Source organism: Lepisma saccharinum, chromosome 19, assembly GCF_977018435.1.
Source record: "Lepisma saccharinum chromosome 19, izLepSacc3.1, whole genome shotgun sequence".
In the NCBI taxonomy this organism is placed as follows: domain Eukaryota; kingdom Metazoa; phylum Arthropoda; class Insecta; order Zygentoma; family Lepismatidae; genus Lepisma; species Lepisma saccharinum.
The window spans coordinates 46,740,991-47,029,348 of record NC_139247.1 but is presented as its reverse complement, the minus strand read 5'-3'; the positions used below and the strand labels follow the sequence as shown (position 1 = coordinate 47,029,348).

Here is a 288,358-nt window from a genome sequence, read left to right as displayed (position 1 = left end):
AATTATAATTTTCTCTGGGAAAGACCTCATTTCTGCCATTTTTAAGATATATGTTCTTGATATTGCAATTATCAAATCTACTTGAATTTTTTTCCTGATTGTTGTGTCTTCCAGTCTGAAACAGTACCACCACAAAATCAGGCATGTCATATTGAATACTGGAGAATGAATTTGTAGCATCAAACTCATAATAAGAACCAGTTGCGGGCTTCTGTACGCATTGATATGTATAAAATTGTAAAGGAACCTGTGGATTTTTTAGGATATCAGCTTTGTATTTAAGAGCGTAACTGGCCTCATATTCAACAACAGGGATTCTTAGCTCCATAGTCTGAATAATGCATTTGCCTGCATCTGGTAAGGTATTAGGCAGAGCTTCTCCTGTAGAGTTTAATGTGCTGTACCTCATCAAAGCATTATTATCATTTGCAGCTCTTCTAAATGTGATTCTTAACCCGCCCTTCCACATAATATCTTTGTAATCCGAGAAGAATCCTGGCAATAGGCGCATGGGGAACAGCACTGTGTGATTTTTAGATAATATTTTCTCACCAGCCTCAAATCCACCTATTTTGTAGTAAGAAGCCTCGGTTTTGGATAATTTTAATGTGGCCAAAGCTGTGGAGGTAATGCCGGGATAATCCACTCTGTTTATAACAACACCATGCTTTCTGATCTCAATTTCAGAGAACAGATGCGGCACAAAATTGTCTACAAGTCTTATATTTGAATTTGCCGGGTAATCTGTACCATCGAGCTTTACAACATCAAATTTGATGTATAGATCTGCTCTGTGGGGGTGTATAAAGCCGTCCCCTACATCAAGATCAACCTCGATTTCTGTGTTGGGTTGATTTAAATTTGCAAATGTCCTCCTGTTTGGGGGGAATGATTGTAGCTCATAACTCTCAATATTTTCCATTGTATGTATTTTTATTTAAATGTTAATCTCTATGATTGCAGTTGTTGTGGCTCCAGCAAAATCAACTAATTCTTCTTTTTCATTAGTGACCATCAACTCAATATTATCTATTCTATTATGGCACACAGGAAAATATAATGTTGGGGATGGATTGTAGATGATTGGCTCCATGAATTCGGAATTAGGTTTGAATGTTGCAATGATGCCAGTTTGTTTGTGAGTGCCTATGCCATTTGATTTGGTGATCATACCCTCGGCCACATTACAGTGAATATTCAGAGTCTCTATGGCTAAGAATTTAGGTATATTCATAGCAGTGTGTTTGATGGCCGCTTCAAGTTTCGTGTTGTTCTCAAAGCCTAACAGCTCTCCTATAGTACCCAGATCCACTGTTTCTGTAGCAGATACAATCTCTACTCTGTGAGTGACAGAATTTTGACTTAACACTACACCTCTGGGTAATTGAGCATTTAGAGTGGACAGATTATACTGCCCTGGAGTGATGACAATTTTTTGATCCCCTACTGCAATTTTGTTGTTGTGGTGTGTAATATTAGGGATCAAGTACATGCCGTAAAATGCTCTGAGAGCTATTGTTTTGGGATACACTATGTCATCATGCAATTTGAGTTTCAATATTGAATTTTGGCTGGTGAGATGGAATACCCCCATGATGTTTTAAATACCACAAGGCCTTTTGAAAATTTTCAATTGATGGTTTATTTATTTGAGACATATATCTAAGAACAGATAAACACAAATGTCCGCAATTAACATCTTTGAAATTTTGAACACGGGCATTATTGTAATAAAGATTAGTTGAATTTAGATATTTTACTAAATTTTCAGGTGGAACACCTCCAAATGAATCAAACACAAATGCCTCATTTTTTAAATATTTAAGATAACAAATCCAGTGAGTGCCCTGATTTTTGTACTTATCCAAATTAACAATGCCACACTCTTTGTTGAGTGGTTGCTCTGGCAAAGAATCAGACATGTACACACCCCTAAAATGTTTGATGCCCAGTGGCTTGATTAAAGCTTCAATATCTTGGTTTGTAAGCGGCTCTTGTTTTTTTTAAACTTATTCATGGCTCTTTTAACACCTTTGCCTTGTTTCTCCATGGCCAGGTTATGGCGCCTCTGCTCATCTAATTCTGCCCTATTTTTCTTGGCATCTATTACTGTTTTTGCTATTGCAGCTGATCCCCCAGCCAAGCTCCCAACAGCCCCGAGTGCTGCTAAGATGGCAGGGATGGTAAATATGAATCCCCCCACATGTGATTTTTTTCTTGATTGCTGTAATTTTTTTAATTGGGGGGTACTAAGCAACAATTTCATACCATGTCCCTTTGCAAGACAAGAGCTTTTTTTCTTGCGCTGCTTTTTGGTCAAGAGACTGTCAATAGTTTTAAGAGATTTGAGACCTGCATAAGGTATTTGATACATAACACTCTTGGCCTTCATTGTAGGTTTATTATATACATATTCACAAACCCCACCCCAGTTTTTGTTTGGTGTTCATAGCTATGGTGGTCCCCAATGCTGCTATTTTTTCACTTAAAGAAGCATCTTTGCTTACAAATCTACCAAATGCAGCCTCTTCTAATTTCTTGTCTGCAACATGTCTCTTGTCAAGATCAGAATGTGTGTTGTATGCTATGTCATGGTCTCTACAAGCAGCATCTAGAGGATTAACACCAGGATCCCCTCTGTTTAATCTATGATCCAGTTTTGTGCCTGGACCACAATACTGATAGCCTGGAATGTGTAGTTCAAATGGCAGCTTGTTTATGATGTCATTAACCAACCCCCGACCCTCAGAGACATTCCAAAATTTAGGTGGTAGAGTATTAATAATTTTTATGAGATATCCAATCCCCTTAGGGTCATTCACTATAAAATTAGACAATTTTGTGCTTATCATGTCCATAATTCCAACCTTTTCATTGTAAAAATTGTGGTTCCCAGCATTTTCCTCCCCAGCTATCACCAGCAACCTGTCTACAAGTTTCCTGACATCATCAACCCACACAAATTCTTTGGGTAGGGTGTTGTATTGTTTGATTCCACTGCCAGTCTTGATCTGTGACCATATGGGCTTGATTAAATTATTGTATTTTGCCCCACTGCTAGACTTGACTCTTTTTTGTGTGGGATCATTGTTCTGGTATAGAGCATCTGATTTTATTAATATTTCTTTGTAATAATCATAATCTTGATCTGTATAGCTGCCAGGCCTTTTCCTAGTTATCAGTTCCCACAACCCAGGTGTGCCGGGGTACTTAACAAAAGCACCTTTTTCTCCGAGACGAGATTCTGAATAAACAATCAGATCATCTCCCATAAATGTTACTCTGAAATTGCCAATTCTATGAATGATGCTCCCGTCAAGCTCCGTGTCAGCATATAAGCCAAACACCTCATCTTTGTTGTCTTTAGGTGTGGTTAAATATTTTTGAGCAAGAAGACCCAATTCAATAGGATCCTGAGTAGCTTCAATTCTTCTAGGAGCAACAGGACTAGGTGTATGAATGCTGGAAAGTGGGGTGAATGGATAATCTAATATGTTCCTTGCAGCTACAGGTACAAGCTCTGTGATCAAATCTTGATTTTGCTCTGTAACAGTTTTGATATTCTTACCTAAATTATTAATAGCATCAATTACAGGCTGTTCTGTTTGTTTGTGTTTTTCATAAATTCCTCGGTTCTCTGATTTCCATCCCTTAAATCTTTTTACAAGATAATCTCTTAACTTAAGATCATCAATGATTGGCCTTTTCATGGTTATTTATATACGTTTCAACGTCTAGAAAATCGTTGATTTTATTTCTGTATTTTTCAGTATTAGGTGTTCTTGTCATATCAATTGTGACAAACCCATAACTGTCCTGGTTCCAGCACCTACTGCAAAACTTGGAAAAATCATTGTAGCTCAAGTCCCCACCTACATATTCATCATGTATGTGTTTGAGGTTGGTATGATCCTGATGAAACACACATATAAAATTGCTGTTGTCTCGGATCAGTTGCTTCGGAATTTTTGAAAAAGTCTGTGCCAGGTAGAAGCAATCAATGTTTTTGTGCCGCCCCTGTGTAAAGAAATTTCTAACCTTGTTTTGATTATCCAGTATAATATCATCAAACACAACAACAGAATTATCGAGACATTCATCAAGTGGCTTAACATCTGATTCAAAAGTGGCTATATCCAATCCATCATATAGCTTCATCAGCTGCTGATATTTTAATTGTTCCAAGCTCTTAGAGAAGACATACAAGTGCCTGTTTTTCCAGTCTAACCAGTTGGGTGCCAATAAAAAATTATCAATCATTAGTGTAGTTTTACCACAAGCTGATGGCCCAACAATAAGACATCTAATATTATCAGGCAGCAAGTTGCCATTTCTTTTATTCTGCTGTTCAGGTTCTGGCAGCCTTTTTATAACATCCCAGGTGCTCATATTATTATTTTGTTTGCATCGATCCAGCTGTGTTCCGGATGACCCAGCCATTTGACAAATAACTTGTTGCCTTTTCTGCGGATGACTTTTTCTATGAGATATGTGTCAGGCTGTTTAGTTTTGCTGAGTTCTTCTTCATAGAATCTGCCTTTGAGAATTTCTCCTCGGTGATCTTTTATTATATATGTGTTAAGGGTCCCGGGTTTAACTTGAACCACTGTAAATAATTCTGTGCTCCAGTTTCTTGTAAAGCCTCTTTTGAATAAGTGCTTATATTTGCTTATTCTTACTTGATCCCCCACCCTGAATTTGGCCTTTCTTGTTGTTGGCTGGTATCTAGGATAATAAACAGTCCTGATCAATTTTTGCTCATCAGATGAAGTTACTTCAGAGGGTTTCATGTTGATTGTGGAATGGACCGAGTTGTTATATTTATGTAGAAGTTCTGGAAGAATATTAATCCATTTATAATTACCTTGAAGTGTGAATTGTTTATACATAAGATTTTTTAAGGTTCTGTTGAATCTCTCTGCAATTGAGGCCTTGAGATCACTGTAACTCGAGTAATGTTTTATTGCCTGGCTTTTAATAAATTGTTGGAACACTGAATTATAAAATTCTTTGCCATTATCTGTTTGCAAATAGCGCGGTGATCTTCCTGAATGATTGATGATTGTCCTGAAGGCTTCTGTAACACATTTTCCAGTTTTGGATTTGAGTGACACAGCCCAGGCAAATTTTGAAAATGTATCTATGGCAGTAAGTAGATACTTGTAGCCCTTGTTGATTTTGTCTAAGTTTTTCAACTGTCCAGTTGCCATTTCAATCAAGTCGCTCTGCCATAAATCATCTATGCCTTTTGTGACTACTGGGAGTCTCTTAAAATGATGTCTGGCCTGTCTGTGTAATTCATCAACAATAATTTGTCTAGACATAATATGTAAACAAGAATATTGCAACTATAGGGTGTTCAGCAGCTGATACTACAGGATTTTCTAAATATAATTTGTCCCCTATTTGTATTTTAAATTCCAAAGAGCCATCATCTTCAGCATAGGCTGTTTCTAATGTATTGGGATCTGTAAAATCCTCTAACTCTACACTGGTGATTTTTACTTTGTTTTCAGCATTTGTTATTGATAAGGTGGGGTAGTGGTGTGCCTGTGGTTGATGCCAATATTTGATCTTGATTGGTCTCAGTGTGCCCCCAACAAAAAACTGATAATAAAATTGTGCAGGGGACAGCATATATATTTTGCCACCTGGTGTAAATGGTGAATCATATTCTTTGTTGGGGATGCTATACAATTCAAGAATTACTGTATGTTTTGGATTCTCGATTATGCCTGTTATTTCCTTTTCTGCTGTGAGCAATCTGCTTGTTACAGATTCAAGGTGCTCATTGATGGTCCTAACAACATCATCATGGCCTGGCTTGATTTTTATGTCCACAATAAGTTTCTTGTATTGTTGCACAATCTCTTGAAGCTGGGTGGCAAAAACAGACAGAGCATTTGCTTGATTGGATTCCATGGTCCCTAGCTGTTGCTTGATATTAGCTACAATTTGTTGCAAATTTTCAACAACTGCCAATTTTGAATTTTGAGCAGTAAGATCATGGACCTGTCTTCTGATATCCTCAAACAGGGCATGCAGTTCATTAATATGTTGATTGGTTGGTAGAGTGGCCACTGTCTGAGTGAGATGTTTGATCTCTGTCTGGATATTCTTGATATCTTCTGATTTCAATATCCTATTCACTGCCCTCTTAATATTTTTAAGTTCCTGTGATGTGGGAAGATTTGATACTGTATTTTGCAAAAATTCAAGTGCCAATTTCACATTGTTTAATTCAGAAGCATCAGCCACATTTTGCATAGCATTTTGGAGCAGGGCTATATCTGCCTGAGAGGGTGTTGATTGTTGTAAAATTTCAAGTTTTGTTTGGATATCATCGATCAAGTGATGAAAATGAGATAGCTCAGATTCAGTGTTGAGGTTTTCAAGCTTTGTGATTTGGTGCTGGACACTGACAAGGGTATCTACAATCCCAGGCAGGCGAGTTTCTTGTACATTTGCCAAATCACTTTGCACTGCTGCTATTGTACCTTCAAGATGGGTTATGGTACTTTGAATTTTTCCAAAATCTTCATATGTTTCAAGTTGCAGCTTAATATTTGCCACACTCCGAGTTATTGCATTCAAAGCATCGGAAGATGGCAAGTTGTTCATAAAATTTTCAAGTGTCTCAATTTTTTCTTTAACCTCGGCTATGGCATTGTGCAGAGGATCCAGATTAGGTATCTGGAGTGACTGAATCTGTTCCTTTAGAGTGGAAATCACTAGATCAAAATCCTCCTGTGATTTTATGCTTTTGACAATTGTTTGGAGCTGTGTCTGGATATTATTTATCTGCTCTTCCAATTGCTGTTTCAATTGCTCAGAATTGGTGGCCTGGGTCTTAAATTTGGCTTGAAGAGCTGCTACAGCTTCTTCTAAACTTTGAAAATTATCTAATGTTGCCAAATCAGTATATTTCTGAAGCAACAGTTTGAGTTCGGAATCAATTTTAAGAAGAGGGTCCATGCATTGTGATTGCAAATTTGTAATTTCTAATTGAAGACTGGCATTGAGTGTGGTTTGTAAAGCTTGTAAATCACTTCTTAATTTCTTGACTCTGACATCAAGCATCAGAATCTCATCACTGTGATCTTCATGTCTTGTATGGCCAAATATATCATTAGGCATTTTCTTTTAATGGTTATTTATTATAGAGTATCTGATTCTTAATTCTATAAAAAAGGGTATAAGCTTGTCATATGACCCAGGGACCTCAATATATAAGCAGTCACCAGCAGAAACAGTATATACAGTGCCAGAAATCATGTTTGAGTGCTTAATTCTGTAAATATTTCTCCCTACTGAAATCTTGACATCACCCTCAGGGGTTGTAATAAATTGCAATTGCCCACCTACAGGCAATTGGTAATGATTTAAATTATTGTTAAATATGTACAATGTTTTGCCCGTTTCTTCATCATCATCTGTAAGTATGCTGTTCAGATGAATAATTAACAAGCCACTCAGTTTAGACAGCATATCAGGAGAGGGTTGTGGTGTGGGCAGGTCCATAATACCTTGTTTTTTGAACCCAAATAAGTTCATAGGCATGTTTATTTATTTCAAATCATGCTCTGTAATTGGGCATTGTTTCCCACTTTTCAAATCACAATGTCCCCATGGTAGAGTATGTATGCCACATGATAAAATGCATCTCTTATCATCATGTGGGTCCAGGGCCACTTTCCTTACAATATTGCTAGTCAATAAGTGATCCACACTCTGAATTCTGGATTCTGATGTTCTGATTGAATTCTGGGATTTGATGCAATTTTTATAATCTTCAAATTCAAGATCTTTTTCCACAGTAACTCTGCCAACGCCCTTGGCCTTTTTGACAACAGCACTACATGTTTTAAAACTGTACACCTTGGCACTTAACCCAGCAAATTCCACAATAACATCACCAAGTGTCTCATCTTTTAACTTGCCAGGCACCTTTTTGTTGTGGTGATGTTGAATCTTTGTATGTTCACTGGTATCAAAGTATTGAAACAATTCAGGCTGTAACATATCTTGATAAACATCTTCTGTTTGAATATCAAGAATAAAACTATCCGTGTCCATGTACAATAATTTTACACGATCACCATAAAAAGGTTTCAGCACATCATAATATAATATTAACATATGTAATTTGGACAATTCCAATATCACAGCCCCTACATAAATAGGTTTATCAAACTTAATCTTTGTTTTCATCATGTTGAAAAGTGCCATGTGCTCATCATAAATTCTTCTGTAATTGAAGTTGGGCTTTGCAACCAATTTTTTGCTCAGGCTGGGGTCAGTAATTATTTTAACATCGGTATGTTTCCTGACATTTTCAATTGTTTTGCCATACACTGAATTCACCATCAATTTAAACAAGCCCTTATCAAATTGGCTCTTTGCAGATGTTCGAAGCTCCGTGTTTGTATCAATGTATGGTTTCAACCATTCTGAGTGCCTGAACCTTAAGACTTTGCCAACTTTGGGTACTTGAACACCATGATTCATCAGGAACTGGAGGTTTTTGTAATATATGACATAACCCTGTTTTGGCTCTAGAGTCGTCATGAGCTTCTTCTGTTTAGAGCCAGGTAAGCACTGAACCTGAGGAATTGGGGGCAGATCAGAAAATGTGTTGTGTAAATCATCAGGAAATATCAGATCAACCTCTATGAATAGGCCATATTCACTGTCATCAAAATTCTGAAGATCTTCAATATTGAAATCTTCAACCCATTCAAGCCCTGCATATGGCAGTTTATCCATCATAGCATAACCATAGAGGTTGTTTGCATCTACATACGTTATATAATTTGATGGCCGTGCTGGATCATAATCAGGCATATACTTGTTATTTGCTCTGGCATATCTCTGGGAACATTGCACCATCCCTCCTCTTATGCATTCCTCCATAAACAGATACTTATCTTGATCGTGGATCAGATCCAATTGCATTTTGGTGTTGAAAAACGTTGCGGCCCATGCTAGGCCTGGAGCACTGTAAAAATACACTGGGTCCAGTCCATAATTTTGCATGGAAGATTTTCTGAATGCCTGCAATATATCAGCTAAGAGGGTGACATCAAGTTTCAAATATGCCATGTGATAATCACCAAATGTCTGGCATTTTAAATTGTTCCACATCAACTGGGCATGGTGATAATCTTCATCAGTGATTCCAGATCCTCTGATTCTGCTGTAAAACTCTTCTTGTGGTGGCAAAGAACACTCATCAAATTTGGAAAAATCTGTAACATAGTCATATGGATATACACCCTTCCGCCTAATTAATTTCAGGTCCTGATTTGGAAACAATGCACGTGTGATTTTGAATTGTTCATCAGATAATTGAGTGGCCAGTGTGGCCAGGCCAGCAGATAAAAATCTGTAAGAATCAAGAAATCTTATGTGAAAAGGAACACCATTAACTTTAATTATCTTGCTAATAGATATATATTTTTCATCATTTTCAGCTAAAATATTTAAATTCTGCTTCTCAAACCCCTCGTACCTGATCAGATGATGGAAATCATAATTGGATGCTCCATGGCAAAATATGGGGATAAATCTTGGTCTCTTGATCTTAATATTACAGCTATTACACAGGGCCTGTTTATATCGACCATCTGTATGAGAATGGTGATGTACCTTGATATTTGTATCTGAAAATTCACAATCACATACCGGGCATTTTTCTGCATTGTTGAAATCCTCAATCTGTTGCTCTGTTAAAGGCAACATAGGCTTTGATTTTAATAAGATGTTAGATGCTATGTCACGGCACACATTTTCTATTCTATGTGCAAATATTTTGATGGCATTTGGTCCCTTGTATGAATATTCTTTAATAACAATACCATCCCGTACAACTACATAACAAAAACTGGAAGGTTCATGTTGCTGGTATGGTGTAGTTGAAGATTCTTCGGGATCTGGGCTACAGAATGCAAGAGGTTTGAGGTTCGATTCGAAATCACAGACAATATGTGCTGGGTGTTCCAACAAGGCTTCATACTTTTTGAATTTGCAATTTTCACTTGGATTGGGCATCACCATATGAACAGGTTTATGGTTGCCACAGTATTTCAGATGCTCAATTAACTTGTTTTTGGCAATTTCTGCATTTTTTTCACGAACCCCATTTACCATTTTTTGACCATCAAATACAGTTAAGCATCTTCTGCACAACTTAAATATTGTATGAGTTTTGTCTAGTTGTGTTCTCACTAAAGCTTCAAGATTATGTATTAGAGTGTAATGATATGTGCCATCCCCTTCAATTAAGAGCAGATCAATCGGAATTGCAGCTTCATCATCAAGTATACTGATTCTGAGAGGTGCTATCGGGCAATTGCCAGTGGAACAAATAAATACATTAATAGATAATTGTTTGCCATTGATGTGCCTGGCCTTTTTTTCAAATTTATCAATATTCTGAACTGACATTGGATATTCTAAACCCTCCATTACATCGTCAAAATCATGTTCATGCTGTTTGTAATAACTTATTCTCTGAGGATTCCTTGAAACTGGATACAAAGCAGCTAATATACACCACAAAAAGCATTTCTGGTCGGTATTTTCAATATTGACCACGGCTCTTCTGTTTTTAATATTGGCAGGTAATGGCAAATATGTAGATCCTTGTAATGGGCTGAATTCAGAAATATGAACATATAACTTGTGTGATGAACCACATAGGCTCCATCCTGATTCTTTTGCTGCAAATTCAGAGTGTTTGATGTTCAATTGATTTATCAAGCTGCTTATTATTTTGTCTGAATTTGCATTTGAATATACCGGTACAGTTTCTGTTATGTGGGGCTGTGTAAATTTTGCGCCATTTGGCTTCTTATATTGTACAAACAATTTGAGGGACAGCTTATAAGAGCCATTTTGTGCATTAAGAATTGCCTGCAGATCAGGTTTTTTACTGTTCAAGAAATTCTCAATGCCACATCTTGGCTCTGACACAAAACAGTGATCCCTAAGTTGGCCATTAAAACTGCTATGTATGGGTGCATAGCGTGGCTGCTTTGCAGGTGAAGCATTAACAGGTGCTTCGTGTTTTCTTTTCAGACCAGAAGTAGATGGTTGCGGGGGCAATGCTGATGACTGTACATAAGAATTACACTTATGCCATTTGTAATATGCCTTGCTTAATATTTTATGGCATCTTGGACACATTTTAGTAGCTTTTCTGCATTTCTTAGAGTCACAAATACGGCAATGCCTAGCCCAATGAGAACTAGATATATTTTTATTACACTGATTGCAATATTTTTGACTTGGCATTTTTGTTGTTGTTTATTATATACAATTTCCTGGTCCGAAAAAACAGAACTATGGACAATATGTCAAAACAATTATAACAGCAGTTAATGGCTGAGCTGGTGCTTTTATACCCAAACAACAGCAAAACCTAGGCTCGGGTGATCCCGAAATATAAAATAATTTTGCTTTTTTATGCTGTTGTATAACACTTTTACCAGGTTTCAGATCTGGGGGCTATCAACTAGCAATAATTATTCTCAAAATCTCACATATGAAGATATTATTTTGCCACATATATTTCAATCTCATATTTTATCAGGACTCGAACCCAAATCCCCTGATTACAATGCAACAATATTAACACTTCTCAATATGGAATATGCCCACATTTTACTGGGTTCTGAGACCTTAATGCAGACAAAATTGGATTTTGAACTGCCATAATATTTTCTAAGTCTTTGCCTAGGCTCATATTATCAGAATAGAATTGCTTTCAGCACGAAGGGGGTACAGTTCATTGCCACTGTGTGAAAATATGTATTTTTATCTCAATAATCTTTGTTACACTTTTACATGTTGTACAGAAAATGTGTATCTTTATCTCAATAATCTTTGTTACATTTTTACATGTCACACAGAAAGATTAATGGCCCCTTCAGTGGATCGTACAGAAAAATCATTAATGCTCCCTTTTAGCGTGTAGATTTTATCTCTTGCGTGCCGGCAAGGCATGGAGGCAATTAATTATGCTTACCCGCTCTTCTCCTATTGTATTGAGCGAGTGGTTATAAAACATGAAAAAATAAGAAAACTGGGAAATTCAGTTTTTGTACAATATATTGTTGTAAAACACTTTTTACCAGGTTTTCAGATCTGGGAGTTGTATATCAACTAGGAATAATTATTCTCAAAATCTCACGTGTGGAGTGCCACACATATTTCAATCTATCAGGACTCGAACCCAAAGCCCCTTGTTTACAAGACAACAATATTAACATTTTGCCATCAGGAGAGGCTTCACATTTTATCAGGACTCAAACCCGAGCCTTTTGCTTACAAAGCAACAATATTAACATTTTGCCATCAGGAGAGGCTTCACATTTTATCAGGACTCAAACCCAGAGGCCTCCTGATGGCAAAGCAATAAAAACCATGGGGCTATGCACCACACTCCACTGGGCCTCAGAACCCAGTAGCTATAAGCTTTATATTAATATACATGGCAGAATCAATCTGAGGGGGGGGGGGATCACCATTTCTACACTAAAATTCAATTCCTGGGATTTTGACAGAAAAACACACTATAAGCAATAAGATCATATGGGATCTTGGCATAATTTTAAGTATAAGCAAATCTGCCTGAGAGGCTTTCACCCTTTCTACACTAGAATTCAAAATTCTTAAAATTAAGAGCATATCACACTGGAAGAATTGGGGTATAGGCCCCTCTTGGCATTGTTTTAAGTATGGGTAAATCTATCTGTTGAGCCCTCGCCTTTTCTACACTAGAAATTCAGAATTTCTTAAAAATCAGAGCATATCACACCTGAAAAATTGGGGTATAGGCCTCTCTTGGCTTTGTTTTAAGTGTAAGCAAATCTGATTGTTCAATCAAATAGCCTCGCCTTTTCTACACTTGTAAGTGGTGCTCTCCGTAGCATAAACTATACTACTGTAAGAGTCCAGGATTCTAACTTCCACACTTCCTCCTTCTTCGAGAGGGATCCACACTCTTACTGCAATATACTTCTCGCTCGTTCTAGGGATGATGCTGATTCGAGTCGTGATATTGTACAACTCTTTGATGAACAGATGCGTATCGTATTTTTTCGTGTAATGCAGAAACACGGCAACAAAATTCGACTCCTTAATTTTAAGATTACATGAATTACAGATGGTGTTCAGGAAAAATCCATTCTGATGGTCATGGTGTACGACCTTGTGATTATCGGGGGTGAAAGCCTGGTTACACTCCGCGCATCTTGTCGCCGTGTCATGTCTCCGCTGTTGTTCCGTTGTCAGAGCAGGTGGAGAAACGTAAGAGCCTTTCAGGCTGGGTGCAAGTTCTCTTGCGCATTCCGCTATCTTAACAAATTTTTTTGCCGCATCGGGTCCGCAATACAAGATGACATCATTCAATTTTTCTCCGTAGATGGAGAAACTGCAAGGTTCGTGGTGAAAAATTTGTATTGTGCTTAAGGTAGAGGGATCAGGGTTGCAAGACGTCATGGGAACTTGGAAGCTTTCAAAGTCGGCATAAAGGACGACGGGATGGTGGAGAAGAGCCTGGTGTTTCTGAAATTTCATCTTGGTTCCGGGTTCCGGCATGACATCTTCGGGTTCTGCATTCACGGAGCCAAAACACTTGTGCTGTTCTTTCATCTTCTTTCCCACGCGAAAAATTCTCAAACACCGATCGCAAATTTCAATCTTATCGTGATCCTTGGTGATCTGTCTTCCGACTAGGCGAGAAAAATTCCGTATCAAACTGTAACGGCCATATACAAGCAAGAGTCGAATTACATTATTCTGGCTTCTCGCAGGTCTTAACACACGAATGTTGCCGCAATCGTCAACCCCAAACACAGAAATATCGAGATCTTCTCTTTTTTCCTCTCTATAGTTTTTTTAAAAATTGATTGATCGTATTCAGGGGCACAGGATAGGAAATTCCTTTCATCACATTCTCGTATCCCCCCTCGTGTCCTCTGTAATTTGACAGACGTTCGGGGTGTTCATTATTAGCTGGGTGTAATGCGGCGATGACAGACCATAAGAAACTCTTCTGATCTTTACTTTCTATGTTTAACACTGCATTTTGCTTTTCTTTTTTGTTTGTTTTTTTGAGCGCTGCGTAACGGTTTGAAGTTGCACACTCGAAGCTGTAACATGTAGCTGCGACCGCAAAGACTCCATCCACTTCCTCTACCTTCAAACTCTTCTTGTTTTGGTCCCAGGTGCTCAAATAGTCGTGTCACAATTTCATCAAGATCGTCGTGATTGCCCTCATGTAAGCCTTCGCACCCTACGTAAAAGCTGAAAGTGCTTGTCTTTGACGAGGCAACTTTCTCATACAGCAGGGTCAAGACGAGATGAATTTTAACTGCAACATTAACGAGGCAATCCCGTAATTTATCAACTACCAGAGATTTCACATTGTCGAGGAACGTGGTCGAGTCACACTTTTCGTCACTTCCAGATTTATACGTCATGATGCGTGCACTTTTATTCAAAGCACCGCCTTCATGCGCATCAATGCGAGATTTCTTTACCGGGGGGACGACATCATGTTCAGGTAGACGACATTTTTTCAAATGCCTAGCAATATTAGGTTTAGAAATTATTTTTTTACAGTTGCGACATGCCATTTTCCCGCAAAGACCGGAGGGGCCTGGTTGCGATTCCATTTTTTCTCTGTTATTTATATACGTGAATTTTTTTTTGGGGGGGGTGGTTGGTGGTGGTAGGGGAAAGCGCACTGAAACAGAAGAAGAAAAAAATCTAAAAAGTGCTAGACATTTTTCCTTCCACATATATATATATTAGACGCGAACAGTATGTGTGTGTGTGTGTGTGTGTGTGTGTGTGTGTGTGTGCACTGTTGTAGGAGGTAAAAGTATACGGCATGTGTGTGTCAATTTTTATGACTCCTCTGAATATGTGTGTCAGACACAAAACAAAAATAAAATATATCATGAAAGAAACTTACCTTTCAAGAGAGAGAAACTTCAAAAAACCTTGTAGCTCACTGAACTGCCACGATGATATATATGTATACTGCCAGACAAACAATTGAGAATACTGAACTGCCACGATTGACGTTCACTATGATAATGATGTACAAAAGGAGAAACTGGTACGTTATATAGGAACCCCACCCACGCGACCCCTTGGTTAAAACACAATGTCCTAGCAATAAACCCCCGTTGACCGATTCACTCATGCGTGTGTGTGTTGCCCTGGTACAAACGAACAATACCATACTTCCTATTTTTTTTCAACAAAAGACTTTTTGATGCACACAATATCCTGTGGGACAAAAATGGCAAATGAACGGGCGTTGACAGTTCCACCCATGCATGTTGTCGATCATTTCCTCAGACTCTTCCACGCCCGTCAGGGTGGTGTGGTTTAAAATTCCAAAACAGCAAGTTGACGAGCGTTTTTGTTTCGATCCCAAAGGTTTTTGGCAAAACTCTAATTGCGTGAAAACAGTTGACTCCGCTCTGCGAGAACCAGCACGAAACTCAACCATGCTTGAAACGAAGCGTCCACCGGTTTCGTGTTTGTGATTCCATAAAAAAATAATACGCGAAAAGGTTAGAAAATTCCACATGCAGCAATGCAGCTTTTTTTGGTCGAGCATAATGTGGATAGGTAATCTTCCAAAAGCGGATGTTGTGGTGCTCGCTTCCGCCGCATCCTCCTCCGATTCGATCGTTATCAGGGATGTGGATTCTTCGTTCATGACCGTGGAGGTTGAAAAAAAATATATTCGCTTCGGGTGGAAGCGGATGCGAGCTGAATGGGTTCGGGGAGGAGTTGCCGTTGTTGCAGCGGAAGCGGGCAGCATGGGCAATGCGGACGAAACAATCATTTCTTGCGCCCTCGAAAAAATAACATTGTTCTCCAATCGAGCACACACGCATGCAAGAAAGACAAAAAGCTTGCGAGCGAAACTGCGAATCGTTCCAGTATGCAGGTTCGGAGCAGAAAAAGCGAGTGATGTTTCGAAGCCACGAACGTTCGATTTCCGCATCACCCGCACATATCGCCTCCAAAGTTGCATCGTTCAACGGCGATAGTTTCGGAAACGCTTGCAAGATGCTTCGCACGTTGTGCGAAAACAATTCCATCTTGGACGGACTCTCGGGTTCTTGCCGTGCAAGCTCCGGGATGGTTAATGTTTGGGGTGATGCTCTCATCGAATCGAAAATCGATTTCAATTTTTCTCTCCCACACTCTCGAGCAACATTCTTGGTATTTTGGAATTCGTTCTCGAACGTTTCGCAGAAAATCCGGGTCGTTTCGAAAGCGCGTTTGGTCCGTGATGAAAATATTGCGTTGAGCGATGGAACACAATTTCTCTATAGGGGTTGAAAAATTCGTTCGACCGAGCGTCGCTATCCACGCAAACATCAAAAATTGCGTAAATGTTTTTGGGGAGCTTCGCACAGGATTATCAATTTGTTTTTCATGGAATAATCTACATCCAGCATCGAGAACGAACAACGTTGATTAAACTTCTGGCAGCATTCGCAATGGTTGGTGGGTTGGGCACCACTAAAAAAACAAAACAATTATTATTTGTTTGTTTGCGTCACAATACAGAAATAATGAGAGGCACGCGCGCGCGTGTGTGTGATCACATCGTTCCCGAGAGGTTTACAAAGGTCACGATATATAAACATGGCCCCGGACTTGGAAAATTACGATAAGGTGCATTCATCCTTCAAGGATGAGAGGATGAGAAAGTGCATTTCACTCATCACTGCTTTTCTTCGCTGTGAAACATCGTCAGCGCAATAAATGAGGCGCGGAACGTGGAGAGAAAGTGAGTTTTTGAGGTTTTGGCGGTCGTGGGGTCAAAAAATCAGGGTTGTCGTCAAAGGCATATTTACTGTACTACTGACTCCCTCACCGCATGAGGGGGCTCTTTACTCCAGATACGCACGTTGTGTCTATTCACTAAACCACTCATATGAAAGACCGCCTCGTCTGAAAAAGCAACATTTTCCAGATAGCTATTATCAGCGTTAATGCGTGATAACATATTCACCGCTACGTTATACCGACGTTTGCCGTCATTGGGCAACAAAGCCTGCAGGATTTGCACTTTGTATGCACAAAACAGTAAACGTTTGTGTAACACATCATGAACAGAACTTTTTGGCATCTGTAATTCACGTGAGGCCGTACGCACGGATTTCTTCTGACTGCGCACAAAAGCCACTCAGACATCTTCCACCCTTTCGTCTGAGGTTGATGGTCGGCCACTTCTCGGTGCGTCAGCAACAGATCCTGTGGTCTTGAATTTGTCACGACTTAATGCTCCTACCATCGGGTGCACCTCTCCGTACGATGTTTGAAACTGTCTCTGCACTGTTTTTTGTGACCTGCTCTCGTAAAACCACAGGACACACTCAGCTTTATCCTGATTTGTGTACATTTCCGGTTTGCTGGATACTGGCACTGCTACACTACTGCAACGTCACAGAACCTTGAAACAAAAAAAAAAAAACTTGAATAGTTTCCGAACATTTTGGTACCATTTTTTCATGTCTATGTTGCATATAGCGGATACAGTTATTTTTTGTTTTCATACAAAGACTTCTCTGACACCCTGTACATCAGTCGGAAGTCCATTTCCTGCCACACTTGTGTCAGCATGTCTGATTTGATGAACTTAATGGCTGAAACAATTCGGTGTCTCAATTCAGGCAGATATAGTGGTGGCATGTAAGCGTGGTCTTTCACAAATCTCCAAAGGAAGAAATCACATGCTATGAGGTCGGGAGAACGTGGCGGCCACGGTACATAAGCAAAATGCTTTCTGCTGGGAAGTCGCCATTTCTTGACAGTGGCGTCGCCCGTGGCAGTGATGAAAAGTACAAGTTCGCGGGTATGTTTTCAAACCCCGTCGCTACGAGAAGTAAAAAAAAGGTTGAAACTGCTAAATTCTTTTGTGTACACCCTGTATTTCTTGATCATGTACTGAGGGCCTCCCCGATGGCGTAGTGGTAACGTCGTCGCCTTGTAATCAAAGGGTCCCGGGTTTGATACCAGGTGGAGGCACATTGCACAGTGCTTCGGATCCCACTTTAAACTGTAGGTCCAGTCCCGATTAGCCTATCTGTGTATAAAGTGAGCTTAAAACATCAATTGAATTCAAGCTCTTGATCATGTACATTCCCAATTAGAAGCATAAAATATTGATTATGTATTCGGCCCCCGAGGCGGAGTGGTTAGCACATCGCGCTATGACGCCAGGGGTTCCAGGTTCGAATCCGGCCGTACTGGGCATGGATGTTTGTGAGTGTCCATTCACCAACTTCATCACATCATCACTCATCCCCATCTTTGCAAATTAGATAACAGTGGCACAAAAAGCGAAGTAAAATGAATCGTATTTTGATGGAAACTCCAAAAACTGGAAAAGTTTAGTTCTTTGGGGGGTTATTTATCTTCGTTTTTGTCGATCGATGATTGTAAAATTCACAGATATGGATTATGATTCCATATCTAACGAAACCGTGGTACAAATTCTAATGCCTTATCACGGAGGGAAACGTTGGTGAGGAAAGGGAATATTTTTCTAGATGTAGGGAAATTTTGCCGCTGCAGTTTGGAAACACTGTCGCAAGATGCGGCATCAAGCATGATCTTGGTGGTCTACAGCGGAGGCTGCACTCACCAGATGCTGGTCTGCGGGCGACGGATCGTTTTTGAATTGTTTCTGCGGTGACAGTGATTGACTTGAGCTGCTTCGTCTGCTTGCGTAACGTTTCCCTTACGAAACGATTGATGCGCCCATAACGTGGCTTCTCTATTTGCAGCGCCCCCTCGTAGACCATAAGCCATCCAAGTTTGCCTTTGCGCCAGCTGTCAGGTATCATTACCACCAGTCGCAGGATTGGCGTAACTGCGATGCTACACTGAGAGGGCTCTGGCTTGCGTCATTTTTTAGGGTACTGAAAAGTTCCCTTATGCCCATGTGTCCGTCCGTGTGTGCCAACTATCCATATCTCGGAAACTACAGGAGTTATAAAAATAAAATTGACGGGCTGATTGGCCTACGAAATAATAGCTCATCACAACAAATGCAACTCGATCACCCTGTCCGTCTGGGTGTGTGGGTCCGCGAGAGAAAAAGAGAGGGAGAGAGAGATGAAGAAAGAGATGGAGAGGTAGAGAGAGTGGGAGAGATGCTGTGAAGGAGAGAGAAAGATATATGGGGAGCGGAGCGGCAGAAAATGCTTGAACAAGCAAAATTGTTAGAATAAAACGGGCTAAATACGGTATAATGTGGTTGATTTTTTAACAATTTACACAATTTGAGGCGAAAAAAGGATCATTTGAAGTCCTTGCACTTATCTCTCAAGCATTTTCTGTGACTGGGGGAGAGAAAGCAATATAGAGCAAGAGATATCCAAGTAATAAATAACACAAGGCGTTCAGTATAAAAGTATACCGTGCATTTTAATATCTCTAATTGATGATATACTTTTATGTTGAACACCCTATACCTTTCCCCTTTTTAAATTTGATATGAACGATGCCAATTTTTAAAGCAGGTCGACGGCACCAGTCGTCTCCCCCCAATCCCCAACACCCCCTGGTCACAACTAATATACCACTGAATATAACATATTTGTTTTGATTTGATATGAATTCAAAATTTTGGATGCGTCAGCACTTATGTTATTTTGCACCCGTCACGTTATACGGGGTTCAGCTCCTTACCATTACAAATAACATAACTGCAAGGTCACATAACTAAAATCTTAAAATATTCTGACTTAGGTAAAAGCTGGGGCTGTAAAGGGACGCTCAGCACACAGGACAAAAAACAGAACAACAGTCGCCAGAGCCTCGTTAATCTACAAAAAGCAGTCCAGAGTATAGTACTTACACCCCAAATATAACATCTAAAATGAACTTTTTGGTAAAAGGTCACAAGTTAAAATTACATCTATTAAATAATTAAAATTGAATATTTAACTACCCAAAGTAGCAGGTGCAGAAAATGACAGAAGAAAGTAAGACGCAAAAAAATATTACATATAATATATTAGATGAATTATAGTTAATGTATACCGTTTTGGACTATATTTAAGCGTAATGCTATGTATTTGCTTATACGTGAGTGGTGTGTGCATGTATGTATGTGTAAGGGTAAGAATGTGTGTGTGTGTGTGTGTAATACAAATTGTATTCCTTTTGTGTTTTTTAAAAATTCTTTTTCAATTTTATTAGCAAAGAGATGTAATATGTAAGTACATGGTTAAGTGGAAGAAAGGCAGAATGATCTTAACTTCGCCATGTATATAAAGCAGAAATAAATAAGTCCTGCTATACTTGCTTTGCTATGAGTGAATCAATTCCCCCTTCCCTCCTCCCACCCCAGCCCTACTACCCTCTCTGGTATCGTAACTGAATCCTATATACGTATTAGCAGTATCATATTTTGTGCAAGACCATGGGCGTCAGGGAGGGTAAGGGGGGACCACGGCCTCTCCCTGGAAAATGAATGTCCACATAAAAATTATATATTTCACAGTCAGAGTAATGTATGATTGAAGAAACATGATAATTTCAGACTGAAGCAGTGTTTTTTGAGGGGGCATCACTATTATGGTTGAAAATATGCCTCCTTTCCCCTCAGAAAAAAATTACCTTGATTGCCCCTCCTTGGAAGAAAGTCCTGCGGATGTCCATATGCAGGACATACACTACAATGGGATAACGAATTGAACACAGTTTCAATCAACATGCACAAACAATACACGACCTTCCACCGTCGATTTAAAATCCGGTCACCGACAAACGAGAACCAAATTTGTCTGAATGCAATATATCACTTCCCATATAAACTCCTCCCTCCTTCTCCTGATTTCTTCTTTATGTGGAGACACAATGTGCCCTTGCCCAACATGAGCAACAGGAAGCGTCATCAAGTTTACAATCATGCATCATACCAGCGTGCCTCATTGTGCTTGTTAAGCAAGAATCCGTCGTTGGAAGTTGCGAACGTCTTAGACCATTTCCGAGAAGCAACAAGGCACCCATTAACTTGTCAATGGATAAACTACGAGGCACTTCTCATCACGGATGTAACCAGGAAGCAGTGTTGCCAGCTGATTAGAGCACCACTTCTGGAAATAGTAGCAAGAGCTCGATTTGGCGATTTTTAGAAACTCGAATTGGCAACACTGGGAACTAATATGCAAAAAGAATCATGGCAGGATTGAATTCTATAAGCTGCAGGTTTAAATCCCTCAGCTCGAACTCTTCATTAACCATACCGCACACAAACCATAAAAAGGTGTAAGGGATGACTCTTTACAAAGACAGCCAAATACCAACCTCACGTCCACGTAGTTCACCTTAGAGTAATGAAATTCTGGCGCCTGCACCTTCATCCATTATAACCCTCAGTAGGAAATGTGATCTGTCGTCCATTTGTGTTTGTGACTGTACCTTCATCAACTTCATCTTATCACCATTCATCTTCATCTTCGCAATTAGCCAAAAGTGGCAGAAAAGTGAAATAAAATAAATCAAATGATTCATCCGTTCACTAGCCGAGGTCGTTAAGTGGCCAACTTTCCGAAGTTCCAACCAGGATTGTGAAAGGTAGAGAAATTTCAAACAAATGCAATTCCGGTCCAGGAGAGAAAATAAGCAAGCGAAAATTGGTTCTGGACCGTAAAGAACCTTTTTATTTGTAAGTATTTCAATTCGGTCCAGGAACTTTTTTTCCGGATCAATTTAAGTACTACGGTCCAGTAACCTTTTCTCCGGATCAATTTAAATCCGTTCCAAGTTCCGTATTGAAATTTATTTAATAGAAGATTCCAAATACAGCGTTAGCCATTTTACATTCGAACGTTTTTATAGAACATAAGAACAAAAAAATAATAACATAATACAACAAAAATAATAACATAAAAAATTACATGTGGTTAAGAGACTTATATACTTTTAGCTAACTTTCTTTTAAAACGGTCCAAATTTTCAAAAATGTCTATTTGGCTTCCTAGATTATGATATTCACTGGGCAGTCTATGAAACAGAGAGCGCTGGATGAGGCACAATCTCGGCTTCTGAGAAGCAAAAAGTTGAGTGCTTCTTGTTGAGCGGGCAGGCACACGAAAGTGAATTTCCTGAAGAAGGCGGTCACTTCTGATGTTGCCATTCACTATTTTATGTAGAAATATAAGGCCAGCGTGTCTATGTCTCTCTAGAGGAGTTTGGATATTTAACATTTGCAGGAGGATGGACTTTTGCAAGTGTTTTGTGGACGGAATTCGGTGTCGAACAATGGCCAGGAAGAAATTTAGGACGGAATTTGAGGGGCATGCCATAGACCAGATCGGAGAACAGTATTCAATTTTAGGTGACACAAAAGATTTGTAGAAGGTGCCAAGAGCAGTCAATGAAACAATACGCAAGTTGGACCGAACTTGAATTGTGCGAGAAGATAAGGTTCCGGTCCTGTTCCAGAACCCAATGGAAGCTGTTAGAATTTATGAGTCCATGTACCTTTAACAACCCTGGTCTCAACCAATAAATAATATTATTTCTCTTCTTAGTCTACGATTGTTACAAGTATAAAAACTCAGTTTTTCGTTGTGACGTTTCAGGAGAACGCGCACTCCCTTCATCAGACATTTATTTTTAGTTTAATTACTAAATGTTTTTATGCTTGTAATAACCGTAGACTACAAGAGAAATAATTCTACAAGGCAAGCAATGCGTACATACAAGGAAAAAATCAATAAATAATATATACATAGTTTCTGTTATCACAAAATTATTCAATGTATGGGACCCAAAAGCGGATTACAATATTTGTTGAATGTGTTGGCCACCATTTCCAAAACACAACTATAGGTGGTCACCCATCCCTCGCAGAGCCTGAGTCCTCAAGTCCGGTGAAATAGCACGGCACTCAGAAGCAATTCCCTCACACAGATGCTGTTTGTCCCTGATTTCACACTGTACACATTTGCTTTTAGTTATCCCCACACTGCAAAGTCGACGTCCCTACCCGCTCTTCACACTCAGAGAACTAAATGCATCATATCGATTGATGCACCAGAATGCTTCGATTGATGCACTAAAGTGTGTGTTATGGCTTCTTCAAAGAATTAGATTCACATTTGATGCATTTGGGTGCATTTTTGTATGTCGTGAAAGAAACACCAAAGTGCATCATTTGATTCAAGTGAGGATATATTTCAGTCGAGATGCACTTCAATGCATCAGTTAATTCGTTTTGATACACCAGAATGCACCTTTTTGGATGATGCACTTAAACGTTTCGTCTGAGCTACATAAACTCTGTAGCTCAGACCAAACGTTTAAGTGCATCATCCAAAAAGATGCAGGAAGGTGAATCAAGTAACATCAACTGATGCATTGAAGTGCATCTCGACTGAAAAAAATCCTCACTTGAATCAAATGATGAACTTTGGTGTTTCTTTCACGACATACAATAATGCACCAAAATGAATCAAATGTGAATCTGATTCTTTGAAGAAGCCATAACACACACTTTAGTGCATCAATCGATATGATGCATTTAGCTTTCTGTGTGCCAACACGATTCACGTGCAGGAAGAAATTGCAAACATTTTACATTTATCGTCATACACCAATGGTGCGGGACTTTTGGGCAACCCTGTACATTAAGTTGTATTTCTATTTTCATTATTTCGTTTATATTTCGCCTTTCTGCAACTTATGGCTAATCCTGACGATGAATATGAGTGATGATGAAACTGATGAAGGGACACTCACGAAGAACAACCATGCCCAGTCCGGGATCCGAAATTGGGCCCCCTTGCGTCTTACTCCCTACTCCACCACTAAGGTCAGCTGCTGAAAGTTGAACCCCTTCCATTATTTCCCTATTAAACAGTGGGTGAGTTTCTTCATCGTACGAGCATAGTTTTAAAGCCTCGCTACCGCAACGTTTACGAAGTTAACACTTTGCAAGGGTAGGCATGCCAATTTTCACATCAGTGTTGCAATCTGGGCTTCCGGTTTCTAGAAAGACAATGTCCTTCTGCGAGGAAGCTTATGATGAATGACGGGATCTATCAAGGCCAGAGGGTCCATTCACGCACCGCACACATGCGTATGATTGGCGATTTCGTATGCGTTAGATTGGTCACGCCAATTGCCGAAGAGACCTAAATTGAACAGATAGGTTCAAAGACCCCTGCGGACCCTGACAAAACGCATGTCGAAATTGACGTATATGTGTGCTGGACACGCATAACTTCCTTATGCGTTTGTCCTACGCACTTTCTGTAATCACCTGAGAATATCCCGCTGTTTGTGGTTTTATTACGCCATTAAGATTCCAGCGATGTGCATTCCGGTCTTTTTTATGTCGGCAACACCTGACAAACGCGTCTTCTGTACTAATTAGGGAGGAAGTAATTAAATAGTACCAATTTGTTCTTCCCATGTTACTTTGCACCGGTGCCTATCAAGTTGGCCAAATCTTACTTTTACATCTTTCCTTGTGTGACTCACCGCGCTTTGTAACAACTGTATTATATATTTCTTTTGATTTGATATCTCTGTTGCGTTTTTCCAGTATAAATTACCATGCATTCTTCTTCAATAGACTTCTTTATACATGAGCTTCTTCTATAATAATGTAGTTCAAAAACTATTAAAGTATTAGGAGGTCTGCCGGTAAGCTATTGTTTTCGTATCTGCAATGACTTTCGAATAATAAATCGATTCATTCGATTATTGATTCGAATATATAAATAATGTATTAAATTTTCAATGATCAATTGATTCATTCGATTATGAATTCGTACACGTAAGTTGGTGAGTGTATCTGCAACAAATTCCACATTGAATATATAAATTGGTATGTGTATCCGCGATAACTTTCGAATAATCAATAGATTCATTCGATTATTGATTCGAATATATCAACGGGCGAGTGCAGTTGCAATAACTTTCGAATAATCCATGGACCCATTCGATTATCGATTCGAATATATCAATGGACGACGAGTGTAGCTGCAATAACTTTGGAATATTCAATCGATTATTTAATCAAATGTGGGCATATAAGTGGGTGAGCTTATCGTGAACATTTATAAAGCACAAGTTTGACACTTAGCAGACATTTTCGTATCGAATTGCACGTTTATAATTTTAATTGTTCTGAGATATGAAATGTTGAAGGGACATCCTTTATGGACCTTCAATTGTTTTCTTCCCACGGACAGATGGAGCTACCGATCAAAGATATTTATATGGCGGTACGATTGCATTACTTAGACCGTTCAGCCCACAAAGTTGTACATTTATATTTAATAGTTTCCGAGTAGTAGATAGATATCGATCGGGTTTGTTGACTACAACAGGCAAATGGACTAGTCGACTGACAGTATGCGTACCGCATCAAGTTAACAATTCACAGTCTTCATGTTCATAGCTTAAAAAGTTTCAAGGAAAACATAACATGAAGGATTAGTTTTGATTGTTGACGTTCGTTTATATGGCTATCAACTTTAGAGAATTTTAAATAAGTATTAAATACTAAAATATACTAACAGGACCATTCAAACCGTTTTTGCCTCTCGTGACCAGATTTAATGCTGCTTTTATTTGGTGCGTCTAACTGTCCCTTCTTGCTCCCTCTTAAGATCAAATTATTAATTTTAAACAAACTTTGGGGGCCAAAGCTCTCCATTGGATGGCCTGTGCTCGGCGTCAGCAATTGGCAAAAATCGGGCTTTCAGTAGCCTATAAAAGTAGACATATTTGTGGGTTAAATACCGATAAGATATAACTTTTAATATTAATATGGCTGTTTAAGAAGCCTATAAATGTCGATAATGATTTCTGATTCAAATTCTAATTAATTATAAGGACTAGGATTTTTTTGTAAATACAAACTTTTAGTTTGACGAATTACCACTGAAGTTTTGTAATATCTTTAAGAATAGTAATGTTTGGAGTGATTTAAGACATATTTTATTGTCAATATTTTTTCACATTTCTACCATTAACACATACTTATACATATTTAAGGAAAACATACTTCATTTTACATATTTCAACAGGTTTATTTCACATATTGTTCATATTTGTTGAATTGTTCAAAAGAAATACATTATGTGGTTTCATGAGCATTTCAATTCTCGGCTCCGACTCGTATTCTTGTAGGAATTGTCTAAAGAAGGCTGTCATTTTTGCTGTTTAATACGATGTATTTTTTTTTGTTAAAATTGCCATGTTTTGATGGGTGACAGATTCAAACCAGGAATTGAATAATTGAAGGTTCCTATTAATAAAATAATGATAATTTTAATATCAATCCATACTGAATTAATCATTTTAGAAATGCTTGCGTTGAAAGTTTTAAAAAAATAATAAAAAGAATGACTTTATCAAGTAGTATTCTATTAAGAATGATTTGCTAAGTTGTTCGTCAAACTATCAGTTAATGAAAACCATGTAAGAACTACTTCATATTCAAATTATTATTTGTAAAATTTACATCTTAAGTTTGCAATAAGCTTGTTTTTACAATCTTACCTATTCGATTAGGATAAGTTCGTTTTCTGTGACGTTATTTTAGCATTAATGCAATGGAAAATAATAAATTGCTTATTTTATTTGAAATAACACAAATAAGGAAATCACTATAAAAAGCCTTCTCTGCATTTTATATATGTGTTAGTCCATATTTTGCATATTTTTAGTCCATATGTATGTTGTAAAGCCACTTGTTAGTACATATTAATCCCAGCCCAAAGATATATATTATCCTCATTACGTTACAAATCTGTAACCAATATACCGGAGAATGTTCCAATGTACTGATTAGTATCTGTAGAGAATATCCCAGTTACGTTGTAAATGCATTCCAACATGTTTACTTGTCGCGTTTGCATTAATGAAAGATAAACCTCACAGATGGCGGCCCTGTTCGTTTTACTGTTCTTCCCTTAATTCCAGTCAACCATTATTCATCTTCGTCCTCGGAATTAACTTAAAAAGGCTATGTAAAGTATGAAAAAGAACAAATACAAATCTAATGAAAGAATAGTAGCAATTGCAGTGGTAATATTATATTTTCTTTGTAATCTTGAGTAATATTTGAAGCTATTAGAATGTAATATTGTGATGGATGTAACTAAGTTCGATCTGTGATCGGTCAGCAGTGTTCTGGAGAACTTTATCTTTCTTTTTACAGATATACATTCAACGATTTGATAGACTACTACCTGCTGAATTGGTAAGTACTAGAGTTATTAATTCTAATAAAAATTCGTTTCATTCTGGCAAGTAGTGCAATTAAAGTAGTGTTGCAATCTCATTTTGTTTTGTCAAGAGGAAAGACGTTCAAAGCCGATGTTAGTTTTTGATTATTTTTTTTTTTTTTTAAATACTTCACTTTTCTGCCCCTTTGCCTCATGAAGATCATGGTAAAGATGGATGAAGGGCCAATCATAAATGTATAGAGAGGACAACATGGGTCACCCCTTTCACCCCTTGAAAGCATTGGGAACGAAAAGCTTTATAACTCGGATTGTGTCGTCCATGTTTGTGATTGTTCCTTCATCCGTTTCATTTTATCACTCTCCATCCTCATCTTCACAATTAGGCACATCACTCTCCATCCTCATCTTCACAATTAGGCACATCACTCTCCATCCTCATCTTCACAATTAGGCGCATCACTCTCCATCCTCATCTTCACAATTAGGCACATCTCTCCATCCTCATCTTCACAATTAGGCACATCACTCTCCATCCTCATCTTCGCAATTAGGCGCATCACTCTCCATCCTCATCTTCACAATTAGGCACATCACTCTCCATCCTCATCTTCACAATTAGGCACATCACTCTCCATCCTCATCTTCACAATTAGGCGCATCACTCTCCATCCTCATCTTCACAATTAGGCACATCACTCCATCCTCATCTTCACAATTAGGCACATCACTCTCCATCCTCATCTTCACAATTAGGCACAAGTGTCAGTAAAGCGAAGAAAAATAAATTAAATCAATCAAACAATCTCCTGTCGCAAATCCAGACATATGTATTGCTATTCTTCCTTCACCGTAGAGGCATGTTTGTAGGTGGTCAGAGCTCATATTCCCATACTCCATAAATTCGCACCTGGCTTGAGCTATACTTGACTACATTAATACACCCTCAATCCAGCCAGGATCTTGTAAGATGCACCAAGGATGTAGACACAATTCTGCACATTTTGCAGAATTGGTTTTTCGCGTGTGAATTCATGGTTTTTGGCACCCTGACGCTGGAGTTTGACTTGATCGCTGGCAACTGTCCACGCCACGCACCTGCTTCTGTCAGACAATCTTCGCAGGGTTCACGTCCGAGCTGAAGTTTTCTCTGGTCGCCTGCTGACGCCCAGGTCCAACTTTTCTCCTTCGTTTTCCCATGTGTTCTCAATCTGCAACGTTGTTTCAACTACTCTGATATTTTTCTCTATGATTAATTGAGATGTTAAGGGCATAGGAGGATGCTCAAGAATCACATATCTTAACATAACAGTTAATATTTTGTTCAAAGCGTTTCTTCGGTAGTGCCAGACATATGAACTCACCCTTTTCAAAATACACATCCTTGTCAACTGGAGGTAGGTTATTTTAGTTGTTTTCATGGCCTGTTCACTGACCTGGGTTTAACGAATTTTTCATTATCTGCATGCAGAGATAGCAAGATAGGGAAATAGAAAGAAAATTGAACTCTCTCTCTCTCTCTCTTTCTCTCTAAGAGAGAAAAAATGGAAAAAAGAGTAAAGAGGAAGAAGAACAAGTTTATTTCCCTCTCTCTTTTTCTCTTCCTTCAGCTTCTACCTTCTCTCTCTCTCTCTCTCTCTCTCTCTCTCTCTCTCTCTCTCTCTCTCTGTCTGACAAGAGAGGTAGAAAGAGACACACACACACATAGAGATAGAGAGAGTTCTGAGTTCTTCTTCGTATAAAACCCTTGTATATTTTTTTACATTCCTTGCTCTCTACTTCTCTTCTCTATACGTTCTCTCCCTCTCTCTCTCTCTCTCTCTCTCTCGCAGACAGAGAGATTGATTGATTGGTTGATTTAGAGTATTTTACTTCGCATTTCTGCCACTTTTGGATAATCGCGAAATTGAGGATGAGTGATGATATGATGAAATTGATCAAGAGATACTCACAAAGAACACCCACAGACAGACAGAGAGAGAGAAAGAAAGTAGAAACAGAGGAAGAAGATAAAGAAGTGAGAAATGGAAGAAGAAGAAGTGGGTGTGAATGATGGAGGAATGCAGAGGGTGAGAAAGAGATGGAGCGCAGAAGGAAGAAGAGGAGGGAGGAAGCGAGAGAAAGAGAGGAAGAACAGAATAAGAAAGGAAACAATAACTTCAACATTTTCTCTCCATAAAGTAACACATTATGTTATTTTAAGTTCAAAGTTCTAGCGCCGGGTATTTTCTCGCTATCCTGAGTCTAAAGCGTGAAGACGCTCAACTGTGAAGCTCGGCATTTATTTAACTAAAGAATGCTCTGGGGCCTGGATCCACAGCCAGTATTATATACTGTGGAGGTTTGTGTTGTGTCGTCCGATATATGTTTCTAATTGTTCCCTAATCATTTTTAATTTTTTTTTAGAATCTCCATCATTGCGAAATATGATTTTTCTTGTAATTTAGCGTCGAATTTTGTCAATTTAGGCTAATCGCGACGATGAGGATGAGTAATGATGAAATTGATGAAGGGAAGCCCAGTCAGGGATTCGAACCCGAAACCTCTGGCGTCGTAGCACGCTGCGCTAACCACTCCGCCGCGGAGGTCGGCGAATTTAATAAAAAAGAAGTGAAATACTTCTCTGCAGTTCCTGAAAAAAATCAACAGACAGACGTAGCTGAATCCTCACACAAAATCTAAACATTTTGTTGATATTTTCAACTAGAACTAGCTTGTTTACGACAGCTAGGGGATACTTTTATAGGATACATATATTTCTGAGGACATCTGGAGCGTGAGACGACAATTTTTGGGACAAGGCCCAGTGCTAACGTGTCCCTCTTTAATCTAGCGGTCTGTGCTCGAAGCGCCACGACCGGTGAAGTACGCGAGAAGCGTATATCTCCAAAGCCCACAGGCGACCTCTTTGTAGGGATAAATCCTTCCGTAACATACCCCAAGAGAGACTGGCGCTGGGTTCTAAATCTTCTGGCGCAGAACCAAGATGTAAGGTTGCCAACTCATGAGAATTTGCGCTGAAGCAAGACAAGGTTGTGAAGTCTCTTTTTCTTATGCATTTTGTGACTGCATCTGCATTGCAGAGTACACGTGCTTGTTTGGAAATGAGGATGGAGTCGAGTTATGGTTGGGCGAATAGGTACTTCTTGCGTTACTAGAATACTGTCCGACCACAAGAGATGAGACTAGCTCGAGAGGACGAATCCAAACATGCACAACCATGCACGTACCATGCCAGCATTTCGTTTTTATGCGTTCTGTTGCTTTGTTTAGTGTTGTGTTCGTATTGGCTTTTACAACTCTTAATTCCCCTCTTATGGTATTTTGCGGGCGACGTTGATATGTTTGAAACTTCTACCAGGTAGACATAATTGAAGTTCTCATACTCAGAGCCCTCTGGAGCCAGTTCGAAGCATCAGATTGCGGTGAAACTTAGTGCAGAGGGTATTGAGATCATGGCGAAGCAAATGCTGACGTGAAAAAAAGTTCAAATTTTCACCACCAGGTGGAAATATGGCGCTCAAATTTGTTGTGCAGCGAACATCCCGGGAAATGCTTCGTGCGACCATTGATCACGCTGCGCTGACAGCGCGCATATTGAACACTGGCTGTGCTGACATAAACTAAAAATACAGTTTTGCACATCCGATTTCTGGTTTTTGTTATTTCAGCGCCATGTTTTCACCTGTCGGTGAAAATTTGAGCTATTTTTGATCATCAGCATTCGCTTCCCCGTGGTCTCCATGCTTCGAACGTCTCCCGAGGTCTCTGAGTAGGGAAACGTTAATTATGACCACCCTGTTCATGTTTGTTCAGCAGCAGATGATTTTCACGGAACCTGTTTTCCTTCCACCCCTATTCTGCCAATGGACTCGTCCAGCTAGCGCATGCGCTCTTGGATCGACGGTCGCTATTAAGGCAATCGAACTATACACTAGCGAAATCAGTAGGGAGATACGGGTTTGATTCTCGGTGTAGGTGGCTGTCAGGCAGGAAACTTTCCGTCGATAACCCAAAGTAAGCGGCTCTGGACGTCATCCAGTCACAGTGTCATAGCCTGAAAATATGAGTGAGGAAGCAGGAGGGTGCCAAAATATTTTATGTGGTAGCAGTCATATTTCATGTATCCATAAATTCCATAGGAAATTGCAGGCCAAGCGCCTTTCTGGACATGGGTCTTGCTTTTAAGTGTCCCTTCATCAATTTCATCTAATTATTCCTCACTCTCAAAAAGCGAAAAGTGGCAACCAATACATCACTAAACAACAAGTACAAATACATACAAAAACGCATATTTGGGCCAAGTTTTCTTAATTTTCTATTTTTCTTTTTCGCTTGCGATGCTGATCGAACTGGGGAAGCAGAGTTGTCCACCCGCTGCCTCCATCTATGGCCGTCACTGCCCAAGCTGACATTGTATAAAGATGAAATTGGAAGTCTTGACCCGTTTTCGGTCTCGTGTCGAATTGCAAGCAAATGTCTCTCTCATAATGTTGTTTCAAATCCACTTTATGCTGTGATAGGGTAATCGAGACCTACAGTTGCAGTAAGATCCGAACCTCTTTGTAATGGGGCTACACCGGAGATCGGAGCCGGGACCCCTTGTTAGCAAGACCACGGATATACCACTACGTCATAGGAAACTCCACAGCTGCTTCATATTGAATACCTCCTGGACATAGTTACTACAGAGCATTCCGTGACATTCGCTACGAAACTCGGCGGCAAGCGGTGTATTTCCCGGTGAACGGGGTCCGCGACAGTCGCTAGAGTCGGCTATTAAAATTACAGTTTTCATATTGTGTGCTAACCTTGACTACAGAAGGTGTTGAAAATGATGTCCCTCTGCTGCAACACATTCCTGGCATCTCCGAAGGAAATTGGCATTTACACGTGGAACTTTGTCTACTATAATTCTACTGATTTCTCGTACAATACTGTCCTTAAACCCAGTTACAAAAATTCACACGACTCGCATTATCTCTAGGCTGTAATTCATGCACTATTGTCACTCTGTAGGGCTTAAATTTAAGAATTTTAGCGGCTCTATATGCTGTGGTTTTTGAAACACCCGTTTCTTGTAAAAGACGGCGGATAGATTTCCGAGGAGACTGTTCTAACCTTTGTCCTATCTCATCGAGTTTTTCCTCAGTATGTACACGTGGGTTTTTCTTTCCACATTTATTCTTAACTGACCCTGTTACTTTAAACTTTTTACGAGGTTTAATATAGTGGTCCTATGTGGAACGGGAACACCAGGATATTTCGTTGTAAAACGACGTCGCACTTCTCCACAATTGCTCTTTCCGAAGTAACACTCGACAAGATAAATCCTTTGTTGTAATGTAAACTTTTTTGGTGCCATATTAAGCAACAATCTTCAACACACGGACACGACACAACACAACTTCTGAGGGAGGATTATACTGGCGTCAGTCTGCAACGTCAACAGAAAGGGAAAGAGAGCGAAGGCAAGGAGAGCGGAAAAAAAAAAAAAAAAACAGACTGTAGCGTGCGACTGTCGCGGACCCCGTTCACCGGGAAAGACAATCTCTGACGCCGGGCCGCTTGCCGCCGAGTCTCGTAGCGAATGTCGCGAAATGCTCTGTATATTAATGCTCGGAGCCAACAGTGCTATGAATTTAATTCTAAAAAGTCACAGTTTTATTATAGGACATTCAGAATGTCCCAAAATAGCGTTTACACTCTTTCAGTGTTAATAACAGATAAATTATCAAAGATAACTTGATTGGTCTTCTTGTTTTTGAAGCTGCAATATTTACATTGAGTGTGTGCGTGAGCGTGTGTAGGCATTTTGTTGTACTTCCATCGCAGCCCACCAGTTGGTAGGCATTAGTGTACCTAAAGTTGCAAAGGTGAGCATTTTTTCTTTTGAGCAGTGTGAGACGTGTCAAATAACCACAAAGATCTCCTAATTTAACACCGTTAGATTTCTACCTCTGGGAAACTGAAGAACGGTGTGTACCTCACAAAGCCATGGTCACTGGATGACATGAAACATGCGATTGACACTACGTGTGCTTCCCTTCCTGTGGAAACCATGTCTGCTGTTTGATGATTTGTCGGTCTGTTCTACAACATTGCAGGCAAAGTATTGCTGTCAATGAACATCTGTAACTTTAAGGTATGTGACACGCAAGAAAGTTCATACTTGCTGTTATTAGTGTTCCCATTCATAACGTTCAAATAGTGTAAACACTATTTTAGGACACTGTATATTCTCAAAGTTACTAGTTCACACGATCAGTGGCGGCGATTAGGGGGCCGAGAGGGGGCAGTTGCCCCCGCCACTTTTGTCCCCGTACTATGCTAAATCTCATCTACAAAGGGAAATATCCTGTCTTAGCCCTCCTAGTTTTGGCACCTTGCCCAACCCCCCGCCCCGGTTTTGGTACCCAATCGCCGCCACTGCACACAATTAATACTATTATTATTATGTAAAGTTTTAAGCATTCGTATTGGAGTCATTCCATGCCAAATCAACACAGATATGTGCAATTTTTAACTTGACCATCTCCGATTTTCATGAAATTTTGGGAGTTGAAACTATGCATAGAACTTAGTAACTATGAAAATTTTTAGTCTCATGCGTCTTGTAATTGTTAAATTATTCAAGGTCAAAGTTTGCAGAAATTGCCTTTTTTGAGCCCGCTTACCTATACTAAATGTGCTGTAACTCCGCCACTATTTTGCCTAGGAAGCTCAAATAAAGCTTATTGCACAGGGAATTGAACAAGCTTTCCAGTGATATATAACAAGCCCACCTTTGGATAAAAATATAATTTTGTCACGTGACCTTGACTTTGACCTTGAATATCTCAAAACATGTATCACCAAAAATCGTGAAAAAAATATATTTGGTCCCTCATACCATACTCTAAAACATATCAACAAATCATTCTGGGACTGTAATGGGATCAGAAGATACAAAATAATATGTGTAACTATGCGACTGATAAAAGCCCCATTACATGAACTATGAAGAGTCAAATGTCCCTTAACACCCCCTACAAAATGTAAAGGAGTTATCCTGGGTATAATTGGTCATAAAAGAAATAGGTTAGGCACAGGGAGATCCCTAGCCGTGTGTGTCAAGCGCAGATCCGGCATATTATTGACCGCCATATTGAATTCAACGCAAAAATTTCAAAGGAAAGGGGGTGATGTGATATATCAAATCAGGCTAGAATTTCACGAGAAATGAAGTGACGAAGGATTTTACAACGTATCTTACGCCAGCAAAAAGTTATACACATATCTTTCACTTACGATATATGCACATTATAATGTTGTCAATGTTCCTGTGAGCACACTCGTTGACGTCTCTCACACTCGCATAGAACATTTGGCAATGTAGCATGTGCAACAACATCGCAAGCAGCAACTATGCCTTCTCTCAGATGGTCAATATCAGAGACTTTTAGTGCATGCACCATTCTCTTCAATTGTTTCTGAAGGTAAAAGTCCTCCTAAGATGTTAGATCTGGGGAATGTGCAGGCCTTTTAATAGATCCCCGTGTGCCCATCAATCTACCTAGAAAATTACCATGAAGAAATTGCAAAAATGTCCACATAGTGTGGTCACACTCTGTCCTGTTTCGAAACTCTCGAAAAGTGCCATATCCCGTAAGCAAGGGTGAAAAAACCTGTTCACTTAACAAATCCAAGAAGCCGTCACCATTTAAGGTTCCGTTGTTGAATATGGACCAACCATTTCCGTTCGCCATACATTATACCACATAATTAGCTTACCAGCAACAACCATTCGACTGAGCAAATCACAGGTATTGTATATTATTTTTATTAACTTCACCGTGAACATATAAATTAGCCTCGTCACTGAAGAATTTTTCATTCCAAAGGAAGTGTCACGTAATTGTTTGAGATACTTTCCCAATGTTCTTCACTATTCAACTATTTGTTGAATGTAGCTGATTAAAATCATATGCAATGGTGCGTATACTTCTTTCTCTCCCAAGATGTCAGCGTGATCTCGATGAGTTCCTAACATGTTAGGAGCATTCCAATGCTTTGTTTTTAACACCTCGAAAAGGAGAAAATGGTTACAAGCATGCAGTGTAATAAATTTTAGCTGGTTAAATATATGTTGGATAATCCTTCGTCACTTCATTTCTCGTGAAATTCTAGCCTGATTTGATATATCACATCACCCCCTTTCCTTTGAAATTTCTCGTTGAATTCAATATGGCGGTCAATAATATGCCGGACCTGCGCTTGACACACACGGCTAGGGATCTCCCTGAGCCTAACCTATTTCTTTCATGACCAATTATACCCAGGATAACTCCTTCACATTTTGTAGGGGGTGTTAAGGGACATTTGACTCTTCATAGTTCATGTAATGGGGCTTTTATCAGTCGCATAGTTACACATATTATTTTGTATCTTCTGATCCCATTGCAGTCCCAGAATGACTTTTTGATATGTTTTATAGTATGGAATGAGGGACCAAATATATTTTTTTCACGATTTTTGGTGATGACATGTTTTGAGATATTCAAGGTCAAAAGTCAAGGTCACGTGACAAAATTATATTTTTATCCAAAGGTAGGCTTGTTATATATCACTGGAAAGCTTATTCAATTCCCTGCTTTATTTGAGCTTCCTAGGCAAAATAGTGGCGGAGTTACAGCAGATTTAGTATAGCTAAGCGGGCTCAAAAAGGGCAATTTATGCTAACTTTGACCTTGAATAATTTAACAATTACAAGACGCACGAAACTAAAAATTATCATATTTACTAAGTTCCATGGATAGTTTCAACTCCCCAAATTTCATGAAAATCGGAGATGGTCAGGTCAAAGGCTGTGTTGATTTCGCATGGAATGACTCATTGGTGGTATTTGATTGGATTGGATTGATTTAGTGTTTTAAGTCCACTTTATGTACAGTGAGGCTAATCGGGACTGGACCTACAGTTTAAAGTGGGATCCGAACCACTATGTGCATCCACCGGGAATCGAACCCGGGACCCCTTGATTACAATGCGACGACGCTACTCGTCATCGGGGAAGCCCTGGTGGTATTTGAAGTGAGATGAGGGATTTCTCCTTTTTGGATTGGCCATTTTGCAAATTGGGGGAAATATATATTTGTACAACGAAACGAGGGGGAGTCGTAAGATAAAAAGGATGAAGCTCGAGTATCTTTTTCTCTTTTCTTCTGTTGACCGAGAGAGAGAGAACGAGTGAGTTTTATATACAGGGTGGACCAAAAGTGTGGAAACATCAATGTAAACGGGCTGACACACATCAATCCAAAATCTCCAAACACGATATGGGCGATGGGGAAAACAATGTAGGCCATACTACGAAGATGGCCGCTATTTTGAAAGCCGCCATCTTGAGATCAACCTCATTTTATAAAATGGCAAGGTGGTCATGTGATTAGTCAAAATGGGCTAGAATTTCAAGAGAACCATGATGGTGTGTTCAGTTTCATCGTAACTTTAACCATTCTCACTTAATCACGTTGCCTTTCTATCTCTTGGGTTAATCGCGACAATGACGATGAACTGATTAAATGATTTAAGTCGTAACTCGAATGTTCTGTGGTCTTAGTCGTTCCAAGATCGAACGGCGAACCATGAAAGGTCAGCGAACCTTTAGAAAGCAACTAATTACCGTGCATATACATATAATTCAGTAGTCACTGATATTTCCCCCACCGGAAATTCTTCAAGTTCCACACTGTACAATAACGACAATGTGTAAGGAAACCTATTCCGCTCTCGTGTCTCGGTCTTGTATCCAGTCGCGAAATATTTAGTAAAGCAAAATATATACAACGTAAAATCGCAACTTTTCACAATTTTTGTGAACGTTTTCTCCTTTTTGACGCCTCGATTCTACGCTACGGACCCTGCAAAAAATATAATGTTATCCTGAAAGTTCTAAAGCACTCTGCACAGGTTCAGTGATACCACCAATTAATTACATTTGAAATTACAATAAACAAAATACGTGACCCATCTATAAATAATCTGATGGATATTTTTGTATTTTTGTATTTTTCAAGTATCATATCCGTACAGGGTGTGCACAAACACTCTCAAAAATTTATTTTGGATGGTGTAAGAAAATTATCACTGTCATCAATACGATATGTAGTAAACAATACATGCGGGTTATTTTTCACAGTACACACCTTACAAACATTCAATGTGGGAGCCACGTGTGGCCTGATAAATGTCCACGTGATAATCCAACTCTTGCCACAAACGGTCCAACATGCCCTCTGTGACTGTGGCTCGATTCTCCCCCTCATCTCCATAACACCAGGTTCTTTACATACTTCCATAGCAAAAAATCACATGGGGTGATGTCGGGGGATCTAGGAGGCCAATTTCATCACACATGGCCGATTCGTGCAGCACGGACGATCCAACGGTTGGGTAGCTCCGCGTTTAGTTATGCTTTAACTTTCGCGGTGAAAATGTCTAACTAAAGCGCAAAATTATCAGAATCAATATTCAACAAATGCATGACATTTCAAGATAAGACTGTCCAGTGATAGTCTTCTCTTCAAAGAAGAAAGGTGAATACAGTTTTTCTTGTATCTTTTGTAGAACAAGGCAGAAAAACATTTATTATACGTGCTTACGCCTAGGAGAGGCTTTTATAGAAACCCATTTTCTACATAACGATTAGGAATAATCACAAAGTAATATACAATTGTCATAAGTTTTCAAAAAACGCCTTTTCAGCTCCAGAAAACGACATCTTGAATTTGCTACCATCTATCGGCGAGAAATGGAACTACAAGGAACACCTGCAATACAAAAAAAACCTATGACCTTACTCATTCAACTAATGTATTGAGTCGCAATAAATTTTTGAAAGTGTTACCGTACTTTATGTACACCTTGTATGTATCTAAGTCTCGAAAGAGAGCGATAATCTGGACCAGTCTCGTTTCGTCTCTATTTTACATAGATCTTTCTCGTTTATCTCGTCCATACAACTCACACACCAAGAAACGACCAATGTGTGATGAACTGGCCTTCTAGATCCCCCGACATCACCCCAAGTAAATTATTATAGCTTGCAATAGGCTTGCACTTAAGGTTTATTTTTGCATCTGTTAGAAATAACACGTAGATAATACTAATACTAAAGTTTATACATTGTATGTTAATACAGAACGATCCATTGAAGTGTAGACCGCCGCGTCAGTGCGCTATCGGCAAGTGAGGCACTCGCGGCTGTTTGTCGGCATCATAGAGTGTCGATGAAGCAAGCGCACAACAGTTTCCGTAATTATTTTTAAATGTGATTTACTTACAAGATGTATTTAAGGAGGTGTTCAAACTGGTCGCCTTCGATACGCACACATTTTTGATGCATCTTTCTTAAGACACCCACTAACGTAAGCTGGCGAGGGGGGCTAGATAGTGGCGTAGCAACATATCGCGGGGCCCTGGATGAGATTAGAATGCGAGGCCCCCTTCCTACAAAATTTAGCCTTTTCCATCTTTTTTCCCCTCACTTCTATTTAATACATTTTTTTGTATCAACCCCATGGGATGCGAGGCCCCGTGTGGTCACCCACTTCGCCCACCACTTGCTACGCCACTGAGGCTAGAGACTTGTTTTTGCGGAGGTCCAAAAAGTAGACAGGAGACTGTAAAGTGATAGGGTGCTTGTTACATATTGTGTTTTTCGCGCCTGGGTTCACAGCTAGTATAATCCTTTGTGGGACCTGCGTTGGGACCCTGTCCATTTGTGTTTCTTATTGTCCCTTGATCCATTTATCGTGCGTCCATTTCCTTGCGAGGCCGAGAGATCGGGAGAAGTGTGGCGGGCGGCGCTAGCGGAGATGCCGACATTTTCGACCAGTAACGTCCCGCCTATTTTTATGGACATATCTTTAGCATGCATATATTTATATTAATATTGCAAAACGAGCACTAACCTGTGCTATAAGAGTTGTTCAAAGTGATGTCCACCTACATTCACACATTCCTGGTATCGTTTCATGAAATTTTGATTCACGCGCAAAATTTAAGGACAAGACGTCTAACCGTCTCACTACCTGGAGGTGAATCGGCAGGGAATTTCTGTACAAATTGCCAACACACGTCTCGACACGAGTCTGTTTTCACGTAAGTGTCATACATAAAAAATATTTGTACTAACGTGAACTTTGCGGCTGGCATTTCAATCGCCTCACTTACACACAACACACACACACTGCAATTACAGAAATAAATAGCACGGCAAGTAACCCAAAACCACACTCATTCACACAGTACGAGATTAACACGCTCTTGGTTCAAGGTCTGTTCCTCAATCCATCCGCAGCTCTGTCTAGGGTACCTGTAGTCGCGAACAACTCAAGCTCGGAGCTTTCATATTGCAAACAATGCTCACGAAAACCATTGACTTTTAACGGTTTAGTGTGCAACGTAATCTTGATACTTGATACAGTGTTGCACATTCGAAACCTCCAAACGATTCCGAGGGAAGAAAGTCGCTTTCGAGGGTGAACTTAAGCGGCAAGTTACTGGTCGAAAATGTCGGCATCTCCGCTAGCGCCGCCCGCCACACTTCTCTCGATCTCTCGACCTCGCAAGGAAACGGACGCACTGTATATTCTCATCATTCATCCTCATCGTCGCGGTTAGACAAAAGTGATAAAATAGCGACTGAAAATACACTATATCAATCAATCAAATTTATATGATAAATATAACCAAAATACAGAATATTGAATATGAAATTAGACAATAACATATGAAAGGAAATATAAATAACTTCTTGATGGATTTATGCGTATAGGAAACTACAAGCATGTCTTAACCAGGGTTGGAACCTAGGACCTCTGCCATGGAGCTATGCTGCTTTTAATTGTTGAGTAACAGTAATTGCAAAGCTGTTAATTTCGGCTGGTTCTGTATCCTACAAAACCCGAAGCACATCGGTTTATTACAACAGATAGCACATAACTTTCTTTCGTGACAATACCATTTACTACTGCTGAGGAGTGAGGTGCGGCAGGTGTAGAGTGAGGTGGGGTGCGGCAGTGGTACACTCATCCTTCTCTCCAGGATTAGATGAGGTTGATGTGTTAATTCCCGGTGGAGGCAGATTACACTTCAAACCGTGGATTCAATTCTCATTTGTGCATAAGATCTATTTCAAACGCCCTTTTTACGATAGGTTTGTTCTAATATTACATGGTTAGTTTCTGGTGAAGATCACACGTCTTTAAGCCTATTTTAAACTGTAGGACCAGTGCACACTGCGTTTTTTCTTTCTATTTTGTTTAAGTCACTTTTCTACCTCGTGAGTTAATCGTCACGATGAACTGATGAAACAAACACAACAATTACATCCAAGCTTTGACCAGGATTCGAACCTGGGACTTCTGCCTTTGCGTCACGATGATGCCAAAGCCAGAGGGTTTATGGACTTCACTACATACACCTGTGGCGTCCTCAGTTGCACCATGAAGATGGGTGTCCGGAAGAAGGGGGGGGGTAGAACCACCACCCCTGGAAAAATGGATGTTACAATAAACTTATATATTACACACATGTATTTCATTTCAGTTACAGTAATTTATGTTATTGGAAGGATGTTGTAGGAACATGATAACTTGAATCTGAAGAAGTGTTTATTGAGTGTGCAACAGTACTATGAGGGAAAATATGCCTCGTTTGTCCCCTCCCCCTGGAAAAAAATTACCTTGCTTGCCCCTCCCTGGAAAGAATCCTACAGACTCTATGACCATGAGATATACCGTCTTGCGCACGCCGTAACCACAGCTCCAATGCTCTAATCCAAATGCGCCCCCTATTAAAATCGAACTTGGTGAACGTTCAATTTAAAGACCCGGACCAGATACACGCCTGCATCTACAGATAAAGAGTCGTACCCAACTCCGGGAGCGTTCTGAGTCCAAGGAGTTGGCAACATTGTTTCAGAGACCTGTGGCCAGTCTCAGTCGGCCTTCAGTTCCCTGCGACTCGATGTGAGGTGCACGGTGTCCTGCCAAGTGCTTGTTTGGCGAGAAAAATCTCCGGGGGAAGCTTTGAACCTAGGTGAAATGGTTTTGTAGTGAAAGTGGTGAAAATTGAGAAGTCATCTTTTCTTTTTTTACATGCGTGTGGAGAAAGTTTTCTAAAGTGTCTTTTTTTTCGTCTTGAGTTAACTGCAACATTGAACTACCCTTCTTGTCTGTTGGATATCTGCAGGTATGTTTGTCATAATATGCTGTTGGTCTCATATTGTTGTCTTTATTATGTTGAATATCCATATTTTACAGTCATATTTTTTCTGTTTTTATTTGGTTATGTAGTGTCGTTTTCTGTCACTTTTGGTTAATCGAGACGATGATTGATTAAGTTGGTGTTTTAAGTCCACTTTATGCACAGTAAGGCTAATCGTGACTGCTCCTACAGTTCAATGTGGAATCCGAACCACTATGTGCCTCTGAAACCCTGGATCCCTTGGTTGCAAGGCGACGACGCTACCACTACGCCGTCGGGGAGGCAATAATCGCGACGATAACGATAAGTGATGAATGAATGAATGCTTAATTTTACTCCAAGCTTCTGCAACTTTTGGCTAATTGCGAAGATGAGGATGAATGAACTTACGATCCCAAACATATGACCTACGTAGCGGAGTGGTTAGCGCACGGCGCTACGACGCCAGGGGTTCGAATCCTGGTTGGGCATGGGTGTTCATATGTGAGTATTCCTTCATCAATATCATCATCCATCTCATCTTCACGATTAACTACAGGTGGCAGAAAAGCGAAGTAAAACGAACCAAATCAACCACAAACGTATATAGACGACACAACGGAAGTCCCACAGAGATTTTACTGGTTGTGAGTCCATGCGGAAGAGCCAGTTACTGTGCACAACGCAGTCCATGGTCTAGCGCGTGGAAGTTAGGTTGGTTGACATTTGGGTGAGTGATGATGGGACGCTCATAATGATCATCCATGCCAATTCCTAGAGCCGGCTGTCTGTCATCTTTCTTGTGAACTATTTCAGCTCTTTATGTACTGAGCAGAGCGTGTTTTTACGTCAGGGTGAGCGGGAAAGGATGTTAATTTGCAATCAAGTATTTCTGCCTTCGTTTTCAATTATTTGGGTTCCTCATAAAACTGTAGGTCCAGTCTCCATAAGCTCTCTTTGTATCAAGCGCAAACGTTGCTAAACTATCCTCGTAATTAAAGAACCTCGGTTCGATTCCGGACATTTGCCATGGTTCTAATCATACTGTTAAATGTAGGTCCATCTTAGCTAAGCATAAAGCAGATTTTGGAGAGAGACAAAATTGCCAAACTTTTTCCTATTCCGTTCTCTTCACACCAAGCGAGATAGGTGACGGTCGCGTGTTCAATACGTCGCAAGTTCAAATCCCGCAAGTATATATAACACCTTTAACGAAGGCCACAGTTGGTTCAGTTTGGTTTCCATCCTTCCTCTATTTATCCATCGTCAACTAAAAGATTTCAGTTCTGACATATTTTTTTACCATCTTGTCTTGTCATTTGTGTTTCGTTTATACTGTATATTATATGCAGTTTTTTCATTCGACCTACGTGACGTAGTGGTTAACACAAAGCGCTGCGACGCCAGGGGACCTGAGTTCTAATGCGGGGCTGAACATTAGTGTTCTTTTTGAGTGTTCATCAATTTCGTCATATCATCACTCATCCTTGACTTCGTGATTAGCCAGTAGTCTCTTTCATCTTTATCAATTATTTGCTTTATATTTTAACGAACTAACTAACTCTCTAGCCTTCTTATACCCGAAGGTTTATGGCTGCAGCAACACACAGCCTCCCATCTGTCCCTATCCTGGGCAAGAACAATCCAATCTTCTTTAGGTCCATCTCAACGTTATCCCTCCATCTTCGTCTTGGACTTCCTACAGGTCTACTACCATCAGGTTTCCCAACAAGAATCCTGTAAACTCTTCTTTCCTCTACCATTCGTGCCACATGGCCTGCCCACCTAAGTCTTCTTGATTTAATCATTCAAATAATATCCGGACTTGAATACACATTATGTTGTTCTAAATTATATAACCTTCTCCATTCACCTGTCTCCTCATCCCTTTTAGGTACAAATAAATGTTCTAAGGATTTTATTTTCAAACACTCAATTTATGGTCCTCTTTCAATGTAAGAGACCAAGTTTAATTTTCGAACAATTTTCCTTAATGTCTTACATTGTATTGTCATATTGATCTTCCCCTAATTAATTTAATTTCGTATTCGATTTCTTGAAGCTTCCCCTTCTCACATCCCACCCTATCTTGCTATTTATATCTCCCCGATGGCGCAGTGGTAACGTCGTCGCCTTATGTTAACACATTGGTTCGGATTCAACTTTAAAATGTAGGTCCAGTCCCGATTAGCCTAACTGTGCATAACTGTCAATGGGTCAACAGCTATCTGATGGCGGCTTTTTCATTGGTGACGTGTGCTCTGCGCATCGAGTCCCATCGCCGCTGTTTTCTGGCTTTCAGGACCGGAGTCTGCTACTCTTCTTTTCAAGTAGCTCCCCAATTATACGTACGATGCTGGGTTAACACCGAAATTTTATAGCTGTCACTGGAAATCGAACCCCAGACCGTCCGTATCAATACTCATAGTACACAAACCTAAAACTCTTATTGTGTCCTTCACTTCCTTATAGTACTTCTTTTCATCTAGTTTCCTTTAACTTGTTTTCATGTCAGTTTTTTTTTAAAAGACTCATACAATATTCTGATGTCTTCATAGCACATTAACCTGTCAGAAACGAAGCTGTAAATAATGGGGTACTTTAAAACCAAACATCCATATTATCATGCGATATAAGGCTTCTCGTGGTCACCTGGTCTGCCGTTCGGAGATTTATATCATGTTTATGCATGTGCGGAAGGTTTGATATCAGCACGTGTGTGTATATATATACACACGTGTGTGTCCTTGGAAGACCCCACGGCCATCTGTGTTGCTGCTTCTGGCTCGTACTGAACCCGTTTTTGCCCTTACTAATAGTAGATTCATCAAAAGTATCTTTGCTCGCTTATGCAGGGCAGTCATCCATAACTCCTTATTCAAATGCTGAAAGACATGACAATATGGAAATCCCACACATATGTCACGTTGGAGAATGAAGATCACATGCTAAAGAAGTCTCCCGCTAGCAAAATAACCAAAATTTGCATAATATTATGTCGAAAGTTTTGCTTAAATCTACATAACCTAGTAACAGAAGCCAACGAGGTTAATTGTAAACCCCACTGTTCACAGAGAATTCGACCTTCAGATTAGGGATGGCGAAACGGATCCGGATCCAAAAGTTCTGGATCCGAAAATCCGGATCCGGATCCGGATCCGAGAGTTTCGCATCTCAATCCCATTATAATATTACCACACCTTAAAAGGTATTACGATCTTCGATTACAAAGAAATTTTTCATTAGTTTAGTCCTACAAGATTTTTTTTTTCAAGTGTTGTTCCTATAATACTTTGCTACGCATCGGCTAACACACTCGTGCACAAAAATAATCTTACTTGTTTAACATAAAATGTCAGAGGTGATTTTGTAAATGCCATTGAAACGAATATGTATTCATTCGATTGTATTGGAAATGAAAGCACACATAAATGTGAGACATTCCATTCCAGGATGAAACCTTTAACACATTTAACAAGATAGAAATGTTATACAAAAATTATACAATTGTTCTACAGTTACAGTTTTAAAAATTAAAATAAAACATTATAATGTATGCAGTGTTATATAATTACAAAGTGTAAGACTAATGAGGGAGGATATCTAAGTGTCCCCCTCCGATTTCCATGAAACTTCGCAGGTGTATAGAGGAGCCCAAAGGAAGAAATACGTGTTTTTTTGTTTCGGCTAAAAAACGGTTTTAGGGGGCAAAACCCGCCTCAAATGTCAAGATGAGGACAAATTGACGTGTGGATCTGACCCCTGTGTCCCCCTCCGATTTCCATGAAACTTGGCAGGTATATAGAGGGGCCCAAAGGAAGAAATACCTGTTTGTTTTTTTCGGCTAAAAAACTGTTTTAGGGGGCAAAACCCGCCTCAATACATATATACAGGGTGTCATTTTAATGGCGCCCACGGACCACAGATTCGTGTACAGAACATCAAAGCAAACAACTTTTCTCAGTAACATTTTTCACGTTGGTGCGTCATTTCGACGCTACAGCCGTTCAAAAAAGACCGTTTTGCCGCCTGGATGCTGGCAACCCAACACAACATTTGATCGTATCTGTGACGTCATTTCCTGCAGCGAAACGGCGCACGGTAGGCTTGCAAGGAACACACAAATTTTGTGAAAAATGACAAACTACCAAACACATTATTAGCTGTAAAACGAAGCGAGAAACACGTCCAGTAAACCGAACATCATAGCCTACCAGCCAGAAGATCAGCAATCATCTCAGGGTAAGGGGGAAGTCACCGACGATATGAGAAATGGTAAAAACGTATTCAAAATGAAGAGTCAGTATCGGATTTTGTCTCAGCCTACATGTCAAATATCAACAACAATAACTTTTATTGTACTTACAACTTACATGTGGCTGTTTACGCCCAGCTACATGTCAATTATACAATTATTTGCAAATCTCGTTGCAAGGTTGATATCTACAGGTTTGTGTCCAGATGCCTTGTGGTACTTTGTGCTGATAACGGAAGTATCTGAGGTTCATGTTGTTACATTACGGCTAACACACGTACAACCACAGTAACAATCTAATGATGAATGATTAGCGAATATACTGCCCTGTTCAGAGTTGCAAACTATTACATGTGTATCCGGTGCGTAGATAAACACAGTCGTCGGAGAGTTTGTTTTACTACTATTTATATCCCTGTATTTTCAACCATTTTTGTCACTTGCCTAATAATGCCCTGAATATATAATATATTATGTGTTGCTTACCTTTGGAATTTTTAGTTCTTTCATTTCTATTTTGTCATCTGTTCAGTGTGTCACAGACAACTAGTATCAGAAGGACGAAGTGGATAGACTAAATTGTAGATGCCAACTTGGTAACTAGATTTGCAAATATTTGACATGCAAGCTGATACAAAATTCGATATGACCACTTCCACTTGAATTCTATTTTCTTTCTACCATTTTTCGTATCGTTTGTTTACTTCCTGTAAGGTTACAGAACGTGTTTTCTCGTTTTGTTTCACGGTACATAATGTGGCTGATTGTAGCTATGTCATTTTTCACAGAATATGTGTGTTTCTGGCAACCCTGTAACGCATCGCTTCACGACGGGATATGACGTCACAAATGCAATCAAATGTTGTGTGTGGTTGCCAGCATTCAGGCGGCAAAACGGTCTTTTTTGAACGACTGTAGCGTCGAAACGACGCTCCAACGAGAAAAATGTTACTGAAAAAAGTTGTTTGTTTTGATGTCCTTTATACGTTTCCGTGGTCCGTGGTCCATTAAAATGACACCCTGTATATATATATATATTAGCAGGTAACAATATGTTATAAACACATTCTTACTTTCCAAAGAAGCGCTCATGTGGGATGGCCAAACGGATCCGGATCCAAATAAATCTCAACACCACCTAAGGTTACGGGTTGAAGTTCCTGCCCGGATATTGTGCCCTTTCATAGCCCTTTCATTTACTGTTATCATCATTCATCATAGAGTGAGATTATTTCCATAAATCCCTGACTCTTGTGCATTTGCAGCTTGGGAGCGAGTCACAACTTCCAAAGCAGCCAATCAACAAGCGAGCTACTGAAGTCAATCCAACCCGGACCAATCGCGCACCCTCTTCCTCACGCCCTTCGCTGCCGGTAGGCTCACTAGCTAGACTCGCGCAGTCAGCCAGAGCTGTTCCGAAAATAATCTGACTCTACCAACCGATAACATATAACGTAGGCCTCTAGACATCTCAACAACTATACCGGCTACAGTTTTCTCTCTCTGTCTCTCTCTCTCTCTCTCTCCGAGCCTTTCTTTCATGTTCTCTATCACTCTCTCTTTTCTGTCCCCTTCTTTCGCATTCTCTTTCTCTGATTTTGTTTGTTGTCTGAAATTTCACCTGAAGGTTATTCGGTGGACAAAAGGGAGGACAAAGACCAAGGACTTATTTAGATGGAGTGCAAGGGACCTGAACCCCCCGAAAGTCTAAAACTCAATAAGCAAAACGTTGTTTACTGTTGTTTATATGAAGTTTAATTTTTTGCCGAAAAACTTACATAAAGATAAAGATTCGTCTGTGATAATATAGCTTTACTGATAGTTGGGACTTTGGACCTTCTTTGGGGGGGGGGGGGTGCAGAATCGAACTTGGGGCTTAACTTTGGGAGGGAGGCAGATTCAAAAAGGTTTCAAACCATAAAACATCATCCAGGGCTATTTTGTTATGATCCGTTATAATTATTCCCAAATCATAAGAAAATACTCGTTACTTTGCCTTTAAGGTTCAAGGAGGTTAACAAAAGTACTCGGGCTGTGCGGGATTCTGATAAGTTAGTACCGGGTTCAGGAAGAATATTTCCCGTCCCGATCCGGAATTCAGGAAATGATTTCCCGACTTTTCGGGATCCAGACCAATCGGAAAATTCCAAATTGATAGCAATTAAAATGTTTGATGGTTTCTATGCCACGTACGTACGAAATGTCTTGGAAATGGAAGTTTTTATTATAGAAATGCAAACATTAATCCTTCAAGGGAAAAAAAAGTTTGTATAATTCGAGATTTTCACAATTTCGGGAAATTTGGAACATTCCCCGTTCACAAAATGTCCCGATTTTGTCGGGAAATGGGGAACTTTTCCTTTCCGAAAATAATTTAAAATATTCCCGTCCCAACTAAAAATTTACCGTCCTGCACACCCCTAAAAAGTATCATTAGCTTGTAATTTTTCATAAACCTGATTTTTTGGGGGGCAAGGGAGGCACTTGCCCCCTCCAAGTTACGCCTCTGGCTTTAATTCTTTGCTTGATTCGTTTATTTTACTTCGCTTTTCTACCATTTCTTCCCAATCGTGACGATGGAGATGAACGATGATAAGATGAATGGAAGGAAAAGCACAAACACAAATGGACAGCCTACAACGCGAGATCCACAGAGGTGTATGCAGACGCCAGAGCCTCGTTAGTCTACAGTATGCATTCCGTAGTACATGGAAGAGAGGTTGACATTTGGATGTCTGCAAAAAGGGTCACTCCTGTACAGCTTTGCGTTGATAGTGCCTACGGAAATGTATGCGTCCCACTGTTACCAATAACGCGCACAAATGTATTGATCAAGGACATTACTTTTCATCAACTGGACCTATACAATAAACAACCCAATATATATTAGTATATCGTATTGTTCATGTAATAATAACAATATTAAATGTTTCACCCTGTATACATATATGATTGATTTGCTTTATTTTACTTCGATTTTTGTGCCACTTTTGGCTAATTCGCGAAGATGGGGATCAGTGCTGACATGCCCGGACCGGGATTCGAACCCGGGACCCCTGGCGTCGTAGCGCGGTGTTCTAACCACTCCGTCACGGGGATCGTGTATGTATGTATGTTTGTATGGATGTATGCATATATATAAACACACACACACATACATACAGGGTGGTTCTTCCACTTGGTACACCCTGGACTGTATTTTGTATTTGCAGACTAACGAAGCTCTGGCGTCTGTACCAACGGCCAGTATAATCTTCGTAGGGTTGTGTGTGTGTTGTCCTGTGTTTTGTCTTCATATGTGCTGAGGGCCTTTTTACAGTTCCAGCTTTTAACCAAGATAAAACGTGTTTTATTTTTGTTATGATAAGGGGCTGGACCCCGTATAGTGTGACGGATGCAAAATAGAGAAAAGTGCTGACGCACACAAAATATTTAATTCAAATTCAAATACATACATACATATATACATACATACATACACACATACATTCATAAATCTTGGGCCTCCCCGATGGCGCAGTGGTAGGGTCGTCGCCTTGTAATCAAGGGGTCCCGGGTTTGATACCCGGTGGAGACACAGTGGTTCGGATCCCGCTTTAAACTGTAGGTCCAGTCCCGATTAGCCTTACTGTGCATAAAGTGGACTTAAAACACCTAACCAATCAATCAATCAATCATACATAAATCTTGCTGCTGACAATAAGTTTATTAGTAACAACAACAAAAATTCAGATATTTACAATATTAATTGCCTTAATTTAACAATAACATAATGACTAATAAGCATATTAATCCCATTTATATATAAATTTAAAAACTTTGTTATTGTTATAATTTATAATTGCATGTAAGATCTTTGTTGGAATCTATCCCTGAATATAGTTCTAAAGACGTTAGTATAACTAATCTGGGGGAGGGAAGGCTGCTGGCTCGATCAGCGTAGCATAACGTGAACCAAAAACCTACCAGTCTCCATTATGCGCCGTCCGTAACCGCAGATCCAACATGCTTCTCAGACGGACAACCACTTTCGACTACAAATAACACCCTTCAGCTCCCTCGTGCAAAATTCGTCTTCAATTTCCGACGTCTAACGCGTCAATGTACGCCCGGGGACAGATTAATACAAGCGGTGTGTTTTAATAACTCACTCTCCGAGACGAAAACAGCCTGCGTATGACACATTTCATTAAAGCTTCTCCATTTTTGTCCTCCGACACGATAGCCTTTTATTTTCTTTTGAATTCTCATTCCTCTCCAGAGATGGCGCCTCTGAGCCTTCCTTCTTCCCTGATCTTGACTTGTTTATGGAACGAACGGGTGATTCCACGAATTCTCTGTCTATCAGACTGCTTGACCCTGAAGAACATTGCTAATTTACATATTGTTCTCGGTCTCGTAATATATACAGGTGGTCACCACACGCAACTTTCCTTAATATACCGGGTGTCCATAATTAAAGTTGAAAAATAAGTAGTTCAATGTTTCACCACCAGGTGCAAATATGGCGCTTAAAATTAAATTTTCCGTTCTCAGAGCCCTCTGGAGCTCGTTCGAAGCATCGGATTTCGCTGAAACTTATTATAGATGCTATGGAGACTATGGGCAAGCGAATACCGACGTAAAAAATAGTTCAACTTTTCACCACCAGGTTAAACTGTGGCGCTGAAATCTGGTGTACGGTGAACAAGATCACAGGAAACACTTCGTGTGCTCATTGATCCCACTGTCTCATGCTTCCAAAGGGGGGTTCCCGTCGATAGGACGAATATTGAATACAGCTGTTCCGACATAAACTTAAATTTTTGGTTGTTGTTAGTTCAGCGCCACATTTCTACCTGGTGGTGAAAGTTTGAACTGTTTTATTTCATCAGCATTTACTTCCCCATGGTCACCATAGCCTCTAGACCAAGTTTCACCGCAATCCGTTTCTTCGACCGGGCTCTAGAGAGCTTCGAGTACGGGAAATTTAATTTTAAGCGCCACGTTTGCACCTGGTGATGAAAATTTGAACTGTTTTTCCCATCAGCATTCGTTTCTCCATGTTCTCCATAGCCAACGCTTCACACTAAATAATGTCAACCTCCGTGATGGAATTAACGCAGCGCACTACGACACCAGGGGGCACGGATTGTATGAGTGTTGTTCTTGGTGAGTTTCCTTCATCAGTTTCAGCACATCATCACTCATCCTCGTTTTGGCTATTAGCCAAAAGTAACAGAAAAGCGAAGTAAAATAAACTAAATCAATCGACCATTATAACCATGAATAAAGGTGACGACGATATGTTGAAGAACGCCGCGCAAGTTGGCAACGCAGGGGCAGGATTAACAGCAAGCAGCTGATTACATCACCTACACTCTGTTCCGTTGATAAAAATTCGACGACAGGAGTTTCCTTGGTAGTGCCAAGGTTCCCGGGTTCGAATCCCGCTCGGGCTTGGTTGTTTCTGAATGTCCATTCATCAATTTGATCATTTCATCACTCATCCCCATCTTCGCAAATTAGCCAAGAGGCACAAAACGCGAAGTAAAATAAACTAAATCAATCAATCAATCAATCCTTGGTAGTGCAGTGACCGACAATGAAAAAGGGACCTTATATCCTGAAATATTCTCTGCCCTGCCATGCGTTATGCGTGTTGCCTAACTCCTCGTACGTGATAGAAGTTCCCATTGAAAATTTTCTATTAAAATCCACATATCGCTGTAGAGTTACGCAACACACACAAAACATTTCAGGGAAGCAAATACAGTAAAACCTCGTTAATCCGGACACCGATAAGCCGGACTTCGCTTAATCCGGACAGGCAAAGGGCAAAAAAAATAATGAAGGTTTTAAATGTGGCTAGAAGTCAACAAGAGAACTTCCCAAAGAAAAGGCAGTCAACCACTGATGAAATTTTGTTTCCCGCAGACTGTGTACTGTACTGTATAGTGTATTTAGGTCAATGCCCTTTAGATACACCATAATAAACGTGTTTTGTTGCTATAAACGGAGTTTAATGCGCTTTCTACTGTTCTTTTAGGTTATTTCAGTTAATCCGGACTTTCGTTAAACCGGTCAACTTATCCCCCCATTAGTCCGGATTAACGAGGTTTTACTGTATTTCAAGATCTAGGTGTCAAATTTTTATTACCGGCGACTACATTTGAATAAAAAGAACTGTATGCAAAACAGTTCATAGTTCCGCCACTGTCCTAGGACTGATTTGAGGAATGGCAAGGGAGCGGGAGGATTGAGATAGTCTATTATGTTTCCACATAATATGGGTAGAGTCGAATTACTTTCGGAACATCTCCAGCGAACTGCGCGAATCTGTCTAGCGAGCCTAGTGGGCGTGTAAAACCTGAGCAACGGGCTTAGCGATAGGTTCTGGGTTGAGATGACGTCAGCGGCTCGCTTGGTTAATTGGCTGCTTCGAGAGTTCTGACTCGTTCCGATGCTTCAAATGCATAACAGCCAAAGATGTTACGGAAATAATCTTCATCTACATTATGGGATCCCAGCATTGCCGTAATGAACGTGATAAATATATTTTATTTTGCGAGTCAATATTATCTATAGCGGTCGCAGAATGTGTCGCAGCATGCCATTAAATAAACGCTATGTTTTGAATATTAATAAGGTTCATCTTTTCGTTTTCCTTTATTTTGTGGTTGTTCTTTGCGTAACTTGACCGCGACTGGTAACCATACCTTGATAAAATGATAAAAGATTGAAAATGCGAGACTAGCGCCTCTAGACGGATACAATGGGAACGAAATAAGCGAGGGATATACCCATACTTACCCTATTCTGCAATGCGGAAGATTCTTTAAGGTGAAGTTATGCCCTTTTCCATAAAATAGTGTCAACTTTTCATATTACGAGTCATTATTTGTCTTCCTTATTCCGCTTGGGTAACAGACAATATGGAGTGCACTCGTCATGGATCATCTCGCATCGTACTTGTGTTTTGTCGATTTAGAGTGGGTGTGCAGTGTTTCAACCTTCTTAACCGAAAAATACTTACTTTCGTGTTCATTATGTCATCACAAACCATTGACAGATAGCCCCAAAAACCATTCATGATAGCCCCAAAAACCATTCACGATAGCCCCAAAAACCATCCACAATAGCCCCACGGACCATTTCTAGCAAGGTTAGGTTAGGTTGGGTTAGGTTAGGTAAGCATAGTTTTTTTAAAAAAGAAAGAAATTCTCGAAAAAAGGCACATTTGGAAACACTGGCGAGACCGCGTAACTTTCGACGCTCGCGCCATCTGCAGGTACATAATGGAAACAACGGTATAATGTTGTCGCTTTACAGAAAATGCAAGTTCCTTACGTAAAAAGTGAATATTTCTTGTTCTGCAGCATTCTATGGTGAAGTTTTCAGTTTCCGTGAAAGAAAATACCTCGAAGAACTTCGACAATGCTACTGATTTCAGTAAAAAGTTTCTCCTGTAAATTTGAAGAAATCCTTTCGGGCGATATCGCATATTTACCAACCCGCGAACAGGATTAATCGCGAAATCAAAATAAAGTTATTTTAGATCCGCTGTATTTAAGTATATTAACATTTGTTTGTTTTTTTATTTCATTTCGAATTTCACACTTCTACAACCACAGTATTTAATACATAGAAGTGTGAAGTGAAATTCGGTATGAAGTAAAGAAGAAAATGCAAACAAATTGCAAAATGCAAAGTGATCCCCCGAGTTCGAACCCCGGCCTGGGCTCAGGTGTTCTTTGTGAGTGCCCATTCATAAATGTCATCATATCATCATTCACCCTCATCGTCGCGATTCCGTGGCGGAGTGGTTAGCACGTCGCGCTACGACGTCAGGGATCCCGGATTCGAATCCCGACCTGTTCATGGGTGTATGTGAGTGTCCATCTATCAATTTCATCATATCATCACTCATCCCCATCTTCGCGATTACCCAAAAATGGCAGATAAGCGACACTAAAAAAACAAGAATCAAATCAGAAGAGTCAAAAGGAGAGTTAATTTCCTCGTAAACAATTCGCCGCAAAGCGAAAAAGAAAATTTTAATTCGCACTCTGCCAACCAGAATTGTACGTACTTTCAAGGGATTGAGAGAAACGACAGTGCTACCAACAAATCCGTAATATATGGGTGTCTACTGTGACTCCCAACTCTACGAATACATATTTCAGCCATTATCAACCGTTCTACGGCTAATTTGTGAACGAGCTGTCTCTGCGATGTTCAGACGAGCATGTGCGATTTATCCCTATACCCGCGGGAACGCAATGCGCTGTGCAAATTAGCCATTCATGTGCAAGCTGACCGTGACATGGCCATATCACCCTTATTGTCGCCGATTGCGCTTATCTTGCGTCGGTTCGTGTGGTCTACGGCCGGCCACAAGCGGCCCGTGTACCTCTGGTCTAATATTTTGGGTATTTTCGGACGACTGTCACGTCTGATCTCTGACAGTGTGGAATTGCTCAATCGGGACTGGACCTACAGTTTGAAGTATAGTCTATCTCGGGAATCTCTGGAGCAAGGTAGCGCGTAAAGGTAGAGCAGGGAAGAAAGAAAGTAAGCGTAGCGAAACAATAGACGCTGCAAAGGCAAGTAAAGTACACGGTTTACTTCCTTAACGTCGAAGAACTAAAGAAAGCCGCCCCCTCAAATGTGGGTGGAGATAATAGCGGACGAATTGTTTTCGACCAATCACACTCAATCTTCAGCCAATGGGCGCAGCTGTCATTCTGCTCGTCTACTCCACGTGGAGTCTGTCACATGACTGCGGATGCGCTGTTGCCGTACTTTGCAACTTCAATGTGGAGATCGTGGGAAGGTGCCTGTGCGCGGAGGGACAAGGTGGCGTAGAGTAGATGTGTGGCAACACTGTGTGTTGAATGTGATTGTTGCAGCTGGTGGGCGCGCTCCGTGGACTTCAGGGCCAGCCGGTCGTTAACGTTGCTATTCTGCCATTGTTGGCTAATCGCGACGATGAGAATCAGTGAAGGGACACTTACATTAAAAGAATACCCCTGTCCAAGCCTGGATTCTAACCCGGAAACCCTGGCGTCGTAGCTCTAACCACTCCGCCACGAAGGTTGGCGGCCTGCATTCCTGCAGACTAACGAACTCTGGCGTCTGGAATGACAGCAAGTTTAATCCAGTTTAAACCTCTGCGGTGTTCTTGTTGTGTCGCTGACAGAATGTTTAATCCAATTTAAACCTCTGCGGGGGTTCGTGTTGTGTCGCTGACAGCAAGTTTAATCCAGTTTAAACCTCTGCGGTGTTCTTGTTGTGTCGCTGACAGAATGTTTAATCCAATTTAAACCTCTGCGGGGGTTCGTGTTGTGTCGCTGACAGAAAGTTTAATCTAGTTTAAACCTCTTGCGGAGTTCGTGTTGTGTCGCTGACAGCAAGTTTAATCCATTTTAAACCTCTGCGGGATTCGTGTTGTGTAGCTGACAGCAAGTTTAATCCAGTTTAAACCTCTGCGGTGTTCTTGTTGTGTCGCTGACAGAATGTTTAATCCAATTTAAACCTCTGCGGGGGTTCGTGTTGTGTCGCTGACAGAAAGTTTAATCTAGTTTAAACCTCTTGCGGAGTTCGTGTTGTGTCGCTGACAGCAAGTTTAATCTAGTTTAAACCTCTTGCGGAGTTCGTGTTGTGTCGCAGACAGCAAGTTTAATCCAGTTTAAACCTCTGCGGTGTTCTTGTTGTCTCGCTGACAGAATGTTTAATCCAGTTTAAACCTCTTGCGGAGTTCGTGTTGTGTCGCTGACAGCAAGTTTAATCTAGTTTAAACCTCTTGCGGAGTTCGTGTTGTGTCGCAGACAGCAAGTTTAATCCAGTTTAAACCTCTGCGGTGTTCTTGTTGTCTTGCTGACAGAATGTTTAATCCAATTTAAACCTCTGCGGGGGTTCGTGATGTGTCGCTGACAGAAAGTTTAATCCATTTTAAACCTCTGCGGGGGTTCGTGTTGTGTCGCTGACAGAAAGTTTAATCTAGTTTAAACCTCTTGCGGAGTTCGTGTTGTGTCGTTTACAGCAAGTTTAATCCAGTTTAAACCTCTGCGGGGTTCGCGTTGTGTCGCTGACAGCAAGTTTAATCCAGTTTAAACCTCAGCGGGGTTCGTAATGTGTCGCTGACAGCAAGTTTAATCCCTTTTAAACTTCTGCGGGGTTCGTGTTGTGTCGCTGAGAGCAAGTTTAATTTAGTTTAAACCCCTTGCGGGGTTCGTGTTGTGTCGGTGACAGCAAGTTTCATCCAGTTTAAACAACCTCTGCGGGGTTCGTGTTGTGTCACTGACCGCACATTTAATTCAGTTTAAACCTCTGCGGGGTTCGTGTTGTGTCGTTTACAGCAAGTTTAATCCAGTTTAAACCTCTGCGGGGTTCGCGTTGTGTCGCTGACAGCAAGTTTAATCCAGTTTAAACCTCTGCGGGGTTCGTGTTGTGTCGCTGACAGCAAGTTTAATCCAGTTTAAACCTCTGCGGGGTTCGTGTTGTGTCGCTGACAGCAAGTTTAATCCAGTTTAAACCTCTGCGGGGTTCGCGTTGTGTCGCTGACAGCAAGTTTAATCCAGTTTAAACCTCTGCGGGGTTCGTGTTGTGTCGCTGACAGCAAGTTTAATCCAGTTTAAACCTCTGCGGGGTTCGTGTTGTGTCGCGTTCGTGCGTGTTTGTGATTATCCTTTCATCAATTTGGTCGACGTGCGTGGCGAATTGGTTATCACAGCGTACTAGGACGCCAGAGGTTCCGAGTTCGAATTCCGGATGGGAATGGGTGTTCTTTGTGAGTGCCAATATAACATCATTTATTCTCATCGTCGCGATTAGCGTAAAGCGGCAGAAAGCTACGCTAAATAACAGCAATGCAAATACAGAAAAACGACATAAACAAAGACATATTTCAAAACATTGACATCACAAACACGCCCACTAAATTACTCCATCTTTTGTATTGTTTTTTACAGTCACTACACATCGCTGCCGGATACACACAACAGGAGAAAAATTATGATCTCATTAGAGGAAATAATCACCTCTTAATTACACGGTGCTGCGTCTGCTTGGAATCTTTAGGTAAACAAGCTTACACAACAAACTTTCCCTGCCTCGAACAAAACCATCCAAATTGCTAGCAAGCGCCACCGTACCTTGGCCAACGGTCATGGAGTAGTACATTCCTCCTATTTTTAGAACCGCAAGTGTCCTTCATTGTCCAGGACCCAGACGATTGTGGTGTATAAATAAAGCACGCGTACACGCACGAGGAACAAACATGAGCGCGCGCACGCATGAGGGAACAAAAACAAGAGGTCGCCGGGTGTGTGTTTGTCCTGACTTGGCAACAAACACAAGTTACCTAGAACAACACCTTCAAGTCGGAACCCAACTTCACAGATAGCACAGAAAACTTGCTGCAAGCCTGAAGCAAACTTGCCATGCAAGCTATCTACGAGGAGAAGTCGAAAATTATCCGCATTTTCACTATAACTGCCTTTAAACCTTCTTTAGATTGGCCACACTGCCTTCAGCGCTCGCGTGCTGAAAGGTGGCACTCTTGTTGTTACATGGCCGAGGCGGCCGAGGTTTCTTGCTTCGTTACAGTGTAAACATGGCCGCTCCACTGGCCAGTCTCAATTACAGTAGCTTATCTGAATTCAAAGTAGGCCTAAAACAAACTTTGCTCACACCCTATTATATTCTTATTCTGGACTTATTCATATTCTGTACCCTTTCTAGAAAATATTCCTAAATCCACCTATGCTCATAGATGACACTACCTTTGCACCTTTTTGTTCCATAAAGAAAACCTTTTACACCGCTTCTAAATTATGATATATCGCCATTCGTAAACAGATTCTAGATTAACGGTAGAATTTGCAGTTTAATTTTGAACATTTTGGCTAGCCCATCGTTTTACACTAGTGTTGCACTTTCTGTTCCACGAAGGAAATATTTTGTACTCTCCTCAAATTCTGGTAAATCATAATTCGAGTCAGACATTACTTTTGTCAAATACTCGAATACAAATCTTGCAATCTCCCATGTCTTTTAAACATTTATACATACATTCCAACAATACATGTAATAAATTTCAATAAATATGAGAAGTATACAGTGAATATAAGGATTATATTTGTTATAGTCCACGTGTCTACTTCGTTAACGTCGAAGAACTGAAAAATGCCGCCACGAACGTGGGTGGGGATAAATAGCGGGCGAGTTGTTTTCGTCCAATCACACTCAACCTTCAGCCAATGGGTGCAGCTGTCATTCTGCTCTTCTACTCCACGTGGAGTCCCAGTCACATGAAGGTGGTTGTGCGCGGAGGGACAAGGTGGCGTAGAGTAGATGTGTGGCAACACTGTGCGTTGAATGTGATAGTTGCAGCTGGTGGGCGCGCTCCGTGGACTTCAAAGCCAGCTGGTCGTTAACGTAGCTAGCGTGTCGACTATATTTGATAGAATTTGAGACAAGAAATAATTAATTCAGGAAATTAACATTGCCATCTCCCCTAAACGCACGGCCATGAAATTGGGCGGGTGGCAGAAGTTCGCGCTGTTGCCACGTCGAAGCACAACCCCGCGTGTGCAGAGGTTTAAGAGAATTAAAGATCTCGATGTAGAGTTGGTATTTGTAATCAATGTGATACAAACTGACAGTATTTGCTCGAAAGGCCAGGGATGACACAAAAGTGTCCCGGAGAGGGGTCGGTCTGACGCTCGAACTAGGCAACGCAGCCCGGTTGACGTTGCCACACAGTGCGCGGGAACCAGCGACTTTTTCCCGCCCTCGCTTTTCTTTTCCCACACACGTGGGACCAGCGTAATTCTTCTTTCATGTCCGTGCGTTTAGAGGGATAAATGAAGCTGAGTTATCAATTGATGACGTCACTGCAATACATTTCCACAATTAGTTCATGAAATTGTTTATGGACCTGAATCTAGAGTCTTTATCGTTACGTTTAATTCAATAATTTCCCGAAAAAAATTTCTGGATACAACTCAATGATTAATTGTTACCTGATTATAGTCATTTATTATAATTCTGCATCGTGACAGCACTTTTAAACCGAGAAGAACATGTCCTCGTGTCTTCCTGGAACCTGCCAATGTAGACTTACGAACTGCTTGATTTACGAAATCGTTACGTTTCTTTATAGTCTCCCACAAACTTGAAGCACGTAGTTGCACGTCCTTCCAATTACATGAGATGGCAGTTTCTCCCGGGCTTTTCGTTGTTTCCGTTCTCCGATAGGTGGCTCTTCGATCGATACCATGTCTTCTTTTCAAGCCTACCTCGATCAGGCCTGCAACATCCTGATGGCCATGGACATCAAGATAGACTTTTAGGACCGAAAGTATCGGTTCTGGAAGGCCCTCTTACGTTCGAAAACGACACTCCCAAGTGCGAAAGTGCATTACTAGTAGTTTTCCATACAAGACAGGATTTTAAAGTACAGCTTAAAGTGGTATATAACAGTCTTCAATGTATAAAGATATGTCTAGGTTGTGCTGAAACATATTTTCCTCTAAACCTTTTGGATTTGTACAGTTTACTGTCTGGAAAAAGTACCAAGATTTACTTTTAAAAAAATGACAATATTTGATTCTCATTTGTTTTAATGAGAACAATATGACTAGCGAGGATTAACTCTAGCTTACTTGTGCCGCAAAAGGAACTTATTTATCCGAAAGGCGGGGGGAGGGGGGCACAGGCCCACAATGTTTTTGCCACTAAAATTAAAGAAGATGTTGTTTATTTAGGTACAGTTATGTAAGAATTATAAGAATTACCATAATTAATAAAAACTTAGAACTAATTATTGCATGAGTGTTGCACACATATTTTATCATTTTGTTTATATATGTGCAGTTACATAGTAATTATAATAATTACAAAAATTATAATCATTACCAACCAATTGTACATTGTTACAGGCATGAGTGACAGGTCACACATCCCAAGTGGGGGCGTCATGTGTGTTTGCTATGTACATTACCTTTGAGACTTTACGTAAACAAAGTAATACAAAAACATTGCAAACAATTTTAATTTTTTTCATTAAAAAAAAACAAGAGCTGGTGGGACGGATTTTGCTGAAATTTTCGCAAGGATCATAGTAAATCAAAGAAGAATTGGTCGCGATCGAAAGCAGTTTCAGGAGATAGCTAAACGCGGTAACATGGGGAATACGTCACTGTTAACATCAGTGTTGTTTGCAGTGTGTAGATAGGAGGAATTAAGATGGGAGTACTGTGTATCAAGTCTCATGTTAGTTTCTTTGCGCTTTTAAATAATTAGCAGCAAAAAATGCACAACTTACATAACATGAAAAAAAGGGATAAAATGAAACATTTCAACTGCGAATTCGTTTTTTCCCTTGTGTGGGAATTTCTGTTACAAGATTGCATATCACACAGACACACGTGGAGAAGTTCAAACAATGACTCAAGCGAGGAAAAAATAGTTTCATAAGAATCTGCAGAAGGATATAGCGGCCGTAATCAAGTCAGCAAATATAGGATTTTGCAGGTCTCAGGGCTTCCCCCGGTGATATTTTAATTGACGTAATTACGAGAAAAGTGTTAACCGTGAGGCAGTCGTAAAATATAATTAAAGGTAGCGCGCTTTCGCTGACGTTGTTCTGCCACCTTCTGAGGCTCAGGATGCTTACGGCTTGTGGTTTGACGAAAGAACGTGAAAAGTTCTCGGAACTTTTCGTATTTTCTTACCGGATCTGGTGACGTCACCAGAAAAAGAATAAGTGCTTGAGAAGGTGGAATATTTTTTGATGGAGGTAGTCACGTTTAGTTTGTCAAAGTTATTTTTAAGTTCATTCCAGTATCGGCGATTAGGGGGGCAGGGGGGAATTTGCCCCCCAACTTTTTGTCACCTTTGACCCCGCAATATGCTAAACCTTATCTACAAAGCGCAATATACTGTCCCCCCCAGTTTTGGCACCTTGCCCCCCCTTCCGGTTTGGAACCCAATCTCCGCCACTGCTGAACTATACCCATATAGACTAATCGTGACTTGGCCTATAGCTTAAAGTGGGATTCGAACTACTATGTTCCTCGAAACAGGAACTTTATGTACAGAAAGGCTAATTGGGACTGGATATACAGTTTAAAGTGGGATCCGAACCACTGCGCATTGTGGCTCCGGGTATCGAACCCGGGACCCCTTGGTCACAAGGCAACAGCTTTTGTACCACACCAGCCACTTTTGATTTGATTCTTGTCTCCTTTCTGCCACTAATCGCGACGATGAGGATGGGTAATGATGAAACTGATGAAGGGACACTCACAAAGAACATCCATGCCCAGGCCGTGTTTCGAACCTTGGACTTCTGGTGTCGTAGTGCGATGTGAAACCACAGAGGTGGTCCGAAATCCACATAATGTGCAACTAAAGACCATGCAGAAAATGTATATTTGGGCTGTAAGAGCATTTATTTGTTTATTAGCCTTTGTTTGTTAGAAGGCGGACTTGTCGGCCTTGCCTCGCCCCTTCTGACATACTTCTTAGTCGAATCATATCATTTGCAGGCGGCTACAAATACTATAACTATAACAGCATGGAAATGAAAGTTTGTTTAAAGTTTATGGCCAGATACACTGATCATGACTGGGCGTAAAATTCCGACCATTTAGAAAGATAAAAACAATTGTTAGCAGTGCTTGGAAATAACAGTTACGTTTTCAAAGATTTCTAAGTGTAACTAGTTACTTTTAAAAGTAAGCAGGTGTAACTGTAACAGAGTTACTTTTCTTCAATAGATGTAACTTTAGCAACAGTTACTTTAAGACACTTAAATTTTTATCTTGAATGTTTGTAACTTGAAGGAAGAGCTAAATTTGTCAAATCTACTACAAAATATGTATCTTCTCTGGATGCTAAGGCGAAAGTATTTCCGTGGAACGTCCACGCTTTATTCCAATTCGTCATTTCTAATTAGTGCGCGAAGACTTTAGTTTTAGGTGGATTGCTTCATTTATTCCGAACGTAGTAGTCGAAGCAAGAAATAACTCATTGTTGAAGGAGTGGAGATTGTTGAGCTTAGCATGGAAGACAAAGAAATAGGTGGAAGTGGAATTGATAACACCGCATCTTAAGTACTGTGGCCGTACTGGCAATAGTTTACAAATTAAAATCATTTAAGCAAAGCAAAAATTCTTCTTCCATCATTTATTTGTTATGATAAAAATTTATAACATAAAATACAACACATGTAAGTCTTCATATAGTTAATGATCGTTGATTTTGTGTAATTGGTTTCGACCAGAAAATAACTGTAAAAGTTACTTACACTTACTTTCCAAATTACTAACTATGACTCAATTACTTTTTGAACCAAATAGTTGTTACTTTTAAATATTAACGTTCAAATGTTGATTTTTACGAAATGTTAATGTTATATATTTTGTTCTTAGAATAAAACAATTTTAATTGGCTGGCTAATTGGAGAAAATTTGTATAGTTTCCCCTTTCTTACACTCCTTTCAACACTCACTAACGGTAAGACATTTTCTGTGTACAAAATGCATTTTCATTCTTCGCCATTTAACATCTGCCACCATTATTAAAACACCCTGTATACTCTCCTTGATTCGCAAATAGCACGCTAGATGTCTCTCGCCTCTCAGGAGCTCTCTGGCGTTGATTACATCTCTACCTACACTCTCTAAGGAAACGCTGAAGTTGAACAAACACAAACATGAATGAGCTCTTGTTGAATGGATATATCTCACGAAAGTTTGCTTCGAGCAAGGAAAGTAGGAAAGAATAACATTGTAATGTCTTAGATGCTCCGATACATTCTGAAGGACGGCGCAAACTTTGGCGATTAATTGTAAGTATGTTCGACTAGATTCTCCGTGGAAGGTTAGAACTGCATTCTGCGTTAGTGGTGATGTGGCCAGACAGATTGTTGTATAAAATAATTCGAAATCTGATAATTTGACCAATGCGTACACAATCAGGCAAAATGCCGTCTCTCAATCATCAGTCGTTTTCTAGATAATCATGACCACTATTTCGTATCTCAAGCGTTAGCAAAAAACTTATTTTCACAAACAGTCGTATCTTGAGTTATCTCTTTTTGTGACGGAAATATCAGCATAAACGGAGGACCCCCCCCCCCTACCCCTTGTTTATAAAGACCATTTTTCTCAGTGGAAAGCTAATGGCTTTGATATTGCCCAAATTGTTGGATATACATGTCCCACATGGCACACTAATATCCAGTAGACATTTAATGGATATCTTCTGGATGTTATTGTCGAAATATCCAGGAATATCCAGTAGATGTACCTTGGATATCCCCTGAATATCCATACGTCCATCCAGGCGAAATTCATAGGGTATCCAGGAAGGATATATTTTAGACATTCTGTGAATCATTTTTGGATATATTTTGAATATTCTATTAATCATTTTTGGACACGTTGTAGATATTCTACGGATGGCTTTTGAATATGTTTCGGATATCAGTGCGACTTGGTTTACTTGAACGGGACTTTATCTGAATGTTTTTATTTTATTGTAGACAAGGATATATTCTGAATCAGAATTGAGCTAATGTGGACATTATCATGATATTTTTCACTCAAATTTTGGATACAAAAAGAACATTCCTGGACTAGATTTCCCCATATCAAGGATCTCCTGTACACATCTGTTTAAAACTTCTCTCTCACACACACACATGTCTACACATCCTAAAAATGTTTTATATTTACACGCATATCCATGATAAGGAGCTTATTCATAGGGTTTGAGCTTAAACTTCACTAGAGTTGACGAGCTGTATCTTTGCGGGTGGCCGTGGCTACTCCGCGCAGAGTGTGAGAGAGATACGTTTATGTAGTTGCCACCTACTCGCCCTTTGAGTGGTCGACAGCAAGAACAGGACGCAAGGATAATGACGCTCAGCCGGTGGCTCCTCCCCCATGCTACTGCGCAGCCGTGCTTGGGCAGGGTTCACCCGCAAAGATACAGCTCGTCAACTCTAACATGGGCAAGCACCACAATGCCAGCAAAAGTTCTAACTTTGCCAGAAACTAAAAAAGAAATATCAAGAAGCTTTACATTTATTAAAAGTGGTACCTACGCAATTTGTTTGCAGCCTATTTATGAAATATATCCCTACACTGTTAATATCCATCTATCAAGAGAAACTTACTTAGTTCTAGTCTAGAGTGGTATTCGAACAGATATGTGTTTCCATCGTGACTGGAACCACTTGATTACAAGGATAGCTTTGGATTTCCCAAGTAGAATCCTGCTAACATTAATTAATATAACATGTTCGTCAGAATTGTGTATTAATCCTTCCTGGATACATGATGCTAGAACCCTATGTCAATGAAATTCAATGCTAATTTCGACATTACAGCCACGTTGTAAATCTGAATACATACAAATCACGACATTAAAAGAATAAATGAACTGAGAATTGAAAAACTTTGCCTAAATCTGGGCGTCCATGTGCTAGTATTCTGAAATTCTGAAGAATTATATTTGTGCACAATCCTTCTTAGAGTTTTGAGTAAAAGCTGTGGAAAAGAACAACACTGCCAGGGATTTCCCAAGATTTTTTCAAGACGTCGTTTAATCTGAGAGCCTTATAATTCTCTCCGGAGAAAATGTCGTGCCCGGGTGGGTAGGTGTAAAGCACGTTAATTGACACGCAATCTCCAAATTGGTTTCTGAAATCACGTGGTCCGTACTTATTGGGATGCGTCCTTGACTTTTCGAAATCGTTAGAGGACAGACTTCAATTATCGCATTATTCAGTATTGTTTCCTTCTTTCGTTTTCTATTCTGGGTGAAAGAGTAAATTATTATTATATATGAGGGCTGGTCAATAGGTCTATTATGATTTACCTGTTGATTCGGCTTCATTCTTTATTGGTTGCGAATTTTGACTTCAACGATAATTGAACAGCAACATTTGCCTTAATCCTCAACCCTAGACAAGTCCAGGCACCTGGCAATCCCTTGGATGAGAGAGAGATGACTTAATCCTTTCCTGCTCCTTCCAAAATAATAAATTTCCAGGCTGTGTAGTTCAAGGAAATAACAGAATTTCTAGCATTATACCTTGTCTGTATGATGCTTCCAAGATCACAGCAAAAACTACAAAATCATTAAGCTGTCAAAATATTTTTACTTATGTAGAAACTGTACGAGGTTTTATTAGTTTATATTTGCTCAGTATATTTATTTTCTTGTTTAGAAAACGTCACTACTCTTTCTTGGAGAGGGGCACAGTGAGAGAAGAGTAGCTGCACAATTTGAAACTATTTTTCACTAACTTCAACATCCACCCAAATTCATTTCAGACATTAAAGAAATGACCTTACAGAGTAAAGTTTTTAAGGAGTACACCAGATGTCACTCACTAGTCAGAATTGTTCACCAGTTCGTCTTACCCGACACTCACCTTATTATAGTGGAGTAATTGATATTTATTTCTGAATTTTTATAATACAGGGTGCCCATAAAAACACTCCTTGATTTCAAATGGTTATATAATCAAGATTTATTGGAATATTCTTTCACCTTTGTGGCTACAGTTTCATCAAGTCATAAAGTTTCATGTGGTATCAGTTGATCACATACACTCGATGTGCACCCCTCCTTTTACTCGGCAAACATCGATGCGGTAATCTAGCTCGAACCAGACTCTCCGCAGCGTGATCTAGTTTACAGCTTCAGTGATGCGTTCCTGCAGATCATCCATAGTTGCGGATAGTGAAGGTACGTACACTCTGTCTCTCACGTACCCCTAAAGGAAAAAGTCACAAACAGTTAGGTCCTGTGATCTCGGGGGCCAATTGAGGAACGCCTGATAATGTTGTCCAGCGCGACCAATCCATCCTTTTGGCAGGTGCTCGTTGAGAAATGCACGAACGGCGAGATGCCAGTGCGGTGGCGCCCCATCTTGCTGCCTCAACAAATCGTGGAATCAACCAGTTGGTTAGCATTTCCAGGTAACTTTGGCCAGTAACGGGTCGATCCTCGAAGATAAACAGACCGAACACTGTCCGCTCTGATACGGCACAAAACACATTACAATATGGAGACTCACGTACAACATCCAGGGTAACTCGAGGATTCTCACTTTAAGTGGAAGGTCACCTCATCACTGAAAATTATCTTTGACAGCAGACTATCATCATTTTCAATGAACGCGTGGAGATTCCTGCAGAATTCAAGTCGTGTTGCATTGTCTTGAGGGTGTAACTTCTGCACCAATTACAGCTTATAAGGGTGAAACGGCAAGCGATTGCGTGCGTTGACTTTTTCGGGCTTCGCAAAACGGTTTCTCTGACGCGATCAACAACTTGCTCCGAGACAGATGGTCGGCCTGAATGTCCCTTTCTGTGATCACAGATGCAACCTTCCTCAACGAATTTGTTGTTCCACTTAAAAATGGACTTGTTAGTAGGCGGATCCGCCTGAAAGCACGCTGCACAGTCACCACACTCTTTGTTGTCTGAAATTCCAACACGCACGACAGCTGCGTAGCTGTCGGGTGGGCGCCATCTTGGATTTCAGTGCCCTTTGGCGGTAAGAGGAGTGCACAGAAGATTCTGCGAGAAAGGAAAGAAATGTTTTCAGTTAACGTATCTGTGGTTACCATATTTATAAACATATCCCAATAAGTTTTGATTTTATAACCATTTGAAATCAAGGCGTGTTTTCATGGGCAGGCTAACATGAAAGTACTCTACTGTAGAATCTGTGGACATTTATATGCTGTACAGTCCGTTTTTGTTAGTCATGGCTATTAAAGGAAGTGCGCATGCGCAATGGAAGAGTCCAGTGGCAAAATAGGGGAGACGGCTGCAAATGGGAATGCGCATGGGGAAGCAGGTTCGGTGAAAATGGTTTTCGTTCCATTTTGAAATGGCCTGTTGCGACTCTCAGCAGGCATTATATGTGAAAAGTACAACAGAGTGGGCGATGATAACAATGCGAAACGCTGATCTCAAACCTACAGCATAGCTTCGTACATGCTTCTACCTACCACCCCTTTCCCGTTTGGACTCGTCCGCTCGAACTAGGCACGTCTTCCGCTGTCGAACAATACATAGTCGGCCTGGCCTCATAAAACATGTGCACTTTTCCATATGCGTAAATGTTGTTAGCCCATTGATTCATTTGGTTTCTTTTACTTCGCATTTCTTCCACTTCTGGCTAATCGCGAAGAGAGGGTGAGTGATGATACGATGAAATTGATGAAGGGCTATGCTAACCACTACGCCAAGGAGGTCGGCGACTACTCTTTCGGAAAGAAAACAGAATGTAATGGCCAGCATACCCTCAAACAATACCAGATTCATAACAGTAATACAATGGCCACTGCAGTTCTCATCCATTCATTGACACTTTGGCACAGTTTTCTGCATCTAGCATCAGTTAAAAGGCAAGCTGAGGCTACAAATTAAATACAGTTAGGAACTAAGTGGACTCCTCCTGTTGTTTCATTCCACTTTTGATCCTGCCGCCTTGTGTTCTCAATTTCAGTTCGGTCTAGGATGTTAGTGTTCCTTTGTGCATCCACTTCTTCACGATTGACTTAATAAAGTAAAAATAAACAAATACCATTATCCATGAATTGGATAGAAATATAAAAATTTCCCGTCAGTTCATAAAAGGGGGGAAGAATGTAACTTGACCTTACTTCATGGGCTCTACCGCAACATGAGGCGTGATCGTTCTCGTGGACTGACAAGCATAAGATATTAATATCACAGATTATATCGAACCATTGTTCCATGACGAAAATACATGATTGATACTTCCAATACAAACAGGTATCAGAATCTGTACAAGTCATCATATTGCAGCTACTGAGGCAAGTGATTGAGAAGACAAGGTTGAGTGATTACGCCATTACGACTAATTCTGATATGGGTAGCGAGAGAGAGAGAAATTGTTCTGTCGATACGTAATGATTGACTTTTGCAGGCGAGCCAAGTGTAATGATAAATGACTGCAGATATTCTCACACGGAAAAGGGTATAAGTAATAAATATATCAATAAGGCAATTTCGTTACTGAATCGATTTGGCGCAAAGGAAACCAACCACACACGATATGCTCGTAGTGATACTTGAGATAAGTTTTTTTTTTGGTAGGTTCGAACTTTATGCATGATAAAGTGAGAATAAGTGGTCAAGCTATTTGGAATGCCTCTTTCATGTAAAAACAGGAATTACAAATTCATTATTATTCATTTCCTTTACATCATGTCCCGCATGATTACTGCTTAGTGATCGAAGGAAAACTGAAAACTGAGTACGGAGAGGTGCAGGTAGTTTGAACTCTAGCTACACGAAAACAAAAATTAGACTAGAAACAACCTGTACTTTGTACTGACTCGGTACCATGTTCATGCTGCATGTATTTTAATAAACCTAATATAAACATTAATGTAATAATGAAAGTAAACTGTTTTATTTAATCATTTCAAATATTAAGTACAAAAGTAGTGACTCCCTAAGTAACAATTTACTTAGCATTGATACAAAATACATTTTGTTCCATTGTGCGAGAAAGTACGCAGAAAATGATCTACGCCTTACTCCGTATGTCACAAACCGAACCGAATGAATTAATATCAAAACCAACTGGATTCTTGTAAATATTCAGATTATTAAAGGAAGCCGTCACAATTTGTAAGTTAATTCTTTACACACAGCCTCTTTTTCTTCGCTACTTTGTTTGAAACTTATTGGAAGATTCATTGATTCACAAAAAACGCAATCGCCACCTCGATGACTGAGTTCGTTGACGTTCTCGCCATCCAAGTTTGCCGTTTCGAGTCCCGCATGAGTCTTCTTTTGTGGGTGTACCTTCAACATATTACTTCATTATTCATACTCATCGTCGCGATAATGCAATAGCTGCATAAAAGAGACCTAACATTAGAAAAATGCAAGTACAGAAAACACAATAAATATGTTTCAATATTTTTCCAGCATTTAAAGTTATTTCTTTTAGAGATGCTGAGCCAAAAGGGAGAGGGGTACGTACACCCACCAACCCCTCCTTTGGGCACACTAACATTTATTGGCGACGGCTGTGGCATTCTTCGCGGAAGATCTTTGCTCCCATCATTGATAGTTATCTTTCTTCATCGGTTTTTTTCGAACAAATTGTAATTGTATTGTAGTCATCCAGCATTGCTTACTCAGCTTACCCAGATTTGACGTATAGAGCTATTACGACTTAGGCAGGGGTAAGATTCCTTAAGGAGAACGTGGAATCAATTGCACAAAAGATCTGAAAACTCACAGACGGCACAGTACAAGAGAATACGTTTGAATTGGTTCAACCATCTCGCTTGAAGCTAAAATTACTTCCCTGGATATGATTCAACAAGGGAGTTCCAACAGCTTTGCCGATTTCTCTTACAAATGCATTCTGAAGACAGAATCGGTGAGTCATGGACGGAACATCAATTCACAACTACCACTCAAGAACGGCTGTTGGATTGGGCTTGTAGAAATTTATGGAAACTAGAAGATTTGTGCTTCATTTTCTTACTCCTCCCTCTGGCGACGAAAAATGTATTGAATCTGCGATAGTAAACATATAGTCCGTTTACGTTAGTCGTGAGCATTGACTAAAGTACGCATGCGCCAACTGAACGAGTCCACTGGCAAAACAGGGGAGGCGGCTACAAGGTGAGCCCAGACGGGATCGGGAAGCAAGTTTCTTGAATATTTTGTTTATGCCACTTCGAAATGGTTTGTTAGAGCTATAAGAGCCATCACAAATCCAAAACACAAAAAAAGAAGCGGTAATGAACAATGAAATGCTGATAACCAAAATACTGAATTGATCTGGAACTATTTCGCTCACGTTTCTACCCATTTCCTCCCTCGCGTTTGGATTCGTTAATTCGAGCTAGGTGCGTCTTCCTCGGCCGCACAATACTATTTTGGCCAGTAAATACCAGCAGCGTACATGTGATATTATTTTAAGGGGTTGAAGGCGAAATCTGGCAACAAGTCGTACAGGTTGGACACACTATTCACTCTCATCCCTTCAGTTCAACCGGCTTGATAAGAGGAACCATAGTTGTGTGCAGCATGCGCTTACCCAAAGCGAAGACAGCCTCGTGTAAAATGAGTATACGTACCCCACCTAACTCACCGTTCTTCACTCAGATGGAAGTCTTCTTTGCGTGTTGTAGATGAAGTAAGCGGGTTTAGCAAGAACTGTGCGATGCTTTGGGAAAACTATTGAGAACCAATTGTTTTAGCATTTGCTAATCATTTCCTCTGTATTCAAGTCTCTGGCCTTCATCTTCACAGGTAGCCTAGAATAATGTATGTGCTCTGCTTAGTTTTGTCTTTCTTTTCTTCATCATACAATGGTGTAAGGAAAGCTAAAATTAATTTTATGCAAGAGGCAATATCGAAAAGGTTTATGAATTGGTTTGGATAGATTGGATAAGATTACATTTCCAAGTTCATGTTTACATTGTAAATAGAAATACTGGCCATACTCTGGGTTTGATCTTCGGTGTAGAATAGAAATATCATTTGCAAGTTCTAACAATTCATTCCAATTTATTTTGAGTTTCTCCTCAAACTGTACTCTGCTTTGTCCTTTCATGTGCTGGCGGTATCTCTTAAGCAGATAATTGGAGACAGAACACGCTAAGTAGATGGAAATGCAATTAGGTAAGTGATTTAACTAACTTTTATAGTGTAATATAGTCAACTCTATAAGAGTGTAGAGTTGACGCTGCATTGTAAAAACATTTGGAGCTAAATAACACCAAGGTTGGTCTTACAAATACCCAGAGCTCGTGGAACGGACTTCACCCAATAGGCCCTGCCCAGCAAGGAAGAAAATCTCGATAAATAAGTGCTCTTTTATCCCAAACACCAATTGTATGGTATTTAATGGTATGCTAACCTTTAGGGGACGGAGCCTCGCGTGAAAGTATTCCCGTTAAAGCCGGCGACTTTTCAAGCGCGCGTTTTTCAAAGTTGCCGCGAAGTACGAAAACAATTTTAGCTGGAGAACTGATTGTCGTAGAGAGTTGAAATTGCTTTTGTTTTCTTTCTTAAAGACAGGGCTTGTAGGGGGGCGGGTAAGATGTATACATTCTGTATCCCAATAATTAGTGTTAAAGGAAGAAGAAGAAGAGAATTTATTTTTCCCCTGTGCTCCCTTCTAATAGACCCAAGTGAATTTTAAAAAATGTAGTGTGTAGCGATGATACACTCGTACAACATTGCAAAGTCTCGTTGAAATCAAACTGATACGTCTTGGCTAAAAAAATAATAACTTTGTATAAAGCGGCTTACGGAACAATGTGCGGAATATCGCTTCTAGGGTCGGCCCTACGGACACTGGATGGACCAAATTTGGAGGGAAGGACGACAAAAGACCAAAAAAGACAACTTTATGAGGATATATAATGCCCGTGCCGAAGCTTGAAAAGAAAAAGGCCAGGTTCCCGCTGGGTCCTTACTTGTCGTACATTGCTTAAAATGTTGTTTTTTACTCGTTCTTACATGTGCATTTTCATTTTTTCAAAAAGATGCAGTGGTTGTGGAGATATAGCCTGTATCCTGGCCACAGAGTGAGAAGGAATGTGAGAAATATAATGAAAAGAGCGTAAGAAGAAAGCATATTAAAATATATTATAAGCAATTTCTGAAGGATTAACTTCCGGTACTTCATAACGACTGGGCGCATCGGTGGAAACTGCGAAATAGCACATTCAAATATTTCCCTGCGGAGATGTTTATTTCTATAGGTTTCAGCAAAACAAAAGTCCCATATATGATGTCGATACCTGTTCCGCGTTTATTATGCGTACCTGAGGGGTCGCTGCATGTTACGTATTTTTTTTTATGGCGGGTGACATGTATCGAACATAATTAAACGCCTGTTCGGTTAATCAATACGGAATACCTTAGAGGACGCATCGCTTTTTTTTAGTACTTTGATGATGTGGTGTAATATGCATGATGGCGGTTCAATGTCAAGCATTGGGAATGGTACCCTAGCGACAATATTCAAAAGTTAATTTACATACTTAATCATCGAGTCGATGTATATTTATTATTTATTTCATGTAGCTCGTATCACTATAAAGTATTCTGGGTAAAAATTGTTTCCAAGCAAAGATGATGGAATTCTTGTTAGTATTGTAATGAAACGTAATTAATATTTACTGTACTGTTTCAATATTTCCACGAATGTTTTTAACTAGGTACGAACGGGCACTGTCATTTGTTGTTTTTTTTTTTGCAAATAATGACTTTTCTAGGAAAACTTTCGCTTGTGCTGATTTTATGGGAATATTTACGTATCGTTAAAATGGATTTTTCGAATTAAAAAATGCTGGCGTGGTTAATTGTATGTGTTTGAGAGAGGGGTGGAAAGTGAGTTGTTACATGATCCTTGCTTGAAAGGATTGGGGGTAAAAAAACGAAAAATGATAGTTTGAGTTCAACAGTAATGAAGTCTGCTAACCCTTACTCCTTCGACTCGATTTCGTCAACTTGGATTTTTTGGGGGGAGGGGTCCTATTGAAGGTTCCCGCTTCGAATCCCGAAGCACAGATGTTTCTTTGTGAATATCCACTTATAGCTGGACCTCCCACTGTATTCAAAGGGTTCAGGGTTCGATCCTAGCTGAAGTCACTGTGGTACGGATCTCACTTTAAACTTTAATTCACAATTAGCCTTTCTGAGCATAAAGTGCACTTTAAAAAAAGTAAAACAAATCCACTTATTCTACAGAAGAAAAAGGGTCATAAAATAACAACAAAAAAATAAACTAGTAAGTTTGTATACTAAATCTCACCACTGTCATCTTATTTCCAATTATTAGTTCGCACTCCCCTGTTCGAGTCCCGTCTTGGGCAAGGTATTCTTCGTGAGTGTCATTCGATAGAATCATCACTCATCCTCATCGTCACAAATAGCCAAAACTGGCAGAAAAAGCGACGCTAAATCATAGAAATACAAATGGAATTTAGTCCCCACATTCTTTTTATGTAACTGTACAATACGTTGTTACACTCGAAAACACTTATTTGTTTGAATTAACAAAACGCGCTTGGGTAAACTTCTTCGTAACGTATAACAAAAAATGTCAATCTTTACTAAATTTGGTAATTTTGATCAAATTTGTTTGGCAACTCTAAACAAATGTGCACGATTTCTGAAAAATCATTTTGTTCTGACGAACAATTTCTAAAACAATTTGGTTCTGGTGAACAATTACTAAAATAATTTTGTTCTGGTGAACAATTACTATAATTATTTGGTTCTCTTGAGCAATTACTATTTATAGAATAATTTACTTCTGGTGAACAATTTCTAAAAGAATTTGGTTCTGGTGAACAATTGAAGACTAAAATCGGTTAACGCTGTAAGTGCCACAATAATTCAAACACTGTTTTCCACGTTAAACGTTCATGTGCCATGCTTTATAATGCGGTAAACGTGAAATGTGGCTGGTAGCCCTCTATGTAGTTCAATGGGCGTGTAAAGTGGTTACTAGTGTGAACGTTCTTACGGGCTGATGTGCGGAACGATGCGATTTCCCAATACTTTTGCTTTTGGCACTTACAACGTTTGCCACTTTTAGTCCTCAATTTCTCAAAGAATTTGGTTCTGGTGAACAACTACTAGAATAATTTGGTTCTGGTGAACAATTACTAAAAGAATTTGATTCTGGTGAAGAATTACTAGGAAAATTTGGTTCTGATGAACATTTTTTGGAATAATTTAATTCTGGTGAACTAGAATAATTAGGTCTGTGAACAATTATTAGAATAATTTGGTTCTGGTGAACAATTTCTAGAATAATTTGGATCTGGTGAACAATTTCTAAAACGATATGGTTCTGGTGAACAATTACTGGAATAATATGACGAACTTTATTCCTTGTGTAAGAACTTTCCGAAAACAACATTGTATTGTGTGTTGCCTCTTGATTCTTACAATTACCAGGTGAGCTGAAAAGTTCGTAGGCTGACTCATAGATGGCGTTACTAGAATTAAATCCATGTGATTTTTACTTAGTACTAACCTTCAAAAGATACGTGTATAAATTTCACAGCTGCCGGATAATTAGTTCGTGAGATATAGCATTGTGAGTGAAGCAGCTTTTGTTATTGTGAAAAAATGGATAAAAAAGAATTTCGTGTGTTAATAAAGCATTGCTTTTTGGCGAAAAAAATACTGTTGAAGCCAAGGCTTGGCTTGATAAACATTATTCGGACTCTGCACCAGGAAAATCAACTGTTGAGAAGTGGTTTGCTAAATTTAAACGAGGCGAAATGAGCATCGAAGACGATGCACGCAGTGGACGCCCCAAAGAGGCTGTTAACGACGAAAACATCAAAAAAGTCCACAAAATAATTTTAAATGATCGTAAAGTGAAGTTGATCGAGATAGCTGAGACTTTAAAAATATCAAAGGAACGTGTTGGACATATTGTGCATGAATATTTGAACATGCGAAAGCTGTGTGCAAAATGGGTGCCGCGCGTGCTCACAATCGATCAAAAGCAACAACGTCAAAACAATGTACCGTGTCACAAATCAATGAAAACGATGGCAAAATTATATGAATTAGACTACGAATTGCTTCCCCATCCACCATATTCTCCAGATCTGGCCCCCAGTGACTTTTCCTGTTTGCAGACCTTAAAAGAATGCTTGCTGGAAAGAAATTTAGCACTGATGAAGAGGTAATCGCCGAAACTGAGGCCTATTTTGAGGCTAAAGAGAAATCGTACTATAAAAATGGCATCAAAAAATTGTATGACCGCTATAATCGTTGTATCGCCCTCGAAGGCAACTATATTGAATAATAAAATCGAATTTTGTCAAAAAAATATTTTTTACTATGTTAGCCTACGAACTTTTCAGTCCAACTGTTATGTGGCTTATCTACCAAAAAGGAATTGGAATTTTTAATTGTTCTGTAACAATGACAGTTTTTCTCCTGGGTGTACATATACATTACGTCTTGGATTTCGTTGTCTCCTAATTCTTATCGTGTAATCACCAAGGCACCCCATACCCGCCCCGCAAGGAGAGTATTATTGAGCACGGGAATCACTGACCTCTTAACTTGATCGCCCAAACTTCAGCTGTCGAGGAAACATGAGCGCCGTTGTTGCAAACGCCATTTCCGAACGACATTACAAGCGCCCAGCGATCCATCAAAAGAATTCAGCTGGACATGTTGGCCCACACCCAACGTCACTTGACGCTGAAGTCTTGGCAGTCGCTGCAAGAGAGGAAGCCACTCAATTGGATGGGAGCGTTGCTTCAACTTGCTCATTTTCCAATCAGTGTATGTTCCCCTAATAACTCAAACGCACCCGCGCAATCTCAGGCGATGCCCTTCCTCAATCTAAGCATAAGTGTGCGAGGGATGTTCTGTGAGACTGGCAGGAATTTGTACTATCTATGGATGAGCCGACACCGCTTTCAACCTGTATCCATACCGACGCTTGAAAATTGTCATAGTTGTTAAAAATATTAATTTTGTGTAAATATTCCACTCTAATTATGTGATTTTTCCAAGACTTATGCTTTAAAATTCGAGAATTACATCAGAATATTAAATTACATGTTATGTTATCACAAGATTAAGTTCTCTTTCACACAAAACTGGTGCAAAATAAAGAAAAAAAGAAACTTTAATTTTATTTTTAAAATACGAGGTCTATTCAGAAATCAACTTCCGATTGGCTCGTAGAAAGCGATACGTAATCACAGCGGCATGGCGCTTGCGCAGTAGCCAACAGTAATGTGTAATCGCACTCCACGCGCAACCGCAGTTCATTTGCTTCAACAGGGCGTAAGTAAGAACTGACAAACATGGGCTCTCGCATTACTGCTCCCGCCAGTTGTAAGGTGCGTGGTGTCATTCGATTCCTTCAAGCAGAAGGAGACAAAGCAGCCGAAATTCATCGTCGATTGCGTCGTGTTTATGGCAATGGCGTTATGAGTTATAGTGCTGTGAGAGACTGGTGCAAGAAATTTAAGACTGGGTGTGAAGATGTGCATAATGAGGGAGGTCAAAGAAGGCCTTCAATTGTGACTGATGAACTCGTCCTATAAATTTGAGGAAATTCCTCGGAGAGTTGTGAAATTGTGAAACGGCATTTTATTCGTACAGTTTCTTCAATGTGTCGGACGAGTCTAACAGTCTCTCACAGCCAACCGGAAGTTGATTTCTGAATAGCCCTCGTATCGAGGATAATTAGACTCCGTGAAACTGTCGCGCGACATTTTTGTGAACCTCATGAAAGATTAAAATGGCGGAAAAGTATCTCCCGGTATCGGTAAATAAATTCCAACCGATATCTTCCGATACTGGTATGTGCCGTATCGGTATCGGTTCAGCCCTAGTATTTTCTCTTATGGTATAGTCGAGTTTCTTGCATGTTAAGCATTCGCGACGATGAGGATGCAACGTTTATATGGAGTTGGTAAAGATACAATCGCAAGAAAGTACCCCTTGATTGGCTCAATCATTTGGTTCATTCTTATTTTACGAGAAGAGACACATTTGGCTATTCGGGAAGATGAAGATGAGTGATAATATAATGAAATTGATAAAGGCACACACAGAACTCGCATGAAAGCAAAGTTGATACATTGTTGTGGTGTCAATTGACGCACTTAAATATGCAGTTTTGGTTTCCTTGAAATGATAGTGTCTGGTCATGTCAGTTGATGCATTTTGAGCATCGTACCGAACAGCAGCTGTTAATGTACCACTTTATACAGTTCTGTGTGTATTTTGATGCACCAAACCTGCATCATTAGCAGGTTATGCACTCTAGAGTCACCGTACGGGGCAAAGTAAAAAAACTAACTTTAATATAGTAATAAAAATCAGAATAATGTAGTAGGCAGTTGCACATCAGATATAAGTAAGAGGTGTTCATATACTCTTCTGTTGCACACACCAACACACGCGGTCTGATTGGAAATGTGACGTCAGGGACCACAGCAAGATTGCCGCTCCTTTGGGGACATGTACCACAGAGCAACAGCGGACTGTTATCCGGTTTCTTACCGATAAGAGTGCAAAACCAACAGACGGAGGATGAAGACGCAATGTGGTGATTCCTGTATGTCGCTTCAGCAGGTTTATGAGTGGCACAGAAAGTTTAAAGGTGGGGTGTCAACTCTGACTGATGCAGCTCACTCCTGCGCACTGCGATGATCCTCAAGCTCTTTTCGGACTCTAAAGGTCCAATCCTGAAACATTACGTGCACAGAGGACACAATATTAACATAGAGTCGTATTGTGATATTCTGGAGTACCGTTGGAATCAGATAAAAAATGTCGTGGTCAGTTTTGGTGTGCCACTGCAGCAAGAGAACGCGAGGCCACACACAGCGCATGCAACAGCGTAGAAAATTACGGTACTTCGTTCATGGCCGCGAGCACCAACGCCGGTTATTTCGAAGTTCAGATGAACGAGATCACTTTTAATCCACTCTAAATGAACTTGGTTTAAAGATTTGCATTGCACCAACGAAAGACAAAGTTCACGAGATTCCGTTCTACTGATCCGAGATTAATTTGTAAGGCTATACCTGATTGGTTGGCTAAAACAAATGACAGTCAAAAAGCTCACAGAGTAGTGTGATGTGTTAAAGTATCAACGTGTGGGAGAAGAAAGTAATTCGGGCCGCAAACTTATCTGAATTTGAGAAATGTACTGATCAACCTTGTCGACGAGTACAAGGATGCAGTGGAGTGTAAAGAAATAATAACACAGGCCTGCGATGAAAAAAATACAAGGGAAGTGATAGGTGAACTTTATGTATTTTGTCGTGCTGAGTTCGAAAAAAATAAAGAAAAATGTCTATCACGTCACGTTTTCTTGAAAAATTTAATTGTACGTGGATTTGTATGAACATTTACCATAAATATGTTGTTTCGGCGTGGAATAGCTTTCCTCCCTGCCTGACCATTACAAACTATGTAAGAAAACTTTATCTTGCGTATTTTGGCATGAAACTCGGAGACCAGGACAAATCGTGGGCTCCTCATAAATGTGTGTGCAGTGTCTCAATGATCTACGCTTATGGCTCAACGAAAAGAAGACTGCTTTACGCTTTGGAATTCCTATGACATGGAGGGAGCCGAGAAACCACTGTGATGATTGTTACTTTTGTGTCTGCCATGTCCGTGGGTATAACCGAAAAAAATCACAAGCTAATCTCTTATCATAAGAACATTCTATCGGCCATTCCTCATGGACCTTATGTGCTAGTGCCTTTGCCTCCAACTGAATTACCAGTCATCTCTTCAGAGTCTTCAGACTCGGAACATCCAGACGGTCAAGGCTCCGATACCGAATATAAGCCCTCTGGAGGCGATTCGCCTCAGCCCTTCTCTCAGGTTGAACTTAATGATCTGATTAGAGATCTGGGCCTTTCGAAAGAGGCAGCTGAATTGTTGGGCTCCAGATTGAAAGAAAAACATTTATTGGCCAAAGGAACCACGTTTTATTGGTACAGGAATCGAGAAAAGGACTTTGTTCAGTACTTTGAGAAAGCGGAGAACCTGCTCTATTGTTCTGATGTTCCCGGATTGATGAGCAAATTTGATATCACCTACGATAAAGATGAATGGAGGCTGTTTATAGATTCATCGACAAGGAGCCTGAAAGCTGTCCTTCTTCATCACGGAAGCCAGTATGCATCTGTACCAGTTGCACACTCTGTACATTTACAAGAACGCTATGAAAACCTGGCTCTCGTCCTCAACAAAATAAAATATGCCGACCACGGTTGGACCATTTGCGGTGATTTGAAAGTTATCTCCATGCTTCTTGGTCAACAAAGACGGATATACAAAGTTCCCATGTTTCATTTGTGAGTGGGACAGACGTGCAAAGACTCAACATTGGGTCAAGAAAGAATGGGCTAAAAGACAAAATCTTGAACCAGGCACCAAGAATGTGATTCGGAACAGCTTAGTTGACCCAAAAAAGTATTGTTACCCCCGTTGCATATCAAATTAGGTGTAATGAAGCAATTTGTTAAGGCTATTCCAAAAGATGGCGATTGTTTCAAATACCTGTGCAAAACGTTTCCAGGTTTATCCGCAGCCAAGTTGACAGAGGGAATCTTTGTTGGTCCAGATATCCGCAAGCTCATGAAGGATAAAGACTTTGAGACTAGCATGACAACAACGGAGAAAGAAGCTTGGGTTGCCTTCAAAGACGTGGTCAGTAAATTTCTGGGGAATTACAAGGATCCTGACTATAAAGCACTTGTTATGAATATGCTGGACAAATTTCAAACGTTGGGTTGCTCCATGAGTGTCAAACTACATTTCCTTCACTCACATGTGGACTATTTCCCCGAAAATTTAGGAGCAGTCAGCGAAGAACAGGGTGAAAGGTTCCACCAAGATATTAAAGATATGGAGCGCAAATATCAAGGACGATGGGACAAGAACATGCTCGCCGACTACTGTTGGATGTTAACACGAGAGAGGCCTGAGATTGCACATAAAAGAAGAACGTCAAAAAGAAGTTTCAAAGGCAAAAGGGTACATACGTAAATATAAACTTTGTTTGTGTTTGATTTTGTTGTTTGTTCAGTTTACAATTTGTGTCAAACGTTCATGTACACATACATTGCTCCTCGTGGTCAATCGTCTATTTTATGTACGTTACCTTAATAAACACAAATGAACATAATACTTTGGTGTTTTTTTTTCTAGAAACTTCACCATAATGGGATGTTAAAAGTGTAAACGCAAGGGAACTTTGTGTTTTTCTCTCGACCAGAGGCGGCTCGTGCGATCTGGCAACAATGGTTTTCTTCCATTTAAACCTATAAAAAATAAAATCAATTGCTAATAAATCAATTTGCATCACGAAGCATCAATTTTACATAGATTTAAATTGATCAAAACCACTGTTGCCAGATAGTGCATGCAAAATTGTTCGCGAAAATTCCTTTTTACATAGGATTTTAGCAAAAATATCGATATCGATTGTACAAAAAATCCTGACGTGATGGAAAAAATGGAGGTCATTTTCGAAATCAGCACAACCAATAACATAAAACTCAGCGTACACGTCTCTTGTATTTTTCAACAACTACAATTTCGCAGGCCTGTGTAATCTGAAAAAAGAACTGACGGCACTACACAAAACGAGAAGGAGAAAGCACGAAACCTTCTTCTACGGGACTCTAATGCCTTACGAAACGCATTCGATTTTGAGAGAACAGCGTACGCTGAACCTCGCCCGCTCAATAAAGATTTATTATTATTATTATTATTATTATTATTATTATTATTATTATTATTATTATTATTACTGTACTGTGGTAAGTATTTGAATTTTTCATTTATTAATTCTTATATATTTATATTGTCGTATCGTGTAAATACTTAGCCAGTAACATGTATTTTCGTAAATTTATACAATCATATTTCCAACACCATGTAGCAATATCCTAACATTGCTCTGTTCTAATTTACCTTGCATTTGCACATAATATATGACATTTATATATGGCTTTAGAGCATTGCTATATCACCTCCTTAACGTATCATCGAACATCCTCATGGTAACATCAGCCAGTTCACAGTTCTGATTATACGGTGCATTTGGCAGTGCAGGCGAGCATCTGCGAACAGATATCTGGTTCTCAAGACCTCTTTGGTCACCTGCCACAAGTCAACACCGCCCTAGGAAGCTCCCGGCCATCCAGAGAGTCGCTTCGCTAATCCATTACACTTCGCTTCAGGCTGTGAGTTAGGTATTATAGTCGAGCAGCAAATATCAGGGTTGCTATTTCTGTACAGTGTTCTATTCATTGGAGAGTAATTAATATGTTGCCGTTACCGGCTATTTTGTAAATATTGTCTTTGTGTCGCACACATGGTGTCGTCGTAGAACAAGACACTTTCGTTTGTTGCAACGAGCATCATGACACCAGGACATGCTACAGAAAAACTTCAATTTTTATCCTATAGGTATGCAACCATGCCTGACAGATTCAAGGTTGCCACTGGCATATGTTTGATCTGTAGGAAAATAACTCGTTTTAAAAAATAACAGGAATTATTTCTTTAGCTCAATAAGCATCTATCGCCGGCTCCTCAGTTCTTCCAAATGATCCCTTTGCAGATCGTTCAATAATTACATAAGAGGCACGCATTTACAGAAAAACTCATTTCCGAAGAACATATTATAAGCTGTTGTTGTTTAGCATTCTAATACTTTCTTTTTTTTTGTAAATGGACACATCATAACATAATTCAAAATTCAAATAAATATTTGGAAATTATTATATCCAGGGTCTGCAGAACTTATACATTTATTTATATATCGCATTTAAATATATAAACATTAAAACTGGAATATAACTTTTTAAAGAACGCCTGCTCGGTGTCCGCGCGTAAAGTGGTTGACCTATTCATTTCGTCACCTAAGTCTCTGGGTTCGAGTCCCGACCTTGGCATAGTGTTCTTTGTGAGTGCTGCTTCATCAGTTTCATCTAATTATCACTTATCCTCATCGTGGCGATTAGCCAAAAGTGGCAGAAAAGAGGCGTGAATGAACGAAATACAAGCAAACGAATAATTTTAAAAAGCAAGAATATCTCTCATCCATACTAATTGAACAGCTGTGACCCAGTCAGTAGGGCGTCTCACTGCCACGCGGAGGGCACGGTTCGATTCTCGGGGTGGATGACCTAAGGAAGGAAAAATTTCTGGCCTTGCCCCTCATAAAGCGACTCTGGAGTTCACCCAGCCACAAATAAATGAGTATTTGGAGGCAAATACCCTGAGGAGTTAAAGGCAGCTGGAGCGTGGTGATAATCAGCACCTTCAAAATTGGCTGAGATCTAGAGATGTGTTTGGCTCTTCCTTCTTCACATCCTCCATAAATTAGCCTTCATGTCACGGTGCAATGTGCACTGGGAAATTTTACCTTTAATTGATTGGTTTGCTTCATTTTTCCTCGCTTTTTGTGCCACTTTTGGCTAATTTGCGAAGATGGGGATGAGTGATGATATGATGAAATTGATGAATGGATACTCACAAAGATCCATGTCCAGGCCGGGATTCGAACCCTGGACCCCTGGCTTCGCAGCGCGAAACTTTACCTTTAAATTACCCATACTACTTATGAGTATAATGCAGTGGCGTACGCAAGGGGGGGGGGTTACCGGGTTTAACCCCCCCCCCCTTGAGCTTTTGAAATATTATGGAAAATGCTGTAGAAAAAAATTAAAAATGGCTAATTTATCACAGTTAAAGATTTGCGACAGTAATAGTAATAATAATAATAATAATAATAATAATAATAATTTGAATTATTATTCCCATGCAGCATGAAGAAAAACACAACATTGCAAACACAATCTAAGTGGCAGCAAAGTTCAATTTTGCAATTCTTTTTGCAAAAAGTCGCGCAGTGACTCTCGCGAGAATTGTGAAAATTCCTTGCTTCGTCGCAGTGTGCCGACCTTATTGCAAACGTTCTTCCCGGTACTGATTTCACATCCCCTTGTGAACTCTCAAGTGATACTGAATCTACATCCACATCATTAAATAATGTTGAAGAAATGCTTTGTGAATCACCTAGAAGTGATAAATGTATTGGAATGCCTATAAACTTACTTTTCAATGAAAACATAGACTCAGTGGAATTTAGCAACATGTATTCTCGCGCTTCATCATCATCCTGGGCGAGTTCCATAGGTAAAGGTAATGTAAATTCCCCCCTGCATATAGCACCCTGCCATGAAGGCACACGTAGTGGTGTGGTGGGCCCCAAAGATTCTCGATCTCGAACTATTTTGCATGCTCCGGCAGCCTTCATCCCCCAGGGTTGCTGTCAGGTACCCATTGCTATGAGGCTGGGTGCGGAGACAAGGCTGGATAAATTCCAACCAATTCCGGAAATCGAAACTGGATATCCCACGAAGTTGTCAGACTAGACCAGCGCGACTCCTTGAATGAGTTTCATATTTCGATTATTTCAATAAATTTAATATATTTGTTTGTTTTATGGATTTTCTTCACACTTAAAATGTCTCACTTATCATATACAAATAACCGTTGACTAGACAATTATTTTGTAACAAAGAAACAAAAGAAATGTAATATTTTTTATATCTTTCATAAATAGCGGTGGCTCAGTCGGTAACGCGTCTGACTACCATGCTCAAGGTCCCGGGTTCGATCCCCGGCCGGTTCAAATCCGGGAACTTTTCTAACGGTGGAAGCGGCCCCGGCGCCCACCCAGCGTCGAATAACATGGGTACCTGGGGGAAACCCTGGGGGGTAAAGGCGGTCAGGGGCGTGATGCTGATCACATCACCCCCACTCACGACCGGATCAAGAAAGTGTGGGGCGTTACCCCCACACCCCCTATACGCCTTCATGGCGTGGTGCTATGCACAGGGGAACACTTTTTTTTCATAAATAGCAGCTGCATTAGTAGTAATTATTAGTAATTAAATTAATTATAAGAATTATTAATTAATTTTTATTATTAATTAATTAAAGTATAATAAAACAATGGTAATGTGAATTTGTAGAAAGTTTTCGAAATAACACCCCCCTTGATGAAATCCTGTGTACGCTACTGGTATAATGATATAAAGAATTTTCCTTTCGATCACTTCACCGTAGTGGGCGAGTAGCTCCACCCCATACCGGAGTGTGGAATTGCGCTTCCGCTTCAGTGGGCGCACAGATTAAAGCGAAACACCCAGCGTTCACGCAGGGAATTCGTGGCAGCAAAGAGAGCTAAGACAATCCGTTTTCACTCTTGGCGTCGCCTCCTTTTCATACGTATCTAGGTAAAGGGGTGAGGAAGCGAACACGAACCTTGAAGGATGTGCAAGTGTACCGTTATGCAATTCCCGCAGGAGAACTTCCAACCCTCAGTTCTCAGGTCCCGAAATAAACAGTTGGTTCAACAGCTTCTGGTGACATTGTTCACGGAGGCTTTCTTCGTCAAACTATTGTGTTTTTCCACTCCTGGTGTTATTTTTGGCGGCGGAGGATAAATGTGAGTGAGAGAAACACCTGACTTAGTAACCGACTACGGCTCTCAGTTAATCTGTTGTGGTCGCACAGAAGGTTGGTTTAAAAATACCCGCGAAGCCATAGTTTTTCCTAGGGCTTGTGTTTGTGTGTCTCCTTTACATAATTCACTTTATACGTCATCATGCTTCACTTTAAGTTGCCCAAGAGTTGATGTAGTGATCTTGTTCTCGTGCCAGCGATTCGGTTCGGACAAAACTAGCCCCACTCCTGTGTTTTTGAGGGGAAAGGGTGATTACAGTAGGAATGGTGCCGAAACGCTCACTGCTGTTTAAAGATTGATTCAAAAAAGAGATCCTTTGAGACTTGTCGAAACCAGACCGAGATTAACATGGGCGTCACCAAAAAAATTTAAGAGGGCTTGGGCCACTGATAAAATTTGAATAGTAGGAAATAATTGAAAAATCACAATTTAATGGGTAATAGTAGTCTAACTGTCATAAACCATTAAAAATAAACCAATTAAATCCAACCGCTATTTTCTCCAAGTATGTGGTTTGTGTATAACGCTGTGAAGAATAAAGAAGATATAATCAACAATCTAACAGAAGGCTGGAATCGTCATGCGCACCCTTCTATCTGGAAATCAATTTCTGGAATACTTAAGGACGAAGCTGTTATTGCAACTACCATGATCCAAGCGCAAAGAGGTTTTCCTCCAAGAATGAGAGTAAAGCGGTCCAGGGAAAGCCTTCAGGAGAGAATCAGGTCCCTAGCAACTGAATTTTCCAATGGCCAGAGAGATATTGCACAGTATCTTAATAGTGTTCGACGCTTCTGAACTTATTGTAAGTTAACAGCAATGTACTGAAGACATAGTTTTTATTGTAACGAAAACATGTTAAATGTAATTCTGACAAGTAAGCTGCATTACGCTTTCATTTTTCATCTTCATTTTTTAGAAATGTAAATGTAAATGTTGTACTTCATGAATACATTGCACATTCGTTGTGGGATATTGTTTAGTTAGAATTTTACTAAAGCTTTGGTGGCAAAACGTCTGCTTTCTTCGTGTCAAAATGTCCGCATTTACGATTTTGGTGGCAAATCGTCCGGTGGCAAACTATCCGGACCCCTTAAATTCCAGTATTGTCCCGCCGGTCCAAGGAGTCATGCTTTGGGCTCCGGCTACGGGACACGCGCAGGGTCGAGTCTGCTGGGGGGGGGGGAGGGAGCGTAACAACTTTTCTCCTGAGGGTTTGGCCTGTGTATGGGTCCGGTGGTCACCCACCATCGTGAGGAAACTGGAGAGCTAAGAATGAGATTATGGAAACCAAGAACTAGGTCGTGTTGACCAAACGTTACATCGTAATTGGTTGGATGATCTCCCATCTCAGCATCTGGGAGTGAAGCCGGCAGTCGGTAGGTAGGCCCTGGCCCTCACCGGCTGTTGCGTTACGGGTTATTATTACAGTAAAACCTCGTTAATCCGAACCCCGATAAGCTTCGCTTAATCCGGACAGGCAAAGGCAAAGAAAAAGCAGAATGCAATGTTTTAAATGTGGCTAGAAGTGAACAAGAGAACTTCCCAAAGAAAAGGCAGTCAACCACTGATGAAATTCTGTTTCCCGCATACTTTCTACTGTACTGTATAGTGCATTTAGGCCTATGCCCTTTAAATACACCATAATAAACATGTTTTGTTGCTATAAACGGAGTTTTAATGCACTTTCTACTGTTCTTTTAGGTTATTTCAGTTAATCCGAACTTTGGTTAAACCGGTCAACTTATGGTTGATAAGTCCGGATTAACGGGGTTTTACTGTATTTACTTTTTTTATTAACACCTCGTTCAAGAAAAAGCTTTGAAAATTATGGATTAATTTTAAACGTAATGTTTATATTATGTGGCCACTTATATAAAATTCTAATTTTTGGAATTTTGAAAACTGGAGAACCATTTATTCTTTGGATTAAATGGTAGAATGTGAAAGAATCTTTTTTCTTTGTATATTGTTTGCAAACGTAACTCCAAGTGGATCATACGATGACAGTGAGCATTTCTTCCTATGTCCAGCCGTACTGCAGTGCAACAATTGATGCATTTTTTGATGATGCACTTAAACATTTGGTCTGAGCTACATACTTTTGTTTCGACTCATTCATTTACTATTCTGCGTGCAGAATGAAGGTCCCACATCGGATCGACAGAATTGTTGCTTTAAGTCCACTTTGTGCACAGATAAGCTAATCGGGATTGGACGAAGAGTTTAAAGTTTGATCCCAGCAACTGTGCCATGTGCCTACACCGGGTATCGAGCTTCGGATCCCTTGATTACAAGGCGACAATGTTACCACTACTCTATCGGGGATGTCGCCGCATGGACGGAAACATCTATCAGTGCCGCCTTTGAAAGTATTTGTTTTGCATTGTAGGAATTTTCTGAGAAATATAGATCTGGTTACCACCTCACAAGGAGCCTATTTTCAACTTTGCTGATTGCAGCTCTAAAAACAAAGCAATCCGAGTTATTGCTTTCCCTGTTCAAATATAGCCCAACTTCCACTTCGCCAGTGACTCACACAAAGGTTTGCAGAGGCGAAATAGCTTAAGCCGCGGTCTTGTCCGATAAGCAAACCACGTGTGTGGTGAGCTGTTCCTTGTGAACTCATTCAGGAAGTGCAGATGTGCGCTGTACCCACCTGCTCCGTGGTAAGGACAATGGATTTCACCTGCGAAGAAACCTTATCGGCAGATGGCTTCAATGTTGCAAGGTGACCTGTTCCTATCGTACTGCATGGAATCAGAACTAGGGCAGTTTTAAACCGCGATCTTACTGTTTATATATAGTAAACTCAAAAGGCTGTTAACCCTAAAACAGGGTTGTTAAAGGTCCAGGGACCCATAGACTCTAAATCGGTTCTATTGGGTTCCTCTGCAGGATTGGAACCTTTTCTCTCGCACAATTTAAATTCGGTCCAAGTTACGTATTGTTTCATTGAAAAAAGATTCCTGGACCGTATTTAAATTCATCAGGAAAAAAGGTTCCTGGACCGTATTTAAATTCATCAGGAAAAAAGGTTCCTGGACCATATTTAAATTCATCAGGAAAAAAGGTTCCTGGACCATATTTAAATTCATCAGGAAAAAAGGTTCCTGGACCATATTTAAATTCATCAGAAAAAAAAGGTTCCTGGACCGTATTTAAATTCATCAGGAAAAAAGGTTCCTGGACCGTATTTAAATTCATCAGGAAAAAGGTTCCTGGACCGTATTTAAATTCATCAGGAAAAAAGGTTCCTGGACCGTATTTAAATTCATCAGGAAAAAAGGTTCCTGGACCGTATTTAAATTCATCAGGAAAAAGGTTCCTGGACCGTATTTAAATTCATCAGGAAAAAAAGGTTCCTGGACCGTATTTAAATTCATCAGGAAAAAAGGTTCCTGGACCGTATTTAAATTCATCAGGAAAAAAGGTTCCTGGACCGTATTGAAATTCATCAGGAAAAAAGGTTCCTGGACCGTATTTAAATTCACCAGGAAAAAAGGTTCCTGGACCGTATTTAAATTCATCAGGAAAAAAGGTTCCTGGACCGTATTTAAATTCATCAGGAAAAAAGGTTCCTGGACCGTATTTAAATTCATCAGGAAAAAGGTTCCTGGACCGTATTTAAATTCATCAGGAAAAAAAGGTTCCTGGACCGTATTGAAATTCATCAGGAAAAAAGGTTCCTGGATCGTATTGAAATTCATCAGGAAAAAAGGTTCCTGGACCGTATTTAAATTCATCAGGAAAAAAGGTTCCTGGACCGTATTTAAATTCATCAGGAAAAAAGGTTCCTGGACCGTATTTAAATTCATCAGGAAAAAGGTTCCTGGACCGTATTTAAATTCATCAGGAAAAAAAGGTTCCTGGACCGTATTTAAATTCATCAGGAAAAAAGGTTCCTGGACCGTATTTAAATTCATCAGGAAAAAAGGTTCCTGGACCGTATTGAAATTCATCAGGAAAAAAGGTTCCTGGACCGTATTTAAATTCACCAGGAAAAAAGGTTCCTGGACCGTATTTAAATTCATCAGGAAAAAAGGTTCCTGGACCGTATTTAAATTCATCCGGAAAAAAGGTTCCTGGACCGTATTTAAATTCATCAGGAAAAAGGTTCCTGGACCGTATTTAAATTCATCAGGAAAAAAAGGTTCCTGGACCGTATTGAAATTCATCAGGAAAAAAGGTTCCTGGACCGTATTGAAATTCATCAGGAAAAAAGGTTCCTGGACCGTATTTAAATTCACCAGGAAAAAGGTTCCTGGACCGTATTTAAATTCATCAGGAAAAAAGGTTCCTGGACCGTATTTAAATTCATCAGAAAAAAAGGTTCCTGGACCGTATTGAAATTCATCAGGAAAAAAGGTTCCTGGACCGTATTTAAATTCATCAGGAAAAAAGGTTCCTGGACCGTATTGAAATTCATCAGGAAAAAAAGGTTCCTGGACCGTATTTAAATTCATCAGGAAAAAAAGGTTCCTGGACCGTATTTAAATTCATCAGGAAAAAAGGTTCCTGGACCGTATTTAAATTCATCGGGAAAAAATGTTCCTGGACCGTATTGAAATTCATCAGGAAAAAAGGTTCCTGGACCGTATTTAAATTCATCAGGAAAAAAAGGTTCCTGGACCGTATTTAAATTCATCAGGAAAAAAGTTCCTGGACCGTATTTAAATTCATCAGGAAAGAAAGGTTCCTGGACCGTATTGAAATTCATCAGGAAAAAGGTTCCTGGACCGTATTTAAATTCATCAGGAAGAAAGGTTCCTGGACCGAATTTAAATTCATCAGGAAGAAAGGTTCCTGAACCGTATTGAAATTCATCAGGAAAAAAGGTTCCTGGACCGTATTTAAATTCATCAGGAAAAAGGTTCCTGGACCGTATTGAAATTCATCAGGAAAAAAAGGTTCCTGGACCGTATTTAAATTCATCAGGAAAAAAAGGTTCCTGGACCGTATTTAAATTCATCAGGAAAAAGGTTCCTGGACCGTATTTAAATTCATCAGGAAAAAAGGTTCCTGGACCGTATTTAAATTCATCAGGAAAAAAAGGTTCCTGGACCGTATTTAAATTCATCAGGAAAAAGGTTCCTGGACCGTATTGAAATTCATCAGGAATAAGGTTCCTGGACCGAATTGAAATACTTGGTCCGTCACGGTCTAGAACCCATTTACACTTCCTGATTTTCACTCTCGGTCGGGAATTGAATATATTTACAATTCCTGGATCTTTAACCCTCCTCCCCCCAACCCTGGAATTGTTAAATATCCAGGAACCCATACATTCTAATGTTTTGGGGGGGGTCCATAACAATGATTTCCTTTATTTTACTTCGCTTTTTGTGCCACTTTTGGCTAATTTTCGAAGATGGGGATGAGTGATGATATGATGAAATTGATGAATGAACACTCACAAACATCCATACCCAGGCCAGGATTCGAACCCGGGACCCCTGGCGTCGTAGCGCAATGTGCTAACCACTCCGCCACGGGGGGCGGCAGGGTTCCATTACAAGACCAAAACCTTTTTTCATCCACAATTTAGATTCGCTCCAAGTTGAGTATTGTTTGATTTCAATACAAAACTTGGACCCTATTTAAACTGATCTGGAACGAAGTTTCCTGGACCGAATCAAAATTTACCCGGGAAAAAAGGTTCCTGGACCGGAATTGAATGTATTTAAAATTCCTGGATCTTTTAACAACCCTGCCCTAATTTACTAACCATTCGTAGTGGATCTTCGTGGCGGATTGGTTAGCACAGCGCGCTACGACGCCTGGTGTCCAGAGTTGTCCAATCCCAACCTGGACATGGGGGGTGTTCTTCGTCCTCATCTTTGCCGCTACCCAAAAGTGGCAGAAAAGCGAAGTGAAATAAATCAAATCAAGCAAAGGTTCAGATCGACAAATATCTTTCGGCTGTACTTCAGTGTGGGACCGGTACATACAACTCCGAGCTTGCCAGTAGTTGAATATTGTAATTATTATTGAGACTAGGATTATTAATGCATTTTCATTTTTTTTGTTTTGGAAAACCCAATTATTTGCTCTGTTAAATGTTCATAGGTTCCATTACAGAAGGAACCAAATTCATATTTGACGAAGCAGTTTTTTTTCTTTTGTACTGTTTGCTGATTTTGCATGATATTGCATTTTAATGGGGTTTCATAGCATCATGGAACATTTAAAACAATTCACGAGAGAAGAGCAGAGGTTTTGTTTATTTTCCAAAAAGCAACCCACTTGTTTCTTGCCAGTATGGAAGTTTGAGAACAAAAACTCGTCGTCGCCTTGTAATCAAGGGGTCCCGGGTTCGATACCTGGTGGGGGCACATGGCACAGTGGTTCGGATTCCACTTTAAACCGTAGGTCCAGTCCCGATTAGCCTTACTGTGCATAAAGTGGACTTAAAACGCCAACTCAAACCCAGAGAACAATAACTTTGGTACCAGGAAATCTGACAAACCCTTCCTTCTATAACAAAGAGACCTAGTGAAAAAAAAGTGACAAATGACTTAGAAAAAGTTCATGGAGGAAGTGAGAAAGCAAGTAGCCAAGATAACGATTCTTGTTTCGAAAAAAAGAATGAAGGGTTTACTACGCAGATGTCTTGTGTGGAGAAAATGTTTCTGCTGGAAAGCTACTAGGGTATTTGCAAACTGGTGACATACTTTACTGCAATTATGCTTCTCTAATGTTAGAACTACATAATTTGCATTGATCTCTAGATATTATTAGAATGATTATATCAAGAAGACATGGGTGGGCAGGCCATGTGGCACGAATGGTAGAGGAAAGAAGAGTTTACAGGATTTTTGTTGGTAAACCTGATGGTAAGAGACCTGTAGGAGGGAAGATGGAGGGATAACGTTGAGATGGACCTAAAGAAGATTGGATTGATCTTGCCCAGGATAGGGACAAATGGAAAGCTTGTATTGCTGCAGCCATAAACCTTCGGGTTTAAGAAGGCTAGAGAGTTAGTTAGTTATGCTCCTAGTGTCGGTGGAGATGGAATGATAGTTTCAAGTCTTTGTTGAGAGACCATTGGCAGTTACTTCTGTAGTGCATTTTATTGAGAATTAAAATCCTAGGTCGAGTAAATTCATATATTACTGGAAAAATTTATGGCATGTGCCCAAACAACTGGTCCACAACTGGAAGGAATCTATGGTATCGTATTATACTTGTCCATTTGTTTCTTATTATATACACATTATAAACACATTACATCATAGACAATGAACGGTAATCATTGATGTAAAGTATTTCTGTACACTTGAGTGACTACTTCTAATATACTTAGGACGAACAAAATATTGTTCCAATTGTTTGTTGTTTCTTTCTCAACACAGAATTTTCCTTCATGGTTTTTCCAGTATCAAGTTTATGAGCAAAGTCACAGCCATCTATTGATCTAATATTTACTTAAAAGTTCTTTGCGAAACATGTAGGAAAGGTTCTGTTCGTTATGTAAATATATAGTTCAGACATAGGCGTGCGCACGGGGGTCAAGAGGGGGCAGTTTCCCCATAATACTCTCACTTAGAAATTTAGGGTAGATGAATCTTATTTTTCACTGTTAAAAATCAATATCATACTCTTTAAAACAATGAAGTATTTTCAAGCCGACGAAAGTTCCAAGCAACTACGGAAGGGGAAGGGGAGTATTATTTCCTATGAAATTAAACTATCAAACTTCGTTCCCTTGCAAATTTCTTATTATTAGCATTCCTACACACTATATTCTTTAGTTGTGGTACCTCTATGTGTTTGCAGAATAAATTGCCAATACATTGGAAATCTGTAGTGGTGATTGGCTGACAGAAGTGGAGAGGGGGCAAGGACAGTTGACTTTTTATTTGTAGACAAGGCTTAGCATTAAGAGGCCATAGTGCGTGGGCAGCGCCCTCTCCCACTCCCCCGCCCCTTAAATCGCCATCACTGTTGGGTATGAATAAATTATGTATAGTTGTTTTGAATCTGCTGTGCGAAACTATTTTTAAATTAAAGTCTCTGAACCAGAGAGGGTAAATAAATAAGGGGACAAATAATACAGGTGCCACGGATGTTTGAATTCTTCTAATATAGTGATTTTCGGCGGTTGCATACCCATCAATACAATAAAACAGTGAGATGAAATAAGGATTTTCGTTCTCCGATGAAACTTGCATCGAGACCCCCCCCCCTAACCAGAGGGTCTGCGCACGCCTATGAGTTCAGGCCAATTAATTCTTCAATTCTTCTTATTTCTTTCGTTTTCACAACATTTTCCAGCAATGGTACCAATCTATAGGGGCCTGTGAGGCTCGAGCCTACCCAATAATTTACCTGTTATCTTTTTTAGAATAAAGTCCCCCGGCGCTTACGAAAACACAATGTTTCATCATTATACACCTAAAGAAGTGACACAACTTAATTACTGACTGAGTTTTATCAACATATTTCAATAAATTTGTTACATCACCAATATGATAATTTTCATCGCCTTGTAATCAAGGGTTCCCGGGTCCGATACCAGGTGGAGACACATAATGGTTCGGTTCCCACTTTAAACTCTAGGTCCAGTCCCGATTAGCCTATGTGCATAAAGTCGACTTAAAAGAACAATAACTCAACCTATATTATTTATACTCTCAATGCCCATGTAATTATTAGGAATATAAGGGTTCAAAACAAGGTTGAGAATAGATCTCACTAAAATCTCTAAAAAATATGCGACAAAAGAAGTATCATAATTTTCATCATCCTGGATTAGGCACTCAAAACGAAGTTGTCTTCGAAATAGGCACTTACGACTAAAATAGGCCAAAAATACAGCCGCTCAGAAATAGATTGAGACGAATTTTAAACGCAAAAACCAAGGAACGAAAAAATGCATTTATTGACAAATTCTCAGTCTACTTTATGACATATTTTATTGCATAAAAATTATAAAAACAAATCTCGGAGGGAGTTCAGCTAATCTAAAGTTTTTTAATAGGTGGCACCACTGTCCCCACCATAGAATTTAATCAGACCAAAAATGCTTTTCGCTGATATGGTAAAGCGAATATCGTAAAACTTTTATTAGTGTTACTAACAGTAGGAATGGCGACATGAAAACCGGCAATAATAAATACTTTTTCGCCGCCATACGAACGTGCAAGTAGCCTAATCTTCGGTATGTTTACTCTCGCGAATCGCATTAAGAAACTGGTTGATATTTATTGCGAGCAACTCGCAAGATACTGTCGCGACACAGCTGTATTCTTTGCCCTCCCTGCTGTTATTGCTATTCTTATTTATACTGTGGGAGACAGTTTCTGAGTACATTCTTTAGTACCTTATTGTGCCAATTCTACGTGACCTTTACTTTAAACAATGTAGATATATGTAAGTTTTGGTTTTGTACGACCGTGCTTCCATCTTGCGTTTGTCATCACAACAACGCCACTAAAATATCGTAATTGTGAAATTCTTGGAATACTTTTTAGTGGAGCAAGAATCGTAAACACATACGCCGAGAAAAAAAATGTTTCGAACAGCCAAATAATGGTTTCTTAACCAAACATTTGTTTAAATTGGCGACTATGATTGTTTACAGAACCAAATTAGTTTCAGAAATCGTGCACATTTGTTTAGTTACTAAAAAGTTTGGTAAAAATAAAAATTGTAAAAGCTATCAAATTCTTTGTTTATGGTTACCAAACTCTTTTGTTGAATCAAAAAAATGCGTTGTTCTGTATAGGTGGAAAGATACACAGACATTAAGAAAGGAAGAGTTATAGAGAAACAGGAAGAAAGCGCGAAAGAAGGAACGTGATAAAGAAAGAGGAAAAGAGAGAAGAAAAGAGAAAGAGATATCGGAACAGACAAAAGAGAGAGAAAGAGAAAGAGGAGAATTTTGAATTTGGCTGAAATTTAATCAAGCTTTCGGTGCTATTTCGATAGCCCTACTGGATAGATAGACTGGACCTACAGCTTAAAGTGGGATCCGAACCACAATGTGCCTCAACCCGGTCTCGAACCCGGGATCCTTTGATTACAAGGTGATGATGCTACCACTTCGCCATCGGGGAGGCCCCATTTGTGTCTTGAAATGTAAATATGTTTTTAAATTACTTGTAAATATTATCATAAGATTGAATGGCCCAGGTTAGACCCAATGTTCTAACCGCAAGGCAATAGTTTAGTATACTGACTGCTACCTAAATAAATTTCCATACTCCCCCCCCAAAAAAATCTCCCGAAATTAAATCACAAATACGCTGAGTGAGTGTGTGTGTGTGTGTGTGTAGAGAGAGAGAGAGAGAGAGAGAGAGAGAGAGAGAGAGACACTGACTTTGTGGGGGGGGCAAAGTACTTTCTTATCCCCCTTCTCCCAAGACAATCACTTAATAATGTTGTTTATTGTCCCCTTCTAAATTTATTTGAAGTTGGAGCTAATAATTACTACATGACACTCATCTGCCAAACTATAGTCATTACACTGACCCTCCTCATTGTCTTCCGCTTTAAATACGCTCTGTGAGAATAATTGCTTCACAATGGGAATATAATGACGCAGGTTCGTCTTGAGTAATTTCATCTCAGCTGTACCAAGCTAGTGCAGAGAGTGACCTTCCACTATGAGAAAAAAAAGTTGATGAGCTTCAAATGGTCATTATCTTATGTATCTGGAGTGGACCAGCGTCAGTCATCAGAGTTTTGCTACGTTCGTTCGTTGAAGGATATTATTCGTATCGGTGTTAAAATTTGATCATATCTCGTATAAATTCTGAGTCTGCAGTTTGGGTCGACCGGAACACGTGCGAGAGCTGTAAAGTGAAATTCAAGCTCTTATTTTATTTCACGGTATATCTTTTTCCCGGTTATTCCTATTGCGTTAGTTCCGATATTGTAGATTGCTTACCGCGCTTAATCCTATGAGTATTCTGTTCCGCAATTATTCCTTTCGGTCTTATTCCTGTAATGGATTTTCGTTTCGCACTTATTTCTTTTCGCGATTGTTTCTTTCGCGCTTATTTTCCTACATAAATTTTGATTTTCGCGAATTTTCTATTTGCACTTATTCTTGAACTGAATTTAAGTTTTGCACATATTCCTGTCCCTGGTTGTTCCTTTCGCGTTTATTCCCGTATGATTTTTGGTTTCGCGCTTATTCTTATTCACAGCTGCTCCTTTCGCTCTTATTCCCGTGATATTTTTTTAGTTTTGCATTTATTCCTTTCGCGTTTGTTCCCAGTACTAAATTCAAGTTTCGCGTTTATTCCAGAACCTCGTTTTAATTTGCTGATCACAGATAAACGTAAAATATAATATATTTATCTGTGTCGCGATATATCCAGTTCGCGTTTACTTCTCTTTAAAACGCCACCGAATTAAAACACCTTACCTTCACTATAGCTCTTTTCTACTCTTACGGCGGGCGACCTATAAGCTGGCAAGGGAAATGGGAGCAGGGAAGCGAATAATCCAGCGCGTTAAGAAACGCAGCAGTCTGTAGCAGTGTTGCCACATGAAGGGAAATTTCCCTTTTACAGGGAAATTCGGATAGAAATTTTAATCAAAAGGGAAAAAGGGAATTTCGATGAAAAATACCACAATTTCAGGTAAAATTTTAAGGTCATCTGACTCTACATTACTAAAGTTTATGCTAATTTCCTATCCACATTCTTATGTTATTTTATTTATTTATTTTGCTATTCCTACTTGTTTATTGTATGTTGCTTTTATGCATCTTTGTATAAATAGTAACGATGAGAATTAACGAATGGATTCCTGACCAGGATTCAAACCTGGGACATCTGGCCAGGGAGTGAAACTGAAATGTGATATTTTTTCAAAAAATATATTTTCTATTCATCGAACATAGACCAACGGAATACTTAACTACGTACTACTACTGCTTCCACCACCACCACTAATAATGCTGCTGCTACTACTACTAATTATTATTATTATTATTATATAATTTGCTTAGGTGAAGGGAAAAAGTGGTCCAAAAAGGGAAATTTGGCCCCTTGGAAAGGGAAATTGTGCCTCCATATTGTGGCAACACTGGTCTGGAGAACGAGGTGCCACCGCTGTTGTCTGGTTGGTCTGCTGCGTATTCCCAGCTCCCCACTTCCCTTGCCAGCATATAGATCGCCCGCCGTAAGAGCAGAAAGGACCTGTAGTAATTTATAGTAATTTAGTTATTTCCATCTTCCTACACTTAGCAACACTGACAACGATCAGCATACAAGGAAGCCACACCGAAGTTGGCACCACTGTTCACCATTCTTCCGCAGCGCTTTAAAGGGAACCGCCATGTTTAAGTAATGGGGCAAAGGACGTGACAAAAATATTCACAGGATGGAAATAGTGGACAACAGGACAATAAATTTTCGAACATTGAATAAAACGACTCTATTTGGCACACTGTGTCCCCCTGCTCATGTGTTCATTTAGTCACGTGGGTGTCGCGCGTACGGAGACATATCACTTCTTTTCAGTAAGGTGACGAGTGCACTAGGTTTTGTGTCGCCGTTTTCAAAGCGCACGTAATCTTATTTCTTGTAAAACGTGAACGTGGAATAAAGTAGGAATATATTAAGTTTCATTCTACGATGAATTGATACCCGTTACGACAGTCACTTATTAATTAACTGCCTTATTTGTTGTTATTATTATTAATAATATGTAACCAAGGACAGCAATGGTCCCTAAAAGGAACAGCACCTTCAAAATTGAGTGGTTATTCGATGCTACTGCGTAGATTTCTTTTCCAATATTTCTTGATAGCTTCTTTCAGCACGTACAACGGTACAGTCATGTTCAAAAATATATGGTGCTGCTGACTATCTGGATGAGAAAGCTCACAAATAGGAGAAAGATTTATATGCACTAAAAAGTTATACATATGTAACCGTTTACATGCAAAATATGGAGACATAGGCGCCGACTCCATGGGGCTTGGGGGGCTCGAGCCCCCCCCCCAATGTTAACGATGTGGGGGCAGAGCCCCCCATTAATTTTGCTTAAGAGGATCTAATGTATTATTTTGCTTCTCTTGTAAAGTTTACTCTGAATTGTACCACATGCACTTAACTTTAAATACACATTTGAAATGTTATAGACCATCAACTTTGGGGGGGTGGGGGGAGCTATGACCAAAGACAGCAAAACACATGACTTATTACTATATACTAAGTATATAATTATGAGTATTGTTAACATTTTTACTAAAAAGAGTTTCAAAATACGATGTGCATGAACTAGGAGAGTGGATGGGACGTTCGGGCTACAAATGGCTCTCACATGACATTCAGAACGAGATCATTGATATATTAGAGAGATCTGTTTTGCGGTCCGTGGTAGCAGATATTAAAAGTCGGGAATATTTTGCTATTATGGTTGACGAAACTTGTGACATATCCATCCGTGAACATTTTGCATTCGAACTGTAAATAAAAAAAATAATATTTTTGAGGAATTCATGGGCTTTTACGAGATTCCGAACACTGAGGCCAAAACTTAAAAAAGGGAGGGAGTGAGTCATTCATTAATTTATTTCAGTTATCAGAGCCCCCCAATAATTTTGACAAGTCGGCGCCCCTGTATGGAGATAAACATAAAATTAAATGCATCTTAACGATTGATGCACTAAAGTGTGTTTTATCGCCAACGCGAAGAATCAGGATGCATTTTTGTGCATCGTAAAGCTAATACCAAAGTGCATCCTAATGCAAGTGAGTATTTCTTTCTGTCGAGATGCACTTTAATGCATCAAGTTATGTATTCTTTATGCATCTACCTGTATCTTCTCGGTGAGGCACTTAAACATTTGCTCTGACACACACACTTTATGTAGTTCAACCAATGCGTTCTGGTGCAGGCCCGAACCCAGGATTTTTTTTAGGGTGGGGCCACATCAGGTCCGTAGCCATGCAGGGGCCAGGGGGGCTTAGTCCCCCTGACACTGCCATCAGCTCTCTTGACACTAGGTGTATATATATATATATATATATATATATATATATATATATATATATATATATATATATATATATATATATATATATAGTTAGTTGATGAGAAACAAGATCAAAACCATATACGAGGGTGTATCATTAAGTATCGCACAACATTTTTTAAAAAAAAAAGATGTTTAATAGGTAAGACAACATAAATTATACACATTGAAACCACATCTTTTAGCTACATTTCGACATAGAAGCCAAGTCTTTCAACACATTTTCCCCATCGTGGCACTAGTTTCAATATACCCTGTTCATAGAACTCTGTCAATTGGGAATACAGCCATCTGCGCGCAAACGGTTGCACTTCTTCATCGGAATTGAAGCGTTGGCCACCTAGGAATTTCTTCATTGGGCCAAACAGATGGAAGTCTGAAATGTTGAACCGCCCTGACAAGGTTCTGAGATGGATCCACCGGTCGTTGAGAATTGCCTGCTCAATGGCTGTAACATTCCGTTCCGTTGCAGCTGTTACTGGTCGCCCTGAACGTGACGAGTCAACAAGGTTCACACGGCCTCCTTGAAAGAATGTGCACCACCTTGAGATGTTGCTACGGTCCAAACAGTCTTCCCCATACACGCCCAACATTTCCCTGAGAATTTCACTATGGTTTTGTCCTTTCGCCCACAAAAATCGAACTATAACTCTTTGCTTTTCACACGTTGACGACAATAACATGCGCGCCTTCTTTTTTAAGTAGTTCACGCTTCTGCCGCAAGAGTTATACCTGATCGAACAAATGCCGTCTCTAGCGCGAACTTCAAACTATACATCTGTAAAATTTCAACATCCCAGCCAAAACAACATCGCGGGAAAAAATTGTTGTGCGATACTTAATGATCCACCCTCGTATGTGTGACTTTTGAAAAGTACAAACTTTGTGTAAGTATTTCATGGCCCGAGACATTTTCTGTGTAATGTTCCATATGAATATGCAATACGATTATAATTTTTTTTAAAAATTGACTTCAAAACAGGATCTACAATCTTTATTATTTATTTCATATGTCTTTATCATAGTTATTTTTCACAAGGGGTAATGGCGAACACGGTGTTCGATATTACCGCAAAATTCTGGGCAATGCCGAACATGACAGATGTGTCCTTTTCATAGTTTTTTCGTGTACAGCAAATAATTTGGTAGCACTGTTAATGTCTTAATTTGGAAGAGACGGTATCAAGGATTCTTGAGAATCCACGAAGTTCAAAAGATGCTTCCAAATAAGTAAGTAATTTAACGTCAAAGCGTAAGTGTCCGGCAATACCCCGGTCTCCCCTATCTTTGAACGTGACCACTGGAACTTCAGAGATACTCGAAATATACTTGTGGAAAACCAGTGGTACAGAATTCATCGATTACATTCCACCAGTGTACGAATTAACGGGGGGATACCGGGGACTTCCCCCCCACAAAATTTTATCCCTAGAAAGAGACAATTATTTTTATCCCCGCCAAAGATATTATTATCCCTCTAAAAAAAAAATAATTTCTTAACAATTGAAAATCAATCTTGTCCATTAATGAACCAGTCATCAAAGATATCCCTGCCGAAAAGTATGCAGCCTTCTGGATTAAAGTAACCGAACCGAAAAACAAAAGGCTGTTTTCCACTTAACGTTTTCATGGCATAGTGCTGATATTTTTCATGTTTTAAAGTGTTCACAAGAAACTTGTAGGCGAGTTAGATAGACGTTAAGTTTGAACTTCGCAATAGAAATTTTCGGTGTTTCTAGTTCTATAGCTCTTCTTGCGTATGAGTTTGAGTTTTCTTAGAAAGTGAATACACTGTTTCTAGATTATGTGTAAATGATATCATAAGATTTAATGACTAAGGTTAGATAGAACCTATGTTCTAAGGTACTTACAACCACAAGGCAATGGTATAGTTTACTGGCTTCGCAACATATATACAAGTTTGAATATCCGAGAAAACTACTTCGCAAAATAAAATCACAAAAACTGCACTGAGTGAGCACCCACCGCCCCCAAAGCAAAGAGCTTAATTCGCACAGTGCATTCCACTCCCTCCACTTTTTCGAAAAAATACCAGATCTTGTAACAAACGTCATGAGATGGCAACCATGGACAATCTGCTCCGGTATGTTTCTGTAACTGGCCACGACAGTGCTACTGTGTCACCATGAGGGCAAGGATTACCGGCAACCGCCACTCTTTTTAAACTTGCAGATCTTCCGTGACGTAGCGGCAGACATATGTGGTCTAACAAAAGTACGCCTAAAGTGCCTCGCGGCGTGGAAATATAATCCGGAGATAAGTTGGAGAAGACAGGCGGCGAATATCTGCGTTGTAAAAGAGCTAGGCGGTGCTCGTAAGAAGGATCAATAGAAATCTCCACAAAGCCGTAATTTGTTTTAAATGCTTCTTCTGCGTAAACAGAGTAAGAGAGAGAACATCGAGTTGGGATTCTGGAAAAAAAAACCTGACGTCAGAGGCAGAAAGGGTGTGAGCCGAAAGAGAAACAAAGAGGTGAAGATGGAAAACAAAAAGAGAAAGTGAGGAAAATAAGACAAAAGAGATATGGGAAACTAGCGTGGACAGATGGAAGGAAAGGAAGATAGCCAGTGCCTTCATTTGAGTATCGTGCCACTTGAACACGGGCCGCGTAGCGACCGGAATCTCGTCGCTTGCCGGCGAAATCGGATTTGCGTAACCCCTCAAGCGCATAGATTTATTTTTAATATTTTAGTTGAAATAGTTCAACATTACAAGTAAATTGCTGTTTATTGTTTATTTATTGATTTGACTTATTTTACTTCGCTTTTCTGCCACTTTTGAGTAATCGCGAAGATGAGGATGAGTATTGTATGATGAAAATGATCAAGGAACACGCATAAAGAATACCCATGCCTAGGCTGAGATTCGAACCCTGGACCCGTGGTATCTTGGAGCTCTGTGCTAACCCTCGTCCACGGAGGTTCACACTTGTCTCCTTTGCAAACTATACTACATCTCAGGAGTCTGGAGCAACGCTGAGCTGAACGGTATAGATGGGGAGATAGCTAGTGGAAGGAGAAGCATCTACGGCTGGTAGATGCAGCCGCATTGCTCCTCAATACAATTCCTCTCCATCTCACACGCTCATTGGTAGAGCCCTCTGGGATCACTACTTGCGCAGAGGACTAGTTTTGGTTCGCAAGCTGCACAGACTACTAGGACAGAATGTACACACAGAAGACTACAAATCGTTCTTCAACACGTATAAATGCAAAAACCGATAGAAACGGTATCTGTTCTCGATAAAATGTTGTTGATCAACAATGACAATTCCATCTGGAAATTCTTGGTGAGCACTGTATAGAAAGAACAGCTCTTTACGTTTACTGTCCGTGAACTTAGATGTATCGAATATCAGAGTTAGCTATTTGTAGTGTTACGCCTTGTGCTTACCGAAGAGGAACTTGAAACCTCGGCTTAGAAAGCTACCAAATGAGCTGTGCGATCGAATTGAAGGTGTACGTGTATCTGATTTCCCCGGCCAGCGGTGTGATTCCAGCCGATACACGGTCCTCGATCAAGCGGCACAATGTAGAAAGAGTGAAAAAAGATGGAGACTTTCAGAGAGAAATAAAGACTCAGAGAAAGAAGGATGGAAAAGATTTGGAAAAAACGATAAATGAGGACAAATAAAAAAGAGATAAAGGGATGGGAAAAGGTTGGAAGAAAATCTAAACAAAGAGAGGGATGGGAAAAGATGTAAACCGAGAAAGGGGTGACAAAAGAAGAAAGAAGAGCGAAAAAGAGAGGAAGATAAAAATGGGGCAGAAACAAGGAAAACGGAAAAGAGAACAGAGAAGGAAAGAAATAAAGATATAATGAACAAGGAAACGAAAGCTAAATTAAACAATTGCATTTACATCCGACACAAAGCACACTACGTAATGAATTCACAAGAGGAGACGGATGAATGCAAAGTAGCTTAGTATCTAAAATCTTCCTATAAGCTGACAGAACGCACAACAGTAAAAAATGAAAACGTTCCGAAACAGAATAAAAATAAAGAATACATTGCAGTAATCTGACATAAATGTTTTGTAACTTAATAAAACTTGCGGATCAGACACAACGGATTATTTAACAAAAAAAGAAAAAGAGAAACAAGCGGGGGAATGGGATGTAGTCACTGCATATAAGGGTTTAATATGAACAAAATCTCCACCCCGAAGGTCATTCTTTAGGCACGGTACTATGCACTTGAAATACGCAATAGTTAAAAAGAAATTTGATATTTGTGCAACTCAGTGTACAGTTCTAAGAAAATACATGTATATACAATATGTTTTCATTGTACAAGGCAGCCTACTTGTTGTAGTGGTTATAATAACGCGCTGTGACTTCAGGAACTGCTATATTTATCTTGAGGTAGGTCTGGTTTCATTTTTATAGCCAGTTCATCAACGTAGGGTAAAGATTGCAAGAGAAAGAGATAGCGGAAACGATGGAGAAGATAGAAAAGAAGATATGAAGGGAAAGATGGAAAGTGGCAGAGAGAAAGAGATATAGAAAAAGAGTGAAATATTGGGGAGAAAGAGAGAGAAAAGGTGATAAATAGTAAAGATCTGAAGAAAGAAAAATGAAATAGGAAAACGATTGACAAGTGGAAAGAAATGGGAAACGGAGAGAGAGGGAGAGAGAAAGAGATGGAAAATGGAAAGAAATGGGAAACACAGAGAGAGGGAGAGAGAAAGAGATCGAAAAGTGGAAAGAAATGGGAAACAGAGAGAGAAGGAGAGAGAAAGAGATGGAAAATGGAAAGAAATGCGAAACAGAGAGAGGGAGAGAGAAAGAGATGGAAAATGGAAAGAAATGGGAAACACAGAGATGGAGAGAGAAAGAGGTGGAAGAGTGGAATGAAATGGGAAACAGAGAGAAAGGGAGAGAGAAAGAGATGGAAAGAAAGGGGAAATAGAGAGAGGGAGAGGGAGAAAGAAGGATATGGCGAATGAGGAAAACAGCGAAATAGACAGAGGGAAACAAAGAAAGTGCATAAAAGAAGATAAGAATAGTCAAAATTAGAGGGACGAGAGAGTCATGGGTGTTCTAGATTTATCTTTGAGCGCAAGTATTTGTTGTTTTCTGTCTTAGACTAATCTCTACCGTGAAGGATAATGAAGTTAGACTTAACAGAGCACGAGATTGAATTATATTACGTCCCTTTTATCCCACTTTAGGCTAATCGCAACGATGCGGATTAGTAATGATTTTGTGAAATCTATGAAGAGACACTCACAAAGATACGAACCTGGGACCCTTGGCGTCGTAAGGCGCTGTGCTAACCACTCCGCCACAGGGGTCGGCTCGAAGTGCCTTCTTCATCCGAGTCAAAATCTGTGAGATATTCACTCCGGCATTAGAACTAGGCTATCTGCTAATAATTCAACTGGACAATCAAGCTGTATCTCCCCCTTCACACCCTACAGAATCTCTAAAGCTGTTAAAGAGGCGTCCGAACTAACATATCTCATTTTTCACTCTGTCCCCTGCTCAATTTAGCAGTACACATGGAAAATAAAGAAGCAACAGAAAGAAAAGAAGTTTGATAACTCCTTTAGCACTTAAATGCCCACATTAAAGTACATTGGCAGCAGAGCTCGTATATCATGGCAACGCGTAGGACAAGAATAGGAACTAATTAGAGCTGCTGTTACGTCATAAATCATACCGTATTGATATAAATCAGTGGCGACGATTGGGTTCCAAAACTCAGGGGGGGGGGCAAAACAGTATATTTCCTTTTGTAGATAGGGGGTCGGGTACCCTATTCTACACCCTCGAATTTTGATTTTTTTTTTCTTTCATTATGAAGGTTATGTGATCCTATTTGTGAATAAAAAAACATTGGAGCGCGGAAAGAAGTATTTACGACTGTACAGCCGTTTAAAGTGGCGATTTTGTCGTTTGCAATTCTTGAGTCAAAATTTCCCACCGGTTCCCGGCTCCGCCCCTGGGGTAATTGACTTACCGCCCCCTACCGCTACCGCGGCCCCGCCTGTATCTATAGAGTCCCTTTTAAAGGCATGTTAGAAATTGGGCGAAGTCACCTGCCCCCAACACTATTTTTCACTGTTTTCCGCATTGAAGGCTAAAATTAAACCAAAGAAGGTAACTTACAGTTGGGAGCTTAGAAGGCTGCGAGGCTGAGGAATGCGAAACTGACCTGCCTGTTGTCGCCGTGTGCAGCCAGCTCGTCTTCCTTTCAGGGTGGCAGCAGAATAAATAAAAAAGGCATGGTACGGAAACGCATTGCAAATGAATGGAACATATTACATACTAACAAGTGAAAGCAATACTAATAATGGAATAAAACTTCACAATTCAAAGCAATCTGCTTCCAACGTGACTAAGAAAGTAAGGGTGTGTGCGTGCTTTTTGTGTATTTCCTAGCGTCTTGTTAATGATTCTTTCCTGGACATGGATCAATTAATTTTAACTTATGCAGGGTAGTACATTTTCTCCCTCGTTTGTATTTACATTTTGGTATGTAGCATCGCTTTTCTGCAACTTTCGGATTATGGAACATGAAGTTGTAATGTCTCGGCCCCAGTGATTTATCCACCAACTACGCCCTAACACCTCACACAATTTTTATAAAAGGACAAATTTGTGGTCATTTTGGCTCGAAGTATACCTTTTCACACCCATAAACACAAACTTACACCCCTCAAATAAAAATAATAATCTGAATAAACCTTTGCTCAACCCCCGAGCCGCCTTTCCAGCTTTTCGTTGCATGTTAATTCTATTGATAGTTAACCTTCAGCGACCCAGTTTACTAGATATAGTCTGCTCTATACATATACATTTACTTATACACACACGCCAGAACATTCATTCGATTTTTGAAACAAATTTATTTCCGAAAATACGGAAGAAGTGTGAATTCCTATGCCGTTGCTGGTCTTTGAGATGTCCCGTGGAGGTTCACGAATGGTTCCGAACGCCAGACTGCACCTCACACTGTAAGTCCCGATTCCATTATCATATTCTCACCCTTTCCTACAGGGACTTCTGCATGTCTGGCAACACTGAAAAATTGAACACCAAGTCGAAGCTTCCCTCCCCACACTTCATCCCCGTTCACCCCCGAACCTCACCCCGCACTGGCAGTCTTCTCAGCTCCCAACTGTACCTCTTTTTACCAAGGCCAGGTATTGAATTGTGGGTCGAAGTTCAATTTGTAAGTCCAAAAATGAAGTAACTCCTACGTTGAAAGTCGTTGTTGTCCTTTTCCACAGAATACCAACCTCCACTCCCTTCCCATCATAAAAATTAGAAGTCGCAAATTATCCCATCCCACAAGTCATTTAGAAAAAACAACCCTCCCCTTTACGGCATGCAGTTGCCAAAAAAATATTATTATTTCCAATTTGTTAAGTCGCATAAATGAAATCGAATGTCTGAAATGTCCAATCCGCCAATATATCACACAAAGAACATATCGCAATCGCAAATGTTCCTATTGCACAAGTCAATCATAAGAAGAAAAAGAAAAAAATCAGACGTGCGCCTGTGCCATAAATCGATCATCCGAAATCTTCAGACTTGCGCCTGTGACATGAATGCATCATTCGCCATCATAAAGTTGTGAAAAACGTTTTTGACGTTACGCAAGGAATTTTAATTTAATGAAAAACGTAAGTTTCGTAGCACGTAGATCTAAAAAATTACTTTCCGCGCTATTTAGAAACATCGTTTATTATGAAGAACTAATTTTTGTAACGAGAATATTTGAAATGTGCGAAAAATCGAGGGTGTAGAAAAGGGTACCCGAGCCAACAGCTTTTCAGAACTAAGTATCAGAAAGTTCCTCCTCAAGCAAAGACTCTCAACTCTCTACGAGCTTCGACCGATGCAGTGTTACAAGTGGATGCGGCCATTCGTACGCAAATATGGGATGAAGTTTGTAACGTGGGACAGTATGAATCCATATCGAACATTTATAAGAAGTTATGTAGATTTTAATGCGGTAAATAAATTATGTAAGTATATTACACAAATGTAGTTATTTAATTTTACTTTTAGGTAACTAATAGGTAAGTATCTAGAAATATATTTCCGGGGTGGAATCCGAACCAAGTGTCTCAATAACAATTAATAATAATGTTAAAATAAGTTATAATTAAATAAAATATTAATTAAATATGTACATTTATTCATATTGTATTATTATCATTATTATCTAGCTTGCGTGTCCTTAAGATCGACAAAATTTGTATAAAAACAAGGATATTAATATGAAATAGATAAAGAATTGAATATTTATCAAATAATAAAAAAGGATATTAGATTCAGTTGACGAAAAGTAAAGTTCCTGATTAATATTTTATGCTTATTATCATTAGTAGTAGCATAGGCGTGCGCACGGGCGGCAAGGGGGGAATGCCCCTCCTAATCATCGACGTCCGCCGTTTTTTTTCCACTGAGGGACAAGCAAGGTATTTTTCCTTGGGGCATATTACCCCGATAATAGTGTTGCTCCCTCAAAAACACCTCTTTAATTTGAAATTATCGCATTCCTGCATCCCCATTACATAATAATTAATGTAAATTATTATGACTGAAATCAAATTATCCGTGTGAAAATGTACTTTTAGGTTGACACTCGGTTTCTAAGGGTTGATGTGGTCATCATTGCTCCCCTTATATTTTTTTTTTACCTAGAAATTTAGTGTAGAGGACTCTTATCGCCGTTATTAAACGATATTATACTCTTAAAGAAAATTAAGTATTTCAAGCCAATGAAAGTTCAAAGCAACTACGGGGGAAGGGGTTCAGTGGCGCAACCGCAGGGCGCATTGGCTCCCATCCATGGACGGAAATCAATTTTTAGGGGGGTGGAGGCAAACATGAAAGTAAATTAAAGCAAGACTAGTAGAATCTAAGAGTAGCAGGACAAAAGGGTACTCAAGATGGAATTAGTTTTCACGTCTTTCTTGCATTATTTCTTCCAGATGGCCAAGAACACTTGCAGGGGGGGGGGGTGGGTGGCACAGAGCTGCAATTGCCCCCTCGATCTCAAATCTTATACAAATAAAAATAAGTTTCGTCGCTCGCAGTATCTGCTTTTCTTCCGGTCTTGGCAAGTTCAGAGCAGTAGCTAGGGGTCGGCGGGAGTTGGCCCTGGACGCCGAACGATTTTAAAGGAAAAAAAATGTAAAAGAGAATGCCATGGTGTCCCATGAAAATTTTGGCGTCATATTAAATTAATATTGTTTTCATTTTGCAAAAGTTTGGATCTGAAAATTTTCTTGCTCGCTTCGCTCGCAGTTTGTTTTCTGTAATGCAATGTAAATTACCAGGAGAGGAAAAAGAGCGCGCACATTTGAGAGACAATTTATATGATTTTTGCTGTTGGTTTGTTAAGGGGCGGATGAATTGATTATGTATGTATGTGTATATATATAAACACACATCCATCAATGCGATAAAACTTAAACAGTGAGATAAATTGATGTTTTTCTTTCTCGACTGTACTTTCATCAAGGCTTTCGCCCATCCTAATCAGAGGGTCTGCGCACGCCTATGAGTAGTATATCTTCTTTTGTACTTTCCTTCAAAGTTGTATGATCCAAATATAATAATAACAATAATAATAGCCTATATATACTAACCCTTACCATCGGAGTTCATAGGAAATAAATAACAATCTATTATAATACAATCGAGTACAGTTATGATGAAAAGTATATTTTCATCATTTAATTTTAGCATTTGGTAAGTCTTTCGGGGGGATCCGGACCCCCTGGATCCCCCTAAATACCTCCTTGATAACTAATTATGATTAACCCTGTATTATATCTGTGGTATCAGTGTTAGAAGAAGATGGTTTGTATGTTTCTTGCTTTTCTGCTTCTTAGGCTAATCGCGACGATGGTAACGATTGACTGATTTGGTTTATTTTACTTCGCTTTTCTGCCACTTCTGGCTAATCGAGAAGATGAGTGATGATGATATGATTAAATTGATGAAAGGACATTCACAGAAACACTTATGCCCAAGCCAGTATTCAAAGCCGGGACCCCTGGCGTTGTAGTGCTCTGTGCTAACCACTCCGCCACACTGGTAGGCAACACTGTGTATTTGACATACATGCACAGTATTATTTTGCAGAGTTAGCTAGCTATATTAAATACACTGGTTATTAGATAGACATTTTTTGATACAGAATATATTATTTTAAGAAAAAGGGGCATTTCGTTCTCTTTCTCCCCCTTTTTGTCTTTCTCTCAGAGAAGAGGAGGAAGCGAGTGGGTGGAGCAATGGGGGGGGGGCGAAAGAGAAAAAGAAAATAAATTCCTCTCTCTCTCTCTCCCCTTTCATCTCTCTCTTACGTTTCTTTTTCTCCTCTCTTTTCTTTTTCTTTCAAGAAAATAAAAAAGAGAGAGAAGTCGATAGAAATAGAGAGAGAGAGAGATAGAAAGAGCTTCTCTTCTCCTCCATCTCTCTCTCTTCCTCTCACCTCCAATTCCACCAATGCCACCGCCCGCGTTCTCTTCGTTTCACCCCCCCTCCCCCCGTCTTAGTAAGAGAGAGAGGGGAGAAGTGGAGAAAATGGAGGAAGAAGAAGAGGAGATAAGAGAGAAAGTCTCTCTCTCTCTCTCTCTCTCTCTCTCTCTGTCTCTCTCTCCATTTCGGAGGAAGAGAAATATAGAAACGAAAGAGAAAGATGTTAGAGAGATAGAATGGGAGAGAAGCTTCTGTCTCTCTCTTTCATATGATGACAAACACAAACCATATAAATATAGTTTTTAAACCAAAACCTTCACGCATTGTGTAGCTTTCTATGCAGTTCTGTTCTTAAGTATAATACAATTAGGTCATGTACAACAATTCAATTTAACGATCACTTCTAGCAAGCTAAGGAAAGGCCTTATCGCAATATGTTGAAAACTAAATACTTCCATTTCACACATCCATTCTAAAAAAAATCTAGTAAGAAAAAAACATGATTTGACTATTTCTATCCAGTTCAGCGTGTTCGTGTTTATGCAATTCTTTTATCTCTTGTTCTTGCTGAAACAATAAAAACGGAATATTTTCTTTGGTACTTTTACAACGCTTAACGTGCACTTGAAAACAAACATTCCAAAGAAAAGATAATACATAAAGTTTCGTAATTCGAGTGCCATAACCTTAGTAAATGTCAAAAATTCTTTCAACGTTCCTATTTGTAAATTTAGTAAAACGTTTTACATTCATTCATAACGTTATCATTAATTGAATTAATACTGTACCTTTCTCAACCACTTTCACGTACTCCTTCAGAAAAATTATGACAGCAAGTTTTTAATCAACCCACTCGTCAAAAAGACATGTAGCAATGAGTTAATATTGAATGTGCACATTGACAAACACAGATTCTTTAATTTATTGCAGAAGGAAAATACGTGTAACTCAGAGGCGGAGTCCTGGAGGGGCCAGGGAGGGCCTGGCCCCTCAACTTAAAAAATACTAAAAAATAACACAGGATTAAGTTCAGTTACTATATTTTTGTTATGAAGCCATACCGCAAATCTTGACGTTTGGCATGGTGGCATGTGCGGTAATTGCGCCGCAATAGCGGGTCTTAGACGATTTGATTGATGTGTACAGTTTGAAGAAAGAAAAACGTAAAATGACTTTGTGTTGAGTCAACAGTTACTGCTGAGGCATCGAAAGAACTTTTCAATTTAATTTTTCTAAAATTTCTGAAGCTTACTATTGTACCGTAACTTTTTTAAAGTAATACGAGTATTGTATCAATAAAAAAATAATGAAGTGCAATATGCAATAATCGTATTGTTTTGCTTCTTTTAAAACTGACAACCAATGTACTAATTAATATTTGTTTACTTAAGCGAGGAAATTTAACATTTTCAAATCTAAAAGGCATAAAACTCAGTGCTTTTAAGTTTTTTTTTTTTTAAATTTCCGGGGGAAGGCCTTCGGACCCGTTATAAACTAGGGGATATTCAATAACTGAGGGTTATTGAATATCCCCTACTTTATAATATCATATGCTTCTTCCAGAGTCTCGCCCCCCCCCCCAAAGCAAAAGCTCAAACTCCACCCATGGTGTAACTGGTGTTTTACGCCTAGGTCCTCTATTTATTCCTTTTTTAATATACATTTTACACACCGTAATATAATGGTTACACATTATTAATTATCCATTAAGTATAATCAGTGGCTCCACCCCTACTTTTTGCCCCTGCACTATGACGTCATAATGCTAAGCCTTGTCAACCAAGAGAAAGAAAAGTATTCTTGCCCCCACCCTTCCACTTTTGGCACCCAATCGCCGCTACTGTGTATAATGAAATAGAAATTTCCTAAGTTGTGGAAGTTATTACAATGTAATTTTGATTTTGAGTATTACATTTTCGTAAAAACATTGTTACATAATTACATAAATGGTGCATGGAAGTCGAAGTTATATTTCGGATATTGTACGTACTGTAACTTGCACAACATATGAAATGACGTAATAAGTTAACATTGTCTTGCTCAGAACAATTGGTTCTATGATGAGTTAGCCCTCTGTGTCTTTTAATGCATAGAAAAAATCTTAAGCTAGATACATTTCCTAACAGAAACATCTGAATTCATACTATCACCCATAAACACATCATCATCCTTCGTCAAATAAACATTTATAGCTAGTTTAATATCTTCATATCATGGTTTCATTTTATATATTATTTTCTCTATTATTTTCCTATGCTACCAACCTATTGTGGGACCTCAATTTCATGCGGGTCAAAGGGTTATTAGTTTCAGACTTTTATTGTCCACCGGTCATCTACCTGACAATATATTTACGTCCTAAAGTTTTCGAGCTTAAATATTTGCTCATAGATGGCAGTACGAAACTATTTAATTATTTGGCTTATGTAACAGAAAAGTCTGAAGATATTATCGGTATTTTATAACATTTCTGATGCCTTTAATTTGTTTCTAAAAAGATGAGATGCCACTATGAGTATTAATATTATCTAATAGGAATGTGTAGCTTAATTTAATATGAAGAAAACTAAAGAAGATTAATATCTTTAGTAATCTGTTGCAAACGTTTTTGATCAAGTGTGACTTCTTTTCTTCCATCCATTGTTTGTGGTATTCCGTCGAATCAGTACTTCAATAGTTATTGTCATTTATCCCAGTGAGTTACATCGCAAATTCCTTGTCAATATTTACTCACTGTTGACACATATATGTTTGTATATACAAGCATACACACACACACACACATGTGTGTGTGTGTGTGTGTGGACTCTTTTCAGAATCATAACGGCTATAATCCACACTTACTGCTTACTGTATTGACCATCATTCAATTTGCCACGGATTTCGCTTCAATTATACAGAGTGAGGCGAGTTAGGTTACATATAACCAAAGTCGCCCTTTTTTATGGTGACAGAGATGAGGTGAAATCTGATTATGGAAACGTAAAGGTCGTCGTCTACGCTAAGAAAATTAAGAGTTTTGTCAAACTCAAAGAAGGGAACACAGGTGCCATCTCCCAAATCACACGCACCACATTAACAGACGCCTTACGCAACTGGAAGCGTCGAATTGAGTCATGCATTCAAGCAGATGGTTCACACGTTGAGCATGTACTGTGTGTAACTGTAATCATTACATACCAATCATGTGCATGTTTGTACGCATGTAGCTGTTTTCCTATGTAACCTGACCTTTGCCTCATTCTGTACATTAACAAAATTTATGTATTCGGTGATGATTCAGGAGGATAAAAATGCTTTTTTTAAAAAAATTAAATAATTCGGGGCAGATTTCAGTTTCCAACTCCTATTTCTAACCTCAACATAATTCTAATCGTAAATATACACGAATTTATGTTTTGAAAACAAATAAATACGTAGCAAATGACCTTGACGGATGAGCATTGCGGATTTACACGAGACACGAACTGTTTGGAATAGTAACGTGACATCACGCGATTTTGCTGCACCAAGAAACCCTGGTACAAAAATAGTTCAGGAGTTGCAAAGTTGACCAATAGATGGTGCTGTTAGTGCTTGGAAGGAAGGATGAGAGTTTAATACAGTAGGTTCAATATCCGTAAACGAACTGCTGCTATTTTTATTATGATTTTACCAAGGCCAATCTGGCATGGGAAAGATTCATATTTTTCTTTAAAGAAACCTTCTCTGGCTGTTGGAAAAGGAAAGAGCTCGTGGGCGTTTTAGTGCCATTTGCAAGGACAAGTGAAGTTTTTGTCTTCTTGCTGGGTTGCGCTCTTGGGGTCCCCCTTATCGCACAACGCGATAGCAACCTTGCGTTATGACGCCACCGTGGAATGCGTAAGTTGTTAGTTTAGTAATCTTATCATAAATAATGCATTTGCTGTGTATTTATGCTAAGGGAACCAACTCTCACAGACCTAACCTAACAACGTATTCATTCATCGTCTGACGTCAGAACACGAAGTTGGGCTCGCATTGTGCAATAAAGGAGACCCTACTTTCTTCGAGCGTCGTCCCCTCTCCCCTTCCCTCCCTGCTAGCGTTGGGAATGTTCCGCGTGCCTTAGTTTACGAACCAGTCTTAATTGTTCTCTGTCTTGTGCGCATGTACCGTAATTAACGATCCTCTTTTTTTCTTTCTTTTTACCTCCCCTTCAGACTGATTCAAACGCCATTATAAATTTCGTTCACACTTTGCGCGACGTTATCGGACGCGTATAGTCACGTAAATGAAGAAGGTTAATAACTCGAGTTTCCATTATGATATGATTCGTTTCTTAAATTGTTCTTTTTTGAAAGAGGACAGAAATTATGATTAAACCTGAAAAAAGTCACGCTATTTCAAATCCAAAACATCTGTAAAAGAAATCTTTTAAGCTTGCCTATTCGTTTTTAGAGACACGATAAGATTGCTATAACTCTTGATATGATTTGGTTTTTGTTATTTTGCGTCGCTTTTCTGTCACTTTTGGCCATTCGCGACTATGAGGATGACTGATGATATGATGTTTAGATTGATTGATTGAATTTGTTCATTATACTTCGCTTTTCTGCAATTTGGCTCATTGTGAAGATGATGGTGAATGGTGATAAGATGAGACATGAAGGGACAATCACATGGACAACAAATATAAAAGTTCTATAGAGGATTATCCTAGCTGTAGCTTCAGGCGTTACAGCCTCTTTAGTCTCCAAAATGCAGTCCAGGGTGTACTACGTGGAAGTGAGGTTGAAAAGTGTCTTCGAAAAGAATCATCCCTTACACCCCACCCCGATGATATGATGAAATTGGTAAAGGGACACTCACAAGATTGATTGATTGATTGATTTGGTGTTTTAAGTCCACTTTATGCACAGAAAGGTTAATCGGGACTGGACCTACAGTTTAAAGTGGTACCCGATCCACTATGTGTCTCCACCGGGTATCGAACCAGGGACCCCTTGATTACAAGGTGATGACGTTACAACCGCGCTATCTGGGAGGCAGGAATGGTTCCTGTAATTGTCAAAATGTCTACGGGAGTATTCTCTGAGTAGTAGGTGAACAATAACTTCCTTTTCACTAACATTATTTCATATTTCTATGCGGGTAAATGCCCTAACATTACACTTTTTTTATAATAGTTATGGCAACCCTGGATGTCTTAATAATCTTCCTTATTGTTTGCGGAAATAATCTCAATGGAGAAGCGGCCTAGAGTTGGCATTGCAACATGGTTGCACGTGCAAGTGTTTTGATTTACCAAATTATGTACGCATGGCAAGACGAAAGGAGAAAATAATGGCCTTAGTTAACGAAAATGAGAGAAAAGAGACCTTGAATTTGTAGGAAGTAGCAAGAGATGCTTCTAGGAAAACGAACTCGTAATTTTTTCCTGAGAAAACCCACAGTAGGCACTTTGATAGGCGCTGATGCCAAGTTATTTCCCTGAGAGTACACGCTGACTGTCAGACGTTGTAATGTATGATGGACCTTGAGACCGTAACCTCATCATATTCAAATGTGCAAAAGTGTTCCGCAATTTATTTCAATATCTTCTCTGGGAAGTTTGTTTTAGGTGTAGTTAGCAGAAGGGAATAAGGGGATATTATTGCTTAACATCTTGAAATAAGGAACAGAGGCGCAAACACGAATTTTTGTCTGGGGGGGGGGGCGAGTACCAGGATAAACGGACCAATAATAATAATGAAATTATTATTATTATTATTATTATTACTAGTGTAGGGAGTAGAAGTCAGTGCTAAAGTTTTTGTTTGGAACAAACTATTTGAAATATTTTTCAACACGTTCAATTTGATATTAGCTAATAATGGAAAACAAGAACACAAACTGTATTTTTTAATGGCAGATAATGAATGATAAATTCATTCTGAAGATAACTCTTTTTGTACATAACATGTATAACTTTCACATTCAAGTTATGTTTTAGACATATGGAACATGTGGCGACATAAAATAAAAAAAAATACATATGCAACACAAAATTGTGTTCGTATTCAAAGTTTATCCAATACATATATACAACACATATTATTTAAATACATTACAGAAAAGAATCATAATGCGAAAGAAGCGAGCAAGAAAATTTTTAGATCCAATTTTTGCAACTGAAAATAATTTTGATTTAACAGGACGCAAATAATTTCACGGGGTGCCATGGCGTTCTCACTTTTACAATTTTTGTCATTTAAATCGCTCGGCGTTCACGGCCGACTCCCGCCGCCACCTAGCTTACTCTTACTGAACTTGACGAGACTGAGAAAAGCAGGAATTGCGAGCGAAGCGAGGAAGAACATTTTAAGAAATATATTTTTATTTGCATAAAATTTGAAATCGAGGGGTGGCAATTCCTTCTCTGTGGCCCCCTGCTGGTGCCCTTTGGCCGTCAATATATGCCCCTTTTGTCCCACCTTAGAATTGACTTCCGCCGAAAGTTTGGGGGGAAATACCCCCCCTGTGGGCGCGCCACTGATAAGGAACAATGAAACCTAACAATATTGTTATTATTTCTCCTGAGGAAGAATTGTTATTTTAGTAGCCAAAGAGCTTCAATATTCCTTTTTAAAATTGTAACACATATATTGGCACAAGACATGTCAATAATGTTCCATATTTATTAGAGACCAGCCGATAAACTTAGGAACCGATATTGATGCCGATATTATCACGATACCGACACCGATGCTTGTTCAAATTATAATTACGGGTTCGATACCCGGTGGAGGCACAAGTGGTTCGGAACTCACTTTAAACTGAAGGTCCAGTCCCGATTAGCCTTACTGTGCATAAAGTGGACTTAGACCACCAAATCAATCAATCAAATTATAATTAGTGTGTAAGCATTCAATTCTATATGCATCAACTTACCAAGCTTTTGCTATAAAATATTCAAGACTTACATCAGAATATTCAATTACATGTTATATTATCACAAAATTTAGTTTTTTCACAAAACTAGTGCAAAATAAAAATAAACTTCCAATTTTGCATTATTTCCAAGATAATATACTCCGCGAAAGTAGACCAAAATGCAGAAAAAGTAGAGGAGAAGGTCTAAATATGGCCGAAGGTTTAAATATGGGTTTTGGAGTTAACAGCGCTCTCGGGTGCTGCAGCCTGGCGGAGGCTATTGGAACTGGTTATCTGTCAAGGACAAAGGTTGCGGCGCCAATTCGCAAGAGAAAGTGGTGGTTAGTTTCGGCCTTGGACGCTGTTATAGAATTGCGAACTCCGAAAACTTTTTGCAGGTATGTTTTAACTCAGCGTTTCCTGAATTCTCATCTGCTTTGTATAGGTTATCATATTAGCGGTACATAAAACAAATGTGAGCATTTATAATGCCATGATTTGTTTGCGAAATATGTACCATAGGGAGCGAAAATAAATCGAAGAAGAAAAATAGCGTGATGGTCTAAATATGGGCTATGACATGAGGTCTAATGTTGAAATCACATTTTCAACAAATATTTGGATGTTTTTCTTAATTTCAATTTTTCCCATTCCGCGTGATTTTGAAAACAACAGATTATTCATAAATATGAATTTTATAATGTTTTAGCAATAAATGACTGTTTTTTTAAAAAATTTAATTGTTTTTTGTGATATTGCCACTAGTAACCCATATTTAGTCCACAATTTTGAAATACATCATTTTACCATTTTTTGAAATTGCTCTTTTTTTTAAAAAAATGGAGACCTTCTATACTTTAGCATGCTATTACATTTAAGTATATATTTCATAGATATGCATTTTAAAGGCAGGTGCTTGATATATTATTTTTTTCCTCTGAAAATTACAACATAAAAAGGGGGGCCCATATTTAGACCTCTTCCTCTATCGGTTGGTATCGGTAGATGAATTTCAACCGATACTTTCCGATGACGATGTATCGGTATCGGCTAAACTATAATATTTACATTACCTATTGCATTTCCATCAGACGAGACAATGAAACTTACGACGTAACTTTCTAATTGTAATACTAATCGCCGACCTCTGTGACGACCTCACAGCGCGCTATGACGCCGAGGGGGTCCCAGGTTCGAATCCCGTCCTCTGCATCATTCATCCTCATCTTGGCGATTAGCCAAAAGTAGCATAAAAGCAAAGTAAAATAAACCGAACCAAATGAAATTTGGATATTCATTTCTGAAGGAATTTAGGCTGTAACGTGTTGTACAGTCGCGGACACTTCTGGGATCTAGACACCGTACTGAAAGACGATGAATTTGTTACAACTCGGAACTGTCCGTGACTGTACAAACTAATAACTAACATCACTACTGCTGGAAAAAAAACTCAGCAGTCTGAACTAAGCCAAGTGATTTTACGTATTAAGTACATTCAGAATTCGAATTTCTCTTGTTTAGCATTCAATTTTCTTCTATTTTTTGCTTAATTTATACGATTTTATTGCCCATAATCTCACTTCTATAGATGACGAAACGTGTGAAATGATTTGGTAGATTTTTGTAAGCTGTAGACTTTTATTTTCAGACGAAAATGGTAGTAGCAACAGCAGAAAGCGTTCATGATTTATCAGCGTGGATTATTTTTAAGACTTTTCTTGTCTGGCGACATGTTTGCGTACACAAAGTCTTCTGCCGTTCACATCTTAAGAGGAGGCTTATTTGTGTCTATTTCTGGCCGTTTGTTGTTCGTGGCGTCTCCATGGTGATCGTTTTTAGACTGGAAGTTACGATTTGTCACTGCTGACACTGTATCGCGAATGATTCGATTTGATTTGGTTATTTTATACAGAGTTAAATCTAAAACCACAATTAGAATACAATTATTACAGCTAAAACTAAAGCCAATACCTCATTCCCATTCATTACAAAAAATACAAAGCCAGGCACTATTGTTTGGACAGTAGATGCTTCTTTAGGTTTATTTTGTGTGCTGCAGGGTGGAGCTCCCCTGAGGTCAGTGGTGGGGGAGGTCATTCCATTCTTTTATTGCGGTGACTATGAAAGAATTCCCATAGAATGTTGTTCTGTGTACAGGAATCGTGAAGTGTGTTTTTTGACGAAGGTTAATTTGTTTTCCTTTCTTCCTGTACGGAGCAATTTGATCATATAAATATCTTGGTTCCTTATTGTTCAGGATCCTGTACAATAAAGACAATGCCAAAATGTTCTCCTTTCCTTAACGTTTAACCAATTAAGTTCCTGTAAGTACGGGGAAATATGTTCTCTTCTTTTGACATTCAGTATAAATCTTATGCAACTGTTTTGAAGTTTTTTGTAGCTTGTAATTTAGGGTACTGTTAATGTTCTTTGTAATTTACCTGCTTCCTCTTTTATTACTATTTTAACTTTATTTATGTTGATTGATTGATTTGCTTTATTTTACTTCGCCTTGTGTCACTTTTGGCTAATTTGCGAAGATGGGGATGAGTGATGATATGATGAAATTGATGAATGGGCACTCACAAACATGCATGCCCAGGCCAAGATTCGAACGCGGGACTCCTGGTTTGATGCCATATGGATGCAGACAATAGTTCGGATTTCACTTTCAACTGTAGGCCCAGTCTCGATTATCTGTGCATAAAGTGGACTTGAAAACTGAAGCTTATGTCGCGAATAATTTATAAGCTGAATTATGGTAAGTTGTTAGAAGTGCAAAATCCCCGCCTCTCCCCCGGTAATCCCCCCTCCCACAACGTCCCTACAAACCTCAAATTCTCATTCCTAACCTACAGGGTGTCACAGCCCCGATCAACAGTTACTTGCCAAGGATCATGAAAAGAACTGAAGTGCGTGCGCTGATGAACTTGAGTACTTACCACGTTTCACGTTGCAATGGACTATTCAATTTTACTGGTACAATATAGCCGTCCGTTGCCTCATAGACAAATATATTTGAGCCCGGCTTCTTTTAACTGGGACACACAGTATATCTCCGTAAATAATAATTTTAAGCAGATAATCTTTTTGGTCTTGATCGTCACCAGATGGGGCACCAAAAAGATTCAGTTTGATTTTTCAGCAGTGGCAGTGATTTTGCCGTAATTAAGAAATTAATATTTTTTTTAAAAAAAGTGATTCTTATGCTGGTTTTTACCTTGTAACTTTTGAACAATGTAATCGACCGTGAATTGTTTATAATAAAAGTTGTAGCCTAATTTATAAGCTTTAAAATGATATAAGTTTCAACAGCGCCATGAGTTCATTAAGATAAATATTTATAGTTGTAGACATTATTCTGAACAACCTAGTGTAGATAAAAATCTCAAGGCAGGTAGAGCAGAGTGGAAACAGTAATCTTTTAAATCCATTACATTGCAACACTGAAACACAGCGTAGGATACGTAATTGACGGTTACGAATATTCCTAATGTGCTTCTGTGTGTTGATTCCACCGGGGACGTGAAAAAAGAGAAGAATAATGTCACAGTGCGAAGGAAAATGGATTAGAATAGCGTGCAATCAATATTCTGTTATATTTTACGCGCATGACACCGAGGAAAATGGACTGGACAGAAATACACATACGTCGGAGCACTTATTTCAGCGAAGTATCATTTATAAGCAGGGAACGGATTTATATGCAAATACATATTTGTGTATGAAGCTGAAATCAGTTATAATTGGTATTATCTTTCCGCATCATGGCATGTAGACTCGAAAAATTCAGTTTACTTTCCACATTTGTACACTTCTCCAAATGTTACCTGTCCACATTTATGCCATGACTAAAAAGCTACCGTGTAAAGTGAGAAATGTTATGGCATTTCAGATGCCATGGCATATTTCATGGCATTTCTCAAGGATAGGCTCGGTCCGTATCATTTTTCGTAGCGTAACCAATCAGAAACGACCTCATGGTCACGAGTGCAGTTGTAAAGGCGGGCGAGTGAGATGTAAACAACGTATCACTTCACATTTTTAAAAGCCGATAATTATTCAACCGAGAGGAATAACGTTTCGTATAAGACGTTATTAGGTACAAAACAATGGCGCTGCTTAAATACATACTTTACAACATTTACTGTACACGTATGGAAGAATATTTTAGTTATGTCAAATGTAAACACCGTGCACTCAGCATAGATGGTGTAACTCGACGTGCCTTTCATGCTGTACATGTTATACATTGTAATCGCAAGAGCTAGCCGAAAGGTTACATGAAATGTTTGCGTGTAAAAGTACTGTCTGCTATAAGATTCTTGGAATCATTTACATAGCATGTATGCTAGCAAAAATGCTAAAGGAAATGCTTTCGTCTAAAGCCGGCGTAAGTCCAGAAATCGTTAATTTGGCAACATAGCTCTTGAGAACCAACAGAGAGTAGCCAACTTGACTACAAGTCCCTTTACTAGTCGAGATACAAAGTACCGAAGGATTTACCTTCACGCTTATAACATGAAGTCAGGAACTATATTAGAACATTTTAATAGAGGACAAGACGGAAAAGTCAAGTATGAGGAATAATGGTAGAGAACATTTGCCATTCTGCGTGTTGAAATTGGAAACAGGGAAACTTTCGTGAGGTTGGAAACACTGCATTCGGTAGGGGTCCACCTGGAGGAAATCCATGCTAAGCCCGAACGTGGAGAAGCAATATTACGATTAGTTTAAACGAAATATATTCGATAATACTTTGCAAAGAACCGTACAACGTGCAAAAATTAATATTTCCCAGAATCTGCCGCCAAAATCTGATCGTAATACGAGGAAGGGGAAGTTTCCACAGTCATCTACAGATTTCAAGAGGCTAGCTGCCAGCGATGTTTTAGAGCAGTTGGTAAAATGCTTGTGCGCTAGCTTCTTTTTTTATATATCCTTAAGAAATAAGACGTCGCGGGTTCAAATCCAACACCCTGCAGTTTTTTTAGTATGGCAATTATATTAGTAACATGAACTGTTGTAATTAAGTGAAATAATGTTGTTTCAGAATGTTTGTAAAATTAATTAAATGTTCAGTTCGATTAATGTTTTTATCTGCTCAGCTGTTCTATTTTTTCCTGACGCTGACTTTTCAAGGAATGTGATTAAAAGATTAGATTTATTTCACACCCTTCTGCGACTGACCGATTGAAAGTTCGAGAGTTCCACTCAACTCAGTTCTTCTCCATGTGAAAAGTTCTGCAAATATTTTGAAACTATTTCACATTACATTACCTATTCTTGAAGAGAGCACATCGTTAAATTCACTTTTTGTAATTCTACTTACTACTTTCTTTAGGAAGCGTAGGAACTTCCATCAATATGGATCGAAAGTATTGTTTGTACTCTTCACAGCATATGTAAAACTGTTGTCAGAATCCCACAGAAAGTATTTGGCCTAGGAAAGGATGATGGTCACGGCGCAACCTATTTCCTTGCCTATCACGTGATATCTGATTATCGGCTGTCGTCGAGACAGCTGCCTGGTATCTTAATCCTGCCATCTCTTGAAAGCAGTGAACATTTCCCAGGAATGAGGAGAGATAATTCGTCAAACAGTCGTTGCCTTTTGAAAAAGATTTTGCACTCACTAGAAATCAAACCCTGGAGAATTCTCACACCAGCGATGCTACATGAAATTCACGCGCAATTTGCAGAATATCATTGTACAGTCACGGACAGTTCTGGGTTGTAATGAATGTATTGACTTTCAATGGAATCTTTACAACCCAGCAGTGTCCGTGACTGTACAACCTCACATAGTACTCCTGCAGTTTGTTTCTTTGTACAGCATATTGCAGAAGATACAATTCAACAAGGCAAGTGTAGCAATATACGCTGTATAAAACACAACTTATTATTACTACTAACTTCGTTAACTGTACCGCATAGTTTTTCTAGCTTAACAAAAGGTATTATCCTTATTTCTCACACAACAACATATTCCGCAGTTCAAAATGATGTAACCCTCGCCACTCACCTGCTTGTCAGTCCTCTCCCCGTTGGCGCTGTGGTAGCGTCGTCGCCTTGTAATCAAGGGTCTCGGGTTCGATACCCGGTGGAGGTCGGATCCCACTTTAAACTGTAGGTCCACTCCCGATTAGCCTTACTGTGCATAAAGTGAACTTAAAAACACCAAATCAACCAATCCATTCACCTGTCTTCTCAGATCTTTTAGATCAAAATATTTTTCTAAGGATTTTATTTTTAATAATGTATATAATACCTTTTAATGTAAGGGACCAAGTTTCAAATCCATGTAATACTACAGGCAGAATTGCTGTTTTGTATGTTTTAACTTTTAGTTTCTTAGATATTATACGAGAAGATAAAAATTTATGAAGAGACATTTCCTGAATTAAGTCTACTTTTATTTCCTCTTTAACATAATTTTCATTTGTTACCGTTACTGTAAATTCAACTCTATGCGTCCTTCGTAATCGTTCCAAACCAATCACAAACTAAATTCATCACACTTGAAGACACTGGGCTCCAAACCAGATTTCGAAAAATTGTCCAGGATTCCAATAATTCATTGGCGTCTGGCAACCCTGATTCGAAGCCCTTTATTACTGTAGCGGGTAGAAGGGAGGGGTGATATCGGCGACTGCTGTCGATTGCACACTGGAACTCGATTGATCGCTGACATATGAATATCATGTACACACCTAAGTGCCTCTGTGATAGTGGGGAGAACGAACCGAGGAAAGCTTTTGTCTCCTGGTTACGTGCTGTGTGTGTTTTGCACCGCTGTGTTGTTTCCCTGGGTGAAGCAAGCTGGTGAAGTGGTGTTGTGTTGGCCACCAGCTCGTTTCAGAGTGATAAGTGCAAGTGACGCGGTGTGATTTCGAGAATCAGCTGACGTGTATGCCTCTCCAACTCCGAACGTGAGTACCTTGCTCGATCCCTTGCTACAATGAACGCTCGAAGGTGTCGGGCATTATCTCGATGTTATAGTATGTCAAACATGATGCGTGTCTAATACAATGTTAGTCTATTAGTGTTGATGTTGCCAGACTTTTCATCTCTGGCAAATATGGTATATTTCTCTCTTCTTGGTGATTTGATTGGTTGGTTGATTTGGTGTTTTAAGTCCACTTTTTGCACAGTAAGGCTAATCGGGACTGGACCTACAGTTTAAAGTGGGATCCGAATCACTATGAGCCTCCGCCGGGTATAGAATTCTCTCTTCTTTTGTCTTCTTTCCTGAATTTCTCCCTCTCTTTCTATTCTTCTCTCCCAATCTCTTTCTTTCTTCTTTATCTAATTTTCTTCACACTCTGTTTCGCTATCTCCCTCTCTCGTTGTCACTCTTTCTTTCATTCGTTTTCTGTTCTGTTCTTTCTTTCTTTCTATGCATTTCTATTTCTTTCTTTCTGTTTTTGTGTTTCTTTGATTTTATCCTTCCCTCTCTATTTCTTTATTACTCTGTTCCTCTCTCTTTCTTTTCTCACTTTTTCTTTGCCATTCTTTTATGCGTTTTTCTTTCTTCTCAGTTTCTTTGTCCCTTTCTTGATTTCTCTCACTTTCTTTCTTCTCTTTCTCTATCCTTCCTTCTTACCCTATTTTTATATCCCCGTTTCTATCTTTTTACTTTTATCTCTCTTTTTCTACTCTTGCTTTTATATTTCTCTGTTCCTGAGTCCCGCCTGTTTTTGTCTTTCTCTCCCCATGTCTTTCTTTATTCTCTGTTTCTCTGTATCCTTTTCTTTCTCTCCAACTCTATTTTCCTTGTTTCCCACAGTCTTTTTCCTTTTCTATTTCATTCTTTTCCTGTCTATTTATTCTATATTCATTTGTTGTTCCTCCTATTCTCTCCCCCTCCTTCTACGTTTTTTATTTAATTCGGTCTCTTTCTTCCTCTCTCTCTCATTCTCTCTGCGTGCTTGTGCGTGAAAATTTCTTTTCAATGCTTATCCTGTGGTTGGGCTGAAAAGTGGAGTAAGATTATTTTATGGTGGGCTGGAACCCACCTTCGACCCCCTGGTGGAGACTTGTGAGTCGACCACTCAACATACGTGGTCTCAGAGGCTGCAATATTGCATTTGACTGGTTGCCTCGCCATCTGGTTCCGGATTGCACTTTAACAACACCCACATGGAAATGTCAACTGTGGTTGCAGCTAATGACGACAGCCAATAATATCGCGTTTCTAACATGGCACCACTATCCATTCCGAGCGTAGTAATAAAGAGCTAATCATAGTAGTATCTTAAGATCTTGTATTATTACGAGGGTCGTCTATTTCTTAATCTGATTCTATATTTCCGTTTCTATTTCTCACTCTCTTTCGTTCTTTTCCTGTCCTCTTTCTTTATCTCTTCCTATTTTTTCTGCCCTTTCTATCTTCCTCTCCATTCTATCTTTATATTTTCTCTCCAACTTATTTATTTCTTCTCTCTCTCTCTCTCTACCTTTCTTTTTTCACTCATTTTGCTTTTGTTCTTCTCTGTTTCTTCCTTTCCCTATTTATTTCTCCTCTGTTCTCTGTCATTCTCTTTCTATTTTTCTCTCTCTCTCTCTTTAAATTCCTCCATCTCTTTCTTTCTTCTCTTTCTCTATTCTTCCTTACTACTTTGTTTCTCAATTTCCTTTTCTTTTCCTGCTTTACTCTTCGTTTCTATCTCTGCTTTTCCAATTCTATCTTCTCCTTTTCATTCCTTCTCTTTCCCCCTCTCTATATATTTTATCCTCTTTCTCTTTCTTTTTTTCTTTATTACTCTATTTCTATATATCCCTTTGTTTCCTTTTTCACAATCTTTTACAGTAAGTTTACAAGCCATGTAACTGTTGTCAGACGATTGGAAGACTGCGAAGAAAGTTCGTTAAAAAAACATCTTTGAAGTAATAAGCACAACAGGACCAAAAGAGAGTTTGTAATGTCAATGAGTTAAAAACATTGACAGTATGAGACTTTTTTATATGAAAAGAAGATCATGATTGTTGGAAATGACAGTGGAGTGAAATTAAGGATGAGAAGAGGGGAAAGCCTGGAAACAGTGTCTTACCCCAACCAGAAAATTTTCTGAGTGTCATGTTGCTTCATCTTATACGGAGTGAGACGAATTGAATTTGCAGAAAAACAGTTAATGCGGAATATTACATTAACATTCTGAATCGAAAGTTGCTTCCAACGGCTGGCGACTATGTTTCAAGTCAGAATTTACTAACTCTCTAGCCTTTTTAAACCCAAAGGTTTATGGCTGCAAAAAAGCAGGCCTTCCATTTGTCCCTCTCCTGGGCAAGTTCAATCCAATCGTTTCCATCCTTACCGAGGGTCCTTCCCGATGGCGCAGTAGTCCCGGGTCGCACATAGTGGTTCGGATCCCACTTTAAACTGTAGATCCATTCCCGAATAGTAAAGAACCTTTTTTTCTTGGTCTTGGAATCGTATCGTAGAGCGTACATGCTAAAAATAAATGTTTTATAAAAATAGATGTTTATGGTACCCTTGCATTACGAGCGAGAGACTTGTCGAAACGTCTGTAATAATAACCTCGCTGCTTCAAACAAGGTGAGATATCGTGCAATAAAGCAATCTGGAGATATATAATTACGAAAGGCAATTCAGTCGCATGTTTTCAGTCGAGCTTTACTTCTAGAACGTGTTAAGATTTTTTCCCACCCTTTTCTTTCGCTATATGTTTGCTCATCTCACCTCTCTCTTTTTTTCTTCCTGTCTATGTCCCATCTCTCTCTTATTCTCGACCCATAACATTGGGTGGCGAAATCGTAGCAAAACTGGAAGGACGATGAACAATTAATAGCAATACAGGGTGATTATAAAGTCCCATGACATTTTTGGGAAATCGGCGATTAATAACAAAGTAGATGGTACTACAGTACAGAAGAGACACCGAAACACAAAAGTAACGCTTTTCCATGACCTCCATAAAGGGACACTCCGAAATTGAATGTCTGGCTCGGCATGACCAAACAAAAAGTCTATTGGCCATTCATGTTTGAGGAACAAACAATCAATGGAGGCACTTACATCGACATGTTACAACTGTTCCTAGAGCCGCAGTTGTTGGATGATGATATCCTTGGTACAGTGGTCTTCCAACAAGACGGTGCACCGCCCCACTGCGCAACCACTCTTTGAGAGTACCTCAACACCACCTTTCCCAACAGATGGATAGGAAGAGGATCTCTTCGTATGTGGGCATCCCGTTCACCTGACCTTACCCCACTGGATTTCTTTGCTTGGGGTTTTATCAAAGAGAAGGTATATAAAAATAAGGTTGCCAATCTCACAGTGCTGAAAGAACTCATACGAAATGCATGCGAGATGATCACTCCGGCTATGTTGGAGAAGGTGTTTAATGCTCCCTTGTCCCGTTGGGACACCTGTTTTGAAATTGATGGAGGTCATGTGGAAAGTGTTACTTTGTAGAGGTCATGTGGAAAAGCGTAAATTTTGTGTTTTGGTGTCTCTTCTGTACTGTAGCCATTTATTTTGTTATTAATCGCCGATTTCCCAAAAATGTCATGGGACTTTATAATCACCCTGTATTAGTCTTGAAATATTTACTAATGTTTGGTTTGGTTTATTTTACTTCGCTCTTCTGCCACTTTTGGCTAATCGCGAATATAAAGAGACACTCACAAAGAACATCCATGCCCAAGCCCGGATTCGAACCGGGACCCCCGGCGTCGTAACACGAAGTACTAACCATTTCACCACGGATGGCGGAAAGATGATTTATACCTTGATCGGAGTCCATCATTAGCTATCGCTCCGTAATAAAGATCTGGCAATACCGTAAGCGACACACGAAAAAAAAAATGATTTGTTTGAACTACGGAAAGTTTGTTTGAGCTTGTTTGTGAGCAGAAATTTTTACCATTACTGAAAAGAATTTTGTTTTGTTGAACTACCATTTGGTCGTCGCCTTTTTAGGCATATGTTTGTTCACCAGTAACTAATTTTTTGGTTATTCCAAGTAAAATCGTTTTGCTCTGAGTATACACACTAAACGCGCTGACTTGAGAGTTACACTTTTCTACGTCATAGAGCTAGAAAAGTCTTTTTTGCAGCATATCGTGAAATTTTAGGCTAGCTTAGTTTGTAAAACGACCAGATTTGGCTTCTAAGTGTCCAAGATGGCAACACTTATTGGCACACACTTATTCCTATCCTGCTTTTATCCACCTCGTCATCAACAGTAGTGTCTTTCCACGCGTCTTTCCATTGTTTTGTGTTCTCGTCATGTTTTCACTAGTATCTCTATATGTGTTTCTTGCACCCTGCATTTTCGCTTTTCCACAGCTCGAAAAACAAATCCTTTCTGCTCGAGCAGAAGCCATCCTTTTCCTGCACGACGTCACAAATACAAAACGAGGAAACTGCTAAGACAACGAAAACTTAACTAAGCTAAACCTAACTCACCTAACCTACTGAAAACAGAACCTAACCTACTCACTCAAACAGTGGCGTCGATTAGGGGCAAGTCAGGCCCCCACTTTCTCCCCACTTTTTGCCACCGCACTGTGACTTCTTATGCTAAGCCTTATCTACCAATGCAAAGCAAACTCACCTTTCCCCTCCAGTTTTTGCACAAAACTAACCTAACCCCTTCAAAACATGGATCTGGTGCGGGGCACACTCAGCTTTCAACAAGTGTCAAAACTAAGAGCTCTAAACCTGTCCCTTCTATACGGCGCACGCTTTTAGAAGGAACATGAGTTCGGCCAATACCCAGCCCGTGCTACTGCGCTGTTGCCAAACTAACTGCTAGCGCAAGGGAAGAACAGAAAATTCGCGGTGTCCATTATTTTTATAATGCATGCACGGTATATATGAGTACAGTGAAATAATATAGTGAATATTTCTACACAGGATTATAATATCATATCACTGTAGTATATACGAGAAACCCATACCTGAAAGAAGCTCTCGTCGTCTTCCTCGGTCTCCGTGTCACTGACTTCACTCATTTCCGAGTCACTCTCCTGGAGATTAATGATTCGATTTTGCACCCTTGGTGCACTATTGGTGCTAGGTTTTGAGAGTGACATTATTTAAAATAAAAAGAACACACGGAACAAACACACTGTTCTTTGTGGCGCACCAGTGAACGATAAGCGAAGAATTTTACACCGGCCTTGCTACGAAAATTCTGAACTCAAACTGACCCAGACTTTCAATGTTCGAGAATGCCCAGAACAATGAAGGGTCATTGTTTATATCGAGGCGAATTTAACACCCACACTTTTCCCTAGACACAACATCTCAGATGCGTCAACACGGTGGCAACGAAAAAAACAGGCTGAAGGAAATGAAAGGTGTTGTTTCCCTTGTTTCTTCAAGGAACGATAACTTCGGCTGTAGGCGACGGAAATTCATGGGACTTGGACAGTCAGGTTCAAAATGTCTTTCCCCATCTTATGATGAACCTTAAAGTGACGTGTTTCATGAAAACTTCTTGCGCGAAAGAAAAATACAGAACACGGCTTTAACTCCCGCGCCGCAGTCTCCTAACCATACAACGTTGCACTCCTGCCATTGGTTGATCGCCACGCAAACCCTCTGCGTGGCCCCACCCGATATCGCTTCTAAAAGCGTGCGTCGTTAGACATAAACGGAATTGTAGGTTAAGAATTGTTTGTTTAGGAGGGCCAAGTTTCGTGCTCTTAGCATTTAGTTTTGGCGCTTGTTGCAAGCTGGGTGTGTCCCGTAGCAGCATAGCCCTCTAACCTAACCTATTCAAAACAAAACCTAACTAATGAAACCTATTGAGCACCTACTCATGAAGTTTGCAGGCCCCTCATTCCCGCCACTGCACCTGCGTGGTCTTTTGCTTTAGCAAGATACGATCTTTGACATTCTCCCTATTATTTATATTACAATGTCATAACTTGCATCAGCAATACTAGTATAGAGCAGCGTTTTTTTTCATTGACTGGATTGGAAGAAACACAATGCATCCATCCATACCTCAACACCTTGTTCTTCGAAGAAATCCCAACTCCAATACATGCTGAAACGCTGAGAGGTTTCTGGCGGGCAAAAACAATAGAATCGTGTACGCTTTAATGGCGAATCATGCACGATATTGTTTTCCGACCATGCACATAGCTTTTGCAATTGCAGCTGCTATTTATAGACCATCGTAATCTCCCAGTCTATTGTGGTAAGTTTGTTGCTTTGTCTGACACAATGCGAGCACTGAAACGTCGGTTTAAATCCTATGGCGCTACTTCACTTGAAGATACAGGTAGCTAACTTTTTGAGATGTCAGTGAAATACACGGTTAGGTCAGGTGGTACCGCCAACTCGGAACATACATTAATGACACAACACAACAATACACATTCACCAACATATCTTGACACAAAATAAACACAACACACACATGCAATACTACTGTATGTATAAAACTCTGTAACAAGCAGCCAGTGGCGGCGATTGGGTTCCAAAACTAGAGTCGTTTTCACGTTCAGAAGACACAATGGGCTCTTATGGACAATGCTTTTCTTATGGGAAATACGAGCGCGCTGTTGTGAAATTTCTCGATTTACAAATTTAGCTTACGTAAAATCGGTACCTGCAGTTTTGCAGGTAATTTTGTAGAGAATACGATAGTGAGCACAAAAAAGTGGTAACTTGTTTACATATTTTTAGATAAATTAAAAACGCAAATTTTCTGTGAAAACAAAATTTTTAAATTGATTTCATTCCTAACGGTGAAACATGCCGTAAAATTGATCATTCATTATGAAAAAAATTGACACGGTTTTCTAATTGTCATAGGTGATGGTGGTGCTCAGAATTTATCAATACTTCAAAGCATATTAGCATTAAAAAATATTCAAATAAAGTATGTGGAGATTTTTTATATTCGTGCAGTAGAAAATGTCGTCGCTGGCATTTTTTTTTTAATTCCAAGTAAAAACTTCCAGCGACAAAGTTGTGGAGAAAATAATGAAATTATTTGTTATAACCACTCAAAGGTTCCCAGAAATATTACTTCCATGCATTTGGAGTTTCCTTTTAACCCGAACCGCGCGCGAAGTAAGGGGACGTTGTCTGGCCATCTTGAGCCGACTCACCGCAGCATTCCGGCTAATCACCACAAAGTTTTCGAGTTGTTATTTTATTTCCATTCAGTAAAAATATTAACTTCATTCAGTTTGTTATAATAGAATTGCAATTACTTTAATTTAATAATTGACAATTATTTCCAATGCTGCTGTTGTGAGCAACATTAGTGCTGTCGCAAATACACGTTGTTTTTGTTTACATTACTGTCGACATTAATACTGAAATGAAGATCACTTTTCAGTTTCCAACGTACACATAAATTCATAGACAATAATGAATTTATATATACGTATATGTAACACATTACCATATCTCAATGTTATTATATGAAATAATTACAGAGAAAGGCGAATGAATATTAAATGTGCCTGTGTATTAAATTAAATCTAATGGGAAAATGACATGCTAAAGAACTGTAATGTTCACAGTATAATATTAATATTAATAATTACATATAATTATCATTTTATAATATAAAATATGTAACACCTACATTGTGAAGGAAGCTCGTCATTTCCCGGCGACATGAGCTAGCGCTGTATTGGCAACACTGTACGGTTTCTCCATAAGCGCCGTTGTGTCTTCTGAACGTGAAAACGACTTTTAGGAGGGCAAGGGGGGGGGGGCAAACACAGTTTACTTTCCCTCGTAGAAAAGGTTTAGCATAGAGCAAAAATGGCAAAAAGTGAGAGGGCAACTGACCCCCTCGCCTCCCCCTAATCGCCGCCACTGCAAGCAGTGTACACCATGCTTATTCCTGGCTGCCAGTAAGAAGTATGGTACCTATACAAACTATCATGCATATTATAACTTATCTTCTATGTGTATATATATATACGTGGGTCGTTCAATATATAAGTTTCCGTATGCTGTAAAAAACAATATTTTTAAGATACATTAGAAAACTATACATACATTTGTAGGAGGATCCTTCCTCACTTCTCCACATAATCCCCATAGAGATTCAGGCATTTGTCCCACCGTTGCACCAATTTGTCCATACCCTTTGCAAGAAAATCAGGGCTCTGGCTATTGAGCACTATTCTCACATTCCGCTTCACTTCTTCATCTGTTTCGAAACGGTAACCTTGCAATTCAGACATTAACACCGAAAAAAGATTTAAATAACTCGACGCTAAATCGGGGCTGTAAGGAGGGTGGTACAGGCGTTCCCACCCCAATTCTTCATTTTGTGTTGTGTTTGCACTGCTGAGTGAGGGGCGAGCGTTATCGTCAAGAAGAATGACACCATCTGACAGGAGACCTGGTCGCTTATGTCGATTTGCGTTTTTCAGTTTATCCAATGTTTGACAATAACGGTCAGCATTAATTGTTCTTCCTCGTTCCAAAAAGTCCATAAGCAGAACGCCCTTAGCATCCATGCTTCTGAACTCCTTATGGCGCGAGCCCGCGTTTTCCGAACAAGCATTTACTTTTCGCCCTTGAGCGCATGCGCCTTCACGTCTGATAACGAATCGATTGTTGTTTCTTGTAGACGAACGATGGCGCTTGTCAACCATGTGCTTCTTTTTAATGGCATTGCTTTATACAATATTTTATAGCACAGGGAAACTTATATATGTGTGTGTGTGTGTGTGTGTGTGTGTGTGTGTGTGTGTATATATATATATATACACACACACACACACACACACACTCCAATAACAACAATAAAGTTCAAAACGAACTGACGTCCTAGTTTATTTTAAAGGTTTAGTCAACGGCAAAGATAATGGTAGGCAAATTTTCCACCACTATTTTCATTACTTTTTTATTCTATATCCTGTGTTGTTTTAAGGAATGAAACTATGTTGGTTCGAAGCAGGCATTGCCCTCTGCTTATCGAAATTAATTTTCATCACATTGTGTAATACAGAACGAATGAAAATGGTGTTGGACAATTCTCCTACTGTTTCTTTTTCCGTTGGGTGTACCAGGACATAAGCACATACTCCTGAAAGTACTGCGGGTGGAGGTGGGCTGTTTTCATGCCCTCCCCCCTTATACCGTCAACTGCGAAGTGGTTAGCACAGTGCGCTACGATGCCAGGGGTCCGGGTTCCAATCCAGGCATGGATGTTCTTTATGAGCGTCCCTTCATCAATTTCATCATCATCGTCACGATTGGCCCAGTACATTAATATTATGAAAAAAGTAATTCAGTATTAGATTTTTAATTATTTTTTTAAAAAAATCCAAGGATATTTTCGTTGCTACCTTCTTTGGCAAGAATTTAATATTAGCGATTGGAACAGGAGGGGTAAATGTGGGAAATGGAATTCTATTTTAGAACAAATGCTTATGGTCAAAATTAATAAATTTAGTAAAGACTATCAAATTATTTTTTTATGGTTGCCAAAACACGTTTGGCAGTCTATTAAAAATAATGGACTATAGCATGTCTTTCTTTCTATTTCGTCCCCTTGCATTTTGTAACGATGAGGATGAACAATGAACTAACCAAATGGTTGATGGGAGAAATGCAATGCTTAACTAGGGTTCGAACATGGGACCCGTGGCTTCATAACACGTTAGACTGCCCACTCCACCACGGAGGCCTCCTTTACATATGTTTATGAGGCTACAAGGAGACTGGCACATAATGATGTAATCGTGTGTGTGTCTAAAGTGGAAGAGTCATCGAAATATGTCATACAGTATTATGCTCTTGTATGTAACATACCGGATCACAAATTAGAATATTTTATAAATAATTTAATCATATCAAAATAACAATATAACATTAAAGCAGGGTGAGGATGGGACTTGAATATTGATTTTTTGTTAGTGGTTTTCTGATTGTTAAAGCCTCGTGTTTAACAAATGTCTGAAAACAAATGTAATTTTTCGGTTAAAATTACACAAGCATTCACGAACTACGCCTCAACTAAATTAACTGTGAAATATTAATATTTCCTATCATATCAAATTAACGCTTGTAAGTGCAGCTAATCCACAGCTGCCTACTACAAAATGCATGAAAGCAAAACGGGCATTAATGCATCACTTAAGTTTGAAATGTAAACAACAAAAACGCTTTGCCTTTGTTTTAATTGTTTTTTCTGTATGGAGTTCCTAATACGTATTAATCCGTGAGAGAATTAAAACAGAAATTCACACGTCAGGTAGTTGTTGTATGCACTCCATGCGAATTTGTAAATTTTATTAGGCAGAACGTAAGGGTATTTTTATATGAAGCTTAACACTCTGTAAAGCACCTATGTCATGGAAAAATCCTACTTGTGCTTAATTTTGCCAATAACTGCGACTGTATCCACTTCTCCAGAAACCTGGCGTCCGTAGCGTAGTGGTTAGCACAGCGCGCTTCGTCGCCAGGGGTCCCGGGTTTCAATCTCGGCCTGAGTATGGACGTCAAGATACAAAAAAAGCAGAAAAAAGTTCATTTATTTACTATGCGATCAGAATAACTAAAGTAAAAAGTGCATTAGATCGTAAAAATTTAGTGTAAAATACACGAAACTTATATTTTCTTCTTCCATTTAATAAAAATAATGAATTGTTTCACAGTTTTCAAAATTCCAAAAATTATAGTTTTATGTGAGACATCACACAACATAAACTATATGAATAAAATTCTCCATAACTTTTAAAGGCTTTTCTTGAATGGGGTGTGTAAATATTAATTCCAAAATACAATAATTGTAATGTATGCAATGTAAGAAAATAAAGGAAAACAGTTGTATTAGATATCCATTCATCTGGTGGATCGAGTAGCATTTATAAAATAATAACAACAATTTGGAATACAATTTATTTATTTTTATATTAGTTTATAATAGTTATTGCAAAATAACGCTTACAACCGTTCTAATAAGAAAAAAATATATATTTCTGCTAATCAAGTTTTATCAATGGTATGACCCCCCCCAAAAGAAAATTCTAACGACGCCCATGGGGATGATTATTCTTTGTGGGTGCTCCTCCATCAGTTTCAAGATAATATCACTCAACCCCTGGAGTACATTTCACAGTAGTTTGGATCTCAGTTAAAACTGTAAGTCCAGTCTCAATCAGCCTATCTGTGCATAAAGTGGACTTAAAGCAGCAATTCAAATATCACTCAACCTCATCGTCGCGAATACCCCAAAGGGGTAGAAAAGCGACGCTAAATAACAAAACTAAAAAACAAACTTCTGAAGACGTTACCAGACCTCCACGAAATATTTCTAAGTCCAGAAATCTCTCATGTGGCAACATAGTTCTTGAGAACCAGCAGGGATTTTAGCCAATTTGACTACACGTCCCTTTAATAGTCAACATTCTTGATTATAACTTGAGGTCAGAAACTATTTTCCAACATATTAATAGAATACTAAAGGGGAAAATTAAACATGAGGAATAACAGAAAATATTTTCGATTTTGTGTGTTAATAATGGAAGCAGTGATGTTTTTGTGAGGTTGGAAACACTGCACTGGGTAGTTGCCCACCTGGAGGAAACCACCACCAAGTACGAACACAGCTGGACATAATTACGAAGAGTTTTGGCGAAATATAGAATTTAGCAATACCTTGCAAAACACTGTGCAATGCTAGGAAAAAATGTCAGCGAAAATAGGATCGTAACATGGGAAAGTTGTTGCTTGTGTAATCATCTTTACGTTTCAAGACACTAGCTTTCAGTGACGTCATAGAATAGTAGATAAGTGCTAGAGTGAGAGCTTTATCTTTTACAAGGAATTAGTCGTCATGGGTTCACATCCAAAGCTCTCCAATTTTTTTCTCTTTCATGTAAAGTATGTGTGAAGCATGGTTTTGAGATTTGTTGAGTATGAAGTGCAGTAATTAAACGAAAAAAAAATGAATTTTGTTTACAAGAATTAATTCTATGTTGAATTTGACTAATGTTTTCATCTATGTTTTCCAAATGCAGAATTTCCAAAATATGCTCTTTATCTCACATCCTAATGTGGTTGACGGATTTAATGCACGAACTTTTGGCTCAATTCAATTATGCTTTATGTGAAGTAGTTGTGTAAATATTTCGAAACTAACTTACCTACAATTGTTCTTATCCACACTTCAGAAAGCAACAGGAACTTACGTCAATATGAATCGAAGATATTGTTTATTCTCTTCACTGCATACCTAAAATGGCAGAATTAAACAAACCAACTTCCGTGGCGGAGTAGTTAGCACACCGCGCTACGACGCCAGGGGTCCAGGATTCTAATCCAGACCTGGACATTGACGTTCTATGTAAGCGTCCTTTCATCAATTTCATCTTAACACTCATAATTATCGTCGCGATTAGGCAAAAAATTACAAAAAGCAACGCTAAATAATAAAAAAATCCGATTCAAACAAGTAATATGATCACTATCTGCGTTCTGATTTACTTGGTGTCTGATAGGCGCAGCTATTTCAATATGTGTAAGGAAGCGAGATAAAGAATGAACAGAAGGAAAGGAGAGAGGTACAAAGAAAATTTCTTGTGTTTATGTTTACAGTTCACTATATGCATAGCTGGGCTGGATCTACAGTTTAAAGTGGGATCTGATCTAGTATATATACGAGGGACGTTCCGAAAGTAAGTTTCGTCATTTTTTTTTCCACAGAGAAGCTTATTACGAACAGAAGAATACAATGTCATAACAAAATACAATCTTTTGGCTATTTTTTCACATAGTCGCCATGAACATTAATATATTTGTCGTACCGTGAAATCAATTTCAAGAAACCCTCCTGGTAAAAATCGGTGCCCAGCGATTTAAGGAAGTTCTTCACAGCATGTTGCACCTCTTCTTTGCTTCCGAAGTGACGTCCCGATACTGCTGACTTCAACGCAGGAAGAAGGTGGGTGTCTGATGGGGCAAAATCAGGGCTGTAGGCCAGATGATTCAATCTCTCTCATCCCAGACGACGAACGTGTTCTGCAGTGACCCTTGCTGTGTTGGGTCTAGCATTGTCGTCCAAGAACAAAACCCCTTGACTCAAGAGCCCTGGTCTCTTACATCGAATGGCGGACTTCAGTTTGCTTAGTGTGTGGCAATATCGTGCCGCATTGACTGTCCCTGTAGTGAGGTAATCCAACCAAATAACACCCTTTGCGTCCCAGAGCGAATGAGCTTGGGCACGTCGGTCTGCTGCTTATCTCTATTCTTCGGCACTCTGCGCATGCGCCATCGCTCCTCTGCTCTCGCTCCTCCCGTCGTGAATTCAGGGAAGATTGTCTTTTGTTATGGCAATGTGTTTTCTCACTTTGTAATACAGCCTCCCTGTGAAACAAAATAGCGAAACTTACTTTCGGAATGTCCCTCGTACATATATATGAATCCACCGGGTATAGAATCTGAGACCCCTTGATTAAAATGTGACGATGTTACCACTAGGCTATCTGGGAGGTCTTGATGCAAAGAGAGAAATGAGGTAGAGAAGGAGAGAGAACTGAAAGAAGAAAGTGGAAATATAAAGAGGGAAGAAAGAAAGTTTCTCATATATTATAATTGATCAACTTGCTAATTCCCATTGATGTTACACACATACAATGAGAATACATACACACACACACACACACACACATATTCCAAGTTGTATAAGATACGTGGGTCGTTCAATATATAAGCTTCCGTATGCTGTAAAAAAATATTTTTAAGATACATTAGAAAACTATACATACATGTGAAGGAGGATCCTTCCTCACTTCTCCACATAATCCCCATAGAGATTCAGGCATTTGTCCCATCGTTGCACCAATTTGTCCATACCCTTTGCAAGAAAGTCAGGGCTCTGGCTATTCACATTCCACTTCACTTCGTCATCTGTTTCGAAACGGTAACCTTGCAATTCAGACTTTAACACCGGAAAAAGATGGAAATCAGTCGGCGCTAAATCGGGGCTGTATGGAGGGCGGGGCAGCCGTTCCCAGTCCAATTCTTCAATTTTGTGTTGTGTTTGCACTGCTGAGTGGGGGCGAGAGTTATCGTCAAGAAGAATGACACCAGCTGACAGGAGACCTGGTCGCTTATGTCGAATTGCGTTTTTTCAGTTTATCCAATGTTTGACAATAACGGTCAGCATTAATTGTTCTTCCTCGCTCCAAAAAGTCCATTAGCAGAACGCCCTTAGCATCCATGCTTCTGAACTCCTTATGACCCGCGTTTTCCGAACAAGCATTTACTTTTCGCCCTTGAGCGCATGCGCCTTCACGTCTGATAACGAATCGATTGTTGTTCCTTGTAGACGAAGGATGGCGCTTGTCAACCATGTGCTTCTTTTTAATGGCATTGCTTTATACAATATTTTATAGCACGGAAAACTTATATATTGAACGTCCCTAGTACTCATATACAAACATAGGCGGTGGTGTGGGCCCAGCAGTCCCGTGTTCTAATCCCTGCCTGGACATGGATGTTTGTGAGTGTCCATTCATCAATTCCATCCACTCATCACTCATCCGCATCTTCGCTAATTAGCCAAAAGTGGCACAAAAGCGAAGTAAAATAAAGCAAATCAATCAATCAATCTTTGGTAGTGTGCATTCATCAATATCGTAAATCATCGTCACGATTACCAAAAGTTGCAGAAAAGCGACGGCAAATAACAAAAATCAAAAACATGGGCAATTATTATACCCTGTCTCAGCTAACTGTGGAGCAGAACCGCGCATAGCGACAGAGGAGGAGGAGGGAAGTTGAGTGGGCAAAGCCAATGCGAAACAGAGAAATCGGGTAACTCCAGTCGCCTCCCTCCCTCTATTACGCAATCCCGTTCCTCTCACGTGTTCATTGGTGGAGCCGTCTCGCGTCACTACTTGCGCAGAGACTGGTTCTCGTTCGTCTGCTCCACAGATAGCTGGGACAGGGCATAGATATATAAAATATCGCTTCCGTCAATCTTGCCACCAGAAATATCTGCTTGAAGTCAATTTCACTGCGTGTATGGGCGCGCGTGTGTTAATACACACACAAACACACACACGATCCCATTATTCTTCCCAAAACAGTACAGCTGCTGGGGGCACACACCCATCATACCATTATGCAGTACCCGGATTTGCGAAATTATGCGAAAACTCAAGCCAAAGAATATCATTCTAAAGTTTCAATGTAATTTAAAACTCGGTAGTTGTCCACACCAAATGCGTGTTTTTGCCCTCCCAGCGATTCCCTTTCCTCCCCGTGCAGACACGTGCAGTGAAGTAGTTAAATTTTCGTCCGCTGGTACGGAGTGGCGCTGAGATCGCATGCCATGCAAATTAGCTATAAAGATAACGAGATGAAGTTCGCCTCTAACTGGGTTTCTTGCCTTCAGGCCCCTCTCCTCCCCCCCTATCCTATTCCTTTCCACTTCTTGTCTCTTCTCTACATTCCAAACTCCCTTCCATGATCCCACATTAACTCTCTTTTTTTTATTATTATTCTCTGAAAGTTGAAAAAGTTATTCATTGTGAGGGTAATCTCTGTTCGCTGGTGGAATCAAATTTCGCGTAAATTGAATGATATTTGCAAATCCGTTTTCGTGTCGTTAATTTGTTTACCGGATACGTAAATGGAAATCAAGAGTCAGATAGGGTTTGCAAAAACATTGTGGTTCGTACATGTGTGTGTGTGTGTATGCGTGCATATTATAGCCTCTCTCTCTCTCTCTCTCTCTCTCTGTCATACACCCACACACACACACACACGGTGATTTTTACTTGAAAATAAAGGTATCGGTAATATGTTGGTTTACTATTACAACACAAATATAACCCTATTAACTCTATTAACCCTATTAACATGCAACCCTATTAAAACACCACATTGTAAATAGGAAAGATTTGTAAATATTTGTCAATATTTTTATTACTTAATTCTCAGCTACAAAAAAGTTTACGTTACAGCTTTCCATTGCGTACAGAAAAGAATCACATACACACACACACATACATACATGTACACATGGTGTCTGTATTTTGTTCGGCCAATTTCACTCCATACTTCCTCCTCTCACGTTATTTCCCTCCTCCTTCTTCTGTCTCCATTTTTCTTGCCTTCCTTCTCTCTTCTCTTAATCACCCTGCCTTCTCTCTTTCTCTTCTCCCCTCTCTATTTTCTTTTGTTCTCTATCTTCCCGTGGCTTATTCTATCTCAATTTCTCACTACCTCATTTTCTTGCTTATTGTATCTCTCTTTCTCACTCTCTCGCTTTCTTGCTTATTCTATCTCTCTTTCCCACTCACTCACTTACTTGCTTATTCTATCTCTCTTTCTCACTCACTCACTTTCTTGCTTATTCTATCTCATTTTCTCACTCACACTTTCTTGCTTATTCTATCTCTCTTTCTAACTCACTCACTTTCTTGCTTATTCTATCTCTCTTTCTCACTCACTCACTTTCCCCCTCTCACGTTATTTCCCTCCTCATTCTTCTGTCTCCATTTCTCTTACCTTCTTTCTCTCTTATTCACCCTGCATTCTCTCTTTCTCTCCTCCCCTCTCTATTTTATTTTGTTCTCTATCTTCCTGTGCCTCTTCAACCCTCTCGTCCTATCTTAATTGCTCACCCTCTCAGTCTGTTTCTCTCTCCTCTTTAAATCGCTCATTCAATCTTTCTCTTCTTCTCACTTCCTCTCTCTCCATGTCCTCTGTGCGCTTTTAATATGTTACAGTATTGACCTCTATCTTTCTTCACTCTCTATTACTCCTTTTCACTATCTTCGTTTTCCATCTCCTTTTACTCCTTCTCTAGTTTGTTCTCTTTCACTGGCTTTCACTAGCACTTTCTCTGTCTCCTTGTCTTTCTCTGTTTTCTGCCTCTCTTTCTCACTCCCTCACTTTCTTGCTTATTCTCTCTCTCTCTTTCTCACTCACTCACTTTCTTGCTTATTCTATCTCTCTTTCTCACTCACATACTTTCTTGCTTATTCTATATCTCTTTCTCACTCCCTCGCTTTCTTGCTTATTCTTTCTCTCCTTCTCACTCCCTCACTTTCTTGCTTATTCTATCTCTCTTTCTCACTCACTCACTTTCTTGCTTATTCTATCTCTCTTTCTCACTCCCTCACTTTCTTGCTTATTCTATCTCACTTTCTCACTCACTCACTTTCTTGCTTATTCTATCTCACTTTCTCACCCCCTCACTTTCTTGCTTATTCTATCTCTCCTTCTCACCCCCTCACTTTCTTGCTTATTCTATCTCTCTTTCTCACTCACTTTCTTGCTTATTCTATCTCTCTTTCTCACTCACTCATTGTCTTGCTTATTCTATCTCTCCTTCTCACTCACTCACTTTCTTGCTTATTCTATCTCTCTTTCTCACCCCCTCACTTTCTTGCTTATTCTATCTCTCCTTCTCACCCCCTCACTTTCTTGCTTATTCTATCTCTCTTTCTCACTCACTTTCTTGCTTATTCCAGCTCTCTTTCTCACTCACTCACTTTCTTGCTTATTCCAGCTCTCTTTCTCACTCACTCACTTTCTTGCTTATTCTAGCTCTCTTTCTCACTCACTCACTTTCTTTCTTATTCTATCTCTCTTTCTCACTCCCTCGGTTTTCTCTATCTTTCTCTCACACATGTCGTTCGTTTTTTCCTGTCTGCTTCTATGTTTTCTTTAGCTTTCGTTCTTTCTCTATCTTTCTCACTGGGTTTTCTGCGTTACTCCAGGCGAAATCTGAGATGATTGATTGATTTGGTTTTTCTATGTTGCTTTAAGAGTAGAATTCATACGGGAAATGCAAGTAGACTGTGTTTTCAATTTTCAGAATGTAATATCCTTGCGCATATATTATAGTTCGCACAGAACCCTGCTTTTCCTAACGGCAGCCATTATCATGCTTGCTCTCACAAACGTACTAGACGTGGTCTTGTCAGCAAAAATCAATCTGAGAACAGAGAATCTCTCCCCGCCCACCACTGGGTCCTCTAACAACGAGAGCTCTCCAACAATAACCCGGCACGTGGTCAGGTCAATTGCATCTCTTTGAGAGCGATGCTGAACAACGTGTCATTTCCCAGCTGCAGAGGAAAAAGAATCCCTTTGCCACTTAGCGATTTCCCACACTCGCATCATCCGATGTCAAAGGTCGGCTAGCAGCGCGCACTTAGGCTCACACGTGCCGATGGACGCCATGATCGAGTTGAACAAGAATTGCTTTTAGTCATCCAGTGCTCATCCTTACTCTGAGACGAATTTATTTCTCTCTGTTTCTTCTTTATTTTGTGCAGATTTTCTACTTCTCTACGGCCCTCGCGGAGATGGAGATGAAATGATGATTGCTTAAAAATGATGATGGACATTCATGAAGGAGCACTAAGTGCCCAGGCCCGTAAGGCAACGTGAAGCCTTTGGTGATGTTCTCCCCTTCCCCCTCCACCTAAACGTCCGCAAGGGGGCAAGGGGGTAACGCCCCCCCTGGAAAATGAATGTCCACGTAAAAATTACATATTCACATATAATTTCATTTCTATCCATGGGCGTCCGGAAGGGGGGCAAGGGGGGGCCGTGGTCCCCCCTGGAAAATGAAAGTCAACCAAAAATGATATATATTTGACATATGTATTAGTTATTGTATGAATATGATCAATGTTTTTTGAGGAAACAATACTATTATTGGGAAAAAAATACCTTCCTTGCCCCTTCCTGGAAAAAATCCTGCGGACGTCCATGTTTCTGTCACAGTAATTTACGTTAATTTGTGCATTTGTAGAAGGACTGCTGATGGCGTAGTGGTAATTCTGTCGCCTTCTAATCAAGGGGTGCCGGCTTCCATCCCCTAAAGATGCATATTGCACAGCAGTTCTGATCGTACTTTAAACTGTAGGTCCAGTACCAATCGATTAGCCTATCCGAGTAAAGGTAAAGTTCCCTGTCCATATAGCCCCGTGCCATGAAGCCACATGTAGGGTTTCGTTGATTGATTGATTGAGTTGGTGTTTAAAGTCCACATTATGCACAGATAGGCTAATCGGGACTGGACATACAGTTTAAAGTAGGATTCGAACCACCAACGGGTATCGAACCCGGAGGGGATGTGGGTACGGCTCGAGAATGTACTCGAGAATGTGTGGGGTTTTATAATGGAGTTGTATGTGTGTGTGTGTGTGTGTGTACGGGCTTCCCTGAGGACATGGGGAGCTTTCAGACCGAAGTGACACGTGTCCCTTGGAAACGAAACTTCAGTAATGAATGCAACCTTCCGAATCGAAGCGACACAAGCTTCACGCGTCGTTCGGACTGGGCCGTTTTCTCAATACCGTGCATCGCGTCGCTTCGGTCTGTTTTTAGCACATGCTCTGTGAAGGCTTCCTTACAGAGTGAAGGGATGCGTGTTGCTTCTTGCTTCGGTATGAAACACAGGTGTGTTTCTAGCCTGTCGCGTGTCGCATCGGTCTGAAAGATCCCACTCACTTTAAACTGTAGGTCCAGTTCTGATAACCTATCTGAACAAACGCGGACTTTAAATGAGGTTTTGTGCATGTATGTTCACTTTACGGTGCTTTTCTATTTTCTCTAGGCTAACCACGTTGTTGAGGATGAATGATGATAAGCAGTGGCGGCAGTGATTTCTTGGTGTAAAAATAACAAGTTGGATCTTAACCCAACAAAATGCAGCGTAGTCAATTACACAAAACGCAAAGCACCTTGTGTGTTTCCATACCGTATTAAAAATGTACAAATCACGCGCAAAAATGAAATTAAAGACCTCGGAGTGACCTTCGACACCAAGCTCAAATTTAATAAGCATATTGAAACTGTCACTAACGACGCTTTCAGAAACTTAGGTTTTATAATCCGGTCAAGCCACGACTTCACGAAAATAGAACCAGTTAAAATATTCCCTCGTACGGTCAAAACTAGAATATGCGTCAGTAATCTGGAATCCCACTCAAATAGACATAGTTCATAAACTAGAACGTATTCAGTCAAAGTTTCTTAGATATCTCAAATTCAAAGCCTGTGGAGAATATCCAACATTCGATTCATACGATAATCTAGTCTCAGAGACCAACTTCAGCAAACTAGCACTCCGACGACAAGTAAATGACCTGCTCTTTCTGTATAAAGTAATTAACGGTATAATAGACGATTCCAACTTATTGTCAGCCGTATCGTTTAATGTTCCCGTTTCCAAAACACGTCCCAAGCACAAAATCTTTCATTGCCAGAGAGCGAAAACATCAATTCTTTCTGCCTCTCCGGTGTGGAGAGCGTGCAACTCTTTCAACACAATTTCATGTGTAAATAACACAATTGATATTTTTGCAATGGGTTTATACAATTTAAAAAAATATTACTGGAACACTGAATCTATTGTAGTAATATTATGTAATTAGAGCACTACAATTGGGCTCAGCCTGTTTAGCACTATGAATAAATAAATAAAACTGGGGGGGGGGGGTGGAGAAGGACAGTTTGCTTTGTCTTGGTAGACAAGCCTTAGCATTAAGAGGTTATAGAGAGGGGCAAAAAGTGGCAAAGAGTTGGGGGCAATTCACCTCTTGCCTCCCCTAATCACCGCCACTGATGATAAGATAAAATAGAAGAAAGAGCGCGAAAAACAGACCTAACCGAGTCTCGAACCCAGAACCTTGTGGGTATCCACCACTAAATTCATACCTTGTTATATTTATTGCCAGTATCGGCAAGATTTTCATGTTTTGCATGTTTCTTTCCTTGGCGATTTTTGGTTATTCCTGATGAGGAAAAAGCCGGGAATTTGTTAGCAACATATCATGTTAACAACAGATTTCCCGTGTTGGCAACAGAAATTTTGTTATCCGCAAGAAGTCGGTAAAGATCAAAGAATGTTAGCAACATTTGTTACCAACACATGTTAAGTTGTTAACAGAGCCTTTTCGATGTTAGCAACATTTCCTCCGCTTCCCCTCCCGCCACCATCATGCCAGCGAGGGCGAGAGCATCGTTTCGTGCGAGGTGTGTTTTGTTTTGTAATTTATTTATCATGGAAAACCTTTTGAGTGAGATGGACTGGTCAAAAGATCGAGTGCTAAACTTAGTTGATTTGATCCGCGAGAAGCCTGTCCTTTGGGACCAAACTTATCCACAACTTAAAAGACAAAAAACAACAGGTCACTTCCGCTACAATTAGCTCTTGCCCGCATTGAAGGTCTCACCCAGAATCTTCTTGGTCTTCTCTGTTCTGCTAAAATGACACATGCTGCCGCAGAGAGTACAACTTTCTCCACAGTCGGCATCTTGCAGCCAACTGAGGCCGTGCAGCCAAAATGTTAACGAAAGTTATTAACAAAAATAAAGTCAAACTAGGGTTCTGGTTACCAACATTTGTTGACAACATCTGTTGTTAACATTGTTGGTAACAAAAAGTTAATAACATTTGTTGGTAATATTCGGTGTAAACGCGGCCTAAGTGAGAATTAGATTGAATTGACGAAAGTACGTTCACAAACATCCATGGCCAAGACAGAGAGAGTTTCTCTCTCTTTCTTTCTTTTTCTTCTTTCTTTCTTCTGTTCTTTCTTTCGAGAGAGAGAGAAAGAGGGAGGGAGAGAGAGAGAGATAGAAAAGAGAGATACTTTTCTCTCTCCTTTTGCTTTTCTCTCTTCTCTCTCTCCCTCTCTCTCTCCCAAGAGGGAGAGAGAAAAAGAGGCATTTTCTCTCTCTCTCTCCCTCTCTGTCTCTCTCCCCCTCTCTCTCTCTTTTCCCTTCTCTTTCTCTCTCTCCCTCTCACTCTCTCTCTCTTCCCTTCTCTCTCTCCCCCTCTCTCTTTTCTCTTCTCTTTCTCTCTCTCCCCCTCTCTCTATCTTTTCCCTTCTCTTTCTCTCTCTCCCTCTCTCTATCTTTTCCCTTCTCTTTCTCTCCCTCTCTCTCCCCTTCTCTCTCTCTCTCCCCTTATCTCTCTCCCCCCTCTCTCTCCCCCTCTCTATCTTTTCCCTTCTCTTTCTCTCTCTCTCCCTCTCTCTCTTTTCCCTTCTCTCTCTCCCTCTCTCTTTTCCCTTCTCTTTCTCTCTCCCTCCCTCTCTCTCTCCCTCTCTCAAGAGAGAAAGAGAGAGAGACAGAGAGAAAAAGAGCCATTTTCTCTCTCTCTCTTTTCCCTTCCCTCTCTCTCTCTCTCTCTCTCCCTCCCTCTTTCTCTCTGTCCCTCTCTCTCGCTTCTCTTTCTCTCTCTCTCTCTCTCTCTCTCTCTCTCTCTCTCTCTCTCTCTCTCTCTCTCTCTCAACCTCGAAAGAATGAAAGAAAGGGTGAAAGGGGAAAGACGTCTCTCTCTGTCTCTCTCTCCCCATCTCTCTCTCTCATCGGTGTCTACATCATGAACTGATCGTTGCGTTTCGATCAGCCTAAAATACATAAATCAAGACAATCGAAGCACAAGGAAAAGACATATGCAGGTTGAAGTGATCTCTATCATTTTCCGTCGTGTTGAAATAGCCGTGTTCTTTGTTTTGAGCTAAAGTAACAGGTACGCATCCTACGATTCACGCAGACAAACATTTAACCACGAATACGTGAGTAAACATAGATAAAAATGCCAAGGATAGTGCGTTTTTATAAAATTCGCCAATCTCTTTTCTCCCTCGATTTCTGAACGTGTAAAAATGAAAAGAAAGGAGGGATGGAAGAGAGAAAACATAAAAAAGAAAGAAAGACAAATTGACATGCAAGTAGTACCCCCCGCTGTTCTTTGCAGCAGGATGATGTCATCCATAGCGGATGCGAGTCAAATGGCCCAGCCGGTGATCATGAAGAAATTTTGCGGCAATGTTGCCAACTCACAACTCCATCTTCCCTCTAGTATATTTTTAAGTGTTCCTTATTTTTTTTCTGCTATTGTACTACTTACCTTACTTTGCCTTTATATATAATTATTTTATTAATGAGTTTTATAATGGCTGAATCAGTGGTATGGGTTCCGAACCACTTTGTGCCTCTACCGGACATCGAACCCGGAAATAGTAGCATAGGGCAGCGAATATGATTGATAAAGCAGTGGTATAGAGCAGGGTTGCTAAAGGACCAGGAATTTTAAATAAATTCAATTCCGGTCCAGGAGAGAAAATCAGCAAGCAAAATGGGTTCTGGACCGTAAAGAACTTTTTTTATCTGTAAAGTATTTCAATTCGGTCCAAGAACTTTCTTTTCCCGATCAATTTAAATTCGGTCCAGGCACTTTTTTTTCCGGAAGAATTTAAATTTGGTCCAGGAACCTTTTTCCAATGAAACAATACGCAACTTGGACCGAATTTAAAGGTCCGGCCCTGTAGCGGAACCCAATAGAACCCATTAGAATTTATGAGTTCCTGGACCTTGAACAACGCTGGTACAGAGTAGAAAGTAGAATGAATCAACCAGGGTATAGGGGAGGTATTTTTAATGGATGAAGTAGTGGTATAAAGGAGATATTATGATGAATGAACCAGTGGTATAGAGGGGAAAATTAATGAGTAAACCAGTGGTATAGGAAATTTATAATAATAGGTGAACTAGTGGTATAGGGGGGAGATTAGAATGGATGAACCAGTGCTATAGAGGAGAGAACATGCTTATAAGTATGATGGATCTCCTCGATGGCGTAATGCTAAGGATGTGAACGTCTAATATAGTGTCCCGCGTTGAATCCCCACTTTAAACTGTAGGTCCGGTCCCGATTAGCCTATCTGGGTATGGAATTAGTAACAAAGTTTGACAAACACACACGCACCCTTTTGGCTTGTAGGGATGAAATCGGTTCGAGATTTGGCGTAGTTTCGTCTCGATTTGAAAATGCATACGTGATCGTTCTCTGGAAATACTTTACATAATTCAAATTTTGATTGTAGCGTGATAACATGAACGAGGAGTGCCGTGAAAGACAGTTGATTATGTGCCTATGCAAATTATTCTAGTGCTGGGGATGCTCTATGAGAATTCTCTTAACTAGGGGAAAGCATCACCCCACCTCTCCTCCCCTTTAAGCACTGCTGCCCCCCCCCCCCCGAGAAAAAAACCAAAGGGCGGCCATAGGCCCAAGTAGCCATTACTTGTAAAGAAAGTACTTTCAAAGGTCCAATGTACTGTTCGGAACATTTCTGTATCACATTGCTGCCTCAGATATCAAACAGAAAAGCGCCCGAGGCCTCCCCGATAGCGCAGTGGTCGCCTTGTAATCAAGGGGTCCCGGGTTCGATTCCCGATGGATGCACATAGTGGTTCGGATCCCACTTTAAACTGTAGGTCCAGTCCCGATTAGCCTCACTGTGCATAAAGTAGACTTAAAACACCAAATCGATCAAGAATAGCGCCCAGCACGTGAGCGCAGAAGTCTCGCTCGACAGAATTGATAGCTAACTTCGGTAACTTCCTAATCGAGTTAGCAACACTGCAAATGGGGCAGAAGGAGGAGTAGCCACGACTTCCATTGAGTGAGGTCGAAGAGGCCGCTACAGCAAGTCGCTGCACTGACCTTCTCATCAACCAATAACAGGCAGTTAAATGTGGAAAGCAACGCTCTCTAGGTGCCGGGAGACGAACTAAAAGTTACTTACTCTTTCCGCAAACGAACAGCGGCAGACGTGCTGTGCGATAGTAGATTCGCGTTCGTTCGGGAGCGAATTTTTTTCCCCCCTGTACGACCTGGTGTGCTATTTTCGAATGAGAGCCAGGGATATGGGAACAGTTGAAAAGCGCAGGGAGTTAAAAAAAGGCGCCGTGTGAACTTCGTGGTCAATAAGAATTACCCCCCCTCCCTCTTGCAGTGTTTATCAACAATCGATATTTACGGATCACGTGACCCCAACAGCTGACTGGGTGCGTGCTGATTTCGAAGTGGGTGAATCGGAAAGTTCCCCTCAAATTACTTTTGTGCCTGTGTGTGTTTGTGTGCGGGTTGAATTGTGATATCAGTGATTCGGGAGGCTAGAAATTCGAATGGAAGTGAAAGCAAGCTTGTAGTTGTTGCATCGTAGCATGTATACAGTTATCAAGATTGACACTTCCTTGTTCTCTGATTATACACGTAAGTATTGTGACCCGTTGGGTCATTTTTGTGTTTACGCTCCTCTGTGACAATTTTTGAAGGTTCTGGAACTCTATTTCGTTTATTTTACATCGCCTTTCTATATTCCTATATTTTTATTTAGTTTATTTGACGTTGCTTTTCTCCTTGTAACAACAGGGTCACGGGTTCGATACCCAGTGGAGGCACATAGAGGTTCTTATTTCACTTTAAACTATAGGTCCAGTCCCGATTAGGTTATCTTAAGAACGACAAAATTCGTGTCTTCCACTCTTTTTATTTCGTTTATTTTACGTCGCTTTTCTATGTTCCTCTCTTTTTATTTCGTTTATTTTACGTCGCTTTTCTATCTTCCTCTATTTTTATTTCGTTTATTTTACGTCGCTTTTCTATCTTTCTCTCTTTTTATTTCGTTTATTTTACGTCGCTTTTCTATCTTCCTCTCTTTTTATTTCGTTTATTTTACGTCGCTTTTCTATCTTCCTCTCTTTTTATTTCGTTTATTTTACGTCGCTTTTATATCTTTCTCTCTTTTTATTTCGTTTATTTTACGTCGCTTTTCTATCTTCCTCTCTTTTTATTTCGTTTATTTTACGTCGCTTTCCTATATTCCTCTCTATTTATTTCGACTTTTACGTCGCACTTTTACCTCTTGGGTGAATCGTGAGGATGAAAATGAATGGAACGATGAACTAACGAAATGGCCAATGCAACAAACAAAATTATATATCCATGCTTTCGAACCTAGACCTAGGGCTTCGTACTCTGTTACGCTGACCACTCCATCACGTAGTGCTTTTCTAGCTCTTGAGATAATCTCAACGATGAGGATGAATGATCATCTTATGAAATGGGTTAGACAAACAATGGTTGATTCAGTTTTTGCTTTAAGCCCGCTTTATGTACAGTAGGGCTAATCGGGACTAGACTAACAGTTTAAAGCCCTGCCTCCACCGGGTATCGAACCCGTGACTCCTTGATTACTAGGCGACGAGGTTGCCACCACGCCATCGGGGAGACTTTCGCTGGACAAACACAATTATACATGCTCTGAAAGGTTCGAACCTGGGGCCTGTAGTTTCGAAGGGCATTTCACGTCAACTATTCCGTCACAGAGGCGAGCGCAAAGTCTATCAGATGTAGTTTCTTTTGGTAAATGATAATATATGCACCCCTCGCACTTCTATCAATTTAGTTACTTCCCTCTTCTATTGACCAATTTACAATGTATTTCTGTCTAGTGTATTGAGACGAGCGGCTCGAGACAGCATTAGCACCTTGGCAAATGCATGTCAGCAGCACCATACCTGACCTGTCGAACCTGTCCACGTTTGCATATAATAGCATAAATAAACAAAATATGACTTGCCAAACCTATTTGCATGCTTATTTATGCTATAATATGCCTACGTGGATAAGTTAGGCATGCCAGATTTGGTGCTGTTAGCATGTATTTTCCAAGGTGCTAATGCTCTCCCTAGTCGCCCGTGGTATTGAGTGCAATAATTACGGAATAGGCCAACAGAGAGCGTTAATACAATGCTATTCAAAATAGAACAACATTGTAAATACCATGCACATTCTCGCATTAAAAAGTATTGCGAATTTAAAACATTTTATGTAATACAGTATAGTAATATTTTGAATTAACATACATGTTACTAATTAGCTCTGAGAATGTTTTTGTCATGTAAACCGCCATACTATAGTTTACCGACAACCAGTAGAGGCGATTAGGGGCGGAGGGTAGTTACCCCCTTACTTTTACCACATTTACCTCCGCACTATTCTAAACCTTATCTACCAAGGGAAACTAAACTGTCCTTGCCCCCCCCCCCTAACTTTTGCCACTTGCCCCCCCTCTAGTTTTGGAACCCAATCCCCGCAACTGCCGACAACAATATTAATTCATGATGTCCCACATGACAAAATAGGCTTCGTTGATCACCTGATAGCTGTTCGACAGCCTGAATTTCTAGCCACGATAATAGGCATTTGCTTTCAGTATTGTAAATAACGAAAGGCCTCAAATTATAATTGGGCCTCCCAGATGGCGCAGTGGTAGCGTCGTCTCATTGTAATGAAGGGGTCCCGGGTTCGATACCTGGTGGAGGCACATAGTGGTTCGGATCCCACTTTAAACTGTAGCCTTACTGTGCATAAAGTGGACTTAAAAAACCAAATCAATCCAATCTAATCAAATTAAAATTCTCTCATCCAAAATCCGTAACATTAACTTCTGTAATTTCATAATACATGTAGAGGATTCTATAATTTTTACATAACGGAAGCAGTATTATATATGTATGCATATTATTTATTCAATTTCAACCTAACTTCTACTTTAATTCACACACTGATGTTCTTGATTGCGAATCTATAGGGCTACTGCCTCTCCCGAATTTTTAAGAAAATCAAAATTGTGAAACGAAATCAATAAAGAACTCGTGAAAATCAAAGTGATAAAGGCACACTCCCATTAAAATGACTCCCAAATTTGTCTTTGAACAAATTGTAAACGAAGGTTTAGAATGGTAATTATGAAATGCAGTATTTTATATACCTAGATCGCAACGTATGATGTTCACTTCTAAAATGTCAGCCCCCCTACGAAAATAAACCTGCGTACGCTAGTAATTATAAGGAATTCGTTTATTGATTGAATTAGGTTTTCTACGTCGGTTTTGTGCCACTTTTGGCTAATCGCGACGATGGAATTAATGTTGATATGAAGAGATGAATCAAGGGGTAATTACAAACACATATGGACGTCACAAGACGGAGCCTCATTAGTATGCAAAACTCAGTACTACGTGAAAGAGAGGTTGATATTTGAGTGCCTCTATATCATTGTACAGAAACTTTCCACGTTTGACGTTCTTGTGATTATGAATTCGCTATTTCTCGTGACATTACAATGATCGTTAACGATAAGGAATACACGTTCCGACAAATATACAATTCGGACAATATACTTGGATTCTGCGAATTCCTTTGCAATTTTTCATGGAAGTAATTCTAGTGTGAATGCAAAATCTGACACCGCTACAAGAAAACGGACAGAACGGATTTTTATCGTGCCAACACGCAATACGTCGACTCCGTGTTGTCGGGTGCATTGTGGTATTCAAACTAATAATAGGCATGAATTGAGTTTTATCTATCACCTAGCTTCCTCACTGTTCGGGTTTTCATATATTATTGGCCTTTTCATGCCACGCTTTGTATCACAGCGCTTTTATATTCAGTATTACGTGATGTGTTTATTGGGACGTGTCCAGTGACATTTTGTCCAACTTGTCCGTCATGGAATATTGATCAGGGTAATTGACAGGTTAATTTTCTTTCGTTGTTCCCTAGTTTTTGCTAGTGTAGATGACACGTAGCAAACCCTATACATATTAATACATATTAATACTGCATGATTTTCAATCAGTTCTGGGTGAAAGGGCATTATTAGCGATGTCACCCTGTCCGATTATATTCATAGCGCTTAGTCTGTTTGAATGACGTTGCTAGGAATGTGTGTGTTTGTGTGTCCGTGTGTGTGTGTGTGTGTGACCGGGAGAGAGAGAGAGAGACAGACATAGTTCTAATTCTGTTTAGGTTATTTTATACCGGGTGGTCCAAAAGTCCCGGAACGGTCACATATCGTGAGAAATACACATCGAATCGGAAAACGAAAAAATACGTGTTTCATAACTGAAAGAAAGCTATTCAATGATATCACACTTGATTCCCCACCCCCGCCCCCCTTGGGGTAGGGGAGGGGGCAACTCTGAAAATTTAAATGGAAACCCCATTTTGTATTATAGAATCGGAAAGAGGACTTCAATCCGAGTCCAACGAAAAAAAAGAAAAAAAAAGTGAAAATTTCATAGAACCCAAAAAAAAATAAAAGGGACGCTCTGCCCCTAATTGAGCTAGAGTTAAAGCGATAGAGTATATGGAAGAGGGTCTACCATATACTCTATTGAAAGGTCTTCACGTGCAGATTCCGAATCTGCAATCGCTTTCACTGTAGCTAAAATAGGGGCAGAGCGTCCCTTTGAAATTTTTTTGTGTTTAATGAAATTTCCACCTTTTATATATATTTATATAGCAGTGCGAAGATTTAAAATCGCCATATCTCCGTTCCTAATTGAGCTAGGAGGATGGTTGATAGCTCGTTGGACTCGGAATGAAGTCCTCTTTCCGATTCTATAATACAAAATGAGTGGGGTGGGGAATCAAGTGTGATATCATTGAATAACTTTCTTTCACTTATTAAACACGTATTTTTTCGTTTTCCGATTCGATGTGTATTTCTCACGATATGTGACCGTTCCGGGACTTTTGGACCACCCGGTATAACATTTACCTTTTTCTCACAAAGAGCACCCATGCCCAGGCCGGAATTCGAACACGTGACCTCTGGCGCCGTTTGATTCCGCGCTAACCACTCCGCCATTGAGGTCGGCTAAATTTTGTAGATTGAATGAATGATTTGATTTATTTTACTTCCTGTTTCTGCCACGTTTGTCGAAATGCGATAGGATGAAATGGCGATAGGATGAAATGGAAGAAGGGACGATCACAACCTATATGCGGACGACACAACATGAGTTCCACAGAGGATTATACTGGCTGAGAGTTCAGACCCCAGCCTCACTAGTCTGCAAAATGTAGTCCAGGGCACTGGCGTACGCAGAGGGGGCTGATGGGACTACAGCCCCCTCCGAAATTTTGAAATTTTTGAGAAAATCAATATTTTAAAATAAATGCAGTGAAGAACTCGGGGAAAAACCAGAGTGGAAAATGCAAACTCCTCTTAAAATGTTCCCATGTTGTCATTTTTGAGAGTAGAATGTTATAAAAATAAGAAATATCATATTGTGTATGCCCCCCCTAGAAAACAGCTATGTACTATTGTACTATTCCAGCCCTCCCGAAAGAAAATCCTGCGTACGTCAGTGGCCCAGGGTGTACTAGGTGGAAGGGTGTCTCGACAAAGGGCCACCCCGTACATCCGCTCTACCTCTTGAGTTAATCATGACGCTTGTACAGTCACGGACAGTTCTGGGTTGTAATAAATGCATTGACTTTTAATGGAATTCTTACAACCCAGCAGTGTCCGTGACTGTACGAGTAATGAAGAGATGCGATGGGTGATGGGACAAACTGAAAGAAAACGTCTTCTTGACAATGTTTCCAACATGGAATCTCTTTGCGTCGAAGCACACTGCGCGCTTTTGTACTGTGTGTGCTACTCATCTTATTTTGCACCAAAAATGGTGGCAAGTGCCTATTTTTTTACTCCATACCACGGACATAAACTGTTAATAATGCGCTTCTGCATGAAAGGGTATTTTTACCAGCTCCTGTCCCGTGTGAACCAAAAATGCATCACGACAATTTGAAAGAAACTAAAATTACACGTTTAACTGTTTCAACTGATGCATCCACGGCCTCCCCGATGGTGCAGTGGTAGGTAGTCGAGGGGTCCCGGGTTCGATTCCCGGTGGAGGCACATACTGGTTCAAATCCCACTTTTAAACTGTAGGTCCAGTCCCGATTAGCCTTGCTGTGCATAAAGTGGACTTAAAACACCAACTCAATCAGTTAATCAACTAATGCATCCAAAATGCATCAACCTCGACTTGATATATTTGGGGTTCTGTATGTACAGTTATGGAAAAAAGTATTTATTTCTCCCATACAGCCTTAATACCAGTAGTCTTGTGGAGGAAGTGACTCATTTTATGAGATTGGACAGTTGAAGTTTGTGCACACATTATCTTAACGGGAGTGTACCTCCAAATAGTAGGGGCTCATAGTTTTCCATGGCTGAATGCCACTTCTACAAGGGGAGGCAAAAATCAGGTTACGTAGGCAAACAAATACTTGCATACAGTTATACACATGGTTGATATGTAATTGCCACATTTCAAGTGTGGCCACCATCTGCTTCAATACAGGCTTGACTTCCATGTTCTCAGTTGCGTAAGACGTCTGCGTGGTGGTCCATATATCACCTATGTAACCTGAGTTTTGCCTCGCTCTGTAATACAAATGACTCCCATATTTCCGTTTAGAACCTCAGTTCGGAGCCAATACCAGCAGAGGTGTGTTATGTTGCTACTTTCGAGTGTTCGAAACCTTACACTTGGGCTTAATTTGTGCCGTACTTCTTACATTGTTGATGTCAAAGTGTAGCAGATCTTTCTGGCCACAGGTACCTACAGGACAAATCAAGATCGTATCGGCATCTTTTATCTACATTCCAAATGAAACATGACACATTATATCTTAATTCGATTTTGCAAATGGAATACATGCGTTTAGAATCCTCCATATTTCGTCTTTTTTTTCACTTTGGGCATGCACATTTCATCTTTAATCCATGTTCAACACCTCACATTTCGTCTTTATTCCACTGAATACGTCATATTCCGTCTCTATTCCCAGACCCATAGTGAGGGGTGCACCGGGAGGCGTATTTCACATATGCACATTGAAATAGAGATTTGGGGCGTGGCTTGTAATGGAGAAGTTTCTGATTGGCTGGTCTATTTTTTTCTTTATTGAGTACTTCTATGGCGTGCCTAACAATTGACTACAGGCTTGAACTTGTGGAAAGATGTAAACCACTTATATTTTCCTTTTCCATCTATTTTCTACTTTTTATACATTGCTTTGATCTTTTCTACATCTTTGCATTGTAGTTCACTTTCACTAAATCCATACTTATCATCCAGCGATTTATTTATATTCCTTCTAAATGTGCTGCCATCTACTTTTCTTTTTTGAAACTCCTATCTTTTCATCTTGTGTTGTTGTTTCCAATATGTAATATCTGGTTTGTAACAACTTTTTACAAAACAAATAGCCGCGCGCTTATGTAGTCGAAATTAAGGTTTTGGCCCTACTCAAGGTTTTGACAGACTTTTAAAGTAGGAATTAAAAATGCTCCTTGTTTGCATCTGACGAAAAGCGGAAAATGACCCAATATATTAAATAATCCTATAAGAATTTTCATCCAACGCAACATTTTAAAAATTATTGCCGCTTTTATTTCCAATAAGAAAGTCTACTCGCTTTACGAGTATTGATTACTATCCGATTGCGTTGTATATTTCCCACTAGATGGTTCTGCTTGTAGTCTGTGGTTTACAGAAAGTGTTCGCACAAGTCAATGAAATAAATGCCAGTGTCCTATCCTATATCATTGAGGCAGTCTGCTAGCCAATAGGGGGCATTCATACACAAACCACGCCCCCAATCTCTATTTCAATGTGCACATGTGAAATACGCCACCGGGAGGTCTAAGGCCTAGGGCGCATTCAAAGAGTTAAAAAAAAAGTTAGAATATGCGACGGGTGGTTTTTAATGGCAAATTTACTAGTGTTGCCCACGGGACGAGACGGGACAAGCTTTTAAAAATTCGAGACGAGACGAAATTGACCATGTGTCATAAGACAAGCGAATATTTTCGAGACGAGACAGCATTTCCACGAGACTCCACGAGACGAGACAGGCCAATGTCTCGTCTCGTGGGCAACACTAAAATTTACCCTTGTCAGAGGTAAATTCTGAAAACACATTTCTGGAATTCTCTGTTTCCAAAAATAGAAGTGATAGTACGTTCTAAAAGATATTCTTCAGACCAAAAGACATGACTGAAATATTCTTGAATGTGCCAAATTTGTTTTTTTTAATCAGAGTTGCAAACTTTGATTCTTTAAATACAACCAATATAATTTTTAATCAGTTTTTCTTTGTTTCCTCAGTTCAAAATTTGTGGGATGTAAATATCATGAACTATTGCACAAGATAAAATATCGATCGAAAAGGAAGCACATAAAATGTCGATGCTTGGTAGTGCCCGGGGGCGTTAAACCACAATCCTGCATAGGGCGTGAAAATATCTAAACTCGTGGTCATGAAAATAGGCGGCTGGACAGAATTGCGCTGGTGCCACATATGGGAAAAGCAAAGCGAGAGCGGGACAACAGTCGCTGGTTCCCGCGCACTGTGTGGCAACGTCAACCGGGCTGCGTTGCCTAGTTCGAGCGTCACAGACCTCTCTCCGGGCCACTTTTGTGTCATCCCTGACCTTTCGAGCAAATACTGTCAGTTTGTATCACGTGGATTACAAAGACCAACTCTACAACAAGATATTTCATTCTCTTAAGCCTCCGCACACGCGGGGTTGTGCTCCGACGTGGCAACAGCGCGAAATTCTGCCACCCGCCTAATTTCAAGGCCGTTCATTTAGTCTGTCTACTTCACTTTCAACATGTCACATTTCGTCTTTATTCCACTTTGAAAAATGAATGAATGAATGGTACTAATCTTCCACCTCCAACCCGGTGGAGGCACATACTGGTTCGGATCCCACCTCAAACTGTAGGCCCTGTCCCGATTAGCCTTACTGTCCATAAAGTGGACTTAAAACACCAAATCAATCAATCAATCTTCCACTTACAACGACTTGTTCGCTGCATATACAATGCCTGAGCGATGGGCATTGCAGTGAACAGCTTCCAAGGTGAGATAAAGATGTTCTTCGAAATCTGCTACGGTTCAATTTGTTCATACATGCTCTCGTGCACATGTTCGTATTAGTTTTTTCTTTGCTTGTTGTTCCCCGCCTGCTAATAATTATATTACTGTTTGCCGTGTAATTGTTCGCTCACGGTGCAACCGCTTTATTTGCTTTTCCCCATTTCTTTTCATTCTAGTCTCATCATGCATTTTTCTTTTTTATGTGACGGTTGCTTAGGATACGAACCAAAACTGTCCCAGCTGGGCGGGTGTTCATCTTTACTGCAATCTATGTGCAGGCAGTAGGTACCGTGTACTGAGGAAAGATTTGTCAAAAGTTTGTTTCTAATAGGGTAATCGGAGCTGCATAAAGTGGTGCCTTTCCCACACCATTGTATATTATATTGGTATTCTAGTCCACAAAATTTTATACTTATAGCATGAAGAGTCCCAGAGATATTTAGAGTTGGGTGTAGTTGATTGCTGAGTCTCTACGAAAGCCGGTTTCGGTGGTTAACTTACGGAATGGGCAACGAAGTTCCTGTGTTCGAATCCCTACCGGGCATGGGTGTTCTTTCTGAGTGACCTTTCATCAATTTAATTTACTCATCACTAGGGAGCGGAAGTTGATGAAATGTCTTTTTTCTGACATCTCGGACACGATACCCATTAAATATTCACAATATTACACTTCGTCTAGAACCCAAAGATGGTAATTTTAAAGTGCATTTTTTTTTTGCATTTTTTGCAAATTTTCAGGTTTTAGGTCATTTTCCCGTCATTTTTGGCTACATTCGGTGTATTGTTTCGTCATATTTTATCACTTCTTTCATTTTGGTAATATTCTTGAGTCTTTTCTCTTTTCACCAAGGTGAACATAGGCCTATATAGATCTCGCAAGCACAGATGCGGGAAATTAATGCATTTTACACCAATTCATTCAGTGTGTACGACTTTTTCATTAAATTGTTTTAAAATTATTCGGTTGTTTCCATTGGAAATCCTCGTTGCATATTTTAATTCAATGTGCTAGTGGTATCATTTGGTGTCTTTTTTTTTAAAAAAGCAATATTGCATTTTGTTTAATTTCCTTTTTATTTCAATTTTTAACCTGAAACTAACAAATTTAATGGTCATTTTTTGCATTTTTTACGTAATTTTTTCCCATTTTTTTTGGACATTCTATAGGTCTTATAGCTATATTTTTTAGGTCATCAACTTCCGCTCCCTACTCATCAATCTTTCTCATTGTCGGAAAAAGTCAAATGAGCAGATAATGCGACGCCAAATAACAAGAATATGAAACAAATCTCGGGACTCCTTGATTATAAGCAGTGGCGTCCAAACATTATTCCTTTTGGAGTTTGTCACGGGCTGCTAATTTAATAAATAACTAATTAACTCAACTAACTCAACTGAGCTGAGCTTAGCAACGCAACAACGAAGAATCTCTCGCCTCACCTGCTGGGCGAATTAAACATTACATGAAATATAATACGGTCAGGATAAGTGCCTAACAGTCGGAGTTACCGAGAATAAACCTAGGAGGATTTGATTTTAAATACCTGAAATGACGTTACATATACTACGGTGTTTCTGAATATACACATATATTAAAGCACAGATAAAAACACAGTACATCTTGCCCTCTTTCACTCGATCTCACATTCATACTCTCATTCTATGGCATATTGCGACAATATGACAATTACAAAGGTTAGATTAATTACTACTTTGACCATACTCTTGTTATGTCTGGCTACATTGCCTTTTACAATTTATCGTTTAGGATTTTAAGCATAAAGTGAATAATTGTTCCTTGTGCGAACTCCTTCTATCTTTTCCGAAGGTATAAATATATTTCATGAACTATCGTTTGCGGCTAACATTAACTCTCATCTTTAACATTTGATTACTCCGCCGGAAAACAGATGTCTAGGGATGCCATAGCACTGATTTAAGTTAAGCAATGATTTGATTCACGCAGATTCGCGGTAGATAGTCGTCATCTCTCTCACACACGCTCATGGTTGGATCTTACCTTCGCTGCATTCCCTCTGACCTGGGTTGGGTGAAAGTGGTCCTACAGTTCTGGAAGGCTCCCACAGTCCATCGTTGCACCTCGCGGTTATCCTGGTTGGCGAAAGTGGATCAGTCGGCAGCTCCATCTGGCCTCATCGAATCCTGGCTTCACTCGTTCACTGTCGACTCCATACGACAACTTGCGCAATAATAGGTCAGTTCTTCGCGGTCACTCGTAAGTACAGATACGCGACTTGGGCGATGAGACGAACACACGCGATTAGCCATTCGCGGTTTCACATGGATATCAAATGTTATTAACTTTCACTACTTAGGACGTTGTTTCGGACGATTGACACAGGTGGACGTGTCTGGCGTTATTCTCACATAACCACACGTATGTGCACGGATGCGTTGACGGCGAGGGGGAGAAGGATCCCCTGGTTCTATATTCTGCTCTACTCCATGGCTCTGAAACACTCACTCGAGGAAAAACAAATCCAGACCTCGAGTCTGCTTGCAACTCGCAGCTCGGTCGTGCGTAGCTCACACTCCGGTGGCGATTCTAGGCAAAACTGTTTCAAATCATCCCTTTTATTCCAGATTTGAACGTAGTGACGCGCTACCCTCTATGATCAGGTGCTTGTTTATTGTTTCTGGTGCTTTGACCGTTGTCCTCCTATCCTGGTCAATGCTCACTCCGGTCCTTAACCTTTGGTAGCAGCCCCTCGCGCAGAGATTAGGCTAACTCTTTCTCCATTGTAGTCAGTCACGAAAAGCAAGGACATCTCAGTAGGGTAGCTTCTCCCTTTCAATTCAGCGATGAATCTTTAATAATTCATAACTCCCGTAGTTCTGTTCTGATTAGGCTCAAATCTTGGAATCAGTACTTTCATGATGTGTTCTTCCGCTGGTTAAAATCTCATCCAATTCGGTCCATTGGTTTAGAAGTTGCATTTTTCTTGTTATTCCCATAAGAATGCATGTAAATCCGAATTCGGGCGAAAAACGGTGGTTGAGCAAGCTAGTGTTGGCTAAGGCAGTTCGCTAGACACCTGTATTCGCGACGGATATTAATAATACCAATTGCAATTAATTCCTACTAACGGGCAATTAGATTAATTACTTGTCACTCAATATTTGACCGTTATAACATTCCCCTCCTTTTAATTATGAATTTTTTTCAGAACGAACTTGCGAGTGACAGGAAAAAATTCATACCACATATCAATGATATTTGTTAGTGATCGCACACTTAGGCGTCTGAATAGGGACTCGAACCCTGGACTGTATAACTTTTAACTCAACATTAGAATGAAGTTATACTTTCTGCAATTGTACTATAATTATGATAATATAAACGAATATGATAAAGTATACAAGAATACAATATAAAGCACATTTTAACATGGAAATCTCAACGTATTACTACATACCTACTAACTTTGGATACACCCTGTAGTTTTATACATATTAATGTGAATACTGAATAATAAGCTAGATAAGATATATGTAAATATTTGATTTGCAATTTGTTCCCTCTCACACATATGTTTGCATACTTCTTGCATTAATTATAAGAAAGGTCTACATTTTTTGCCTTTTAATATCAAAAAAAATAATCTCTAATTTTCCTATTGTTTACTTTACAATCGGGGTGGCTCTAGTGCAATATTTTCTTCAGTGTCTCCTTTGACATGAGCCGGACTGGCAAAGGAGTCTTCTAGTCTCCCGTCGGGCCTTGAATATCGGTTATCTGCTCCAGAGATCGCTGTTCTTGCCTCAGTCCACTTCGTCTAGGTTGGTAATCTGGGGAGAGTGGGTTCCCGCTACGGCTAGTAGACGGTCTATTCCAGTCGGGTAAATTAGCAGTAGTCTGTGGGGACACGACTGTTCTAACCGCATTCACAGCACGATTCCTCTCAACTTGACTCGGGTTGTTTTGACCCCGGCAGTGTTGCCATCTCGCGTTTTCTCCATCTCTATCATCTCTGAAGTGTTGTTGTTGTGGGCGGTGATTGCTGTACTGGCCTCGCTGGGGATAAGCTTCTCTATTGTTCCTCCCAGAGTTCTGTCTCCGACTATTGTTTGTCGCCAAGTTTACTTTCGGGAATCCCCCTTGCCTTCCTTCATCAAAATCTCCAAACTTTCTTCTCTGATTCTTGTTTTCCCAGGATGCTCGTTTCTCTTGCTCCAGCGCGTCCAAATCGCAAAGAATCATCGACATCGTGTCCAGGTTGGAAAGTGCATCTCCGGTTAGCTGACGTTGCACATAATGCGGAAACATCGCACGTATTGCGGCTAACATTTCAACTGGCTCAATTCCGGGCTTCAGGGCGTGGAAATCACTCACTCGCTGCCAAAAGAATTGTTTATAGGTGATTTTCTGGCTCTCATCAAACCTGCGATTTCTAAGCAAAGTGATTTTGCGTTCTACTAGCTGGCGACCTTGAAATTGTTGCAGAAATGCTTGTTCAAACTCTTCAAAGCTATTAAATAGTGGATTCCGCTGCTCTAGCCAGATCCTTGCACTCCCTTTGAGTAATTTTCGCATTAGCCTCAAGTAGTCTGGGCTATCGACTCCGTACAACAAACAATCTTCCTTGAAGTCCCGTATGAACATTGACGGTAAAGCCTCGTCGTGATCGGGGTTGTACGTTTGAAAATTATCCATTCCGACTTTTGAGAAGATTCCGCGAGTATTCGACTCCGGGTTGGACACACTGCGTGTCTCCTGCTGGGCGAAAGCGTTCAAGCTCGGCGAGCTCCCGCTCCGGCCGATGACATCACGCGCTGCTTGGCGATCCAAGGAAGTTGGTGCTGATTGACAGGTCAGCTGGTCGGTCACGTCTGCTGCGACGAGCAAAGGGGTTGGGTTCGCATCACTGGACGTTGTCTCCAATCGGCGAATCTCTTCGTCCTCGTTTCTTCTCCGTTGCGTGATTTGGAAATCCTTCAATTCACGTGTCTCCGCTTCCAGTCGTTCTAATCGGCTGGTTATGCCCGTCTGATTCTCGGTCATTCTTGCGTCCAGCGTTCCAATTGTTTCTTGAACCTGACGTAACTCTACACGCAGATCTTTCTCCATTGTGACTACATTAATGTTTGTCTCTTCGTGTCTCCTTTCGCAATCCTTCTCCGACTGAAGTACTTTCTCCTTCATTCGGTCATTTTCGGATAGCAGTACTTGGAAACGGCGGTCCCATCTTTCTTCCCACTCTTTTCTTCTTCTTTCTTCCATTTCTTCCTTCTGTTTTCGGCGTTCTTCCTTCCTTTCTTCCTGCTCTCTCCTTTCGGCAGCCTCTATCTTCCGCCTTTCTTCTTCTTCTCTCTTCCTCTTCTGTTCTCTTTCTTCATCTCTGGCTTCAATATAGCTGATTAGCTGAGAGAACATGGCCTGCACGTCCATCTTCTCTGGAACTGGCAACCCTGTTACCGACTGATCTTTCCCTAGATCCTTATCAACGTTGCCGGCTGACGAAGCGCCTGCATCTGTAGAATTCTCAGCCCCTGGGCGGTCCATGGTATTGTTCGTTAATCTCTGGCGGAGACGAGTAGTTCTTTGCATGCCAATCTTCTTCTTCTTCTTCTTCTCGTGGCTGGCTATCGCCGAAGGAAAAAGATATCGAAATTCTTTTCCTGGTTTCTGGTTTCAGATCCCGGGGATCGCACCCCTCACCTGCTTCCGTGTCATAACGCGTGTCCTTTTGTCCTTTATCGTCCGAAGTTAATAACGCCCATTGTTAATAAAATAATAAGATTCTCTAATAATTCTGCTATGGAAAAATGCTATAGTCGCGACAAAGTATTTCACTATTACACCATAAAAACACACAAAATGGTTCTAGCTACACATCGATTGCATATTCAGTTAATTAAAATCACCGTACAAATTACACATTAATACTTTAAATGGAAACGTCTTTATAGATTCTTATCAGGATTTTCAGTTACAGGTTGCAATTATTTAATTTTCAACAAAAAAATCTTAGTTCCCCCTTAGCGTTAAATTCTGGTACCCTGTCGTAGACATTCGTAGGCTGAAGACTATCTCTTTAACAACAAGTATTAAATTCCCTTGGGTAATAGACATAACTGATTGTTAACCATTACAATCAAACTTAATAAATTCACATTGAGTAGATAAGCAACTAATTAGAATACTCGTGACCTCCAGGTTCCTTACTAGCCTGCCTGTAACATCGTTCTACGAGCCTAATTCCTATTTGCTTCCTATTTGCCTACTCTTTACACCCTTACTTGTCTATTCACATACTCGTCGATTATTCGGCGTACTTTTTTACTTGCCTACTCGTCGCTTGTTTGGGCAACTTTTATATGCCTACATATTTATTTGCCTACTCGTCGCTTGTTCGGGCAACATTTTACTTGTCTACTTTTTTGCCTACTCGTCGATTGTTCGGGCACCTTTTTATATGCCTACATATCTTATTTGCCTACTCGTCGAATGTTCGGGCGCCATATTTTGTCACGGGCTGCTAATTTAATAAATAACTAATTAACTCAACTAACTCAACTGAGCTGAGCTTAGCAACGCAACAACGAAGAATCTCTCGCCTCACCTGCTGGGCGAATTAAACATTACATGAAATATAATACGGTCAGGATAAGTGCCTAACAGTCGGAGTTACCGAGAATAAACCTAGGAGGATTTGATTTTAAATACCTGAAATGAAGTTACATATACTACGGTGTTTCTGAATATACACATATATTAAAGCACAGATAAAAACACAGTACATCTTGCCCTCTTTCACTCGATCTCACATTCATACTCTCATTCTATGGCATATTGCGACAATATGACAATTACAAAGGTTAGATTAATTACTACTTTGACCATACTCTTGTTATGTCTGGCTACATTGCCTTTTACAATTTATCGTTTAGGATTTTAAGCATAAAGTGAATAATTGTTCCTTGTGCGAACTCCTTCTATCTTTTCCGAAGGTATAAATATATTTCATGAACTATCGTTTGCGGCTAACATTAACTCTCATCTTTAACATTTGATTACTCCGCCGGAAAACAGATGTCTAGGGATGCCATAGCACTGATTTAAGTTAAGCAATGATTTGATTCACGCAGATTCGCGGTAGATAGTCGTCATCTCTCTCACACACGCTCATGGTTGGATCTTACCTTCGCTGCATTCCCTCTGACCTGGGTTGGGTGAAAGTGGTCCTACAGTTCTGGAAGGCTCCCACAGTCCATCGTTGCACCTCGCGGTTATCCTGGTTGGCGAAAGTGGATCAGTCGGCAGCTCCATCTGGCCTCATCGAATCCTGGCTTCACTCGTTCACTGTCGACTCCATACGACAACTTGCGCAATAATAGGTCAGTTCTTCGCGGTCACTCGTAAGTACAGATACGCGACTTGGGCGATGAGACGAACACACGCGATTAGCCATTCGCGGTTTCACATGGATATCAAATGTTATTAACTTTCACTACTTAGGACGTTGTTTCGGACGATTGACACAGGTGGACGTGTCTGGCGTTATTCTCACATAACCACACGTATGTGCACGGATGCGTTGACGGCGAGGGGGAGAAGGATCCCCTGGTTCTATATTCTGCTCTACTCCATGGCTCTGAAACACTCACTCGAGGAAAAACAAATCCAGACCTCGAGTCTGCTTGCAACTCGCAGCTCGGTCGTGCGTAGCTCACACTCCGGTGGCGATTCTAGGCAAAACTGTTTCAAATCATCCCTTTTATTCCAGATTTGAACGTAGTGACGCGCTACCCTCTATGATCAGGTGCTTGTTTATTGTTTCTGGTGCTTTGACCGTTGTCCTCCTATCCTGGTCAATGCTCACTCCGGTCCTTAACCTTTGGTAGCAGCCCCTCGCGCAGAGATTAGGCTAACTCTTTCTCCATTGTAGTCAGTCACGAAAAGCAAGGACATCTCAGTAGGGTAGCTTCTCCCTTTCAATTCAGCGATGAATCTTTAATAATTCATAACTCCCGTAGTTCTGTTCTGATTAGGCTCAAATCTTGGAATCAGTACTTTCATGATGTGTTCTTCCGCTGGTTAAAATCTCATCCAATTCGGTCCATTGGTTTAGAAGTTGCATTTTTCTTGTTATTCCCATAAGAATGCATGTAAATCCGAATTCGGGCGAAAAACGGTGGTTGAGCAAGCTAGTGTTGGCTAAGGCAGTTCGCTAGACACCTGTATTCGCGACGGATATTAATAATACCAATTGCAATTAATTCCTACTAACGGGCAATTAGATTAATTACTTGTCACTCAATATTTGACCGTTATAACTTAAGTTCAACCTTCATATTGTCGCGCATGCACAGGCCAAAGACATTGGTCCATATGCACGCGTGTTACACATACCTTTACTTGAAACACAAAACGACCACTATTCAACATACAATAATGACTTCAATGTCGACAAATAAAATTTCCATCTATCTACAAAATAAGAAACAAAAGCATTCCAATATTCAACACCTTGAATTGATTTGATTTATTTAGCGCCGCTTTTCGGCCCCTTTTTGGCTAATCGCGATCATGTGGATGAGTGATGATATGATTAAATTGATGAAGGAACACTCACAAAGAACACCCATGCCGAGACGCCTGGCGTCATAGCGCGTTGTGCTAACCACTGGGTGGATAACAAACCTTTTCGAGAAAACCCTCATCTCCAGGAAGCTATCAACTCGTGGCAAGCCACGGCACCTAGCGACCTGTTGAGTGAGATGAGTCAAGGCAAAATGGATAACAAACCTTTTCCTGCTCCCACAAAAATAGGCAATAATTAGGCTGGAGAGTTCAACGAACTAACCGATCACTGATCCTGAGATTTAATTTCCCACACTCCACCACGGATGCACATATGCATTATTAAAACTATACTCAGAGAACTAAATGCATCATATAGATTGATGCGCCAGAATGCATCGATTGATGCACTAAAGTGTGTTTTATGGTTTCTTCAAAGAATCAGATTCATATTTGATGCATTTGGGTGCATTTTTGTATGGCGTGAAAGAAACGCCAAAGTGCATCATTTGATTCAAGCGAGGATTCCTTTCAGTCGAGATGCACTTCAATGCATCAGTTGATGCGTTTTGATGCATTTTGATGCACCAGAATGCATAGTTTTTCATGATGCACTTAAACATTTCGTCTGAGCTACATAAACTCTGTAGCTCAGAACAAACGTTTAAGTGCATCATCCAAAAAGATGCAGAAGGTGCATCAAGGAACATCAACTGATGCATCTCTACTGAGAGAAATCCTCACTTGAATCAAATGATACACTTTGGTGTTTCTTTCACGCCATACAAAAATGCACCCAAATGCATCAAATGTGAATGTGATTCTTTGAAGAAACCATGAAACACACTTTAGTGCATCAAACGATGCATTCTGGTGCATCAATCGATATGATTTTAGTACTTTTTACATGTAAAATGTTTGTGAATTATTTGAAATATCTGTCTATTTTTTTTAACTTAAGCCAAGCAACATAACCACACTAAACCTCGTATCAGCTAACTGTAGACCAGGCGAACGAGAACAAGTCTCTGCGCAAGTAGTGACGCGAGACGGCTCCACCAATGAACAGTGAGAGGAAAGGGATTGGGTAATGGGAGACGGGAGTTACCCGATTTCCTCCTTTGCTATGCAGCGTTGCAAACTTTTGAAAAGTATAATACCGAACGCACATGGCAAACGGACCGTATATTTGTCTCCAGGTCCGTACGATTGGTTTAAGAATTTCTTAGGGAAATATTAGGGATAAAACTGCAAGAGCAAATTTTGACAAGCCGTGCATTTAGCGTACGGACTAAGGTCTCGACCGTACGGTTGGCAACACTGCGCTTTCACCACTCGATTTTCCTCCTCTTCCTCTGCCGGTATGCGTGGCCCTGCTCTACAGTTAGCTGGGACGGGGTATAACTGAGTGTTCCAAGTGTTAGATAGGACTACATTCTGACTTGGGCGCGGCGGAAAAATCTTCAAACACTAATACTAGGGCGTCGTGAAACGAAAATTTTGGAAACCACTGCTGTAACGTACTTACTAGTAGAACCGGAAGACAATAACTGACCGGGTAGCGTATTTACAAACCGTATAGTGCTGTAGAACCTCCAGCGATAATCGGCTTCTGATTGGCTGTCATTCCGGAAGTTAATGCAGTGTTCTTCCAAGTTAACGCTAGATGGCAGGGTTCAAATTAACAGTGTATATTTCAGAGATCTATCCCAACAAGATAAGAAGCCCCTTTAAACTGAAGTTGATTTTCAGCACATTTTTTAAATTAATGTTTTGCAGAACTCTTCTTGAAGTGAATGATTTTCCTATTTAAAGTCACATTAGTAGAAACATTGTAACTACTTACGACTATTGAGAAATTTATGTTTTCCAACTAATTGCAAACAATACTGAAGTAGTTTGCCCAGTAAACTTAATATGTATAATTTATTGTATTTTCAATGGCATTTCCAAAGATTCTTGATATTGTTCAACAATATTATGCTTCTAATTTCTCATTGCAACAGTTTGTTGTGCAGTACAGGAATTTCATTACTTAGCATATTTCAAGTTATAAAATTTCTCCTGTAATGCAGAAATCACTTCACATTCATTGCAAGCCCTTTCAGAGAAATTCAACATTATATTACAAAGTAAAACTTCGACAATTTGATTACAAACATTATTACTAAATAAAAACGAGCGTAATTTTTCAATACTTTTCCTGTAAACCATAGACATAGTACTCTGTAAACGAACAAGCAAGGAACGATGAGCACGAAACATAAACACTTCCGGTGCGCACAGCCAATAAGAAAGCGTTATATACCTCTGGTTCTGCAACACTAGGGTTTGTAAATACGTGACCGGGAACCATATACAAATTTGCATACCCCACAAAAAAAAAGCCTACCTCCCGAAATTAAATCACAAATACGCCACTGAGTGGGCATCCCCCCTCAAAAAAAAAAGACGTTTAATTCGCATTCAACAGCCAATTATATGACGATATGCAAATCTAACCCCAAACTGCAGAGACGCTTGTTTTCTCTTTAGTAAATCTCAGAAAACTGAGCAACAGAGCGTGAAAGAGGAACTTTCAACATCAAAAAGCATGGCTTTGTTTGTGGTCGTCTCTTTCTGCTGAGGATTGCTGCTTTTTCATGTCAGAGCATTTCAGTATCCGTTTCTTGTTCTCTGTTCTTTTTATAGCGCATTCAGCCATTGTTTCCTTTGTTGGACGTCCAAGGTTCTGGGAGAGGAATTGAGTGCAAAGGTTTTCGTTTCTGAAGTGGCGAACGGAATATCCTTCTAGTGGGAGACGTGCTATGTTGTGACCTTCTGTTGCAAGCCGGGTAAAAAGCATACAAACATGAAAAAAATTGTTATAGAGAATGGAGGGAGGTTCGTAAACGCGTTCTTCTGTGGTCGGGCATGCAAGAAATTAAGCAAAAGTGTTGATGATATCATCCTTGTGTACACTCGTGTTCAAATGAACTTGTGCACTCCACAGGGTTAAAGAAAGAAGTGTTTTATCTGAGTACGCAGTACACCTATGCATTTACAAGGGGGCCCCCATAATTTTTTCTCAAGGGGGCAGTCAGAAATTACATTTTACATTTTTTATTAGGCTATTAGCGTTATTATTACTTTTGGAAATCATAAAATTGAAAATATTTTGACGTCCTAGTCAAGTTCCCACTTATTTATTTAACAACAGATTCCAAATACAGCATTAGCCACTTTACGTTGGAATGTACTGACAATAGAAAATAACAATAAAAGAATAACAACAATGACCACAAATAAAAACAATATAAAATTACATGTGATAAAGTGGCTCGCACAGCGGCCTTCTAAAACGTGCTTGGTTTTGGTTAGCTAAATGATTGTATTATATTAACTGGGTAGTCTGTGGAACAGGAACTTTTTCGTGATGCACAGATATGAAACAGAGACCACTTAATCTGAGCTCCCTCATTGTACCTCTGATCCATGTTCTTATGTACCGAAGGGTACTGTAATAAAAGGACATTCAAAATGACTTGGAATTTCTCGAGTGTTCGGGATCCCGAAAAGATCGCATTTTAAAAGTGGTTCATTCCGGATTCGAATCTCAGCCTGAGCATGGGTGTTCTTTGTGAGTGTTCCTTCATCATTTTCATCCTCATCGCCGCAATTAGCGACGCTAAATAACAAAAATCAAATCAAACAAATTACCAAATTAGATATAGACATATAAAAGAGAACCTCTCAATTTTTACCGGGTCACTTTAAACGGTAATCAGAACCAATTACTCTATATGTGTGTAAAACGGGCCTTGAAACATATTTGTCAAACAACAAAAAACTTGTTCAACATAAAAGTCTACCGTCCTAGGAGAAGAATGAACCAAATTCTAATTCCTACAATAACATTCCCTGGATAAAAGACATTTAAACTTTTCGTCCTGTGCAAAAACCCATGCTCCATTATCACAAGCGTTAATCACAAAAGCTTCATGTTCCCACCACCGCGGCGCTCTAAATCAAAGATGCTATTAAACGTGATGAGAATAAATCGCTGGAATGCCGACTGTCTGGACCGTTATTAATCTCGAACCCGGTGGAATGTGACCTTATTTCAACCAGAACCGGCAGGAAAAGAGTAGGTATAAAAAAGCATGTGCCATATTAATTGTTAGTGCAGTTCGTCAGCTAGAAATTCCCGCCCCATTGTTGAGCGGATGATAGCTTGTTCTTTTTTGAAAATTCATTGTTATTCTTTCATTATATTTGTAAAAAACGACTGTGTAGTAATTGGCGGTAGTTTAACGCCAAGTAGAAGGTGTTTTCAGTATGTAAAGGGCCGTATCAATTCAGATAGCACAAATGTTTGCAAGTTTTAATGTATTGTGAGCAAGTGAATATTGTGAGAATATTTCTGATTAGAATTCATTGTCTACTCTCTATCCCGGTGATCTCTGGAGTAAGTGAACGAAAACAAGCCCTCTGCGCAAGTAGGACTCGAAAGGGCTCGTCCAACGATCGCGTGAGAGGTGAAGTGAATGCATGGAGGGGAAGACGCGGCTGCAGCTACAATCTGTCCCGATAATGTCTTGAGGAAGCGAACAAAAACAAGTCCTCAGCGCAAGTGGTGAACGCGATGAACCAATGAACGCGAGAAAGGGTGCTTCGAGGGAAAGGATGGCTGCAGCTAGAGAAGCGCACACTGCTTTTCTCGCTTTCTCTCCTTCGATACCGTTATGCATGGTCTTCCTGCTTAGATTCCTGGACCAGAGTGTAGTGCTTGTATCCAGAGAACTACAATGAATATGCTACGAACTGTGTAGACTATCCAATTCGGATAATCCAAATACCCTAATTATCTATTGCATTCATTATAGAGAATAGTTAATTATAAACCCGGATATCTGTAATTCGTGACGACCTCGAGTATGGGAAGCGAACTAGTCTGTCCAAAGGGGGGGAATTTCCCCCCCTGACCCGAGTCTGCCGTCGTGACTGCTCTATGAAAGCTGTAAATATTCACTAAGAGAGGATTCGACCTTGGAAAGAGGGCTGGTGTTAACTAAAAGATATTAATAGAGGAAAACGCAGCAGAAGGCAAGGAATGTGTTTATAAAGGTGGGAAGCCACTTAAAAGTGAAATTGACCTTTAAAATATACCAGAAATGGAATATTCAACAGGCCTACGAACAGAAATAAACCTGAGGAGGTTGGAAAAACACTAAGAATGGAGCGTGAAAGATATCTTACAATTAGCATTGGTACATGACTAAGAAAGTTGATGGATAGTTAAAGAGAACTGTTTTTTTAAGTGTAAGTCCACACATAGGCTAATCGAGACTACAGTTTAAAGTGGGATCCGAACCACCACGTGTATCGACCCCGGACACCTTGATTGCAATGTGGCGTTACTACTATGCCAGTACAAGGCTCGAGGATGCAGGTGAGCTGTAGTTCGTTCTGTTCTTAACACCTACACACAAGCATCTACTTGCACACACTTTTCTTTGATTTTCATCTTCAACGTCTATTTGTAACCCATCTTCTTCCCCCACTTTTCATTTTCTTTTAGACCGCACTTTTTATGTCACGTGTCTACAGTCCGTTCTTGACCTACGACCTCTAATATTTCATTGAGGTATTGAGTTACAAAACCGTGACCACGTATTCCCCTTAAAAGGAAACTCAATGTAGACTATGAGATAGAAGTGGCATGCCCATATATCAAAATTGAACCTTCTTCTCCATTCTGTCCCCAGTTTACTACTCTGCATAAGTCGTGGACTCTAAATTCTGTGAAATTCGTTTTGTATGGCATACTTTTGTTGAAACTTTAATCTCAATTCCTTTGTAACACATTTCTTGGGTTTGGAACCTGAGAATTTTTCTTTTGCTTCCACAAATTTTGTTTCTACCTAACGATAATTCCTTTCTCTCTCTCTCTGTCTCGTCTTAATTTTATTTCCCCTCGCTGTCATGTTTTTACTTTCTCTTCTATTCATATATTTTTCCTTCCCTTCTCTCTTCGTCTCGTTACTTGGCTTTCCATTCTCGTCATTTATTTTCTGTCTCTCTTTCTCCCCTTTTATTTTCCTTTCTGTGTCCGCCTTGTTTCTTTACTTAGGTTGCTCTCTACTTATTTTATCTCCCTCTATCTTTTTTGCTTCTTTATTTCCCTTTCTCTCCATCTGTTGTTTTTGCTCCTTTACTTCCCTTTCTCTCTCTCTTTTTGTTTCTTTATTTTCATTTCCCTCCCTCTCTTTTTCGTCTTTATTTTCCCATTTCCTCCCTCTCTTTTCATGCTGCTTTACTTCCCTTTCTCTTTTAGTCTCGTTTCTTTACTTTCTCGTCACTTCTTTGTTTATCTCTTTTGTTTTAATAAAGGAAATAGTAAAGTGTGTTTTCTATTTGCTGTTATTTCTCCTTGGTTAGGCAGTCGTGAGTACTTTCATTATTCAAGGTCAGTAATTAGTAGAAGCTGGAAAGTACACACGAGACTGAAGCTTATTGTAGCAACATTCCAATGGGGATGAATATTGATTTCTGATGATGGGATTGATTATATTGGCAGTGGTTTCAGGTGCCACGTACCTCGTTAGCCTACAAGAATGCAGTTTCCTGGATGTATCTACTTGGAGGAGCATTAGCAAGTCAATCCATATGACGATAATATATGATTTTTTTGTTATTTAACGTCACTTTTCTTCCACTTTTGTCTAATCACGGCGAGGATGAGTGATGGTTGGAGGAAATTGATGAAGGAACAGTCACAAAGAACACCCATTCACTGCTCGTGACTCGAACCCGAGATCTACAGTGACTGTGGCAATAAGAACACTAGCTGTATACTGGATGGGACATGAGCGACGTGCGCCTGTATAAAATTTTCTAATAAAGGGATTTAAGGAGGAGAGAAAATATGTTTGAAAGAAGGAAAATTAAGAAACCAGCCACTGAAATAGAGAAATGAATAAAAATGACGCAAGAGAGAGACAGAGATGAGAAACTGAAGAAACAAAAAGGAGAGAAACGAAAATAAATAAACAAGACTGAAAGAAAAAGGAAAATAAAGAAACGAGTGAGAGAGAGAGACGAAAGGAAGTGGGCAGAAAGTAAGGAAATAACACGAAAAGAAAAAGTTAATAAAGTATGTAGAAGAGAGAGAGAGGAAGGAAAACAAATGAAGGTAAAGAAACGAGGCGGAGAGAAAAACGGAAATAGAGAAAGAAACAAAGAGAAGTGGCGAGAAAAGAAAATATAGAAACGGAAGGGAGAAGGAAAGATAAAGAATAGGAAGATAGAGGAAGGGAAAATGAGACGGAGAGAGAAACGTACATGAAAACAGAAGAGAGAAAGAGAGAAGAAGAAAAAATAGAAGAAGAGAGAGAGAGAGACAGAGAAAGGAAGGGAAGGAAATGAATGTAAAGAAAAGAGAGAGAGACGGAAATAGAAAAGCGCGAGAGAGGGGGAGAATAAAGAAGTAGGGAGAGAAAGAGAGATATGATAAATAAAAGCGAGATAGAGAAACAGTAATGGAAATATAGAACAGAGAAAAGAAGTGATCTAGAGGCTCCTAACAAGATGAAAAGCATACGGAAGAAAAGTTTTAGACACGAGGAGAGATAGAGACGAAACTTAAACATTTTTCATTATTCCAGTGGTCAATGCTAAAAGTTTGTTATCACGTTCGATTCCTTCAAACGGGAAATATCTTTACATAAGAAGTTCTTGCATTGCAGCACCGGGCTTGATTTACAAGCAGCACGTGGATTGAGAGTCAAGATTATGTAAAACATATACATAAATATGCTCTACCTTTTATGTTCTGGCACTTGCTAGCACACCGAATTATCTTTCGTGGACGTTTTCTCTGCCCGGCGATCCTTATCATAAAACCAGCAACCTTTCCCTGGAGCACTTATTTGAACTTGAAATCACTTAATGAGAACCGTAACTTGGTTTCCGAGAAAGATAAGTGTAGGTTTTGTCGGAAAACTCGCTCCCGGATGACGTCATCGTTGCGTCATGTGTTGCCTTCCCCCTGAGGGGTAGACCCAACTGTTTCGCACTGCGGAAAGGGTCTCATTATTCAATCACTACCGATCTGGACCATCTATCCCAAAGATTCCGCATACTTTAGACCCTTTACGCTGTTTAGCCACACGAATCTCTATTGGCGCAATGTACACAACACCAAAGTGCGCCTTACCCAATCCGCACAACCGTGACTTCATTTCTGCGCGTTCAGGGCATAATTTGGATACTGATGGAGCGCAATTTTATCTTATTTACTACTTGAGCTCGTAAATTAGTGACGTCATTTGAGAAAGTGCGGCTGACCATAAAGTTCAGATGGCACTGAATCATACATAATGTAGAAACGGGTTCGGCTATTTCGTATGGGTGCTCCAAGCAACATGCTTTTTGGGTGGTTGTTAAAATGGCATGTCTGTGGTCTCAGAGCTTCAGCGTTGACCTATTTTCATATAAATAGGGTGCTCCAAATAGGAATGGTATTTTTTCTCAGGGGACCAGTTATTTTTGTTATTATTTTTGTGGTTATTATTATTATTATTATTATTATTATTATTATTATTATTATTATTATTATTATTACCACTACTACTTATGTTTTTTTATAAATACATACATTTGTAATTTCCATATTCTGTGTACTTATACATATAGAATTTGCATAACTGGATAATTAACATATTAATTCATGTAGGGCAAAATGATGTTTCTATAGTTAGATAATAAGTGTAAAAATAGATTGTAAGCTTAAATGTAACCTCGCTTCTAATAATAATAATGGTTACTGTAACTTACTTCCTGTAAGTCACAAAAACAATATTTTTTGCTGTCCTCTGTGGAAGAATAGTTAAGGAATGTTTCTACCGAACAGCGGTCTTACATTTGGATTCTGTGTAGTGGATAGAGATCTGTTATTGCGTTTATCCTATCGTCTATTTCATCATCCTCGTCGCGATTAACTTATGAAGGCGTAAAACAGATGTTAAATAATAAGAATAGAACTAGAAAACAAACTTTAGTGAACATCTGAAATGTGTATCCTCGCGTACATGAGACTACGTCATATCTGTACCACAGAATTACAACTAGGCTATCATCAAGATGCTTTTCTGCTTTCCAGAAACTATAGATAAAGTAACAAGTACGACAGGCATAGTATATAAAGACTCGCGTACTTTTGACGTGGCTTTTGGCCACGTCTTATACGCTCGCATGCGTGATCTTCGGCCACGTTATATGTAGATGGGGTTCCTCATTGATTTTGAAAATGTCTGCATGGTGTATTGGATGAAGGGAAACAAGTGTATAAGTTTGCTAATTTAAAAAGTTTAGAAAATAACTTTATGTAACATTGTACTAATATTTAACACATAATTGTCTATTTTCATAATAATAAACTGAGTAAGTAATAACAGTTTCAAGATAGTTGGATGTTTTGCATAAACGAATTCAATAGCGACACTAAATTGGAAATGCAATATTTACGTCTTTTGTCATTTTCACATTTTTAAACGTAATTGGATAATAATTGATTTTTGTCATTCTCCTCAAATCCCTACCTTGCATCTGTAATAAATTCTGACGCTCGTATTTTGAAATTTGAAAAGTCTAGCATAATTCCCTTAGAGTAGTTCTCGGGGTGAAAATAAACTTTCTGTAAGTTCCCTAGCAACGACCGTTTCCATGGTGAACATCAAGCACGGCAAACTCGCTAAATAATTGTTTGTCATTATACCTCTAAACATTTAATTAAAACAACCACGATGTAAATACGTATGTTCGCATTGAGTTTACCAATATATACGTTTCTCTTATTTGGAAAGTTTTGAACGTAACTCTGTGTGTGTACTGGCTCTAATATGGTACAAATATACAAAATATTCAAAATTGTCTATTTTCTTAATAATAAAGTGAGTAAGCAATAACCGTTTGAAGATAGTTAGATGTCTTGTATAAACGAATTCAAGAGCGACATTAAATTGAGAAAACAATATTTACGTCTTTTGCCATTTTTACATTTGTAAACGTATAGAAAAATAATTGTTTTCCGTCGTTCCCACCAAAGTCCTACCTCTCCTCTGTAATAAATTCTGACACTCATGTTTTGAAATACGAAAAGTCTAGCATGATTCCCTTACAGTAGTTTTCGGGGTGGAAATAAACGTTCTTTAAGTTCCCTAGAAACGTCCGTTTCCATGGTGAACAACAAGCACGGCAAACTCTCTAAATAATTGTTTGTTATTATACCTCTAAACATTTAGTTAAAACAACCACGATGTAGATAATATTTTTGCATTGAGTTTACCAATATATACGTAATTGTATCTGGGCTGAAACTCCTTATTATGTAGATGTCACCCTTGTTTGAGCCTCCTTTTCAAAGCCAGGAGTTGATTCATCTGTGTGTTGTAGATCTGTGAGAAATATAATGTATCTCGACAATTAAGAATTGAAGGAAACAATGCGTGGTGCAAAAAATGCCCGTGGCAACTGTTGCTAAGGACGGGAAGAAAGGGCATTTTCACCCCTAAGGAAGGGCCGTTTGAGCGATTTTTTAATTTTCTAGGCCATTTGCGACGATTTCATGGGGGGGTCGTAATCGGGCATTTTTCGCCTCCGGGGCTTCCTTCATGGTGAACATTTATGTCAGTGAGTCAGTCAGTGGTGGGATTGGGGCTTTATATATATTGGATGGACTCGCGCACTTTTGACGTGGCCTTTAGCCACGTCTTGTACGCTCGCATGCGTGACCTTCGGCCACGTTGTGGGCGTAATTATATTATAGATGGGGTAAAATGTCTGCATGTTGTATTGGATGAAGGGGAACAAGTGTATAAGTTCGCTAATTTGAAAAGTTTCGAAAGTTACTTTATGTGTGTATGAGCTCTAATAAGGTACAAATATTCAAAAGAGTATTGTATATTTTCTTAATAATAAACTGAGTAAGTAATAACCGTTTCAAGATAATTAGTTGGGTGTTTTCGCATAAACGAATTCAATAGCGACACTAAATTGAAAATGCAATATTTACGTCTTTTGTCATTTCCACATTTTTTAACGTAATTGGATAATAACTGTTTTCCGCCATTCCCCCCAAATTCCTACCTTGCGTCTGTAATAAATTCTGACGCTCGTATTTTGAAATACGAAATGTCTAGTATAATTCACTTACAGTAGTTTTTGGGGTGAAAATAAACTTTCTTTAAGTTCCCTAGAAACGTCCGTTTCCATGGTGAACAACAAACATGGCAAACTCTCTAAATAATTGTTTGTTATTATACCTCTAAACATTTAGTTAAAACAACCACGATGAAGATAATATTTTCGCATTGAGTTTACCAATATATACGTAATTGTATCTGGGCTGAAACTCCTTATTATGTAGATGTCACCCTTGTTTGAGCCACCTTTTCAAAGCCCGGGGTTGATTCATCTGTGTGTTGTAGATCTGTGAGAAATATAATGTATCTCGACAATTAAGAATTGAAGGAAACAATGTGTGGTGCAAAAAATGCCCGTGGCAACGGTTGCTAAGGACGTGAAAAAAGGGCATTTTCACCCTTAAGGAAGGGCAAAGTGAGCGATTTCTTAATTTTCTCGGCCTTTCGGGACGATTTTATGGGGTGTCGTAATCGGGCATTTTTCGCCTCCGGGGCTTCCTTCATGGAGAACATTTGTGTCAGTGAGTCAGTGAGTGAGTGGTGGGATTGGGGCTTTATATATATTGGACTCGCGCACTTTCGACGTGGCCTTTGGCCACGTCTCGTGCGCTCGCCGACGTGGTTCTCTTATTTGGAAAGTTTTGAACGTAAATTTATGTGTGTTTGCGCTGTAATATGTACAAATAATCAAAATATATTTTTTTTCTTAATAATAAGCTGGGTAAGTAATAACAGTTACAAGATAGTTAGTTATATGTTTTATGTAAACGAATTCAATAGCGACACTAAATTGGAAAAGTAACATTTTACTTCTGTAGTGAGTTTTACATTTTTAAACATAATTGAAATAAAGAAATGTTTTCCTTCATTCTTCGCAAATTTCTATCTCTCCTCTGCAATGAATTCTGATGCTCACATTTTAAAATTCGAAAACTCTAATACTGTGCACAAAGTGGACTTAAAACACCAAATCAATCAATCGAAAACTCTAGCATAATTCCCTTACAGTAGCATTCGGGGTGAAAATAAACTTTCTTTAAGTTCCCTAGCAACGTCCGTTTCCATGGTGAACAACAAGCACGGCAAGCTCTAAGGAATTGCATGTCATTATACCCCCTAAACATTTAGTTGAAACAAGCACGATGCAGATATTTACGCATTGAGTATAACAATATATACGTAATTGTATCTGGGCTGAAACTCCTTATTATGTAGATGTCACCCTTGTTTCAGGCACCTTTTCGAAGCCAGGAGTTGATTCATCTGTGTGTTACTTATCTGTGAGAAATATAATGTAGCTGGACAATTAAGAATTGAAGGAAACAATGTGTGCAAAAGAAATGCCCGTGGCAACGGTTGCTAAGGACGTGAGAAAAGGGCATTTTCACCCTTAAGGAAGGGCCGATTGAGAGATTTTTGAATTTTCTCGGCCTTTTGGGACGATTTCATGGGGGGTCGTAATCGGGCGTTTTTCGCCTCCGGGGCTTCCTTCATGGAGAACATTTATGTCAGTGAGTGAGTGAGTGAGTGGTGGGATTGGGGCTTTATATATATTGGATATGCATAACACATTTTTTTTTAAGAAGAGCGAAGCGTCTCTTCTCCGCTAGGAGCAGCAGTGTCTCAATTGTGTCGCGTATCCGTACTATGAACAAAAAGAATTTTGTGTCTTGGAATTTGCCAAAACAATCAGTCAATAGTCAAAGTTTTCGTGCAATTTACCACAAAGAGGCACCTGAAGACAAGCCAATTCGTCAGTGATGCATGAAATTTGAAAGGACTTGTTTCCTGTGAGCTGGTAAGCTACCAAACCTTCCAGGACCCTCGTAACAGACTGCTGGATTGGGTGCTCTTCTGAAAACAATTTTACTCTTCTTTCCTGGCCGCCCAACTCACCTGATCTCACCACGTGTGATTCTTTCCTGTGGTGTTACATGGTGAATCTCGCGTACAGTCCACATGTGCAGTGGCACCAACATATTATTATTACTAGCGCCAACTTACGATAAATTTTGGTGGCAAGGCATTTTTTTGGGGGGGTGGGTCACGGTTGGCTTAATATTATATGTGCAAATATATGTGAATTGGGGGGGGGGCAGAACGTGCTTGGCCCCCCAAAAGTCGGCGCATATGATTAATTGTTATTGTGATTCGTGATCGATTACTTATTGATTTCAGTAAATATGTTTGCCCCCTTTCCACGTGACACCAATTCGACAAGTGATCGTAGCTGTAGTTGCTAACATTGATCAGAAGATGGCAGCACGTACGCAGGAACTAGATTACATTTTATATCTGGCAAGTCTACAACGGAGGTCATACTGAGAACCTGTAATATTCTACAGAAACTTGAGTTTCAGCAATAACTGAACCGCTTCTTCCTGCTGCGTCCGTCTTGATAACTTTTGTATTTGCTCTGGAAATCTCGAAGAGAATTTGAATTACTCCGTATATATAATTATCTTAGCTTCTTTGTTACATAACGAATCTATTTCTTTTTTGTTGGTGCTTTTAATCTTTCGAAGTAATTCCCAACCTTGAAGGTGAATGATTACAGTAAAGTATTTTGACAAAGTATGTCCTTCCACTTCATGCTTATATGGGTGTGTTTCGCTTACGTCATAAACTGTTGCATTGTGGGATCGAGCAGCCATGATTGAGGGCAGTTCTTGTAAGCATACGGAATTCAAGTGGGCAGGCGGGAGATACTCACACAGACATTTGTGATTTGAAACAAACGTGCATTTGGTGCAGATGTGACGAACGCTACGTGGTGGATATTTCCTTCCAAACGACAAATGCAATTGGCCGCAAGCATGGTGGCGCATTCTGACGTCACATGATTTCGATTGATTGATTTGCTTTATTTTACTTAGATTTCTGTGCCACTTTTGGCTAATTTGCGAGGATGAGAGATGACATGATATTGATGAATGGACTCTCACAAACATCCATGCAGGGATTCGAACCCGAGACCCCCGGGCGTCGTAGCGCGATGTGCTAACCATGATACGTTCTATCCTGTATTCTTTATTTATTAAACATATTATTATATTTAATAATAATAATTTAATAATACTCAGCGGTGAACGATGAGACTCGGCGAAGTACACAGACTCCTCTCAGGTACAGGGATAGCGTTAGGCAAAGACAATATTCACAGCACAGAGAAATAAAACCACATTGCTGCAGTAGATAAACTAAAAGGTTTTATTCTTTATTTATGGCAATTATAATGCAAATATACTTGCCACGAAGGCGAGGATTTTGCTTCAACGGTGTTTTGACTCAACTATAACACATAACCTCAATGCATGGCTATCGGCGTACCTACGGTCGCATAGGCCTAGCTTCCGCCCCGAACTACCACACCAAGAGATATGCAATAATAACTGAGCCAATATTTGCTTTTTAGCCTTTTAGTCCAAATTAATTATTAGGATAGCTTTATTATTTAATGTAGAATGGTTGCAGTATTGTGTATAGCATCAATGCATGGCTATCGGCGTACATATGATCACGTAGACCTAGCTTACGCCCCGAACTACCATACCAATATGTATGCACAACACCGAGGAGTTCTTTTTAAGTTAAAAAGCTTCGTCGATCCGTGGCGAAAGTGTGTTATTTCTTACGCGATATCCTCGCTTTTATACTATTTTCGAGAACACATATTAAAGTACAGATGAATCACTCACTATCTACAAAAGGATACTATCAACAAAACTGACATCTACACATGTTTAGAAATACAGATTCACATAGTGCACTCTTTCAAACATGAATATACATTAAACTACTCATAATAGAGCACAAAATACAATAAACATTAAACAAAAGATATACATTACAAACAAGGTGCAATATTACATATAATAACACAACATTTACGTGTCCTTTCATAAAAGTATAATATATCAGTGACATATTTAAAAGTTGTGACGTCAGATAAAAATATGGATCATATCAACCACTCCGCCACGGAGGCCGGCTGATGTCACATGAAACCCACGTATAGACTAATCGGGTTGTTGTTGCTTCGTTGATTTCTTTTGCTACATTTTCCTGCCACTTTTGGCTAATCGCGAAAATATGATGATGATTGCTGATGAGATGGATGACGGGGGCAATCACAAACGTACAGGCGCAACTTCCCACCCCCCCTCCCCCAACTCGAGTTCCACCGAAGATTATACTGGCTGTCAGAGCCTCCCTGCTCTGCAAAATGCGCGTACAGTTTCAATTTGGATCAGAATCACTTTCACTATGCCTGTCCCGAGAATCGAACCCGGGACCCGTTTATTACAAGGTAACAGCGTTAGCCAATATGCTAACGCAGTCCCCGATAGATGAAATGGATAAATAAACACTCACAAGAACCCATGTCGGTGTTCGAACCCGGGACATTCGGTGGAGAAATTGTACCCTAAGACGAAAGGTTAGTGGTACGTACATACGTGGGATTAGTGTTCCTACTTTTATATGAGCTTCGGTTGAGCATTTAAGGGACAAATATATGCGACAGCGTAGTTGTCCTGTTCTTCTTTTTTTTTTATGGAGGTTACATATATTATTTTCTCGAATCACGTATCTTAAAATCCGGCTCAAATCCTCGCTATCCCCCAATCGGGCACACCACTAAGTGTGGACCATTTCTGTTATATATTAAGGTAAGTTCAGAATACGGGCTCGCAGAAAATCAATTCATATGGCTAGTTGAAACGTTTCTCTTTTTTGATCCTCATACATTTATTGATATGCTTTATTTTACTTTGCTTTTTGTGCCACTTTTGGCTAATTTGCGAAGATGGGGATGAGTGATGATATGATGAAATTTGTAAATGGACACTCACAAACATCCATGCCCAGGCTAGGATTCGAACCCGGCACCCCTGGCGTCGTAGCTCGATGTGCTGTGTTTAATTTGAAACTAGTATATTTTTCTAATAGCTGTTTTAAATCCACTTTATGCTAATAGAAACTAGACTTACGTTTTAAAGTGGGATCTGAACTACTTTGCAATATGTCTCCATCGGGCATCGAACCCGGGATCTCTTTTATTTATTTATTTAATAGAAGATTCCAAATACAGCGTTAGCCATTTTACATTGGAACGTTTTTATAGAACATAAGGACAAAAAAAATAATAACATAATACATCAAAAATAATAACATAAAAAAATTACATGTGGTTAAAAGACTTTCATATTTTTTGCTAACTTTCTTCTAAAACTGTCCAGATTTTCAAAAATGTCTATTTGTCTTCCTAGATTATTATATTCACTGGGCAGTCTATGGAACAGAGAGCGCTGGATGAGACACAATCTCGGCTTCTGAGAGGCAAAAAGTTGAGTGCTTCTTGTTGAACGGGCAGGCACACGAAAGTGAATTTCCTGAAGAAGGCGGTCACTTCTGAGGTTGCCATTCACTATTTTATGTAGAAATATTTGGTCAGCCTGTCTATGTCTCTCTTGAGGAGTTTGGATATTTAACATTTGCAGGAGGATGGACTTTTGCAAGTGTTTTGTGGACGGAATTCGGTGTCGAACAATGGCCAGGAAGAAATTTAGGACGGAATTAAGTCTATCTGAATTTGAGGGGCATGCCATAGACCAGATCGGAGAACAGTATTCAATTTTGGGTGACACAAAAGATTTGTAAAAGGTGCCGAGGGCAGTCAAGTTGTTTATTTCCGTGAAACGATAGAGAAGACCCAGCATACGCATTGAACCCCTTGTGACTGTAGAGATGTGCTCAGAAAAGGAAAGTTTCTCGTCAAATATGACGCCCAGGTCCTTTTGTGCGGCAACTCTTTGAACACAATTATTTTTTATGAAATATTTAGTATTAAATGTGTTTTTCTTTAAGGAGAAGGTCATCATGGTACATTTTTGAGGGTTGAGTTTTAAGTTCCATAATTCACACCACTTTATTAGATAATCTAAATTCTTTTGCAGAAGTGTCATGTCACTGAAATTGGAGATTTTACTATATATTTTGCAATCGTCAGCGAACAAGAGAAGGTTCTTGCATGACTCGGAAAGATATTCTGGAAGATCATCAAGGTACAGGATGAAGAGAAGAGGTCCAAGAACACTGCCTTGAGGTTCACCAGAAGATACAGCTTGATAAGAAGAAGACATTCCGGAAAGAACAACTTTTTGTTGTCTGTTTTGGAGGTAGTGCTTGAGCAGAGAGAGAAAGTTTCCATGAATATTGAAACGGTGGGATAATTTATGAAGCAGGAAATTGTGGTTTATAGAGTCAAAAGCTTTCGAAAAATCCAGATATATTACATCCAGTTGAGAGTTTTCAGATATAGAGTTGATAGCGTCAGATAATAAAATGCTTAAGTTGGTTAAGCAGGAGCTTCCTGGTAAAAAGCCGTGCTGTGCTGTATTTATATATGGAGAGGTAAATTTGTAGAGTCGGTCCTTTATTATCTTTTCACAGGCGATAGAAAGTGGTGAAAGAAGGGAAATAGGTCTATAAGAAGAAACAGAACACTTGTCTCCAGATTTATATAATGGTATCACGTTAGCATTTTTCCATGAATCTGGAAATGTACGCTCATTGAAGCATCTGTTTAATAAAATAGAGAAGGGAATAGCGAGAGAGGAAGCAGCGTTTTTTTAGGAAAATAGAAGGGATTTCATCAGGACCATTGAGGCATTGAAGATAGGATGTGTTGCACTTCTTCTGGAGACGTGGAGAGAGAAGTTAGAGAGTGACAGCAAACTGGACGGAGGTTGGGAAGGGATGAAGCCGGTGTATTCGAGGTTGTATTTATGGAGAAAAAAGAGTTAAAAAGATTAGCTTTGTCAGGGCCCTCTGCGCATACTGAGTCATGTGTTACTTTCAAAGGTATTCGGGAATTTTGCCTCCTTGAGTTGATTAGTGACCAAAAACGTTTTGGATTTGATTTTGTTTGTGATGGCACCGATGTATTCCCTGTATTTGGTCTTCTGCAATTGTTTAGAGTTACGTCGTAAGTCGGTGAAAGTTTTCCGTGTGTATTCATTAGGAAAATGTTTCCAGAGATCCCAGGCCTTTTGCTAGGCGACGACGATACCACTGTGTTATCAGGGAGGCCCTTATAATTTTATCAATAAAGGTGGTAAATGTTAATCATATCGAATAAGATGTTCTATCATAATTCAATTTTATTTATTTTTAATGAAGTTTTGATTGATTGATTGATTGATTTAGTTTATTTTACTTCGCGTTTTGTGCCTCTTGGCTAATTTGCGAAGATGGGGATGAGTGATGAAATGATGAAATTGATGAATGGACATTCACAAACAACCAAGCCCGACCGGGATTCGAACCCGGGACCCTTGGCGTCGCAGCGCGATGTGCTAACCACTCGGCCACAGGGTCGGGCTTAATGAAGTTTTACGCTGCAGGTTGATAAATTTGGTTTATTTTACATCGCATTTTGGCCACTTATGCCTGATCGCGAAGATGAGGATAAATGATGATATGATGAAATTGGTGAAGAGACACTCACAAACATACATGCCCAGGCCAGGATTCGAACCCGGAACCCCTGGCGTCGTAGCGCGATGTGCTACCCACTCCACACTGATACATTACGATACTGGGCGGGGAGGGGGGTGAACAGAAATTGTAAACTGCGTACAAGCAAGCTTTCTAAAATAGGTTCTGGGGGTGGGAAAGGGCACGGCAAGGTGCGGGATTCTTAGGGAAATGGGAAAGTACCTAGGTAGGTATAGGGAGGAAGTAAAAGCAAAAATGAGAGATTTCAAATATTGACAAGACTAATAAATAGGGCCGGGATTTATAAGCACAATCAAACAGTAAAATAACCAAGTTAATAAGCACAAAAAATGAAAAAAATAAGCATAAACAAATAAGGAAAATCTGAAAAAAAAACATTTGTTTATTAGAATTCTTATCTTATTCAAAGCTGTTACAGTATGTAAGGAAGGTCATCCTGAGATTTTCTTGTGTGAAGCTCCTGCGTCTGTCAGTGAAGAATGATTTGTACAGTGAACATGTTCTTTCCACGCAGCATGACATCACAGACGCATGTGAAAAACACCACAGTTCTTCTTCGGTGAATTCCTCTTCAATGTCTGTTTCTTCACCAGAAATAACTAATTAACTAACTCTCTAGCCTTCTTAAACCCGAAGGTTCATGGCTGCAGCAACACAGGCCTTCCATCTTTCCCTATCTTGAGCAAGATCTATATACTCTTTTCCTTCCCTACCGATTTCCCTTAGGTCCATCTCAACGTTGTCCCTCCATCTTCGTCTTGGCCTTCCTACAGGTCTCTTACCATCAGGTTACCATCTTCACCAGAAATATTTTTATAAATTTGACACAGTGTTTTGTAACCGGGATTTTTCAGTAATACCTGACCGATCTTGTCGGACACAATTTTAGCAACATCGTGAGTTTCTGAAGACAACGTTACTGAAATTTCATCAATGAGAGAAAGCGAATGTTGCAATGGATTATTTCGAGCTTTCAACTGTGTTATAATATCAGTTAATTTGGAAAAATGATTTTGGATGCACTTTATCTTTTCTTGCATGCCGTTTCTCTCGTGCGGCTATTTAGAAGCATTGATCTCGTCATCCCGATGCCGTCGTGTGATTGAAATAGGATTGAAATATGACAGATTTGGGTAAAATATGCTATTTTAAACCAAAATCATAAAATAAGCAAGCATAACTGTTTCCTGCAGAAATAAGCATTTATAAGCACTTTCAACCTTAGTTAAATAGCTCATCAAGGTATGTAATACTAAGTATAACCTTTCTCCTTACCATTAGAAGTCTGGAAAAGAATATGCATTTCGCTTACAAATCCGGATATGGAGGATAGAAATTTAAGAAAACTCGCGATACAAGCTCAGAACAATGACACAAAGGAACTCCAATGGCTAACAATGATAAAGAAGGAACTGTACGCCATAGGGCTGGAGTGGATTTGGGAAGAAGGAGTCGAAGGGAGGGCGGGCATGCAGGAAATGGGGATCATACGGGACAAATTGGAGGACATCAGCAAACAAAACATTTTGGCAGAATGTGCGGGGAAAGCATCTTTAATTACGGTACATATTGTGGATGGAGATAGGCAATGGGGAAGGCGAAAATACGTAGACGTGTGTGGAGCGTGTGACAGGACGGGTTTGGCATGGTTCAGGCAAGGGGGTGGACACAATTCAAGCGAGTGAGAGAGTACGGGATGTCCAATGTGTGGGGAAGGCGAGACGAAATTCCACATTCTCCTCCAGTACAAAGAAACAGCAGAGGCTAGACGGAAATACATAAGGGACATGAACGAATCAAAAATGGAGGCGCTAATGAGGGCCATTACGGGTAGGGAAATGACTGGAAGGGACGAAACTCAAATAAGGGACCTGGAAACCTTTCTACATTACGCCTGGACAAAGAGAGTGAATAAGATGAGGGACGGGAGTAAAAGTGCCTTAGAGCGGTGTGCAGAAAGCGGCTTTTTGACAATATAATAACTAGTGCTATAAGTGTAAAATTATGAGAAAAATGAAACAGGTTGATAGATTGTAGTGAGAGAAGAACCCACAATTAGTATGAAAGGTAAAGTTGAACATGTGAGGGTATAAGGAGTGGGGTTATGGGGGGGGGAGAGGAAGAAAAACTTTATTGATGTATGGAAATGTGTGTACAACCGCAAGGGCTCATATTGAAATAACCCTATATTCTATTCTATATTTCTTTAGGTAACATTATTTTATTCAATCTGCCTTAGGGATGGCCAAATCGGGATATTTTTTCCGGATATCGGATAATTTTGTATTTTTATTTCAAATATACGGATATCTGATATTCTGATATCCGAATCGTCCGGATTATACAAATTGTCCGAATTATCCAGACATCTGGATTATCCGAAATGTTTGGATATTCGAGTGTGTGCATTATCCGGACAGTTTTATCATTTATCCGTTTTACGGGCTATCCACAACTCCTAATTTTCACGGTACGGATTTTTTACATATCCTTCATCAAATCTGTTCTATCCGGATATCCGAATTATCCGGATACCCGAATTATCCGGACATTCGGATATCCGGATTATCCGTTGCATCCGAAATCCGGATATCAATTATATCCTACTGCCTTCCTGTTATTCCTCAAGAGAGCTTTTTTTTAATTTCCGTTTCAGCAAACTACAAATTACTAGTTCTTTACCCCTTCATTGCACCTCGTTCCCATTTCCCTCTCAGAGCGATTTGTTAAGGAATGCAAATGACGATGATGAGCATTCAGACAGTGTGTGCATCCCGTTACACGTACGTTCCCTGCGGCACCCTGGGGAGGCGAACTTTGCTCGCTACACTCGACTCTACATCGGACTCTAGAGCAGACATTTTAATAACAGAGTTCAGGGAAGGTTTTTTTTCCCACTTTCATTTCTTTTTTCACTTGCTGTTTGTAACTTCGGACTAGGTTCCAGTTTGCTCGTACTTGCGCGCGCCTGACACCAAGTAATCTGAGACTGGTGGAAGGTCAATGTTCTTCAACTCCCTTTCCAGCTCTGGGAAATGCGGGGGAAGTTGGGTGGGGGTAATTGCATAGGTAATTTGAGAATGTGTCTCTATGACTTGACGGTCACAGATCTGTTTTTTTCCCCCTCCTGTCTGGGATGACTACATTAAGGTTTAGTCTTTGCTTGGCAGATAAAAAGTTCATGTCTTGCACTCGCGGCCTAATCCGAACTACACCAAAAAAGTTGACTCGAGATATAACGGTCCAAAAACCGTCAATTTCCTCTGACATCCAACCACCGTAAAAATGACCAAAACCGTTTCAAAACTATTAACGTTCATTGTTAACTGTAATATTAATGATACTTGTATGTCTCAATGCTTCTATCCCGGGTTCGAATCCCGGCCTGGGTATGGTTTGCCTTTCCTCCGAAAATAGAGAAAGGGGGATGTTTGTGAGTGTCCATTCAACAACTTCATCACATCATCACCCATCCCCATCTTCGCAAATTAGCCAAAAGTGGCACAAATAGCGAAGTAAAATAAAGCAAATCAATCAATCTACAGTTGCGCACACACACATACACATATATACAGTGCTGGAGTCCCAAAATTTTTAGAGGATGTATACGCTAAGTTTCGCGAAACGTTAAATGCATTAACTTTGGATTCTGTTCTCATTATACATGTATTGAAGCATTTAACGTCCACAACAAATACCATTCATGATTATGAAAAGTTATACCCATAATTTTTAAAATATAAAAATATGAAACACATAACATGTTATTTTACAGGGCTACTATAAATTATTAATTGGATTTCAAAACACTGTAATTTCCAAAGTATTGCAAAAACAGATATGAATGATACATGAATATAACTGTAAACTTACCAAGTTCTCCTCACATTCTAGAAATGTTCTATGTGTGCCCCTCTAGCCAGACGATACACATCCAAGCGGTGGTAGAGTTGCAAGTTACACCCATACATTTTGTAGCAATCCCCTGTCAGTGGTCATCAGAGAAGCATTGATGCGTTTCCTGAGCTCTACCATTGGTCTTGGCAGTGGGAGTACGTAAACAAGGTCCTTAACGTATCCCAAAGGAAGAAGTCACACGGCGTTAGATTAGGTGACCTGGGAGGCTAAGCGAACAAAGCTACGTCATCCACACCAACACGCCCAAAGCAGCGATGTAAAAGTTCGTCGTTTAGGTAGCGACGAACATTGATGTTCCAGGGGAGGGGGTGTCTTGTTGGTAGACGAAATTTCCGGAATCAGCATTCGGCTGTGGATACAACCACAACTGCAACATATCCAAGTATGAGGTACCAGTCAGAGTCTCCTCACAGAAGAAAAAACGGCCCATACAGCTTTGTCTGTGACATCGAACAGAAAACATTCGGCGAATCTCATTCATGTTCCACAATTGCGTGAGAATTTTCAGAATTTCCCCGATAAATGGAAAGTTGCTTCGTCGCTGAATATCACATTGGCGGCAAAATCTTCGTCCTCCAATGCTTCCTGCATTGTGCAAAATGCCAATCGCCTGCCATAATCTTCCGGCTTTAATTATTGCACGAGCTGCAGACGGAAAGGATTAAATTTCAACAGCGGCGTCGCAAAATCTTCCACACCGTTTGTTGCGGAATTGCAAGTTCGCGGCTTACTCTGACTGTTGATTTTTGTAACGTAACTCTCCCTCACTCTCGCCACTGCTTCTGCTGGCACGCTTGGTCGACCCGTACTTTACTCATTACACAGACAACCAGTGTCCTTAAACTGCCTATACCACCTCAGAATGCTCTGTTTACATTGTGGTTCTTTTCTGTGCTCTCTTCTGAACGCACGCTGCACTGCAATAACAGATGATCATCTGGCATATTCCAACACAAAAAAACTCTTTTCTCGGTGTGTCGCCATTTTGTACAGGCACTACACTCCTGCTGCCATCTGGTGTGTCACGATGCAAACTTGGTGAGTTTACAGTTACTTTCATATCTGTATGTGCAATACTTTGGAAAATCAGTGATTTGAAATTGAATGAATCATTTATAGTAGCCCTGTTAATATTGTTTTTGTACATTATCAGTTTGAATACTTCTAATAACTTTAATAATAATGCAAATTACGCTAAAAATGGAAAATTTAAAAAACTACTAATATAAAAATCGAGAAACGGAACTGAAAATGCAATAATTATTTTTTTTTGGTTCTCTATGTGTTCAAAGCTGTTGTGCAACATACCTCAATTTTCGCCTTTAACAATTAGAGCCTTTACAATCTCCCTCCAACCGTTGCAGAAAAGAGAAACAAGAATTTTGATTAATTGATTGATTAATAAAATTGATGTTTTTAGTCCCCTATATGCACAGAAAGCCTAATCGGGACTGGACCCACAGTTTAAAATGATATCCGAAACACTGTGCCTCCACCGAGTATCGAACCCGGGCCCCTTGATTACAAGGCGACGACGTTACCATTATAAAAGCTCTGGAAGCATTGTCATGGTGCATACCATAGGCAGATCGCGATGTAGTAGAAAATCCAGCACCGTGGGATACGGACGTTTTTCTAAATTATGGTAGCTACTACAGTTAGTGAGCTGAATCTTTGCGGGTGAACCCTGACAAAGACCGGCTGCGCAGTAGCAAGGGGAGGAGCTATAAGCTACCTTAGCCATTTCATCAGTCCACGGATAGTAAAATTTTAATAGCTATAGACAGTTTAGTCTTGCTCGATGTTAATGATTTTATTTGTAAAAGGGCTACTAATTATTATTATTATTTTTATTATTATTATTATTATTATCACCATCATCATCATCATCAGGCAGTTTACAATTAATCAACAATATATTTCTTGTTTATACAGTCTCATTGTATGTGTCAATGCGCAACTATTAACATTATTATTATTGTTACTATTACTACTATGTTTATTGTAGGAGTGCATTAATATTTCTATTTTCAATTTTTGAAAGAATCTTTTAAAATATGTCTGAATGTTTACTTTTCGAGACTACGTTTGTTGCCATTTATATTTTTTAACAACAAATCTGAAACATGCTTAGGTTGTGAAGAAAATAACTATTTTAATTGAGGAATATATGACCAACCAATATAAATGAACCAATAATATTTTTTTTACAAAATTCTTCCAAGTAATAATGAAATGATTAATTGTTGATTTGATATTGTAATTAATGCAAAATGTGTACTAAACCAATGGAAGGAGTTTGGATCCGATAAATCCTTCCCTTATACATGACCATGGTTACTAGTAACTGCATTAGTAACAACTGTTAACTTAACCTAACCTAACCTAACCGTTTCTCAGCAGAAAATGGATTTAAACAGTCATAGTCTCGACTACGATGCGAGACCGAGAACTATAATTTTGTAACGATCAAGACTTCAGCAAATCCATCGCGAGAACGCTGCAGAGATTCTTGTAAAATGTTTATACTGTTCCGGCGCTGAGGACTCAAACTGGCGTCTGGATACTTGGGGTATGCCTCAATGAGGTATTCTTGGCCCGCTATATTCCTAGATGACCTTGAGCATAATTTCAACGCACCTATTTCCAGAATTAATGTTCGATGATGCCTGTAAAAAGGTTAGAACGGAAATTAACTCACAACAGACCTGTTACCCATTACAACAAAATTTCACGATAGATGGAGCTGCTTTTTATATTTACATATACATGGCAAACTACCAAGGATAGATTATATTTCTAATTATAATTTTAATGGTTTATAAAATTTTAAAGTGTGACGTAAATATTATTTTAATAGACAGGCAGACGGGACAGTATGAAAATAGTCGCCGTTAAAATTGTATTTAAATGTAGTATTTTTTACATTATTATTGATCAATTTCTGAGGAAGAGGTTGGTCATGTTGAGAAGAAATAACGTCTCACGTAGTTTGCTCTTTATGTACAACATTTATTTACACTTCTACCCTTCGCCGTATATACATCTTTTCATAACAAGTCCAATATCAACTGCTCCCGGTTGCCTTTTGCCCCATAATACAGAGAATTGCACTTATCAAGACTTCTCTCTACGAGCGCACTATTTACCATAGCGCTAACCCGCTCCCGCAGTTTAGCACGCAGAGGTCCCTACGCTTACTCTTTGTGCGTATCGCTGCATCCAAAAAAACTGTCAATCCATTGACGGACGGCCACTTTCAGCGATCTGAGAGCCTGAAAATCTGAGAGCATAAGAGAGAGCGTAACAAGTAACAACCGGTATTTATACTCTGACAAACGACCCGCCCCCAAACCGCCGGGGCAAGGCCCTTTCAAACAGGGAAGCCGTTGAGAGAACACAACCGTTGGCTTCATCGACTACCGGGCAAAGAGCAACCTAAGCCAGAGCATATACAAAGAAATGCACTTTTAGATAGATACTTTCCAATTTCCAGCTGTGTGCGTAAAAATCACAATTACTCTTAGATGATTTCATTAGATCATAATTTCCATTTCTGTGAACTACTCCCCGTGGCGGAGTGGTTAGCACATCGCGCTATGACGCCAGGGGTCCCGGGTTCGAATCCTGGCCTGGGCATGGATGTCTGTGAGTGTCCATTCATCAAATTTCATCATATCACCACTCATCCCTATCTTAACAAATTAGCCAAAGTGGCACAAGAAGCGAATAAAAATAAAGCCAATCAATCAATCATACTACAGCAAAACATCGATAATCCGGACGCCGATAAGCCGGATTTCGCTTAATCCGAACAGGCCAAAAAAAAAAAAGCAGAATGCAAGGTTTTAAATGTGGCAAGAAGTCTACAATCGCATTCTTTATTTTGCTCCGTAACGGCTAGGAATACGTACTTCCAACGTCCATGGAAGAAGTTTCCAAAGTAGTCGGGCACATCATCATAATATGAGTATCGCGTATGTACGTACTACATTGTATGTACAGTATTGCTTTACATTTTACTGTACTGCATAGTGTATTTAGGCCTATGCTCTTTAAATACACCATAATAAGCGGAGTTTTAATGGACATTTTTACTGATCTTTTAGGTTATGTCAGTTAATCCGGACTTTCGTTAAACCGGTCAACTTATCCCCCCATTAGTTCGGATTGAAGAGGTTTTACTGTATTTAGTGTTGCTGCACTGAGAAAAATTTCCCTTCTGTAGGGAAATTCCGACCGAATTCTATGGGAAGAAGGAAATTTCTATTAAAAATAACATTTCAGGGAAATTAGAAAACACCAGACTTAATATTAATACACATTATTATTTGTTTCCAGTTTCACATCCGTAACTTTTTGTTTTTTTACTCTTATGTACATTGTTTGAGTACTAGCTTATATATATTAATATTTATATTTTTTAAAAATTTGTGTTGCTTGTCTACATCTTCGGGTAATAACAACTATGCAGATGAATGATAGAATTACGAAATATGTGATGTAACAGGATTGTTCATCTATTTCTGACGAGGATTCGAACCTAGACCATCTGGGACGGTAGCGAGGAAGCTAGCTGTAGCATGTGATTAATTTATTGAGCCAAAAGGAAAATTTTGTCCTAAGATTGTTGCAACACTGCTCCTATTTGGTCGGATGGGCGTGATAAATGGCTTTTTTCAGCCTTGTTGATTATAGTTTGGTACGCTAATAGAGGCGGTTCAAGGACAATCTTCTAACACCCAGCCTGGGACATTTCTCTCCCTTCTCTCTACTTCTCGGAAGGTATTCGCCTGGTTGCAGTGTTGCCAGTTTCCTAGTAGTGATTCTCACTAGATCATTCTCTCCGTATTCTGCCTAAATTGTAAACACATTATCAAATCACTAGTTAAATATTGTGTTGGAATATGCACAGCAGCCACGTTTCCTAGTTGTATGTTTCTTACAAGTGTTCCGTTTCATAAAAATTCTACAAGACAGTTGGTAGCGCAATAGACAAGCAACACCGAGGGGGAATGGGTCGAGGAGAGAGAGAGAGGATAAGGTAACGACTGCTACAGATGTTGATTTGGAGAAATGACTCATCGCACCCAACTGAAACACCTTCTTGGTGAAGTACTGTATTTCTTGGATAGATTAGGCTTGTTAGGTTGATATCTCTTAACATACTTACACTACATTTACCCTAACAACGAAAGCATTTAGCCTGACGTCAGAAGATGAAATACGGCGCTTGACCAAGAAGGTGTTTGTGTTTGATTGTGATAAAGGGGCTAGGATTTTGATGACCTTAAAATTGCCAAAAAATGACCTTTAAGAAATGCATTTATGACCTAATATGTACATGCAAGAAAATGCCCTATAAACTTAGAAAAATGACCTAACAATTCTGAAAGATTTGTAGAACAAATTTATAAACTACCAAGAGAAATTCAAATTACAAATTAACATTACAGTATCTATCACATGTCCATTGCGTACGGTAGTACAAGTAAGTAACTTCACTTTTTGTCATCTTTCACACTTTAAGTACTGAGTTGCAGTACACAACGAAAATCATATGCAACTTTTCAAAAGTGAATGATTGTCGGTTGTCGGACAAGAGAGCCTTGTACATGGAAAAAACTTCTCTGATTTCCAATGAACTTGACTTGAAATGAACAATATCACTTGCTGTTAAGTCACTTTCAATTCCATGGAATGCAAATTGTTTCCCTGACAAAAAGTCCGATACAGAGCACAAAACTATGTACCCCTTGTTTTTTAACAATAATCCGTTCGGCGACAATGTATTTACTGATAGAGGGGGAAATCACATTGTTTGAGCTGAATTGTTACACAACAGCTTGTATCAACAATACTGCACCGAATTGCTTTGTTTCTTCAAACACAGTCGTTCAGAACCGCGCTGAAGGCAATGAGACGAGAGTCGGGAACCTCTCTCCTTCAAAGGGTTACATTTGCATGTAAAATGCCCCTTCTTTCACCAAAATGTAGAAAAATGCATAATATGACTTTTAAAAGGCCGAAAAATGACTTAAACTGTTTAAAAAGTTTAAAAAAATGACCTTTACTCCAAAAAGGTTCAAAGAATTGCAAAAATGCCCAAACAAAGGCGTCCCAATTTATTCACTTTCGTGTAAAACACGTTCCTATCTACTTATGCAATGTTTCTGCCTTACCAAAAAAAAGATGCATTTGCATCAAAATCCTAGACCTAGTTACAAGTGAGACCTCTGATTTTTATGCTGGTCGGGAGCAAGAAAGTGTTCATTAAAAAAATTTTAAAAAAGTAACAGACTTTGGTTAACTGTAAATTGTTAACACAAGAGTGATCCTCATTTTCAAGGTTTAGTTGGACATAAGATTGAGAACGATCCTCGTATATTGTAGGATTATTGTTATTATTATTATTATTAGTAGTAGTATTGCTTCTCGAAATTATGAGTAGCTGCTTCCCCCGCCAATGGTGGAGCTGCAGTCAGTATGAAGACGTGACGTTGTCAAAGTTTACCTCAAGATCGCTGCCAGTAAATGTAGTGTAGCCAACTGTGCACGAGTTATTGAAATTGTCTCCGTGAGCTACCGGTGGCCCGCGATCGTCACCCTCACCATCCTTCGCATAGACAGATAGTGCAAACTGTGTAAAAATTGTGCAGTTACTTAGAAATCCTCTGAAATGTCCATATTTAGTAACATTGAACAAGGCTGGAAAATATTCAATATTAAAAACACTCCTACATATCGATTATAAGGACCACCTTATTACACGTACCACATAGACCAAGCTTATAATAGGCTTGTTATACTAATGTACTGAAATCAATACCCAAAAGCACTTTCCACATATTATTCGTGTGACGTTTTTAGAATTATCAGCAAAAGCTAGGCATGTTTCAGAGAAGCAAAATCAATAGTTTTCAAACATGTTTACTGAATTCTCGACCGGAACGGGAGTCATCTTCTCGTGTCGAAAAGGATTTGATGTTCTCGTTCTCGATTTTTAAGTACACCGTCTCGGTACAAACCTCACTAAAAACTAATTTCTTCACGATCATTTCAATGGTACGTTCTGATGCAACAGCCCACTCCCAACCTGAAGAAGAGACACGCAACATGGAGACTTTTCTCACAACTATTCCCAAGCTCTTGCTCCCATCTTAGTTATTTTTACATCGTGACCGTGAGCATGGATAAATCTGATGAAATACAGGGTGGTCCAAAAGTATGGAGACATCCGAATAAAAGTTAAATGGCATACTGTTCCGCAAAACTAACACTGCTGCCATCGTGATGTGCTTATTGTTGCCCTAGCACCAACCGTGACGACGTTATTAACGTTTCTTTGCTGTCACCCCAAAAAAGACTAGTCATGAACCCAAGACCACTCACGTTTAAATGATGTGTTCATTGTGCTGAGCACCCTGCTTGAAAGTGTCTGCGGTAATGCTGGCACAGGCGCCAATGATTCGTTGCTTAAAATGTTCCACATCCAGAATTTTCACTGAATACATGATGACCTTGACATGGCCCCACAGGTAGAAATCTAGCGGAGTGAGGTCTGGGGAACAGGGTGGCCACTCCACAGCACCTCGCCGGCCAATCTAAGTGTTGGAAAACTGCACGTCCCCCCACCACATACACAAACACCTGTTATACTCCATGAGGCCTCAAAAAGATCGCTTCGCGGGCTTGCAGAGACGACAATATGGGGGGGTGTCTGCGAGATCCAATCAGGTCCGCGAATGAGCGAGTCCGGTTGCCACAGCTAGCTCGCTCAACCCTTCTGGAAGCGTGCGTGACCTCTGCCTCTCGCTACTCGGCCTGTTTGTTCGGCTGAGGACACTCACAAACATTGTTTCACATAAAATAATGTTTTCACATAATAAATCCATTCTATAAGTAAACGAACAACACACATATTAACTATTTTCGATAAAAATATTTGAAACACTATTTTTATGTAGTAGTACTTTGTTAAAAAAATAATTTCGGTAATGTCCGATATGTTTAAGTCAGGGACGTATATTGTAGGCTAGCTAGGGTATCTGCGAATCCTGAAGCCTAGAGAGTTAAATACAGAAGAAAAATATATTAGAGACATTATAAAGTGTGAATAAATTCACTCACTATAATAAGAAAATAATGGCAATTCTGAAGTTGGCAACCTGAATTCTTAGGAGTTGGCAACCTGAATTCTTAGGAGTTGGCAACCTGAATTCTTAGGAGTTGGCAACCTGAATTCTTATGAGTTGGCAACCTGAATTCTTAGGAGTTTGCAAACTGAATTCTTAGGAGTTGGCAACCTGATTTCCTATGAGTTGAGTTGGCAACCTGATTTCCTATGAGTTGGCAACCTGAATTCTTAGGAGTTGGCAACCTGAATTCTTAGGAGTTGGCAACCTGAATTCTTAGAAGTTTGCAGCCTGGCTGCCGTTATGGCAACGTGTCTTCCTTGATGACGTCAAGAACTAGCAAGATGGACGTGGGTTTACATCGGGGGTTTACGTGGGCCTAGTCTTCTCTCTTCCTCCATAGCTTAGAATCGCGTGTCATAGTGAACTAGTGCAGGTCTTGGACTCAGCATTTCATTTAGCCATTTTTGCATCGAAACGTAAAAAAAAGGCCTACTGCAAAAATCCAAATGGTAACACTAACATGGGGTTACGCACCACCCCCAACCACCAAACTGCTAGATTTGAGAGCTCTCTGCTTACAACACCAACAACGAACAGTTATCTCATCCAGTTTAAAATAACAATGAAAGTCAAGAGCAAGTATAGATAAGACATCAGCGTTGCCAACTCTATAGTTTAAGAACTAGAAATGGTTGAAATTTTCCCTGGGGTTACTGGTAGCTCCTGTTAGCGTTCCAGGGTTAAAAATAATAAAAAAAAATAGAACATCCAGGCCACTGCTCGTGTTAGCGAGAGGGGTTTGAAGCGTAGACCCGTGCTTATCTAGAAACAGATCAAACAAAAAAGAACAAGCGTTATTTCCTCACCACAAGCTAATTTGGACAAGTCTCTTCCTTCACTTTGTAAATTTATTACTGTAAATAATTAGCAAGTCCTGCAATTTACTTCTTAGATTGATGGAGATGATTTGTTTTCCTCCTGCTGATTAAGGGAATGAATTATTCGAGCTACCCCCTCCCCCACCAAGAAGTGTTGCGTCATGTAAGTTCCACAGTATTTGTTAACGCTTCCGTGAGCTCTGTAATTGTACGTTTTGCATGCTTGCTTTGATGCTGCCTGTTCGTGTAAATGACCATAAATTAATGGTCGAGCTGACAACTACAGGACTGCGAAACGCTAGTTCCCCAGGGTCGTGGGAACTGCTAGCCATAATTGACTTGTTGAAAACTCTCTTCGCTTGCTCATCTTTCGCATGATCCCTTGCCATTTTTATGAGTATTACGTAGCTTTTAGCAGGATTTTGATGTAATTACAAGTACATATTTTATTCGAGTGCATTGAGGTGAAGCTCACCCTGGTCGATTGCAACATTTCATGAAGGCATATGGGGTTGTGAAGTCACAATATAGGTTATTTATGGAGGTGAAGTGATCAGCACCACACTCCGGCAGTCACGGTTGCCCTCAGGTACCAAGGGATCCCGCAGAATTTTTCTGAGAGGGGGCAGCAGTGTTCAAAGTGGGGCATACTATCCTCATAGTTAAGAACATTCTCACAAAGAATCCCCAACTAGAATGATTTGCATAGGCACCCCCCCCCCCCGTAATTGCCTTTTGCTCCATGTTGCATACAAGCATCCCCTCATCTTTCTCTAAACTGGCAAAGCATCCTCTAGCTAGGAATTTCTACTTCGAACACTGGGGGCAAAGTAAGATTTCGTATCTTGCCCTTCAGTCATAAAAACTCATATTTTGCCTAGTATTCTTATTATTAATTTTATACAAATCATAAAAGCAAAATTGAATTGAAAATACCTTCGTGGTGTTGTCAAGTTCAGACTTGACTTGACTACTTAAATAGAAAATGGATTCGACTTGCTTCGTTTCCATCAACATCTATCGCATTGTTGAACATGTAGAGGTATAAATTGTGTTTTTTAAACGATTCACAGCTCGCCCCTTCAACATACACAACATACACACCATAGATTTTAAAACCTTGTCTCTAGGTTCAAAACATGCAGTATCTGAAGTTCTGTGGATATAACTATTGACAATAGACAGGTATTCTTTGAATCATCACATAACGCCCATTTCCCTTTTGATATATGTAGGTTTATTCATATCTTATTTACAGAAGATGTTAAGACTTGGCCGTTATTAACAAAATCCCCATTTCAGTGTTCCCTGTCCCCCCTTCCCGAAGAGAGTGTGTAGACGCGTGTAGCCACCAGTGATGTGCATCTACGCGTAAATAACGATAGTCTACATTCTACACATAGACTATTTTATACACTCAGATTACGTAATCTATGTAAACAACATGGCGGAAGGTGATTACTTAGCAAAGGGCGCCGTGGAATTAGAAGAAAATTATACTGCATATCAGTTGCTGGTGTGTGACAAGAAATTTTCATACTCTTTCTTCCAAATTCGAACAATTTCTCACCTGGAAGAAACCTAATATAGGAAACATTCTAGTGTTTTATGGGGAAAAGACCACTTTTGCCTCGCGACTGCCATCTGTTGTTGTTTTCTGCATACTATTTATCTTCTTTCATAGTTGATAATAGAAGAGAAGATAAATTTGTTGTAAATAGGATTCTTTTTATTTCGTTAGGAACCAATATAGTTGAAAATGTCACTTTCCTTTCATGAAACCCTTCTAAATTAATTTTAATGCACTTTAGATTGTCTACGTAGTCTATGTAAACTACAACCCAATGTAATCTACGCGTAGATTACGTGTAGACAACGCATGTAGACGTAAACTTATAGTCTACGGCACATCACTTGTAGCCACTGACCTCACGAGTAAAAAAGAATAACCTTTCGGTACCAAAAAAGGTGGCTGAAGGTATGTGTACGCGTGTACCCTGTTTCCCACATGAAATGTACTATTGAAATAATGTGGAAAGAGCAAGTATGTGTATTAAAAGAAAGAAAGTTAATATCCCCGTCGGTTCACATAAGCTGCTCGTCAAGTCAACCTTGCAGCAGGTTTTCGCATATGTAGTTCCAAACGTGCGCGCAAGAACATAGTTCCACTGAGACGGGTTCTATTCCGACACAACTGCATACTTGCAAGAAAACAGTTATTTAATTTGTAATATACAGACAAAATAGTACATCCATTAGCAGGTATGGACTTAATTGGTTGCAATCACTGTGCAGACGAACTTGGAACCGTAGATTCGCCAACTGCAATGTGTAGTGCGTTGAAGAGACACTGAAACTTTAGAGCGAGTCGAGCGAGACTGAATGCGTTGCAGAACGCGTGAAATCGGCGATACCAGTGTTGCACATCCCACTATTTTAACCCTATGTTTATTGTAGAGCGGCGAGAATGGCTGAATCTACTGTTCAGCGCGCGGTTTTACCCGAATGTTATTTTGAACTTCGTCCGAAGGGAAATTTTCTTCAAAGACAAGCAAGTTGTTTTGAATGCATAATCCTCCTTGCGGCAACAAGATCAAAGTAAAACAGGGCGTGAGGTGATTTGCCGTCAATGTGCGCACGAATTGTATCACGGGTGTTGAATGATTTGCTGTTTGAGTTTAGCAAGAGGAAACGATTGTTTGTTTTTTGACGACAAAAGAATCTCCGCGGTATTAAAAGATATCGCAGTGAGAAGAAACATGTTTATTATTTGGACGAGACGTCCTTCAACTCGGTGGGTGGGGGAAGGGGGAATAAAACATGGAAGGATACCAGCATGCAAAACCACGCCAGGGCTGAAGAAACCAACGATGAGGGGAAGGGGGAGGCTTATTGTTTCACCCACTGGCGGCAATGAAAGCTTTGTTGAAGGTGCATATTTACTGTTCCGCGCAAAGAAAGGGAAGGGTGATTATCCGCAAGAAATGGACAGACCAAGATTTGAATCCTGGTTTAGTGAAGTGATTCATAAATTGAAACCAGAGTAATAGCGACAGACAATGCACCTGATTGTATATATCACCAATAACAAATGATGCTTTTTTGGTGGTATAACTTGAATTGCGTGTGTCTTACAGGAACGGATGTATTGCGGACGAAGCAACCACGTTTTTCATAAATGTATTTCTTTCTAAACCAAAAAAAAAAAAAAATTGTCATTAAATTCAAGAGGGCCTATCGTTGTTTACTTTTATCTTCGTTCATTTTTATTTTTGCGTGCTCGAAATATACACACACGCTCTCATGTTTCGAAGATATTTCGCATTTATATTAAGTAATGACACATTTATTAAATAATCTATGCGCAGAAAGTACTTTTAAAATTTTATGTTTCAGGAGACAAAGAGAAGCAAAAATACATTCCACTTGACATGCATGCGGGTTTTGATGTGTTGTGCGGTTGGCAATACTGTGGATTTTCTCAGTGTCTGCGATGTAAGCAGTTCGGCGGTTGAGGAAAGACTGGCACGGAAGATTCTGAGCTCAGTTCTCGCGCGGATTGATACATAAAACCTGCTGCAAGGTTGACTTGACGAGCAGCTTAGTAAGGACAGAAATCTCGCCCAGCCGTTCCCCTTAGAGAAGAAGATACCTCGTACATCGTAGTACTCCTTCAAACATCTGAGACCGACTGGATAAGAAACCTTTTCGAGCAAGGCCTCATCTCCAAGAAGCTATCTACTACCAGCAAGCTACGGCACCTAGCGACCTGTTGAGTGAGATGAGTCAAGGCAAAATTCTGAGACCAACTGCTCCCTTTCCTTCCTTTATATAGGCCCCGCTAATCACCTAACCGTTACTGGAAACGTTCCGCTGGTCGGCTGTCCAGCGACACCTACCTAACCCAACGGCCAAGAATTCAAACGTACAGGAATACATAGACATACACAAAAGTTGCACACTCACATTACCAAAACATGTGAAACTAAAAACCTACCGACCCAATTAAATTAATTAACATATAAAATAAAAAGGATCAAGTAATGATCGCATCATTACAAACAGTTCTTTGTCTTTTTGTAATCTTTCATGATGCACAGATATGTAAAAGTAGCTGTCTCTCGTGGCATCCCTCATCCACATTTTTATGCTACAATTTCAGCATTCGACCTGACTGAATTTCTTCCTTATATCTCAGGAGGAGATGTACTGGTCTCTGCACCATTTCTGGTGGTAATTCTCTTTCTTTTATAACTCCCTTCTTTTCTTCCTATCACTTTCTTAATACCTTACTGCCTGTTTGTCTGTCTACGTCTGTTTGATTCTCTTTGTAGCAAGGCCGCCTCGTTGCCTTGTAATGAAGAGGTACCGGTTTCGATACCCGGTGGAGGCACATGCTGGTTCGAACTTTAAACTGTAGGCCCGGTCTTGATTAGCCTTTTGTGCATAAAGTGATCTTAAAACGAAACTCAACTCTCTCTATCAGTTTCTTGTTTTTCAATTCAACTATATTCAACTGGAAAATCTTGACAACATTGACTTGTTTGTTTGCATAAATCGTTTGAATAACCTACCCATGATTTAAACCCAGGATTCATAATAGTGTGTTAACTTTACTATATCCATTGTCAGGATGGAACTTGAGTTTTGTCTTCCAAAATAAATTTTCGGTAAGCGTTCATGGAAAACAAATCAGTCTCTCAGTTTGCACAGACTACATCGTATTTCAGTTTCATGTTTACATAATAAGACAACCTGGGAGTCGGGGTGGGGCGATTCGAACATTCGTATCGTTCATTTCAAGTTAAGAAATTGTTAATAACGAAGCGAGAAATGTGTTGAATTGAATAAAACTGAGCGCAAAAAAAAAGAAATCAGTTTGTGTTTTCATATTCAGTCAGTTAAACCAAAGAACATATAGTTTCACAGTTTTCAAAATTTCAAAACACTGACCTCCGTGGCAGAGTGGTTATCACAGCACGCTACGACACCAGGGGTCCCGGGTTTGAATTCCGGCGTGGGTGTTCTTTATCACTTTCATCATATCATCACTCATCTTCTGATTAGCCAAAATGGCAGAAAGGTCAAGTAAAATATACAATATCAGTCAATCAAATCAAATCAAAATTCCAAAACAGAGTTTTATGTGATAGGTCACACAACGTAAACACTATGACTAAAATGTCTCCATAACTTTTAAAGCGTTTTCTTGAAGTGTATAAAAGTTAATAACAAAATAGAATAACTATGCATCTCAGTACACTAACTGTATGAAATGTTAAGAAAAATAAGAAAATACTTGTACTGGATATTCATTCATCTGGTGGATTGAGTAGCCAAATTCTCCCAAGGATATAATAATAATGATTATTATTATTATTTCAATAAAACTAGTTGATTTTAATGACTTTATAATAGTTATTATTTTACATTTATTATTTTACATTTATAATACTAAGGATGGTAATTGACACGGTCGTGCCAGGTTGAACCATAGGATATTAATAGCCATAAGAATATATTTATCTCAATACAAATTGAGAATGAGCAACATGAGACTGTACCTAAGTATATTGGTATACGCGTGATACCTCCCAGGGCACGGGAAAACATGAAGATTTGCAGTAAATAGAAACAAAAACAAAGAACTTACGTTTTAACATATGAATTCAGAATCTATGTATCTTGATTATGCAATTTAAAAAGAACCAAAGTTGTACATCATAACGAAACTCAGAAAAAAAAATCCCACTAACAGCACAATCTTTCTCTCATGGACTTCCATTAATCTCGTAACTTCCAGCTACAAGATTCATATATACCAGGCGGGATGGTGTACTTCAACAGTCTGTTCATACGTCCGGGAAGGACATGTCATAATAATTATTATTATTCTTATTATACCATTAATTATTATTATTAAATATTATACTAAACGATTAAGATATTAAATTAATGTCGAAGTGCTAAATACTGTCCAAGGTTATCCCACGACTGTTTTTATTCCCAATATCGTATAACAGCGGGAATGCATCTGTTTATAAACGGCCTTGATATTCCTGGAAGCAATCGACTCGATATGATGGAACACACATTATCGTGCAGCACGCGAGATTGTAACAGTAGCTTTCCACAATCGGGTGGGTAATTAGCGGGGAACGATTTCAAAGCCTTTAGCGCTGACATCTATCAGAAACATCTCGCGATAACACACCGAATCGTAGCAGAGCAAGTGTTTCAACCTCACGCAGTCTCGTTCAATGATCATGTAACTACACTAGATGGCACTGACTATCCCGGTTAACTAAATGATAGAAGAACCAGGATAAATGATTGCGGTGAAGTGAAGGAACGATGAGCAATTGGACCAATACTTTTGTTTTAGTTTTTAAAATATAACAATATTGTCACTTAAGTGTGGATAAAGACTGAGCAGAAAGTATTAATGAAACACTTTTAAAAATAGTATATTGTGTTTATAATATAAATGGCAAGAACGATAGGTACAGTAAAGATAGATAGATGTGTTATATTGGCTGACTTCGTCTGTCGGAATAAAAATTATAGATACTCGAGTTTACTTTCCAATTAAAAATTAACCAGTAAATCTACATAAAAAAAGAGTCCTACAAACAAAAGAGTTATAGTCGACGCGCTAGCTACGTTAACGACCGGCTGGCTTTGAAGTCGACGGAGCGCGCCCACCAGCTGCAACAATCACATTCAACACAAAGTGTTGCCACACATCTACTCTACGCCACCTTGTCCCACAACCACGTTTCCACGGTCTTCACATTGAAGTTGCAAAGTACGGCAACAGCGTATCCGCAGTCATGTGACTGAGACTCCACGTGGAGTAGACGAGCAGAATGACAGCTGCGCCCATTGGCTGAAGGTTGACTGTGATTGGACGAAAACAACTCGCCCGCTATTTATCCCACCCACGTTTGTGGCGGCGGCTTTCTTTAGTTCTTCGACGTTAACGATGTAAACGCGTGGACTATACATCAAAATTTAGCTTATTCAATTCTACGTTCATCTATGCTAACAAAGAAAAGTGCAGGTGTTTTCGAGTTTTGCACACGATCTCTCTCTTTGAAATTCTATAAATATAAAACGGGTTTTACGATAGTGAGGAAATTTTAGTACGGAGCAGACAGATAGGTTTTAAACACAATTCTTAATTTTCAGATTTTTAAAATGTGTCAAAAAACAGTTCTTGTCAATTTTGCGAAACAACTTTTTCTTAGTATTCGGTAGTCCTACAAATTTTATCTTGGTCTTGTTTCGAAGCTCTTTGCATATGTTTTTAAAATGTATTCTAATTGTCAATTCACATTGCGAAACCGATTTTTTACAGATTTTTATTCAACGGAGTGAAGACGTACGTGCAATGTGGCAACACCGGACTCATCGATGTCCGTTGAGTCTTGGAAACTGCTGGTTGCCACTGCGAGCCAGTGCATGAGGTGTGTTTTTTAGACCCGGTGTTTTGTAGCTCCGTACCCCTCTTTCGAAGGTAGCGTTCGCCACTGTATAATCGGTAATCCATTGTGTTCAAGCAGAAATTCACAGTAGCCTTGGTCTCGTCTCATCTTTGGCAGGATGTTTTTCGAGTACATATTTTCCAACATAACTCTGCGGTATAGATTACATATTTTCCGTGCGTATCCACCGAAGGAACGTTTATTTATTCTGAGGAAAACTCATGAAAGCGGACAATCATTCTGTCACTATTCGTTTGGTCTGTTTGTGGGAAACAGAAGGCTTCTTTCGCGAGTGATGGGAAGTCCGTTTCGCTACCATTAACTATTACATAAGTCCAACAGAGTCTGTCGTGCATTTGTACGATGCTTCCTTCTGCCAAAACTAATAATTTTGTCCGTGACTTTCGCCAATACTTACAGAACGAACTGCCGAGACGAGAAGTGTATACATTGGCAAAGTAGATCGAGTTATGTAAGTCCAAAGAGCATGAGACGTTCAAAGCAGAATGAAAATGGATACAATTCCACAATGCGAGTGAGCATTCTTTAGTTTTACTTGGGGAGTACGGGATGATCTTTCTGAATGTACACAGACTTCAGACTAGGCTTACCATACGTCCAGGATTAGCCCAGACAGTCCTGTTTTTTTTTTTAGTGTTGTCTGGGATTGCAAAATGTCCGGCTTTTGAGAATCTGAACATGAAAATAGCTACCGGTATTGAATATTGACGACCAGAATTTATGACCGTCAAGGATCGATCGATTATAAGGATCGATTCTTTTCTTTCTTCGAGAAATCGACTTCCGAGCGGTTCCGTTTCTGTACTTCCGTGAGTGTCTTGGTGGTCTTGCAAGCGTGTGAAGTAACTCGTCTACACGTTTTTGATAATTATAAGTATTTACAAGGGCTTTGCATTTGGCAATGGGCAAAATAAAGTGTGTATTTAAACGTTAACAAAAAAGTATTATCCCATGGCAGTACAAGGTTCCTTAGTTTGTTGCCTGCAATAGAAAGAATTCTTGCCATTTTGGATGGGCTAAACTCATACTTCCTCTCTTCTGACAAACGCCCAAAATTATTATTTGATTTATTTGAAAATCCAGAAAGTGAATTGTATTTGAAATTTTTGCATGGTTCTCTACAGTTATTTAATAATGTAGTTTTGAAATTGGAAGCTAATTCTATCACAGCAACCGGAGCATTTCAGACACATTCTCAATTAATTTATCAACTTCAGGAAAGGAAAACCCATCTACTACCAAAGAATTGCTATGCACTCTAAAAGAAAATAATGATGTTCAGGAACAAAAATTCTTTTTAAGCGTAGACAATTTTAATAATTCTAGTATCTGATACTTAGAGTTGTGGAAAAACAATAATAATAATTAATAACATTAATAATGTTACAATAAAATGTTAAGGCTTTTAAGTAATTTCAATTTATTTTTGTAAAAAAACCTGAAATTCAGCAGTAATGAGTTGATCGCGAATATGTCCTGAGTTAGACCCAAAAAATTTGGTAAGTCTACCTCACACTGGATTGCATTTTGCTGACTAACGAGGCTATGGCGACTGGACCCTGCAACCAGTATAATTCCCGGCAGGACTTGTGTGGACTATGGTCCATATGTGTTTGTGGTTGTCCCTTAATCTATCTCATCGTATCGCAATTCATCCTCATCTTCGCGATTAGCCAAAAGTTGCAGACAAGTGAAGAAAATCAAACCAATTCAGTTCAATATTTAGTTTTACGTGGTATTTCGTGGTATATACAGGACACAGCTGCAAAGGCAGTGTAGGTAGGATTTGTGGGGTTGGAAAGAGGTATGACGGACATGGTAACGAGACGAGATCAAGAGACCGAGACCGAGACCGAGAGGAGACAGAAATGGCCATTTGAAAATCGAGACGAATCCATTGGAAACTTATCGAAACTCAAGAAAACAAGTTTGAAAAGTTTAAACGCATTTTATTTCGTGCATATTTTATTCGGACTTACCAACGGGGTAGCTGACTGTTTGCTTATCGCAATTCCAAAGGAAATCCATTATTTAATCTATGTGTACATATATTCAGGATAAAATTACGTTTGTCGAGGGTTCGTAGCGTCGAGACGAGAGCGCTAAACAGAAGACGTACTACTTTGTTCTAATTACGTATATATCCTACGAAAGCTTGTTTGGTGCAGGAACGTACAGTGATCGGCAATAAAAATGTGACACCTAGATCCTGAAATGCTTGCTTCCCTTCAAAGCTTTGTGTTGCCTAATTCTACGGCGGTGTTAGTGAGGATGTGTTATTCAAATCAACCTATCGCCGAAGAGTTATGCAACACACATAACGCCATTCAGGGAAGCGAGCATTTCAGGATCTAGGTGTCCCATTTTTATTGCCGCTGACTGTACATTCTAGGTTATTTAGGCTTCATGTGAAGCCTGAAGCCTAGACACTAAAATATACATAAAAAATTGGTTAGAAATTGTAAATAGAAATCTTCATTTTAGTAAGGTGATTATGGAGTTAGCAACATGTTTTAGGAGTTTGCAACCTGTCTGCCGTAACGATGGCAACGTGAATTCCTTGTAGATGCCGCGAACTAAGTGGGTGTGTGTAACCACTTATAAACGGGGTTCTCCCATAGCTTATGACTACGTGTCATAGTACGACGTAGTCCAGGTCCTGACCTCAGCTTACGCCACTGCACAGGTTAGCTGACTTTCGAGATGAGACCGAGTCGGACGTTAAAAACTCGAGATGAGAATCCGGAACGCACTAGATCAGTGTTGCTCAACCGTCGGGCCGCGAGAGATTCTCCTGAAGTTTGCGACTTGCAGCCCGAGCAGACAACCAACTGGAAAGATGACCTTTCGTTCGGGGTTCACCATCAATAAGAGGAAATTCTTTCTTGCAAGTGCTGGTGAGAATAGAAAGTCGCTGAGAGGGGACTGTCTCCCTCCCCTGCAGCCTTCAAATTAAATTTTCTTAGAACCGGAATGGTGAAGCGGCTTGCAGCCCAGCAGAGCAATGTATTGAAGTGTAAATATTCCGATTCATTGGAATCTTTCAGTGCGCGGAATGGAATATGCCAATAAAAATCAATACTTACTAAATTTATTTCATGATATTGGCCGGAGGAAAGTAAAAAGGTAAACAATTCCATTATTGATTGGGTGAGTAGGTGTTTTAAGTCCACTTTATGCACAGTAAGGGACTGGACCTACAATTTAAAGTGGGGTCCGAACCACCATGTGTCTCAACCGGGTATCGAAACAAAAGATTCCATTAGATTCAGTCGTTGTCAACTAATTCAAACGAAATTTTATATTTGTCAACAAGCCTAGCAACAGTTGAACTAATATTCTCTATGATTATGCCATAATTTATTTATTAATATTAATTTTCAAGGGTACATATTAATAAACGTATAAAGTTAAAAAATTAGAAACCTATTTACAAGTGGGGCCTCCCAGATGGCGTAGTGGTAACGTCGTCCCCTTGTAATCCAGGATTGATTGATTGATTGATTTGCTTTATTTTACTTCGCTTCTTGAATGGGCACTCACAAATATCCATGTCCAGGCCGGGACTCGAACACGGGACCCCTAGCGTCGTAGCGTGATGTGCTGACCACTCTTTTTTTGGGGGGAATACCCTCTACACGGAGGTATCCCCCACCAGTCACACTTTTTCTCACTTTTACACTTTTCAATTCTTACAGTTCTCAGCTTCTTATCATTTGGGACTCGAACCCGGAACCCCTGGCGTTGTAGCGCGCTCTGCTAACCACTCCGCCACGGAGGTTGACACGGGGACCGGCTTTGTAATCAAGGAGTCTCAGGTTCTATACCCGCAGCTGATGACTGTACTGCATGAGTGTTTTGAGCATCTAGAACATCGCCTTTTGTGATACGACCAGGCCTGCCGCTGGGGTCAGCCTTGAGCCTCAAATCAGCTAAAGAAGCAAAGAAGTGAACCACTGCACTAGATAAGAATCTATTTGCGGGACAACATATCCCACCCCCTCTCAAACTTACGCAGCTGAGAGGCTTGGATCAAACACTCCGAATTAATTATTTCCAACTTGAGGTTCCCTTAGAGGCTAGCCACTTTCCACCAGCATCTCTTCCCTCTTATATAAGTACATAATTGCCAATTAGAGGCAGCTGTTTCTGTTTGCCTATGATTCCGGAAAGCATAACAGTCCTCCTTCCCACGTGTGTGAATTAGTTACTCCACTACGACGTCATACGTTGCAAGAAAGAAACGCAGTTGCATCTGTTTTCGCGATGCGAAATCTGAAAGCTGATATTAACCTACATTGCCAGTTGTATCATGTAGAAAACCACCATAAGCCGTTGCAGTATAGATTTGGAAGGAAAATGGTGTTTAATTTCAGCCTTCACTTGTATTCGTATTAGCAAAGCTACCTACCTGTATTTTGTCACAAACTTTATATTAACCACAACAAACTGATGTTTGATGTTCGTTCATCAATATCTCTATTATTTATCCACCTGTTTGTTTAATGCTTAGCTCTGTGGCCTTTCATTTATACAAGAACATATCTTTTAGTTTTCTTTGGCGTGTTGCCTTCAACATGTTAGTCTCATGAACCTTAATTTCCTTTTTTATTATTATTCTGCTTCTTTGTACTTAATTTCATCCATTTTTTAGTCTTAATGTACAGTCACCGGCAAAAAAATGGGACACCTATATCCTGAAATACTGGCTTCTTTGAAAGGCGTTATGTGTGTTGCCTAACTCGACGGCGTTGGTAAAAGTTGCAATTGAAAGTATGCACTCATCGCCGTAGAATTAGGCAACACCCACAACGAAGCCAGATGCCTCATTTGTATTGCCGTTGACTGTACTTTCACTTATTTCAGTTTTCATCCATTTGTTTCTTTTGTTGCCCAATTCATCAAGTCTTCATTGCATTATTCCTTGGTCCTTCTTCTCGTGTAGTCTTCATCACTCTCGAGATCTATTCATACCTTCGTTGCAAGGTGCCAAACTAGACTAAGATATTAGGCGCAATTTGGCGACTATTAAACAACATTTAGCCAGCAAAAGTACCAACTTAGTCGCCAAAATGTGTGTGCTAAAAGGTTGTGTACGTGGGAAACATATCAGTTTATTGAAGTTCAAAGTTCCCGGTTTCGTTTCAGTCTCGAAAAATATGTGCGCGTGTAGATGAAAAGTTCTAAATATGGGCCCCCCTTTTTAAATTTCCAAAAAAATAGTAAAATGATGTATTTCAAAATTGTGGTCTAAATATGGGCTACTAGTGGCAATATCACAAAAACAATTAACATTTAAAAAAAACAGTCATTTATCGCTAAAATATTTTAAAATTCATATTTATGAATAATCTGTTGTTTTCAAAATCACGCGGAATGGAAAAAATCGAAATTAAGAAAAACATCCAAATATTTTTTTTGAAAATGTAATCTCAGCAGTAGACCTCATGTCATAGCCCATATTTAGACCATCACGCTATTTTTCTTCTTCAAATTATTTTCGCTCTCTGTGGTATATATTTCACAAACAAAAATCATGGCATTATAAAAGCCCACATTTGTTTTATGTACCGCTGATATCATAACCTATACAAAGCAGATGAAAATTCAGAAAACGCTGAGTTAAAACATACCTGCTAAAAGTTTTCGGAGGTCGCAATTCTGTAACACCGTCCAAGGCCGAAACTAACTACCACTTTCTCTTGCAAATTGACGCCGCAACCTTTGTTCTTGACAGATAACCAGTTCCCATACAGAGCCTCTGCCAGGCTGCAGGACCCGAGAGTGCTGAAAACTCCAAAACCCATATTTAAACCTTCGCCCATATTTAGACCTTCTCCTCTACACTATGAGGGGAAACTAAAAATGCAAATTTTGTGGCAATAAACAACACACGAGATATACATCCTTAGTACATTTCAGCGAGTCTCACAGTAAAGCATTACATTCTCGAAAGAACAAGGTTCTGGAACGAGACGTCTCGGTCTCGTTTAACTTTTACATACGTCTGTCTCGATCTCACCCATCCTCTCCTAAAGTCGTCGCCTTCTAGTTCCCGGATTCGGTACCAGGTGGAGGCGCACTGGTGCTGATTCCAATGTAAACTGTAGGTCCAGTCTCGTGTGTGACTGAAATATTTTCATATGGGTGCTTCAGTGGTCACCGGTTGCTAAGACACCCTCCCTCCCCTCTCCCTCTTTCCGTCTGTATTTACCTGTTTCTTGCTCAGGTATAAGGGGCGAGCGACCCTTTCTAGAGACACCAAAATGTCAACCTCTCTTCCACTTAGTGCACCCTGGACTGCGTTTTGCAGACTAACGAGGCTCTGGCGCCTGAACCCATGCCAAGGATAATCCTCGGTGGAGCTTGTGTTATCTCCTGTTCATATGTGTATGTGACTGTCCTTTCATCAATTTCATCTTATCACCTTTCATCCTCATCTTCGCGATCCGCCAAAAGTGACAGAAAAGGGAGGCAAAATAAAACAAATAAACTCGTTTCTAACTCCGGTTACTCTTTTGTTTTCAAGAATGACACGCACAGAAAAGGCAGAAATTTACAGACACACACAGAAGAAGAAATAATGGAAAGATATTGGGTTGGTGCGAATGAAATGTCCGCTTTGACGTCTGGTGGGAAACTCACCTCAACAACACAACACAGGGATTGACTGAGGTCACGGGTCTAACGTCATAAACTCTGTATACATCCAGCAAACAGGCTGGAGCACCCAGACAGTCAGGAGGCAGTATGTTGCTGAACAGGGTCGTCTGAAAGTGCACCATGGAGAACACACAATTGCGAGTGATTTGTCTTTACGAATTCAATCTGGGACATTCTGCTCAGCAAGCCACCAAAAACACTAACAGTGCATTTGGGCCATGAATGATAAATGAACGCACCATTCGCCGCTGGTTTGTCAAATTTCGTTCCGGTGACACAGCATTGCAAAATGAACCCAGTGGCCATCGACCAACATCATGTTCGGATGAGTTCCTCAGGAACGCCGTGGAAGCGGACCCTCGGAAAAGTGTTCGTGCCATTGCAGACGAGTTAGGCACACACCATGCCACTGTCGTTCGGCGGCTCCGTGCGATCGGTTAAGTGAAAAAGTTGGACTCATGGGTACCACATGATTTGACACCGATCAACAAGACTCGCCGTCTGGAGGTGTGCAGTTCTCCGAGTGTAAGGAATAGCCGGGATGGTTTCCTGCATCGGATTGTCACTTCAGATGAAAAATGGATCTGCTGTGACAATCGTAAACCATCAGGACAATGGTTGGATCGTGATGAACGTCCAGGACGGTTTCCGAAACCACCTCTCCACCCACGGAAGGTGTTGTTGCTGGTATGGTGGTCTATGGTGGGTGTGATCCATCATATCTTTCTCAGGCGAGGTGAAACCATCACTACAGATCGTTACATTGATGAACTCCATGAAATGCAACGCAAATTTCTCCGCAAGCATCCAGCAATGGTCCACAGACATGATGTCCTCGTGTTGCGCGACAATGCTCACACACATGTCGCGCAAAGGACGGTGCAGGCTCTCCATGAGTTGCAATATGAAACCCTTCCTCCTCCAGCATATTCTCCAGACCTCTCTCCCACTGTCTACCATCTCTTCCGGCATATCGATCACTTCCTGACAGGGAAGACCTTCGCTGATGATCGGGCGGTGCAACATGCCGTTGAGGAGATCTTTGCGTCGCAGACTCCAGACTTCTTTCGCCATGGAATCCAATTGTTGGCTGAGCGATGACAAAAGTGTGTGGCTGCAGACGGCGACTATTTTGATTAACCAGGTATTGTAGTTTTGATTTCTTTGGCCTTTGGCAATGACGCACCTGGGCCGGATATTTCATTCGCACCAACCCAATAGAATGTATCGTGTATGTTATTTGGGTGCGCAGCAAAAGAAAAAACTATTTTATTTTGGGCCAGAGCCCCACCATCACTCTGCTGTGGCGACGCCGTTGTTAGTGCCTTTAAGAAGCATGAAGCGCCAATGTAAATCTCTCCGCACACGATCAAATGTTTCAAGAACAACGCATTGAATTCCACGCTTAAAGGTAGTGACGTCAGAATACACGTCATGTTTCTTCTAGGATTCGTGGTTAACGTTCGTGAATTCTTATTTAGGAACGGTTCTAAATAAAGCCTTTCATGACAGAACCAATCAAAGAACGTGCTATTGAAATAGTTTATTGAAAACAAATCATCAATGCACGGAATGTTATTTATTTCTATTCTGTTGTGAAAAGAAACGACGCGGAAAGTGTAACCACGTGGTTATAACTTACTCTAAAGGAGCATTGGAACATTCTTGTCTGTATTTATTTCATCGTGGTTTTAGAAAACGAATAACGTATAATACAGTAGCCCTAATCTGTGATTTGGAAATGGATGTCTTAAATCTGATAACCAACTGTGAAAAAATATACTAAGCCAAGCGTCAGGTTAACCTTGCAGCAGGTTTTATGTATCAATCCGCGCGAGAACTGAGCTCAGAATCTTCCGTGCCAGTCTTTCCTCAACCGCCGAGCTGCTTACATCGGAGACACTGAGAAAATCTACAGTATTGCCAACCGCACAACACATCAAAACCCGCATGCATGTCAAGTGGATTGTATTTTTGCTTCTCTTTGTCTCCTGAAACATAACATTTTAAAAGTACTTTCTGCGCATAATTATTTAATAAATGTGTCATTAATATAAGAGCGAAACAACTTCTAAACATGAGAGCATGTGTGTATATTTCGAGCACGCAAAAATAAAAATAAACAAAGATAAAAGTAAACAACGATAGGCCCCTCTTGAATTTAATGACAAATTATTGTTTTTGGTTTAGAAAGAAATAGATTTATGAAAAACTTGGTTGCTTCGTTCGCAATACATCCGTTACTGTAAGACACACGCACTTCAAGTTGTACCACCAAAAAAGCATGATTTGTTATTGGTGATATATACAATCAGGTGCATTGTCTGTCGCTATTACTCTGGTTTCAATTTATGAATCACTTCACTAAACCAGGATTCAAATCTTGGTCTGTCTATTTGTTGCTGATAATCACCCTTCCCTTTCTTTGCGCGGAACAGTAAATATGCGCCTTCAACAAAGCTTTCATTGCCGCCAGTGGGTGAAACAATAAGCCTCCCCCTTCCCCTCATCGTCGGTTTCTTCAGCCCTGGCGGTGGTTTTGCATGGTGGTATCCTTCCATGGTTTATTCCCCCTTCCCCCACTCACCGAGTTGAAGGACGTCTCGTCCAAATAATAAACATGTTTCTTCTCACTGCGATATATTTTAATACCGCGGAGATTCTTTTGTCGTCAAACAACAAACAATCGTTTCCTCTTGCTAAACTCAAACCGCAAATCATTCAACACCCGTGATACAATTCGTGTGCACATTGACGGCAAATCACCTCACGCCCTGTTTTACTTTGATCTTGTTGCCGCAAGGAGGATTATGCATTTAAAACAACTTGCTTGACTTTGAAGAACATTTCCTTTCGGATGAAGCCCAAAATAACATTCGGGTAAAACCGCGCGCTGAACAGGAGATTCAGCCATTCTCGCCGCTCTACAATAAACATAGGGTTAAAATAGTGAGAGGTGCAACACTGGTATCAGCGATTTCACGCGCTCTGCAACGCATTCAGTCTCGCTCGACTCGCTCTAAAGTTTCAATGTCTCTTCAACGCATTACAGATTCGAGTTGGCGAATCTGCGGTTCTAAGTTCGTCTGCACAGTGATTGCAACCAATTAAGTCCATACCTGCTAATCAATGTATTATTTTGTCTGTATATTACAAATTAAATAACTGTTTTCTTGCAAGTATGCAGTTGTGTCGGAATAGAACCCGTCTCAGTGGAACTATATTCTTGCGCGCACGTTTGGATCTACATATGCTAAAACCTGCTGCAAGGTTGACCTGACGCAGGGCTTACTTTGTTCGCCTTGCATATCTGTGAAAATTGTATTAATTGTTATTAACTCATTATGATTGCACATTCCTGTGTTATCTTAAATTATATTGATAATAACGAGAAAATACATCACATTTCTTCGGTTTGTGTTTTATTTCTTCCTTTGGAGAGAAAGTAATATGCTTATTCTGTTCTTGCTGTAAACGCTGCCATCTCTCGGCAAAATGTGAAATCTTTGTTACTTTTTTTATTTGGATCGTGTACGAGTGCATTTTTGGACCTTTCAAGATTTCCAATTAGCAATGACTTTTATCGTGTACGAGTGCAGTTTCGGACATTCCAAGATTTCCAATCAAAACATTGTTCAATGCCTTTGATTGTGTACGTGTGCAATTTCAGGCCCTTCAAGATTTCCAGTCAGAACGTTGTTCAATGCTTTTGATTGTGTACGAGTGCAGTGTTGGAGCTTTCAAGATTCCAATCGGAAGGTTGTTCAATGCTTTTGATCGTGTACGAGTGCGGTTTCGGACATTTCAAGATTTTCTACGAGAAAGTTGTTCAACACGCTTCAACTGTCGATTATGTTGGGTCGTTAATGCTCTTTTTCCGGAAAACGGTGATTCGTGAACGGACGGGTTAGCTCGTTCGCTCCCAACCTTTGGTATAACATGTGCGGAGATGAAACTCGCTCGCTGTCTTGTGCATCCAATTTGAATTGCAGACAACTGCAAATGTGGTTATAATTGCACAGACAAATCCTTCAAGGCAGTCTGTCTTCTGTTAGTACGTTCCTAGCGCTGAACCGTCTCGACAACAATGATATGCTAGAATGAGTTTTTCTCAAGCCTGGAACTATAGAGAGAGTTTCCCAACAGTTTTCAGCCATTGCACGCTGTAGAAGCACACTTCAGCGGAAACCGGGCAGTGTTGCCACATGAAGGAAACTTTCCCTATTGCGGGGAATTTTTTGCCAAAAAGGGAAAGGGAATTTCGTTGGAAAATATCAAAATTTCAGGGAAATTTGATGATACCAGACTGAATAGTACACATTATATCATGTTTTACTTCCATATTCACATTTTTATTTTTGTCTTAAATTTATATTTCTTTTTACGTCGCTTTTCTATGTTTTTGGTTTATAGTGTTATGAAATGGGTGTTGGAAGAAACAGAATTGAACATTCATGCTTCGACAAGGTTCAAACTCCGAACATCTGGCCTGATTATGTAAGCATTGTTTAACATTTTTCGTAAATAAGAACATGGGCCAACGAAAATACTAGATACTATCTACTTATTATTATTTATAATCAGCACCTAAAATAAACTTTATTATTAGGCCTCCCCGATGGCATAGTGGTAGCGTCGTCGCCTTGTAATCAAGGGGTCTCGGGTTCGATACCCGGATGGAGGCACACCCACTTTAAACTGTAGGTCCAGTCCCGATTAGCCTTACTGTGCATAGAGTGGACTTAAAACACCAACTCAATCAACTTTATTATTATTATGATTTTTTAGTTGCAGGGAAAAATTTATCGAGAAAGGGAAACTTTGCTTCTTGCAAAGGGAAATTGTGTCATCAGATTGTGGCAACACTGAAATCTGGTAAGTACTTTAAAATGGAGAAACCTTGAACGCATTTTGTACGTTCGTAACAAATTGATGTTACAGCTGGGAGTGTTCGAAAATAAAACCGGAAACTTGTGGGTTGCGATATGAACTCAGACATCACAATTTCGACCCCAGTTGCTTTTGATCGCTTGGGGCATCTTCCTCCTCCCACCCCCTTCTTTTCGAACCGAGGACACCCGTATGTTTTTCTTGCCAATTCATTATTACATAACCTTCATCGTCAGCAAGCCGTTAGGGGAGTTATATTTAGTTCTGCGTACGGTACGAGTTCGCTTGCGTGCGTGGTTCTCTGTCGGGAAGCGCACGTTTGTCGTTTTCCCTCGCATCAGCGAAATGTGGTTGTGTGCGTACAAATGTTGACGTGTTTATTTCCGTCTAAGTGCTGCTCGGTGATAACAGGACATGGTCATTTCAGAGAGTGGTCTTGTTATCATTCTCGTATGGGCTTCTAATCCAGTCTTCATCTCAGTCTCTAATCCAGTCTTCATCTCAGCCTCTAATCCAGTCTTCATCTCAGTCTCTAAACCAGTCTTCCTCAGCCTCTAATCCAGTCTTCATCTCAGTCTCTAAACCAGTCTTCATCTCAGTCTCTAAACCAGTCTTCATCTCAGTCTCTAATCTAGTCTTCATATCAGCCTCTAATCCAGTCTTCATCTCAGCCTCTGATCCAGTCTTCATCTCAGTCTCTAAACCAGTCTTCATCTCAGTCTCTAAACCAGTCTTTCTCTCAGTATCGTACCGGTCTTAAATCTACATCTCGGTCTCGTTTTGGCTTCTAATCTAGTGTTCATCTCACTCCCTTACCGGTCTCTAATCCAGTCTTCACCTCGGTTTCGAACCGGTCTCTAATCTATTCTTCATGTCAATCTCGTATCAGTCTGTAATCTCCAGTCTTCATCTCTGTCTCGAATCCAATATTCATCTCAGTCCCGTAGCGGTCTCTAATCTAGTCTTCATCTCGGTCTCGTATCGGTTTGTAATCCAGTTTTCATTTCAGTCCCGTACTGGTTTCTTATTTGGTAGAGGAAAAGGTCTAAATATGGGCCCCCCTTTTCATGTTGTCAATTTCGGAGGAAATAAATTAATATATCAAGCATCTGCCTTTAAAATGCATATCTATGAAATATATACTTAGGTAAATGTAATAGCATGCTAAAGTATAGAATGTCTCATTTTTTTTAAACAAAAAGGAATTTCCAAAAAATGGTAAAATGAAGTATTTCAAAATTGTGGTCTAAATATGGCAATATCACAAAAAGCAATTATTTTTTTAAAAAAAACAGTCATTTATCGATAAAACATTATAAAATTCATATTTATGAATAATCACGCGGAATGGGAAAATCGAAATTAAGAAAAACATCCAAACATTTGTTGAAATTGTGATCTCAACATTAAACCTCATGTCATAGCCCATATTTAGACCATCACGCTATTTTCCTTCTTTAATGTATTTTCGCTCTCTGTGGTACATATTTCACAAACAAATCATGGCATTATAAAAGCCCACATTTGTTTTATGTACCGCTAATATCATAACCTATACAAAGCAGATGAGAATTCAGAAAACTCTTAGTTGAAACAAACTTTCGGAGGTGGCAATTCTATAACAGCGTCCAAGGCCGAAACTAACCACCACTTTCTCTTGCGAATTGGCGCCGCAACCTTTGTCCTTGACAGATAACCAGTTCCCATAACCTCTGCCAGGCTGCAGCACCCGGGAGCGCTGATAACTCCAAAACCCATATTTAAACCTTCGCCCATATTTAGACCTTCTCTATTCATCTACGGTATCGTATCGGCCTCTAATCCAATCTTCATTTCAGCTTCTACCGGTCTCTAATCTAGCCTTCATCTCAGTCCCGTACCGGTCTCTAATCTAGTATTCTTCTCGGCCCCGTATCGGTTTGTAATCCAGTCTTCATCTGGATATCCTATCGGCTTCTATTTGAGTGTTTATCTCGGTCTCGTATGGGCATGTAATACAGTCTCCTTAATTCTCGTATCGTGTCCTTGTTCTTATACAATTTAAAATAAACGCTCCATAACAAAGCCCCTGTAAACTGAAGTAACTTAGAGAATAATTTTTAAAACTGATGCATTCACTCAACAGATAAGCTAACATCGCACTGTCACTTGATGCTTTCAATATTTGTCATCGAAAAAAATGTTGTCTTGATAAAATGCCAGCGAGGCGCGTATTATATTATTGAATCCTACATGAGACTAATCAGAAATAGAGGTTGTGTCCGAATGGTACAAATTACAGACTTGAAGTATGGTATTCACGGAAGTGACGTCAGCCAGTACAGTTCGAAAGCACCAAGTGCAACACTAGTGCACAGCTTGCAGCACAGAGAGTTGCTGACTAGGTCACGTGATTTCCGCTCTCGTTGTTCATTTGTTGAAAATCACAGAGGTAAAAAGGCTGGAACACAGGTTAAATATACGTTATGGTCCAGCAAGTTGTTGGAATGTGTGGAAATGCATGTGTAAGAACAATTGAAAATACTATGTGATTTCTATGGTGAAAAACAAGTGTTTTTAAAACGTGGGGAAAACCACGAGTATTCAGTTTCATCTACTGATCGTATTTGGCGCTGCAGTCGAAGTGCAATTCGAAAGACTTTCACTTCCAGTCCACTACTTCAAGACCGCACTGCAAGACCATACTCGGAGGATTCCTTGCTTCAAGTACTGTCTTGACCTTTCGGACATTGCCTCACAAACCATCAATGTCCTTTGGTTCACTCACATTAATGGCTCGACATCGAATAAAAACACGATTCAGTGACGCAGAGTAGGAACTTTCAGTAATATGAAAACTGTACATAATCTGCGCATGTGATGTTTCAGCAATATTATCCACACATGTTCCCTGAGGCTGTATATCCTAAGAACGTATATTAGCTTCTATTAATGGCCTCTCTGGAAAGCGGCGCCAGACATTTCAGTGTAGGTGTTCAAAGGATGGCTGGTAATTAATAAGTTAGCTGCAGTTTCAATATTTAAAAATTTTCTCGTTACGGCGTTGTAGCGTTGCGTAAATTTGTCATGTTCACTTAATTTATCTCTGCATTAGCAAAAGAGCCTCCCCGAAGGCGCAGTGGTAGCGTCGTCGCCTTACAATCAAACGGTCTCGGGTTCGAACACACAGTGGTTCGGGTCCCACATTAAGCTGTAGGTCCAGTCCCGATTGGCCTTACTGTGCATAAAGTGGACTTAAAACACCCGATCAATCAATGCTTTAGCAATATTACATTTTACAGCTTATAGTTAAAGTTCAAAACTTGTATATGTTTATTTTGTATTTTGTTGCGATTAATCAAATCCCTTAAAACAGAAGAAAACACAAACACACAATTTGAAGCTACATTCATTCTGTAACAACCATTCCCTTAATGAGAACTAATCAGATAGCTTTGATTTGATTGATTGATTGATTTTATTTTGATTTTCTGTCACTTTTGGGTAATCGCGAAGATGTGGATGATTGATGATATAATGAAAGTGATGAAGGGACACTCACAAAGAACACCCATGTCTTGGCCGGGATTCGAACCAGGAGCACCTGTGTTAACCATTTCACCACGTATAGTTGCCACTACGACAAAGTACGTGTATGTGGATATATCAAATGCACATTGCAACCTCACACAGAAAACTAAATCCATCACATCGATTTATGCACTAAGGAATCAGATTCATAGTTTGAAGCATTTTAGTGTATTTTTGTATGTCGTAAAAGTAACACCAAAGTTCATCATATGATGCAAGTGAGGATTTCTTTCAGTTGAGATGCGCTTTAATGCATCAGTTGGTGCGCTATGTAGGTACAGACCAGGAGCGTATATTCTAGGCTTGCTAGGATATCTGCGAAGCCTGAAGTCTAGAGAATAAAATATAAATCAGATCAGAAATTGTAAATAAAATTATTCATATCAGTGAAATGATGATGGTGATTCTGGAGTTGGCAACCTGATTTCTTGTGAGTTGGCAACCTTATTTCCTATGACTTGGCAACCTGATTTCTTGTGAGTTGGCAACCTGATTTCCTATGAGTTGCCAACCTGATTTCCTATGAGTTGGCAACCTGATTTCCTATGAGTTGGCAACCTGATTTCCTATGAGTTGGCAACCTGATTTCTTAGGAGTTGGCAACCTGATTTCCTATGAGTTGGCAACCTGATTTCTTAGGAGTTGGCAACCTGATTTCTTAGGAGTTGGCAACCTGATTTCTTAGGAGTTGGCAACCTGATTTCTTAGGAGTTAGCAACCTGATTTCTTAGGAGTTGATAAACTTATTTCTATACATAGCCTAGGACCACGTGACATAGTGAATAGTCTAGATCTTGGAGACAGTATACGCCACTGGTACAGACCTTATGTAGCTCAGACCAAACGTTTAAGTACAACATCGAAAAAGTTGCACGAAGGTTCATTAAAACGCATGAAAATCAAATGCCCCTGATCTCTTGCCAGCATGTGTTCCATCAAAGAACGAATATAAACGTAACATTTCTTCTTTCCAGATATTCCAACTTCTCCAGCGACGAAGTAAATTCACCTTGCGGTGGAGCTCTTAACTGAACAATATGTCGAGCAATACAAAAGGTGAGATCCTAATGTGCTTTTTAGTCTATAATTTCTAAAAATAAATTAGTCATTCCAACACTAAATTCTAAGTAAAAACGGATATGATAATTTTCACAGGTATTTTGGGGGAAAATATTAATTGTCTCCACAGAAATGATACTACGTTTCAGGTGTCTAGATGAGAAATTAGAGGTGAAAAAAAGGTAGCAAGAAATATACGAGGGTATGTCAAAACAAAATGTTCCATTTCGTTTTCTTTGACCATAAGGTAAGGTTAATGTGAGACTTGCACTTCTGAAATAACTTTACATTATCTTTCCAACATAACCCTCTTCTCTGTGACATATTTGTTTGAACGATAGATTGATCCACGAGACAAAACCTTTATCGCTAAAATAGTAAGTTATACAGGTACTGGCAGAAAAAGCTGACGGTTTTGAAATGTGTATATACTATATAAAACATTTAATGTAATGCAAGGTGTAATAATCAAAATTGCTACAAAAATTATTGCCATTTTCAGTGTTTACATTATTTTTTCTTTGTTTTGAAAATTGTTTCCGATAAATGATGACCTCCATTCCTTACACATTCATGTAGCCTTGCCTTTAAGTTGAGCGTCGTCCTCACGAGCATTTCATTCGGAATTGCCGCTATTTCGTTGCGAATAGCTAACTTGAGACACCGTGCTTTTGTGTTAGAAGCATATTTTCAAAATGGCGAGTCCGTTGTCCAAACCCAACGATGGTTTCGAAGCGTCGATCGTCACGGCTGTGTACCCAGTCAGAATACGATACTGCTTTGGGTCAGAACTTTTCGAGTGACAGGGTGAAGTCTGAAAAAGAAACCCAAAGGCCGTCCGCGTACTGTTCGTACACCATAAAATGTGGACGCTTTATCAGGAGTCACGTCGCCCTGCCTCACAACATGCCGCTGCTTTGGGCATGTCAGATCGTAGAGTTAGAAGAATGCTGCACTTGGATTTTCATTTCCACCCATACAAAATGGTAACAGTGCAAGAGTTGAGTGAACGTGACTTCCAAACCGGAAAGGAGTGTGCACAGTCCATTTTGAACATCCTGAATGATGACACAACAAAGAAAAATTAATGTAAGCACTGAGAATAGCAATTATTTTTGTTGCAATTTTGATTATCAAACTTTGCATTACATTAATTGTTTTATTTATATACACATTTCAAAACCGTCAGCTTTTTCTGCCGGTGCCTGTACTAACAACTTAGGTATTATTGCGATTTGTTAGAAACTGCCCTCCTAGTTAGTTATAAATAAGCCAAATTGTAGTACATGCGACGGATTAAGTTTATATTTCAATTAATCTAAATATATGCGACAATCTACTTGGAAACCACCAACAGACAAAGAACTCGAAACATATACTTCATTTCACTTCAACGTTCTACAAGGTGTTGTTTATCTGTTTATCAATTAATGGATAATCTAGGATCAGTCGCTGCTGCCACCTAGTAGTGTAGATCCGAACTATGTGTAGTATGTAGGGGAGAGGTGAGAAACCGTGACTTTTCCTAATACATATCCAGAACGATGAAGCGGAGACATTTATACATTTACATACATAGGATATCTGGAATGTTACTTATAAGTACTAAAGCTACAGAACGTCTCATCTCACTTGATTATTGTTTCTTTCCACCTCTTCTCAACTGCATGTCTCGGTTAAAGAGATGGTACAGATTGTACCGAGAGATGACGCTACTGGGCAAGACTTAATCTTGTTGTAAGAATAGCAACTGTTCTTTGTCCACAGGGAAATTTCGAAGTGTGCAAATGTAGAAATGTATGTGTGTGTAAACTTGTCTGTGGACAAAGAATAGTTATTCTTAGAACGAGATTGAGATTTACAACGTGCCGTCTTCTCTGTATAGGCTATCATTAGTTTAACAGAGATATATGAGAGAAGATGGAAATGAAAAATTGGATCCGACTGCTGCAGTACTGTAGCATTAGAACACATTTTGTAACATCATTACCGGAACTATTCTTGTGCTAATATTAAAAGATAAATAGCAGTACTTTCACATTTATGTAGCAAGTAATACTATATTTGTTCTAGTTTACGTTTTGGAGCAAGTTCTTTCCGGTGGTAACGCTCTCGCCTTGTAATAGAGAGGTCCTGGGCTCGATACCCGCTGGACGCACTCTGGACAGTAGTTTTGATCTCGATTTGGTGCAGTCCTGACTAGGCTATCGAAGCGAAAGGTGACTTAAGCAACAACGGTTTTGGAGTGTTGAGCGAAGCACTAGAAAACTAGGCGTGTATGTATTTCATAAATTCGTATTTTATCCTAATAACAGGAAAGTAGCTGGAAATGTCTAATCTGTTTTCACTACCTCTTTCCTATTTTCAGATTGTTATTTCTTCTATTTTATACCATTATGGCATCTTTTTATTATTCCATCAGTCATACCGACACGCGTACACACACGCACACAATGTATGTAATTGTTTAATGCTTCCTTAATAATAAAAGAGGTCGGAGGTTCGATTCCCGCTAGGAACATATTTCGCTGTTAAGGATATCATTTCAGCCGGCTCTGAGGCCGAGCTCGTTAAGTGGTGGTGAAAAAACCGCGAAAGGGATTAATCGCGAAACGGACAAAACGCGAAGAAGTTGCCGCGAAATGGATTAAGCGCGAAAGGAATTACTGCGAAATTGATTAAGCGCGAAATGAATTACTGCGAAATGGATTAAGCGCGAAAGGAATTACTGCGAAATGGAATAAGCGCGAAATGGATTAAGCGCGAAAGGAATTACTGCGAAATTGATTAAGCGCGAAAGGAATTACTGCGAAATGGAATAAGCGCGAAATGGATTAAGCGCGAAAGGAATTACTGCGAAATTGATTAAGCGCGAAAGGAATTACTGCGAAATGGATTAAGCGCGAAAGGAATTACTGCGAAATGGAATAAGCGCGAAATGAATTACTGCGAAATGGATTAAGCGCGAAAGGAATTGCAGCGAAATGGATTAAGCTCGAAAGGAATTACAGCGAAATGGATTAAGCGCGAAAGGAATTACAGCGAAATGGATTAAGCGCGAAAGGAATTACAGGGAAATGCAATAAGCGCGAATGGAATTACGGCGAAATTGATTAAGCGCGAAAGGAATTACTGCGAAATGGATTAAGCGCAAAACCAAACTTGAACAACAGAATAAGCGCGAAAGGAATTAGAGCGAAACGGAACAAGAGCGAAGGAATAATAGCGAAAGGATTAAGCGTGAAACGGTTTGAACATGAACGGAGTAACCGCGAAATGGATTAAACGCGTAAATTTCACTTTCGTGCTTGATCCCTATCGCGGTTGTTCTGGCGACCTTTCTGCTCTCGCCACTGGAGTTCCCGTGTTCGAGACCCGGCCTGGTCATGAGTATTACTTGTGATTATCACTTCATCAATTTCATATAATCATCAATCACCCTTTGCAATCTAGCGAGGCTCTGGCGTATGGACTCACAGCCAGTATAATCCCCTATAGGGCTCGTGTTGAAACTTCCCTTTATGCTTGTGGTTGTCTCTTCAGCATCTATCTCATGTGAAGAGTCATAGTGGTTCGGATCCCACTTTGAACTGTAGGCCCATTCTTGATTAGCCTTTATGTGCATAAAGTGGACTTAAAACAACAAATCAATTCAATTCATCTTCGCAATTAGTCAAAGGTGGCAGAAAAGCGAAGTAAAAGCATCAAAAATCAATTAATCAATCTCATTGTCGTGATTAACCTAAATGTCAGACAGGCGACGGTAAATAACAAAATTATAGATAGAATCTCATTCTAAACAATAGGCCCAGTCCCGATAAACATATTTGTGCATAAAATTTACTTTGAAGAAGCTTTAAAGCATGCTCATGTGTGTTGAGTTGGTCTACTGATAAACTCATGCCAACTTCTAACTTCGGACCTGTCCGGGATTTCAATCTCGAACCTCAAGTGGCGTCATGTTCTTGACGCGTTAATACGTCAAGCGGTCACGGGTTCGAATGTTGGTGTGGGCATGGATGTTCTATGTAAGTGTCCCTTCATCAATTTCATCATATCATCACTCATCCTCATCATCGCGATTAGCCATAAGTGGCAGAAAAGCGACTTTAATAAACCAAATCGATCGATCGAAAGTCAAGAACAGCAAGGTAATGTCGTCGCCTTGTAATCGAATGGTTCCGTGTTCGATACCCGGTGGAGGCATTAGGGAGAATTCACACCGAAGAAACGCGCGACACGCAACACACGACATGCGACACGAAACAAGTGTTGGTAGCCATCACTCAGTAATCAATGTAACCTTTCGAACAGAGGCAAGATGCACGTGTCGCGTGTCGTTTACGTGCCTTTCGGACTGTGCCGTTTTCTCAATACCGTGCATCGTGTTGCTTCAGTTTGTTGTTCGCGCATGCGCAGCGAATGCTTCATTCCAACGAGCTGTATTTAGACTCTAGAAGAAAGCCCAACAGACATTATGTTTGATCCTCTAATTTGTTGATATAATAAAGTATCGATATGTACAATGTTTTAACAATGTTTTAAGATTTAAACACAACGTTCATTTCGCTTTATCAAGTTTTTTGATGCAGTTATCTATCGGCTGTAATTTACCTTCAACATCGTGAAAAGAGGCCGTGTTTTGGCAATTTACCTGACTGTTTTATTTGAAAAAGTCAGCTTATGGAGGCACTTTAGTCCAAAATATATTAGTCAACATGGTAAAATACTGCATTGCATTGTTTTTCAACCGCCGGGCCGCGACTCGATACCGTGCCCTCGTATCAACTATACTGAGCTGTGAAATGTTCTGCTGAAACTGGTTGACAACTATCATAATCCCAATATCATATTTGAGTTGTGAGTTTTCGTTTTTTAAGTCCATTTTATGCACAAATGGACTAATCAGAACTGGATCTGCCCGGTGCCTCCCCGGTTATCGAACCTGGGATCACTTAATTACAAGGAGAGGACGTTACCACTTTGTCTTCCATATTTTTTTATTTGTCAACAATCCTACACACGTAATCAAACTATTATTACTCTTATGATTATGCTAGAATCTATTTATCAATATTTATTTCCATAGGTACATGTTAATCCATGCATAAAACCTTCATTACTGTAAAGATTTACGAGGAAAATTCTTCGGCTAAGGGCATTGACTTAAAAAAAATACCGTGACATGGTTTCACGAAGGTTGAGAACCATTTCTCTAGTGTTTAGGTATTCGTTTTATTCAGGCTGAAAAGTCTAGCGTATTCAGTTTGAGGTCAGTGCATATTATATCTCAGTTTTCTCGTGCACAACATCCCTCTCCCAAGTTTCAATAACTTACACAACTTTACAACGCAGTTTACATGTAACAATGTCTCTTGTTACGTTATTTTCGGGTGACTAATAAACTGATTAATGCAATTATATCGGTACCATCATGCAAACTGAGCAAAGAAACCAGTGTGAAACACTCGTGTCGCGTGTTGCATGTCGCATGTCGCGTGTCGCGTGTTTCTTCGGTGTGAATTCTCCCTTACTGGTTCGGATTCCACTTTAAACTCCAGATTCAGTCTCGATTAGCCTTTCGGCTCATAAATTGGACTTAAAATAACAGCAATCTTCCTGATATCATGGGAAGCCACAACCCCCACTCCCCCTTAAGAACAAGCCATGAAAATGCTCCACGAACCTTTTTATGTAACCGGAAATTAGCATGCGCATGTCCGAACATACATTTCTCAAGGTCATTCCGGGTAATTTCGATGAAGACGGGTTTGTTCGTCGCGGTGGAAGGACGGAGAATTACAAATATGCCGGCAGGTGAGGCTCTCATTCGACCGTCGTGCCAGGAATAGCCCCTTTTAAACCCTTTTGATAGGCTGGCTAAGTACGAGCCAAGAAATCCGCATGCTTCATTCATCAAGATGATATCTCCCGGGAAACGATTCGCAGCTGTTGTCCCACCACGCTCCCTTTCGTCGGTCTCGCCAAGTGAGTCTAATCGAGGTAGCCTTGAGGTTGGGTTGACTTCACATGGGTCAGCTGCACGATGCTTCGGTTGAAGTTTTCCATTGCTAGGTCTGAAGAGATAATATGAAGTCTTGCTAGAGAAAATGAGGAAGAGAGAATGAGAAGAGAGGAAGAATAAGAAAGAGATTGAGGGAAAAATAGATGTAGCAAAGTGAAAGAATGAGAAAGAGACTGTGATGAAAGAGACAAGTAATTTTGGACAGAGATTGAGGAGAAAAGAGAGGGGAAGACACACAGAGAGAGAGAAGGAAAGAGAAAGTGAAAGACAGAGAAGAGAGAGATTTAGGATAAAGGAAGAGAAGGAGGGAGAGAGAGGGGGATGAAAAAGGTGGAGAAAGAAAGAGAGAAGGAGAGAGAGAGTATAAAAGAGAGGGAATGAAAGAGAAACAGCTGGAGAAATGTGAAAAGAAAGAAAAAGGGAGGCTCAATGACAGAGAGAGGTCGAATGAAGAGTAAAAGAGAGAGAGATAAGAATGAGAAGAAAGATTGAAAGAAAAAGGAGAGTGAAGGAGAAATCGATGGAGAAAAGTGAAATAGCAAGAGAAAAAGGTGTACCGGAGAGAGAAAGAGGGAGACTAAGGAGAAAAGAGAATTGAGAAAGAAAAAGAGGTCGAATGAGAATTGATTGAATGATTTGCTTTATTTTACTTCGCTTTTTGTGCCACTTTTGGCTAATTCCCGATGATGGGGATGAGTGATGAAATAATGAAATTTATTAGCGGACGCTCACAAACATCCATGCCCAGTCTGGGGAATGAGAGTTGAAAAGAAATAGAGAGAAAGAAAGAGAGAGAAAGAGAACATGAGACGAAAGAGAGATGGAGAAAAGCAAAGAAGAAGGAGGGAGAAAGAAAGAGAAGCTCAATGAGAGAGAAAGATAAGTAATTCAGGACAGAGAGTGAGGAGAAAGAGGGGAGAAAGAAAATAAGTGGAATGTGGAGTGAAGAAGAAAGATAGAGTAACATAGAATGAGGAGAAAGAGAGGGAGTGAAAGAGGAAAATAGAGGTAATAATGGAGAAATAGAGAGAGATTAGAAATGTGAAAAGAGAGAGAGAGAGAGAGTTCATTCAATAGAGAGAATGGTATAAAGCGAGGGGAGAATAATATAGAGAAGAGAAAGAGATAATAAGGAAGAGATGGAGAAGAGTGAGAAAAAAGAGAGAAGGGAAGGGTGAGAGAAAGAGATAAAATTAGGGACAGAGGTATATAAAATGTTAAATATTCTTTGTCACTCTTTACATTTCACATAATCATCTACCCATCACAGGAACGCTACTGTATTTTAAGGACTTTTGACAGGAATGTTTGCTACCTGTGTTTCACCTACAAGGAAACACAATTAGCCCCACAGTCATCGTCCGCATACACGAATCAGTCAGCGCCAAGTAGAGACACATACTTGCGAGCAGTTTAGAACGTGGCTGATTTATTGATGCAGCAGAACAATAGAGGAAAGATCGACAATTAAGATATGTCAGCACGCATGCGATACCTGACTCGGTAAAAAACAACGCGAAAGCATTCGAGATAAGATGAACAGCGGCCATTACTGCTCCATTAATGCCAATTGGGTTTTAAGCGTCGTCGGAGATGAGAGGTTGAGATTGGGGAGGACGTATTTTCATCCGAAGGTATCCAGTTAGAAGATTCGGATCTCAAGATGGAAGGTAATGGATTTATTTCTGGCGTGTTGTGTCCTTTTGACAATGGCATTGTCTCGTCTCACGAGCAGGCAGTTTAAGTGACGTGATTTCAATGTCACATGAGCTACATTATGAGCTGTGTGCTTTTCCATTCGCTTCTGATATGTGTGGAAGTGGACAATTGAGCAGAAGGAAGGTTGCTCCACGCAACAAAGAACTTTTGATTCTCTTTTCCTGGAAGGTAAGCATAGGCGTGCACAGGCCCTCTGATTGGGGAGGGGGGGCGCCTTGATGAAGGTTCAGTCAGGGAAAGAAAAACGTCATTCCATCTTACTGTTTTTATTGTATTGATGAGTAATAAACACACACACACACACACACACACATATATATATATATATATAGTGGATCCGGCGCCAATGTTCTCTACCCCCTTTATTTACCCTCAGAGGGCCTTCCTGATGTCGCAATGGTAGCGTCGTCGCCTTGTAATCAAGGGGTCCCGGGTTCGATACCCGGTGGAGTCACATACTGGTTCGGATCATACTCTAGGTCCAGTCCCGATTAGCATTACTGTGCATAAAGTGTACTTGAAACACAAAATCAACCATCCAATCTCTGTGTTCCGAGACTAATTTACATATAAATATGGTTTCGTAAAGCAGATTCAAAACAACCAAACATAATTTACTCTGCAAATACATAGAGATAACAACATAAATAACGAATAAATTATATGGGTGTGCTCGTGAACGAAGTGGGATAGTTCAATTACATAGGAAATAATGTACCAAAAAGATTGGATGAAAGCTCAGTCGGGGAAAGATAAGATGAAAGCTCAGTCGGGGAAAGATAAGACTCCATTCCATTGCATTGATGGGTACGAAACAGGGGCGTATAGAGTGTGCCTGGCCACACTGAAAATCAAAATATTAGAAGATATCCAACTTACACGCAGTGGCGTGTCCAAGGTTTTAGAAAGGGTGCAGGGATTACGTCTACACTTATTAGTGGTCAACCCTCATTTTGCCATTAAGATTTTCTTTACGAATACTTGACCAAAAGGGGCATTATGACTCCCACAAACCCACCTTGGGTACGCCATTGCTTCCGTGGCACAGTGTTCTCTGTTCCCCTTTTATTTTTCCTCTCTGCGGTTCAGAGACTAATTTACACATGAACATGATTTCATACAACAAATTCAAAACAATTATACATAATTTATTCATTTCAAATGTATGAGTAATTTATTCTGCAATCACAAACCAACAAACGTACAGAGTATGTGGGATTCTTAACAACAAGAAATTTGGTAGAAAACCAAGTGGGACAGTCCAATTGCATAGGGAAATATGTTAAAATGTTCAGCTTAGTTATAATTAGAGCCCGGATGTTCAGGCACTGAAAAGTATTAAAGATAGCATGCCAAAAGGCAACGACAAATTGAAAAAAAGGCAGTGTATGTCGAAAAAAGGGCAGTCAAGTTTCAGAAAGAGGCAGTGAAAATTGAAGAAGAGGCATTAAAAATTGAAGAGAAGGATTTAAATTCTTCTTAAATCTTTAAAAATGTATTTACAAATAATAATTTGAATAACAAGGGTTATTGAAAAACGAAATCAAATAGAAAAAAGAGAAATATAATTTTAAAAAATGCCTTGTCGGAATGAAAAGGCAAAAATGTTTGAAAAAGGCATCGTAAGGTGAAATAGGCAAAAACAGGCAAAGGCAACATAAAGTATTCTTCAGAATGTTAAGAACCTTCGGATCGGTGTACTTTTGTTTTCAATTTTTGTCTACTAGCGTCGGAAACGAATAGGCATTTTGCCTAATATCCGGGCTGTAGTTATAATACAACAATAAAGAAATACTTTCTCTTTTACATACAGTATACTGAATGTTCGTTTTACAAAGCAATCAAGTCCGCAGAGAATTTGTTTATTTTAAAAATCTTGTAATTTTTTACTTCACCTTTTCTAGTTTCGTGAAATGAATTTGTCTGTCTGGGAAATCTAAAAAATTTACAAGAAAATTGTATGTAGCTTCTAATGTATTAGTACTCTAATGTCGATTTTAAAATAATAGCTCTAATAGTCTATTAAGGTCTCAGACGTGATTACGTCACAAGCCCACCTACAAGACTGTATCTTTCGCCCTGGTGCGTATACGCGGGTCATCACAAGAGTTTCCCCAGTGGCGTAGTGGCATCGTCCTGTCAAGGGGTCCCGGGTGCGATATACGGTGAAGGTGCGTAGTGGTTCGGAACTCACTTTAAACCGCTGGTTCAGTCCCATACATAAGGTGGACTTAAATAAAAAAAACTCAACTTCCTCCAATACACAAATTGTCACAACCGTAGCAAAATTCTACTATACTATAGACCTTTATTAATAAGGAGAAAATAATTCTTTATTGTTGTAAATCGTCTGTACCACCTGGCTTCAATTCATTTATTTTCTTCTATTTTGAGCCCTATTTATTATATATGTGTTTGTAACTTTTCATAGCGTATTATATTTTATATTAATAAAATCCTCACGTCCCTACACCACCACAAGTCTCATAAATTTTATTATTTTTCATTCGTCTCGTCTCAGCGCCATCTACCATCATTAGTAACTACTTTGTCACAGAGGCGCAACCACGATTTTATGTCTGGGGGGGCAAGTACCAGGATAAACGTACCAATAATAATTTTAATAATAATAATGCTAATAATAATGTTATTATTATAACATTATTATTATTATTATTATTGATTTGCTTTATTTTACTTTGTGCCACTTTTGGCTAATTCGCGAAGATGGGGATGAGTGATGATATGATGAAATTGATGAATGAACACTCACAAACATCCATGCCCAAGCCGGGATTCGAACCAGGGACCAATATTAATATTATTAGTACTAGTAGTAGTAGTAATAGTATCAAATACTTTATTACCCGCGTAAATTATGCAAAAAGGGGGTAGAAGTAGGTTCTAAAGCATTTGTGTTGTAAAAACGATTTGAATTATTTTTTCAACACGTTTAATTTCACATTAATAATGGAAAACAAGCACACAAACTATTTTTGAAAGATAAATGCATTCCAAATATATTTATTTTTTACATTAACATGTATATCTTGTGCTGGGCAGAGCGGTAGCGAAGGGTTAAGAATATTCAGAGCATGAGACTCCCAGGGTTCATTCTTCTCCGCTGCCACTCCGACCAGGCACTGGGAAAGGGTAGCTGCCATTCACTATTACTATTGTTGGCAAAAAGAATAAAAATAAATAGCTGTGAATTTATACTATAATCTATTCTAGAATTAAATAAACAAAATCAATAGGTACAACTTTCCCACCCATTTTTTTTTTCCATAAACTAAAACCCCATTGGCCAAGAAAAAAAAATTGAAATAGCTATTTGAAATTTTGAGTTTAGTTCAGTTCGTGCACGTTCCAGATTCAACTAGATAAATTTTAGGTCCACACGCTTAACTTCACATTTTCTCAGTCCGTGAGGGTCTAGTAGACGCGGGCGATAGTAAGAAATGCCACTGGCACTACTGAAGTCGGGCTTCACTTACTTGGCTGGATCAGCTATCTCCCCTCGGCGTAGCACAACTCAATGGAAGATGAGTCTTCCCATCCACTGTACTTGTGTTCTATCCACTTCACCACAGGACACAAAGGACAACGAAAGTTCTTCTCCTTCCCTCACTTAACACAATTTCACAATCCTCCTCTCGTCAGATCTCAAAACACACTCCCTTGGAAAACGCACGTTTTTCTCTTCCAGCACAATTTTCTTAAAGAAGGGGAAGAGATAGCCAATCAGTTCGTCAGTTTTATCGCCCTTTGGCTCCTCTGTCCTCCCTTGGACCAATGGTCACCCGTCTTTCATGGTTCCAATTAACATGTTGCACAAAAAGAAGAAGAAAAAAAGTCACTTCTTGGAGACCCCTCTTTTCACAACATACACAACTGCCAACTTGTGTCCTTCTTTACCCCTAACTGTTCCTGTATAAAATCTATGTTGAAGCTATTGCACTCTATTATTCCATGTATAAAAACTCATCACGCCTATGCAATGGATAGAGGATCCGATTATTAATTATTTGAACAAAATTATGACAATGTAAAGTTTAGTTAATTATATGGGGGTTTGGTTATGCTGGATTCTGGGGTGTCGCTGGAATGTAGGAGTTGGGGTAGCCGTACGGCCTCTCTGTCTCCTGGGTCGGCAACGAAAAAAACAAGAAACGGTCGACTAAGAAAAACGAAGAGAAAAAAAAATGATGGGCTTGCCAATGGAAAGAAAATACGAAAAATCAATAGCATAACCTACTAATAATAACAAAATGAAGGTGCGCAGTACAGATGCCCCCCCATGCGAGCATACGTAGAAGGACGTGGGTTCGCATGGAAGTAGTACGCGCTGAAGTGATATAAAATGTTATGTAAAACGACAATAAAAACATTATGTTTGAAAATTTACAAAGATTATGTACTTATACAGCATCAGGCCACAAAACTATACTATTTCTATGTGCTGCGCTGCTCGTTACGACCTATCAATATAGTTAATTATGCTGGTTATCATATCCAATGAACGATTACATACATATTTATATTAATTTTCTTGCAATACTAACATGAATACAAATTATTACTTATTTCAACTTGTGCAACATTTCCTTTTAAAACAAAATATAAATGAGACATCGACATTACTCAAAAATATTATAAAACGAACATAAAATATGATTGATTTGAATTATCTATGCCACTATGCCTTCATGACAATTGCTACATTTTATATATATAAAAAAAAAAACAACAACATAAGTTCACATAGTTTTGATATCATGCCTATTTATCTTCCTGGTCTCTGTCATCTTCCTTCCAGGTGATGTAGGGCCTGAGGTTACTGGTGTTATGAATCCCCATGTCTTTTTACGAAAAGTATTTTTATTTGCATAAAATTTGAAGTTGTGAGCGGTAATTGGCTTCTGTAGGTACACTTGGCCGTCAATGTTTGCCCCCCCTAGAACTCATTTCAGTCGCGTAATGTCAGAAAACATACGTTTATACACGATTTCAATGAGTATTTTCTTTTATATGATTGTAAATATTATTTCAAGGCGAGGCCGCAACTAGAGTGAGAAATGCTGCCTCGTTTACGAAAAGGAAATTAATTTCTGCTGAGTCTTGTCTCTTTTTGGTGCCATACCCAATAAGAAATAATTAGCAACTGATGAAATAGTTGATTGTTCAAGCACAAATCCATATATTAACCAGGAATCAAATCTAGGACCCTTATCGCAATCCAACAGAGAGCTACAGTTGATATCTGTTTTCAATGAAATGGAAACGACGGAGTAATAGTTAGACATAGGCTACAACCCTACAGAACTTTGAACAAAACATTGTACTCCACATACCCAGAATTATGCTTCTGGAAAATGTAGATTTTCATGTGTGATATCAAGGACCTCCTAGCTAGGTTTTTGCTTGCTTCTAGTGATATGAGGTCCATAAAATCGTTGATTGATTTATTTAATTTATTTTACGTCGCTTTTCTTCAACTATTAGCTAATCGCGAAGATCAGATGGTGATGAGATGGAAGAAGACATTCACAAGCATATATGGACGCGCCCCACAGAAGATTACTCTAGCGGTAAGTTCAGACGCCAGAGCCTCGGTAGTGTGCAAAATGTAGTCCAGGGTGTACTACGTGAGGTTGTTATAGGGGTGCGTTTGGAAAGGATCACCTCTTACACCCCGCCAGGATTCGAATCCCTGGCTTCGTAGCGCGCTGTGATAACCACTCCGCCACGCACGTCAGCATTCATTCACTCTTATCGTCACGATTAGCCAATACCGGAAGAAAAGCGATGTAAAATATTCAGATTCAGTCACAGATATTTTATTGGTGCAAGTGAGACAGTGATCACTAGGCCTCGGAAGTTGAAGACCTATAAATTGCCAAAAAAAAAAGGCCTATAAATATAAAAAAAAGGACCTAAAAACTGAAAAAAGGGCGTATAAATGTGATCCAAATCAATTAATAACTTTAGTTTTAATTACATATTTAATGAATAAAAAAATACAAAATTCTGGTGGTATGGAAAACACAGTGTGAAAAAACTATATGAACGAAGTGCATCTTCTTTCAGACATTATACATTTTTTAGATTAACATAATTTGAAAAATCATATTTGAAGAATCATATTTGACCTAACCACACTAGGGTTACAGAAATAGGACTTCGGAAACCTTACCTTAGTTGGTATATATATATATATTTCTTTACTACAGAAAGGATGTTTAAGAGGTGATGAACTGATGATGATTCGAATTGAGAATGGGCAGTAAAAACGTAGTCGAAAGAGCTGAGAAAGGCAAAAAAGGACAAATAAAACCCATCTTTTTCTGGCCTACAATGACCCAAACTGAACATATTATGTTGGACCTCGTCTTCGGACACTAGGAAAGAAAAGGATATTTCCTCAACTTCCGAGGCCTAGTGATCACATTGCAATCATGAAGCCTCCATATAACCAAGCCTTGTAATCAAGGGATCCCGGATTCGATGCCCGGTGGAGGCACATAGCGGCTCGGATCCCACTTTAAACTGTAGGTCCAGTCCACATTAGCCGTACTGGCTTTAAAACACCGACTCAATCCATATAACCAATACCAAGACGATTCTTCTTGGCCAAATTTGCGACAGTTTGTAAAGCCCACTTTAGAAACACACAGGCTACTAGATACTGGACTCAGAGCTTACTGTGGGATCCAAACCACTCTATTGTTCCCTCACCGGAATCCGATCCAGGAGCTTCTTGGGCACGTTACCGGGAAGACCCAATCATAGCATGTTCTGGAGCGATTTTTTAAAGGTCCTGAATAGACGGCTTGACCTTCAGAAGGCCCTGAAACCAAATCAATACCTGCTTCTTTGAGACCTGAATATTCATTCAAACCACCCCGAAAGATTTCCTCCTAGTTCCACCGCAAACAAGGAGGATACTCTTAAGCCCCCCCCCCCTTTAAGAAAGAGTAAGACGCCACAGAAAATTCCCTCAAGCCAGAAACCTTAATATGAAATTCCCTTTTCTGTACATTCCAAAATCAATAGTGTGGTTCAATTATATAGAGTAACCGTGTAGGGGAAACTCCCCATTATCCGCAAAAACCTCAGAGGTCGCCCATCTTCATCCATCCAACTTCTTGCTGTTTGGAGAAGAATTTTCTAGTTTCAGAGGCTTAATACCCACAGCAGTGCTTGAAAAAACACCGCCAAGAAAATAAAGACTTAGGGATTTAGGGAGAGAGACTTCTCCCCAACTCTCGGAACTGGACACCCACAATCTCTCTTGTTCAATTTTCCGTACAATACCTTTTTTTCTCATTCAGGAATCGAGTTACGGGTGATTTCTGTTCAAGTTTTACGAATTGAACGCTTTGGTAGCAGCAGATACATACCGCAAATGTGTGCGTATGTTTGTGTGCGTATGTTAAATGTTAATAGAAACGTCTATCTTGTCTTGATTACAGGATGATTAGCAATTAGTTGTACAGTCAACGGCAAAGATAATGGTAGGCAAATTGTCCACGGCTTTTTGATGACTTTTTATTCTCCATCCTGTGTTGTTTTAAGGCATGAAATTTGGTTCGAAGCAGGGATTGTTCTCTGCTTATTGACGCCATTATTTCAATTCATTGTCATCACATTGTGTAATACAGACCGAATTAAAATGGTGGTGGACAATTCGCCTACTGTTTCTTTTGCCGCTGGGTGTACAACCAACGGTAAAGGCAAATTATTCATCACCATTTTCATTATTTTTTTAAAGAAATGCTTATTAGATAGTACTAACGACCGTCCGGGGCGCTAAACCTGCGTATCCTCCTTGAGTAGCTCTAAAACCTTCATTTTGTTTATATACAAGGACTTCCGCAGCGAAAGACAGGGTGGCACCTGCCTCCCCCCCTCTGAAATGTCTGGAAAAAGTTGATGTAATTCAACTGGTGAAATTATATCGATATTTTATTACAAATGATATTGTTTTTTATGATATTACAGACTCCCAGTTACAATGGCAAAGTATTTTCAATTCAATTCGAATTCTATGATTTGTAAATTAGTAGTAGAGGAAAAGATCTAAATATGGGCCTCCCCTTTTTATGTTGTCATTTTCGGAGGGGAAAAAATTAATATATCAAGCACCTGCCTTTAAAATGCATATCTATAAAATATATACTTAAATGTAATAGCATGCTAAAGTATAGAAGGTCTCCATTTCTTTTTATAAAAAGCAATTTCCAAAAAATGGTAAAATGATGTATTTCAAAATTGTGGTCTAAATATGGGCTACTAGTGACAATATCACAAAAAGCAATTAAAATTTTTAAAAACTTGTCATTTATCGCTAAAACATTATAAAATTCATATTTATGAATAATCTGTTGCTTTGAAAATCACGCGGAATGGGAAAAATCGAACTTAAGAAAATCATCCAAATATTTGTTGAAAATATGATCTCAACATAAGACCTCATGTCATAGCCCATATTTAGACCATCACGCTATTTTTCTTCTTCAATTTATTCTCGATCTCTGTGGTACATATTTCACAAACAAATCATGGCATTATAAAAGCCCACGTTTGTTTTATGTACCGCTAATATCATAACCTATACAAAGCAAATGAGAATTCAGAAAACTCTTAGTTGAAACAAACTTTCGGAGGTGGCAATTCTATAGCAGCGTCCAAGGCCGAAACTAACCACCACTTTCTCTTGCGAATTGGCGCCGCAACCTTTGTCCTTGACAGATAACCAGTTATAATATCCTCTGTCAGGCTGCAGCATCCGGGAGCGCTGATAACTCCAAAACCCATATTTAAACCTTCGCCCATATTTAGGCCTTCTCCTCTAGTAGTAATTCACTGCCATGTTCAACAGATTAACGAGAGAACGTTTTCACAAGGGACACTAAAATCATGACTTCCGTAACTAGGGGCGTGCAGGACGGAAAACTTTTGGTCGGGACGGGATTGGGAGGGAAATATTAATAATCCTGACGTTCGGGACTGAAAGAAAAATCTCCAATTTTCGAAATTTCTCGCTTCGGTGAAAATCTCGAATTGAACACACTACTTCCCTTTCAATGTGGTAGTTTTTGCACTTCTGGAATAATAACTTAAATTGTGTGATATTTCAGGTATTTGTAGTGCAGAAAATATCGAGAATTAACCTCTTTTTGGATAAGATCCTTTGGAATTTCTCGGCTGTTTGGCATTACGAAAAGACGTGAAATCATTTCCCGAAGTCGAGATCTAACCTTGATAATTCATACCCCGGCATTTTTAATTATATGATTATTATTATTACAGTAGCCTTCGGCATGTAAAAACATGGATCAGAGATACCATGAAGGACAGTAACTTTAAGTGGTCTTTGACTCTGAACTCGTATACAGCGCTAAAGAATTTTCAGTTGAATTTAAATGTTATAATTTGTAGAGTAATAATAATAATAATAATAATAATAAAAGTTTCCATTACTCTGCACCCCCCCGAGAAAAAATCCTGATTTTATATACTGCTGGACAATGAAAACCGGACACTTTAATATTTGACATCTGAATTGCAATAACAGCTCGCAGGTATATTACAGAATGTTCGGCAGATCATGTAGTACCATATGCACCATTCATAGGCTCGGACTTTGTTTATGCATTCGTACTTAATTCAGTTTCTGCAACATTTAGTTAGCCCTTGTACCAGAGCTTTCATCGACCCATTGCGTTATCACAAAAAATGCAAGTGTCCGGTTTTTTTTGTCCAGCAGTATATATACGATATTTATATTTTATATATATGTATATTATATATTATATTTACTTCAAAAAAGATTTGTTGTAAATCAAATATTCTAACAGATGTCAAGAAAGGAGTTTTAAAAAAGAAACATAGATGGCAGCACAAGATAAGATAATACAAATGAATTGTTGGAGGATAAATATCGATTTAATGAAAGTAGAAATATGATTGAAAAAAAAAGCTGTAGAAAAGATGAAAACCGTGTATAAAAAGTAGATAATATATAGAAGGGAAAATATTAGTGTTTATCATGCAACAAGTTAAAGCCTTTAGACAATTGTTAGGAATATATAATGAAGTGTGGGTCGTACAGCCTTGTCTGCCACCATTATTGTTTTTTTTTTAATTCATTGGTGTATAACAATGCATACATTGCAGAATTATGTAGAAACTTGAACTAAAAGATTAATATTGCTTTGATATCGTTATGTAGGTACTATTAAATAAATGCATACCTACAATAAACGTGTTCTCAAGCAGGAATACTTAACATATTTAAAAATAATGTTATTTTTTCTTATTTAAAACTTTATAAACATCGGTTCAGATCCCACTTTAAACTGTAGGTCCAGTCTCGATTAGCCTATCTTTGCATAAAGTGGACTCAAAACATCAAATTCAAATATGTAGCATGGACAAAGTTTTATAGGGATTGGGAAATAAGGGGACCAGGGTGGAAAATTAGGGATGGCAGGGTGAAAAATTGGGTGAAAATTCTATCTTCAGCCGCCCTTAACCGCCTACAACAAACGCATAACCCTTTAGTTACAGCGAAATAACCTTATCCCCCGTTAGCCGATCCAAAGAAACCTGTGAAATATACAAATATTCTTTAGGATGTGCATGGAAGATAAGAGGAACTCCCTTACACAAGACTTGGTTCGTAATCAAGACAAGATATGCCCACTTCCACTGTAAGCTTGCAGTGCATGGGCGTCGGGAGGGGGGGGGGGAATCGAACGGGTCGATGGACCCCCCACCGCGGAAATTGACGAAAAGAAATAAAGTTCGTTTAGTTAGTATTCGAATAAAATAATCAAAGTAAAAACTTTATGAAAAAATCCCCCTAATATTATAATTATTTTTATTATTATTATTTCGAATAAAATTTATTTTTTTAGTTTATAATATTTATTATTGTATATATTCAACTTTTATCATTTGCCGGACCCTCCAAAAATTTCTGGCGACGCCCATGTTGCAGTGGACCATCAACATGCAACCCATTGTAAGTTGTTACCGCGAACACAACTCTTGTTGTTGCCCAAATACTGTGAGTGACGAACAATGCCTGTGTTGATGTCAAAACAAAATTAAACTTTACAAGAACATTCAAACAGCAGATCTTTGTGCCGGGATGCAGACTTCATATCGAGGCATGAAGGACACCGCGTTCGTTCAGTCTTATTGTTGTTTCAAAGCTTGTTTCTTCGGATGGTATTTCTTCACTAGAATGCAAAGCACATCGCGTTCTTTTGTTTGTTGCAAAGCAATGGATGCCGCCTGCGCTACGAGTGAATCGACAAGTGACTAGAATGCGATCTTGAGTTGACATTTTTCTATTTGGTGGTCGTTAAGATCGCAAGCTACTTCCTCGTCTTGCAGTGGCGTCTCGTGGCCTTAAATTTGGCCGGGGCTTATTTTTTTAAGAATTTAAAATATAATGACAATTCACATGAATTACAAAAAATAGGTATTTTTCTTCTTCTAGACTACAAAACGAGACTTATTTTTTAAAAAAGTATTTAAAAGGTAATAACAATTCATATGAATTACAAAAAACAGGTATTTATCTTCTTCTAAACTACAAAATTGGACTTATTTTTTTTAAAGAATTTAAAATATAATGACCATTCACATGAATTACAAAAGAAACAGGTATTGTTGTGAAACATACCTTTCTACGAACGTTGACTCTCATTTAAACAAGAAATGTGCTCTCCTGTTCTTCTGCTCAGCAAATTTTGTAATTATTTTTTTTTTATTAATTTTGTAATTATTTTTTCATTGAAGCCCTCTAAACCTAATTGTTTAACAACAAGTTTTTCTTGGTCACTCAATGTCTGAAATGGTGTTGCCAACAAGAAATCCACTTTGTTCATAGCGAATAAAAGCCACCACAACGCTACACTACAACACGCGGGATCGAACGAACGCGACGCCACGGAAGTAGCCCCGAATCAACATCCAAACCCATTGCACCCCTCCCTTCGCTCTTTCTGCTAGCACGTGACCTTCACTGTAGCGTAGACCACGCCTTCCTCTGCGACGAGCCCCGAGATGATAACTGACATCAATGCCGCTAGGAGCGCTGTCGTATCAGTTGCTGCTGACGATGAACTTACGTCGGTAAAAATCGCCTTTTAAAAGATTGTGTGATAGTTATGTATTATGGTGATTGAAAATTACGTCAATACGTCCGTTTTTCTTTAGAGGCTAAGCCCCGGAAGCCCCAGGGGACGAGACGCCACTGTCATCTTGACATAATAGGCCGAAAACTGACTACAACTCAATTGGAGTTTTCGAAGTGTTAAGTCAACTATGTTATTTTATTTCTTACAAGTGTTTAAAACACTTCTATAACTGAATGGTATTTGGATCAAACAATTTTGTTCAGTACTTAACACATTGTTGTTAATGCAATGTATGTTGTTACATTTAAAATGACATTTCGGAAAACAGTAGCTATTACGGGATAGGATGGGATCTGGCAACCGTGGATTAGTTGAACCTTCACGAAGAGCCTACACGCGACATTTGCAAGAAGTTAGTCAAGTGCTTAATTTATAACTGTGATAGGTAGATACACAGTCCTTCCTTGAACGGTTAGCAGATTCCTTATCAACAATTCTAGTTCTTCTTGGCACGTGTTTTAAACGTTTTATTTGTTTAAAATATGTTTTTCTTACTTTACGATTTTTTAAACAGAGGAGATATACGATGTAGAAATTGCAGTGAAAAATGCAGGCTCCACCAGGACTCGAATCCTGGTCTCTGACTACCATGCCGTTACTCTGTGAACTTTTATTGTACCGAAATATTTTTATTCATCTAATCATCTACAAGTTAAAAGTTTAAGTTAACATGATTTTGTTGTGATATACGTACTTTGTGAAATATCTTCATTATATACACTACATAAACATGTCTTACTAAATTGTAATCTCGTATATCTTTTACATTTTGTATCATATTTATTTATTTGCCACATGAATTGAACTTTGTTAAATACGCTGTCCAAATATTTTGCCACACCCTCTTGGGAGTTAGTTGCTCTTACTTTTGTCAGTTATGCATTTAGATCGTTGACTTACGGGTTTCGTATCGTACTCCTTGTTCCCAGCCGATAAGCACATGACGTCAACAGATAAAAGCATAGTTCTTTGGTGTACCTTCCGTGTTCATGGGCAAGATCAAAGGGATTGTGTCCAGTATCGAACACTTTCGCTGTGCAGCTATCTGGCTTTTGTACATGTTGAGCAAGGAAGCTGCTTTCCACTCAAAAGTGCGTTAAACCCAGGTCACCTGATTATCTATGTTGCACTGCTGTGTGATGAAGCAAATCTGAATACCTGACCTTGCCACAACCAAGAAATAGCTGACGATCGCAATCGTATTGCAAATGTTCTTACCAGTGAAAAAATTGCACTCTTGATATAAGCGATAGATTTCATAACATGTATGATTTAATCAAAGCGTGTATTTTCAAAATTCATATTTATCGTAAGTTATTCTGTAAAATATGTCTAATATTTGTACTTTATCTTTATTTACAGTGTACATTTTTGTTAATGTAATGCATTTTGTTGCATCCACAATAAAATGTGCTATTTCTGAAAACAGAGTAGCTAGTACGAAATAGAAGGCGCAAATGTGGATTACTCCATCTTCTCGAACAGCCTTCACGCGAGATTTACAAGTACATCGTAAATAGGTATTTCAAGAAGTTAGTCAAAAGTTTATAACTAGAAACACTAGAAAATAAATCTTTGTGGCATGTTTTAAATGTTTTGATTTGTTTAAAACATATACTTTGTTCTTCATTAAAACATCACTTTTTTTAGAAAACACAAATTTTGTCCACCCTGATTCGTCGATATGTGAAATTTTTTATGAGCCTCGTTACGTTCCTTGCTGAGTAGTGAGTTAATACATAATATGTGCTCCTGCTGACTGAGAATGGTGACTCAGGATGGTCTGCATTGAAGCCTTCTCAGGAAAGGGCTGAAAAAACTCCAACAGAGAAAAAGTCCGTTGAAGCAGTTTACTTTATTTAGTATTTAGTTACTACGACGTAACGAGTGCGAAATATGAGTAAGCAAATATTAACCATCTTTGAGCCTCTTGAAATGTCTAGTATATCCCGGTTAGAATTTCGTGCCCCTGTGCAACGCCGCCCGCATGACTTTTTCTCGGGGAGGCAGCAGAAGCGTTAAGAAAATTCTCACAAAGCATCTCCCCACTCACTTAATTTACTCCATATTGATCCATGCAAGCATCCCCATAACTTTCCCCAAGTAAGATTTTATATCTTACCCATAAGCCATAGAAGATCATATATTGCATTTCATTATTAATTATTTTACAAATCCATAAAATTGAAATTGAACTTAAAGTACCTTGGAGTTGTAAAATGCAGACTTGAATCCACCATTCAAATATAAACTGGATTCGACTTGCTTCCTTTCCATAAACTCCTATCACTTTGTTGATGAACAGTTCTTTCTATATTTGTACTTTTTCATGATGCACAGATATCAGACACTATTTAATCTGCAGTCTTTCATGTCAAACCCTCATCCATGTTTTCACGCTACAATTTCATCACTCCAGTCCCCTCTACGGGCGTCATTCCCCTGTGATTTTATCACAATAACATTATCTTTCAAAGTAATGCATTAAGAATATTCCAATATAGTCTTCAACAGATAAACATCACGAACAAAAATGTTAATAGACTTCCATTAGTTAATTACATACGTGTGAATACATTAAGATCTTCCAAGTTTTATTATGACGTCATCAGACGTGTGAAAATTCTCAAATAACATTTCAGTATTGCACATATCTTTGAATGTTTAAATGCTGCTCAAATTTACTGGAATAAAAGCTGAGTTGTATGTCTTGCATCTCGGTTACATCTACGTCTTGAAGATCTAGTTAGATCCAGTATTGTGCATATCTTAGAAATTTTAAATGTGCAAGGGCAAATGTACTGGAATATAACCTGAGTTGTATGACTTGTATCTCGGTTACAGCTACGTTTTGAAGATGTAGTTGGCAGGCAAGCAGTTGTCTGCTCTCTTCCAAAGCCGCCCCCCCCCCACTTTGCAGAAGCAGCAACTGTTGGGAAATTTACTCCTAACTCCTTTTCTGACGTGACGTGGCCCGGCCTGACTCCGGAGTAAATTAAAATTATGAGAATAACAGCTGTTCCTGCCTCTCCGCTGTCAACTCCGAGAGCTTGTGCGTTACGTCAGACTGCTTGAAAGTTGAGCGCAATAAAGCACAGCGTTGGCGATCGTTAACTTTTTTATTTTCATCTTTTTTTCCATCCTTGCGGAATGGTACGATGTGAATGTGCAATGGCCCGTCCGTCAGCATTGTCAATGTCGAGACCTTAAGGCGACTTTACACGGTGCAAATTCCAGTGTATTGTTTCGGAGTTGAGTTTTAGACCTAGCTGACAAAAATCTACTTGCCTGAGAAAAGGCTCAGAGGCCTCACACTTTTTTTTATCACTAAAATTCAAGAAATCATGTTGTTATCGATGACTGCTTTCTTTGTTGACTGATTGATTGAATTTGAATTATTATTTTTTCTATTTTTCACCATCACATTATGTGGGGCCCAGACCCTTACCATAACTAAAACGTACCTAATGAAACATAACTGTAATGTCGGAAAACTAAAATATTCTTACTTTGATTGAAAGCTGAGACTGTAAAGTGGCACTCAGTACACGTAAGGACAAAAAGCAGGACAACACATACACACAGTCCTACAGAAGATTTTACGTACTGGCCGTAGGTCCAGACGCCAGAGCCTCGTTAGTCTGCAAAATGCAGTCCAGGGTGTACTACGTAGAAGTGAGGTTGACAATTGGGTGTACTAGGTGGAAGGGGCCCGCTCCCCTACACCGCATTTTGGTGCATTGTTTCTTTGTTTTAGCTGTAGCTCACAAGAAACTTACTTGCCTGAGGGAGCTTAGAGGCAGTGATGTGCCGTAGACTATAAGCTTACGTCTACATGCGTTGTCTACACGTAATCTACGCGTAGATTACATTGGGTTGTAGTTTACATAGACTACGTAGACAATTTATAGTGCATTAAAATTAATTTTCAAGGGTTTCATGAAAGGAAAGTGACATTTTGAACTATATTGGTTCTTAACGAAATGAAAAGAACCCTATTTATAACAAAATTTCTCTTCTCTTCTTTACCAACTATGGAAGAAGATAAATAGTATACAAAAAAGACAACAGATGTCAGTCGTGAGGCAAGAGTGGTCTTTTCCCCATAAAACACTAGAATATTTCCTGTAAAGGTTTCTTTCTAGGTGAGAAATTGTTCAAATTTGGAAGAAAGAGTATGAAAGGTTCTCTTCACACATCAGCAACTGATACGCAGTATAATTTTCTTTTAATTCCAAGGCGCCCTTTGCTAAGTTATCACATTTCGCCATGTTGTTTACATAGATTACGTAATCTACGTGTATAAAATAGTCTACGTGTAGAATGTAGACTATCGTTGTTTACGCGTAGACGCACACCACTGCTTAGAGGCCAACGATTTTTTTTATTGAAGAAACCATTATGTTATCGAACCAGTTCTTCCTATGTTATTTATATGGGTGCAGCTGCACAATAATTATAATATATACAACAATTACCATCATTAATAAAAAAAGAACCAAGTATTGAATGAGTGTCACACATTCATCATTTACTAAACCTGAAAAAAATATTAAGGTTATGTTAATACTTTTTTCTTTACGTACGTGCATTTGTATAGTAATTATATTAATTTCAATAATTAACATCATTACCAGCCCTGTTACATGCAAGAGTGTCATGTCGGAGCACACATCCCAAGGGGGGGGGGGGGTCCATTCCCACCACGTGAACTTTGCCCCTATGTACGTTACCCCTATGGTTCCACCCACAAAAATAATAAGAACCATGTAATGTGCTTTCATTTTTTAATAACAACATTCATCCCTTTCCTCGCCTAAGTCCACTTTATGGACAGATAGGCTAATCGAGTCTGAGGGCTTCAGTTTTAAGTTGCGACCCAAACGACTATGGGCCTCCAACCCGGTACCTCTTGATTACAACGCGACGGGCAGGGAGGGGGGTGTTAGTGCTATTTATTTTAATAATAATGCCATGATAATAATGAGTGTAAGCCAAATAAACTTTCAGTCCCGTTTTCAAGGGAGTATAATCCTTACTGTCTAAATCCCAGTTCTTCCCCACCTACTAAGTTGCAAGGGGAAAATAATCTGATGTTGTCCTACCAATATTGAATTTGAACAAGGTATACCAATTGAAACCAGCACAATCTTGGTAAGAAATCCAGTTTAGAGAAAAGTTGGAGAAGGGAGATTGAATCTAGCTTAAGGGGACATTCATCAACTGCATGTTTCAACTTCCTTCCGCTAGATGGCATCCCATTCGTCTTGGTTTTTGCCGTAACGGCTGCAGCCAACTGGGTTTCCAGGCGAAGTGTATTACATTCACTCTTTAGAGAGTTCCTTCTTTATAATTAAAGTTATTTGGCTCAAATAGTAACTGTTTATTGATTTAGTTACATTTAAAAAGAGTAACTCAGTTACAGTTACTAATACTTGAAAAGTAACTGCAAGTATGTACGTCCGCAGAATGTTTTCCAATGAGGAGCAAGCAAGATGTTTATTTTCCTAGGGGGACAAATGAGGCATATTTCACCATGTTATAGTGTGGACCCTAAAAAACTACTCTTTGAGTTCGTGCAACGCGCTTATAATAACTGACATAAATTATTGTGATTAAAATTAAAGTATATGTGTGAAATATGTACTTTTAGGTTGACATTTATTTTCCCGGGGGAGGAGGGCGTTTTCCTCTTACTCCCTTTCCGGGCAGTCATGACTGTAAGTTACTTTAACAGTTAACATTTTACTGGAGATTTGATTGCCTAAAAAATATATGAAGACTGACTTGTGTTTTCGTATGTTTATGACAAATAATATAAGTTTTCATATATTTATGTTATAACAAATTTATGAATGATGAAACAGGGTCTCCTTTGCTCGAATTAATCGTATTTTACTTTTTCTATGTATGCATATACCTTAAACACTTTCTCTTATTAATTAAGAATGTTCATTCACTTATATATTAACATTTTTTATTAGAAAAGTAAACATTTCTTCACATTCACATACACACATTCATGCTTAAAGGTAATTTCATTCCAAGCTCAAAAACGTCCACTTCCTCGGCAATGACTTCTAGCTCCACTACCATGTTGAATTTTTAATAATCAGTGAAGGATGTGAGACGAGTGACTATTAGAAAGACTATGAGGGCTTGTGCATGTTCACGAAACGTGTATACAGCACCAAAATGTATTCATTACATTGATCAGTATTCAAACTGTTACGTTACACTCATTAGCACGCACACCACTACAGTAAGCCATCAAAAAGAACTGGCTTACGGTAGGATCCAGTTTAGAGAAAAGTTGGAGAAGGGAGATTGAATCTAGCTTAAGGGGACATTCATCAACTGCATGTTTCAAATTCCTTCCGCTAGATGGCATCCCATTCGTCTTGGTTTTTGCCGTGACGGCTGCAGCCTTCCAAGTTAAGGAATCTATAGGCCAACTGGGTTTCCAGGCGAAGTTTTCTATCAATTTCGGCGCACTCGCTAGAAGACGATGGGGACGGGGGGAGAGGGGAGGCTTGTTCCTCTTGGGGGGCCGGTAAAAGTGCTGGGATCAGGAGTCCTATTAATCATGCTGTCCCAAAATGAGGTGCTGCGGGTGTCTTCCTTTCGGTAAAACCTCTCTGAAAGTTTTTACAGTCCCCCGTTACATCCTTCACGTCGAAGGCGAATCAAGATACACGGCAGGCGAGTACCCCATCAACAAATGAGCAATCATGCTACTCGACAACTCTTGAATTCCAAGTGCAGGGCCCAGGTTGTGGAAGGGGAGCTTTTCTCTTCATGGTTGTTCTTGAGAGATCACTTTTAAAGGGATTGCTGTGGGTGGGGCGGATATTGTGACGTCAACAGGAGAGGGTCTTCCACTTTTCACGCGACGCCTTTCCCGTGCTAGGCTTCGGCAACGACGATGATAATTTAGTGATCGATTATCGCCCCAGTCAGCAGGGTAACTTGGGGCCTCACTTTCGACGAGGGCAACATGAACCTCAGGTCCCACTGCCCTATGTTTAATAGGTTACATCAGCCAGTCTGTCTTAAACAGGACAGGGATTTGATTAACTGATTGATTTAGTTTATTTCACTTCGCTTTTCTGCCACCTTTGGCTGATGGATGAAAGGACAATCAATGACATATAGAAACAAAACAAAGCAAACCCCACGGAGGATTATACTGGCTGTGCATCCAGGCGCCAGATCCTTGCTAGTCTGCAAAATGCAGTTCAGTCGCTACGTAGAAGAGAGGTTGACATTTGAGTTCCTCCAGAAAGGGTTCACCCCAGTTCCTTGCACCCTGACATGATCTGAAATGTGTGTTGTTACATTTATTATGTAACTAACTGAAGTAAGAAAAGATAACTCCTACATCATAACAAATTTGAAGCTTATAAACGACAGTTGCAACCAAGTTTTGGTTAACCATTACTTTCTTCGATGAAGGATGGCGCTATGTAAGTGTATCTCCTGAACTCTGATTGTAGCACGTCAAGATTTAATTTTGACTGGTGAGGTCGTTGCAAACTTACCACCTAAGGTGTAACAATGCGATAATACGACTTTGAATAACAGCATAAAATAAGATTTATGCACACTACTACGTATAAGAGTATGCTTAAAATATGAATCGGGTTCTTCACTTTTCGTCAACTGAATCTAACATCCTTTTTCGTCATTCAATAAATATTCAATTCTTTATTTCCTTGACATTAATTTCCCTGTCAACACAGCTGTTTTTACACAGATTTTGGCGATCTTAACTGCACGCAAGATAAATAATGAATACGTGCTGTTATATCTCTATTCTTATTCCTGCTTTTTACATATTCATGTAGTAACAATAATACAATAAAATTAATTTACATGTTACGAATTGATTGATTGAGTGGGTGTTTTAAGTCCACTTTACGCACAGAAAGGCTAATCAGGACTGGACCTACAGTTTAAAGTGGGATCCGAACCACTATATGCCTCCACCGGGCATCGAACCCGGAACCCCTTGATTATAAGGCGACAACTGCGGGGAGACCCGATATTTACAAATTAATGTAATTATAACGTTTTTTCCTTCGGTTTTACTAGTGCAATTTATATTCTGCCGTCGAACAACGTCAATGACACAAAAGGAGACTAGCAGTGAATTTTTATATTTAAGTATCTAAGTATTCATACACCACAAAATACAGTATTAATATTTATTAAAGGCCCAGGCAGCTGACGTCTGTGGTTTACAAACGATTCCGGAATACACAGATTAGTCAGCTTCCGGTGTGAATTTGTTGAGACATAAGACCAAACTTAGTGGTTACTTCACTGAGTACTTACGTCTTCGATGTAACTATACTTAGGTATTTACTTCACTTGGCGCTAAACACGCTGAAAAACACTAACGTTGATCACAAAGGGGGAGTTGTGGGGAAAGCACAAATCTTGCTGATACCGAGTTCGACGTCTTCAATCTTCTAATCCTCCTGTCGTTGGTTCATAATAAACATGCTGCCTCTCTTATTTAGTAACATGTTCTGGTAGAGATACTGCACAGGCCGATAGTTCACTCACAGTTTATTATTTAGACACTATCTCTCCTTCCGGCTGAGATCATGGCCGTTAGTTCAATTACAGTTTTTCACAGCCCGCGAAACCAATAACCAACGTAACACGGATCCTAACCGTATCAATGCTTGACTCGGACTGTTTACTCTGCAACGCACATCAACCGTTCCCCAGAAAGGACGTTAACGTCTCTTCCCGCCCTTTTTTCCCCAGCGAGGGCGGGTCAACTTTTATAAGGGGTGCGTCAAAATCGGTTACATAATTAATTTCTAGATACATGCCTGGTTAAACAGGAATATGCGCCTGCAGTGGTTCCAACACATATGGGTCCGTGGTGCCCGAGCCTATACCCAACAATCTGTCGTGTTATTATTATCATTATATTTATTGCAAATTTGTTATCGTGATTCGTGATGGCAGTGAGTAAACATGTTTTAAAAGTAAGTAAGGCAGTATATTGCTGTGTGCTTTGGGTTAAATATTTTTTTTGTATGTAGTTACTTGAAGATATTAATAGTATGGAGAAGTTTTTTTTCGGTTCCAATGTAGACCATGGACATTACTAAACACATATACAGTTCAAAATCGTTCTTACATCTCTATTTTGTTATTTTTAGCGTTCACTATGTAGTGTTCGCAGTCATATTAGTATTATGAGAATTGATACATGGAAGAAAGGATGTATGAAGATTTTTTGGTGAGTTTATAACTCAAGTATTTGAGCGTAGCCACCATCATCCTCCTTAGCAGTTTCCTGCCTCTGGCTGAGTCGGCATAGAAGTTAAGCCTCTCCGTTTTTCCTGGTTTTCCACCACTCTTCTCTTTCAACAGTGTTCCAATCTTGTCCTCTTCTCCTAACACTCCCCGCTATCTGCTCTTTCCACCGACATCTTGGTCTCCCCCTTGGCCTTATTCCCACTCCTTGTGCATGGTAAGCTCTTACTGGTAGTCTTTCTGCATCCATCCTCTTCATGTGTCCGAACCATCCCATCTGCGCCTGATCTATCCTGTCCTGAAGCTTCACCACATCCACTGTCTGTCGGATCTCTTCACTCCTTATTCTATCCCTTCTAGTCTTCCCCAATATAAAGATTTCACCTCCAATGCCTGCATCTTTCTTTTGTCTCTCCGTCATTGGCCAAGTCTCTGCTCCGTACGTAATTATTGGCACATTTGTAGTATGTGGTGAGCCTAACCAATGTGTTTCAAAAGTTGGCACCGCTGTACACCTGCTTGGTGTGTGTTATCATCACAATTATCATCATCATCGATATGATTATGAGTAACTTATCCGAGTCGCAGCTCATTCCAGTACTCGGGAATGACAATGATTCTACATAATAGATCTCTGTCCTTACCGCCCCACGCACTAATTTGCATAGTAATTAGCTGAACGCAAATGGCGCCCTTCAATTCCACGTGCAAATGCGTACGGCACCCCCCTTTAACCAACGTATTGAAATTCTGCGTGAGAAGCTGAATGAAATGGAAAATAAAGAGGCTGGCGGAGCCTTTGTGGGGGAGGGGGGATGAGTCAGCGATGGAGTCTGCAGGGAACGCCACTCCAAATGAAAATTCCTGGGCTAGGAAGGACCGTTGTCGAGGTGACGTCATCACGGACGAGGGAATGCGGTTGTGAAGTCACACGGCGCCGCTGGCTAGCGAGACAAAAAAAAAATCCTCCAGGCAATAAACACATATTATTATTCGCGTATACACTCTTCGCTTTTTTGCGGGGCGTTAAGGGCGATTAAGTTCTCGGATAGGGGTTTGCCGCGTTGAAAGATGAATTTCGGTTTTGTTGTATTCCGGCGTCACGTTTCGGAGGGGGAACTCTTGGTCCAGTTGATTGGGGAGTTCAAATTTTCCCTGCTCTATTGTGTTCACAGTTATGAGAGCGTCTGCATTTTAATTAAGGTATACGTACACGCACACAAAAGGCTCTGAAAACAATTTTGGCACAACGAAACAATGTAGAATGAAAATAATGAATTCCTATTGAGGCATTCCAGCATTACGTGTGTGAGTGACATTTTACACACAAGACACGAAATTGGATTAAAATATTCATAATGAACGGATGTAATAGAATTATGAAGTACTTTGTGGGGTCTGCTAACAAATGAAAAAAACTTTAGTATGATGGCATAGATTGAATGCATGAAAAGCATTAACAAAAGTGCGTTACGTGTGTGACGCTTTAAAAATTTAGCAAAATTTGACTTCATTTGTCTGTGAAGCATTAGGCTACAGATGGCTAGTAACTTTTATTGGTGAAGTGTTTAAATTATATGCATTCACAAACATGTAAACCTCAATGCAATTATAAACAATAATAATTTCCATATTATTACAATTTGTTATTGGTTGGAGTAGGACCTTTTCGTGGAATGCCCCTATTTCAGGAACCAGGCTCGAATAAGATTCTTTTACAGTAAGCAGCGTGCGAATTAACGGGCCCCCCAACAAACAATTTTGTCCCCGGCAAATGAAAATTATTTCTATCCCTGCCAGGCATGTTTTTATCCCCCTTCAAATAAAATGGGATTGGATGCATGTTGTACAGTGTCTCTCAAAAGTTTTAGGACAACGACATTTTAAACTAGGCCACCCAATTTACACACGGCGTTGGTGGGTTGCGTGTAGAGTTAGGCTCAATTTCAGGGTTGTCACATGCACAACAGAAAGAAATAAAAACAAGTATTATTGTATAAAATTATTTCTGAATGAAACAAAAAATAGGTTTTCTAGTATTTCATCGCTGATAGTCTACAGAAAGGAAAAGACGTGACAGAAAACGAAAGGTGACAAAGGAGGGGAGAAAGAGAAAGCGAAAGGAGAAGATGAAAAGTTGAGGTGACAAGAGATAGAGGATAGACGAGGAGAGGAGAAGTCGTGAGAAGAAAGGAAAAGATTCAAGGAGAAAATCGAGCAAAGAGGAGAAGAGGAGGAGACGAGACGAGGGGAGTGGAGAGTAGAGTAAAAGAGAGACGAATGAAAGGAAGAGGAGAAGAGTGCAGTGGAATCGTAAATTGAAGTCAGGAGAGGAGATAAGAGGAATGGAGAAGAGTGGGATGGAGACAAGATGCGAGAAATGTAGGGAAGACGATATAAGATAAAAGCAGAGGAGAAGGAGGGGAGAGAAGGAGGAGAAGGAGAAGAGAAGGGACTGGAGACGAAAGGAGAGAAGAGGTAGTTGCAGAAAATATCGTCTCAGATGCTAAAATTGATGAAATTGTCGACATGAAACATTCAATAACATTTTGAAATGTACTGGAGAATGTATTCGATCGGTGCGAAATGCCTTTTGGCTGAGTACAGAGCAAGATAAAATCTTCCACGTAAGATCTTTGATTTTACCTGCGATTATATCACTATAAACATGAATGTAATTTAATATTTATAATAATTATCCAATTTTTTACACTTCTCGGTTCATTGAAATGGAGATTTTGTAATTTAATATTTCCCCTCCCCCCATCTTTAAATCCAAACTGAATCATTCCATTTCACACGGCGTGGACAATGAACACAATGGAATATGTCTAAAACTTACGAAAAATTTTCTGCCACGGGACCGGTTTGAACCCACGACCATCAGGTTGACAATCCTTAATGGTAACCACTACCCTACAAGATTTCGCTCCTGAAAGCAGGTAGAAGCAGCTGACCAATGTGAAATGTAGATGCAACTCTCCTTCTACATGTAGGTAATGTGCAAAAAATACTTGTTTGTATCAAAGAAAACGAAGGTAGTGCGGATCAGCGAAAACATTTAATGGAGAATTTCACATGATGAAAACTTTTCAGTCGATATTTGTGGAGGTATCTTTGCATTGAACTCGAAATACCAAAATATCCGATTTTAATGTGTCTCCGATATAACAGACATTTACCAATTTGAACTTGGCAATATAAATCTGGTCAAGTTTTCGTTGTTACTAGTTCGATAGCTCTTTTTTATGTACGAGTTTGGTTTTTCTTAGAATGCACCGTCAAACGGGGTAACTTTGTACAGATTTTGGCATATTCTAATGTGGCCTGCAAAATCCGTGGCGAGTGACAACACGAAAATTATACGCTAGGAACACTTTGTCCTTTACAAATGTACTGAAGGAATACCAAAGAAATTCCAAAATATTAGGGGGAGGCAAATACTTCAGCATTTTCGTGACGAAGTTACTCCAGCAAATGGGGTAACTTCGTCATCTCTGCTTACTTTACTAGCACGTCAAAATTAACCCCATGAAGAGGTAAGATTGTCACGCCTCCACGACCGCTTTTGCCTTACAGATCAGTCGTAAAGCCTCCTGCACCTGATCGGAGGTATAGCTATATTTCCGACACCCAACGACCTTCTTATATGTCCTTGGCATCGTGCACGAGAAAATGTGCAAGCAGCGCCAAAGCACAACGCACTTCCTCCCTTGATGTCCGCTCTACAACTGCACGTGTGTGGCTTCACACTCCCTTTGTTCCACCAGCAGATGACTCCTACTGACATCTATCGGTCTCATGACGAAGTTACCCCGTTTGACGGTAAGTTATATCTGTATAATAAAGGTACCATAGGCGTGCGCAGAACCTCTGATCAAGGGGGGGGGGGGAAAGCCTTGATGAAAGTTCAGTCGGAGATAGAAAAAACCTCATTGCATCTCACTGTTTTATTGTATTGATGGGTAATAAACAGGGGAGTATATAGTGCGTGTCGGGACCAACCGAATATTCCCTCTGTTAGAGAATCCCAGTTTCCGTGGCACTAAAAGTTATCTGTTCCCCTCCCCCTTCATTTTCCTTCCCTGTGGTTCAGACTAATTTATATACCGGGTGGTCCAAAAGTCCCGGAACAGTCACATATCATGAGAAATACACATCGAATCGGAAAACGAAAAAATACGTGTTTAATAAGTGAAAGAAAGCTATTCAATGATATCACACTTGATTCCCCACCCCCGCCCCCTGGGGGTGGGGCGGGGGTAACTGTGAAATTTTAAATGAAACCCTCATTTTGTATTGTAGAATCGGAAAGAGGACTTCATTCCGAGTCCAACGAGCTATCAACCATCCTCCTAGCTCAATTAGGAACGGAGATATGGCGATTTTAAATTTTCGAAAAGAAAATTTAAAAAAAACCTTCTGGAAACTTTTGGACCACCTGGTTTAAACATGATTTATCAATTTCCAATGTGTGACCAATTTAATCTGCGTCCACGTAGGTGTAACGCAACTAGGTTACCGAATAAAATGTGAGAGCTGGAGAACGAGGAGAGATGTTTGAATTGCATAGGAAACAAACCTGCCGTAGTTGCTTGGAACTTTCGTCGGCTTGAAAAAATACTTTATTTTGTTAAAGAGAATACTATTGTTTAATAAAGGCAATAAGATTTGTCTACACTAAATTTCTGAGAGAGAGTATTAGGAAGGGCAACTGCCCCCCTTACCCCCCGTCCTCCCGTGAGCACGCCTATGCTTTGTACGCTGGGGAAACTTGGATACTATTGCAGAAAAGTAGAGAACAGCTCTTGATTCTTGAAAAAAAAGAAGCGAAAAAATATTGTACAAAATACAGTAAAACCTTGTCAATCCGGATCCCGATAAGCCGGACTTCTGTTAATCCGGACAGGCAAAAGGTAAGGTAAAAAAAATGCAGAATGCAAGGTTTTAAATTAAGTTAGAAGTCAACAAGAGAACTTTCCAAAGAAGAGGCAGTCAACCACTGATGAAATTCTGTTTCCCGCAGACTTTGTACTATACTGTATAGTGTATTTAGGCCTATGCCCTTTAAATACACGATAATAAACGTGTTTTGTTGCTATAAACGGAGTTTTAATGCACTTTCTACTGTTCATTTAGGTTATTTCAGTTAATCCGGACTTTCGTTAAACTGGTCAACTTATCCCCCCCATTAGTCCGGATTAACGAGGTTTTACTGTAATGGTTGATTGATTTTGTTTACTTTAACTCGCATTTCTGCCACTTTTGGCTAATCGCGAAGATGAGAGTGAGCGATGATGATGAAACTGATGAAACTTACAAAGATCAGACACATTCCCTATTGCCTTGAGCTTCTCGCACAGTTTTTGTTAAATGTCTCGTGATGTAGCACACACTGTGCTTTTGCGTATTTGAACACATTTTTAACTTCTTAAACAAAGTTCCTCTTTCACTGACATGGAACCTGAACCCAAGGAAACTTGGTGCGTTTTCCCACACTTTTCCATAAATTTCATTCCTCTATCTTAAAAACTTCAGAAGTTACGAAGGTTTATAATGAGGGAGGGACTTTGTGGACACCCTGTATAATATACATGACTCAGACTTATTCATCGCGTCTATGTTGTTTATTTGTGGTGGTGTAACTGGAAATTAATACAACTATTGCCTGCATTCACAACATTACATTCACTACCTACAGGGTGTATCAGAAGTCACTTACCACCCTTTGTAAAATCCGCAGTGATGTATTTTCATGGAATTTGACATGGGTGATACAAAATAGGCCTATGGAGACACCTTTTGGAGTATGTCACGGGGACGGCCGCCATCTTGGTTCCGCCATCTTGAATTCAACTGATTTATTTAAAATGATAGGTGGGTCATGTGATACATAACCATAGACTAGAATTTCATCACGATGTCAAATCTGAAATCAGATTTCATGTAACTTCATTTGGTGAAAAGTTATTGGCAACTGAAAGTGATGTGTATCTGTTACAGAATTTGCTCCACATGTTGTCCGTGCTGGGCAATACACGTGTGCAGACGCTTCTCCCAATGTCTGTGGACACCGAGCAAGGTTTCTGGTGAAATTTGCTCAAAGGCAGCCATGATACGTTGTTCCAGATGACGAAGTTCACGAATTTTCACACCGTACACCATAGCCTTAACGTGTCTCCAAAGGTAGAAGTACATTGGAGTGAGGTCTGGTGATCGGGCAGGCCATTCCACTGGCCCACGTCGACCAATTCATGCACCAGGAAATTGTTCATCCAGGTACTGACGCACCTGGACGCCACAATGGGGAGGCGCACCATCTTGTTGAAAAAACCTGGGGAATGTACCATCTTCCGACATCAGAGCTGGCAGTATCTGTTCCTGAAGCATCCCCAGGTATCGTTTCGCATTTAAATTCCTTGAATGAAAAATTGACCGATTATCCGTGTTCCCCATATGCCTGCCCACACCATAATTTTGCCTGCACCGGTCATTTTGGAGGGATCTGTCCATGCGGGTTTGCCATGCGACCAATAGCGCATGTTGTACCTATTCACCTCCCATTTACGTAGAAATTCGCTTCATCGGAATTGAGTATCTGCATAGCGACGTTTGGATTTAGCCGTAATTGCGCGATAGCACACTCGCAAAACTGCACGCGGCGATGTGGATCGTCCTCGGAGAGGTGTTGCTGCATTTGCACCTCATACGGATGCTACTTGTGCCTCTGTAGCACCCTGTACACTGAACTGTGACTCATAGCACATTGCATTGTTATACGATGTGTGTTTCGCTGCGGTGAAGTCGAGAAGAAGGCCAGCACTGCCGGAGCTGTTGCTTCATCCGTGACTGTCCGCGGTCGTCCACTACGCGGTCTGTCCAAGACAGTGAAATCGGCACCACTGCACGGGCACTTCTCCCACCCCACAGTTTGACGATCAGGATGCGTTCCTCAGTTGTTAACGGCATGGTTCAGCACCTGCAACAAACATATAAACACCACTTTCAGTTGCCAATAACTTTTCACTAAATGAAGTTACATGATATCTGATTTCAGATTTGACATCCTGACAAAATTCTAGCCTATGGCCATGTATCACATGCCCCACCTATCATTTTAAATAAAATAGTTGAATTCAAGATGGCGGAACCAAGATGGCGGCCGTCCACGTGACATACTGCAAAAGGTGTCTCCCTATGCCTATTTTGTATCGCCCATATCAAATTCCTTGAAAATACATAACTGCGGATTTTACAAGTTCTGGTAAGGGACTTCTGATACATGCCCTTAGGTAATTCAAGTTCACCCGTCGAGTATGTAACAAACTGGCGTTCTATAAAAGTTGTTATGTTCCTCTCATGCGAAAATATCTAAGTCACCCTAGATGCATTGGGCCTTAATCTGGAACTAATTCTGCTCTCTGATTGGTCTGATTAAATTGCTCTATTGTACCAATGAAAGGTAGAGGGCCCTAATTGTATATTCTTCCTGATTACTAATATTTCGTCGCATTCACGTACAAATTCACTTTATCTTCTTTCATTTATTTTTATTAATGAGAAGTCAATCACGGTATACACAAAGGCAATTGAATATAGAAATTATACTCTCATGCAACATTTGATCGTAGTTTTTAATGTTACATTTGTAGTACAAAATTATGTGTGGTTTTGTCCAGCTGTATGGTTAATTGTTATATTATGTTCTATAACTCTTCGATATTGATGTTTTTCATATCAGTTGTATGTAAGTATTATTACATATATAAATGTATGTATGTATATACTTAGTATATACTTAGTTTTTTTTCATTTTAGTTCTCATTGGCGGTACTTAAAATTTCATTTTTTGTAGACTTAAGTATATACAGGATGGCCCAATAATAATTGATTATCTTTAGGCTGCCATATTAGTAATTCTTAACATAAATCATCACAGGGCTAATCTCGGTATACATCTTAACATCCCGCTATTAATTAATAATCTACGACTACCTAATCGTTCATTCGTAATATTAACGAAACAAAATATACCAGAAGAGCATAAGCCGTGAGCTACTACATATTAAAACAAGACCACTATTTCCCCTTATGCTCTAATTGTTATAATTCGTATTTAAACAAGGCCAATATGTGCCACAGAGGAAAATGCAACTAATGCCTTTAAATCAACTTGTCGATGACGCGCAGGGTTAATTGTTCAAATAACTACATCACAAACACCAAATCAAGAAATTGTATGTAAATAACGAAAATAGTTTATATATTAAGATAGGTTTCAGAGTTTTAGGCTTTCATAAGACAGGTAGAGTTTTAGGCTTTCATAACACAGGTAGTCTCTCACACAGTTCTTCACAGTACCCCAGATGAGATGGAAGCAAATTCTTTTACTAATTTGGTCAAGTCCAGTTTTCGAACCCGATCTCATTCGATGCTAATCAGCACCAGTCGACTCAATCTCACTCTTGCCATTGTACTCTTCAAGTAATTTTTGATCAATTTTAGATTCGAAAACGACCTCTCAGTTGATGAATACATCACAGGTAGGGTCAAATACAGCATATAAGCAGTCCATACGTCAGAAATGCTGCTAGCCAGAATATTTTTCTTCCAAGAGGAATTCTGCAACTGCGCTGATGTTGACATCTTTCTTCTTTTGATTTCAGTTGACACTACATTCCGAAAACAAACAATTTCTGTAGCTATAGTGCAAGATACATCTTCTTCTTCTTTATATATCTCCCAGAAATTAGTAGCGAGTTCCACTAACTGACTATCGCTGTATTTCGTTAGGGCGGTGGGGCTTAAAAAGGTGAAGTATTCTTTGATTTGTTCAAACTCTGAAATCTGTTGTTTACTTGATTCACTACAATTTCTAATACACGGTGACGTAATCAATGACTTGAACTCTTCAGCTAACGAAGGATTTCTTCTAATCTGGTATTTCGCTTTCTGCTTTACTAGTGATTAACATTTTCTGTTTCAGTTGTAAGAACATCGAAATAAAATATGTTTGGTTGAAAATATATTTTAACGCCGAAAGGAAAACTTTTGTCAACTCTCGGTGTTTCTTAATTTATCATTCTTACAGCGCCGCTCCCCCCCCCCCCGCACAGCGGGGGTTGCGGGCGTGTTATTTACGCCACTGGGTCGTTGGATCGGTAGAGGTGGACCAATTACCTGGCCTCCACGCTCACCTGATTTAAACTCCTTGTATTTAGCCATTTAAAGTAAATACGAGGATCATCCAGAAGAAAGAAACTACATACCTCACTCTACTTTTCCACATATTGGCCATACTTATCATAGCGTGATAGCAGTTTGTTTATACAATCATTGTACTATGTTTACACCAAAACGTTCCTTTTTTCTGGATGACCCTCGTATATATTTATATTTCTAACACTTGTTTTGTTACATATAAATACGATGTCTGATCATTGTTGTATTGGGCAACTAATTTTGTTACAATTTTGATAATTTGCGTATTACAATAAGGTCATATTTTCAGGTGTGACGACTTTGAGATTGAGCCACGTGGAGGTTGGGTGAGGAGTTAACGGTGCTTCCTGCAGAGATCAATGCTATGGGATGGACCCTGACGACAAGACGGACCTCTTCGTAGCTACAGACAGTTCCTTGAACTCCAGCGATTCCGTCGAAGCTTCCGTGGCCCCTACGGAGGCACAATGGACGGACACCTTCACGTTGGTGGTGAAGACCTTCATAATGGTCTTTATCATCCTCGCCGCCCTCTTCGGCAACCTCCTGGTGATAGTGAGCGTGATGAGGCACCGGAAGCTTCGCATCATCACCAACTACTTTGTGGTGTCTCTCGCCTTCGCGGACATGTTGGTGGCCATCGTCGCCATGACGTTCAACGCGAGTGTGGAGATCACCGGGAAGTGGGTGTTCGGGTATGTGATGTGCGACGTGTGGAACTCTCTGGACGTGTACTTTTGCACAGCGTCCATACTTCACCTGTGCTGCATCAGTGTGGACCGTTACTATGCCATCGTTAAGCCTCTGAGGTACCCTATCAACATGACAAAGAGAGTCGTTGCGGTGATGTTGTTGAACGTGTGGCTGTCCCCAGCCATCATATCCTTCGTGCCGATATTCATGGGGTGGTACACGACGGACGAACACATGAAGTTTCGCGAGCAGCACCCGGACAAGTGCGAATTCAAGGTGAATAAAGCGTACGCCATTATATCTTCCTCGATATCCTTCTGGATACCTTGCACCATCATGGCGTTCACATACCTGATGATATTTCTCGAAGCCAACCGCCAGGAAAAGCAACTCCACATACAGATCGGTAAGGCAAGGCTCATGAACAACAGCCGCGATCACAATGGCGAGATGACCGGTGGGTCATCGAAAGCTTTGACCCTCCACGAGATCCACCAGGACATCCACTCTACTCCAACGAAAGAGAGGAGCATCATCAAGATGAAGAGAGAACACAAGGCTGCAAGGACTCTTGGCATCATCATGGGTGCCTTCACGTTGTGCTGGCTTCCGTTCTTCACGTGGTACGTGTCCATATCGCTGTGCGGGGAATCGTGCTACTGTCCGGACATTGTCGTTGCCGTGGTCTTCTGGATCGGTTACTTCAACTCGACACTCAACCCTCTGATATACGCTTACTTCAACAGAGACTTCAGGGAGGCTTTCAAGAACACTTTGCAGTGCGCGTTCTGCAGCTGTCGCAGGCCCCCCTCGGATCTGGAGGCCCTGGACATTCGCAGGGCAAGCCTGAGATACGACGACAGGACAAGGAGTATATACTCCGAAACATATCTGAGGTCTTCTGACAGAAGACGTTCGAGTGAGTTTGGAAGCAGTCTGTGATTTGTGGGTAAAGGTATTATGGTATTCCTCAGTACAACTACCACCAGAATAGCGGCGCGCGCAAACCAAAGATCGTTAGAAGTGGAGCATTTTGTTTAAAGAAGAGACTACTTAGTACAAATTAATCATTTTAAGTTCTCTTCTTCACCATATCTCATTTTCATTTCAATCTAGCACAATGTGTTTTAACGACAATGATATTACATTATGAAGTTCAAGATTCACAGGATTTCGACTGACTTGGAAATAATGGAAAACCAGGAAAAGTCAGGGAATTTTATGGAAACTATACGAAAAAAATGGTCGTTGTACGTACTGTGAATATAGAATCTTCACAAGTTTGTAAACCATAATTTGATACAACGTGTTTGTACGCCGTTCTTTTCAACTGGAAGCAACAGATCATATTTCAACCTAGAAATTATGCTGGGTCAAAGTAAGTTTAAGCATGGGCTGTAAACTTAATTGAAATTTCCTGGAAAACTACAGCAGTTTAATTGGGCATATTTCCACATTCAGTAGCTACGTCTTTTAACTACCAATATTTGAGCACAAAATATTCAGAAGTAATTGTTAGAATACTTTTGGCACATTGCATTGACAATACTCTATAAAAGAGTAATATTTGGGACGACATACATTGTGTATAAAATGCATTTTTGTCTAAAGTCTTGGGTGTGTATAAAATATATATTTTTAACAATGTTGGTTGCAGTTTAGGATACAGGTGTACTGATTGTATACAGATTACACAAGAATTAAATACTAAATGCAATGTTAACTAGAAAAGTTTATTCTTTAGAGCACAAGAAAGAAGTGATAGTAATGGGCAATTAGTCCAAGGATATGATATGTATATTTTCTTTTACAAGAATATATACATATACTTTAAATAAGTATATTATACTTCATGCACATTTTACTTTAGGTATAAATGCCTAGATGTAATATGATAATAAATTTAATAGAGTTCATGAAAGAATATTCATATTATACTATTTTCTTACACATTATCATATCCGCTGAAATGTTCCCTATTGAAGATTTGGAAAAAGCTAGGTAGGTTCCTTACGAAGGAATTAAGTGATAGCAGTAGCACAGAAAGCTTTCTCTTAAATTAGCGTAGATTGAAATAGGGAAAAATCACACTCACAATGTCTCAAATCAAAGCATAAATAAGTTAGACATTCTGGCACTAGATATATGAAATGAATTTACTCTTTTTTGATTGGAGAACATTTTTTGTACATGGTAAATGAGGGAAATTATGTAGAATATTTTTAGAATTGGATAAATATCATTAGGAAATTCACTTGATGAGTGTAGTTGTAATTGCAAGTTGAACGGTATTGTTGTGTAGCGGAATTTATTTTAGTGGGGAAGATAAATAATATAATTAAGCTTTCGTGGAGGACACTTTTGTTGTGATTGAATGAACAACAATGAGAAGATAGTTGTTGGAATTTTATCTCACTATTGCATCTTTTGAAGGAACACGTTAAATAGTTTCTTATTGTAATATCAATGCCACTATTTTGGTGAATAGTACTGAGAATATATCTAAAAACATAATCAATAATTATATGTTAAATTCAGTTTCGGCTATTTATTATGAGCGATTTTATCTTCATTAATATTTGCCATTCGTTTGCGTATTGTGTCTGTTTTCTATCCTACAGGGAAAGTAAAAAAAACGTAAAGATAAAATGCGTTACTACAAGATTCATACAATGGACATTTTTATACACAGATACCTCATTGTTGCTGAAGGAACTTCAAGTACAGAATAAAATAATTGTGTTGTAAATACATAGTATGTATTTCCTAGAAGAGTCTGTAACAGACACCTTCTATCATATTGCACAAACTTTTCCACGAAGTGTCTGCAAGCAGGGACACTACATAAGTAGCTGCTTATATCTAGTTATATGAGGAATAGTTATATTTTGACGAGACTAAAGAAATATAAAATAGTCAATATATTTACTTTTCTGCATCGGTATGTAGTTATGTAAATAACATGTAAATCTTAAATGTTATGTATTTTTGGTTAAAAAAATCGTCTGTACGTATGTATGTAAAAATGTTTTGTGTATGTGCGTGCGTGCGAAATCTTGTTTCGTGCTCAACTTTTTGTAATATAAATTCATGTCATGATCAACGCCCGCAAATTTTTGGGTGTGTCATAGATAGATACTTATGTGATTACTGTAGTCATATAAATGGCTCCCCATCACTGCGCAATTGGTTATATTTTTAAATATCCACTTATAATGTACTGTAAGTGGATAAATATTGTGTGATTATGCAAGATTTTTAACAGCTGTAGCCTCATTTCATTATTATTTTCAGGATTAGAAGTAATTATATATAAAAATATTGAGATGGATACGTGCTATAAGTGAACAGACAATACACACACAGTCTATCCATATTCTCTACTTGTTTTAATGTGCAAACGCTCAATAATTTACTTTTGCCTTACACTACAAATACTGATTCACGTCAAGATTCAATAGATTATGTAAATTAACACTTGACAAACACATTGTTTCATTACATATTATATTGTGCTAAACATCACTTTATTGTAACATGGTGCATATGACATGTTCAAGCCTTGAAACGCTCTTATCAGATGAAAATAAAAAACCGGCAATTTAATACAAATGCAAAGGAGAGTCAAATGAACTTAAATTGTCTTTATTTTTTATCTAGTATATTCCTTCACGTATGGTTGCACACGTTTGCTGCATATTAACATAGTTAATTTGCTGATCTACATATAATTTCAAATGTCCATATACCTCATAAAGAAGAACCTTTGAGATGGATGTGCAGTCACACATGAGCCACTGCGATCTTTCCACCCATCTGCCTTCAGAACTGAGGCCATTGTCGAATTTCTTCCCATCTTACTTAATAGTGTGGTAAACGTGCATAGCTATATTGAATTTTCATTTGCCGTAGAATTTATTTTCGTTCTAGGCTTCCACTGCTCTTCACTGGTGCAAATGGGTGAAGGAGACGCCATCTTGAAAATGAAAAAAAAATGGCGCTTTGAAGTTCACTTGTTGCAGCCTTGAAGCTGTTCTGTAAACTGATACCTTGTATGAATTTAAAGTAAGACTATTACACAATTTTTGTCGGACTTTTAAGATTTTTATTTGACTCCTGCTTGTAAAAATCAACTTTATTTGTCTCCGTAGTCATCCTGATCTATCAGCGAATGTAATAACTAAAATTGGTAGATTGGGGGGGGGGGGGGCGCGTGCCTTCCAAAAGCGATTACTGATTATTACGAAAAGTGATGACATCGTCATATACCAAGAAGCAGAAAAAGTTCGAGCGAGATATAAAATAAACCTGCAATAATATAGTTTTCCAGACTGCCAAAGACTACAAAGAAAAAGTTTAGTATAAATAGATACATATGGAATGCTTTGAAATTGAAATATGCCACCACTGAAAAATCGAATCTGGTATATTTTGATTACAGGGCGATATTGTTAAAACATGAATAATACCAATACACACCAACAAAAGCCATGGCCCCCTGCGGAACTTACTAAGGGCGCGGGCGGGGCTTTTACCACTCTTGGCTAATCGCGACGAGGCTTACTTCACTGTGTATGTAGTAATAGTTTCGCAAAAGACATACACTACATAGGCACATAGGGTTACCAGGAAAGAAGTGCGTACCTTTCTGATGGCTTACTGGTAACGTCGTCGCCTTAAAATCAAAAGGCCCCGGGTTTGGTTTTAGTACAGTGGGATCCATGAGTATTACCGTGCAAATTGTCCATCAGCATATTCGTGCACTTTATTCGACTCAATAAGGAAAACTCAGAACAAGCTGTTGACAACTTCTGCACCAGCATACATAAAAATCCATCGCTTAAAAATACAGGATGAAGAGAAAAATTAATGAAAATAGTCATGGACAATTTGCACGGTAATACTCATGGATCCCACTGTACATAATGGTTTGCATCTCACTTACATCCAGGTCCAGCTTCAATTACCCTAACTGCGCATAAAGTTAACTTCAAATACGTAAAGTAGGATTCATGAGTATTACCGTGCAAATTGTCCATCAGCATGTTCGTGCACTTTATTTGACCCAGTAAGAGCTTCAAAAATGAAAAGAAAACTCAAAACAAGCTGTTAACAACTTCTGCCGCAGCATACATAAAAATCCATCGGTTAAAAAAAACACAGGATGTAAGAAAAAAAAATAATGAAAATAGTCATGGACAATTTGTACGGTAATACTCATGGATCCCACTGTACAGCAGACTTAACAGATATAATCGACTCTATATAAGCATTTTCCTCTTTTAAACATTACAAGATCATTTTAAAATTTTATATCAATAATGTACAGGCACTTCAATTAATTGTTAGTTTGGCTTCTGAATGTTATTGTTTCCAGGATGCAAATTTTACATATGATACTGTAATGGTTAGTTAGTTTGTCGAGTCATTGTTGCAGTCATGTAAATAGAATGAAGCATCACTAGTGAGAATAGACCAAATTGTAGTTGCAGGGTATTCATATTGTTTGGTAACGAAACAAAATTATATAATTACTGAAATACAAAAACAAATACAGTCAATTATTGTTTGTTGTTAAAATAAGAGAGAGAAAATTTTGACGTGTTTTTTCAAGCGTATTAATATGCACCGCTGAAATGAATTAACATATCAATCAAAATTCACGCGAGTGATTATTACCATTTAAAACCTTGTTTATTAATAATTTTAAGTTTGTATGCAGTGTGTGTTTTTATTTCGCGATATTTTGTTCAAGGAAATCAATAATGAAATCATTATTACTTATTCGAATTTTCCTCAATCCTCTTATAACAGCTGCAATGTAAATTATATATTTATTTTAAACGGGCGAGTCCATTTTTACTTCTTTATTATGAATTTAGTACAAAGAGTTTTGTGTTATTACAAGCTTTGCAGCTGTTAGCAACAATGCAGTGACATTAAATTATGTAAGAAATATGCATCGTATATTGAACAATATAAGAAATATTATTTAATGGAGTCCATCGAATATTAAATTTACAAGTTCAATGTTATAAAACCCTTCAGAACATTACAACTAACGAGACGTATCCGGTTGGAAAAATCATATTTAAACATCTTCCCGAAAATTTCATAATTTTACGTTAGCAATTTGGATTCTGTTTTATACCCATAACTTCTTACGGAAAATAAGAATGAAATAAATTAATGGTAAAATGTATATTTAATCTACTTTTTAAAGAATAGTATGAATTGAATCGGTAAGTGAATTTAACATTAGAGTCCGTGTAATTATATATGTGCTCTAAGATTTTTATTACCCACCTTCTCAGTGCCTTTCTGTAAATAGCACGTAAAAATTGTACTGCTGTATTTAGTGTAATAAACTTTCCAGTCTGTATATGGCATTCAGAGTCGAACCAATGTACAGTTCTTTGGACACACGTTATGTAAATGTGGTGTAAATTGCGATTCTCATGTTCTCTGTGTCGATGTTGGTGAACGAAAACTTGTGTACATATATGTATAAATATATATATTATTGTAGTATGTGTAAATATGAAAAGAATCAAAACAAGAAGGAAAACTTCTTTTGTTAAAAAAAATATTTTATGCCATTGTCAATGGAAAATCAAACGCTTGAAAATGTTTGTATTTTGTGTATGTATGGTATGTTTGTATGCGTGTTTGTAAACGTTTAGATATTTTGAGGTATTTGTGCCGTATTGTTCTGTACATGTTGTACAGATTATGTCGAGATGCTCATTTGTAATACTCGTATGTTCTTTTAGTACCTTCGACAATGTCACACTTTCATTGCAAATAAAGGAGATTATTATTTGTAAGTGTGAAGAGGAAAATTTTGTTTAAATCAAGTTTAACTACATCTCTTTCAGATTCTATCTATTTTAGTGTGTTGGCCTGGCGGTTATTTATTGTTAGGTATTATTTTCGTAACCAATAAGATAACACCAAACACATGTAGCAAGATGGGTGGTTTGTGTGTGCACTGTTATTTACAATCATGGACTGCAGGCTGATTTATTTATTTATTTACATAAAATTCCAAAGTACAGAACTTTTACACATACGCTCATAATCAAATGTCACAAAGTAAAAGAAGAAAATGAACACAGAATAAAATACAAAATACATTTCATACAGTTGGAGTACTGAATTGATATTTATTTTGTTTTAAACTTTCGTCACATTATTGAAGAAGCTTGTAAATGCTAAGGAGAAATTTTAGTCACAGAATTAACATTAAAATTATATTTTGGTATTTTAAAAACTTTGGAATAGTTTATTGTTTGGATTAAATGATAGAATATGAAAACATATTGTTTTACGGTTTTTTTTGCAATCTGGCTTTGGTTATTCTCTTCGAGTACTAAACTGAACATTATTTCTGCTATTAGCTACACAATATAATTAGCTTTCTACAATGTGTCCCAAAAGTCTCCATACATATAGAAAATGTCAACTAAAAATAAAGTTTCTCGTAATCTACTCAACATGGCAGCCATCCAGAATTCAGCACAGTTCCCGCCATGAAATTTGTATACGTTGGTGCGCTAATCAGGGCTCAATAATATCTTGGCGTCTCGCCTGCAAAGAATGTACATTATTCCTATGGTCTTTATGGAGACTTTTGGGACACCCTGTAGGTGTAGGATGCCATTTGCCTGGAAAGTGGATATTTCTGCTAAAACTATTTTTCTTCTGACTGAAAAATTCTTTCCGCCTGTGAACAGAATCACAAGCTTCGCCCACATTGACCTTGAACCTCTGACGTCATACGTAATGAAACCGCTAGAAGAAACGCCTACTATATTCAGATTTGGCTTATTTACATGCATGTTTTGAATTCCAAAATTCTTTGATTAAATGCATCGTATCCCGAGGAAATAAACACACAAAAGTAATAATATGTCTAAATAGTTTTTACATTCTCTTTGGTTTCTTTGCATTATACAATAACTATGGACATTATTCTATTACATGCCTTTAATGTACAAGATACGTTATTATTGCTGTAGAAAAGAACAGATACATCTGATCATATATACAAATATGTTTGTTCCTGATTTGAATTTGTTCCCGATTTGAGTCCCTTTGCTTACGGAGAAAGCTGAAGCCCCCAACCCCCTCCCCTAAATCCTAGCCTGGATGGAAAACCGCAAGCGTTAGAGAAGCATTACGACGCCAGGGGTACCAGGTTCGAATCACGGCCTGGGCATGGGTGTGGTGAGTGTTTATTCATCAGTTTCATCATATCACTCATCCCCATCTTCGCAAATTAGCCAAAAGTGGCACAAATAGCGAGGTAAAATAAAGCAAATCATTCAATCAATCGCCGCGATTTGCCAAAAGTGTCAGAAAAGCTCTGCTTGTGCATATTCCACCTCTTCCCCCACCTCCAAAATATGTCCGCAGTCCTGGTTGGTATTAAGCTTAAATTTACTTCTGCTAAAGTTAAACTCATCAAAACAGTCCAGTCAAGGTTACGCCGCTCACCTACATTGTTGCCAATAAGCAACAATTTGAACTTACGAAATCAATAGCATACGGACAGTGGGATCCATACCGTGCAAATTGTCCATCCCCATGTTCGTGCACTTTATTTGACCCAATAAGAGCTTCAAGAATTAAAAGAAAACTCAAAACAAGCTGTTGACATCTTCTGCACCAGCACACATAAAAATCCATAGCTTAAAAACACACACGATGTAAGAGAAAAATTAATGAACATAGTCATGGACAATTTGAACGGTAACACTCATGGATCCCACTGTACCCCAACGGCGAAAGAAACAGTAGGCGAATTGTCCACCACCATTTTCATTCGGTCTGAATTACACAATGTGATGACAATGAATTGAAATAAAGAGAGAGCAATGTCTGCTTCGAACCAACATAGTTTCATTCCTTAAAACAACACAGGACGTAAAATAAAAAGGTAGTGAAAATAGCAGTGGCCAATTTGCCTACCATTATCTTTGCCGTTGACTGTACAGGGTCAACGAAGTTAGCAGTAAGTTGTGTTTTATACAGCGTATATTGAAACACTTGTAAGTTGAATTGCAACTTCTGCCAATATGCTGCATAAAGAAACAAACTGCCGGAGTACCAAGTGAGGTGAGTGTACAACGCGCCAAGTGTGGACTGAGCAGCTTAGAAGAAGTGTGGCAACCCTGGAAGGAAAAGGGAAAGCTCCGACGTTGACTGACTGTTTTCGTAGAGAGTGCCATAATCGGTATTTTCATACAAATGAATGTTAAACTTTTCAATTCTCATAAATAATATGAAACAAAATGAAAAACATTACATGTGCTAAGTTTAGTGTCAAGTCTGAGAAAGACCGTGTTTTTTTTTATTGAAATATGGACTACTTTGGTCAGCACATTTAGTGTTTTTTTTATGTCATGGAAACAAGGCTTAATCGTGTTACCAAAATAAACAATTCGTTACAGTTATATTAATTACTAAGGTGCAGTGGCGTCTCGTGGCCTCAACTTTGGCCGAGGCTTATTTTTTAAAGAATTTAAAATATAATGACAATTCACATGAATTACAAAAAAAAAGTTTTTTTTTCTTCTAGACTACAAAACTGGACTTACTTTTTTGAAAGAATTTAAAATGTAATGACAAATTACATGAATTACAAAAAAACGGGTATTTATCTTCTTCTAAACTACAAAACTGGACTTATTTTTTTAAAGAATTTAAAATATAATGATAATTCACATGATTACAAAAGAAACAGGTATTGTTGTGAAACATACCTTTCTACGAACGTTGATTCCTGTTCTTCTGCTCAGCTAATTTTGTTATTACTTTTTCGTTGAAGCCCTCTATGTTTGAAATGTATTGTATCTCTATTGTAAGCAAGTGCCAAAGCATTTGGTCTGTCTTGTCCCATTGCATTTCTTAAGCAGGTTTTAATACGCTTCAATGTGCTGAAACATCGTTCAGATTCAGCTGTTGCCACTGGAGTTATTAAAACTATGTTTGTCATTTTTACTGTTTCTGAAAAGGTACCCTCTAAATAATTTTAAATAAAAAATGAATGCAATCTACTGATAGAGTTTATGTTTTTCAACTCTTCACTACAATAAAGAACACGAAGTTCCCTCTTTAGTTTTCCTTCTTCTATGAAGGGATAATAAATCTGGAAAGATGCCTCTGTTTAAAGATTGTTCTCTTTCATTATGTCCTCGTAGAGCAAGTTCATGTCGACCACAGAATTTTAAGCAATCGATAATTCTATTTAATATATGCCTAATTTTCCGGACAAATTCATTGTGTCTTGTAATTGACAGCCTATGTCCTTCATCAATTTGTGTTCGAACATCACCCCTGTCAAACTCACTCAAACATAGTAAATGAAAGCCACCAAAACACTATAGAACAACACGCGAGATCGAACGAGACGCAACGGAATCAGCACTCAAATCCATTGCACTCTCCCCTCCTCTCTCTGCTAGTATGTGACCTTCACTGTAGCGTAGGTGGGTGTAGGCCACGCCTTCCTTTGCGACGTGCCCCGGAAAACGATAATTGAGATCAATGCCGCTAGGAGCGCTGTCGTATCCATTGCAACAGACGATGAATTTACGTGGGTAAAAATCGCCTTTTAAAAGACTGTGTGATAGTTATACGTTGTGATGATTGATAATTACGTGAATACGTCCGTTTTTCTTTAGGGGCTAAGCCCCGGAAGCCCCAAGGGACGAGACGCCACTGCTAAGGTGCATAGTAAAGAGTGGGAATTTTTCTGAAGATTAGCGAAATATTTGCCAAGAGGGAAAGGAAGGAAATTCTACGATTACAGTCATCGGACCACCTGTAAGAGGCACGCACGCGCGCGCGCGCGATCATTTGCTGTCATGTTGCGCTGCGAGTAACAGCCTGCAGAACAGGTGAGTGCTTGTGTCTGAGCCTTCGAATGGAGCTTGGCGATCAAACGTGGCACAATCTCGAAACGAGGGTAAGTATTTATTCTCTAACCCTGTCTATGTTTTTGTTTCTGAGGGCAAGTTTTAGTTTTACCATTTATGTTGGCAGATATGGTAATAAACATGATAGTATAAGAAATTAACACTGCTTAACGTTCGGCACATGTATCACAGACTCTGTGGTGGTATGGAACTAACTTCACCTGCTTGACACCGAGTATTTTTCTGCTTTTTATTACCGTGGTTGACCGATGTAGTTATGTCAATTGAAGCAAGCTGGTAGAATTATTTCCACGAAAATTGTCATATGCCTAAAGCCTGGTTCACACGTAATGTTTTATCATCAGTCTTGCATGCAAGGGCACCGTCAGGGAAGGGCCAGGGAGACACTTGCCCCCCCTGAGATTTCTAGAAAGAGTTCATGTAATTCGAATGGTGAGATCGTAGGGATAATTTATTTTAAAAAAATATTTTCTGTGACTTACAGGAAGTACGTTACAGCAACTATTATTATTATTATGGTTACATTTAAGCTTACTGTCTATTTTACACTGATTATCAAACTATAAAAAACAGCTTTTTGTCCTACATGAATTAATATGTTAAGTATACAGTTATGCAAAATGTATATACTAGGGAGAATCAAATATAAACGGGAATGTATTTTTCATAATTTATTGAAACAAAATGCAAATACAAAACAAAGTAATTACTTTTCTACGTAGCTCCCTCGAACTGAAATGCACTTTTGCCAGCGGATAGGGAGTTTGGCAATCCCTTTGTTCCAGAAAGTTCTCGGTCGTGTGTGCAGCCTGTTGCTCACGAACTCTTCCACTTCTGCGTCATCCTGAAAACGCTTACCTCCGAGTGCTTCTTTCAGGGGTCCAAACAAGTGATAATCACAAGAGGATAAGTCTGGACTGTATGGAGGATGTGCAAGTGGTGTCCAATGAATTTCGTCCAGTTTGTCACGTGTTGCACCAGCTGTGTGTGGTCTGGCATTGTCATGAAGCAGCCTTAACACTTTCAGGAGTTGACAATAGCATTTACTGTTCTTCTTTCATGAAGATAATCAATAAAAATGACACCTCTGAAATCCCAAAAAACTGTGGCAAGAATCTTCCCAGCTGATGCGTGGCTTTTGGCCTTGACTGGCCCAGCCTCTTCTTTTTTCCGCCACTCCTTGCTGGCCTGTTTTGACTCTGGCGTGTAGTGGTGGACCCAAGTTTCATCACAGGTGACAAGACGGTGCAAAAATTCATCCCCTTCTCTCTCATAACGAACCAGGAGCCTTTAAGAGATTTCCAGTCGACCCTTTTTCTGCTCCTCAGTGAGGAGGCGTGGGATCCACCTCGAAGCGATTTTTCTGTAGCCCAAATTCTCATGAATGATCGTGTGAGCACTACCATAACTCATGCCACTGCAGATGAAATTTCACTGACTGCCAAGCGACGGTCACCTTCAATCAAGTCCTGAACAGCCTGAATGTTTTCTTGAGTGATGCTTTTCCTTGGCCGCCGTTGATGTCTTTCATTTTCCACAGTTTCCCGTTCTCCCAAAAACATGTTGTGCCATTCATACACACGGGTCTTTGAAAGGGTGGACTCACCAAACTGTGCTCGAAGTCTGGTCAAAATTTCACTTGGTTTGACCCCTCGTTTGTAAGAAATTTGATAATGATGCGTTGCGCAATGGACTCATCGTGCCACTGACTGATGTTAAAAGTTGACAAGGACTCCAGGGAAGGAACAGACTCCAGATACACCCCTATCATCACCTCAAGGCCACAGGACTCTACCACACTTTCCCTGCAAGTAAGAAATAAATTCCCGTTTATATTTGATTCACCCACGTATTTAGATACACAGAATATGGAAATTACAAATGTATGTAATTTGAAAAACATAAGTAGTTGTAGTAGTAATGAAAATAATAATAATGACCACAAAATAATAGTAATAATAATCATATTTATTTAAGTGATGATCACGATTAAACAACCAGGTGTATCACTATGTCAAAATTGGTTATACAAAATTAAAAAATTGAATACATAATTATAAAATAAAACAGTGGATCCTACAATCTTATACATCAACACAAATTGAAATTGTAGGTTTCAACAAGATCAGCTACTAAAACTCTTGCCTTGTTTAGGCATGTGAGAATTGAGATATACCGATGGGAATATCTGGTAATTTTATAAGCTATATTATTCAAAAAGTATTCACTGTCAACTTGGAAAGTTAAGACCTTCTCTACAAAATTTATCCTTTTCATTTTTCTTCTTTCTTCTAAGGTAAACATATTCAATTGTGTTAACCATTCAGAGTAATGTTGGTCATAGGAATGTTTTTTAAACTTTGTGCATAATAACCTGATAAAAAGTTTTTGAATTGATTCAACTCTTTGAAGGTGACTGGTTGCAGTCAGAAACCATAATACATTTGCATATTCAAGAATAGGACGAACTATCGTTTTATACTCATAATAATAATAGTTTCTATGACTGCCCCGCCCTGAGAAAAATCCTGCGGGTTTCCTTGCTTTCATGATCATGCCAGATGGATCAATCAAAACATTACGTGTGGACGGCAAGTTTGACGTCTTGCATGAACTCGAGGAGGTTTCTCGACCGCTCGACTCGAAAGATTGATGGACTGGAAGTTTTGTTTTCAAACAAAACGGTCAAACTTCGCATAATTTTGCTCCTGGTCTCTGTGATAGAGTAATATCTTATTTTTTCAATTTCTGGGGTCACTTGCGTTAATAATTTGCAGTAGGTATCCACATCCGTACGTAATTATTTATGCCTATTCTCATGTTCCTGCCGTAATTCACGGAGCAAATTGACATGATAATTTAGCCCTCTTTAAGTAAGCCGCGCATCAGGTCAAGTTTGCAGCAGGTTTTATGTATTAATCCGCGCGAGCACGGCGCTCAGAATCATCCATGCCAGTCTTACCTGAACCGCCGAGCTCTTCGTATCGCAGACAACACAGGGCCGCAAATTAAATTAAATTTAATGTTGTTTTTTGTTTAATAGGTGAACTTTATTATTTGTGCCATGCTGATCACGAATATGAAATTCGTTTTTCTCTATCACGCAAGGTTTTCTTACAAATCAAATTTCAAAATTTGGGCTTTGTCCAATATTGCATACTGTTTTATTATAATTTTTCTTTTCTTCAATCAGAATAAGTAGCTTATCACACTAAACGCATCAACATGTTTATTTTAAAATGAATATAGACAGACACAAAGGACCCATATAATATAGAAAAAGACATATAGCAATATATAATATACACACAAGATAATCATTACACAATACATATTTTTAAGTTCTGTTTAGCACGCTTTCTTCTGTAAGCTATCCTAACTTTCTTGTGACTTTCTTCTGGCGTTTCTCTGTACAATGCCCAACAGTAGTCAGCCATCATGCTAACACTCCAATGTCCTTGATACCTTTTCTCCATATCCCTCATGTTCTGATGGAACCGTTCGCCTTGTTCCTCACTTAATTCAAAGAGATTTTGTGGAAAGTTATCAAGGTGTGAATGCAAAATAATTTGAGATTCATGTTGCAACCCAGCTCTTGAAATTTAAGTAACATATTCTCAACAACTTCTCTGTAATTAGGACTTTTGTGGTCCCCCAAGAAGTTCAACACTACACTTTTAAATGCTATCCAAGCATCTCTTTCAGCTACAGTCATTGTTTCCTCGAAGTCTTTATCGTTCATTAATTTCTTAATGTCTGGTCCAACAAAAACACTTTTTTTCACTTTGCCGTACGACAGGGATGGAAATTTGTTGCATATGGACTGGAAACATTGTCCTTCCTTGTTAAGTGCCTTCACAAATTGTTTAATCAGCCCTAATTTGATGTGAAGAGGAGGAAGTACAACTTTCTCAGGACTGACTAAATGTTGTTGTACGATGTTCTTTGAAACCGGGTTCAACGCTTTCCGTATTGGCCATTCTTTTCTTTCCCAGTTGTAATATCGTGCCCTACTATCCCACTCACAAATGTAACATGGCATTTTCGTATATCCACATTGTAGTCCAAGTAAAATGCTCAAAACTTTAAGATCACCACACACCAACCAACCATGGTCCTCATATTTAATTTTATTAAGAACAAGTTGCATATTGCTGTAGGTTTCTTTTAGTGACACAGAATGAGTAATAGGAACTAAGGGAAACTTATTTCCATTATGTAACAGAACAAATTTTAAACTTGTTTTATTCGAGTCAATGAATAGCCTCCAATCAGTTCAAAGACAAGGAAAATTTAACTTAGTCAGCAAACCGGACACATCACAACAAAACACGAGAGAATCTTGTTTCGAGAAATAAGGCACAAACTCTTTTTCTCGGTGTCTGTACCAGGAAAATGTTGTTCCACGAGCCAGCAAGTTCTTTTCGTTAAGTCTGGAACCAAGAAGCTCAGCTGATTCTTTAGATAAATTTAGGTCTCTAACTAAATCATTGAGTTCGCTTTGAGTGAACGGTAGAGGGTCACGAGATCCATGAGAGGGGCCATAAATGTCATCTTCCATTTCACTTCCTTCCACTGAATCACTTAGTGAACCAGGATTACTTACACACTCAAGACTTGATGGAGGTGTCGGTACAGGCAAGTCTGAAGGGTGCAACACAGGTCTCATTGCAGAGGGAATATTGGGATACACTATTCTCTTCTTGTTTCTAATATTTCGACCTACAATTTCACAGGAACAGAAGTAACAATCATTGCTGTGATCCTGAGGCTCCCTCCACACCATGGGTATTGCAAATGGCATAGATGGCCGCTTTCCCGTGCTCCAGTTTCGTAAAGATTCCACACATGATCTACATACCTTGTGTGGGACCCACGATTTATCTTTATCTCCTAGCTTCATTTTAAAGTATGCGTAATATGCTCTTCTTACAAAATCTGTAATTTCCTGTCTCTGTACCCGAGGAACAAATTCACCGCAGATGTAGCAAAACATAACTTGGCTATTCAGACAACCACGAGATGCCATGGCCACACCATTCAAAGTAGGACTTTTGAGAGTTACATATAAAATTAATTTCAAATGATATATCAATGTTTTACATAGCATTATTTTCAGCATTTAAGCAAGAAACATATTAATTAAATTAAATAAAACAAAACTTCTCTGTATTTAAAGCTTGTTCGTCTTTATTACTTGTTGAATAATTTTGAAACGTACCAGTGACATCTTGCGACAATCACTTCAATTGCACTGAAACGTGCATACCACAACCCACATATAAAAATCGTGAATTGTAAAAAATTCTTGCGTGATGTGAGAAAACTAATGCCAGTTTCAGCATCAGCAAGTTCAAATGCATGTAAAACACCCAAAATTATAAAAACAACAGAACCTATGCGGCCCTGTGCAATGAGAGAATCGGCAGAATTGCCAACACATCAAAACCCGCACATGCATGTCAAGCGGAATGTATTTCTACGTTTTTAGTCTCCTAAACCACACAATTTTTAATTTTTAAATCACTTTCTGTGCATAAACTGTGTAATAAATGTGTTATTGTTTAATCGCGAAATATCTTCGAAACATGAGGGTGCGTGTGCTGGAGAGAATTAGGTTGTATCGAGCGATCAAAAAGAAAGAAAGTAAAAGTTAATGACAGGCCTCCCTTGAATTTATGGTGAGTTATTGCTTTTGGGTTACAAAGATTAAATTTATTAAAAAGTTTGTTGCGCCATTTGCAAGCATCCGTTCCTTATAAGACATATAAACTTGAAGTCTATATACCACAAAAAACAGCGTGATTTGTTATTGATGGTGTTATACAATGTACCAGTTAACGACAAGTATGTTACGTAAAATAACTTTTTGAAAATCCGGAATGTGCAGTATAATCTTGTATCCAAAATTAAACTTATATTTTGCTAGAGAAGGGCATGCACTTCTCACAAAACTATGCCATTTGTGCAACGGATTCCTTACAATACCAGAAGTTACTGTTTGCGCGATAATATTAAGGGGGGTGCTAAGCAACGATAATGATATTTCATACATCAAGCACGGGTGTTCTTTGAGAGTGTCCCTTCATCAATTTTTCATATCATCACTCATCCTCATCTTCGCGATTAGCCAAAAGTATCAAAAAAGCTAAGCAAAATAAATAAAAAAAAACGTTAAAAAGAACTTTTTGCGAGGAAGGAATGTTCCGGTATTCTCCATTTTGTTGTGTCTCTTTCTTTGATTTCGACATAAGGACTACTGAAAACATTGTGTTATGTTCATAAATGATCGTGCATCCTACACACATGCACGCCTGCGCGCCGGCACGCACACACATTCATTTGTTAAAAATGTCATTAATCAATTTTATTCTCTATTATAAAACGCCCTACGACGCCAGAGGTCCTGAATTCGAATCCCGGCCTGGTCATGAATGTGTGTGAGTGTCCATTCATCAATTTCATCATATCGTTACTCATCCCCATCTTCGTAATTAGCCAAAAAGTGGCAAAAAAGCGAAGTAAAATAAAGCACATGTAAATTTTAAAAAGGAGCCTCAGGAAATATTACAGCTTCATTTATCTAAATTAATGATCGAGCAAACAAACATCTCCTCACCGAAAACTAATTGTTTTTCATTGCATGGTGCCTTAACCAGGCACGCAGTTTCGCAACCAGAGGGGGGCAGGGGGCATTGCTCATCAACCTTGCACGAAAATTAAATCTAGCGGAGGGGCAAGGGTGGGCGTCAAACATTAAAGTACAAGAATAAAACAGGCTAGTAGAATTTAAGAGTAGCAGGGCTAAAGGATACTCAAGATGGAATTAGTTTTCATATTTTTCTTGCATTTTCCTTCCAGACGTCGAAGGGCACCTGCAGAGGGGGAATGGAGGGGTAATTGCAACCCTTTGATTTCAAATTTTATGAAAGTAGAAATATATTTTAATATATTATACAGTCTCATCAATTTCAATGCCGTAGCTAGGGGGTAGCGGGAGTCGGCCCTGGGCTCCAAACGATCTAAGTGAGATAAGTTTTAAAACAGAGAATGCCATGGCGGCCCGTGATATTATTTGCTATTAATGTTGGTTTGTTACGAGTTGGATGAATTGAATATGTAATGTATTTAAATAATATATATGCTTTCATGAAACTTTGAATATGTACACAATTTAGTGTTAGCATATGTATTTCTTATTTTACGTCGCTCCATGTGAAGAGAAACTATTGTAGATGGAAATTTTTACTTGCCATATGTATGTACATTCGGAATGCATTTATCATGCACTTTCATTCTTTCAAAAACAGTTTGTGTTCTTGTTTTCCATTATTAGTTAATGTGAAATTGACGTGTTGAAATTTTTTTTCTAATCCTCTGTTTCAACACAAATGCTTGGTTTGGTTTGATTTGGTTTGAGTTGGTGTTTTAAGTCCACTTTATGCACAGTAAGGCTAATCGGGACTGGACCTACAGTTTAAAGTGGGATCCGAACCACTTGTGCCTCCACCGGGTATCGAACCCGGGACCCCTTGATTACAAGGCAATGACGCTACCACTGCGCCATAGGGGAGGCCCTCAACACAAATGCGTGAGAACCGACTTCTACCCCCTTTTTGCATGATTTATGAGGATAATAATGCTTTTCATGCTACTTTATTACTATTATTGTTATTGTTGTTGTTGGCACGTTTATCCAGGTACTTGCACCCCGCCCCAAACCAGGGTAACGGCAATGCCCCTGGCTGGCTACGGCCCTGATGTTCGCAGTAGAACAGTGTGTTGTTCGACTCGCGACCTCAGCGTCGAACGTGACATGTTTCAGTCCTACCCTATATCCCTATATATATATATTGGTTGTTTACGAAATATACTTATAGATCCTGTGGTACGGAAAACCTTTCTCAATGTGTGTGTGTGGGGGGGGGGAGGGCAACATTCGTAAATCTCATTTCATTGGCGACATGGCTTACGAAGCTTTAAGTTCCCTTTTTTAAGTAGTGAAAATCTATTTCAGTTGGCAACACTGCAGACAGGCGTGCGCCTGGTGCTGTTTCTACTCGTAGCAACTACGTCATGCAGAGGGAGGGGCGTGCAGTTGATTGAATGAACGCCCTGAGACCTATTAGGTATCTTACGACTGCTGGTACCTGGTGAGTTTTAAAAATAAAGAACGATCTGGGCAGATCGTCAGGCAAGGTGCTCAAGCGAGGGTGTTGCGCAGGTTGCATGGCATTGCAGGAGCGATGTCTCGCGTACGGGTCTGCTCCAGGTCTTGTGCAGGCCTCTGGTCCGAACCTTACATTAGTTGCAACTTATTTTCCGAACAACCCTAATACCTTGTTGTCTATATTTTTCGCCTTTGCTATAGAACAATGGGCGAATGTTGTTGTAAATACTGGTTTTCTTGTAAACAATTCATTAGTATTATCAACACTTCACTGTACAGTTCTGATATTTTCTGAAGACTAGTATGGCCATTATTGAGACTTAAATTGTAACTTACTTTCCGAACAACCCTCGTACCTTTCTCTCTATATTGTGTCGCATTTGGTACGGAAGACTGAAAGAATATGGTCGGAAATACTGATTTTCCTTTTATCTTACAATTATCAAGACTATGCAGTATTGACCTTTTCTCAAGACTGGCATGACCTTTGTTGAGACTTAAATTGGAACTTACTTTCCGAACAACCCTCGTGCCTTACACTCTACATTTTATCGTATTTTTTACAGGTCATTCAGAGAATATGGTCGGAAATACTGATTTTCATTTTATCCCAGTCCTCTTGTTCCCTCGGGATCTTGTGTTCCATTCTCTTCCTGACCTATCGTTAGCATTTTCCGTCTTCGGAGTGGTCCGCTCTAACAATTATGGACAGATGGCTTTTAACGGAGGGAAGGGGAGGGTGGAGGTTTCCATAGAAACTGCTCACACACATATCCCTGACTCTTGATCCAGCTTCGTCCTCCCGTGTGATGGTTAAGTCCCTGCAATATTTCAGCAGCGGAAGAAGAAATTGAAGAAACTTAATAAGAGAAGAGCTTTAATGAACCCCCACTGCAGATAGATTCAACCAATTAAATGTTTCCCTGCTTGCTTAGCACACCCGAAGAGACAGAGGGGTCGCTCTGAAGGCAAGGTCTTGTGCCATGCTTCTCCTGGGCAAAGAGAATAGAGAAATTATCATTGAAGGAAGCTTTCACGTTATACTGTCTTCGTAACGGCTGATTTATTAATGTTTAACCCTCTATCTGATCCTCAGATATAATAAATACGCTTCCAAAAGTTAAACACGCGATGGTACCTCAACAAAAATGGAGAAGTAAGGCTTTGATTAACACAAAATTGCACATGAAGGTAGCAAATGTGTTTATGCATTAAAAAAGTAAAGTAATGTGCTCCCCTGTGCTTAGCACCACGCCGTGAAGGCATATAGGGGGTGTGGGGGTAACGCCCTACACTTTCTTGATCCGGTCGTGAGTGGGGGTGAAGTGATCAGCATCACGCCCCTGACCGCCTTTAGTCCCCAGGGTTTCCCCGCAGGTACCAATGTCATTTGACGCTGGGTGGGCGCCGAGACCGCTTCCAACGTTATAAAACAAGAATTGTGTACAAAGATGAAAAAAAGACTTTTCTTAAGTTATATGATGACGTCACATTTGCGTCATTAACATAATGATGTTTAAAGGCAAACAAACCAAACAAAACTTACATCAAGATGGTATGTGACCACCCCAGACCATCACACAAACTTTACAATGACTTTCCATGCTTTCAATGGGGTGATCAACCATCGCAGATGCGAGCAATGACCATTCCTCCATTAGGGCAGTTTCCAACTCTCTGAGACTGGCTGGAGGAGGTCAACGTGCAGAGATAGCACGCACGAGGGCATCCCAAGAGTTTTCAAAGGGATTAAGATCGGGGGAATAAGCCGGCCACTCCATACGAGAAATGCCCTCACTTTCCAGGTTCTCGTCAAAGAAGTTGGCTCAATGGGGACGAGCATTATCGTCCATAAGGAGGAAATCAGGACCAACTGCTGCAGCGGGGAGTCTCACAATGGGGTCTACGACTTCATCCCGATACCGCGCAGCCGTCACAGAACCGCCTTTAAAGATGTGCAGCTCGGTGCGATATCCCATTGAAATCTGGACTCGTTCGTGAACAGGATGTTGCACCAATCTGAGACAGTCCAATTGACATGTTGACGACACCACTTAAATCTTGCCCTTATGGCTTGGAGGGTTAGTGCAGCACAAACACGTGGTACTCGGGCGTACAATCCCTTCATATGCAGCCTTCGGAGCACAGTCCTGGCAGATATTGTCTTACCAAGTGCCGCTGCAACCATGGATGTAGCATTTGTGTAGGTCACTCGTCCATTCCGCTTGGCTACTATAGCAATATATCGATCATCAGAGGGGGCGGTAACCCTTGAACGACCGGGCACAGGTCTCCGGACAACTGTTTGACTTGTTTGGAATTGTTTACATAATGGAGAAATAACCGAATGATCAACGCCAAATAAAATTACGACATCTTTGATTGACTGTCCTGCTTCAATGCGTCCGACAGCACGCCAGCGCTCACTATCTGTCATTTGTCTTCTTTCAGCCATAGAAACACTAATATTATCAAAAATAAACCTACAAAGTTATAAACACTTCGTATCAGCTTTTAAATGCACCTCAAACCATTCAGAATGCTGGCGTCTTCAACGAAAGTATGATGATTCTTGCACAGAATCCTCGCTTTTATGCTATTTCAAGAGCACAGATTAAGCACCTAGGTACAGATGATTGACTCCCTACTTACGAAAAGGAAGCTACACATATAAACTGACATCTACATCTGCAGCGATTTTCAGCCACTCAAATTCAAATACGCTTTCGAAAATTTGCATTGCGTGCTTAACTTTTGCAAGGCAGTGTAGTAAAGCGTAAACTTTCTCATGAAGAGGGGTCATGAAAACAGTAAGAGGCGGTTGGGCAGAATTGCGCTGGTGCCACATATCTGAAAAGCAAAGCGAGAACGGGAAAAAGTCGCTGGTTCCCGCGATCTGTCTGGCAAAGTCAACCGGCCTGCGTTGCCTAGTTCGAGAGTCAGACCGACCTCTCTCCGGAACACTTTTGTGTCATCCCCAGTGATGTGCGTCTACGCGTAAACAGCAATAGTCTACATTCTACACGTAGATGACGTAATTTATGTATAGAACATGGCAAAGTGGTAACTTAGCAAGAGCGCCGTGGAATTAAAAGAAAATTACACTGTGTATCAGTTGGCAATGTGTAAGAGAGAACCTTTGATACTCTCCCTTGCAAATTCGAACAATTCCTCACCTAGGAAAAAAAACTAACGTAGGATATATTCTAGTGTTTTATGGCAGAAGACCACTTTTGCCTCACGACTGACATCTGTTGTCTTTTTTGCATACTATTTATCTTCTTCCATAGTTGATGATAAAAGAGAGGAGAAATTTTGTTGTAAATACGATTCTTGTCAGTTCTTTAGGAACCAATATAATTGAAAATGTCACTTTTCTCTCATGAAAGCCTTCAAAATTAATTTTAATACACTTTGTCTACGTAGTCTATGTAAACTACAACCCAATGTAATCTACGCGTAGATTTCGTGTAGACAACTCATGTAGATATAAACTTATAGTGTACAGCACATCACTGGTCATCCCTGATCTTTCGAGCAAATACTGTCAATCTGTATCACATGGATTACAAATACCAACTCTACATCGAGATCTTTAATTCTCTTAAACCTCTGCACACGCGGGATTGTGCTTCGACATGGCAACAGCGCGAACTTCCGCCACCCGCCTAATTTCATGTTTGTGTGTTTAGTTCCCTCCAGTTTTTTTTTACATCAAGCAAGGGTGCCCATCCCCCGCCCCCAAGGCCAATGGCGCAATCCCCCCAAAATCTCGTCATGCGTCCCCCCAAATCATGTGGTAATCCACAGGAAGTATTTAATTACGATAGCATGTCTACTGAAAGTAACTTTTTTTTTAGCTTTATTGATCTGCCGTCCTCCTTAAACAGAGGTTCCCATCCCCCAGCTAGTGGATGCATTACCCCTCAAAATATTTTGGGTGAATACGTAATAATTCTTTTTATTTGAATACAATAGCCTGTTAAACTGTCCATATTTTTTAATGGTTCAAATTTCCGAAATAACGGAAAGCTAACAATCTCAAATGTCACAATTATATAAATATGTATTTTAACAGTGTTTGTGGTTGGAGAACAAGATTTTAATAACCCACAATTTGGATATTTAACACAAAGTCTTACACAACTTAAGATCGAGAATTACAGAACCCTACCTATAAATTCCTAAGGCCGGGACGAGAATATAATTAGGTACCTCCTTCAAAGAACTCACCCCCAATCCTTGGGGTAATTACATTTTTTTTTAGTAATCCATAGCAATAATTACATGGATTTCATCTTAAGTGCAGATTTCACTTGCTAAAGCAAAATTACCCTGCAACAATAACTTAGAAATGCGAATTTGACACTATTTATTTTCCTGTTTTATCGAGTAATGTACAAGGCGTTACTAGGAAGTACACAGTTAGTACAACTATTGCAGCATAGCCTACAGGGAATCAATAATATTGCTAATAGAACCATATCATCAAAATGACTCACCTGCTTTAAATTAAGCAGTGTATACAGACACTAAGCATTATATTTTAAGATATTATATTATTAATACATATCGAGAATATTGTTTGTCTTGTAATGCAGGTACAGTATAATTCTTCACAATCGTCTCACAAAAATGCAAGCCACGCATTTTCGTAGCGCAATATTGTGAGCGAAGCGAACAAGACAATTTTTATGTACCTTTCCTTGCAGGCTTGCAAGAATATTAATTTAATGGGACGTTAATACTTTCATAGGATCCCTCGATATTTACTGATTTCCATCTACTCTTTTCCCATGTTCGGCGCCGAAACGTGCGCATAGCATATCGCTAAATATAGTTCCCAAATATAATGTTCGAACCCTAAAGAAATCCCTTAACAATCTAAGATTTTACACTTTATTTAAAGCTCCATATCTCCTCCCCTCAAATTTAATATTCAATCCTCCAACCAAAATTTTGGACTTACTGTTTATGTTGAAGACGCTACAATATCAGACGTAATATTGATATACAAGAGTTGGAAATCCCACCAAATTTAATGCTCAGCCCCCCTAACTAAAATTCCCAGGATAATCTAAGATTTAACACTGATATTCAATAGTCGGATATTGCCCCCCATCCCCCAACGTTTAATCCTCAATCCCCCACCAGAATCCACGTGTCGATTAAGCCCCAATGTGTAAGAGTTGTATATCCCCCCTTCCTTAATAATAATATTACCCGTTACAATTTCCTTGGCAGTCTATAATCAAATTTCCATCACAAAAAATCGTCCCCCTAAAAAAAAAATAAGCTGCTTGGACATAACGAAAGTCCACAAACCCACCTTCGGGCATCGCTACCTCAAAATACTTCATTTTCTTCATCTAATGGATTAAGTATGGTGTACCTAAGGTGTATACATTGATTTTGGAAAAATATATAAATGTTGAATTTTATATTACAATATGGAAAAAATCCCCCCCAAGAATTTCGATGGCGCAGTCTGCACCATAATTCCCCCCTGTGGGCACCCCTGACACCAAGTGTAGTGCAGGTGCATCCCAGTGTCAGGTTGGTGCACGGAAATTCCCTTCAACCAAGTTGACGAATAACGGTGTAAATTCAACAAGTGACTGACTGCTGCTTCAAACGTACATTTCATTGGTTAGCATGCACCATGTGACTGTACACCGCATCATAACGTAGTTGAAACGGTGCAGACACTAAACTGAAGCCAAATCGACAAAGTAGACGGCTTGTAACCAACTATAGCTCTCGCCACGAAAACAGTACAGTCAAGGTCGACGATTCCCCTTGCCTTCTCCACACTCCTGGCCCTACAGGGTTGCCACACTTCCAAGCTGCTCAGCCGACACTTCGCGCGTTGTACGTATGCGGTTGATTTCGTCAGTTGAAATTGTTGCTCATTGGCAACACTGTAGGTGGGTGGCGTGACCTTGACTGGACTGTTTTCGTGTCGAGAGCTCTAGACGCGTGAGTGCAGAGAGTAAAAAAATGCAGCGCATGATGGTGGAGGAGGGCGAGTGGGACGAAAGTAAAGTAGTGAGCGCTGATACGAAGGGCTGGTAGCTGCAGCCACGTTTTCCCCTTCATGCACTCACTCCCCCCTGGACTCCTACTTGCACATGGGGCTTGTTTCCGTACGTTGGCTTCAGAGACTCCCTGGACATAATATACACGTGTAGTAATGCTGCTTTATTACAAAACAGAAATGAAGTCATCTGTGAAACTTTAATGCAAGGCTTGAGTGTGGCCATTGGCGTACGCTGGAGGCCTTAGTCCTCTAGGAATAAGAAAATCATTCGTTTTTTTTTTTCGTTTCTGCCCTTTTTTACCATCCCTTTTAATCTTTACATTTCTTTAACTTCAGATTTTCGTCTTCTCTTGCATATTTCTTAACTTATTTCTTTTCCTATCTTTCATCATCCTCATATATATATATATATATATATATATCGATTTCTCCAATGCTTTCTCAACCTCTCTCTGTCTCTCTCTCTCTCACACACACGCACACACACACACACACACACACACACACACACACACACACAAACACCTTTTTATAGTATTTTCTTTTATTTCTCTCCGCTTATTCTCTTTCCTTAATTCTTCTTTTGTCTCACTCCCCTCATATGTCAGTTTCTTTCTCTGACTTTATCTGTAATTTATTATATATCTATCTGCCCTCGTGTGTGTTTGATGGTGTGTGTGTGTGTGATATATAGAGAGAGATGGTTTAGACTAAACGAATCTTCGACAGAAGGCCATGTATAGCCTATACACATGGTATGAATTTTATTTCAGCATTTTTGTGATTTCGGAACGCTTTCCTGCTATTATTGCCCAATCGCGACGATGAGAATGAGCAAAGATTAAATGAAATTGATACATATATATTTATAAGGAACATTCACGCCCATACCGGGACTCGAACCCGGAAACTTTGGCGGCGAGATGGAAAGTCGATCACTTAAGGCGGACGGCAATGAAAATTGAAGGTTTTGGACCTTCATTTCATCCGTCATAATTTTTACAGTGCACAAAATAGAGGCTTGACTACGCATCAAAAAACTGTAAGATCCCGTTTTTGTAAAGTAACAGGCAGAATTTGTAAGTTATTATTAGGGAACGGAACTTTATGTGCTAAAAAACTCAGAAATATTTATTTTTTATGTGTCATAAATGTTGAAAATATGTGATAAAAACAGGAAAATATGTGACAAAAATAAAAACATTTGGTAACAAAAACAAACTATAACATGCATTTTAAACACCTGAAATCAGTTTCTAAATGATTACCTCTTAGTGAGCTATTTTTTGGAAGAGTTGCAGTGGATCACCATAGTTTGTTTCCAAATTCTCCATTGTAAATCTGTCACGATTATCTCTAAATAGCATCTTATATTGTGAGAAAGATCGCTCCACGTCACAAGAAACAATTCTTGCATATTTGAAGCACGAAATGTCACTAACGCTGAAGTTTTCCAAAGCTTCCTCTTCCTCTACTTCACTTTCCAAAACACGTGCAATTTGGCACAAAGTTTGAAAACCTTGTTTTTTCCCAAAAAATTCTGTACATTTAGACATTTGCACTCGTGCGTTAGATCCAGTGAATTCTTTCAGTTTCGTTTCTACTATACGCGGACGATTCAAGCTTTCGTATGGAATTGGAGAGAAAGGACAGGTTTCTTGAGATGTATGCCAATTCGACTTTTAAGGAGGGCTCCATCAACAGTTCTTGCAGAATTCTTCTTTGTCGAGATAATTTACAACAGATACAATTTTTTCAAAGTTCTGGGCATAACATCTGCATCCAACCAAGTGCCCCATCGCGTAACTACAGGTGTAGGGGAAAGGGGAACTTCAGGACATTTTTGTTTAAAAATGTCTATTCTTCTAGGCGACTTGATAAAAACTTTCTTCCCATTTGAAACCAGTTCATCGACATTGGGATAAAGAGCTCTTATCTTTTCACATATTCTATGCAACGCATGAGCCACACATGTAACGTGCACCATTTTGGGGTAGCTAACAGCAAGGCCTACTGCATGTAAGCTGCAGCATCTGTCAAGAGAAGAACATTGTCAAATTTTATGCCTTCCGGCCACAATAGCTGCATTGCTTCATTAAAAAGCCTTGCTATCGTTACGTGTAGCCAGCCCCAGCTACTTACAGCTATTTTCTCCCAATAGGACCGTAGGCGAGGTGCCAGAAGTCCGCCAGCGAGGGTGCTTAAAGACAAAACAAACCTAACACTCTCGATATGAAAGAGGTGCGGAGAATAAACATTTTTCCTTCGAGGATTTCGAGGTAGATGAAGTCAATGAGCGATTTTATGCATTTAAAATGAAAATTCGCAAAATATGTATTTACATACGGAAAACTGGAAAATATGTGTTTTTATGTAAAATAAAATTTGCTGTGTTGACATATAAGGCTATGATCAGAATTTTGGCAAAAATGAGGGTCTCTATCTTATCGCAGAAAAAACATTTATTTACCTGAAGTTCCTTTCCCTAGTTATTATTAACTTTACCGTAACGAAATTCTTAAGCAGAAGTCAAAAGCCTTTATCCATCATTTGACCCTTCGAGCTTTTGTAGCACTGACCTCTTTCGATCTAATTTTGGATCAGTAACCCGGTTGAAATCAATGACGTCAGTGATGTAATAGTTATTTTTTTTTCTCTTCTATTCTCTTGGGCTTGGCTGCATCCACTCAGCTGTTGCAACCAGTTAATGCTTTCGCCATCCAGACACTGTCTGTTCGTTCAAAGCCGACGACCCCAAAATCAAACGGATATTTTGGCCCATTGTAATCCTTGCCAAAGAACAAAACAACACGCACTCAGTGTTTCCAATCATGTAGACTTGTAGCTAAAACTTTGATTCTCCTTCTGGTAATGGTGAATTTTCCTCTTGGTGGGGGACATGATCTGTTTCCCCGTCAGGGTGGTGTAGGAGAATTTACCACTAGATACGGCACCCGTCTCACTGGTCCAAGTAGCGAAAGAGGTGACGATCAGCTGGAGAAAAGTCTCGCGCATAAGGAGGGTGAGGAGATTTTTCGTAACCAGTGAGGGAAATTTCTCTCTTTGCAGAGAAATTTTGACCGAATTTTAAATGAAGATGGTTTGATTGGTTTTCATTATTTAGCGTCGCTTTTCTGCCACTTTTGACTAATCGCGACGACGAGTGATATGATGATATTGATGAAGGGACACTCACGAAGAAAGACATGCCCAGGCAGAAAAGAATCGGTCCGCCGATTCCCCCCTCCTTTCCCTGGAAATTGGAATCTTTCGTTTCACGTTACAAAAACTAGAAATGTTGTTAATTACATAGTTAATAACAGAAATTCGAGGTTCAGTTAGTTTTCGAGCTGCTACGACGCCAGAGGTCTCGGGTTCGAATCCCGGTCTGGTCAAGGGTGTTCTTTGTAAGTGTACCTTCATCAATTTCGTTATATCATCACTCATCCTCATATTCGCGTTTAACCATAAAAACTAAGTAAAATAAACCAAATGAATCAATCATATCCTACCATTTAAACCATAGAATAAATGGTTGAGCAGTTTTCAAAATTCCAAAAAGGATGATCTTTACGTGAGAGCCCACAAAACATAAACTTTATGATTAAAATGTATCCCTAACTTTTATAGCTTTATCTTGAACAATAATAAAATAAAAGAACTATGCATTTCACTAGCCTAAAAATGCATGAAATGCACTAAAATAATGAAGGAATTATGCTGCATATTCACGCATCTGATGGTAATAGTAATAATAATACATTTGAAATAGAGAGGCTTTATTTTAATTGTTGATATTAGTTATTAACTTATAGAGGAGAAGGTCTAAATATGGGCGAAAGTTTAAATATGGGTTTTGGAGTTATCAGCGTTCCCGGGTGCTGCAGCCTGGCAGAGGTTATGGGAACTGGTTATCTGTCAAGGACAAATGTTGCGGCGCCAGTTCGCAATAGAAAGTGGTGGTTAGTTTCGGCCCTATAATGTTTTAGCGATAAATGACTGTTTTTTTATTTAAATAGCTTTTTGTGATATTGCCACTAGTAGCCCATATTTAGACCACCATTTTGAAATACATCATTTTATCATTTTTTGGAAATTGCTCTTTTTTTTAAAAAAAATGGAGACCTTCTATACTTTAGCATGCTGTTACATTTAAGTATATATTTCATAGATATGTATTTTAAAGGCAGGTGTCCGAAAATGACAACATAAAAAGGGGGGCCCATATTTAAACCTTTTCATCTAATAATAGCTCCTATTGTTAGTATTTCTATAATTTAAGTTTCAGCAACACCTGATCTCATAAAAATTTATAGTTGTGCCCATGCATAGTGGTTATCATATTGAGTCCGTAAGCAAGAGTTCATAGGTTCAAATCCCCATTACGATAAACGGAAAGGGACGAATATAGGATAAATGAGGACGAGAGAATTTACGCTATCTCTG

At 39.4% G+C, this 288,358-nt stretch overlaps 1 protein-coding gene across 3 annotated transcripts; it reads left to right on the top strand.

The window, feature by feature from the left end:
• The first annotated feature begins 70,371 nt into the window (after positions 1 to 70,371).
• Octbeta2R (Octopamine beta2 receptor) lies at positions 70,372 to 265,774 on the top strand. Of its 3 annotated transcripts, none has more exons than XM_083140834.1 (3): positions 70,372 to 70,442; positions 219,519 to 219,600; positions 258,356 to 265,774. In XM_083140834.1, exon 3 carries the CDS (start codon positions 258,436 to 258,438, stop codon positions 259,699 to 259,701), a length of 1,266 nt encoding a protein of 421 aa, XP_082996960.1. In that variant the 5' UTR covers positions 70,372 to 70,442; positions 219,519 to 219,600; positions 258,356 to 258,435; the 3' UTR covers positions 259,702 to 265,774. The 3 variants fall into 3 exon arrangements, with proteins under 3 accessions (XP_082996960.1, XP_082996961.1, XP_082996959.1); XM_083140835.1 differs by lacking the exon at positions 70,372 to 70,442 and adding an exon at positions 121,846 to 122,109; XM_083140833.1 differs by lacking the exon at positions 70,372 to 70,442 and adding an exon at positions 146,739 to 147,183.
• Positions 265,775 to 288,358: the final 22,584 nt, after the last annotated feature.

Bases quoted from the DNA above. Each gene is read 5' to 3' on its own strand.
- Octbeta2R (XM_083140834.1), top strand. From the start codon at position 258,436: ATGGACCCTGACGACAAGACGGACCTCTTCGTAGCTACAGACAGTTCC.